The sequence below is a fragment of the Podarcis tiliguerta genome (genome assembly GCF_965153285.1).
Source record: "Podarcis tiliguerta genome assembly, chromosome: 6".
Classification (NCBI taxonomy): Eukaryota; Metazoa; Chordata; class Lepidosauria; order Squamata; family Lacertidae; genus Podarcis; species Podarcis tiliguerta.
Genome location: NC_139539.1, coordinates 84,890,307 through 85,109,667, shown reverse-complemented (window position 1 = coordinate 85,109,667; position 219,361 = coordinate 84,890,307). Strand labels below are relative to the sequence as shown.

Below are 219,361 nucleotides of genomic sequence, written 5' to 3'. Positions count from 1 at the left end.
TACAACTGCATATAATTTCGCAGTCTATATTTTAAATCAATCCACATTACGCATAGTATTTGTTGCATTACAAGTGTTATTGAAATCCTGCTAATGTTTCCATCTGCTTGCAGTGGTCTCCTAGCTAAATTGTACCCCCCCCCCATTCTTTTTAAAAGTTTTTGTACTCTTGGTTCCCAAAGTTTCACTTTGGTGATACAGTGGTGCCTCGCAAGACGAAATTAATTCGTTCTGCGAGTTTTTTCGTCTTGTGAATTTTTCGTCTTGCGAAGCACGGTTTCCCATAGGAATGCATTGACGGTTTTAAGAAAAAGGCGCAAGACGTTTTCGTCTTGCGAAGCAAGCCCATAGGGAAATTCGTCTTGCGAAGCAACTCAAAAAACAAAAAACTCTTTCGTCTTGCGAGTTTTTTGTCTTGTGAGGCATTCGTCCTGCGAGGTACCACTGTATTATGCCGAAATGTATCTTGTTACTCTGCCGTGCCCTCCAAATTTAAAGAAAATATATGAGTGTGTGTGTGTGTGTGTGTGTGTGTGTGTGAGAGAGAGAGAGAGAGAGAGAGAGAGATGGACACAATTTGATTTGCGTTTCCCCTCCTTTGATGTCAGCAGGATACGTTCTTCTTAAATAAAAATTTAAAATGTGTCATGATCACTTTTACACTCAAAGTTAGGCATGCGGTCCGTGGGTTGGTCCTGTGTTGATGAGACCCTTAGTCCAAAATAAGTTAGCCACCCTTACTTTGCTTGGTGGATCTCGTGTGACTGTTCATCCTAACCCTACTGAATGCCTAGAGACCTGATTTAGGCTTTATGATACATCAAGTCTGAATTGTCAACGGTACTAAACATGGATGGTAGGGGCACTTTTCAAGGGTCCTACTTTGCAAGACAGTCAGAAGCTAGTAAGTGCATAAGCTTTGATGCTAGAACTTAATTATAGATCTAGGTCTAGGCGCATGTCACAATTTGGCAAAAGCACAGGAGGATTCAGTGTTGAAGCTGGGGCTGATTTGGGGGATGGACTGTAGAAGCATGTTAATTTTGCATCATTTTAGCTTTCCTTGAGACAATTCCGGTTACTTTGGTGCAGAACATTTGGGGTTTATTAGCACATGCGCACGCCCTGCTGCCTCTTAATCCCTATAACCTACTAGAAGGTGATCGTATTTGTTATTTCAGTAAAAATACTGGCAAACTCGAGGCCTTAGGTGCGGTCCCTTTATTGCATATTTTGCATTTATTTGTCTATGCCTTCAGGGCTCCCAGCTGCACTTGCATTGACTGTTTATTGGCCAGGTATGCCTTTTACTCTTTAAAGATTCACAACCAAGATCAGCATTAGTGCTGGATGATCTAGTAGTTTTCCTGCTGTTTCTCCAGGATCGAAATGAATTTAACTGCTAAATTTTTAAGAACAGTCAATCCATGTGTGTCAGTCCTGCCTCTTGTGCAGCCATGTGTGCTGGGGCAGAGCAAAGAGGAGCAAAATAAAGGGGAAGTCTGCACACCATTAGCCTCTTTATGCTGATCAGCAAGGAAACTGACTTGGAGGACTTGATTGGAGTAGCTGGCCTAATGGTGGAAGGAGACTTCTTTAGCCAATGTGCCTCTTCCCCAATTTTCTCCTTGCTGCACACAAGCTAAGTCCAAACTTGTCATTTCTCCGTTCGCTGGTTCAGTGTCTTCTGTGGGGGCGAAATTCTAAGCAATGAGTGAAGTTTGCAGACAGGCTTTGTAGCTCAGTGGCAGACCTTGTGTCCTTTATACAAAAGGCCCCATGTTGAATTCCTGGCCTCTCTAGGTACAGATGGGAGAAATCTGTTTGAAACCCATGGTTAACTCAAAAGAGACTTGGTATAGCCAAAATCTGTAACCATTTTGTGGGTTCCAGGTGAGTATTGCCATCCACTGCAGTTGTACGTGCGTCTTCCATGCTGCCTGAAGTCACTGGTGTTGAGAAAGATGTGGAGAATCCTTTGAAAAAGAAAATGGAACAAATGGGTTTTTTTGTGTATGTGTATAATAATAATAATAATTTATTTGTCCCCCGCCCATCTGGCTGGGTTTCCCCAGCCACTCTGGGCGGCTTCCAACAAAGATTAAATTACATTAAAATGTCACACATTAAAAACTGCCCTAAACAGGGCTGCCTTCAGATGTCTTCTAAATGTCAGGTAGTTGTTTATCTCTTTGACATCTGATGGCAGGGCGTTCCACAGGGTAGGCGCCACTACCCAGAAGGCCCTCTGCCTGGTTCTCTGTAGCTTTGCTTCTCGCAGTGAGGGAACAGCCCAGCCAGAAGGCCCTCAGTGCTGGACCTCAGCATCTGGGCAGAACGATGGGGGTGGAAATGCTCCTTCGGGTATACTGGGCCAAGGCCATTTAGGGCTTTAAAGGTCAACACCAACACTTTGAATTGTGCTCGGAAATGTACTGGGAGCCAATGCAGGTCGTTCAGGACCAGCGTTATATGGTCTCGGTGGCCGCCCCCAGTCACCAGTCTAGCTGCTGCTTACTGGATTAGTTGTAGTTTGCGCGTCACCTTCAAAGGTACCCCCACATAGAGCACATTGCAGTAGTCCAAGCGGGAGATAACCAGAGCATGCACCACTCTGGCGAGACAGTCCATGGGCAGGTAGGGTCTCAGCCTGCGTACCAGATGGAGCTGTTAGACAGCTGCATTGGATACAGAATTGACCTGCGCCTCCATGGACAGCTGTGAGTCCAAAATGACTCCCAGGCCGCGCACCAGGTTCTTCAGGGGCACAGTTACCCCATTCAGGACCAGGGAGTCCTCCACACCAGCCTGCCCCCTGTCCCCCCAAGAACAGTACTTCTGTCAACCTCAATCCATTAGCCGCCATCCATCCTCCAACTGCCTCCAGGCCCTTGCACGGGACCTTCACCACCTTCACTGGTTCTGATTTGAAAGAGGTAGAGCTGGGTATTATCTGCATATTGATGGACACCCAGTCCAACCCCCCTGATGATCGCTCCCAGCAGCTTCATGTAGATGTTAAAAAGCATGAGGGAGAGGACGGAACCCTGAGGCACCCCACAAGTGAGGGCCCAGGGGTCTGAACACTCATCCCCCCCCCCACTTTCTGGACACGGCCCAGGAGGAAGGAGCAGAACCACTGTATAACAGTGCCCCCAGCTCTCAGCTCCTCTAGACGGTCCAGAAGGATGTTATGGTTGATTGTATCAAAGGCCGCTGAGAGATCCAGCAGAACTAGGAAACAGCTCTCACCTTTGTCCCTAGCCCGCCGGAGATCATCAACCAGCGCAACCAAGGCAGTTTCAGTCCCATGATGAGGCCTGAATCCTGACTGGAAGGGATCCAAATGGTCCGCATCCTCCAGGCGTGCCTGGAGTTGTTCAGCAACCACCCACTCAATTACCTTGCCCAAGAATGGAAGATTTGAGACTGGGCAATACTTGGCCATACTGGCCGGGTCTAAATATGTTTTTTTAAGCAGTTTAATGACTGCCTCTTTCCACGGGTCTGGGAATGCTCCCTTACAGATTGTGTGTGTGTGTGTGTGTGTGTGTGTGTGTAAGTAAGTAAGGGACGCGGGTGGCGCTGTGGATTAAATCACAGAGCCTAGGACTTGCTGATCAGAAGGTTGGTGGTTCTAATCCCCGTGACAGGGTGAGCTCCTGTTGCTTGGTCCCTTCTCCTGCCAACCTAGCAGTTCGAAAGCACGTCAAGTGCAAGTAGATAAATAGGTACCGCTCCGGCAGGAAGGTAAACGGTGTTTCCGTGCTGCTCTGGTTCGCCAGAAGCAGCTTAGTCATGGTGGCCACATGACCCAGAAGCTGTATGCTGGCTCCCTTGGCCAATAAAGTGAGATGAGTGCCACAACCCCAGAGTCAGCCACAACTGGACCTAATGGTCAGGGGTTCCTTTACCTTTACCTTTAAGTGAGAGAGAGGGAGGGAGGGAGGGAGGGAGAGACTGAATTGTCTGAGCAAGATTTAACAGACCTTGTGGATGGGGCTTCCTCATGGCTTGCAAAAGAATAAGTTATTGGGGTGGGGAATAAGCAAATACTGTACGTGCAGACCTACCTAACTTTGAAGCATGTTTTGGTGTGCAGAGGGAGGTTAGGGAGCTCACTGAGGGGGTGATATTGCCCACATTCCAGATGTCGACATTTATTTAAGGCTGTCCGCATCTGGCGCTCCACAGATCCTTGTAACTAACTTGTACGTATAATCCAGATGGTTAAAGAAATAGTAAAAACGTGAGGATTCCCACTTTTTCAGTGCACGCTTCTAGGTGAAAAGGGTTCTAATCTGCTAGCAATGGTCTAGGACGATATTTTCTCTAGATTAAATAAAAGCAGTACAGTTGCATGATAGTTAAGTTTCCAAGACTGAAGATGTAAGAAAATAGTATATACCAATTTTGGGTTTTTTTGGGACAAATCAACATGTTTTTTTCTTGTTCTGCTCATCTTAGGATGAGAGGGGTTATTTGAATAGAATGGCAGAAACAAAACATCTTATTCCTTCTAGAAAACGGGCAGGAATTACCGTATTTTTTGCTCTATAAGACTCACTTTTTTCCTCCTAAAAAGTAAGGGGAAGTGTTTGTGCGTCTTATGGAGCGAATGTAGGCTGCGCAGCTATCCCAGAAGCCAGAACAGCAAGAGGGATTGTTGCTTTCACTGCGCAGCGATCCCTCTTGATGTTCTGGCTTCTGAGATTCAGAATATTTTTTCCCTTGTTTTCCTCCTCCAAAAACTAGGTGTGTCTTGTGGTCTGGTGCGTCTTATAGAGCGAGAAATACGGTAACTCTTCAGAGCATCAAAATGCAAAGGGCTGAGGCTTCAGCTGGTGGGGATTCCACATGATTTCCCCTCCACATGATTTAAGAACACATGGAAGGGAATACCTGAACAGAGAGACAGTATTTTCAAATATGTGCTTCATGGTGTGGGGAGGATACAAAGACTCTTGCATGCGGTGATTTATAATCCCAATGTTTGTCATCCTTCCTTGCCTTTGCCTTCCTGCAAAAATCCTGATTCATGGTGTGATCAAAGCTTTAATGTTGATTAATAATGTTGGTGAGTTGTAATATGGGGAGGCTTGGCTGGCGCCATGTGTGATAATTTTTAGATTCGCTGGTAAAGTCATGCTTCTGCCTGCTTTGGCCTGCCACCTCAATTAGCTATTTCTTTATAGGCAGGTATAATTAGATCTCCTAAAACTGCACTGTTTTCTAAGGAGGCAGTGGGATGGGCTTAAGTGATCTTGGCATTTCAATACCGCTTAACCACCAAAGCAGAGTCCTGCATGTATGCATAACCTCCACGGACACAGTGAATAGCACTAATCTGATGTTTCTGATGCGCTCTGCCTTCAGATGTCTTTTAAAGATAGGATAGCTGCTTATTTCCTTCACATCTGAAGGGAGGGTGTTCCACAGGGTGGGTGCCACTACCGAGAAGGCCCTCTGCCTGGTTCCCTTGCAACCTTACTTCTCGCAATGAGGGAACCACCAGAAGGCCCTCGGTGCTGGATCTCAGTGTCCGGGCTGAACGATGGGGGTGGAGACGCTCCTTCAGGTATACTGGGCCAAGGCCATTTAGGGCTTTAAAGGTCAGCACCAACACTTTGAATTGTGCTCGGAAACATACTGGGAGCCAATGCAGATCTCTCAGGACCAGTGTTATGTAGTCCCAGCGGCCACTCCCAGTCACCAGTCTAGCTGCCACATTCTGGATTAATTGCAGTTTCCGGGTCACCTTCAAAGGTAGCCCCACATAGAGCGCATTGGAGTAATCCAAGCGGGAGATAACTAGAGCATGCACCACTCTGGCGAGACAGTCTGTGGGCAGGTAGGGTCTCAGCCTGCGTACCAGGTGGAGCTGGTAGACAGCCGCCCCGGACACAGAATTAACCTGTGCCTCCATAGATAAGCTGTGAGTCCAAAATGACTCCCAGGCTGCGCACCCGGTCCTTCAGGGGCACAGTTACCCCATTCAGGACCAGGGTATCCCCCAAACCCGCCTTCCCTCTGTCCCCCCAAAACAGTACTTCTGTCTTGTCAGGATTCAACCTCAATCTGTTAGCCGCCATCCATCCTTCAACCGCCTCCAGGCACTCACACACGACCTTCACCACCTTCACTGGTTCTGATTTAAAAGAGAGGTAGAGCTGGGTGTCATCTGCATACTGATGAACACCCAGCCCAAAGCCCCTGATGATCTCTCCCAGCGGCTTCATATAGATATTATGTGTTATGGGATTAAAGTTGGCCACAACTTTATTAAATTTTCAGATGTAGGAAGACCTTGGTTTAGACATTGGGCATTTATCCCTCCCAGTCCCCAGCTGGGGATCTGGGGCACATCAGGGTTATCCAGTTTGTATGGGGATCGGGCTGGTTCTCGAAGACGTATGTTGAAGCAGAGAGCCCGCCCCCCATTTCACCGCAACACAGGGGAGTGCACTGACAACCTTTCAGCGTATGGCCAGTGACTCCCCTCAACACAACCCCTTTAACGGGGAACCCTGGGGTCGCCGCTGTGGCAGGAGGGGCGTGTGCCACTGCTTCACCCCCCCCCCATTCAGGGAAGATAGACTAAAGGATTCCGCCCAAGGCCTATAACCGCCAAAGTTGTGATGTTTTACTACGGGGAAGGCGAAACCTGCCAATGCAGGGAAAATTCCTTCCCAGTAAAGAAGAAGTTAAAGATAAAGGTAAAGGGACCCCTGACCATTAGGTCCAGTCGTGACCGACTCTGGGGTTGCGGTGCTCATCTTGCTTTATTGGCCGAGGGAGCCGGCATACAGCTTCCAGGTCATGTGGCCAGCTTGACTAAGCCGCTTCTGGCAAACCAGAGCAGCGCACGGAAACACCTGTTTATCTACTTGCACTTTGACGTGCTTTCGAATTGCTAGGTTGGCAGGAGCAGGGACCGAGCAACGGGAGCTCACCCCGTCACAGGGATTTGAACCGCTGACCTTCTGATCGGCAAGTCCTAGGCTCTGTGGTTTAACCCACAGCGCCACCTGCGTCCCTAAAGAAAGAAAGTTAACCTGCAATAAAAGGCCTAAACAAAGGGAGGGTACAGCAGGTGAAGCTCTGGAGCAGGGGTCAGCAAACTTTTTCAGCAGGGGGCCGGTCCACTGTCCCTCAGACCTTGTGGGGGGGGGCGGACTATATTTTGGAGGGGGAAAATGAACAAATTCCTATGCCCCACAAATCACCCAGAAATGCATTTTAAATAAAAGCACACATTCTGCTCATGTAAAAACACCAGGCAGCCCCACAAATAACCCAGAGATGCATTTTAAATAAAAGGACACATTCTACTCATGGAAAAACATGCTGATTCCCGGACCGTTCGCAGGCCGGATTGAGAAGGTGATGGGGCCACATTTGGCCCTTGGGCCTTAGTTTGCCTACCCATGCTCTGGAGGCTCCACCCCCTTTTATGCCCCCCTTACTTGGTCCGCTCCCCTGGCTCCGCCTCCCCAGTCGCAATTGGTTATTTGAGCTGAGGTTTGGCAGGAACCTCAAGGTTCGCGACTTGGGGAAGTGGTCCAGGTGAGCTCTGCCGGGAGTCACGTAGGATTGGGGGTGCCGTGCGCAGGCACGCAAAGGGCACCCTCCATTTGATGTGGAGAGCGGTCGTTCTCATCCTTCCCCATCCTTTGAAGTGCCGTCTTTCAGATTGCAAACATGATGCAGAGTTTGTCTTGCTTGTTGCTGATCTTCTGCAAGCCACGCTGGGAACCTTCTCGGCAGGGTAAAAATCCTTTAAATAGACAAAGCGGGATGTCAAAGTATCTAAAGGGCTAATCTCCTGGGTCAGGAAATCCTTTCCAGTTGTTGGACCAACTCCCATCATCCCCAGTCATTGGCCAAGCTGGTTAGGTGTTTTTTTTTAAGTAGACTTTATTAATTACTTCACCACATAATATAAAGGGTTGATAAATTGCATTTTTGAGCAAAGACAAAAAAATTACATAGCACGCAACATTACATAATTATATTTAATAAAGACGTATGTTAAAATACATCTGAAACTTTATGCCTTTTCTAGCCACCCCCCCCTAACTTGTCACAACTTCACAATTATTAGAAGGTGAGCTAAAATGTGCAAGTTCAGTATGGTTCGCAAATATGATTTACTTGATTAGCTGTTAGTGTTGCAGTAGCTTTTCTAAACAGCTCTGGCTGAATATGACTCATTAGGCAAGCAATTCCTAATCAGAGTATTATCTTGTGGGGGTCTTTTCTTTTTATTAAGATAATTGCTTTTTACAAACTAAGAGTTTTATTATGGTAAAAAGGGGTAAAACTGTTTAAACCAATAAATAAAACATATAGACAAAAGACCAAATTGGATATAGTTCTCCAATTATTTTAAACTTTGGGAAAATTACATTTGAATGCTCAGCTGGAGATGTCTTGAAGTTCCATTTCTTACGGTCACCTGCTGTCTGTTATGTCTAGAATAGCCCAGTCTCTTACGTGTTTCATTATCTTTCAGCTGCATAGCACTTAATTGTTGCCATCTAGTGAACTGTGCTTATGTTCTCTTCAGCTATTATGCATAATAGTGTGCTAGCAAAATGCCTTTTGTCTGAAAAGTGTTTTTTTGTAATCCCTCTTTGCATGCACTGCACCATCCCACGTAGTTTATTATCATTCCCATTTTATATGACGGTATCTGATCAGTGGCGTAGCGTGGGTTGTCAGCACCCGGGGCAAGGCAAGTAATTTGCGCCCCCTAACCCGTGAGCCAGGTAGGGGCAGAGAGCTGCGAGTGTGAGCGCGCCCCCCCCCCAATGTTGCGCCCGGTGCGGCCGGCCCCCCTGCACCCCCCACGCTACGCCACTGTATCTGATACTAGGAGGAAAGGTCTCTTTCAAAGTGCCACATTGCTTACTGCCAGTTTGCTGGTTCTCCCAATCTAAGGCCAATGTTAAAGCTATTTTTAAGCAATTTTATATGAAAGGCATGACATCAGTTAAATACTTGAAAATCCCTGTGCGATCTCCACTTTACATTATTATACTGATTTAGCTCATTCATGAGAACCGGGCACTTAGACCAAGGGAAGCAAACCAAGGCAACTGCCTGTGTTTCATCCAAACCCACAGAGAGCCTGGGCCAGATTCCAGAGTTGCCCTGATTATGCAGTGACCACTAGGCAACCCAGCTCAGCTCCTCACTGCTCTCCTGTCTCATAAAGCAGCTCAGTTAATCAAAACCTTTCCCGTGCTCTTCATCAGCTTGCTAATGGCTCTGCTACCTCCAGCAGCTGAGCCAAAGTTTCTCTGCAGGCTTGGCGCCACTTCCATTTCTCCTGGACCACAGTGACCTGTTCCTTGAGAGGCTTGGAGCAATTTTGCCTTCCACACATTCTCCACTTCATCCCGCAGATGATAAAAAAACTACACAAACTCCATCCTGTCCAGATTGCTCTCCGGCAGCTTCCCACTTTGCAAATTCCTAAACTGCTGTAAGGAGTTTGACATTGCATCTACTTCCGTGGTTCCCAACAGGGGGGCAATTTGATTTTTAAGGGGGGGGGGCAATTTGAGAATGAATTATTAGCAGTGAATGGCCTTTTAGGCTTCCTCCACATGAATAGGAGTTCACTTTTTGAATAATAAGAATTATATGTCACGGGGGGGGGGCATCAGGATTTTAGAGATGCTCAGGTGAGGGATGGCCAAAAAAAGTTTGGGAACCACTGATCTACCGTATTTTTTGCTCTATAAGACTCACTTTTTCCCTCCTAAAAAGTAAGGGGAAATGTGTGTGCGTCTTATGGAGCGAATGCAGGCTGCGCAGCTATCCCAGAAGCCAGAACAGCAAGAGGGATTGCTGCTTTCACTGTGCAGCGATCCCTCTTGCTGTTCTGGCTTCTGAGATTCAGAATATTTTTTTTCTTGTTTTCCTCCTCCAAAAACTAGGTGCGTCTTGTGGTCTGGGGTGTCTTATAGAGCGAAAAATATGGTACTTGCTACGGAACTCTTTCCATCCTAACCTGATTGCTTTCTTGAATTTGGTAGAAATAAAAACAAAAGGCATACCTGGCTCCCAAACGCTAGTTAACTTTTCTTCTAAAAATCTGACTAGGTTGTGTGTGTGCATGCATATGTCTCTTAATTTTACACTTATCTGTACTTTCCTATAACCTTTTGGTATTACTGTGTGAGTGTAATATATGAAAGCACCTGATGCCTCTGAATACCAGTGGCTGGAAATCATGAGCAGGAAAGTGAGATTGTGCTTGTGTTTTGCTTTTGGGTTTCCCAGGCCACTGTGAGAATGGGGTGCTTCACTATATGGGCCTGCAGCTTGATTTAGCAGGGCTTTTCTCATGTTCTTATGATGTATGTGCTTTAGGCTGCAATCCTATACACACTTGGGAATAATAATAATAATAATAATAATATTTGTACTCCACCCATCAGACTGGGTTGCCCCGGCCACTCTGGGCAGTTGAACAATGTGGCTTACTTCTGAGTAAGGATTGCACATACTGCCATTTAAATATGTTATACCGCTTGCTTTCGGCACATAGTAACATTTGCTTAATGAACATGGGTCCAGCTGAGATCCAATTGCAATATGTACTGCGGAGGGGCAGGAGATCCTGGAAGGACTAGAGATCTCGTCAACTATTCGACTTCTTGCTCGTCCAGGTTGCCGTTCCCAAGCGCTGGAATCTCCTTCTCCGGTAGTAACCCGTACTCGTTTAAGAACGCCTCCACATCCACAGCAAAAAACTCCTCACTGAACTGTTCGGTTACACTAATGAAATTGCTGACGAGCTCCCCACCTTTGTACACGAGAAGCGTTGGGAGAACGTCGGTGGAGAAACGGTCTCCGGCCCCTGTGTTGGAAGCCTTGATCTTGCAGAATTTCACCGTGGAGTACTCGGCAGCAAGGCACGACAGGCTGCTATTGAGCGCCTCGCAGCCCTTGATGCCATCTTCATAGATGTGGACAATGACTGTGGTGGTTTTTCGCTCCTTCTCGACAGCTTCCAGGAACTGTTCCCCGTTTTGCAGCTCCGAAAGGTAGCCGTATTTTGGCCCAAAGCTCAGTCGCTGGTGCATATCCTGCATACAACGCTTGCGATACTTCCGTAGGCAGCTTTCGTCTTCCATGTCTTCGTTAATTAGCTCGTACTCTTGCACGCTCATCTGGAAACATTTGGAAGAGTAAGCGGGATTATTATGGAATAGGTAAAAGGTAAAAAAAAGCTAAAGGACCCCTGGATGGTTAAGTCCAGTCAAAGGTGACTATGGGGTTGCAACGCTCATCTCGCTTTCAGGATGAGGGAGCCAGCATTTCTCCGCAGACAGCTTTCTGGGTCATGTGGCCAGCATGACTAAACCAGAAACCAGAGAGCATGGAAACACTGTTTATCTTTCCACCGCAGCGGTACCTATTTATCTACTTGCACTGGTGTGCTTTCGAACTGCTAGGTTCGCAGGAGCTGGGACAGAGCAACGGGAGCTCACCCTGTTGCAGGGATTCAAACTGCCAACCTTCTGATCAGTAAGCCCAAGAGGTTCAGTGGTTTAGACCTTAATACAGTGGCTTACTCAATGAACATCGCTCCATGGAACCTCATGGAACAAGAGGAGAAAACTTTAAGAATAGGAGAGGAGCACTTGGGTGCCATTCTTGAACTTTCAATGATACTTTCTTTAAGTTATATCTATGATCATCCTTTTGGTGTGGATGAAACTTTCCTCCTGATGCAAATAGCAGCTTTCAAGGGGGGGGGGGGGGACTTCTATTGCATCCTGTTCTCATAACCAAGAATACTGTTGAATACTAACGCAACAGCCTTAACCCCATTTACCAGTGAATTCAATAGGATTTACATCTAAGTAGGCATGGTTATGACTTTGCTGTAAATAAGCACATCAATAAAGGAAATTGGGCAGGCAAATAAATACAGAACCCTTAGGGCACTCAGATGGATAAATTGCCAAAGCCATGTTTGCAACTGTGGATAGATATTTTTGCAACTCTTGTTGAGTTATGGCAGTATGAATACCCTCGAGGAAGCAATTTGTTTTCTCTTGAGCGACATTAATGCCGATGTAACACACAAAGCTTTTTTTTTTTTTTTTTTGCTCTACTAGCAAAATCAGAAAGAGAGAACTAGATTAAATTGCTGTGGAGATTGGCTTCTTAGGTATTCCTGACATGATGTAGGGTTCAGAATTTTAAACTCTTGCATTGCTGTATCGATCTGTTGCAGTATGTATTTGTCATGGCCTTTGCCAACAACAATAAAATTGAGTGGATTGAACATATGAACCAGCTTGTTTTTCCAGCATGGCTTATTTTTGTGAATACTTCAGCATGGTAAGACTACATACACACGATTTAAAGCACTATGACACCACTTTAAGCAGTCATAGCTTCCCCCAAAGAATTCTGGGAGCTGAGGATGCTGAGGGACTTTAAAGGTAAAGGTAAAGGGACCCCTGACCATCAGGTCCAGTCGTGGCCGACTCTGGGGCTGTGGCGCTCATCTCGCTTTATTGGCCAAGGGAGCCGGTGAACAGCTTCTGGGTCATGTGGCCAGCATGACTAAGCCACTTCTGGCGAACCAGAGCAGCACACGGAAACGCCGTTTACCTTCCCGCCGGAGCAGTACCTATTTATCTACTTGCACTTTGATGTGCTTTCGAACTGCTAGGTTGGCAGGAGCAGGGACAGAGCAACGGGAGCTCACCCCGTCGCGGGGATTCAAACCGCTGACCTTCTGATTGGCAAGCCCTAGGCTCTGTGGTTTAACCCACAGCACCACCCACGTCCCAACAAAGGATGTGTCAGAAGACTTTACAAGACTCCTATTTCCTGCTAGAGCTACAACTCTCACAGTTCTCTGTGGAGAGGAATGGATTGTTAAGCCACTCTGGAAATTGTAGCTCTGGGAGGGGCTCTGACACTCCTCCCAGACTGGTCATGTTGTGTGGATGCCTGATTATCGTCTTCCAAAGCAACTACTCTATTCTGAACTTAAAAATGGAAAACGTAATGCTAGTGGTCAACAAAAGAGGTTTAAGACTCTCTCAAGGCAAATCTTTTAAAAATAGTAGCAACACCGACAACTGGGAAACACTGGCCTGCGAGTGCTCCAATTGGAGAACAGCCTTTCCCAAAGGTCTCATGGGCTTTGAAGATGCTCAAACTCAGGACAAAAGGGAGAAACGTGCTGAGAGGAAGGCACGCTTGGCAAATCCACACCGTGATTAACTTCTGCCCGGAAACCAATGTCCCCACTGTGGAAGGATGTGTGGATCCAGAATTGGCCTCCACAGTCACTTACAGAACCACTGTTAAAACCGTGTTCATGGAAGGCAATCTTACTCAGCTACGAGTGATCGCCAAAGAGAATGCAAGGGGGAATCCTGACTGGACCAGAATTTTCTCTTCTGTGGAGGATCTTTATGTGTGTATAACAGCACACCCACCCTTCTCACGAATGCTGGAAATGCAGGTGGTGGCATGGCTGCTTAGTGCATTGATGGCATTTTCTGATTCTCCATCCCATTGAATCGCTTCAATTGTGTATCTCCACTCTACTCTCTTACCTTGCGACTGAATCGCTCCCTGGTGTCTTTATCGTCCCTACTTTGAGAGCGATAGGGTGAAGACATCTGTCTGATGAGAATCTCTTTCTTGCTTACAGGAAGGGCGTTCCTGTCTTTACTTTCCAATTTAAACTTTCTCCAGTCATTGATCACCCCTTTAGGCCCTAGGAGAAGAAAAGGTGGTTGTTATTTCATATTCTTTCTTTTAGGGGTTTACCAGCTGTCTCGACGTTCAGAACAATGAGTCAGGGGCTGGAGCTTACTAAAGGCAAGAATGCAAAATGCACAATGCTCAACATATATATATGTGTGTGTGTATGTGTGTGTGTACACACACACACACACACACACACATGCTGAAAAGCAAAACCCAGTATAAACAACATTCAAAAAAGCATTTAATACAAACTGCTTCAAATATATGGTACAACAGAACAATTCTTGAGTGGAAAAAATGCACAACCACCCATCTATCATAATATAAGTAGAACTTTAACATTCTTTTCTTTTCAAGTAAGATTTTCAGTACAGCCATACCTCATGTTACATTTGCTTCATGGTATGTTTTTTCAGGTTGTGTCCCGCGGCGACCCGGAAGTACCAGAAAGGGTTAATTCCAGGTTTTGCCGCTCGCACATGTGCTTAAGCGCTAAATTGTGCTTCACGCATGCACACAAGCTCCAAATTGCACTGCGCATCTGCACAGATACGGTGCTTCAGATTGCAGGCTTTTCATGTTGCGAACGGGCCTCCGGAACGGATCCCATTCGCAACCAGAGGTACCACTGTAGTCTGAAAGAAGCCAGAAAGGAAAAGCTATCATGACAACCTATTGATGACAAAGCTCTGTGGATGTCCCATAAAGACTGCTTATTGTATTTCTGGCAGTGGCGGCCTGGCACAATGGGAGCTAGGAGGGGTAGGGAGGCTCTGCCACACCACTGCCGGTGGCGTCTTCTGTCTCAGTTGGTTGCTAAGAGTTCAGGGACATCCCGCCTTGGTTTTTAATTTAAAACACCAATAAGGGCCGTTCTAAAGGGGTGTTGGAGACAGACCTGAGGGAGCCTGTCTCTACTCGGGTCATATATTTCAGCTGCACGGTCAGCAACGGTTGTCTCACCTGCCCAGCACACTCGTTGCATTCTCCAAGGGATAGTGAGCAGTGTTGGCATGAGATTGCTGTGGAATTATTCAGTTGCTGTATTCAGGGCCATGGAGGAATTTGCCTGCAGACAGATTGGGCCTATCTGCTGGCTTTTGCCTACCTCATAGCAATTGTCACAACGTCTGGCAGAAAAGGCATTGGGTTGGATCGTTAGTCAAAACTGGAAACGAAGGTTTAGTGTACTATGGGCTCCTGGAGGAAAGTTTTGTCGAAAGATCTAGGCTAATGGGCTATAAAATTCCTCCAAATGGCAACCTGGTACGTTTGCTCCCATTTGATCTGTATCATGGGGGAATCCTTTAAACCAGGATCAACTCTAATGGAGCAATCAGCCAGCAACCAGGCAAGGCTGATTCCGGATACGTACCCAAGGCCTACCTGCATCTGTAATCAATAAAAAGTTGTGGCAGTTTCAATTACAAATGGTTTTCCTGTCATTATTGCTACCTTCAGGCTCCTGAACCCTGGTGACCCCGGGATCATTGCTCCTGGGTCTGCAAACTCTGAGAGAACAATGGCTATTATACAAGAAGGTTCTAATGTGGAAGCAACCTTAGTAGAAAAAGGATCTGCTATGGGCTAGGTACCAGAGTCTGGCTGTGTTTGATGGTTCTGTGTGAAGCCTGATGAATATATGTGTGGGAGAACTGGTCTCCCTCCTCACCTTCCCACCATCCCAGTATGTGAAACATGAAAGCCCTAAGTATCTCAGCTTCTTCACAGGTGGAAATCTGTGAGGAAAGAATGGAGATGGAAGAACATGGGGAGTTCCATCCTCAGGAATGAAAGGAGACAGATCCATCTCAGCTTCCACATTTGAGCAGAAGGAGAAGACTGGGGATACCTTTTGTTTGGCAATAGTGGGAGGTTGAGATTGCTCAGACATCATCCTATCCTGAGTCAATTGCAGGGGCAGGGAGGGGAAGAATTTTGGCTTGGGCCAAGTGCTGTGAAAGATGTGCTTTGAATAAACCAAACTACAGCGGTACCTCAGTTTTCGAACGTAATCCGTTCCAGAAGACCGTTCGAGTTCTGAAACATTCGAAAACTGAAAACTCAATAGACAGCTAGGCCTCAGGATCTTGCACTCAGCAGAAGCCACGTGGCATGTTCGACTTCCGAGGCGTGTTCAAAAACCGAAGCATTTACTTCCGGGTTTACGGCGTTCGAAAACTGAAATGTTCGTCAACAGAGACATTCGAAAACCAAGGTACCACTGTACCTCTCATAGCAGGCGAAGAATTAAGGCATTCTGCTGTGGAGATATTCTTTAGAAAGGTGACCTCCACTTGCAGAATACAGTGGTACCTCAGGTTAAGAACTTAATTCGTTCCGGAGGTTCGTTCTCAACTTGAAACTGTTTTTAACCTGAGGTACCACTTTAACTAATGGGGCCTCCTGCTGCCGCCGCGCAATTTCTGTTCTCATCCTGAAGCAAAGTTCTTAACCCGAGGTACTATTTCTGGGTTAGCGGAGTCTGTAACCTGAAGCGTCTGTAACCCGAGGTACCACTGTATATTAAACTTTCTGTCCCCACTAATCTACCATTGATAAAGTCCTTCTCTTCCTCTGTTCAATTCCTCATTGACGGGCCCTTGGCGCTTGATGTTTAGCAATAGTTGGAATGATAGGCCTCCTTTCTTCGGATTTACCTCATTCACATGTAGAGTGATGTCTACCAGTGTCCCTTACAATTTCTCAAAGCAATGAATATTCCTGAATACTTACTTAATAACGGGTCATAATCCGTACAATATGTTTTTGTTGCTGTTACTATGGATGCATAGTGCAAGAGAAACATAAGAGACATTAGCCCAGGATTAACAAGGCTTTCTTACCTGTATGTATAGCTTCTGGTGCTTCAAGTTCCTCTTCCAAACTAAGCTCTTTTTGCCCTTCCATTGCCGTGATTGGATTGACAGACACTAACAGGATCAAGGAAGAAAACAGTAAACACACGGGCAGATGAGCTACATGCTTTCAGAGTCTGCTAACATGCACTTTTATGTTGTTACAGCTTTATAATTATTGCTCTCCTTATGAAATCATAATGAATAAGTCTCCTATTAACATCTCATAAAGTAAAAAAAAGAACGCTATATCCAGTTTTTTAAAGGGGTTATTAAAAGAAGTCTAGACTAGAAGCTTGCTACAGACTATGTAGAATGTGATTAAAGGCTGCAGGGTTCTCCCTGTGATGTGCCGTCATTTACTACAGATATTCCACGCTTTTCTGATCTATTATTATATATACACACTTGTAAACTTGACATCCAGGAAAGAAGGAAGTTAAGTTTGGACATATTTAACTGCGAGGGACGCGGGTGGCGCTGTGGGTTAAACCACAGAGCCTAGGACTTGCCGATCAGAAGGTCGGCGGTTTGAATCCCCGCAGTGGGGTGAGCTCCCGTTGCTCAGTCCCTGCTCCTGCCAACCTAGCAGTTCGAAAGCACGTCAAAGTGCAAGTAGATAAATAGGTACCACTCCGGCGGGAAGGTAAACGGCGTTTCTGTGCACTGCTCTGGTTCGCCAGAAGTGGCTTAGTCATGCTGGCCACATGACCCGGAAGCTGTACGCCGGCTCCCTCGGCCAATAAAGCGAGATGAGCGCCGCAACCCCAGAGTCGGTCACGACTGGACCTAAGGGTCAGGGGTCCCTTTATTTTTACCTAGGTGTGACTATGTATTTGTCTATATTTTTCTTCACTGAAAGTTGTTTGGAGACCTTTGGGCAACAAGCAACTGATAAGTTGAAGAAACAAACAATGTATTGATGCATTTCAACCCTGAGTTGACCACATAAGATGCATACACTTCCAGGAACCACAGCTTCCCATGTTTTTTAGAACTGTCTGGATTCCTACAAACATTGCATTCAGCCTGCAGTGACAAAGTAGGGGACCTGTCCTTTTCTATGACAGTACTCAAGCCTTTTATCCGTTGCCTTGTGGGACGTCTTTGGGAGAAGTAAAGGCTAAGGAGTAAACCCTACAAAAATCTGGACTGGAGTCCTAAGACAGTTGTATGTTGGCTTGTATGCCTCCTTCCAGCTACTCCTGCAGCCAAGCTGGTGCCAAATGTATTGCTCTACTTTCCTTGGGACCACATCAGCGAGGCCAAGAAGACCTCCGTACGTATCGCCCAGACTTGTGCCCCAGAGAGGTTACTCCCGTGCTTCTAACACAGCAAAAAACAACACGGGAGGCAGCAATTACGAGTTACCGGTCTCTGCAGCCACAGCTGGTGCTGTGATTCTCCAACTCTTTGACTTCAACCCCTGCAAGGGCACTCTGTTGTCTCTCGAGACAGATAGATGCCAACAACAAGAACTTGATCCTTTGATTTGATAATAATAATAATAATAATAATAATAATAATAATAATAATAATTTATTATTTGTACCCCCCCCATCTGGCTGGGTTTCCCCAGCCACTCTGGGCGGCTTCCAACAAAGATGAAAAATACACTAAAATGTCACATATTAAAAACTTCCCTGAACAGGGCTGCCTTCAGATGTCTTCTGAATGTCAGGTAGTTGTTTATCGCTTTCACATCTGATGGGAGGGCGTTCCACAGGGCGGGCGCCACTACCAAGAAGGCCCTCTGCCTGGTTCCCTGTAACTTGGCCTCTCGCAGTGAGGGAACAGCCAGAAGGCCCTCGGAGCTGGACCTCAGTGTCCGGGCAGAATGATGGGGGTGGAGACGCTCCTTCAGATATACTGGACCGAGGCCGTTTAGGGCTTTAAAGTTCAGCACCAACACTTTGAATTGTGCTCGGAAACATACTGGGAGCCAATGTAGGTCTTTCAAGACCGGTGTTATATGGTCTCGGCGGCCGCTCCCAGTCACCAGTCTAGCTGACGCATTCTGGATTAGTTGTAGTTTCCGGGTCACCTTCAAAGGTAGCCCCACGTAGAGCGCATTGCAGTAGTCCAACTGGGAGATAACCAGAGCATGCACCACTCTGGCGAGACAGTCTGCAGGCAGGTAGGGTCTCAGCCTGCGTACCAGATGGAGCTGGTAAACAGCTGTCCTGGATACAGATGTGACCTGTGCCTCCATGGACAGCTGTGAGTCCAAAATGACTCCCAGGCTGCGCACCTGGTCCTTCAGGGGCACAGTTACCCCATTCAGGACCAGGGAATCCTCCACACCTGCCCGCCTCCTGTCCCCCAGCAGCCAGTATTTTGGCCCTGTAAATGGTTGTATGTTTAGATTGGGGGCCAACCTAAGTCTTCAAAAATTAAAAAGGAGATTTTCAAAACAAGGAACTGGACCTTCTAGGTATGTATGTGTTGGACCACACCCAACCTGAATTTATTGAAAAGTCCCCTTTGGCTTCAAAAAAGCATAGTACTATTGAAAAGTGTGTTATTTTAGAGGGTCCTAGTGAATTAGCCTCAAGCTGTGAATGCAGAGCTGCTCGTTCTTTGCCCGGTGACAAAACTGGATAAAACACACAGCTCACATGGCAAATTCAGACCTCCCCATCACTCTCTACCCTTGGCAGAGATAGAAGAGTCGGTTCACATTGGGAGCTACCTTGGCAACTTGCTTCTTTACTCCTTCCAAGTAATTTTAGTTTAAAGGTGAAGCAAGCAAGCATTCAGGTGCTCTTTTAGATGGTGTTGCGTGGTGGGAATTTCAAGAAGAAGTGGGGGGGGGGGGCAAACACCATAGAGGCTATATCCCCATAACCCCTTTAAAAGTAGAATCTTATCAACTTGGAATGAACAGACTCACCCTGTCTGGAAGCACCCTGGTTTATGTGCCATTGAGTTAAAAACACCACAGCTGCTCAGGGGCCAAATAGACCAAACAAGGCCAATGGTTTAATCACACCTTCCTCGCTTGAATATAAAGCAGTAGAGGGGATGCAGTTTTTCCACCACATGGTGCCCATCAGTGAGAAAGGAATAATTTTATCTCTGCATTTTGTCACTTCAAGCACTCTTTCCACCAGCTCACTCTGTACCCTACTTTACAAAGATATTACTCAATTGGAAGGGCTGCCTGATCCAAGTCCTGTTTAAAGAGAAATAACCACCAGTCAGGAGAAGAAGGCCCTCAAACTGCCCAGCTACACCACAAGGTAAAGGTAAAAGACCCCTGGACAGTTAAGTCCAGTCAAAGGTGACTATGGGGTTGCGGCGCTCATCTCGCTTTCAGGCTGAGGGAGCTGGCGTTTGTCCACAGACAGCTTTCCGGGTCATGTGGCCAGCAAGACTAAACCACCTCTGGTGCAATGGAACACCATGATGGAAACCAGAGCGCACGGAAACGCCGTTTACATTCCTGCCGCAGTGGAACCTATTTATCTATTTGCACTGTTGTGCTTTTGAACTGCTAGGTTGGCAGGAGCTGGGACAGAGCAACGGGAGCTCCCCCTGCTGCGGGGATTCGAACTGTTGACCTTCCGATCGGCAAGCCCAATAGGCTCAGTGGTTTAGACCACAGCGCCACCCGCATTCCACTTAGTACCTGGAGAGCAGACCAACTAGGCGCAGAGGTCTCCTGGTCACAGCCTGCACCACTAGAGGAAAATATTACGTTTCCATTTAAATTACAGTAATTATTTCTAAATTTGCAGCTTTAGGTATAAGTCAGCACATGCAAACTTTGTACAAATCTGTGTCCTCTTGTTTGGTGAGGTGTGAGTAAACTCTCCATCACCAGGCCAGCTCATAGCTGGCGCTAGAGAGGTGGACTGTGAGGAAAGCATCCCAAGTGATAGTGACTGGGAAAGTAGGCTTGTGTGTGTGTGTAAGAAAGTTCCACGTTTGTACTGTTTTTATTGTAAAAAAATCAGACGTCCCTCCTGTTTTATGAGCTAGCAGGGCAGACATATGAACGGCAACCATTGCGACCCCTGTATCTTTCAGTTTGGTAAACCAAATAAATGTGGTTTAACATGAATTGCAAAAAAAAAAGTTTGCAGACAGTTAATGAGTGGTTTTGGAGACTTTTTCTGGTGTGTGGTTCTGGAGGTGAGACAATATTGCTACGTTTGAAATTAGAAATTAATTTGATTTGGGTTTTGTTCTGTTTGGCCTCCAGAGATATCCCAAGGAGGCAAAACTGGAGAGGCAAGTATGAACAGGGATGACTGGCTAACATCAAAAGAGACATGTATCTTGACTATGCAGCAAATTAATTACAGAAATATAGATTCATTACTTCCTTGAATTTTGCAAGGCCTGAGGGACTACAGGGCACCAGAGTAAAGCAAGGGAAGGGGGAATAGCTCAGGGATGGAGCAGCTAAATTGCCTGCAAATTATCTCAGCTTCAGTCCCTGGCATCTACAAGCAGACCTGGGAAAGACTCTTCTTGCCTGAAAAAACACTGAGCTGAAGCTAGACAGTAGCCAACATGGTGCCCATCAGATGTTGTGTGACTTCAACTCCCATCAGCCCCAGCCAGCATGGGATGGCCAATGACATTGGGAGTTGTAGTCCAGCAATGTCTGGCGGCCACTCCTGTTATGGGGGATATATGGCTGCTACTAGCCCAGGCATAGGCAAACTCGGCCCTCCAGCCATTTTGGGACTACAACTCCCATCATCCCTAGCTAACAGGACCAGTGGTCAGGGATGATGGGAGTTGTAGTCCCAAAACATCTGGAGGGCTGAGTTTGCCTTTGCCTGTACTAGCCTATATCTCTGTCCAAGATCTCCAGATTTACCATTTCTGAGGGTTTTTTAAACTGGAGTTTCTGCAGGATAATATGGGGAAATTATATGGGGCTTTATATTTTATCATTTATAATTTAAACTGCATCGTTTTCTTACAGAGAAAACACTTGGATGTTGACAAACACACACTCCCCTCGTGGAAAAACACATGAAATTTATAGCACATGCATCTTACAGCAGCAAATTCCCCTCCTTTGACAATATTTGGTAAGGGTAATAGTCTGCATGCATATACAGCAAAATGCTTACATATATGATTGTTACATGTGGCAATCTACACATGCATTGAAGTATCATGGGGGAAATCTCTCCCCCCCCCCCATATTTTTCACCCAAGAAGACATGGCCTCTAACCTTTCTCCAATGAAAAGAGGGATGTCCTATTCCATACCCTCTAATATTTATCCGATGAAAATAGGGACATCTTAAGGTAAACAAGACATTCTGGGATCAAATCAGAAACTGGGACAGCTTTTTGTACATCTGGGACTGTCCCTGGAAAACAGGGACACCTGGCGGGTCCGTGACACATTCTGCCAAAACAATTTTTATTTTTTTAGCCTAGTGGTTACTATATTTAGGCTATTCACTCAGCCTAAATACAGTGGTACCTCGGGTTACAGACGCTTCAGGTCACAGACTCTTCTAACCCAGAAATAGTACCTCGGGTTAAGAACTTTGCTTCAGGATGAGAACAGAAATCGTGCTCTAGCGCCGCAGCAGCAACAGGAGGCCCCATTAGCTAAAGTGGTGCTTCAGGTTAAGAACAGTTTCAGGTTAAGAACGGACCCTCCAGAACGAATTACGGTAAGTTCTTAACCCAAGGTACCATTGTATAGGGAACTGGGAACCAGCTTAATCACCCTAAAAGCACATAAGACAGTGATAACTGTAAGGTCACCATCTATTTCCCAAGTGTTGAGGTCTAGATCTTGCAAAAATAAATAAATAAAAAATTGCATTCAACTTTATTCCAGACCACTTGACACCAATTCCCCATTTTGGGTTGCATGGCTCATGTTAGCTGTTACAAATACAGTGGTACCTCGGGTTAAGTACTGAATTTGTTCCGGAGGTCTGTTCTTAACCTGAAGCACCACTTTAGCTAATGGGGCCTCCTGTTGCTGCTGCGGCGCCAGAGCACGATTTCTGTTCTCATCCTGAAGCAAAGTTCTTAACCTGAGGTACTATTTCTGGGTTAGAAGAGTCTGTAACCTTAAGCGTATGTAACCTGAAGCGTATGTAACCCGAGGTACCACTGTACAAAATGTCTCTCCATACTGAAAACCGTGTGTTGTTCTGTAGTGGCCTGTTATCTCTGAAAATGTTGCAAGATGTGTTGGCATAAAAAAAACATACCAGATTAAAACAGGTCATATGATGGGAAGAAGATAAGTCAACCTGGGGCTGGCTGACGCAGAACCCTGTCTGCCTCACTTTAGTTCACTGGGGTTGATGAGAGGGTTAGTGGATTTACTCAAGTCTATCCTCTTTAGCAGGGTTAATGCAGTTCCTTCTTTGGAATGATGGAAACATTTTAAATGCACTCGGGTCAAAATTTCACTCGACATTAAAAGTTATGTGAACTCGGCCAACAAAGTTGAAAGTGATTATTTTGGCATTAGTGGCAGCAAGAACAACAACACTGAACCTCCATTTTCTGCGGCTTAGCAATATTAACCAGTTTCTTATCCCAGTTACCATTGTCTGTCTCCCACCATTTTAACATGTCAGGCAAATAGGTGTCCTGTGAATTTAGTTTAGCGTTGTTTAAACTCGTCAGAGCTTTTGGAAGCATGTCAACGAATCTTAAACAAGAGCATGAAGTTTAATGGGTAATGGTAGAAGCTCTTCCATGAAAGAAATTCTAAGTCTAATTCTAAGACTATTTATGTATGCAACGACAGCTGCGTGGATGTTATTGGCTCAGAGATGGGAAGAAGATAAAGTCCCTACCAGAGAAGAATGGCAGGTGAAGTTGATGGACTATGCCGAAATGGCTAAAATGACTGGAAGAATCAGAAACCAGGAAGATTTTAATAAGCAATGGGGGAAATTTATAACTTATCTTAAAAACCATTGTAAACAGTTAAAATCATTAGTAGGACTGGAATAACACTTGTAGTTTAATGGTGAATTTTGGACACAATTGAGGAGTAAAAGATTTGGATTATTATAAAAGATGCAGGAGGAAATCATTAACAATAGGACCCACAAAGGGAAGGAAGGAAGTCCAATAGATTCTTTGGAATCTTGTTTCTATGTTGTATGTTGGATATGCGACTGCAAAATTTTAATGTGAAAAACCATGTATGTATGTATGTATGTATGTTCTCAGTTACACTGCAAACCAGGAAAAATAATAACTCTAAAGTCTTCACTTATAACATACAACCAGTTGGGATGTCAGTGCAGCTTACACAGCAGAACTGCAAACGGACCTGGCTAATATTTCATGTGAACTCAGTGTGTACTCAGAACAAATCCCTGAGTCCTCAGCAACATGCAAGGATTCTGCTGGAGATTTTCAGGGTTGGTTCTCTCAAAAGATCGGTATATGTGGAAAGGGTTTACTGAGAGTAGAAAGCTTGAAAGTCAATGAATTAGTTGCATGCGTATCGAAATATTTTTGATGTCTGTCCCTGGAGACATTTGAACAAAGTAAGTTGGTTCTAATAATGGAACGAATAACTGTTGTTACATTAGATCTCATCACTCTCAAAGATATATTGGGTTGGATTAGAATTTAGGGAATGGTGAATCTATCAACTTCCATTTTTCTCAGTGTCTCAATATTAAGTTGAGCTGTCCAAATTTTCGACATCAGGTTGTCATTTATTTATTTTAAAGTCATCATGAAAATTCACCCACATTTTATTTTTCCTAATATAAACATTTGTGTGAATTTTTCATAATATACACATTTCTGCACAGCAATGCTCCTTAATATAATGGATTTTGTATGCTATTGTAATTATTATTTGCATTTTTATGCACACTTTACCTTGGTATGTGCATTTTTGTACTTATTACTGGAGAACGGCATTGCAAAATTTGGAGAAGTGGGAATATCGGAGGATGCCTGTATTTTAGTTCATATATTGTTTCAGAAAATGGGAATCAGGCGGGTTTATTTTTAAATGAGAACTGAGTTGAATTCTACCCCTTCCACCCCCCAATCCTTAGGCTAAATGCAGATATTCCATAAGTGGAATTCGACTCACACAAAGGCAGTTCCCTCTGCCAACCCCTGAACCCCCAAAAATCTGCTCTAGAGAATCAGGGCACATTCCAAAACAGCATAGGAGTTGATACGAAGGGGTGCAGTAGAGGGAAGGCAGATAGAAAGTGGTAGGCAATCTTCACCTATTAGCAGAAGCTCTTACGGATCAAGCACTGTGGTGTTCACAGAAGGATACTGCTGGTTCCATCCCTTGGGCCTCTTTCAGACTTAATGATAAACCATGATTTATCATTATGAAGTTGCGCCTAGCCCCGCATACGCTCCCTCGCTTCTGGCATATCTGGGGGGGGGGGAATATTTGAAGGTTCGACGAACCACAGCTTGTGGTCTTTCTATGTTTGAACCTGGACAAACTGTGGCTAGTCTTAATTATGGTTAGCAGAAACAAACCAATTGCAATCCATGGATTATGAAGCTGGCTTGATTTAACTAACTCTAGTTAAGATTAATGGCAGCCAATAATAATAATACGTTTTAAGCTGTCCAGATGGGTGGGGTATTATTATTAATTATTATTATTATTTAGGGATGCGGGTGGCGCTGTGGGTTAAACCACAGAGTCTAGGACTTGCTGATTAGAAGGTTGGCGGTTCGAATCCCCACGATGAGGTGAGCTCCCGTTGCTCGGTCCCTGCTCCTGCCAACCTAGCTGTTCGAAAGCATGTCAAAGTGCAAGTAGATAAATACGTACTGCTCCGGTGGGAAGGTAAACGGCGTTTCCGTGTGCTGCTCTGGTTCGCCAGAAGCGGCTTAGTCATGCTGGCCACATGACCCGGAAGTTTTATGCCGGCACCTGCGGCCAATAAAGTGAGATGAGAGCCGCAACCCCAGAGTCGGCCACAACTGGACCTAATGGTCAGGGGTCCCTTTACCTTTACCTATTATTATTATTTATACCCTGCTCATCTGGCTGGGTTTCCCCAGCCACTCGGAGCATCTCCCAACAGAATATTAAAAACATGATAAAACATCATCCATTAAAAACTTCCCTAAACAGGGCTGCCTTCAGATGTCTTTTAAAAGTCAGGTAGTTGTTTATTTCCTTGACATCGGATGGGAGGGCGTTCCACAGGGCGGGCGCCACTACCAAGAAGGCCCTCTGCCTGGTTCCCTGTAACCTCACTTATCGCAGTGAGGGAACTGCCAGAAGGCCCTCGGAGCTGGACGATGGGGGTGGAGACGCTCCTTCAGGTATACTAGGTTTGTACATGGTGCTTAACAGTGGTTGGTTGAATGTAAGAATGCAAGTTGAGCATCCTGGATCAGGCCCCTAGTCCAAAATCCTGTTGTCACAGTGGCCAACCAGATGTCCATGAGGACCTTGCATGAGTGCAACAGCACTTTGCCAACCTGAAGTTCTCAGCAACCATAACTGGATATGTAATCCCTTTGACAGTAGAGGTAGTAGCCATTGACAGGCTTGTCCATGAATGTGCCTAATCCACTTTTTAAGGCATCCAAATTGTTGGCCATTGCTGCCTCTTGTGAGACCAAATTCCATAGTTTCATTATGTACTGTGTGAAGAAGTAATTTCTTTTATCTCTCCCGCATTTCCCACATTTGTTGGATGTCCATGTGTTATGAGAGAGGGAGAAAAACTTTTCTCTATCCACTTCCTCCATGCCATTTCTTTCATAAAGTTCTATCGTGTCACATCTTATTTGCCTTATCTCTAAACCAAAAAGGTGCCAAACGCTATGACTGTTCTCCATTCCATTGAACATTTTGATGGTCCTTTCCTGAACCTTTCCCCTACAACTCTACAATATCCTCTCGGAGGTAAGGCAACCCAAACTGCACATGGTATTCCAAATGTGGTGACATCATAGATTTGTATGATGGTTTCATCAACCGTTTGATTTCCTATTCCTTTCCTAATGCATGGAATTGGCATGGAATTCACCTGAAGGAGTGTCTCCACCCCCATCGTTCAGCTCAGACACTGAGGTCCAGTTCTGAGGACCTTCTGGTGGTTCCCTCACTGTGAGAAGTGAGGTTTACAGGGAACCAGGCAGAGGGCCTTCTTGGTGGTGGTGCCCGCCCTGTGGAACGCCCTCCCATCCGATGTCAAGGAAATAAACGACTACCTGACTTTTAGAAGACATCTGAAGGCGGCCCTCTTTAGGGAAGTTTATCATGTTTGAAGTTTTATTCTGTTTTTCATGTTCTGTTGAAAGCCGCCCAGATGGGCGGGGTACAAATTAATAATAATAATAATAATAATAATAATAATAATAATACTTCACAGCTGCTAAACACTGGGTTGGCATCCATCTGGTATCCGCTGCCAACCTGCTCGGTCATTGTCAGTTCTGGCTCCCTGAACATATATGTGAAATTAAGACATTTTTGCCCCAGCATCCATCACTTCACACCTGTTCACACTGAGCCACATTCACCATTTTACCACCCATTCACTCAGTTTGGAAAGGTCCTTTCGGAACTCTTCACAATCTGTTTTGGCTTTAACAGCCATGACGAATTCAGTATCATCAGCAAATGTGGCCATCGCACTTCCCACTCCTAACTATCTGCATTTCCCAAACTTGCATCTCCAGCTGTTTTTGGACTACAACTCCCATCATCCAAAGCTAGCAGGATCAGTGGTCAGGGATGATGGGAACTGCAGTCCCAAAACAGCTGAAGGTCCAAGTTTGGGAAACCCTGCTCTAGATCATTTGTGAAGAAGTTACAACTTACAGGTCCAAATACAGCTCTTTGGGGGACTCTACTTTCTACATCCCTCTATCAGGAGAAGAAGAAGAAGAAGAGTTTGGATTTGATATCCCGCTTTATCACTACTCAAAGGAGTCTCTAAGTGGCTAACATTCTCCTTTCCCTTCCTCCCCCACAACAAACACTCTGTGAGGTGAGTGGGGCTGAGAGACTTCAGAGAAGTGTGACTAGCCCAAGGTCACCCAGCAGCTGCATGTGGAGGAGCAGGGAATCGAACCCGGTTCACCAGATTACGAGTCTACTGCTCTTAACCACTACACCACACTGGCTCTCGAACTGCCCATTTATTCCTTCTCTCTGCTTCCCGCTTCTTTACCAGTTCCTGATCCACAGGGAAACATCTCCTCTTATCCTACAACTGCTAAACGTACTCAGGAGCCTTACCATGTCAAAAGCTTTTTCAAAGTCTAAGTACACTATTGTCAACCTCTATCTCTTGTTGCTGTCATTAGCATCTGTCTGTCTCAGGAGATGATGGAAGAATATTTCTTTGGGGGTAAAGTCAAACCATTGGAGACTTACAGCACCTGCTGTGGCTGTAGAGACCGACATGGGAGAGACATGTTTTATTGCAGGTAGGGCAGATGGTGTTCAGATTTGCTTGTTGAAACTATTGAAGAAACTTAATAAGCATGTAAGACAAGATTTGCCCTCGCAAATAACAGGTTTGGAATTTCCCAAGAAAGATGTTAAATTATTTTTGTATGCCACAACTGCGCCTCGTATTTTGTTAGCTAAAAAGTGGAAAACCCAAGAAATACCAACAGTAGAAGAATGGCAGATGAAGATGATGGATTTTTCAGAGCTGGCCGACCTAACTGGAAGAGTCCGCGACCAGAAGGAGGAGGAATATCAGGAAGAATGGAATAAATTTTATGATTATTTAGCTAAATTTGTTAAGTCAAACTAGCTGGAAATAGCTTCCAGATATTTAATGGGCTTAGGATTGTATTTATGTTAAGCGATAAAATAATATGTTCAATACTATAAGGAGAAGATTTAAAGATGTTAATGTTCAAGTTCAAGTTTATAAAAATTGGGATTTGGAAAACCGTTATAAGGATATGCAATGAAATTCAACCAAGGGGAAACGAGGAAGTCGCTTTACGAAGTTAATAACTGTTATTTTTAATAAGGGTATGATTTATGTTTGCTATGTTTGTTTGTTTTGTGTGTTTGTTTGTCGATAATATTGTAAAAACCAATAATTTTTTTGGAAAAAGGAAAAGAAAAGATTTGCCCTCGCAGAAGCCAGGCTGGTTCTGCTTTAGCAAGGTGTGTTCTTCTATCTGCTTGGTTATTTTATCTTTAACAATAATTTTCCCAGGACAGGAGTGAAAGCTTCTAATCTGCTCCTTGTGGTGACACCAAAGAGAGGATGGGAGGGAGAAGAAACACAGGAGCCCTGATGCACAGACACATGACAATTAACTATTATTAACCTGCTACTTTTTGCAGTAAGGTTCAATTTTTATAAATGCTTCCAAATGTCAGTTAAATCAGCATTACCAGCATCACACCTCCACTGAATATTAGGAGACTTGATACATTTTGCTGTGTATAAATAAATTCTCTTTGACATTAAGACAGATTGAAGCGTAGTGTTCTGTTTGTCTGCTTATGTACAGAAAAACGACATGGAAATGTTAAGGCAAATATACATAAAATATTTTCCTCTGCGTTTAAATCTATCAAAACTTTTTTTGAGACAAATCTTTGGCTTTTGATCATTCTTTAATAATCTGTTAAAAATGGACAGCACCTTGAATTATGCAAAACCTTATCATTATAAACTCATTTGGTTGAAAATCATGCAAAAACCACAGAACCTTTTATTTTTCAGTGAAATAACTTTTTTATATGAGATCACCAAATGCCCGTGTCTTTAAATCATTCATTCTTAGTTAAGCTTTTCTGGCCCAAAATGAAAAAAAATGTTGCATGTTATAGGACCGATTTTACTGTTGAATAATAACAAAGACAAAAAGGTGAGAGCATAAGAAAAAGTAATATGTAAAAGAAAGAAAATAAGTAAATAATAAAAGCAAAGAAGCATTAAAACAGACTTTAAAAGTCATGCAGTGTTGTAAAAAATGAATAATAGATCGTAATAACCATTGGAATCCAGAATATATATCTTAATTCTTCACTTTTGTAATTCTATGCCTTTTAAAATCTGTGTTAATATTTCTCCTCTCAAATTCTCCCCCCCCCCCTTTTTGCAGTTTTCCTTTTGTTTTCTCTTGCGATTTCATGTATCAACAAGGATGGAACAAGCGTACTCACATTACGCCAGATCCAAAGATACGCTGCCGCTATGCCCGCAGACCAGCCACTGAATCCAATATGTGCCCAGCCTGCAAAGGGGGTGGGGAAACAAACATAAAATACGTTAAGTATTTATATATATATATATATAAATGGTTGAAAAACAACAGCTAAACATGCTCCTGGCATCTTCAATACTCACCAAGCAGGGACTGTGCAGTCAGTGCAACCCATAGAGGGTGGTAACCAATGTATTCACAATGGTGGTGGCATTCCCCCAGCACATCCTCACACATCCCATCAAAGAGGACACCACAGCAATCCCAGTCCATCAGCCCCAGTAGCCCAGGCAGCAAAACTCCCAGTGCTTCCAGTACCTAGACATCCCTGAGAACTCTACAGGCATCTCCTTATGTTCCTCTCCATCGCAGTTTTGGAACTCATGAAGGGGGAAGGAAGGAGAAGATGGATACACATAGCTCCTTGGACAGAATTCAACAACCATCTAAAGCAACAGTTCTCAACCTGTGGGTCCCCAGATGTTGTTGGACTACAACTCCCATCATCCCTGACCACTGGTCATGCTGGCTAGCAATGATGGGAGTAGTAGTCCAACATCTGGGAACTCACAGCTTGAGAAACACTGAAAAGGACCCCTGGACAGTTAAGTCCAATCAAAGGTGACCATGTGATTGTGGTGCTCATCTTGCTTTCAGGCTGAGGGAGCCGGCGTTTGTCCACAGACAGCTTTCTGGGTCATGTGGCCAGCAGGACTAAACTGCTTCTGGCACAATGGGACACCATGATGGAAACCAGAGCACACGGAAATGCTGTTTGCCTTCCCACCACAGCGGTACCTATTTATCTACTTGCACTGGTGTACTTTCGAACTGCTAGGTTGGCAGGAGCTGGGACAGAACAATGGGAGCTCACCCCGTCGCAGGGATTCAAACCGCTGACCTTCTTATCGGCAAGCCCAAGAGGCTCAGTGCTTTAGACCACAGCGCCACCCGCAACAACCATCTACAGAGGGCCAAAGAAAGGATTCAGGACACCCAGCAATGTCTGTCACAGACATACACTGTCAACAAAAACCTCCAGTGGCTCACCGCTGTCGTAAAAAGGGAGCCCTGACCATTAGGTCCAGTTGTGGCCGACTCTGGGGTTGCGGCGCTCATCTCGCTTTATTGGCTGAGGGAGCCGGTGTACAGCTTCCAGGTCATGTGGCCAGCATGACTAAGCTGCTTCTGGCGAACCAGAGCAGCACACGGAAATGCCGTTTACCTTCCCACCGGAGTGGTACCTATTTATCTACTTGCACTTTGACGTGCTTTTGAACTGCTAGGTTGGCAGGAGCAGGGACTGAGCGACGGGAGCTCACCCTGTTGCGGGGATTCGAACCGCTGACCTTCTGATTAGCAAGTCCTGGGCTCTGTGGTTTAACCCACAGTGCCATCTCAATATGCTAACCCCCCACTCCCCCTAGTTCAATGGCTATTTGCCTTAAAAACCTACCCACTGAATATTAATTTAATGCCATGCCTGGTTTGCCATCACTGCTCCCATTTTTAGCTTTGCTAAAACTTTTCTCATCTATTTCCAAGGTTGTCCATCTTTAGGGTTCCCCCCAGAGTTCTATCTCTATGTCGCTCTTTAACTGACATGCACCAAAGTTCAGCAGATGGACACTAGAGCATGTGTTGCACATTCTGCTATTTCCCACAGCGCAGCTGCTGATATATACCAGTAATTATACCCCCCACCCTCAAAGAACAAATACTGCCCTGGCTTTTAAATCAGTGGAGGACAGACTATTGCAAAATAAAGGATTGCAGAACAACAGAGCCTTCAACAATGCCATACCCTCCAACATTTTTTGGATGAAAATAGAGACATCCTATTCAATAATAATAATACCCCACCCATCTGACTGGGTTGCCCAGCCACTCTGGGAAGCTTCCAACATATATAAAAAATAATGAAACATGCAACACTGAAAAAGGTACTTTGATGCATATATGGTGGAATTGTTTCAACATCAAACAATTTTGGGAAACAATATATAATGAAATGAAAAAAAATGTTCAGATATTCATTTAGGAAAACAGCAGAAGGTTTTCTGTTGGGAATAGTGCCAGGGAGTCTAAAGGAAGAAGACAAGACATTATATTTATATGCAACAGTAGCCGCAAGGCTATTGATTGTGAAAAATTGGAAAAGTGGTATAATACCGACAAAAGCAGAGTGGGTTGCCAAATTATTGGAGTATTGTAATGTATCCAAAACAATGGGAGAAATTGGAAGGCTCTCAAAAGAGAAGATAGACAAGGACTGGAAGGCGTTTAAAGGATACTTGCAAAATCATATTGAAAAATCAGAACTCCTATTAGAATAAACAAGTTCCGCTATAATTACTGAAATCCTAATTAAGATGGATAACAATGTGCAACAGAAAAATAAGTAGAAAGTTGGTTTAAAAGCGTGTGAAAGAAAGTAACACAAGTGGAAAGAAATTGCAATTGAGTAGATTGGAAGTCTAACACAAGGGTGGGGTGAGGGGTGAGGGATGGTGGTGGGAAAAGGAAGTATCTGTGGGATTGAGTGTAGGTATGTATGAATATTTTTAAGGATTGTATGAAATGTATGTTTGTCTGTATATTCGTAATATGTATGAATGAATGAATTTATTAATACGGTCACAGACCAGCTTCAACACACACAATATCACAAATCATAAAACATATCAGTAATACAAGGGACAATATGACAATGACAAGGATTTAAATATAAAAATTAAAATTAATTGTTAGCGTGCCCCCTGTAATTAACATTTAGGGGATTGGGCTTTATGGGATACCACTTGCTTCCTGCGATTGATTGCAGACGCACAGAATTTAGCTACATTTAATGTAGTCTTGGGCTTCTTGTCCTCTAGCACTAGTTTTAGACTATGGTATTCCGATTCTTTCCTAGACTTTTGCAAAACAGGTGTAATAAAAGTCAAACGTATATCCTCATAGAGACGACAACGTAATAGTACATGTGAAGCAGTTTCAACTTCCAACGAACCACAAGGACATACCCGTGTTGTGTACGGTTTACCCTCAAATCTGCCCTGAAGTAAGGCAGGAGGGAGAACGTTAAATCTGGCGAGGGTAAAAGACCGTCTGTATTTGGGTATCAGAAGACCTGACAGATAGTTAGCTGGAGAGAAACCTCGTAATATGTATGTATGAATGTTGAATTATTTTAATAATTTTTTTTTTACCCAAGATGAGCCGTGTTCCACTTACAAAGAAAGGTGTGGTTTCTCTGCCTCCCCTCCCTTGCTCTGGTTTATGTTTATTTTTAAAAGCTGAGGGTTAAAAAAAGTAAAACGAGTCAATTAATATTTAAAACTGCTTTAGGCTTTCACCACTGAATGGAAAACCACGAGACTTAACTTCTCTGCTCAAGGACATTTGTTTCCTTTTTAATTAATTCTAAATTTAATCCTGCTTTCTAAATTTAGTCTCAAGAAAGACACAAGAATAGCCCCAGAGGGCATGGGTTAAATTAGGTCTTACGGAATCACCTGATAATGCAGTTTTGAACACTTTGTGGGCAGGTAAAGGAGTTAGTTAAAATTCCAATATGGCTTCAAAAAACCAAACCATTAGGTAATTCCTCAACAGAAAAGTAGGGTGCCTAATTATCTTACGTTGATAAGTAGCGAATAGTGAGTGCCATCTTAATATTTTCTGAATTCATATTAATAATGGTTTTTATACACCACATCCAAACGTTGCAGCATTGAGTCAGTGGCTCATGTGCTTCTGGCTTGCACTCTTTATAAAAATTTGAGGAGTGAGGTTATTACCCCTCTACTATTGTCCATTCCGGGTCGCTCAACCATTCCTACTGTGTCCTTCCTTTTAGCAGATCAAGATGATCAGGTGACAGCAAAAACTGCAAGGTGGGGGCAATTAGAATAAGATCTATTATTGGATTATTGATGTAAACCCCCCAAATGTACCGTATTTTTCGCTCTATAAGATGCACCAGACCACAAGACGCACCTAGTTTTTGGAGGAGGAAAACAAGGAAAAAAATATTCTGAGTCTCAGAAGCCAGAACAGCAAGAGGGATCGCTCCGCAGTGAAAGCAGCAATCCCTCTTGCTGTTCTGGCTTCTGGGATAGCTGTGCAGCCTGCATTCGCTCCATAAGACGTGCACACATTTCCCCTTACTTTTTAGGAGGGAGAAAGTGAGTCTTATAGAGAAAAAAAATACAGTATTTTCTGTAGTTAAGTTTTTACCTCTGTGTTCAGTACATTCTATTTTATTTTATTGCTATGGCTAGTGGCCGATGCAAATAATTAAAAAGAAAATGTTGGGATTATTTCAGAATCTGGAAATGTAGATCCCAAAGGCAATTTCTAGGAGCCAAGCATTTTGTATTTGGGATTTTGAACATCTACAATCCTTTGCATCTGAGACCAGGTGAGAAAGAAACGTTCCTATTTTTTATTTTTGGCCAAAGTTCCCAAGTTATTCTCCAAAGAAACACCAAGCATTAGTCATGTTCTCTTTTTCGATAATGGTAATGTACTCTCTGCTGTATTGGATCACAAGCAACTCAAGTCATTTCGCTGGACGGTAGATACAAATATTCTCAGATTTGAAAGTGGTCTTAGATATTGTTGTCCATGTTTGCACACTCCTCCCATCCCTGTTGTATGTTTTTGTGAGGCTTTAAAACCTACAAATCCAGCTTGTGCAGAAAAGACAGTGGAACAGAAGAAATGTTACAGTGAATATATACAATTTAGCATAGCAAAGAGTTTGTTGTTGTTGTTTAGTCGTTTAGTCGTGTCCGACTCTTTGTGACCCCATGGACCAGAGCACGCCAAAGAGTTTACTGATTACAAAAACGTTCTTGCAAACATTTGAGAGCATAGATTTGGAAGAACGTTTTTGTAATCAATAAACTCTTTGCTGTTTCGCCAATTTTGTTCAGATTTTATTTTGAGGGTCTCTGACCCACTTCGAACATCAAACAAATGCTGTCAAACACCTGACAAACTTTGTCCAACAACAAAGATTTATAACCCCAGCTTTTGGACATACACCAGTGAATAGTGTCAAGTCACACTGAGGGAACTGTTAACATCCACAACGTACACCAAATTTGTCTGGGAATTTTGATATCCGGCAAATCTCAGACAGCTACTGACAACTACATCTCTCTGGATGCAAATTCCAAAAGCAAAACACACACAAACACAAAACTGAATTGGAGATTAAAGGCTTTATAATTAGCAAGAAGCAAATATTTGAATCCCATGCACTTAGATTCTAGGGTTAAGCTGTCATTGACCTAACTGGGGCAGAATCAGGTTCCTCATCTCAGGCAAGTTCTTTAATTACTGTGTATAGCAGAGGACCATCTGCTGCCTTTGGTAGCTGTTGCTTGTGGTTTTGTAACACTCCAAGAAATGTAGCAGCGCCGACCTAACAAACCAGGCCACAGCAAACAAAGATATTTATAAATAAAAGCATATCAGACTTTTATAATTGCAACGTAATTTGATATCAGTGGCTCAGCAGATCAAAAATTGTGCTAACATTACGTGACCAGGCGGCGACAGCCCCAGCCCCCAGGGATCATAAGGAAGGAATATTGACTCTGACAATGTTATATGGAATTAAAATTAGGCCACAACTTTATTAAACTTCTGAATGTAGGAAGACCTTGGCTTAGGCCTTGGGCGTGTATCCCTCCCAGCCCCCCCAAGCAGGGGGAACTGGGGCACATCAGGGTAAATGGGATATGGGGGTGCTCTGCGAGACGTAGGTGTAGCAGGCAGCCAAGCCCATATTCCCACACGCAGGGTAGTTCACTGACAACCTTTCGGTGTATGGCCAGTGACACCCAATATATATCACCCCTTTAAGAGGGGGACCCTGGAATCACCGCCGCGGGGGGGGGGGGAGTCACCACTTCACGCCCCCCCAATATAGGGAAGAAAAGACTAAAGGATTCCACCCAAGGCCATAACCGCCAAAGTTGTGGTGAATTGCTATGGGGAAGACAAAACCTGCCAATGCAGGAAAATTTCTTCCTGGCTCTTCAACAGCAACCAGTCAAAGACCGTCACAGCGCCTGCTAAACAGGAAGAAAAAGTTAACCTGCAAACAAGAAATCATTACACCAAGGGAGGGTAGGGAGGGTGAATCTCCAGAGCTGACTGCCTGGCTATTGTCAGCTCCACCCCCTATTTATAAATGGCCTCCCAGCAAGAAACTTGATTACTGAGGCCGGGCGTGAGCCTCCAGAAATTAACACTGAGAGGCAGGCCAGTCCCTGTTTGCCAGTAAGCTCCCTGGGAACTGTAGCACCGTGCGCGCGATCCCGCAAAGGGCACCCACAATGTAAAGTGTGAGTGCTCACTTCAACATTGAGGCTTTTAAATATGGGGAGGGGAAATGTGATGTGTTTTCAAAGAGAGCAGTGTTTTGGATCCAGTGTGCGAATGGAAAGGCACTTTGGCTAGTGCAAGATGTAAGGCACATTGTGCAACTGCCTTGTGCAAACGGAAAGGCACTTTGGCTTGTGCAAATGGAAAGGCACTATGGTTTTTATCCTCAAGTGTAAACTTCCAGGAGGTGCCAGAGGCTGCAGTGGGAAGGGGAGGGGGGGGGGCAAGGAAGACCTGTTGCACAAGTAACTCTTCAACCACATTTTTATGGACCCTATCCCATTGGTGAGAACCTAGGAGACTGGGTTTCGAATCCCTATTTAGGCATGATGCTCACTGCGTTACTTTTGGCCGCTCTCAGTCTCTCAACCTGAATCTAGTGCTTTTTTTTCGGGGGGGGGGATGCAGGGATACGCATACCCCTAAACATTTTGTGAATCTTTGTAGTTTTGTCCGTTTACTGTTATTGCTTCCCCCCCCCGATTTGAACTATAAAATGATGGTTTTCTCGAGTCAAAATGAGAGTACCCCTAAACATGCCTGCCTAAATCTATTCACAGGGTGGCTGTGAGTATATAATGGAGAGGGGGAGAACCAACAGGAAACATGAAATGTGCATGCAATAGTAAATCTAATGGGATATGTGCTTAATGATCCATTTCATACTAACTGAGTGGAGCTAAGGAAGAACTTAATACATGGGTAGGCAAACTAAGGCCCGGGGGCTGGATCCGGCCCTATCGCCTTCTAAATCCAGCCTGCGTGATGGACTACATGGAAATGGCGGAAATGACTGGCAGAATCCGAGACCAGGGAGAAGAGTCGGAAGAAGATTGGAAAAAAATTAAAGTATATTTACAGAAATACTGCAAAATTAATGAAAGTTAGAAGAATGCCGGAATGAAGTTATATGGTTTTAGTAGAAATGTTATAAAGAATTAAGCAAAAACTGATTGTTAATGGTCTAAAGTGGAAAATTTAAAGTTTGTGTTAAGATAAATTATAGAACAAAAAATTGAGAAAGAGGGAAAGGATTTGCTGAATTAGCTAATTGAACTAGAATACAAAAAAGGGAGGTGTGAGGAGGTCGAGGAAACAAGTAAATGAAAGGTAAAGATATGGAAATTGGATGTGTTTTTAAATGTTTTTGTTTTTCTTGTTGTTTTGATGTATTGTTTTTTTTTGTTTTCATTTTTATTTTTGATGTATTGTTTGTTAAATTTTTTATTCCTTTTTTCTCATTCTTTCTTTCTGTAACTATAAAACTTCTAATAAATATTATTAAAAAAAAAAACTAAATCCGGCCTGTGGATAGTCCGGGAACCAGCAAGTTTTTACATGAGTAGAATGTGTCCTTTTGTTTAAAATGCATCTCTGGGTTATTTGTGGGGCCTGCCTGGTGTTTTTACATGAGCAGAATGTGTGCTTTTATTTAAAATGTATTTCTGGGTTATTTGTGGGGCACTGGAATTCGTTCATTCCCACCACCAAAAAAAACACAATAGTCTGGTCCCCCACAAGGTCTGAGGGACAGTGGACCTGCCCCTTGCTGAGAAAGTTTGCTGACCCCTGACCTAATAGATTGGGACAGAAGCAGGAGGAGACATGGTGGGAGAAAGGAAAAGTCAGGCAGAATTTTGTGGGTCAGAGGTGAAACCGGGGTAGAATCTTGGAACACAGACATATCCTGAATTTAAGGCGGGGAGAACCTTACAATCTTATGGAAAGCCGATAATTCCATTTTAGAGAATCACAGAACAGTGGAAGGGAATCCCAACTTGATTTATTCCACATATTTTGCCACCCCCCCATTTTGTACAAACATTTGAAAACATTTTCCAAAGATGTATTTAACTTGGTGGGAAAGAAGCCAAGCCTGATTTTAATCAACAAAATACAGTATCGATGTTTCTAACCCTTTAAGTAGCTTCAGCAACCTCGGCAACAATCGCGAACACACTCACTAGGGCATAAGCCCCTCTGACAATTATTTATTGTTTATTAAATTTGTATGCCGCCGTTCATCTGTAGATGTCAAGGCAGTTTACAGCACAGAAAGACAAGATAAAACACAGACTTGTAAAAGAGTATTGGGAAATGATCCATAACGAATTGAAAAAAAAATGTTTAAAAGTACCTTCCTCAAAAAAACCAGAGTTCTTTTTGTTGGGGATAATTCAGACAGAAATTCCCAGGTGTCAAAAAAGGTTATTTATGTATGCCACTACTGCGGCCCGGGTTTCGTTAGCCCCAAACTGGAAAACAAGCGAGGTCCCAACCAAAGAAGAATGGCAACTGAAATTGATGGAATATGCGCAGCTTGCAGACTTAACATATAGAATAAGAGAACAAGAAGAACATACATTTAAAGAAGATTGGAAAATGTTTATTGAATATATGGGGGGGGGAATTGTGTACACTTGAAAATGCTGGTAGCATTAAGATAAATTCAACAGTGTAAGTAAGTTTTGATGGATATAATAATGGAATACTGAATGGTTTAGTTTATGTAAAATGAGCAGGGATTTATGGTATGCAAAATGAACCATGGAAAGAAGGGAAGTCATTGATATTTTAAGGATGTTTAAACAAGTATTTAAAATTGCAAAACAAAAAAATCGCACACACACAAACACAAGATAAAGCACAAACTATATAATAAGAACAAGAACAAACCAAACCAATAACACCCTCCCACAAGCACACTTAAAAAGACATGGGATGTTAGCCAAAAGGCTGGCTGAAGGGGAACGTTTTCGCCTGGCACCTAAAGATGTATAAGGAAGGTGCCAGCCAAACCTCCCTGGGAAGACCATTCCGGAAATGGGGAGCCACTACAGAAAAGGCCCGTTCTCGTGTCGTCACCCTCCGGACCTCTTGTAGAGGAGACGCACAAAGAAGGGCCTCAGAGGATGATCACAGCGTCCGGGTAGGTTCATACAGAACAGAAGTCCTTGAGGTTACCTTGGGAGTTACTTCCAATGTTAACACACAATGGATTGAATGGCCAATTCAAATGGCTGCACTTGCTAAGAATTGCTTTCACTGAAAACTCTTACCATCTTTTCAGTGATCCAGCTTCCAAGTCAATGTGTTTTGTGAACAAGGTTTGTGTGAGAAGGAGCAACAGAGCTGCCTTTTAAGTGACTGGATTTCCTACCCTATATCATTCATCCTATGCAAACATAATCAAAAATATCCACAGCTTGCTCTTAGTAGAAAGAGCCATCAACCTAAACTTTTATAAGTTTTGGAAGTAAATGGTAGAAAAAGGTAAAGGACCCCTGGACGGTTAAGTCCAGTCAAAGGAGACGATGGGGTTGCAGCTCTCATCTCACTTTCAGGCCAAGGGAGCCAGCGTTTGTCTGCAGACAGCTTTCCGGGTCATGTGGCCAGCAGGAGTAAACCACTTCTGGCGCAACGGGACACCGTGATGGAAACCAGAACGCAAGGAAACACTGTTTACCTTCCTGCCACAGTGGTAGCTATTTATCTACTTGCACTGGTGAGCTTTCGAATTGCTAGGTTGGCAGGAGCTGGGACAGAGCAATGGGAGCTCACCCCATCACAGGGATTCGAACCGCCGACCTTCCGATCGGCAAACCCAAGAGGCTCTGTGGTTTAGACCACCCTGGGTGCCACAATAAGTTCTCCTCTTCCCCTTCTTAAAACACTTTCTAAAGACTATGTAGATTGGCAGAAGTGTACAGTACAAGTGAATTAAAAACAACATAAAGGAATCTACCTTGTCAGCTCAGGTGCTCAGCTCCCGGTTTCTCCAGTGTAACCACCAACGTCCTTGATTGGTTGATGCTCAGGCAAATGTGGCTCCTCAGCTGCCTTCTCCTCGAAGATAGAAAGATCTGGAGAGGAGATTGAGGCCTCAGGATCATGATGACCCTAACAGAAATAGCTCTGTACAGGTAAGAGGATTACTATAAAGGAATTAGCAAATTCTGTTAATTAGCGTGGACCAATGAAATGTCAGGCTTCCCAAAGGTTTAAAGGATTTGATACATAGATATAATTGAGAAGAAAACAGAGGGAGGGTGGGGGAAGAGAGAAAAGAAAGAGCCAGTCATAGTTGTGAATGGGATCTAAATATTGTGGCCAGTTCTTCCACAAGGCATCACTAGCAGGAAAAAGTAGAGGAGGAAACTTCAGGTGTTTGAAGAAAGTTTTAATACCTTTCAGAATAATATTTTTTAAGGGGCATGGTTTACGTGGCAATTCTCACCAAGTGTATGAGTTTTGCTGTAATGGTGTTTCCTCTTTTTTCCTACCCCAACCGACAGATGGAAAAAATGCCCCGTTGTCTGTAGAAATAGAAATAAACATATCTTCCTAATTGTACTACTATTTAGTTGGTTCAGCAGTGTTTTCTCATTCAGACTGAGCAAAAGTCACAGTGGCATGCTTCTTTTGTTCCCACTCTGGCAAGCTTAACACCAGCTGTACCATTTTGTCCCAAACTCTTTGCGTGTCGAGGTCCCAAAAGACACCCCCCCCCAATAAAACACAATTGACACCTGATTTTTAGTTTAAGGTTTTTGGCATAATTTTGGCCACAACTTTATTAAAATTACAATCAATGTGAGTGGTTGCTTAGGCATTGGTTACGACTATCTGACCCCGCATGGGGACAGACATTCGCCCGTGAAGTCAGAAAGGCAAAACATTTTGCGGAGAGAGACGGGACTGGGTACCATGCCTCACCTCTCCCCAAATGCTCCCAGGGGCTCTTGCGTGGCCCTAGCCCCTTGCCAGGGGTTTGGACAAAAGCATGGCAAGCCTCTGGGTTCCTTTAATGGAAAACCCTTGCAGCAGCAGCATTTTGGAGGGGCAGGCACAGCCAAATCCATACCCCTCCACCAACCAATTCCTAAACCAATGCCTAACCGCAACCTTACAAGTTGTGACGATTTGCTACGCAGTAAGCAAAAACCAAATGGCACCAGTCAATCAGTCAAATAGACAAAATACCTACTGGGTCAAGTGAACAACCTGAAAATAGGGAGGCGGGGCGGGTGATCCGCTGCGCGCAGGGTATTTAAAGGCTATGGCTGTCAATCACAAAGTGGCAACATTTAAATCTCCCCAGCAACAGGAAGTTCAATGATAATGGTGGCCAAACACTTTTCCCGCCCAGCAACAGGGGGTGTTTTGTTAGCCCCCCACCGCAACACGTGCTCTCCATGAAGGAGAACACGCTTTGCCATATTTCAGAAAATCTTTTTGCCTTCCCCCCCTTTAGGGTATTGTCAGGGAACTGCCATCAGTGCCGGAGGGAGAGAGCAAAATCCAGAGGGATTCCGGAGAGCGTCCCGGGATTGGGAGAGGCAGCTCATCTTCTGGGGAAGAGAATCAGCGTAGCACCAGTGGAGAAGGGGGGGCAGATGGGGGAAGCGGCGAGGCGGTCCCATGACTCCTTGCCGGGGACCAGCGGGGAGAGTAGAGGTCCTCCGCTGCCTACGCCCTCCTTGCGCAGAAGGCTTTCGAGCAGAGAGAGTAGGAAGAGACTAGGCGTCAAAGAGCTTCTTTGCTGGAAGAAGTTTAAGAAACGCCCACTGACGGATTCTGCCAGCGATTGAGACAGCCACGGGTGAGTGGCTGTCCGGACAGAAAAGGTTCACTCAGGCAATCCAGCCAGGTGTTTGCACCGGCTTACGCACGAGCAACCCCTAGAACCATTACAGGTATACTATGTACATTCCTACACAGCGTACAATCTAGCCTCAGGAGAGGTTGGCAATGAGTATCGTATTTTGAGCCAGGGGATGAGAACATGGTCCTCATAACTGGCTTGCAAGGTTTCTATCCATAATATTCCTTTGCAGCCATATAAACTGTAATGGGGAATTATTATTATTTTTTGCTCTTTTTAGTCTTGCAGAGGCTTCAGCTTGTTTTTATCATGGTCTATAAGACACTGGGAGATACTTTTTATATAGGATGCTGGGAAGCAGCATACACATGACTTTAGCCACAATCTTTATTCTACATCTGTTCTGCTGTTTCTTAGGAAATACTGTGTTTTGATGCACTTTCCCCCAAACCAGCTTTGGAACAAACTGAGGAATGGGGTGAACTAGCTGCATCTTAAGCCAGTACTGTGTACCCAATAATAGTCACAGAAGACAATGCAAATGGTTCTATATGGTGAAGTTTTGCTTTCATTTTTAACATTTCACTGTGGTCAGATTGCTAATAAAATACAGTGGTACCTCGGGTTACAGACGCTTCAGGTTACAGATTCCGCTAACCGAGAAATAGTACCTCGGGTTAAGAACTTTGCTTCAGGATGAGAACAGAAATCGTGCTCCGGTGTCACAGCAGCAGCAGGAGGCCCCATTAGCTAAAGTGGTACCTCAGGCTAAGAGCAGTTTCAGGTTAAGAACGGACCTTTTTTGGGGGATGGGTATATAAAAATTGACTCTCTAGTATAATAAACCTTTGTCTTCCTTTGTACTTTAAGGTTTAGGTGCCTCCGTGAAGATGTTGCAGACAAAGAAATTAGAAGTTCCAAAATGCTCCATACTATAGTTTTCTCCCCAGGCCATGAGGCAACCCAGTTGCTTACAAATGAAATGAATGAAAAATACTGTGTTACACTGTGGACACATGCAGTTCTGCGTAGTTTGCTTTGTACATGAATGCATATTATTTCGTCTCCTAGATGGCCTTCCTGCCAGCAGGGGATGCTCTTTTTCTTTGAGAAGCTGTGTTCAGAGTAAAGTATTAAAAACAACACATGGTTACGGGTTTCTTCATACGGTATAGGTCTCTGTATACCATATTCGAGGGGACGTGGGTGGCGCTGTGGTCTAAACCACTGAGCCTCTTGGGCTTGTTGATCAGAAGGTTGGCTGTTCAAATCCCCATGATAGAGTGAGCTCCTGCTGCTCTGTCCCAGCTCCTGCCAACCTAGCAGTTCGAAAGCACGCCAGTGCAAGTAGATAAATAGGTACCACTGCGGCGGGAATGTAAACAGTGTTTCTGTGCACTCTGGTTTCTGTTGCGCCAGAAGCGGTTTAGTCCTGCTGGCCACATGATCCGGAAAGCTGTCTGTGGACAAACACCGGCTCCCTCAGCCTGAAAGAGAGAGGAGCGCCACAACCCCATAGTCGCCTGTGACTGGACTTAACCGTCCAGGGGTCCTTTACCTTTACCTTTTTTATATAGGTCCCTGTATGACGGCCTGTGATGTAAGTGGACTGGTATGAATAGGACTCGCACCTCATAACTAAGCTTATATTGCCAGCATAACATGCTATGCCCTTTTATCAATGGTGTTTGGCCACATTTTTTTTGAAACATTTCAAATGGAAATGCAGGAGACACATATCTGAGAACCATGGCTGGCTAAAGTCATGGAAAACACACACAAGCTTTCACCTTCATGGAAATGCTGTGGTAAGTGGAGTGGCTGGTAGTTCTGGAGAATAGATCTAGATTTTTTACACATTTGCATCGAGTCACCGCCAATCAAAGTATTAGCTCAGCCATGCTTTTAACAATAATCAAAATTTGTTCTGAATCAACTAGAAACCTAAAGAGAATACAGTGGTACCTCAGGTTAAGTACTTAATTCGTTCTGGAGGTCCGTACTTAACCTGAAACTGTTCTTAACCTGAGGTACCACTTTAGCTAATGGGGCCTCCTGCTGCCGCTGTGCCGCCGGAGCACAATTTCTGTTCTCATCCTGAAGCAAAGTTCTTAACCTGAAGCACTATTTCTGGGTTAGCGGAGTCTGTAACCTGAAGCGTATGTAACCTGAGGTACCACTGTATTGGACTAAGTGCCATAAGCCTGAGGCAAACGGGTAGGTAGACATTTTTTTTAATAGAGATTATTACTTTGGCTCATATACTATAAACAGCTTTTTGGCATGCACATAGAATATTTTGCTCAAGCATTTCTGATGTTACAGATAAAATAATAATGATTGAAGACATTTGAAATGTGTTCCAACTGAAAAAAAATTAACAAGCCCACTGCACAAAGTCCAAATACATTTTCCTATCTCGGCAATGCTCTTTTGCAAAATGCCATGTTGAATAATTACATTACTTATTGTCTCTGCTTTCAGCATGTTTGCTCACAAGACGTATCACAAGAAGCACATGGCTTTGATTTCCCCATTAATGTCAATTTTATCAAGCTTTTGTCTTAGCAGTGGTATATATGTAATTTAAAAAGAAAGAAAAGGTCTCTAGTACATCAGTTTTTTAAAAAATAATTATGAAGACAATCAATTTGCTTTCACTTCTTTCTGTTTTAAAATTGTATCCTTTTCTAGAAACTATTGAATGGGTAGATTGTTGTTGTTTAGTCATTTAGTTGTGTCCGACTCTTCGTGACCCCATGGACCAGAGCACGCCAGGCACTTCTGTCTTCCACTGCCTCCCGCAGCTTGGTCAGACTCATGTTTGTAGCTTCGAAGACACTATCCAACCATCTCGTTCTCTGTCGTCCCCTTCTCCTTGTGCCCTCCATCTTTCCCAACATCAGGGTCTTTTCCAGGGAGTCTTCTCTTCTCATGAGGTGGCCAAAGTATTGGAGCCTCAGCTTCACGATCTGTCCTTCCAGTGAGCACTCAGGGCTGATTTCCTTCAGAATGGATAGGTTTGATCTTCTTGCAGTCCATGGGACTCTCAAGAGTCTCCTCCAGCACCATAATTCAAAAGCATCAATTCTTCGGCGATCAGCCTTCTTTATGGGTAGATTAGATATCTCTTAAAAGTCACATTCAGCCAGCGTTTATGGGCATAAGGGGGCACTGTTGTACAAGCGAGCTCTTTCCCTATTCAGAACAGCTTTGTGCTTTGCGTGGAATTTTCCGCTGCATTCTATTTGAGTGACTTTTTAAAATTGTAGACAACAAACCGGGGGAAAGCAAACATTTGGTAAAGATTTCTGCCCCTCCCCTGAAGCATGACAGTTTCAAAATGAAAGTTAAGACAGGAAAATGTTTGGCTTAGCCCCAATTAAAACCCTTTTGTGAGATCATCTGCTATAAAGAACAGACATTCTTTGTGGCAGCTTTAATCTAAACCGGAAGCAAGTAATTTAAGACAAAGCAGTTACTGCCCTTATTACCTGCCTGTCGTTAGGATTCCAAACATTGTTTTCTGCTGTTTGTTAGTAGCAAAATCTGCAAAAAAAGCTGTCAGATAGAGCAAGGAGCTTGGAGTTCAAGATTCTTTTTTTTAAAATAATAATAATTTTTTATTTGATTTTACATGTATAAAATTCTAACACTACAAATTACATATCCATATTTAAAGATTTCCCAGAATCTCTGGACTTCCCATTTTCCCCTCTATGGGTCCTGTTGTACACCTTCTGAACTGCATATTATTTCATAATCCATATTTTATATCTCTCCATATTGTCCATAATATTTGCTATTTGTTATTAGAATCCTGCTACTCTTTCCATCTGCTTACAGTGCTCTCCTAGATAAATTATATTTTCCCCCTCCCTATTCTTTATTGAAGTTCTGGTTTTCTTGGTTCCTGAGCTTTTCCGGTCAGTTTTGCCATTTTGGCGTAATCCATCAACTTGGTTTGCCATTCCTCTTTGCTAGGGTCTTTGTTTTCTTTCCATCTCTGGGCTAGTATGGAGATTCTAGGTCGGGTCTGTGTGCTGTGAGGTATCTGGCATCTGATGTACCAGTTAATACGTTTGAGATTGTATGTCATTGTTCACGTCAAGAAATTTGTCTTGTAGCTGCTTGCGCTGAGGTATTCCTGGATGATTGGAATGGCAGACTGTGGCATAGCTGTCAACCGTCCCTTATTTGGTGGGAAAGTCCCTTATCCCAGCGCTGTGTCCCGCTGCTGCCCCTTATTGATGATGTCCCTTAAATTTCCCGGGTTTCAAAGGAAGCAGCTCCTCTCCCTCCCTCCCTGCTGGCCAGGGAGAGGGAGGCTCCAACTGTGTTGCTTGGCTGCGTTGCTCACCCAATAAGGAGTCTAAGAACAACTGGGGGGTGAAGCTTGCGTGCCTTGTGCCGATAAAATTGGCTGCATTGCCTGGGGACTCGCCTTTGCTCAGCACTTCCCAGCAGAGAGGTGATGGTGGTTTTCCTTGCTGCATCCCCTTTGCCGGGTTGCTGTGCTGTGGGAACCACCGCTTAAGGCTTCGTTTGGCTGCTGGCTGGGCTTTCTGCCTTTGGCTGGGAGGGGCTCAAAAGTTGCTTGGAAAATCCCTTATTTTTGCTGCTGATCCCTTATTTTCAAGGCTGCTGGTCCCTTATTTTCAAATCTGTAAGTGGACTGTGGCACTTAGATAAAACTTAAGAAGCTTGCTAGATCGGGTCAAAGGCCCATTTTGTTACCACAGTGACCAGCCGAACGCCTATAGGAAATCCATAGGCAGGACTCAAACACAATGGCACTCCCAGTGCCATGATTCCCAGCAGCCAGGATCCTGACTTATGCCGCACCCAAAAATGAGTATCTTTGGGTCCCGCACAAGACCAAAATTATTATTAATATTATTAATAATAATAATAATAATAATAATAATAATAATAATAATAATTTATTTATACCCCGCCCATCTGGCTGGGTTTACCCAGCCACTCTGAACGGCTTCCAACAAAATATTAAAAACAATACAGCACCAGACATTAAAAACTTCCTCCTTCAGTTGTCTTTTAAAAGTAAAATAGTTGTTTATTGCCTTGACATCTGCTGGGAGGGCGTTCCACAGGGCAGGCACCAGTACCCAGAAGGCCCTCTGCCTGGGACGTTCTGGGATCCAATCTGAAGCCAGGATGGCACCTGTAAGTCCTCATCAAATTGTGACAGTTGGGGATGGGGTATGAAACCATGCAATCGCAATGCCACCTCCATTTGTTTCCTCCACAATCGATTTTCATTCCAGCTGTAACTAAACAGAGAAGAAATGATAACAGAGAGGAAATGAGCAAGGCAGACAGACAACGGGAATTTCCCTTATGTGCCAGGAAATGATTGAAGATCCAAAGTCTTCTGGGAAAGCTTGCAGTAGAAGGAGGGAGGGAGGAATTAGAAACATGCACAGGTGTTTTAAACAGGATCATACGATTGCTTTAGGGACTTAGGAAGGACTCTCCAGCGGCTCCCTAGCAACTGTCTCACTTGCATCGTGGAAGAATTTCTTTATCTTCACTCTTCCCCTGCCGACACAATAAACTGAGGCCACCTCCGTCCTTGAATGCCTCTAGCAGAGATTGCCCTGAGCTGGCTCCGTATATGCAGAATATCCTAATGCTGCCTTCTAAAAATGCGCTGAACGTATAAAATGAATATTCTTTTGGGCAGACATATACCGTACTTTTCTGTGTATAAGATTAGGTTTCTCCCCTTGCAAATCATGCATAAAAGTGGGGATCGTCTTACATATCGGTAGTGCATAGGGTGGATGCTTGATTGGCTGCTATTGTGGCTGTAGGCGGGTATTGTCCATGTTATTGGTTGCTGCGTCAATGGGTGGTGTTGATTGGGAGATGCTGCGGCAATTGGGCAGTCGATTTGCAGCTTCTAGCGGCGAGGAGACAGATGGGAGGCGGTTTTTGCGACTCATGCAGGTGAGCTCAACAACTCTGGACAATCCTCCCCCCAAAAAGATCAACAACTTTTTGCCACCCCCCCCCCCCATTTTCTGAAATTTCAGTCCCCCAAAATAGGGGGTGTCTTATACATGGGGGCGTCTTATAGACAGAAAAGTACAGTAGTTTGTTCTAATAACATTAATTATTTAAATAATATTATTATTTATATGTCACCCATTGGACAGGGTTTCCCAAGCCACTCTGGGCAGCCCCCCCAAAAAATATTAAAAACACGATAAAACACCAGCTATTTAAAAACTTCCCTGTGCCTTCAGAATTAATCGTAATTTGGGTTTAGTCTGATTTGGATTCATAGTTACCTGAGCATAGTAATATCTTTGGCTCAATGTTCATCAGTCTTTGTATGTTTGCTTCTAGGTTTGGAACATGAAATCTCCATTGAATGTAGAGATATCGGAATTAAATTTGGAACTCATAGTAGGGACAACATTATACTTTTCAAGTTTAAACATGACACAGAAACCACTACTCTCACCCCAGAGAATGAGAAAGGAAGATATAAATAGCTTATATAAATAGATATAAATGTGGTAGCTTCATTGACTTATTCATCCCTTCATTGACTTCATTGATCCCTGTGTTGAAAATGAGAAATGATGGAAAGAAGACAAAGTCCCTATCAGAGAAGAATGGCAAACTAAGCTGTTGGACTACGCCAAAATGGCAAAACTGCCCGGAACGCTCAGGAACCATGAAGACCAAAACTTTAATAAAGAATGGGGGAAATTTATAACTTATCTGGGAGATCGCTGTAAGCAGATGAAAACATTAGCAGGACTACAATAACACTTGTAATGTAGCAAATATTACGGACAAAATGGAGTGACATAAAATATGAATTACTGAATAATATGCAGTTGAAAAGGTTGACAGTAGGACCCATAGACTGCAGAAGGTGGGAAGCCCAGAGATTCGGAGGAATATGTATTTTGTATTGTTAGAATTTTATACTTGTAAAACCAAATAAAAATTATTTCCAGAGAGAAAGAAAGAGAGAGAGAGAGAATGAAAAATGAAAGTTGCTATGCATATTCGGGGCATTTCACATAGGGTGTGAACTCCACTGCCCCACTCCGGCCCACATCATAGCTGTCAACTTACAGATTTGAAAATAAGGGACCAGCAGCCTCAAAAATAAGGGATCAGCAGCCAAAATAAGGGATCAACAATTACTTTGATAAAATACATATTTTGCTGCATGCAAATGCCTTTAGATACCTATTAGGTCCATAAATTACCATATAGCATATATTCAACACAAAAAAACAGCAACAATTTGTTGTTGACAAAGGACAGCTGAACATAGAAAGGGCCCCATTACCTTCAGTAGCTTATTTAAGGGACATTATCAATAAGGGACAGCAGCGGGACATGGCGCTGGGATAAGGGACTGTCCCACCAAATAAGGGACGCTTGACAGCTATGGCACATATTCTTCTTGCTATCTTTAGGTTTTTTGTTGCAGAACTTTTGTTGCAGAACTCAAATTCTTCACAATGCACTCTGCTGCAAAGTTCAAATTGCAAAGTTCAGATTGACCCCGTAGATTAACTCCCCGCTTAGTAACACAATATCAGAAGGGAGGGCTCTTGAACATTGTGTTTTAGTACTTCATTCAATGTATGCCCCATGTTCTCGCCAACGAATTTGGGTAGCATGCAAGGACATGCCCCATTTTATCACAACATTCCCTTGAGGTTTGGCCAGACTAGAAGGGATCACCGAGTGCTAGTAGTTTTATGACACAGTAAAGGATTTGATCCCGAGTCTTCCACAGTCCATAAAAACTTTTACTGGTTAACACAGGTTTTCCTTTTGCCATGGAACCAGACCTCATCTGATTATTTGGAATCAGGATTTCATTTCACGAGAAGATGAAAGGATATTGAGAGATGTGCAGTCTTTTCAAAGCTGAAACTTCTTGCAAAACCGAACCACCGTATCACTTGTGGTTCCCTAAGCCCTCTACAGGAAAGGTGGGAGAGCGTGCAAGTGAAAGATGAGAAGCCCTAAAATGGAAAAGGTCACCCAGTTCAATTCCCCGCTGAAACCAGACTTGCAAAAGAAAACAAAAGTTTTGTCCAGTCGATGACTCAACAAATGGTAGGCCAGTCAAACTGAGGCTGTGATGACGAGTCTTTGATGATAACATTGGCTAGGAATATCGACCCAACTGTATTTTATGCTCAGAGTTCAAATTATTATACAGGGTGTTGCTAACATCTGACAACAAATGCGGTTGAGCATGAAAGCTATTTTATGAACCATTTTATGACTTGCAATATTATGGAATCAGGCCAAGTAAAAGTAATTACTTTACCCGCTCTGGAAGTTTTTGTAAAAAGCAGAACATACATTGCTATCTGAAGTTCAGCATGTTCATGTCTAGGTCATGCTATCCCTAAGATCATTTTTCTATCTTTTTAAAAAATTAAGATAAAATTTGCTTCTAGTTTCAATGCTGCTACTGTCTGATTCCATTTACTTCACCTGAAAAACAGCCATTAAATATCTGTTTTATTCTGCTGCTATTTATTCTGGGGTGTTTATTGTTTTGCACTTTGGAGAGCAGAGTTTATGCTTAACCTTTAAAGCACTATACGGCCTAGGACCCTCGTACCTATGGGACCGCCTCTCCTGGTATTCCCCACGGAGGACCTTACGGTCTTCAAACAAAAACATCTTGGAGGTCCTGGGCCACAGGGAAGTTAGGCTGGCCTCAACCAAAGCCAGGGCTTTTTCGGCTGTGGCCCCGATCTGGTGGAACGCTCTGTCACAAGAGACTAGGGCCCTGCAGGACTTGACATCTTTCCATAGGGCCTGCAAGACAAAGCTGTTCCACCAGGCCTTTGGCCAAGGCACAGTCTGACCCCCTCTCTCCTTCTGTAATCCTCATAGAACTCTAGCCCAATGGTTGCCATTAATTTGGTTCTGAATTGATTTTAGAATGTATTTCAATTAATTGACTGTGATTTTATGTAAACTCTGCTATTTTTACTGTTGTTAGCCTCTCTGAGCCCAGCTTTGGTTGGGGAGGGCGGGATATAAATTATTATTATTATTATTATTATTATGAGCAAATGGTGCATCAGACTAGGTTATAAGAAACATATCCCCCTCAGTGCAGTTCTAGCAATAAAGACAACACATACAACATGGTTACAGCCTTTATCATGAGGGATGATTGCATGTAGAAAAAAAGAAACATGCCTGGGGTTGCCAACCCACCATCCAAGCAGGGCTCCTGTGCGTTTGACAGCTGGTACCAGGTGCACTGTTTCCTTCCATCACTTTCTTATTGCCAGCTGTGTAACTGTCTATCGTGGAGCTTGCAAAAGTGCAGGAGGCCCTCTGGAACATCTCAGTGGACAACCCTACGGGGGGAACAGCAACAACAGGATAGGAGAAAGGTTTGCCTCATTTCACACTTTATTTGGGAAAGGTAAAAAGGTAAAGGATCCCTGGATGAATAAGTCCAGTCACAGGCGTCTGTGGGGTTGCGGTGCTCATCTCACTATCAGGCCGAGGGAGCCAGCGTTTGTCCACAGACAGCTTTCCAGGTCATATGGCCTGAAGGACTAAACCGCTTCTGGTGCAATGGGACACCGTGACTGAAGACAGAGCACACGGAAACGCCGTTTACCTTCCCGCCGCAGCGCTACCTATTTGTCTACTTGTACTGGTGTGCTTTCGAACTGTTAGGTTGGCAGGAGCTGGGAAAGAGCAAGGGGAGCTCACCCCGTCACGGGGATTCGAAGCGCTGACCTTCGGATCAGCAAACCCAAGAGGCTCCGTGGTTTAGACCACAGTGCCACCTCCTAAAACAAGGTGAAGCAAAACTAAACCCTGGAATGTTGGAAGATTCAGACCGAAACAAAGAACCACTTCACATAGCACCTAGTTAAGCTACGAAATTCACGCCTGCAAGATACCAGTAGTGGCCATCAACTTGGATGGTTTAAAAAAGGAATTAGAGAAGTTCATGGATGATAAGGCTATCAGAAGCTACTAGCTGCAATAGGTAAAGCTAAAGGGACCCCTGACCATTAGGTTCAGTCATGACCAACTCTGGGGTTGCGGCGCTCATCTCGCTTTATTGGCCGAGGGAGCCGGCGTACAGCTTCTTGGTCATGTGGCCAGCATGACTAGCATGGCGAACCAGAGCAGTGCACGGAAACGCCATTTACCTTCCGGTCAGAGCGGTACCTATTTATCTACATGCACTTTGAGGTGCTTTCAAACTGCTAGGTTGACAGGAGCTGGGACCGAACAACGGGAGCTCACCCCGTCGCAGGGATTCGAACTGCCGACCTTCTGATCAGCAAGTCCTAGGCTCTGTGGTCTAACCCACAGCACCACCTGCGTTCCACTAGCTGCAATAGTTATGTTCTATTTCTATGGTCAGAGGCAGGATGACTCCAAATGCCAGTTACTCGAATCACAAGCAGGGATAATTAATAATAATAATAACAACAATAAAATTTTATTTATACCCCGTACTTTCTGGTTCATAAAACCGGACTCAGGGCGGCTAACAACAAATTTAAAACAATTGATGCAACAAAAAACCAACATCAAATACAGTATAAAACATGAATAACAATAAATTCAGAATTAAAAAATCAATTTAGGGGGAAAATCCATCCAATAAACATTAGATGATCACCGGGGCTAGCTGGCTAAATTAGTCCTATTTGGGCCAGCGAGGAGACCAGGGGATTATTCAAATATTCTCTCTAAAGATGTTTCCGTTTCATTTTGATCACAAGCATGCAGCCTAGAAATCCAGATTTGTACCCTCGAAAAATGTTTCTATAGTAGAGCAGCATGAATAATGACCAATCCCCACCCAGGTAGGCTTCCTTGTTTTCCATCCTTTCATCATTCTGCAGGTGGCTTTGATAGTTGTCCCCATGCCCTCACACACCAAAGTACATAGTCTTATCGCAATGAATTCTGAAGCTTTTTTTACAGTTCAATTTTATTTGCCTATGACTATATAATCTGCATCCTTCCTTATTCTGTACGTGCTGTCTCTCCCGTACAACAAAGAGGCTAAGCTGGGAGGGTGTGTGTGTTTGTGTAAGAGAAAGGGAGGGAGGGAGGGAGGGAGAGAATATGCAGTATTTGTATAAAATGGAAGAGGGATCGACTGTTAAACCACTTAGGAAATAGTAGCTGGCGGGGGGGGGGGAGGGTCTCTTAACAGCCCCCTAACAAACTTCAGTTACCAGAATATTCTGGGGGAAGCTGTAAGTGTTTAAAGTGGTACGATATGGCTTCCTTTCAATGTATGGGGCAGATGATGCTTAAACCATGCGTGTGATGAACATTCTCCTTACCACTTCATAGAATGACATACAGAGTCCATTTGGATGTCCAAACTGTCCAGTACGTGACCTCAAACTTTGGAGTGGCTTGGGGACCTCTATTTCCCTGCCAAGTGGCGAGACGGGATTTTACATCGGGGAGGAATATGTGACAACCTGGTTCATTAAACAAGAAAGCAGTAGCAAGATAAATGAGAAATGGACCTCTGTATACCTAGCTATACATCTGTAGAAGTCTCTCCCCCCCCCCCCATTCTGTGTCATGTTATATTTAAAGCACAGATGAACAATCTTCAGCTCTAGGTTTCTTGTAATTTCCAACATGTTTTCCTGGCTTTAAAAGTAGTTTCCCCTCTTTTCTCTGCAAAGTCATAACAACTGGAAAGGGCAGGACTTTTTTTTGTAAAAATAGAAAAAGACACACACACACACACACACACACACAGACAGACACACACAGACACACATATTCCTGGTTTTGTTGCTTGGGAAAATAAGTTTTTGCCTCAGCTGTCTCAGAACAAATTGGTACGTTTCTGCCATGTGTGGATGTGTGTGTAAAAATGCAGCACACTAAAGCCAGAAAGGAACTACTTCCATTTGCTTTCCACAACTGCAGATGTATTGGTTTGTTGTACTGAAAAATAATCCTCTTGATACTTATTTGAGCGTAACCCCATCAATACATTAATTAATTTCTGAGTAGACCTGCCTAGAATTGGGGATTCTAATCTGAATTATTTGAATTATGGTACTGGAGGAGACTTTTGAGAGTCCCATGGACTGCAAGTAGATCAAACATATCCATTCCTAAGGAAATCAACCCTGAGTGCTCACTGGAAGGACAGATCCTGATGCTGAGGCTTCAATCCTTTGGCCACCTCATGAGAAGAGAAGACTCCCTGGAAAAGACCCTGATGTTGGGAAAGATGGAGGGCACAAGGAGAAGGGGATGACATAGGATGAGATGGTTGGACAGTGTTCTCGAAGCGACCAACATGAGTTTGACCAAACTGCAGGAGGCAGTGGAAGACAGGAGTGCCTGGTGTGCTCTGGTCCATGGGGTCATGAAGAGTCGGACACGACTAAACGACTAAACAACAACAATCTGAATTATCCATTGTGAAAAATTGGAGTGGGAGAGGGCCTTTATTCTGGAATAGTTCATCCTGAACAATTTTATCTCCTGCTTCAACTATCGTCAGCTCCCAGCAGTGGCTGGTATTCAGCCTCGCAAGATATAATCTCAAGCAAATATGGCCTGTGAGGAAAAGTGTTTGTCTAACTCTTGTTTTAACTTTGCTTGGAATGATTTTCATTGTTTTCACTTCCACATACACAATCCTCGAAAAAAGTTGAAGACGCCCAACCTTCCCCCTAAATTGGTTGCATGCGTGTGTGTGTTAATTAAAATAAATATTCTCCCCCTCTCCAATAAAAAATCCGGAGGCTTTTGAAGTCTACTGGGGTTTTTCTGCACGTCAGACGTTTTACAGCCAAATACCATTGGTTCCCACATCCACCCATTCCCAACTTTCATCTTTAAATGTCAAATATGCTTTGTTTTATTTGCTCCTGTCCTCAGGCTCATTTTTTTTAAAGCTTTGTGTCACTATCTCTCATTTCACTGAGCAAAGAATGTTACTTATGCATGAAGTGGAATGCCTCACCTTAAGTCACTTAGGGGTATATTCATACTGTCTACCAAGCTTCCCATCAGTCCAGCAGTAAACCTTCCCTCTAGGAGTTATGTGAAGCTTTCTGTTTATCTTTCCATGTGTATCCTGCTTGCCCCACCCCAGGGGCCACAAAGGTGACTTTTGACAGCTTTAATAAGCTATTGGGGAACTTAAAGTCGAATATGTTAACTGACATATTCAAGAGAGTAGAACCTAGGGATGGGCATATCTATCAGTTTTGGTTTCTCTTTATTTCTTATTCTCTCCATCTTAAATTAAGTCCTTCACATTTCCACGTTCTTTTTTGAAAATTCAACCGTATTTTAGTGTGAATTTGTCCCAATAAACACATTTCGTTTTGTATGCCGGTTTGCCCAATATACACATTTTTGCAAAGCACTTGTCCCCTAATACGGTGCGTTTCTTTGTGTGTTATGTTCACAAATATATCCGTTTTATATTTGTGCAGTCTTGTGCACGTTACTTGGCACTGCAAAATTCAGAGAAGTACAAATTTTGTACGGCTGCCAGTTTTCGGCTCACATAGCGTTTCAGAAATTGGGTAAATTTTAAAATGGAAACGGGCCCCCATATTCTGTTTTTTTTATCCTGCTATTGGTGGTTTTTAGATTGGCATGTACCCAGAGTTACAGCATCACCCTGTGTGAATAAGAAAGGACAGTCCATGTTTCCCTTACCATGAGACAAAGTGAGATGGTTCCCTCAGGCAGCTGATTTTGAGTACCATTAGTGTACAGAAAGAGGTTTGAAGGATTGGTTTTGTTTCCTACATGTTTGATTTCTTCCAAATTGCCAAAATGTCTTCGGCTAACCCTGCAGGAATACATATTCAAGCTACATATTGGACAAATAAGTCTGTTGTAGCAAAAATGCTTCTACAGTGCTTCACTAGTGACTCACCTTGAGCCCCACCCTTCTACCACCCAGGCCATGCCCAGGCCTTGCCCGAACATTATGGTGTGTTTAGATTCTGCATTGGGCTCTTACAAACCCAGACTCTTATTAATCGTTTGAGTGTTGTGCCTTAGTTATGCTGTCAGGATAAGACTTTGATCTTTGCATTCCATCCCGACCACTTTCTGGTTGATGCAACTATGATTGGACTGTAAGCTCTTGAGGCATTATTTTATCACGACACCTCAAATACTTATATACCTGCTCACCATTTCCTTTGTCCATTGGAGCCAAGAGAAAGGAATATAGAGAAACCCAGAGAGGTAATGTAGATTCCCGCCCGCCCCAGAACTGAAGCATATATATTTGACATTTACAGTGGTACCTCAGGTTGCAGACGCTTCAGGTTACAGACTCCGTTACCCCAGAAATAGTACCTCGGGTTAAGAACTTTGCTTCAGGATGAAAACAGAAATCGCATAGAATCATAGAGTTGGAATAGACCACAAGGGCCATCGAGTCCCAACCCCCTGCCAAGCAGGAAACACCATCAGAGCACTCCTGACATATGGTTGTCAAGCCTCTGCTTAAAGACCTCCAAAGAAGGAGACTCCACCACACTCCTTGGCAGCAAATTCCACTGTCGAACAGCTCTTACTGTCAGGAAGTTCTTCCTAATGTTTAGGTGGAATCTTCTTTCTTGTAGTTTGGATCCATTGTTCCGTGTCCGCTTCTCTGGAGCAGCAGAAAACAACCTTTCTCCCTCCTCTATATGACATCCTTTTATATATTTGAACATGGCTATCATATCACCCCTTAACCTCCTCTTCTCCAGGCTAAACATGCCCAGCTCCCTTAGCCGTTCCTTATAAGGCATCGTTTCCAGGCCTTTGACCATTTTGGTTGCCCTCCTCTGGACACGTTCCAGTTTGTCAGTGTCCTTCTTGAACTGTGGTGCCCAGAACTGGACACAGTACTCCAGGTGAGGTCTGACCAGAGCAGAATACAGTGGCACTATTACTTCCCTTGATCTAGATGCTATACTCCTATTGATGCAGCCCAGAATTGCATTGGCTTTTTTAGCTGCCACGTCACACTGTTGGCTCATGTCAAGTTTGTGGTCAACCAAGACTCCTAGATCCTTTTCACATGTACTGTACTGCTCTCAAGCCAGGTGTCACCCATCTTGTATTTGTGCCTCTCATTTTTTTTGCCCAAGTGCATGATGGTGGCGTGGCGGCAGCAGGAGGCCCCATTAGCTAAAGTGGTACCTCAGGTTAAGAACAGTTTCAGGTTAAGAATGGACCTCCAGAACGAATTAAGTTCTTAACCCGAGGTACCACTGTATTAAATTGTGAAGATATTGCCACACATTCGCAAACTTGTCTGACAACAAGGAGTAGCTACTCTTTTGGACAATGAAAGTTTGCACAGACAGAATAACTGTGTTAAGAATTGTGACTTCAAAAAGTCGTGTTGAAATTTGCTTCTTCCTCCTGCTCATCTTCCTTTATCCTTATGTGTCATGCCTTTTAAAATGGTGAGACCCAGGGCAGGGACTGTCTTAGCACTAATTGTAGACCTGGCATGTGGCCGTGACTGGTGGGATGGGGCAGTGTTGTTCACTTGGTTTTCAAACATAGAGGTCGCTGCTGGTAACCAAGAAGGAGAGGTGGCAAGAGATTGGCTCAGTAAGGTAAAGGTGAAGGACCCCTGGATGGTTAAGTCCAGTCAAAGGTGACTATGGGGCTGCGGCGCTCATCTCCCTTTCAGGCCGAGGGAGCTGGCCTTTGTCCACAGACAGCTTTCTGGGTCATGTGGCCAGCAGGACTAAACCACTTCTGGTGCAACGGATAATAATAATAATAATTTATTATTTATACCCCGCCCATCTGGCTGGGTTTCCCCAGCCACTCTGGGCGGCTTCCAAAAGAATATTAAAATATTGTGATACATCAAACATTAAAAGCTTCCCTAAACAGGGCTGCCTTCAGATGTCTTCTAAAAGTCTGGTAGTTGTTGTTCTCTTTGACATCTGGTGGGAGGGCGTTCCACAGGGAGGGCGCCACTACCGAGAAGGCCCTCTGCCTGGTTCCCTGTAACTTGGCTTCTCGCAGTGAGGGAACCGCCAGAAGGCCCTCGGTGCTGGACCTCAGTGTCCGGGTAGAGCGATGGGGGTGGAGACGCTCCTTCAGGTATACTGGACCGAGGCCGTTTAGGGCTTTAAAGGTCAGCACCAACACTTTGAATTGTGCTCGGAAACGTACTGGGAGCCAATGTAGGTCTTTCAAGACCGGTGTTATATGGTCTCGGCGGCTGCTCCCAGTCACCAGTCTGGCCGCTGCATTCTGGATTAGTTGTAGTTTCCGGGTCACCTTCAAAGGTAGCCCCACGTAGAGCGCATTGCAGTAGTCCAACGGAACACCGTGACAGAAACCAGAGCGCACAGAAATGCCGTTTACCTTCCCGCTGCAGTGATACCTATTTATCTACTTGCACTGGCATGCTTTCAAACCGCAGATTGGCAGGAGCTGGGACAGAGAAATGGGAGCTCACGCCGTCATGAACCGCCGACCTTCTGATCAGCAAGCCCAAGAGGCTCCGTGGTTTAGACCACCTTGGGTGCAACAATAAGTTCCCCTCCTCCCCTTCTTAAAACACTTTCTAAAGACTATGTAGATTGCCAGAAGTGTGCAGTACAAGTGAACTAAAAACGACATAAAGAAATCGACCTTGTCAGCTCAGTGGTTTAGAGCACAGCGCCACCCGCTTCCCATGGTAACCAAGAAGGAGAGGTGGCAAGGAGATTGGGCCAGTATGGGCACAGCAGGTAGACCATTGGATTGTCCTTGCCGCTGTCCTCGTAATGTGCCAACCTTCCTGATACCTCTGCACTCCCCCTCGGCTTAGCACCTGGGCAATGCTGTCCCACACTGCTGGCTGGTGTTTGTATAGAGGTGCTCATGCAGTCTTCTGCAGACCACACAACAGCTCACACCATAAATGGAAACCAGCAAATCATCTTCAGAACCTGCATGGACTGGCTCAACTAGCATTGCAACCCTTGTTCTCTCAAAGGGTGCTTCCCATTTAATGCTAAAGACCTGAAACAAGGCGATGAGAAGCTGCCACTTAGCCATATAATATAGTGCTAATTGTGACAAGTAATAAAAATGAGACCTGCTGGACTAATCTGTTAGGATTTCTCCTGCCTGGGCGTTTCTTTGGTGTGTTACTTTTGTTTGATTTATCTTGTCCGGTGCAGCAAAGACTTTGTTCCACACTCATTCTTTTAAGGTCCTTACTGACATCTTGTCAAAACTGTTTGCGCATTTTTCCATGGCTCTGTCATCACTTTAAAACACACACACACCTGTTGGTTTTTAACTCTGATCTGTTAATGCTAAATTCACAGAGAAATTGTTGCACGCAATGTTCAGATGGAAAAGGACATGGTGTTCGGGAGGAAATATCTCATTAATGGGGCTAATCTACCATACTATTATGGGTTGGTAATACTTCCTGTATGCCAGATAGATGGGGAGAATGCTTCCATTCAAATATTTGTGTTATTTATTAAATTAATAGGGCACCATTCCTCTCAAAGGCAGTAAACACATCCACATTTTTAGAGGTGTTCTAATATAGTTATAATTAGAAACATCTAAGAAATAGTTTCAGTTAAAAGCATTATGTCATCCAGTGATCTCAGGGTTGCCAGGAACAGTATTCTTCAGCCATCAAATTCCTGGATAAACAGGAGTGTGTTCAAGTTCTTCCTGAAAGTTAATAAAGATGGAGCCAGATATGCCTCACTAAGGAGGATATTTTAGTTTAACTCAATATTTCCCGGACGTTTTATAATAAAATCTCAATAAAAACAGTAGAAGGTGGTGCTCAGCGTAATGACAGCAAGCGGGGGGATACATCAAGTTGAGCATATACCTGAGTATTCTCTTAAGGGTTTTGTTTGTTTGTTCTATGCTTCTCATGCCCTTCATTCAACCTCTCTTAAACTGTTCCATGACTTCGCACAAATTAGTAATGATAAATGAATCTCCATCTGCTATAGTAGAATAAATCGGGTCCTCCCTTAAAGAGGGCACGTATTGCGGTGAGACCTGGAAAACCAACACCTTGTGTTGTGGGTGGGTACGATCGGATAGCCACAACACCCAATTGGTAGGTCCCTCGAAGTAGGACCCTGGGTCAGCGCTACCTGCATGGCAGGGAGCTAGTCGAACCAGATCCTATGCAACCAGTCACTTTCTGTAATCAATAAAGTTGTGGCCTAAATTCTGCCAAAAACCAAATTTGAGTCAATTGTGAATTTATTTAGGGGGGAGGTTTCTGGGTCTGAACATGCAAATAAGCCATTAATATGTTTGAGTGGAACATTTTCCAGTGGCCTTCTCTGGTTTCTTCTTGTTCTTGGTTTCCTTGAGGGAGAGGGTTAAGAATGTCTGCCATGCAGAATTCCCAGGTTATAGTTTCTATATGTGTATTTGTGCAGGGCGATCGGATATAAATATAGAATGGCAAAGTGGGAAAAGCTCAAAACCAGAACAGAGAGCTTCCTCCTCACTCTGTAAATAACCCTCATGAGAACCATGCAGAGTTTAGGTTAAAGCATGGTTTTTTTAAAAAATCTAATTACTAGCTAAGTCATAAATTGGGCTGGTGGATTTTGTGCTGAGACTCACATCCTAAGAAAGGCATTGGTCATGTTAGACCTCAAATTCACCAGCAGAAATAAATGCCACCCAACCGCACTTGAACCCTCACTGTTTGTAATGTTAAATACCAAACATACTTTCCTTTGACTGCTGTACACTTTACATTTGAGGGGAAAGCGCAGTTACCTTACAGTAGTATATCCTTGTACAGTCATCTATGTGTGGTTTAACTAGGCCAAGATTATACATCATTTCGCAAGTCTGTAGTAGTCTTGGTCATCTGACCAGTCAGAACGTACTTTGTCAAATATGGTCACATATTTTAACCCATAATTTAGTATAACCGAAGTTAGCATCAGTGAAACTTGCTAATTATAATCTAATTGTCATTTTACCATGAAAGAATGATGACATTAAATGCTAAACTTTTTGTAGTCAATTAATACAACACTAAAACCATCCTCAAAAATTGATTTAAAAAAAGAGAGAATTGGCTATGCTAAAAAATAATATCAGTGGGAGAATGCTTTCTGTTCAGCAAATAATATCGTAACCATAATATTAAATGTTCTAAACTCTTGTCACCTAGGTTAATAAGGAAAAGGGCCATGTGGAGAATTATGGCAATTAAATTCAGAACAGGAAACGAACTCCATACACCCCAAGAGATTTTGCAAAGAGGTTTTTTTTTTCTGTTTTACTAATATTTACACATTACTGAAGCTGAAGGAGGCCATAGAGAAATCATGTTATGATTAGAAAACCAAAGCATCCAGGTGATCTCAGAGGAGAAAAGGCTTCAAAAATAAAACAAAAAATCAGCCAGTGTAGAAAAAGAGCCCATGTAGAAGAGCTCAAGAATGCCATTAAAAATTTCAAGAAATGTAAATATTCGGCCCTGCTGGGTTCTGCAAAGAATTCTGTAAACAGTATACAGAAATACTGTCTCATATGATGAAATTGTTTATTGGGTGGTCAGATGCCAGAGGCTTGAAGACACTCCAAAATAGTTTTCATCCCAAACCTAGTAAAGGCACCAAGCAATTAGACATGTGTAGGTCTCTTGCAGGGCTCAATATAGAATATAATATTTCTTTGTTAACAGGCTTAAGGTGCTTATCCTACAATATATCAGTTCAGATCAGCCCCGTTTCTACTAAGTTGACACACTGCAGATCCATTCAGAAGACTCCTAAATTTAGTCCATCACTCTGAAGAATATAAAGCACCCTCTGGAATTTTAGATGCCTTTAAGGCACTTGATTGTGCAAATTGGAGGTTTCACCTACAGTGGTTTCCAGCCTACATTTAGGACCTAAATTGACAAGAGCCATTCCTCTTATATGTCTTCATATCAGTAATCAAGATGAATGGCTATGACTCTAAAACAACAACAACTTATTATTTATACCCTGCTCATCTGGCTGGGTTTCCCCAGCCACTCTGAGCGGCTCCCAACAGAATATTAAAAACACCACAGAACATCAAACCTTAAAACCTTCCCTAAGCATGGCTGCCTTCAGATGTCTTCTAAATGTCAGATAGTTGTTTATTTCCTTGGCATCTGATGGGAGGGTGTTCCACAGGGTCGGTGCCACTACCAAGAAGGCCCTCTGCCTGGTTCCCTGTAACCTCACTTCTCACAGTGAGGGAACTGCCAGAAGCCCCTCGGCACTGGATCTCAGTGTCCGGGCTGAATGATGGAGGTGGAGATGCTCCTTCAGGTATACTGGACCGAGGCCGTTTAGGGCTTTAAAGGTCAACACCAACACTTTGAATTGTGCTCGGAAACGTACTGGGACCCAATGTAGGTCTTTCAAGACCAGTGTTATGTGGTCTCGGCGGCCACTCCCAGTCACCAGTCTAGCTGCCGCATTCTGGATTAGTTGTAGTTTCCGGGTCACCTTCAAAGGAGCGCATTGAAGTAGTCCAAGCGGGAGACAACCAGAGCAGGCACCACTCTGGTGAGACAGTCTGTGGGCAGGTAGGGTCTCAGCCGGCATACCAGATGGAGATGGTAGACAACTGCCCTGGACACAGAATTGACCTATGCCTCCATGGACAGCTGTGAGTCCAAAAGGACTCCCAGGCTGCACACCCGGTCCTTCTGGGTTAGCAATTTATATGTTGCTATCACGTAATGCTATGTACAACTGCAATCACCTAAGTAGAAAACACACTATGAAAAAGCAACCCTTGTGAGTTTCAAAGGCCAAATGTGTACACCGCCTGGGGTGGCATCTACACACATATAAAAAACCGTTCTAAAAATGCTTTTTTAAAAAGTGTTTTTAAAAATACATTGAATTTCCCATAAGGCTCACTATCACCATCTCGTGTCACATTGTATATTGCACTTAAAATGTTTTATTTGCAGCTGTAAGGCTGAGTCCTGTTTTCTGGTCCGAAGAAAGGTTGAAGACCTCTGAGTTTCACGACAGAGAGAAGTTTGGCCTTTGTGACGGTTCCCTACTTTTCCTGTACATCATTGATGGTGGAAGTTGCATCTGCTGATTTACTTCTCATTAAGTAAAGGCGAGAAAAATCTGCAAAGCTAAGTAGCAGCAGCCGAAGAAAGCATATGCTTTCCTCTGGGCAGTACGAAGGAAGAAGAATGGCTAAAACTATCACGTCAGAAAGTCTGGCTGGCTCCAGAACATTTCCAAAGCGTCTAAAAAGGTCACAGCTTATTTTAAGGGAAGAAAACCTCTGTGTGAATTGCCTGACTAATAGTCAGCCAACACATCATACATATAGAGTTCCATATATTGATCAATAGTGGCTTCAAATATATGTAATTGTCAAAGCAGTGAATCATAATCTACTGTAGTTTTTGTTTTCCATTCAGCTGATTCATTCAATTGGGAAGTGTTTCCCTCAGTTTCTGGGAAAAAAGAATCAGAGGTGTTAAAAACAACTTTCTCCCCCCTGGTGATTTGACTAAAATTTTCTTGGATGAAATTGTTTCCTTCTCTGAAATCTGGAAGCTGGAAACAATTATTGCTAGCCAAACATTTCATGTTATTATTTCCATGCATCATATAAAAGTCAGATTTATGCAGACCACCTGGGCTACTGAATTGTGTTTTGATTTTATTTTTGGCCTTTAGGAAGTATTTACATGGGAGGGCCAGCTTTCCTAGTTATTTTCCCAATTAGCTTGGGCAGCATTTTGATGTACCAATAATTTCCACTGCTCGGTTGAAACAAAAGAGTACCAATCATGGGATAAGCTAACATTCCCCAGAGTCAAGAAAGGACACAACTGAATGGGCAAAAAGGCCATGGACCTAGAGTTAGATGGGTGGATGAACAAGAGCAGCATGATGGAAATGTGGGTCTGCACTAACTGGGGGAAATTTGGAAAAGCATGCTCTCCTTCATGGAGAGCACGTGTTGCGGTGGAGGCCGCCAGGACACTCCAAAATTGTGGGGCGGGCTAATTGACCATTGGCCACTGATGCGATTGGGCTTCCCTTGTCGATGGGAAGAAGTTAATGTTGCCATTTGTTGATTGACAGCCAGAAATGCTAAAACTCCTCACACGAGGCTAGGGCTTCCTCTTTTCGCCCCGTGCATCGGATTGCCCGTCCCCCCCCCCCATATTTAAGGTTGTTCGCTTGACCTTGCTATGCCTGTCATGGGGTCGTCTGCTTTTGGGACAGTGGCCTGGTAGGAATTTTGTCCATCTGGCTGATTGGCTGGGGCCATTTGGTTTTTGCCTACTGCGTAGCAAATAATCACAACTTGTAAGGTTGCGGTTAGGCATTGGTTTATCGTTTGGTTGGTTGAGGGGCATGGATTGGCTGTGCCTGCCCCTCTAATGCTGCTGCTTCAAGGGATTCCGTTAAAGGAATCGGGGGCTAACTATTGCTTGTCCACTCTGTCAAGGGGGCTTGGCCCACTGCAAGAGCTCCTGGCTGCATTTGGGGTGGGCTGAGGGCAGGTTCCCTGCTCCGTCGCTACCCCCAAATGAATTCCCCTTTTCTGACTTTCGCAGGCTTGTGGAATGTCAGTCTGTCCCCCACGGTGGGGGCAGCTAGTCGCAACCAATGCCTAAGCAACCACTCACGTGTTTGTATTTTAATAAAGTTGTGGCCAAAATTATGCCAAAAACCTTAAACAAAAAATATTGGTGTGATGTGTGAGTTATTGGGGTGGCCCTGGGGACCTCGACATGCAATGCAAATCTGTGGGTAAAGGTTGAGTGCCCATTCACTATTCCCACCTTTTATGGCGATAAGGGGCATAGCTAAGTGACAGAGCCCAGGATATGCATGCAAATGGACCTCAGGTTCAGTCTTTAGCATCTCTAAAGTTGGGCTTCAGGGCTTCCATGCCCGCTTACCTGGGAATAGGACCCACAAAACTGAATGGGAGTTACTTTTGAAAACACATCTAGGAGCTGCTGCCAGTTTGATAACATTGGGCTAGAAGGCTGTTCCAAGAGTTCATAGATCTATATTCACTTTATAATTACTCTCAGTGGAGAGAAGTGGGGTTTGCGTGTCGAGGTCCCCCAGGCCACCCCTAAATAATTCACAATTCACACATAATTTTTGTTTAAGGTTTTTGGCATAATTTTGGCCACAACTTTGTTAAAATACATAAATGTGAGTGGTTGCTTAGGCAGTGATTCCAACTATCTGTCCCCCGCCCTGGGACAGAACTGACTTCTGGATTCCAGCGAAAGCCAGTAAGGGAAAACAATATTGGGGAGAGCATGGAGCCGGGCACCAGACCCTCATCCCCCCCTCCCGCATGCTCCCGGGGGCTTGCGCAGCCCTAAGCCCCATTTAGGGGTATGGACGAAAAAATGACAATCCCCTGGCTTCCTTTAACGAAATTCCCTTGCAGCAGCAGCATTGGAGGGAAGGCACCGCCAATCCTTACCCCTCCACCAACCACTTTTTAAACCAATGCCTATCCACAACCTTACAAGGTGACAGTTTGTTACGCGGTAGGCAAAAACCAAATGGCACCAACCAATCAGCCAGATGGACAAAATTCCTACCAGGCCCCCGCTCCAAAGCAGACGACCCCATGACAGGCATAACAAGGTCAATGCAATAGCCCTAGATTAGGGAGGGTGGGCGGGTGATCCGATGCACGCAGCAAAAGAGCCCAGTCAGTGCTGTGTGACTTGATTGTATAACCTTTGGTCCATCCCCCTAAATGGCAACACCAAAATTTGCCCAGTAACCCAACCGCCCAATCACTGCGGATGGTCATCCATACCAACCCACCCAGCAACAGAGGGGGGGCCTGTCAGACCCTACCACAACAGGGAAGTTTTTAATGTGTGATATTTTAGTGTATTTTTGGTTTCTATGAAAGCCGCCCAGAGTGGCTGGGGAAACCCAGCCAGATGGGCGGGGTACAAATAATAAATTATTATTATTATTATTATTACATGTGCTCTCTATGAAGGAGAACACGCTTTCTCAACAGGTTGAGGAGGTGTTTCCACCTTTTGATAGGGTGAGTTGGACAAATCCAGGGACTCCAGTAGAGGGTGCCTGGCTGGTTTGATTCTGGGAACATAGGTTTTTTTTAAAAAAAGGTAAAGGACCCCTGGACAGTTAAGTCCAGTCAAAGGCAACTATGGGGTTGCGGCGCTCATCTCGCTTTCAGGCCGAGGAAGCTGGTGTTTGTCCACAGACACCTTTCCACGTCATGTGGCCAGTAGGACTAAACTGCTTCTGGTGCAATGGGACACTGTGACGGAAACCAGAGCACATGGAAATGCCGTTTACCTTCCTGCCACAGCGGTACCTGTTTATCTACTTGCGCTGGTGTGCTTTCGAACTTCTAGGTTAGCAGGAGCTGGGACAGAGCCATGGGACCTCACTCCGTCACAGGGATTTGAACCGCCGACCTTCTGATCGGCAAGCCCAAGAGGCTCGGTGGTTTAGATCACGCCGCCACCCGCCTCCCTGGCTGGTTTGGTTCAGGGAACATAGGCAGCTCCAAAGCAGGAACAGAGGGGGGCAGCAACCCTCAGGGAAGCAACTTTGCATTGCAGGACCCCTGCTGGCTCCTTGAAGGAAAGGCAGTTTCCACAAATTATAATAAACTAAATGTTAGAAATTATGGTGCTGGAGGAGACTCTTGAGAGTCCCATGGACTGCAAGAAGATCAAACGCATCCATTCTTAAGGAAATCAGCCCTGAGTGCTCAGTGGAAGGACAGATCGTGAAGTGGAGGCTCCAATACTTTGGCCACCTCATGAGAAGAGAAGACTCACTGGAAAAGACCCTGATGTTGGGAAAGATGGAGGGCACAAGGAGAAGGGGACGACGGAGGACGAGATGGTTAGACAGTATTCTCGAAGCTACAAACATGAATCTGACCAAACTGCGGGAGGCAGTGGAAGACAGGAGTGCCTGGCGTGCTCTGGTCCATGGGGTCACGAAGAGTCGGACACGACTGAACGACTAAACAACAACAACAAAAAATAATATCAGTGGGAGAATGCTTTCTGTTCAGCAAATAATATTGTAACCATAATATTAAATGTGGAAAATTATGGCAATTAAATTCACAACAGGAAACGAGCTCCATACACCCCCAGAGATTTTGCAAAGAGGTGTTTTTTTTGCCTGGCGTGCTCTGGTCCATGGGGTCACAAAGAGTCGGACACGACTAAACGACTGAACAACAACAACAACAGCAACAAATGTTAAAAATAAGGCTGCAATCTTGAGTTTGCCACTTGAACCTTAACTCCACTGAAATAAGAGAAAATATACTTACAATGTAAGTGCAAATATGGAGATAGAGTATCTCTTTTCAGAAATAAAACATGTGGGATGAAACTCTCCCTGTCCCTAAAATACACATTGCCCCTTTTGTGCTTCCCTAGAAATATTTTGCCACTTCCTAGAATTAAATGGAAAAACATTGTGGCTACCTGGACAACTGACAATGTTGGATTCAGGAGTCCCCTCAAAGTTATGAACCTGCTTCTTCCAGGAGTGTACAATCCTGTCCGGAAAATGCTGTCTTCATCCACTGGACTCAAGAACTTGGAACCCATAATACCTCTATTTTTTTAAGGATTTAGTTCAGGGGTCAGCAACCTTTTTCAGCCGTGGGCCAGTCCACTGTCCCTCAGACCATGTGCTGGGCCAGACTATATTTTTTGGGGGGAAATGAATGAATTCCTATGCCCCACAAATAACCCAGAGATGCATTTTAAATAAAATTGTACATTCTACTCATTTAAAAACATCAGGCAGGCCCCACAAATAACCTAGAGATGCATTTTAAATGAAAGGACACATTCTACTCATGTAAGAACACGCTGATTGCCGGACCGTCCGTGGGCTGGATTGAGAAGGCGATTGGGCCGCATCCGGCCCATGGGCCTTAGGTTGCCTACCCCTGATTTAGTTGGTTCACATCCAGTCCATCATTGTCTCAAAACACCTGTCTAGCTACCTGTCAGCTACTTTACCTGATTCAGGTGGAAAAGAGAGATAGAGCTGGGTGTCATCTGCATATTCGTTCCATTTCATGCTGAAACTCCAGCAACTTCTCTAAATTGTTTTGAAGCCGCAAATACTGGCAAAAGGTTGTACCTTCTTATCCAACCTAATGCCTGATTTTGAGTGGTATCTTTAATTACATACTTACATGCACCGTGCACCATTTAATTAATACCTCTGGGGAATTCCAGCGAGGTGGTGGAAGCTGGAAACCATTGTAACTCATCTTAAATACTTGGTTATGAAATATATAACAAGTGGGGCCCTGCAACAAAATGAAGGTGGGAAATTGGGGGAATGATTGATTATAGAACACGATGTTCTTTGCGGAAACCTTGAACTTCCCTTCCTAAGACTTTAGCGTAGATGCTTCCAGCTAATATACCCACACCCTAGACATATAAAATTTAGCCAGAGGTTTTCTTTTCTCAAATGTTTATCTGTTTTCTCATGTAATGGGGATACCCCAAATTAAGAGAATCTCTTATTCTATTTTTAAATATATGCTTTGCATTTATTTATCTGATGTGCTCTGCAAAGCAGGTTCTTTAGCATGAGTCACACCGTAAGTATGCATGCATGCACTCAAAACAAAACAAGTTGGAAATTAATGGTACAATCTCATGCAACATCTGGAAGTGTTTTAATGGAAACATGTACAAATATTGAATGACTGATATTCAAGCAGTGTTGATAACACTGAAGCAAATCCAAAAGGGAAGGGCTCACTTGGATTTTCAAACTTAAAAAATGAATGTGCATATCTGGAAGTGGAAAGATTTCAAACCCTCTTTTCTAAGCTAGTTCCTATTTTCATGCACATTTTCATCTTTTTTGCTAGCTATCTGACATTGGTGGACTATGTGCTAGTGCTCAAGTCTGGAGCACCAGCAAACTATATATATATATATATATATATATATATATACACATATATATATATTTCCTGAATCCCACTTAGGTGGGTCATTAGGTGTGGATTAGTTGCTAAAGCCTTCGTGTCTTGAACTCTTGAACTTTGTGAAGAGTTTTTCTGAGAAGATGGCTGTACTGCACTTGGTTGTGCTCTGGCTTGGCTTCGTGTATAGGGGCGAGCTGTGGTTTTGTGGCCTGTGCCAGCCAGATCTGTGTAGGGATTGCAGGGGGGTGCAGCATCCGGAGGTGCCACCCTGGTTTGGCTACTGGATGGTGTCTGTAATTTATCTGTGGAGAGGGTCTGGGTTTGGGTCTGGTGTGGTTGATTGGTGATGGCGTTCTGTGTGCCTCTGGATCTGGTGTCAGATTTTGTGGGGAGGGCTAATTTCCAGATGTCTGGCAAGCGGGATGTGTCGTCACGCTTGTTCATGTTGTGAGGGTGTTTCTCTATCTCGATGGCTTCCATGATTATTCTCTTGTGGTGATGTTCCATGTTAAAGAGCAATTTGGAATCTGCAAAATTAATTTCGTGTCCTGTTTCTTTCATGTGTTGGAAAAGAGAGGAAGTTTTTTCTTCTTTTTTGACGGCATTCTTGTGTTCTGCGATCCGTGCATTTATTCGTCTGTTTGTTTGTCCAATGTACGTGGCTGGGCAGACTTTGCAGGGTATTTCATAGACCCCTTGGTTTTCCAACTGAATTTTATCCTTGGGGTTTCTGAGGATATTGGCTATTTTTTGGTTGGTGCAAAAGGCTGTTTTGATATTGTGTTTATGGAGGATTTTGCTAATTTTATCTGTAGTGCCCTTGATATAAGGAAGGAGGGCTATGCCATTGTTTTCTTCTGTGTCTTGGTTTTTGGGGGGTGTTTCTTTTTGGATTAGCTTCGTAACCCTGTTTTGCTGGTATCCATTGGCAATTAACACATTTGAGAGATTCTGTAACTCAGTTGTCAAGTGGTCTTCGTCAGCCAGGCGTTTGGTTCTGGAGATGAGAGTCTTGGCTACGGAGTTTATTTGTGCAGGGTGGTGGTGTGATTGTGCATGTAAGTAGCGGTTGGTGTGTGTTTTTTTCCGGTAGATAGTGTGTCCTAGGGAGCCATCAGGTTTTTTGTAGATTAGGACGTCAAGGAAGGGAAGTTGGTTGTTGGCTTCTATTTCCATAGTGAATTGTATTTTGGGGTGTAGGCTGTTGAGATGTGTGAGGAAGCTATCCAGTTTTTCCTTATATGTAAAGGTAAAGGGACCCCTAACCATTAGGTCCAGTCGTGACCGACTCTGGGGTTGCGGCACTCATCTCGCTTTATTGGCCAAGGGAGCTGGCGTGCAGCTTCTGGGTCATGTGGCCAGCATGACTAAGCCGCTTCTGGCGAACCAGAGCAGCGCACGGAAACGCCGTTTACCTTCCTGCCGGAGCGGCACCTATTTATCTACTTGCACTTTGACGTGCTTTCGGACTGCTAGGTTGGCAGGAGCAGGGACTGAGCAATGGGAGCTCACCCCGTCGCGGGGATTCGAACCACCGACCTTCTGATCGGCAAGTCCTAGGCTAGATAGATAGATAGATAGAATAGGTTGCTATACTTTTTTTTTGCAGTAAGAGTTGTGCAGCCTGAGCCAAACTTACTGGAAGCTAGCCACTATCTCACTGCTTCCCAGCAGAGGCATCTCTCTTCATCTCATCAGGACGGTTTGGTTGCTGACAGAAAAAGAGGGGACACAAGGAGAGGCAAAAGAAAGAGATGAGGCTAAAATAGGGCAGACCTTTCCTCATTTCCCTCTCTCAGCTGCTGAACTTTAGACAGAGATCTTGTCTCTGTGTTTGTTCAGTTCTTTGGCCAGTGATGAAAGTCTTAACTCTTCCATGCGCTGGCGAATGAAGGTGGTCAACCAGTGATTCCCAGTTTGTGACAGAGGCTGCCAAAGGGGTCAAAGTGAGACTTTGACAATGAAGCATCTATTCCATGTCTGTTGGACTGGCGAGGTGTTGTGCAACATGGATTTTCTCTTCCTTTGACTATCCATGGTGGAAACTTGGTTCGTCTTTACTGCCTCAGGGCTATGTTACTGCTCCTATATTGTTCGAGGCAAGGAAAATCTACATTGTATGATACCTGTGGCAAAAAGTAAACTAGCATAGGGATGGGGGTGAAATTTTAATACAAAGCTACCTAATTGGCAATTCTCAAACCAATAAACAGACACAGCTACCCTTAGAAATTCGCACCTCTCTGAATTTTGCAATGCTGTTCTCTCCAACCGATGTGCACGAAAGGGCATCTGTTGTGTGCATGAAAATGCATATACTAGTGAAGAAAGCAGATAGAATGTGTCATGTTAGGGAAAAACTGCTTGGAAAAATGTGCACATTAGTCAAAACTGCACACAAAAATGAGTTTATCAGGAGAAATTTGCTGTAAAATACTGTTGAATTTTAATGATTTTTTAATAAAACAAACTCAAGTTGCTGCAGAAATGTGGAGAAGCAAAATTAAGTTTGGAAAAATGAGGATTGATAGAGTCTTCCATCCTTAAGCTAACTTGTCCTAAGGTAAGGGGAGCACAGTCTAGCTTCTCACAAAACACATGTGGATAATTATGCCTCTACATTTGGCCTCATATCTCAGGTTTCAGAATTGCTAAAAATGTTTCTCTCTCTCTCTCTCTCGCTCGCTCGCTCTCGCTCTCTTTCGGAAATCTGAGAATCTGGGGATTATATCTGACGTGCAAAGGCACATATTAGTGTAGAGTGACATATGCCTGCACCATAGAAAACAAGGTCAACCACCATCCCTGGCTACTATCAAAAGCTAGGGAAACCCTGCGACAAACTGCTTGTCATGAATGACTAAGCTAAAATCAGTAAGCTGCATGAGTCATACCAGATGAAATGAAAATCTGTCCCCAATTTGTATGCAGCCTGGGCCCCAGGAAAAACATTTCATTCAGTGAAATCTTCTGCGTCTTGGCACGCTTGCTTTATTATATCCATATTTGCCTTCCAAGTATTCTGACAGCCCACTTCCTGTTTTTCTAACAATTCTGCCAGGGAAAGCCCCAGCTGGGGATGGAGGCAAGTGGACAGAAAATAGCCAATTTAAAAACAACAGATGCAACACGCATTGCCTCAAGCAATTTTTTCCCTACGCAAATCCGGCTCCTTGCGTAGCATAGCTGCATAAGCGATCGTGTCTCCAAGGGAGTCGCTGCTGTACCGTTACTAAACAGCGCCACTTCCAAGATCCGCCAGTTGAGGAGCAATAGGACAACTTATCCACCAGGAAATACTGTATTTTTTGCTCTATAAGACTCACTTTTTCCCTCCTAAAAAGTAAGGGGAAATGTGTGTGCATCTTATGGAGCGAATACAGGCTGCACAGCTATCTCAGAAGCCAGAACAGCAAGAGGGATTGCTGCTTTCACTGTGCAGCGATCCCTCTTGCTGTTCTGGCTTCTGAGATTCAGAATATTTTTTTTTCTTGTTTTCCTCCTCCAAAAACTTGTGGCCTGGTGCATCTTATAGAGCGAAAAATATGGTATATGCTGCCATCATGACAGATATGCCATTGCAACTGGCAGAAAGTCCTGAATGCGGCAGAATTGTGGCCGTGGTGTGGAGAAGATACACAGCCGATCCTCATTCAGTTACCAGTTACATCCTGGCTTCTTGACTCAATTCAACTCACTTCTGAGTAGGAGCGTGCAGGATTGCAAACGAGGGTTGTAATGAAGATGATGTATAGGTGGTACATGACACCAGTGCAGTTAGGAAAAATGTATAAAACTAGCTCAAATATGTGTTGGAAGTGTAAAGAAAAGGAGGGGACATTTTACCATATGTGGTGGGACAGTAACGAAATTAAAAAATGTTGGGAAATGATATACAATCAATTGAAGAAAATGTTCCATCTAACATTTGTTTAAAAGCCTGAAGCATTTGTTAGGGATTGTAGGAAAAGACCTGCCAAAGAAGTTGAAAAACATCTTCATGCATGCGACAACGGCCGCGAGAGTCTTAATAGCACAAAGGTGGAAGACTGAGGAAATCCTGACTAAAGAATTATGGCAAGAGAAACTGATGGACTATGCAGAATTGGCAAAATTGACACATAAGCTACGGGACAAGGATAACTGTTATTTTAAAGATGAATGGGAACCTTTTACAAAGTATTTAAAGACGCAACAAAGTGAATTGGACTCTTTGGCAGGTTTTGAATAAACACTCACAAACTGATAATAACCAGTTAGACAAATTAAGGATTTATACAATTTTGTAACATGCAGAGAACAGAATTTATAGAGAAATCAGAAATTGGAACTGAGGGAAGTCGGGGGGGAGGGGGGCTGTTTTATGGGAGGGAGAAAAATGGGGGGGGGATTAAGGATGATATCTTTTAAGATAATATGTTCTGTTTAAATTCCTAATAATATATTTTTTTAAAAAAAGCAAATGAGGGTTCACAGATGATGGCACACCCAACAGCCAAAGTCAAAATTGCAATGGAGGGGTATTGAATCACGTGTCTCTTTAAACTTTTTGCAAACACAGCTGCAATGGGGGAAGATAATTGTGCCTGCCCCCAGTGGGCAGGTTTCTCTTCCTCCAGCTGCTATTTCTCCAAAAAGTTGGAGAAACATTCACATATCATTGTTGACCTTTCTGATTTGACCCTTAGGCTAGAGAAGAAACATCTCCCCCCCCCCCAATGCAATGACTGTACTATGAGAGGGACATCATCGACTGGGGTGTGTACATTCATGCTATTATCATTTGTGGCCTGCTGCCACAGGTGGTAGACCACAACAGACATCTTTGGGTCCTAGAAAAATGAATATGGACACCCAGGCTGCATTCGCTTTACTCAATTAAAGCAGCCTCATACCCCTTCAAATGGTCATCTGTCCTCCAAATAATCATGGGAACTGTGGGAAATGTTCTCACAGAGCTTAGGGCTGCCTTACGTCCAGATTTTCCTGGTGGAATTGACGTCTGGGGGAATTTCTGAAAGGTGACGCTTTGGCCTGGATATTAGGCATAGCTTTCGGGGAGTCCTGGTTTTTACTTTTTGAAATATGGCAACCCTAACAGAGCTATACTTCTTAGAGTTCCCTGGTAAGAGAAGCTGAATTTTAAATATTGTAGCCAAAGCGGAATTGGGATCTCTTAACAACTCTCTTTTTTGTATATACCGGTAATTTTAATTAAATTTTCTGTTTTACAATTTGAAATACTCATTTATGTGTAAGAAATTAAGAAGGGAAGGAGTACCAGCCAAGTTGAGGGAAGTCAAAAAAGAGATTGGATGTAAAAAATTGTATCAATTGTATCAATTTGTTTTATTTGTAAACTGAATAAAAATTATATTTTTAAAAAAAATACTCATTTAACATCCTTAAGATATCAATGACTTCCCTTCTTCTCTTTCCATGGATCATTTTACATATCATAAATTGCTGCATATTTTACAAAAACTATACCATTCAGTCTTCCATTGCTGCATCCATCAAAACTTGTTTACACTGTTGAATTTATCCTAATGCTGCTAGGGTTTTCAGCAGTACAGTTATTTCCCATAATTCAATAAATGTTTTCCAAACTTCTCTAAACGTATGTTCTTCTGAGAGCCAGTGTGGTGTAGTGGTTAAGAGCGGTAGACTTGTAATCTGGTGAACTGAGTTCGATTCCCCGCTCCTCTACATGCATCTGCTAGCTGACCTTGGGCTAGTCACACTTCTCTGAAGTCTCTCAGCCCCACTCACCTCACAGAGTGTTTGTTGTGGGGGAGGAAGAGAAAGGAGAATGTTAGCCGCTTTGAGACTCCTTTGGGTAGTGATAAAGTGGGATATCAAATCCAAACTCTTCTTCTTCTTGTTCCCTTATTCTATATGTTAATTCTGCAAGCTGCACATATTCTGTCAACTTAAGTTGCCATTCTTCTTTGGTTGGAACCTCACTTGTTTTCCGTTTTGGGGCTAACAAAACATGGGCCGCAGTAGTGGCATACATAAATAACCTTTTTTGACACCTGGGAATTTCCGTCTGAATTGTTATCCCCAATAGAAAGGACTCTGGTTTGGGGGGGGGGGAGTACTTTCAAACATTTTTCCCCCAATTCATTATGGATCATTTCCCAGTACTCTTTTACTCTTTTACAAGTCCACCACATATGAAAGAACGATCACTCCATCTCTTTGCATCACCAGCACTGCCTCAGTCTTATTCATCTTAGCAAGCCTAAAGGTAAAGGTACCTCTGACCATTAGGTCCAGTTGTGGACAACTCTGGGGTTGCGGCGCTCATCTCACTCTATAGGCCGAGGGAGCCGGCATTTGTCCACAGACAGCTTCCGGGTCATGTGGCCAGCATGACGAAGCCGCTTCTGGCGAACCAGAGCAGCACACGGAAACACCATTTACCTTCCCGCTGGAGCAGTACCTATTTATCTACTTGCACTTTGATGCGCTTTTGATGTGGTTTAGACCACAGTGCTACCCGCGTCCGTCTTAGCAAGCCTACTCCGAGTTAAATACCATCTGTAAATCATATTCAGGTAGTTCTCCTTCAAAGAATAACATGCTGTAAACTTCAAGTCACTTTTTTCCAGAGTTTTCCCCAGAGGTTAAAATCTATATTAGGTTAAAATCTATATATTGTATATACAGCTATAAACAACTCTCATCACTCTTAACAAACTACAGTTGCCAGGATTATTTGGAGGAAGCTGTTGAAGTGGTATAATAATAATAAATTTTATTTATATCCCGCCCTCCCCAGCCGAAGCTGGGCTCAGGGTATGATAGTGCTTTAAATTTATAGTGTTGATCATGGGTAGGCAAACTAAGGCCCGGGGGGCAGATTTGGCCCAATTGGCTTCTAAATTCCGCCCACAGACAGTCCAGGAATCAGCATGTTTTTACATGAGTAGAATGTGTATTTTTATTTAAAATGCATCTCTGGGTTATTTGTGGAGCCTGCCTGGTGTTTTTACATGAGTAGAATGTGTGCTTTCGTTTAAAATGCATCTCTGGGTTATTTGTGGGGCATAGGAATTTGTTCATTCCCCCCCCCCCCAATATAGTCCGGCCCCCCACAAGATCTGAGGAACAGTGGACTGGCCCTCTGCTGAAAAGGTTTGCTGACCCCCGGTGTAGATGATGCCTCAGCCACTTTCTTCAAAGTGTGTTCTCCTTCATGGAGAGCACGTGTTGCGGTGGGGGCCACCAGGACACTCCAAAGTTGGGGGCAGGCTAATTGTTCGTTGGCCACTGATGCGATTGGGGCTTCCCTTGTTGGGAAGAAGTTAATGTTGCCATTTGTTGATTGACAGCCAGAAATGCTAAAACTCCTTGCACGAGGCTAGGGCTTCCTCTTTTCGACCATGCATCGGATTGCCCGTCCCCCCCTCGTTAGAATTAGGGTTCTTCACTTTGACCTTGCTATGCCTGTCATGGAGTCATCTGCTCTTGGGGCAGGGGCCTGGTAGGAATTTTGTCCATCTGGCTGATTGGCTGGGGCCATTTGGCTTTTGCCTACTGCATAGCAAATCGTCACAACTTGTAAGGTTGTGGTTAGGCATTGGTTATGGTTTGGTTGGTTGGTTGAGGGGAAGCGGTTGAGTGCCTGCCCTTGGTAGGTTGAGTGCCTGCCCCTCTAATGCTGCTGCTGCAAGGGATTCCGTTAAAGGAATTGGGGGCTAACTATTGCTTGTCCACTCTGTCAAGGGGGCTCGGGCCATAGCAATGAGCTCCTGGTTGCATTTGGGGTGAGGGCAGGTTCCCTGCTCCGCGTAACCCTCAAGTGTATTCCCCTATTCTGACTTTCACATCGTGCGGAATGTCAGTCTGTCCCCCATGGTGGGGGCAGATAGTCGCAACCAATGCCTACGCAACCAATCACAAATTTGTATTTCAATAAAGTTGTCGCCAAAATTATGCCAAAAATCTTAAACAAAAAATTCTGTGTGATGTGTGAGTTATTGGGGTGGCCCTGGGGACCTCGACACGCAACTAGTTAACTTCATTGTTGGAATGACACATTAAATTGCTGGCTAGGACTGGGACTAATTCAAGAAATAAGGTCGCCTTAGATTTAGGTCTTTGATTAAAAAACATTGTCTTGTTTACCAGAAGTGATATTGGGGAAGTTGAAAGAGGAATGCTTCTCTAGTCACGATATATTTCTCTTTGGACTTTCTTCTCTTATGTAAGACCTTGCCTATTCATTTGAATGATTCAATATGATGAAATTACTTCCGGGGAAGAAGCCAAAAGAGTAGAGTCTTGTGGTGATGCAGCTGAATTCAAGACTGCTTGCCTTACATCACTTCAATATTACGTATCAGTTAAACAGGGATTCATTTAACTCTTGTCCTGTATATAGAATGAAAGCTCCTAGTCTCTCTCCCCTCCCCCATCATAGGCCACAGGGAAAGCAAAGTTTTGCTTGAAAGATACGAGGCCAAATGGTTTTAATTATGACATTCTAAATAAATCAGAAAAATGTCAAGGAACTCTTTTATAAGCACTAGGAATGGCAGAGAAATCTGCCCTCTGTGGATTCCTAAGTGAACTCACCTGATCTAATCTGGATGGGTCATGACACAGATTAGATCAATGGTTCACTTCAGAATCATCAGTCTGGATGTTCTCTTGTTTTGGGAGTCTTGTCAGCTAAAGAATGGGATAAAATGCTTTTTCAAAGTCAATATGGTGGTACCTTGGTTTTCAAACGTAATCCTTTCCGGAAGCCCGTTCCAAAACCAAAGCATTCCAAAACCAAGGCAAGCTTTCCCATAGAAAGTAATGCAAAATGGATTAATCCATTCCAGACTTTTAAAAACAACCCCTGAAACAGCAATTTAACATGAATTTTGCTATCCAATTGATCCATAAAATGAAAGCAATAAGCAATGTACTGCAGTCACACAATCAACCAATCAATCAATCAATCAATCAGTAGCTGAACTGGGTTCCACACAGTCATGAAAACAAAAACAAAGAGCCACAAAAACGCAAAATAAATAGCAAAAATAGACAGTCGTCAGCGTAACACTCAAAATGGAAGTGTGGCACTCAAATCGGAAGCATGACGCTCAAAACGGAGCACGTTCGACTTCCAAGAAAAGTTCACAAACCGGAACACTTACTTCTGGGTTTGCAGTGTTCGGGTTCCAAGGTGTTTGAGTACCAAATGTTTGAGAACCAAGGTACCACTGTAAAGCAATTGAATTAGACTCACTGACATAACTTTGTTCTCCTCCCCCAGCATAAGTGATACATCTTGAATTACACACCTCAGCAGTGAGGTCAGTACTGTATCTAGCTTGATTATAATCCTGTATCCCCTCCCCCCACCGCCCAGCAAAAAAATGGATCAGAAAAATATTGTTGCTGGTAAATTTCCGTAGAGCCGTAAACCCTTGAGAATGGCCGCCCTGCAAGTTTTCCAGAGGGCTGCTAGCTTGGCTTTGGGAAGGAGGTGTGAAGGCTCTGGCAGGGTCCAGAGTCCTTCCTCCTTCCCAAAGCCAATAAAGATTGCAATTGATCACAACTTCACACATGGGGGGATTAAATAAATGGAGAGTGGGTTTCTTCTGCTTTCCATTTATTTATTTATTCCCCACCCAACAAAGCTGTGATCATGTGCCTGTATGTTTAAAATATGCACTCAGGGTAAACCTACTGAAATTAATGGACATTAGTTTCTTAGATCCTTTAATTTTAACAGGTTGATGGTTAGAACATAGATGAAATGCTCAGATTTTAAATGAACTATGTAGGACCAATTCAGTACAGTCATACCTCAGGTTACAGAAGCTTCAGGTTGCGTTTTTCAGGTTATGGACCCGCCAAAACCTGGAAGTACTGGAACGGGTTACTTCCGGGTTTCGGGGGCTCTCGCATGCACAGAAGCGCTAAATTGCGCTTTGCGCATGCTCAGAAGCACCAAATCGCAACCCGTGCATGTTTCCTTTTTGGAAATGAGGCGCAGCTGAGACCGTGGTGTCTTTCTGATATATAATTTATTTACTGTCTCACCAGTGTGGTGCATGTTCTAGTTATCTCCCGCTTGGACAACTACAATGCGCTCTATGTGGGGCTACCTTTGAAGGTGACCTGGAAACTACAACTAATCCAGAATGCGGCAGCTAGACTGGTGACAGGGAGCGGCTGCTGAGACCATATAACACTGGTTCTGAAAGCCCAACATTGGCTCACAGTACGTTTCTGAGCATAGTTCAAAGTGTTGGTGCTGACCTTTGAAGCCATAAACAGCCTCAGCCCAGTATAGCTGAAGGAGCGACTCCACCCCCATTTTTCAGTCCGGACACTGAGGTCCAGCGCTGAGGGTCTTCTGGCGGTTCCCTCCCTGCAAGAAGTGAGGTTACAGGAAACCAGGCAGAGGGCATTCTTGGTAGTGGTGCCCACCCTGTGGAATGCTCTCCCATCCGATGTCAAGGAAATAAACAACTATCTGAGTTTTAGAAGATATCTGAAGGCAGCACTGTTTCAGACAGAAATCTACCGTCATCTTCTGACCCTCTCTCCAGCTTTCTTGCCTTTAACAGCATGCAACCCATTTTTCCTCTAGGTCACACCACGGCAAACCCTAACTGCCTTTGTCTTCTAACTATGAGTTGAGGAAGGGGCACAGAGCCTCCTCTTCTTGCCTTTCCTAATAGCTCATCACTCCAGGTGATTTTCTCATAATGAAAATTGCCTGGCGTATCTTTTAACATTTGCTGAATTCAGGGGTTCAATGCCTGGTACCCAGAAACTCATAACATTTCACTTCCTTGCAGCCTAAGGAAAGCTGTTTGTTTCTTGGTGGAAGACACTGGCATAAATTGCTAATGTAGAGTAACGTCTGATAATGGATCAGTGTGGTGTCTGTTTGAAATGCAATAAGTTAAAATGCAGATTTAAAAGTGGTTTGGATCCTGTATTTTTTAAAGCACAACGCCTATCTTTAGATGTAAAAGAATATAAAGTGTTATGCTATATAGTTATGTTTAGAACTTTTTCGTGTTTATAGCTTAATAGTATTATAAAGTATATAAGGTATTGTGTGTACGATACACGTATATTTGCGTATTTTTAGCAGGAACCCCAAAATACTTTTTACAATTGCTGCATCGAGGCTGGTATATGCAACCTCGCCTACGCAATGATTTTCGGGGGTGGGATATGCAAGGGAAAAGTTTGTTTAGTGAGCAGGTTGAGTCACCAAAGTGTTTTCCCCCCTGCCAGAAAACCGTTAACTGACAACAGCTCCTGACTGGCCAGAGTTCCAAGGCAGTTGGAGTGGGAGTCAGTGTTAGAGACCCATGGAGTCTGTGAGGGAGAAATTGGAGGATGGAGTGATGGTCAAGAAGGAAACATTAGTGACATTAGGATAAGAAGGAAACATTAGTGAAGATGAGATCACTATATGCTCAACCAAGCGACCAGGGGATGGAGGCCACCACTGCCGATATGGAGAGTGTCTGTGGATCTTTCGACACGTCCGCCTGCTGAGTAACTATTTATCTATAGTTCAAAGAAAAGAGATCATTGGTGTAAATTGTGTTTTCTGAAAAATGGAAATTTCTTCAAATTGTGCAGTCTGCTTCTTTTGCTATCCCTTAAGGTTTAGACACATAGGAAACCAGGTCATGATTAGATTAATTTTTAAAGATTGTCCTCAGGGCCCCTTTAGCTGCTTTGAGGGAAATGGCTTGCCTTCTCCCTTGTGGGCATCATCACAAGAAGGGGATCTCCCAGTTTTGGAGGGTCCTTTGACAAAATGCCCTCCTCTGTGGGTTGAACTGTTTGCTGCACTTTCCATGAGAGGTTTCTGAAAGTAGGTTCAGCTGCCCGGTTCCCCAAATTTAGCACAGAGACATAGAGTATCAAGAAAGTATCTAGAACCCATTTCCTGACTATTTTCCCTCTTCTTCCCTAGATTCGAGAGCTGCTGGCCTCCTGTTGCCGTTCCCTCAAAATCCATCCCCTTGTCTGTTTGGAGGAAGAAAGTGTGATGGTTGATGGAAGAAAGATTAAAGTAAGAACGATTTATGTAAGACTGGGAGACCCAGGGATGGATGCCACCAGTGATTCCACCAGTGGTGAGTGTTGAGCTTTGTTCATGAAGAACAGGGAGGCCAGAGAGAATCTGGCTTGCCAGGGCGGGGGGAGGCAGCTCCCTGATTTAAGAAGAGTTCAGGGATAGGATGAGGAAGGGAGGAAGGTAAAATAACATAAGCCACCTGGTGATCCTTCCAGGAAAGATTGGTTATCAATGTTATAATAGATGAAAAAATTAAGAATCTTTTCTCTTCTTTTCTCTTCCAGGCAGTGACAGCAGTGAGACTAGCAACTCCAGCACAGCTCTCTCTCCCCTCCAAGACCCAGTTCCCCCGTCTAACAAAAACTTAAATATGTATATATATATATAAATAAATAGTATATATTTCCAAAACACCATGAGTCTCCAGTGTGGTCTCTCGTCACAAGGCAACAGACTTTTTAAAGAGGCTACAAAGAGTCGCTCATAGATGTAGAATAACAATTGAAGATGTAAGACAGTTAGTTACAGACTGGTTGCAATACCTTCAAGTAAATGATGCGTTTAAAATAAATAAGAAAAATGGATTTAGTACAGAAATCTCAAGGTTTCAAAAGGAATTATTGGAAAATAATGTGAAGTTACTTTCTAAAATGTATAAATTGCTAGAATGGGAAACTAAGGATGAAGAAGTCAAATCAGTAATGATAAAATGGGCACAAGACGTTGGGCATAATATTCAATTTTCATCTTGGGAAAAGTTATGGAGGGAAGACTTAAAAATTACAGTGTGCTGTGCGTTGAAGGAAAATTATATGAAAATGATGCATCGGTGGAAATTTACACCTGTAAAACTAGCAAAAATGTACAGAACTGCTTCAAATGTCTGCTGGAAATGTAAGGAGAAGGAAGGCACCTTCTACCACACTACACAATTTGCCCCATATCAGTCATGTGTGATACCCATAATATGCCACAATGCTGACCAGGGGTGGGCACACCAGCGACTCCCAGGGAGAAAAACGGGTCATTTTCAGGCGGGTCTCTTTGCCAGTTGGGAGCCCACAGTACTACTGGCAGCCCTTCTTTCCTAATGTAGAACCTGACTTCCAGAAGCTTCGAAGAAAGGTCCTGGCATGAAAACATTTGGAACGGGGATGTGAGCCACCATAGCACTCTCATTGTGAGTGTAGTGACATTTATCCCTGTGGTACGGACCATTGTTGAATTACCAACACACCCTAGGCAGAAACTTCTGAGGCAGCTTCAAAGATTTGGCTACGTCTGACCTCTTCTCCATGTAGGGAGACACCAGCTCTGACCAAGTGTCCCTGTCTTTTACATCCCATTGAACTGTATGATCCTCTGCAGCCATTTCCCTGAACTCGTCATCATACTCTAAGGCTGCAGCTTCGCCCGCCATCAGTTTGACATTTAGGATGATATGCTGATAGTTAAAGAGGTGTCAGCCCCTGTCAGGATAGGCTGACGATATGACACCTGCATAATTAGAGAACACGGTCATCCAGTTATGGAAGTTGCGTTCAACAGTGATTTTCGTTTCTTTATTTTGCTGCTTCGCTGGTTTTGACTATACACTACACGACGAGGCAGGTAATAGTGAAGAAAACATGTCTATAAATTCGCCCTTGAGGATGCACTCATGCTAATAATAATAATAATAATAATAATAATAATAATAATAATAATTTATTATTTATACCCCGCCCATCTGCCTGGGATTCCACAGCCATTCTGGCCGGCTTCCAAAAAAATATTAAAATGCTATAATACATCAAACATTAAAATGACTCTTGATTCTACAAGAGTAGAAGAAGAGTAGTAGAAGAGGAGGTTGGGTCATTTAGATGTAGTAACCCAACACCGCTTAATGCAGTCTTCTAAGTTGCTATCAGAATAAGCAGACATGCCTGGGGACTCCGATGAATCCAAAGGATCCCTCCTGGACTCATGTCGGCGTTTCCTAGTTCAGCGGGATATTTCTTCCTGCGCTGTGTCATGGGTGATTCAGGGCACGAGGAACTATCAGAAAAACTAGAGGAGGGAGACCCACCTCTGTGCCTAACATCTGAGAATGGCGATGGGGAGAACAAGATTTTGCCATGAGCACCTTGGCCTGCTCCACACGGAGTAGGGTTACTACAGTAATACATAGTAATACATAGTACAGTAGTACTATGTAGTTGGGTTACTACATCTAAATGACCCAACCTCCTCTTCTACTACTCTTCTACTACTCTTGTAGAATCAAGAGTCATTTAGGGAAGCTTTTAATGTTTGATGTATTATAGTATTTTAATATTTTTTTGGAAGCCGCCCAGAGTGGCTGGGGAAGCCCAGCCAGATGGGCGGGGTATAAATAATAAATTAAATGGGCAATAGTCCCTGTTGTCCCTTCCCTAGCGACCAAGAAGAGGAATATTTGTTAGAAGAGGAATAATCAGGGGATGAGGGAAAGGAAGGACTCACCCGACGTCTGTAGGAGAGAGCTGACCACTTGAGGGTGGTTGCAAGGCTTCCAGATCCGGTGGGAGAGCCAACCGATGTTGCCTTCTTGCCTCCAGCAGAAACACATGGTGTGGGGGCACACTTCCTCCCTGAAGAGAGCACCCTTTTCTTAATCTTTTTAGCCACCTGCACGGCTCAGCTAGGAGCGCCACTTGACATGCCCTTATGCGTGCGAGGTGGAGAAATGACCCCTTGTTGTTCAGTTGTGTTAGCAGGCAGCATGATGGTGCTAATATTATTGTTACTATTACTCTTATCCATATTATTATCTTAATAAGGAAAAGGACTGAAAAAATTAGGAAGTGATACAGCAAAGAGTTAGAAGAAAGAGCCTCAGAGCCGCAGAATCTAAGCCTGCGCTTAGGGAAAGCTGTGAATATAAAACAGAAACTGTGACCATCTGAGTGTGTGCGCATTCTTAGAACCAAGCCAACGGAAACCTCCCAAGTGGGAGGAAAATTCTTTAAAGGGGCACACAATACCCAGGCTGACAAGCGTAGTCAATGGCAGCAGCTAAAGATTCCATGCTGGTGCAGCACAGATGAGATGACTGTGAAACAATTCAGATATAAATTGTGCAGGTAGAACTGTAGAGATGGAAGGGACCCCAAGGATCATCCAGTCCAACCCCCTGCAATGCAGAAATATTCCACTACCCCACCATAAGGATCAAACATGCAGCCGTGGTCCCATCAGCATCATGTTTTAACCAGCTGAGCGGACCAGGCACCGAAGAAGAGAATACATAAATGCATACTCCCACATAAAGAGTACCGTAGATCACGTGCGAACTAACCATACATTGTAACCCTGCACGCGGGCACATGCCTACTACCTCATGACTAATTAATAACTAATTAACAGTATGCTTCCCTCGTGTTACTGAAAACAGGGTTAGAAGGGGCTCTGGGTCATCTAGCCCAGCTCCCCTAAAAGAATTAGCCACACACAGGATTAACTACCACCATACATACACACATGCACACCCAATCCTATTAAACACGTGCATAGATGCCCATGCCTGTTATGCTATAGAATGCATGGCACACGTAGGGATGAGACCATCAGCAGGTGACCAGTACGGTGCATTACTAGCATACTTTGACTAGAAAAGGACAATAGTCAGGAGGGAGGACCTCGGGCCCCTCTCCGAGCTGAGGGCCTCAAAGAAAATCCTATATAATTATAGAGTATGAACCCTTAGGGCAATCCTTGGCGATGCAGGCCCATGAGGCCGTTCCTTAATGGGAGACCATACCCCTGCACATCATACCAGAAATCATTGGATCGTAGAACTGGAGACAACCCAAATGGTCTTCCAGCCCAGGCTCATGCAGAACACCATACACAATTTGGCCTTTGAACCCCACTGCCTTGTGTAGATAGACTCATAATACACCAAAGATGCAAGCAGCTCAGCACACATGCATACCGCAATTATATGCATGCATGCCTGCATGCCTGCATGCCTGCATAAATAAATAAATAAATAAATAAATAAATAAATAAATACACATATACAGACCACATTATATGCATGGAAGGAAGCCCACCAGCCCAGCTCCCTGCCCACCTGGCCTCACCATTAACTGGGCAGCCACTTATGTGTGGCCACCTAATTCAGGCCCATGGCAGAATGAAATTGGTAGGAAAAATTCTTAAGACTGCAATATGTTATGAGTCAAGTCCCCATATTTCCACCGCTAGGGCCTCGTATACGATACGCCCCAAAACTTAGGGGGAAAACAGCAGATCTAAAGATAAACAATGCCAACAATCTGTTCTTAAAATTAGGCACTAACGCACCGCAATTTGGTTATCCAGTACCGCCATGAAAAGCAATGTGTACCTACCTTACTCCCCATGTGGAAGCAAGACCTGTGTGTGGAAAGATGGCGCTGGCCATGTGTGAAAAAGAGGGAGGGGTTCGCCCAACAACCAGGTAACTCCAGCGGTTCTCTGCTTCCTCATCTTCACTACTTCCTTCTCCTATGTTCTACCTCTCTTTGGATCTTCGTGTCCTGCTGACTTTCCTCCTTGATGCTCCAGGGCCAACTGCACAACTGACATCAGCTCCAGCCTCCTTTAAATCTGAGGAGCAGACCAGAGTGAAGCCTGCGTTGGCACGGTCCTCTCTTCCTAGCTGCGCCCACTGCAGATTGGCCGAGTCAAATGGCTGGGTTCTGGCGGGAACCCAGAGGCCTCCGCGGTGACCCCAGCAGATGAGCAATGGCCACAGGAGCAGCATGGCTCTGAGAAGATGACGGTGCAGTGTGCTGGGCTACAAACATTGCCCACCACTGTGAAATGATGAGCGGCCATTAATGCTTTCTCAGCCTCCCGGGAAAAAGTGACAAGTGGGGTGCTGCAAGGTTCTGTCCTGGGCCCGTTGTTGTTCAGCTTGGATGAAGGAATTGAGGGGATGCTCCTCAAATTGGCTGACGGCACCAAACTGCGATGGGTAGCTAATGCTGCAGAAAACAGAATCAGAACTCAAAAGGACATTAACAGGTTGGAGAACTGGACGAAAGCCAACAAAATGAATTTCAATAGGGACAAATGTAAGGTTCTGCACTTAGGCAGGAAGAAACAGATTCACTAATATAGGATGGGGGATACCTGGCTTCCTAGCAGTACCTGTGGAAAAGCTCTAAGGGTCTTGATGGACCACAGGCTTAACATGAGTCAACAGTGTGATGCAGAAGCAAAAAAGCTAATGCTATTCTAGGCTGCGTTAACAGAAGTATAGTGTCCAGATCGTGGGAAGTAATAGTACCGCTCTATTCTGCCTTGGTCAGACCACACCTGGAATACTGTGTCCAATTCTGGGAGCCACAATTTAAGGAGGATGTTGAAGGAATTGGGTATGTTTAGCCTGGAAAGGAGAGACTGAGAGGAGATCTGATAGCCATCTTCAAATATTTTAAGGGCTGTCACACGGGTGGCGCTGTGAGTAAAAGCCTCAGTGCCTAGGGCTTGCCGATCGAAAGGTCGGCAGTTCGAATCCCCGCGGCGGGGTGCGCTCCTGTCGTTCGGTCCCAGCGCCTGCCAACCTAGCAGTTCGAAAGCACCCTTGGGTGCAAGTAGATAAATAGGGACCGCTTACTGGTGGGAAGGTAAACGGCGTTTCCGTGTGCTGCGCTGGCTCGCCAGAGCAGCTTCGTCACGCTGGCCACGTGACCCAGAAGTGTCTCTGGACAGTGCTGGCCCTCGGCCTCTTAAGTGAGATGGGCGCACAACCCTAGAGTCTGTCAAGACTGGCCCATACGGGCAGGGGTACCTTTACCTTTACCTTTTACACACGGAAGAGGGAGGATGCTTGTTTTCTCCTGTTCTGGAGGTTAGGACTCGAACCCATGGCTTCAGGTTACAAGAAAGGAGATACTGATTAAACATTCATAAAAACAAACAGACTCCCTTGGAAGGTGGTGGACTCTTATTCCTTGGAGGTTTTTAAACAAAGACTAGATGGCCATCTGTCATGGATGCTTTTGCTGAGATTCCTGCATCACAGGGGTTGGACTAGATGACCCCTGGGTCCCTTCCAGCTCTAAGATTCTATGATTCTATGGAATGGATCTGAATTAATGACAGCCATCCACCAGTTTCATATTCAAAACTGCTTCCCACCCCAACCTCTAAATGATTACTATATATAAAGAATACATTAGACAAATAATAACTTATGAAAAGGATTAATAAACCTGTTACCCATTGTCTATAAACCCTTATGATAATCACATGTCAGATTTTCTTTTGTGAATGAAATAAAATGGGTTCAAACAGTTTTTAATAACCAAGAATCAAATGTAGAGCTTGGGGTACATTGAAACAAGGCTTAGATCAACTCCCCAGATGTTCAGTGTCCAGGGGTTCAGTGCTGGCACCCAGAAACTCATGACAAAGGGGAGTCTGGCACCTACAAACTCATAACATTTCACTTCCTTGCAACCTAAGGAAAGCTGTTTATTGGCAGAACACATTGGGCAGAAACAGAAAGAAACAGGGGGACGAGGAGGTCTAAGGGTGAAGTCCTGCTCCTGTCCATCATAATACTAGACAGTTTACTAACGGGTGTTGAGAGGGGTTATTTTTAACTATTAAGTGAGAAACAGCAGCCATAGTCAAGGCCGGAAGTGTTGTCCCTTGGTGACCCCTCCATGTTGAAAAGTGTGTGTGTTTGCAAGGTGTTTCCTGTCCTGTCCAGAAATGCACTGTGCTGCATGAAGCCAGCTGTGGATCTTTTCTAAATTAGGGTTACCAGATGTCACCAGTTCCCATGGACAGTCCCCGGATTTGCAAATCTGTCCCCGGGAAACGTGGCAGCGGCAGCCTCAGCAGCCCAGAGCCAACCTGGTAGCGCAGCTGACTCTGGCTGGCTTCAGGAGCTGCTTGCTGTTCGCTGCCATGGCGCCCACTATTTTTCCTTGCCGGAAGTCCCCATATGATGTGTTGTGCACAAGACACATCATATGGGGATTTCCGGGAAGCAAACTGGCGGGTGCCACAGAAGCAAGCAGCTCCTGAAGCCAGCCAGACCCAACTGCGCTACCAGGCTGGCTCCGGGCTGCTGACTGCCGCTGCTGCTGCCACTTCTGAAGGGGAACCGGGGATGTCTGGTGGTACAGATCTCCTGCCCCCTGCCCCCTTCGGGGATGGCTTGGGAGTTGTGGGTGGGCGGCCGTTGCCCAGTTTTTTAAAAACTCTGTGCATTTATGTTTCACAGGGTGCAAAAGAAGAACTTTGCACCTTTATACAATATGCATGTGTGCTTGGGCCCAGGGTCCTTTGCTTCACCATCCCCACTACAGACTCCCTGTTGCTACTCAGCTAAAAAAAAGAAGAAAAAAAGGGTCCCCGGATTCATTGAAAAAAATCTGGTAACCATATTCTAAATTAATTAAATAAAACCACTTAACCCACTGAAAGATATATTTGAAAAATAATATTAAGAGGAGTGATGCCCATTGTTAGGCGAGGTAGCTAGAGTGATGATGTCATGTCCTCCATTGTGACATGTTCCCTGCTGAGTGACTTGGCTGAGAACTTTGGGCAGAGCAACTATTTGAATTTAATGATTGTATTTAGAGAGAGCGCTTTTGGTTGTCGACATAATGAAGGTTCAGTCGTCTCGCTTGTAAGTAGAATCTCTTATTTCCCCCCTATTTCTTTAGCTATCCCTTAAGATTTAGACACATAGGGAACCAGGTCATGGTTAGATTAATTTTTAAAGATTGTCCTCAGGGCCCTCTTAGATGCTTTCAGGGAAATAGCTTGCAGTGCAGGGATAGAGAGTATTGAGGAAATAATCCATTTCGTGACCTTCTTCCTTTTCTTTCCTAGATCCCACTGTCTGCGCAGATTGCAAGAGCTGCTGGCCTCCTGTTGCCGTGCCACTAAAATCCATCCCCTGGACTGTATGAGGCAAGAAAGTGTTATCGTGGACGGGAGGAAAATAAAACTGAGAATCATCTATGTGAGGCCGAAGGACCAGGGGATGGATGCCACCAGTGATTCCACCAGTGGTGAGTGTTGATCTTTGTTCACGAAGAACAGGGAGGCCAGAGATAATCTGGCTGGCTGGGGGGGGGGGGGGGGAGGCAGCTCCCTGATTTAAGAAGAGTTTAGGGATTGGATGAGGAAGGGAGAATAATGTGGGCCACTTGGAGATCCTTAATGGAAATATTAAGAATCTTTTCTGTTCTTTTCTCTTCCAGGTAGCGGCAACAGTGAGGCCAGCAGCTCTCTCAACTAAAGCCCAGTTTCCCCCTTCCCCAATTAAATATTTCTTTTATTCTAATAAATGTTTTTATTACAAATATGCTAGTCTTTGGTCATTTTTTTAACCCGGGCGGTTCTTTTCCCCAACCGTATGGGTGCATCTACAGCAGCAAGAATGTTTCTTGCCCAAAACTGGAAAGAAGAAGAAGAAGAAGAAGTCCCAGCGAAAGAAGAATGGATACAAAAACAAGAACGATGGGTGTGGAGACGCGGGGGGGGGGGGCTGGTTAAAACAGAATAAAATAGCATTTCTGAGAGGCAGTTGCACAGATTTGTTATTTTCACCATTATCTGCTTTAAAATTAGCATTCTTTTTGCCAGCCAATATCAGCTTTGTGAAAGTAATCTAGCAGACTGCTTTTCTTGTATTCCGCCCAGGAAATGAAATACTAAACCTCAGAATATTCTCAAAAGATTCAACATGTTTTGCTGGGCATACTGTATACAAAGAACTGAACTTGCATGACCTCCTGTTCCGGAATCTTGGATCTCTTTGAAATAAAGCCTTGGAATAGATTCAGTTTTAAGCTGAAAAGCAAATACGTTTGTTATTATTTTTCATAAACAAAACCACTGGCATTTTTTTTAAAAAAAGCCTTTTAAGTTCTAACATGTAACCAAAGCAAGAAGACTTAACCGCATCACTGAAAGCTTTTCCACACTCTTTATATTTTAAGCTGTTGATTCTCAGACATATTCCAGCTAGCAGAAAATGCAAATGATGCTACTGAATTTGTTGTCTCTGATTTTGAATAATACAATTTTATACCACCGCACCCCCCTTCCTCTGCCCCTGGCTGCAGCCCACGTCTTTCAGCTGTCTGAGAAAAAGGCAAGCCTCCCTCTTCCCCTCCTGCCTCACTGTGCCCCCCCCACTCAGAGTGCTCCTCTTGCTTGTGTGCAGTCATGTCTATGACACAGACAGAAGAAAAGCAATATCCAGTTTTACTTTTTGTGTGTCAAGGTCCCCAGGGCCACCCCAAATAACTCACACATCACACAGAATTTTTTTTTAAGGTTTTTGGCATAATTTTGGCCACAACTTTATTCAAATACAAAAAAATGTGAGTGGTTGCTTAGGCATTGGTTGTGGCTATCTGCCCCCACCATGGGGGACAGACTGACATTCCGCAAGCCTGCGAAAGTCAGAAAAGGGGAATACATTTGGGGGTAGCGACGGAGCAGGGAACCTGCCCTCAGCCCTCCCCAAATGCAACCAGGGGCTGTTGCGTGGCCCTAGCCCCTTGACAGGGTTTGGACAAAAGCAATGGTGAGCCCCTGTGTTCCGTTAACGGAATCCCTCGCAGCAGCAGCATTAGAGGGGCAGGCACAGCCAATCCATGCCCCTCAACCAACCAAACCATAAACCAATGCCTAACTGCAACCTTACAAGTTGTGACGATTTGCTACGCAGTAGGCAAAAAACAAACGGCCCCAGCCAATCAGTCAGATGGACAAAATTCCTACCGGGCCCCTGCCCCAAGAGCAGACGACCCCATGACAGGCATAGCAAGGTCAAAGCGAACAACCCTCATTCTTTTTTTTTTTTTTTTAATAATTTTTATTAACAGGCCAATCATATCACATTGTTCAAATCACATTAATTCCAGATTATACAGCCAAATTTTAAATTTTTGGGGGGTACCCATATATCAAGCTCCGCACGAGTCCAAATTCCAGATGACTCCAGACATCACTTATTTGCTGCTTTTGTTCGACAGTTCCATCCAGTTCGATTCGGATAAACGTTTATTACCTTCTTTCTCTTCTTGTTGTTATCATTTATTCCTTTCTTTGCGATCTCTGATAATTTTCACAAACAGATTGAAAGATTTGGTGTCGCTGTGTGGGTTTTGTAGTCTTCCAAAGTCATATTATTCAGGAACAGCCTCTGTTAGATACTTCCATAAACAAAATTAATCTTCGGTCTGTCCATTATTATTCCTCAGGTTGGCCCGGTAAATCAAATAAATTAATTAGGGGGCTCTGTCAGGTCAAACTTGCATTCCAGCATTCCTCCTCTTCGCACTGATACTCCTCCCCCTCATCTTCTTCTCCGGCCGGCCTGTCTTGGCGAGACGCCATTTCTTTTTAACTGCGTCATAGAAATTCCTCCTTCTCACCGTTTGATCTTCTCTTGTTGTATTATATTTCCTCCCACACAAATCTTAAAGTTCTGTTTATGAATTGTTAGAACGTGACGATCTTATTTCTTCCTGGGGTGGAGGGTATTATTATCACATCATGCAAGGGAAATCGGAAAGGTTTTTCCCTCCACCCCCCCTTCATTCCAGCCATACATTCTCTTAGTAGTAGTTCAGCAAAAGATTTACTTATCCATCCGTCACTCCCGGTCACAGAGATCCATTAGTCAGCAGTCCTTATCGCCGAGTTTCACTTGATATATGTGCTTCAGCCTTCCAAATCTATTATTCTCCAATTAGTTCCAATTATAATTCCAAGCTGAAGCAACCAGCACGCGCTGATTGGAATCGGCGTCGGGAAGATCTGACTCCACCGAGGGCTTGTGCCAAGTGTTCCGCACCCCCATCTCTCAAATCAGGGGGTGCATTGTAAACACCGCTGGCAGGGCAGGCCCCCCCATACCCTTGGGGGGGGGGAAGGCTGCCTGCTTCCCATAGCAGCCCCTTAATACCTCGTATGGGTCAGAGAGATGTTATTGTCAGCCATCTTCCAACGCGCCACCTAGTGGCCCGAACAACCCTCATTCTAGGGAGGGAGAGGGGTCGTGCAATCTGATGCACGGGCGAAAAGAGGAAGCCCTAGCCTCGTGCAAGGAGATTTAGCATTTCTGGCTGTCAATCAACAAATGGCAACATTAACTTCTTCCCAGCAACAAGGGAAGCCCAATCACAACAGTGGCCAACGATCAATTAGCCCGCCCCACAACTTTGGAGTGTCATGTCGGCCCCCACTGCAACACGTGCTCTCCATGAAGGAGAACACACTTTGTCATTAGTCTTAGCTTCCCCCCTCCAACCCCCCCCAACACCATCTATATTTGGAAGTCGCTTAAGCCGCACAAACACCTGCAAAAGCTGTGTTGCCAGGAGCAATGGTGGTATAGATGAGCAAGCACATAGAGCGCTCTTTACTTTGATTCTGTCTCCTGACCCCCTTTTGCAGTCTGGGCAAAATCTATACATAGCAACAGAGAAGGGAGGTTCATAATTTCTAGATGTGAAGTGGCGTTGAAGAAAAATAAGAAATACTATCAGCAAAAGCACGAAAAACGTCTCCTGGAGAAGCTTGAAATGCTTTTAAAAGTCTCAATAAATCCAGTAGGACTTATTCCTGGATACTAGTGCACAAAATGGCCGCCCCTGTCCGTTAGCGACTACGTGACACAACCATGAACATCACTGTGGGTTCTTCCCTCTTGACCTCAGTGGGATCTGGATTACATTGAAAATTGTATTACAACTAAGTGTGTTACTAAAACAAAATCATTTGGGTGGTTTCCCGAGAAGGGAAATGAACAAATGATGATAGCACTTCCTTCAAAACGTTATGTATACCTCTCCTCCTGTGGTATGAATTATGTGTAACGCTTTATCCACTACTATCCCTTTTTGTAGTGAGTCACTGAAAAGAAAAGAAAACTCACCTATGACTTCACATAGCAAGAAAATCCTATTGCAAGAAGAAGGGATATTTTGGTTGTTTCTCCTTAGGCATTTCCTTTAGTTTCCCCAGAAACAAGGATACAATCCAAAGTCAGCTAAAGTTGTGGGTTTTTTTGTTTTTGTTTTAAAAAGTGAGACTGTAATTTGTTTTAAATAGCATTTGAAATGCATCCAGGCTGGGACTGAAAATGTGAGCATCAGTTCAAAATATAAAAGTTCAAGCTGAAGATCTCCTACTTATTGGCAAAAATGCACTGGGCATTAATAATATGCATTACTCTTCAGCAGGGACGCGGGTGGTGCTGTGGGTTAAACCACAGAGCCTAGGATTTGCTGATCAGAAGGTCGGCGGTTTGAATCCACGCGACGGGGTGAGCTCCCGTTGCTCGGTCCCTGCTCCTGCCAACCTAGCAGTTCAAAAGCACCTCAAAGTGCAAGTAGATAAATAGGTACCACTCTGGCAGGAAGGTAAATGGCGTTTCCGTGCGCTGCTCTAGTTCACCAGAACTGGCTTAGTCATGCTGGCCAAATGACCCGGAAGCTGTACGCCGGCTCCCTTGGCCAATAAAGCGAGATGAGCGCCACAACCCCAGAGTCGGTCATGACTGGACCTAATGGTCAGGGGTCTCTTTACCTTTACCTTACTCTTCAGCATCTTAACAGTTTATTGGAAAGAGAATATCAGAATGGAAGCAAAAAGTTTTGGGGTTTTTTTTAACAAGTTCAGCGCCGTGTTCAGAATATTTTACTAGGATTTTCACTGATGTGTGCTTCCCTTCTCAGGTACAGGCTACTATGCTCATAGCAAAATCTGGATAAGGGAGGGGGGTCACACTTGTGAAGAGAAGTTCCTTAGCCCAATCCTAACACACTGCTCACAAGCACCCAGCCTCAGAACCTAGTCTGCATCAAGAGCAGTAGGAGTCCTGGCATCACAGAGAAGCTCAGAGTTTATTGGCAAGGGGTCCCTGGTTTAGATCCAGAAAAGGACTCTTCGTTCAAAAACGGGAGGAGCTCCCCTCCACATGCACTGCTGAGCCAATCAGAGCAGCTGTCACCCATTTGGTCCACCAATCCACTGCCACCCCATCCTGCTAGTTCACCTGGTCGGCCAATCATACCTCATTTGGACGTGTCTAAACCGGGAGCTGTCTGTATTGTGTTTCTGTACTAAAGGTAAAAGCTAAAGGACCCCTGGACGGTTAAGTCCAGTCCAAGGTGACTATGGGGTTGCAGCGTTCATCTTGCTTTCTGGCCAAGGGAGCCGGCGTTTGTCCACAAACAGGTTTCCGGGTCATGTGGCCAGCAGGACTAAACCATTTCTGGTGCAACGGAACACCGTGATGGAAACCAGAGCACATGGAACTAGCTCCATTTTTTATTTTAAAAATATACCATATTTTTCGCTCTATAAGACGCACTAGACCACAAGACGCACCTAGTTTTTGGCGGAGGAAAACAAGAAAAAAAAATATTCTGAATCTCAGAAGCCAGAACAGCAAGAGGGATCGCTGCGCAGTGAAAGCAGCGATCCCTCTTGCTGTTCTGGCTTCTGGGATAGCTGTGCAGCCTGCATTCGCTCCATAAGACACACATTTCCCCTTACTTTTTAGGAGGGAAAAATTGAGTCATAGAGCAAAGAATACGGTAAGATTCCAGCTCCTATAGAATAAAAATTATGAAGCAAAATGTGTTGGCACCATTTGATGAAATTGCTTTATGAAATATGAGCACCTTTCAGTGTGTTTAGCCAACGATTAATGTCGCAAGTATGATTGATGAGTTCTATGGAGAAATTTAGAGTTGCACACATTTCAGGGATGATAATGTCCTTGAAGTTCCTTCTCTAGACAATCAGTGTAGAGTACCTACTTCATTTTTCATCTGTTTGGGTTTTCTTTGCTGCATGTGTTTTCTCTAGACTTGGAGTGGAGAAAGAACTGCCTGGTTTGCTTTGAAGGGACTTAGTGGCTCATTCTGAAGCTGTTGTTTGTTTTGTTTTTCTGTTCCCTGTTAGAGATGTGGTCATTGCCCAGAGAAAATAAATTGAGCAATCCAAGGTTTAGTTGCCCAGTATACAACCGACAGGGACAGCGGGTGGCGCTGTGGTCTAAACCACAGAGCCTAGGACTTGCCGGTCAGAAGGTTGGCTGTTCGAATCCCCGCGACGGGGTGAGCTCCCGTTGCTCGGTCCCTGCTCCTGCCAACCTAGCAGTTCGAAAGCATGTCAAAGTGCAAGTAGATAACTAGGTACCGCTCCAGAAGGAAGGTAAAGGGCGTTTCCGTGTGCTGCTCTGGTTCGCCATGCTAGTCATGCTGGCCACATGACCAAGAAGCTGTACGCCGGCTCCCTCGGCCAATAAAGCGAGATGAGCGCCGAAACCCCAGAGTCGCCCACTACTGGACCTAATGGTCAGGGGTCCCTTTACCTTTATACAACCTACAGGGACAGCAGGTGGCGCTGTGGTCTAAACCACAGAGCCTAGAGCTTGCTGATCAGAAGGTCAGCGGTTCGAATCCCCGCGACGGGATGAGCTCCCATTGCTCAATCCCACCTCCTACCAACCTAGCAGTTCGAAAGCACATCAAAATGCAAGTAGATAAATAGGTACCGCTCCGGTGGGAAGGTAAATGGCGTTTCCATGCGCTCCTCTGGTTCGCCAGAAGCGGCTTACTCATGCTGGTCACATGACCTGGAAGCTGTACGCCGGCTCCCTCAGCCAATAAAGCGAGATGAGTGTCACAACCCCAGAGTTGGTCATGACTGGACCTAATGGTCAGGGAGGAACTAGGAGGAACTAGGTGGAGGAACTAGGTGGAGGAACTAGGAGGAGGAGGAGGAACTAGGTGGAACTAGGAGAGGAACTAGGAGGAGGAACTAGGAGGAGGAACTAAGAGGGACTAAGAGGGACTAGGAGGAGGAACTAGGAGGAGGAACTAGGAGGAACTAGGTGGAGGAACTAGGAGGAGGAGGAGGAACTAGGTGGAACTAGGAGGAGGAACTAGGAGGAGGAGCTAGGAGGAGGAACTAGGAGGAACTAGGTGGAGGAACTCGGAGGAACTTGGAGGAGGGACTAGGAGGGACTAGGAGGAGGAACTAGGAGGAACTAGGAGGAACTAGGTGAGGAGGAACTAGGTGGAACTACGAGAGGAACTGGGCGGGACTAGGAGGAACTAGGTGGAGGAACTGGACAGGACTAGGAGGAACTAGGTGGAGGAACTGGGCGGGACTAGGAGGAACTAGGTGGAGGAACTGGGCGGGACTAGGAGGAACTAGGTGGCAGGACTAGGAGGGACTAGGTGGAGGAACTAGGAGGGACTAGGAGGGACTAGGTGGAGGAACTAGGAGGAGGAGGAACTAGGTGGAACTACGAGAGGAACTGGGCGGGACTAGGAGGAACTAGGTGGAGGAACTAGGAGGGACTAAGAGGAGGAACTAGGTGGCGGGACTAGGAGGGACTAGGAGGGACTAGGTGGAGGAACTAGAAGGGACTAGGTGGAGGAACTAGGAGGGACTAGGAGGGACTAGGTGGAGGAACTAGAAGGGACTAGGTGGAACTAGGTGAGGAACTAAGTGGAACTAGTAGAGGAACTAAGTGGAGGAACTAGGAGGAACTAGGTGGAGGAACTAGGAGGGACTAAGAGGAGGAACTAGGTGGAGGGACTAGGAGGAACTAGGTGGAGGAACTAGGTGGAGGAACTAGGTGGAACTCGGAGAGGAACTCGGAGGAGGAACTCGGAGGAGGAACTAGGTGGAGGAACTATGAGGGACTCGGAGGAACTAGGTGGAGGAACTAGAAGGGACTAGGTGGAGGAACTAGGTGGAGGAACTAGGAGAGACTAGGAGGAACTAGGTGGAGGAACTAGGAGGGACTATGTGGAGGAACTAGGTGGAGGAACTAGGAGGGACTAAGAGGAACTAGGTGGAAGAACAAGGTGGAGGAACTAGTGGAACTAGGTGGAGGACCTAGGAGGAGCTAGGTGGAGGAACTAGGGGGAACTAGGTGGAGGAACTAGGTGGAACTAGGTGAGGAACTAAGTGGAGGAACTGGGTGGAACTAGGTGAAGGAACCAGGAGGACTAGGTGGAACTAGGTGGGACTCGGAGGAGGAACTGAGTGGAGGAACTAGGGGGAACTAGGTGGAACTAGGTGAGGAACTGGGAGGGACTAAGAGGAGGAACTAGGTGGAGGAACTAGGAGGGACTAGGTAGAGGAACTAGGTGGAGGAACTAGGAGGGACTAGGTGGAGGAACTAGGTGGAGGAACTAGGAGGGACTAGGAGGAACTAAGAGAGGAACCAGGAGGAGGGGGAAGTATCAGGAACTAGGAGGAGGAACTAGGAGGAATTAAGAAGGACTAGGAGGAGGAACTAGGTGGAGGAACTCGGAGGAACTCGGAGGAGGGACTAGGTGGAGGAACTAGGTGGAACTCGGAGGAGGAAATAGGTGGAGGAACTAGTGGAACTAGTTGGAGGAACTAGGAGGGACTAAGAGGAGGAACTAGGTGGAGCACTAGGAGGGACTAGGAGGAACTAGGAGGAACTAGGTGGAGGAACTAGGTGGAACTAGGAGGAGGAACTAGGAGGGACTAGGAGGAACTAGGTGGAGGATTTAGGTATGTGGTACATAGGCGTTTGCTGGAATTGCTCTAAAGTTGTGTGGAGTTGAAACTAGGCTTAACTTCTGGGTTGTTTTCCATCTCTAATAAGTCTGTTAACTTGGGGGACATAAGGCATGTTTTTGAAACTTGAGGATGCACCCCACCCCCTATGCATCAGGCATGGGTGGGACCTGGTTACCCATCCCACCCCCAATATATTGCTGTACTGCACCTCCTATAATCTCCATCATTCGCCATGTTAGCTGGAGATGATGAGCAGTACTGTCTCATGACATCTGAAAGGCCACAGATTCCCTCTTTGCTGCCCCACATCCCACTCCGAATAAGAGAGGCTTTACTCCATGGATAGGCAAACTAAGGCCTGGGGGAGGAACCAGTAGAAGGAACTAGGAAGGACTAGGAGGAACTAGGTGGAGGAACTAGGAGGAACCAGGAGGAACTAGGAGGAACTAGGAGGAGGAACTAGGAGGAGGAACTAGGAGGAACCAGGAGGAACTAGAAGGGACTAAGAAGAACTAGGAGAGGAACTAGGAGGAGGGGGAACTAGGAGGAACTAGGAGGAGGAACTGGGAGGAACTAGGAGGAGGAACTAGTAGGAGGAACTAGTAGGAACTAGGTGGAGGAACTAGTTGTTACTCCTGGATTGTGGCTCTACGTGGAGCTGCCCTTGAGATTGACCCAGAAACTCCAGCGGGTACAGAATGCTGCAGCGAGACTCCTTACAGGGTCCTCGCTACGAGATCACATTCACCTGGTGCTATACCAGCTGCACTGGCTCCCGGTGGGGTACAGGATCAGGTTTAAGGTGCTGGTTTTAACCTTTAAAGCCCTATACGGCTTAGGACCCTCGTACCTACGGGACCGCCTCTCCTGGTATGTCCCACAGAGGAACTTACGGTCTTCAAACAAAAACATCTTGGAGGTCCCAGGCCACAGAGAGGTTAGGCTGGCCTCAACCAGAGCCAGGGCTTTTTTGGCTGTGGCTCCGATCTGGTGGAACACTCTGTCACAAGAGACCAGGGCCCTGCGGGACTTGACATCTTTCCGGAGGGCCTGCAAGACAGAGCTGTTCCACCAAGCCTTTGGCCAGGGCACAGCCTGACTCCCTCCTTTGGCAATCTTCGCGGAGCTCTGGCCCAATGGCTGCCATTGGTTTGATTTGAATTAATTTATAATGAATGATTTTAGAGTGTTGTGTTGTTTGTACTGTTGTACTGTTTTATTGTTGTTAGCCGCCCTGAGCCTGGCCTTGGCTGCGGAGGGCGGGATATAAATAAAATTTATTATTATTATTATTTATATCAGCTGAAATTGGGTTTTGCTTTTGCTTTTTAAGTTAGTAGAATTTGTAGAATTGATTTTATTGACTCCCAGTACGTTTCAGAGCACAATTCAAAGTGTTGGTGCTGACCTTTAAAGCCCTAAACGGCCCCGGCCCAGTTTACCTGAAGGAGCATCTCCACCCCCATCATTCTACCTGGATACTGAGCTCCGGCTCCGAGGGCCTCCTGGTGGTTCCCTCGCTGTGAGAAGTGAAGCTGCAGGGAACCAGGCAGAGGGCCTTCTTGGTAGTGGCACCCGCCCTGTGGAATGCCCTCCCATCAGATGTCAAAGAAATAAGCAACTATCTGATGTATAGAAGACAATTGAAGGCAGCCCTGTTTAGGGAAGTTTTTAATGTCTGATGTTTTAATGTATTTTTAATCTTTTGTTAGAAGCCACCATAAATGGCTGGGGAAACCCAGCCAGATTTGGGGGGGGGGTATAAATAAGTTGTTGTTGTTTATTGTTTTTAGAACTTGTTTTCTATACTCAGAAACAAACTGGGAAACTGTTACGTACTGAAGTTCTCACCCTGGGCCAGCAGGGGGATACTGTAGATAGTTATGCAAATAAGGGATCGAAAGTGACGTTCAGTGATTGGATAGTTTTAGAAAGTAGTTACAGTTACGTTGTACTGGATTTCTATATAAGCAGGCTGACTGAACCCTTCAGTTCAGTTCTGTCCTGGCCTGTGAATAAACAAGAGCTGTTTGAAGAATCGCTGTGTCGTCTCATATGTTCACCCACAACTTAACATAAACAGGACAGATAATAAAGAATCAATCTTGTTTATATCCTGAGCTTAGTTTCAGAAAGTTGCTGCATCCAGCTGAAGTTTCATAAATTCAGCCCTCCCTCTCGGTGCATTGCAGCAATCAGGTTACCAGAGCATGCAAGAAAACAGCCAAACCTCTGAATGTGGATTTGCATTTATTAAGCATTCATCTTGATTTGTTTGTGCAGTGTATTCAGGGAGGTTGTACAACACTGACTCTTGACTGGGCTTTCATTCTGATTTATTTCCAAGGGTGTTATAGGATGTTGAAACAGGCAGTTGTTATTCCACACTTCCCACTGCATTTCCAAAAAGGCCTGTTTGTTTTGAAAATGGGTTTGTTGCGCAAAAGCACCAAAACCACTGCATGACCTGAATTTGTTTGTGCTGGAATCCCACCTGCAAAATAGCAACAGCCTATCTGAATGGCGCTTTAACTTGTCATGAACATCTTTGTCTTATCAGGATGGTAGCAATTTTCCCCATTCAGTTCACGACTGATCTCTGGCAGGTCATTCACCCACACAATTGCACAATTGCATAACCTCAGGCTATCCCGAGGCTAAAGAAAAGGCAAAATGAAACCGGGTGTCATCAGACAGAGATGACAGCATGCTCCAAAACTTTGAAGTATGGATAAAAAAGACAGAGGAGTGGAAACCACTTGTGGTAGCCCCAAAATGGAGAACGAGCGAGGTCCCAACTAAAGAAGAACGGCAACTTAAGCTGACGGAATATGTGCAGCTTGCAGACTTAACATACAGAATAAGAGAACAAGAAGGACGTATGTTTAGAGAAGATTGGAAAACGTTTCTTGAATATATAAGGGGAAATTGTGTACACTTGAAAACGTTAGCAGCATTAAGATAAATTCAACAGTGTAAATAAGTTTTGATGAATGTAATAATGGACTACTGAATGGTGTAGTTTATGTAAAATATGCAGGGATTTATGATATGCAAAATGAACCATGGAAAGAGAAGAAAGGAAATCATTATCATTGATATTTGAAGGATGTTTAAATGAGTATTCTAAATTGTAAAACAGAAAATTATATAATTTTACATAATTATATTTTCTGTTTTACATTTTAGAATACTCATTTATAAACATCCTTCAAATATCAATGATTTCCTTGATTCTAAATTCTAAAACATAAAATTATATATATATATATATATATATATGCAGGTTTTGGTGTCCTCGGGTGTCTTCCCGTGTAAAAGTTGGGGTGTCTAGGCGACGTTTCGACGAGGTCTCACTCGTCATCTTCAGGCTGGTGCTTTCGGCTTCTTGTTACTGGAACAGAGCAGGATCTCAGTGTTTGAGTTCCTATAAATACTGTTGAGGAGGTGTGGTGTATAGCCTCCAATGTTCTGGGCAGAGAGGAGGTTCCCAGGCTAGTGTGCCTTTTCTTCTTTTGTTCCTTAATTACTTGAGGGATATCTTGAGTGATTTCTTGAGTGATTTCCTGAATCCCACTTAGGTGGGTCATTAGGTGTGGATTAGTTGCTAAAGCCTTCGTGTCTTGAACTCTTGAACTTTGTGAAGAGTTTTTCTGAGAAGATGGCTGTACTGCACTTGGTTGTGCTCTGGCTTGGCTTCGTGTATAGGGGCGAGCTGTGGTTTTGTGGCCTGTGCCAGCCAGATCTGTGTAGGGATTGCAGGGGGGTGCAGCATCCGGAGGTGCCACCCTGGTTTGGCTACTGGATGGTGTCTGTAATTTATCTGTGGAGAGGGTCTGGGTTTGGGTCTGGTGTGGTTGATTGGCTCAGATATGTTGACGACACCTTTGTAATTTGGCCACACGGGAAGGAAAAACTGGATAGCTTCCTCACACATCTCAACAGCCTACACCCCAAAATACAATTCACTATGGAAATAGAAGCCAACAACCAACTTCCCTTCCTTGACGTCCTAATCTACAAAAAACCTGATGGCTCCCTAGGACACACTATCTACCGGAAAAAAACACACACCAACCGCTACTTACATGCACAATCACACCACCACCCTGCACAAATAAACTCCGTAGCCAAGACTCTCATCTCCAGAACCAAACGCCTGGCTGACGAAGACCACTTGACAACTGAGTTACAGAATCTCTCAAATGTGTTAATTGCCAATGGATACCAGCAAAACAGGGTTACGAAGCTAATCCAAAAAGAAACACCCCCCAAAAACCAAGACACAGAAGAAAACAATGGCATAGCCCTCCTTCCTTATATCAAGGGCACTACAGATAAAATTAGCAAAATCCTCCATAAACACAATATCAAAACAGCCTTTTGCACCAACCAAAAAATAGCCAATATCCTCAGAAACCCCAAGGATAAAATTCAGTTGGAAAACCAAGGGGTCTATGAAATACCCTGCAAAGTCTGCCCAGCCACGTACATTGGACAAACAAACAGACGAATAAATGCACGGATCGCAGAACACAAGAATGCCGTCAAAAAAGAAGAAAAAACTTCCTCTCTTTTCCAACACATGAAAGAAACAGGACACGAAATTAATTTTGCAGATTCCAAATTGCTCTTTAACATGGAACATCACCACAAGAGAATAATCATGGAAGCCATCGAGATAGAGAAACACCCTCACAACATGAACAAGCGTGACGACACATCCCGCTTGCCAGACATCTGGAAATTAGCCCTCCCCACAAAATCTGACACCAGATCCAGAGGCACACAGAACGCCATCACCAATCAACCACACCAGACCCAAACCCAGACCCTCTCCACAGATAAATTACAGACACCATCCAGTAGCCAAACCAGGGTGGCACCTCCGGATGCTGCACCCCCCTGCAATCCCTACACAGATCTGGCTGGCACAGGCCACAAAACCACAGCTCGCCCCTATACACGAAGCCAAGCCAGAGCACAACCAAGTGCAGTACAGCCATCTTCTCAGAAAAACTCTTCACAAAGTTCAAGAGTTCAAGACACGAAGGCTTTAGCAACTAATCCACACCTAATGACCCACCTAAGTGGGATTCAGGAAATCACTCAAGAAATCACTCAAGATATCCCTCAAGTAATTAAGGAACAAAAGAAGAAAAGGCACACTAGCCTGGGAACCTCCTCTCTGCCCAGAACATTGGAGGCTATACACCACACCTCCTCAACAGTATTTATAGGAACTCAAACACTGAGATCCTGCTCTGTTCCAGTAACAAGAAGCCGAAAGCACCAGCCTGAAGATGACGAGTGAGACCTCGTCGAAACGTCGCCTAGACACCCCAACTTTTACACGGGAAGACACCCGAGGACACCAAAACCTGCATTCCTGTACCCGTGAAAATCTACGAAAGCAAATATATATATATATATATATATATATATATATATATATAATATATTATATTATATATATAATATATATAATATTATATTAATAATATAATATTATATTATATTATATTATATATATATATATAATTATAAAATTATATATATATTATATATATATGCAGGGATATATATATATGTGTGTGTGTGTGTGTGTCTATCTATCTATCTATATTCTGTTTTACCATTTAGAATGCTCATTTAAACATATTGTGTGTGTGTGTATGTGAAACCACTTGTGGTGGAACTATATTGCCTATTTGCAATATAGCAAGCAAGTTCTTGTCTTCTACTACCTCCAAAGTTGAAACTAAGAGGGTTACTGTATGTGGGTTTGAGACTACCTGGTTAAACTAGTTTCATTTTACAGTGGGTGATGTTCCATCTCACTGCGAAAGAACTGAAAGCCACACATGACTCTGATTAGATTTGTCTGTCATACATGACCCGTTCCCTTGGAATTTTAAGTGCTTGTTGCTTATTGTTCAAGAAAGCTGATAGTGGTTGGCTGCATGTTAGAGATTCAAATAGGACAGAACCGATAGAAGGAACACTCACCTCCGTATAAGGGAAAGCCACAATAGCAGTCCATTGCCTAACTTTGCTTCGGGTCTGCTGCTTACATCACTCTCTGTTTTCTGACAAAGGAGTAAACAAAGGAACATCATCATGAGTTGTCATTGGATAAAAGGTCAAAGGAAGGCTGGAAACACTAACCATTTAAGGTCACACGGATTTATATTTTTAGTAACCACCAAATTCAAAACTCTTTTTTTCACAACTTTGAAATTCACCAACATTTTCAAACATGAAATGTAAATGGAGGATTTTACCTCAATATTAGAAATTTGACTTTTGATTGGTCATTATGGTTTGATTTTTTTTTTATTTTGGCTAGTATCAAATGTAAAATGCCATAAGAAGGCAGCTCTGTTTGAGGAAGTTTTAAGTGTTTGATATTTTATCACTTTTTATTCTGTTGGGAGCCACCCAGAGTGGCTGGGGAAACCCAGCCAGATGGGAGGGGTATAAATAAATTATTATTATATTATATTTATATTATATTATATTTATATTATATTATATTATATTATATTATTATATTATATTATATTATATTATATTATATTATATTATATTATATTATATTATATTATATTATATTATATATTAGGCTTTAAATGTTATTACATGGAAACAATCAAATAAGGTGCACTGCTAAACACTATTTGATGCCAGCTTATCTGCCCTTAAATACTAAATACCATTGCATGCCAACTGATAAATAAATAAAAGTAGTGAATGCTCAGAGTACTTGATATAAAACTCTGTGATAGTGAATTTGGAGGGGAGATTCACCTCAGCTCTACTCCTGAAGTGTATGGGCCAAGCAAGAAGTGTGTGCTTTTATAGTGAAATAGGCCGGCTACTTTTATATCCGACTAGTGGGGTGTTCCTGGCACTGCCCAGAATTTGTAGAAACTATAAACAAATGTGATTTTTCAATAGTCTGCTATCTTGAATCACAATGGCACCCGGCACCCAAACCTCAATGAAAACAACCACTCCGACCCCAGGAAACTTCAAGCTGAGTTTGGAAACGCTATCTCAAGAGGCAGTCAAACCTACTGTGTGCCAATAAAGTCACACCAAAGTTGCATTTCAGAGCACCATCTTGATTCAAACTGGCACCCAGCATCTGAGTGGGGGCAAAGTCTGCTGCCTCACCTTGGGAACTCTTGTGGTGAGTTTTTTTTTTTTTAATGTTATCTCAAGAGATGGTTGAACCTATGCAAAACAAAAAATCAAGCCAAGTTATGCCAAAGTCTGGCATTCCAATCCAAAAAGAGATTTCTCTCTTTCTCTGTCTCCTCAGAGAAGGAAATCTGATATTGCCTATAGGATGCCCTCCTAAGGGACGCGGGTGGCGCTGTGGGTTAAACCACAGAGCCTAGGACTTGCCGATCAGAAGGTTGGCAGTTCGAATCCCCACGACGGGGTGAGCTCCCGTTGCTCGGTCCCTGCTCCTGCCAACCTAGCAGTTCGAAAGCACATCAAAGTGCAAGTAGATAAATAGGTACCCCTCTGGCGGGAAGGTAAACGGTGTTTCTGTGCGCTACTCTGGTTTGCCAGAAGCGGCTTAGTCATGCTGGCCACATGACCCGGAAGCTGTATGCCGGCTCCCTCGGCCAATAAAGTGAGACGAGTGCCGCAACCCCAGAGTCGGTCATGACTGGACCTAATGGTCAGGGGTCCTTTACCTAAGGGTCCATAAGGTTAAAAGGTAGAGGACCCCTGGACGGTTAAGTCCAGTCAAAGGAGACTATGGGGTTGCGGCGCTCATATCGCTTTCAGGCCGAGGGAGCCGGCGTTTGTCCACTGACAGTTTTCTGGGTCATGTGGCCAGCAGGACTAAACTGCTTCTGGTGCAGGGAAGACCATGACAAGTGCAAGAGTGTCCGGAAACGCCGTTTACCTTCCCACCACAGCAATACCTATTTATCTACTTGCACTGGCGTGCTTTCGAACTGCTAGGTTGGCAGGAGCTGGGACAGAACAACGGGAGCTCACTTCACTGAGGGGATTCAAACCGCCGACCTTCCAATCGGCAAGCCCAAGAGGTTCCGTGGTTTAGACCACAGCGCCATAAGATGGCAGGTTAATAGTTAATTTTTGTATGCCATATTATTGCTTCCAAAAACAACATAGGCAGACAAAATCATAATGAAAAGCATTATGAAGCGGCCACTATCTATGTAATAGTCAAATTTACAGGATAGTATTACAGTACAGTGGTACCTCAGGTTAAGTACTTAATTCGTTCCGGAGGTCCGTTCTTAACCTGAAACTGTTCTTAACCTGAAGCACAACTTTAGCTAATGGGGCCTCCTGCTGCTGCCGTGCCGCTGGAGCACGATTTGTATTCTCATCCTGAAGCAAAGTTCTTAACCTGAGGTACTATTTCTGGGTTAGCAGAGTCTGTAACCTGAAGTGTCTGTAACCTGAAGCATATGTAATGGTTTTCAGTTGATATCTCTCCCCCCGCCCATATCAACATAATTTTCCTGCTGATATAAAATATGACCAATTTTGCTGCCGCAATGTGTGAAATATGTCAACCATTTGCTTGTTGATCTCATTTGTATCTTTAGATGTAATAAAAAAAACAGCTTCCATTCCAGCAGCAGCTGGAGCTGTAATTAGTGTATTCCAAATCTCCCTAAACACGGTTGTAAAGTAATCCATAAATAGCAAGCCTGGTGATTATATCTTTATTAGAAATGCCTCCAGAGAATTTGTTGAATCTGGCAAGGCACGTCCAAGGAATGCAAAATAAACAAAGCAAAAAACAAAATACTACTGCACCAATAAAAATGGCCTGGCTGGTTTGCTCTAATTGCTTTCATAGAAGCCTTTCCCTCCCCCCTTTTTTTTGGAACTAGGAAGTATTAGAACACCTCAAGGAAGGAATGCTTTTTACCCACACCTATTTTTTATGGCCAAGACCCAAACCTGCTTCAGTTTCACTTCTTTATGTTCTCTTTGGGTTATCAGTTATCAATATCCAGTCAATATTAAACATTCCAAACTCTGTTGCGTTTCAAAGATATCAGCTTTGCGTGGATGATGCTAATGGTTAGCTGCAAACTCTGAAGAATTTAGCAAAAATCTATCATCTGCCGGATAATAAATGCTGGAAATGTAAAGAAACTGAAGGCACATTCTTTCACCTTTGGTGGACGTGCCCAAGGATTAAGGCCTTCTGGGAGATGATATATAATGAAATGAAGAAGGTATTTAAATATACCTTTCTGAAGAAACCAGAGGCATTTCTCCTGGGCATGGTTGGCCAATTGGTGTTAAAGAAGGCTAGAACTTTATGTATGCTACAACAGCAGCAAGAATACTTATCGTGAAGTATTGGAAGACACAAGAATTACCCACTCTGGAAGAATAGCAGATGAAGGTGATGGACTATATAGAATTGGCGGAAATGACCGGCAGAATCCGAGACCAGGGAGAAGAGTCAGTGGAAGAAGATTGGAAGAAATTTAAAGACTACTTACAGAAACACTGTAAAATGAATGAATGTTAGAATGATGTTGGATTGAAGTTAAGTGGTTTTTGCTAACAGCAATGTTAAGGAATATGTAAAAATGGATTATTAACGGCTGATAATCTAAAACTACAATATATTAAGATAAAAGATTAAGATAAAATTAAAGAGGGAAAGGATTTGCTGAATTAACCAATTGAAATGGAATACAAGAAAGGGAGGTATGAGGAGGTCAGGGAAATAAGCAAATGAAAGATAAGATATGGAGAGACTGATTTGTTTTTAACTGTTTTTATTTTGTATTTTGTATTTTCCTTTCTTTCTTTTTTTCTTCTCTTTTTTATTCTTTCTAATTTTTGTAATATGTTGAAACCTCAATAAATATCTTTTTTTTAAAAAAAATAGATGACAATCCTAAAGTTTGCTGTGGTGTGTGTGTGTGTGTATGTGTTTTACAGCAATTTCACCCATCATTTGCAGTACCCTGCTGGGTACTAAACAGGTGAAGATGAAGGAATGCTCTTCCTGTCTTCCATCTTCCTCTCGCTTTCTAAAAACACGATTTTCCTACCATTGTTCCCAAACCAAATGAAACAAACAGGTGTCATGGGCTGGGCTGAGGAGAAATAATGGGAACCGGCGAGTGCCGGATTTACGTATAAACTAAACAAGCTATAGCTTAGGGCCCCACTCTCTTGGGACCCCAAATGTTTTTTAAATAATAAAAAAAACAATTTCCAAAATATAAGAGAAAAAACAAATAAAATAAAACCTACAAACAGCAACAGTGTTTTGTGTTGTGTAGGCTCCTATTTGTAATGTTCAAATGGCTTTAGAGACCTATTAGGTCCATAAATTACCATATAGCAAATATTCAACACAAAAAACAGTGACAATTTGTTGTTGACAAAGGACAGCTGGACATATAAAGGGCCCCATTGCCTTCACTAGCTTAGGGCCTCATCAAACCTAAATCCGGCCCTGGAACCGGCCCCCTTCTTCCTGCACCTTCCAGAGAAGAGGAGGACAGTATAGATTTAGAATAGTGGTTTGCAGAAGGTAATAGTTCAGAGGCTGCAGAGGGGAGAAACTAGCCTTGAGAGTACTGTGGTACCTCGGGTTAAGTACTTAATTCGTTCCGGAGGTCCGTTCTTAACCTGAAGCACCACTTTAACTAATGGGGCCTCCTGCTGCTGCCGCGCCGCCGGAGCACGATTTCTGTTCTCACCCTAAAGCAAAGTTCTTAACCCGAGCTACTATTTCTGGGTTAGCAGAGTCTGTAATCTGAAGCGTATGTAACCTGAAGCGTATGCAACCCGAGGTACCACTCTAACAGAACAAAAAACTCAGAGGCAGATAGTGCCTTCCATTGCCTCCCGCAATTTGGTCAAACTCATGCTGGTAGCTTCGAGAACACTGTCCAACCATCTCGTCCTCTGTCGTCCCCTCCTTGTCCAGTCTAAATTTGGCAGACCTTTGCAGGTCTTAAACTAGAAAGTTTCTTTCAGCCACTAATATTTGTAGAAAGGAGGGCAGGAAAATATATGGTACATATTTTTCAGACTTGTTCACAATAGAGTACTCACTTTATATTTATTTTGAAAAAGTGCTTTTCCTATCCTTTACTTCTATGACAGCAATGTTAGGCAAGCATGGGTGGATCTCCAAATATTTTCTCTACAAAGGAGATGGCCTTCAGCTGCTGTATTTTATGGCAAAGCCAAAGGAACATCACCATTTGCATGCATTTTAATGTCTGGGATTACTATATGTTTACAGTTGTAAAAGCCATTTGAATTAGCCACCAGTGATCAAGTACTGGCATTTGAGACGAAAGGGAAAATATTTCTCAGATGGTTCCTGGTGAACATTTGCTCTAAAATTCTTTCCAGTGTGTGTGGGTGACTTTATCCATGCAAACATAGATATAATCCCCTCTCTTCCCTGCCAAACATTGTAGGTCATGGAGCCTTGCTTCTGCTCTATAGCCAGACACCTGGCTGCACCTGTGGGGTTGTTTTTTTTAGGGTAAACTTTCACTAAGCTTGTGTTTTAATTCATGTTGCCTGCTTAGGGAATAATTGGAATAATTGGAAAACACGTTATGCATATAGCCTGAAAAACTACCCTGCACAGAAATGAATGTGGCTCAATTGTACAGCACATGTTTAACTCAGTTGGTTAGAGCGTGATGTTGATAATGTCAGGAGCTCATCCTACACTCGAGTAGGACCCTGGCAGAGACACATGCCCAACTGGCATGTTCTCTCCCTCCTGGTCGATCGTTTGGGAGCTTTAAAAGCTTTCTTCAGCCCGAACATCACAGTGACCGATGCCAACAGACACACTTAGGGATCCACAGAGTTTGTGCAGCTTGTGTAACAGCCCTCAGCAACTCAGCATTTTGGCTAATCTACTTTATTTACATATAAACACACACGGAGCACTGCAACATGGCTCCTTCTCTCTCTAGCATTAGACAGCAAAGACAAAAAGAACAAAGGACAATAGTCCCACTTCACAGAACACAGTAACACAAACATCCTGTCTCCGTCACTTCCCACTTTGTGGAGTCAAAACATATACCGTCATGTGATAGACAACAATCCCATGACTGCAATCATGGAGCAGGAATTCTAACAGATAATGCCAAGTTTGCAGGTTCAATCCCTGTATGGGACAGCTGCATATTCCAGCATTGCAAGGAGTTGGAATATATGAACCTCAGGGTCTCTTCCGACTCTACAATTCTATGATTCTCTGAACACATGGAAGGTCCAAACTTCAGTCCTTAGCATCTACATACTGGGCTGAGAATGATTCCTATTTGAAACTCTGGGGAGCTGCTGCCAGTCAGAATTGACTAGGTATAAAACCTGTGGCGCTCCAGATGTCATCGGACTACAACTCCCATCATCCCTGGCTGTTGGCCATGTTTCTGGAGCTGATGGGGAGTTGGATACCATTAACATTTGGAGTGCCATAGGTTTCCCAAGCCTAGACAATACTGAACTAGATTGATCTGACTGTATGAAACAGCACGTTTCACCCTGCAGTTTCAAAGTATGTCAAACCATATGAAACACAGCACCACTAGGGTTGCCATCTTTTCTTTTAGTGGCCCAACTCTCGTGCCTTTAGCTTGTCTCATGGAAAATAAGCGGATGAGTCTTTTCCTTTAAAAAAAATAAACGAGGAACTCTTCACTTGCTAAATTTCAGCATCTTGTTGTTGTTTGGTTGTTTAGTCATGACCGACTCTTCTTGACCCCATGGATCAGAGCACACCAGGCACTCCTGGCTTCCACTGCCTCCCGCAGTTTGGTCAAACTCACAACACTGTCCCACCATCTCGTCCTCTGTCGTCCCCTTCTCCTTGTGCCCTCCATCTTTCCCAACATCAGGGTCTTTTCCAGGGAGTCTTCTCTTCTCATGAGGTGGCCAAAGTATTGGAGTCTCAGCTTTGGGTTCTGTCCTTCCAGTGAGCACTCAGGGCTGATTTCCTTCAGAATGGAGAGGTTTGATCTTAGGTTCCTCAAAAGGCACATGGGAATAACTGGTACAATGTGGGGACAGTATGTATCCCCTGATCCTGCTAAACTGACATAGGGATGCTTATGTAACTGTTTGACTTGCACTGTATAGAAAAAGCCCGGCGGGTTTGTCTCAGAGCTACAATGCAGTGCTGCCGCTAAGAAAGCTTTGCTGCAAATCCTACAATGTTTTACACCAGCCAGTGAATGAACCCAAAAGCAAGACCACCCAGGTTGGCAAATACGCTTCTATCCTTCCAGTCTTATGATAGTTTGCAGAGAGAAATAATTATTATTGTAAGGCTATTTTGGGTCTTGTGTAGTATTTGGGGCTGGGGAGTTGAAGCAACAAATAAACGTACTTTGTTCTTACAGCAGTCACATTTCTGAGCTTAATTGCTCTAAGATAATGATCAATGCAGCTATTTCGGTTGCTTCAGTTAGATAATGTCTTAATAAGGAGCTTTTCCCACTTCAAAAACGAATTCATAATAGCCTACAGCTGGCAATTTAGAAGAAGCCTCCGAGGCCAAAGGGCAGGGGTTTGAAACAGGCTGTAGCCTGTGGTTGTCATCCTAGATATCCATTATTATGTCTAGCAGAACTGCAACGTAATAAATTTGCACAATTTGTGGCATGTTACTTGCCCCCATGTTTTTGCCACTATTTGTGTGCATGCACTTGGAGTTCCCACTTTCTAGTTGAGGCTCATTTGCGTCTTGATTATGTTTGCCCACTGTTGTCCACCAGGTCACAGCACTGGTAGGCTAGACTCCACCCCAAACCTACCCACGTGTGCACAACTCTCCCCCTATTTTCATTTATGGAGGTCAAGGAGGTATACGATTGACTTGTAGGTGGTTGCCTATCCACAGTCTAAAGGTAAAGGTAAAGGGACCTCTGACCATTAGGTCCAGTTGTGGCCGACTCTGGGGTTGCGGTGCTCATCTAGCTTTATTGGCCGAGGGAGCCAGCGTACAGCTTCCGGGCCATGTAGCCAGCATGACTAAGGTGCTTCTGGCAAACCAGAGCAGCGCACGGAAATGCCGTTTACCTTCCCGCTGGAGTGGTACCTATTTATCAACTTGCACTTTGACGTGTTTTTGAACTGCTAGGTTGGCAGCAGCTGGGACTGAGCAATGGGAGCTCACCCCGTCGCAGGGATTCAAACCGCCAACCTTCTGATCGGCAAGTCCTAGGCTCTGTGGTTTAACCCACAGTGCCACCCGCGTCCCATGTACAGTCTAGGCAAAGGTAAAAGGTAAAGGACTGCTGGATGGTTAAATCCAGTCAAAGGTAAATATGGGGTTGCAGCATTCATCTCACTTTCAGGCTGAGGGAGCCGGCGTTTGTCCACAGACAGCTTTCCGGGTCATGTGGCCAGCATGACTAAACTCCTTCTGGCGCAACGGAAACACCGTGACTCGACTTGAAGTGGTAGCCACTCAGGTGTTGCACATAGTCTTCAATCACAATCTTGATGGTCTCTACTGTTTCCCCACAGAAAAGAAAAGTCAGCCAGAGTTTTCATTTCCTAAACAATAAAAGGGTAAAGCACCCCTGGATAGTTAAGTCCAGTCAAAGGAGACTATGGGGTGAGGCACTCATCTCTCTTCAGGCCGAGGGAGCCGGTGTTTGTCCACTGAGAGCTTTGCGGGTCAGGTGGACAGCAGGACTAAACCGCTTCTGGCGCTTGTGATGGAAACCAGAGTGCATGGAAACACTAGTTGCCTTCCTGTCGCAGCGATACCTATTTATCTCCTTGCACTGGCGTGCTTCCGAATTGCTAGGTTGGCAGGAGCTGGGACAGAGCAACGGGGGCTCACCCTGTTGGGCGGATTCGAACCACCGATCTTCTGATCGGCAAGCCCAAGAGGCTCAGGGCTTTAGACCATAGCGCCACCCACCAGATCCAGAACTACTTTGCAAAGTTGCTGCATTATGTGCCTTTAGATTACACCTATTAGATGACAGTACCAGCAACTTTAAAAAGCTAACTAATCCAGTGATCGGTAGCTGAACATAAAATCATATGTCACAGCCACTTGCAGTGTAGAAGAAATAGAAACAGAGTTCAGATTTATTCATCGTGTCCCTGCTCACAAGGAAGGAAATTTTATAAACGTACATGTACACCCATTAGATTAGTATTCATGATCCCCACCTTGGACAGTAGCTCTGACTCCCACCTAATGTGATGGTGCTAGCCAGGTTCAAAGGATCAACACCGAAAGCCATGGAAGGCCTAGATTCAGGTGCAGGCCCTAACTCTGGCCCTGCCAAGAGGACCCTGAGCAGCTATCAGAGAGACTACAACTCTGACACTCCCAAGGAACCAACCACTGCCTCCTCTAGGACCCTTTCCTGGAATATTGATGGCACAGGCGAGGAGGAAAGAAATAATGGTGAATAGATGCAGGGCTAGACTACAGGTAAGAAGGCTGGCTTTTTAAGCTCACCTTTCTCAAGGGAAGAGAATGAGATGTGGTAATGTGAACTGAGAAGTATAGAAGGATGCATGTGGGTTTCAGGCACTGTTGAAGCAAGCTGTGTCCAGGGCAGCTGTCTACCAGCTCCATCTGGTATGCAGTCAGAGACCCTACCTGCCCACAGACTGTCTTGCCAGAGTGGTGCGTGCTCTGGTTATCTCCTGCTTAGACTACTGCAATGAGCTCTATGTGGGGCTACCTCTGAAAGTGACCTGGAAACTACAATTAATCCAGAATGTGGCAGCTAGACTGGTGACTGGGAGTGGCCGCTGAGACTATAGAACACCGGTTCTGAAAGACCTACATTGGCTCCCAGTATGCTTTTGAGCACAGTTCAAAGTGTTGGTGCTGACCTTTAAAGCCCTAAACCAGGCTTCCTCAACCTCGGCCCTCCAGATGTTTTGAGACTACAATTCCCAGCATTCCTGACCACTGGTCCTGCTAGCTAGGGATCATGGGAGTTGTAGGCCAAAAACATCTGGAGGGCCAAGCTTGAGGAAGCCTGCCCTAAACGTCCTTGGCCCATGACACCTGAATGTGTTTGCTGTTATGTTACCCACAGCAAGTGTTGATAACATAAAAACATATGCACAGATCTTGAACTACTCTTCTATGTTTGTATGGGCACCCCACGCCAATTCAATTCCCAGATGCTTTTACACTAATGGCATTTTAAGAAGCAGATACACACATGATATGTTACTTGTACTCTATACATTTGCTGTAGTGGTGTTAAAATAAATGTTTGCTATGTAACAGCTAACAGATTGAGGTTGAATCCTGACAAGACAGAAGTACTGCTTTGGGGGGACAGGGGGCGGGCGGGTGTGGGGGATTCCCTGGTCCTGAATGGGGTAACTGTGCCCCTGAAGGACCAGGTGCGCAGCCTGGGAGTCATTTTGGACTCACAGCTGTCCATGGAGGCGCAGGTTAATTCTGTGTCCAGGGCAGCTGTCTAGTTATCTCCCGCTTGGACTACTGCAACGTGCTCTACGTGGGGCTACCTTTGGAGGTGACCCGGAAACTGCAATTAATCCAGAATGCGGCAGCTAGACTGGTGACTGGGAGTGGCCGCCGGGACCACATAACACCGGTTCTGAGAGATCTGCAGTGGCTCCCAGTACATTTCCGAGCACAATTCAAAGTGTTGGTGCTGACCTTTAAAGCCCTAAATGGCCATGGCCCAGTATACCTGAAGGAGCGTCTCCACCCCCATCATTCAGCCCGGACAGTGAGATCCAGTGCCGAGGGCCTTCTGGCGGTTCCCTCATTGTGAGAAGTGAGGTTACAGGGAACCTCGGTAGTCGCGCCCGCCCTGTGGAACGCCCTCCTTTCAGATGTCAAAGAGATAAACAACTACCTGACATTCAGAAGACATCTTAAGGCAGACCTGTTCAGGGAAGTTTTTAATATTTAACGCTGTATTGCTTTTAATACTTGATTGGGAGCCGCCCAGAGTGGCTGGGGAAACTCAGCCAGATGGGCGGGGTATAAATAATAAAGTAGTAGTAGTAGTAGTAGTAGTAGTAGTAGTAGTATAGTGTGGAGCTGTTCACAATGTGCTCTTCAATGGCCCATTGGTTTTGCAGTTCTGTCCTTCTGATGGCCTGCGTGCCAGAAGATGCCCAGGACCTCTGCTGACCTCTCATTCACCCCTAGAGAAGGGAAACCCACCTTGGAAAACCCTCCCTCCCAAAATGGCTCTTTCACAATCCATGATCTGAGCATTTCACTCCTTTTCCTAATCTTCCCCCACCCCTCTTAAAATAAATAAATAGCCTCATTACTGTTTAAAATAACACCGCGATACTGTTATGTAGCAGCAACAGACTCTGGAATGTTAGATTAATGGGGCTTGTATTCAGCGTTTAGGCACTTGTGCAAATTACAAACTTGTAACTTGACGAATTAATGATTGGCAATGTTGACGTCAATTGCTGCTTGAGGGGGTGGGGTGGGGGGGAATCCAGCCAAGAAATGTAGTGATTCAGGCAGTAATCATGACTTGAGAAAGTAAGGGGAGTTTCTCCTAAGTCTGTAAAGTCTCTAAGAGGTGACATCCTTTCCTTGAGCTGAAACCTATCTAGGGTAGATCTACCGTAATTAGTGCACATTCCAATCAGGTGTAATCCAAACAACCCAATGTAAACAACAAAGCAATGCTGGTTCTTAAACTGACACGCTATGGAATGTGTGTTGGCTCCTGTTCTTTGTCTTGGGCTCGCACTTCCAAGAACAGTTCCAGGGAGAACTCGTTTTTTAATGATCTGCAGGATGACTCCCATGCAACCTTTCACTAGGTCAGCTATATTTGGCTCTGCCTTGTACCAAGTTAAACCATTCAACCTCCCAGGTCACTTCCAGGTTCTCAGCGAGAAGCCGTTTTCATCAGAGCCCAGTGACGGAAGCGTGAAGCTGTACTGAGGCGGCACCGGGTGTTGAAATCTTGCGCCCCTAACAATTTTGCGCCAGGAGAAGAAGGAGGAGGTGGAGGAGGAGGAGGAGGAAGAGGAGGAGGGGGAGGGGGAGGAGAATTTATTACTTACACCCCACCCATCTGGCTGGGCCTCCCCAGCTACTCTGGGCAGCTTCCAACAGGATATTAAAAACACAAGAAAAAGTCAAACATTAAAAACTCCCCTAAACCACCCATGTGCCCCCCATGCTATGTCACTGATTCCCATGACTGTTCTATAATCATTCCCTTAATAATATGTAAGATTTAACAAAACTGTCCCTTTTTCATCCATTTTCTTTTCTTTTTATTTTCAATTTGTTGAATGATTGGCACGAAAGGTGGGATGGTATTAAAGGTACAGTTTGAGCTATCGCAAACCAAAATGAGAAGAGTGTCCCTCTTTATGTGTTAAAAGACCGGTGTCAAAAGACAGAGATAATAACCATCAGCTTTCAATATTTCCAGAATTGTTTTATAAAAAATATCTGCAAAGAAGCAGTGGTGCTTCCACTATTACAAAGAATTCTGGAGAAATACACATACACCCAGTAAAAAAAAAAAGTTATCTTTCAAGGGTGAAGAACACAATCACTTGCTACTTACGCTTGTCAAAAAACTAAATATGAAGGAGGACCAGTAGTAGTAGTAGACTTTATTTGCGTAGTCGACAGGCCATAGCATCAAAGAACAAACACCAACAAAAATACATTACAAATATAGTTACCATAAAATCTTGTGACCTATTAAAACCCTAGGTAAATTAATAATCTCAGTTCTTAAAACTTGGCAGAAGAAATAAAATAATAATAATAAAACATAATGATAATAATCATAAGATCCTAGGCGAGGAATCCGGGTGATGACACTGGTGTCATTCAGATAACAGCTCTCAGTCTCATTGCTCTCTCTTCTCTATTGTCGAGCTGTTCTGGTCGGCTAGGAGTGAGAACAATTTGGCTTCACAAGAGCGGCCCGGGATGGCAGATAGGAGCGGCGTAATGGTCTCGTCCCTGAGAACTTTATATAGGGAGCAAGACAAGAGAACGTGTGACACTGTATGAAGGAGGACTTTGCAGGGCTAAGGCTGTGGTTCTGGAGGGCACCAACATTTTCTTCCAAACTCCCCCCTCCCTGCAAAACCCCGTACCTCTCTTTAAAACAAGTATTGGTTCAGTGCTTCCCTTCCTAGCAAAGAAAGTCAGCATCGCCACAGGAAATTCAATATGAAATAACCTAGTTAGAAGGTTCAACGGATTTTTCAGTAAATGAGTAAAAGCTGACCTGCATTCACTCCATGAACACGTTGCCTCCTAAAATAATATTCCGTTACTGAAATCTCAGTTTTGTTTCCTGGCATCCCGCCGCAGCAGAAGTTACCATTGCATCAGTGAGCGAAACACAGGAAACTCCGACGGTGGTTGTAGGAACAGAGTGCCACAGAATATAATGAATGATGCCTTGTTTTGTATGAAGGTGGAAAAGCTACGGTGCTTTTCTTGCTTGTAAAAAACCTGTCCTTTAAGAAATGAACTCATCCAGATAACCTCCTTCAAAAACACTAGCCTTGGTGGGACATACCCTAGACCAGGGGTCAGCAAACCTTTTCAGCAGGGGGCCGGTCCACTGTCCCTCAGTCCTTGCGGGGGGCCGGACTATATTTTGGAAAAAATATATGAAATCCTATGCCCCACAAATAACCCAAAGTTGCATTTTAAATAAAAGCACACATTTTACTCATGTAAAAACACCAGGCAGGCCCCACTAATAACCCAGAGATGCATTTTAAATAAAAGCACATATTCTACTCATGTAAAAACACGCTGATTCCTGGACTATCCTTGGGCTGGATTTAGAAGGCAATTGGGCCAGATCCGGCCCCTGGGCCTTAGTTTGCCTACCCATGCCCTAGACCAGCCTTTCTCAACCTGTGGGTCCCCAGATGTTGTTGAACTACAACTCCCATCACCCCTAGCTAGCAAGGCCAGAGCTCAGGGATTATGGGAGTTGTAGTCCAACAACATCTGGGGACCCACAGGTTAAGAACTGCTGCGACACACATGAAAGCAATGCTATTTTTCTAGAAAAAGAGGTGCCAGAACTCACCATGAACCTTGTTCTCTTATAATAGCAGTGGCGCCCATCTGAGAGGTGCCGGAACTGAGTTCTGGTGCGTCCCGGCTGAAAAAAAAAGCCCTGGAGGAAAGGTAGTAGAGAACTGTTTTGAATAATTAAATAAAAACCAAATGCTTTTGGTGTTGCTGTTTTGTAAAGGCATCCTAATTGTTTGGACTTTGCGCGCAGGGGGATAGACTATCCCTTTTAAAAGCAGAAGCAAGGATGAACAAATTCTTGAGTGTAGTAATGTAGATTTTACAGCGCTTTCTATTCGCTACTTGTACGAATATTTGCCTAAAGTGCATGTTGACTTTTTATTTATGCTGAATATCTCAAGCCACTAAGATTATTCAACAGTAGCATTCGCTGAACAGTTAAGGTTAAAGAACTGGAGGGCCTACAGTTTGCCCCTGTCACAATTCTCGACCAAAAACTCTCAGTTTTAATGTATGCTGATGACCTAGTACTTGTATCTAGAACCCAGGTGGGCCTGAGACGGCTGCTTGCAAAATTAAGTTCATATTGCATGAGGAATGCTTTATCTATAAACTATGATAAGACACAGGTCACTGTATTTGGGAAGCATTCTAAAAAGCATGTTTGGCACCTGGATGCACACATCATAAACCAAGTAAATACTTTTAAATATCTAGGATTGATTTATTCAGAAACAGCATCTTGAAATACACAGTTAAGGTCCAAAGAGCATGCATTATTACCGAATTACAAAAAGCTAATGTTTCTGATACTTCCTTTTCAGGTGCACAGTAAGCCCGACAGAACATTTGCCGCCGGATAATCAGAGTGTGAAACGGAGCAATGAAAATATGGCTGAAGTGGGAAGGGGCCGCTGACGACATACCTAACATAAAGGGGCAGAGATTTGTGCACTTTATTGAGGAAGACATTCATCTTTCCATACAGCTGTCTAAATTCCACAGGTGATATTCGTGTCCCTGAGTTACACATTAATAGTTGAGAACTGATCGCCTCTCTGATATTTGCAACAGCTACAGTATTCTACACATGAGTAGTTTTAATGAATGAAGACTGTAGTGATAAACGCTTAGCTGACGCAGGCTCGGGCAGCTCCATTAAGTTTCTGTGCAGAAGTCTCCAGCAGCGTTTTCTGGGAGCCCGTTTGCAGGGAGAGAGGGGAAACTGAGCATACCTGTTCTGGTTGGCGCATTCTGGTTTGTTCCCTCCACATATTAAGCCTCCCTGCCAGGCAATAGTTAACAGAGAGGTGCAAGGAAGCTGATGCTGAACTGTAAGTCATTGCTTTCAGCATCCCAGGTGCTCCTGCAACGCTCCTACCTCTTTTAAGGCACCATGGGGTGTCTAGATTATTTGTATCCATAGGATTATGCTGCACCAACTTGCTCTTAAAGGAGGAGTGGCTGATTGGCTTGGTCTGAGGGCCATATTTGCCCTTGGGCAGACCTCCAGGGGCCACATACTGGTACTAGGCATGGTCACAGGGACACGGGTGGCTCTGTGGGCTAAACCACTGAGCCTCTTGGGCTTGCCAATCAGAAGGTCGGCAGTTCGAATCCCTGCAACAGGGTGAGCTCCCGTTGCTCTGTCCCAGCTCCTGCCAACCTAGCTGTTCGAAAGCACACCAGTGCAAGTAGATAAATAGGTACTGCTATGGCAGGAAAGTAAACGGTGTTACTGTGCGCTGTGGTTTCTGTCACGGTGTCCCATTGCACCAGAAGCGGTTCAGTCCTGCTGGCCACAGGACCTGGAAAGCTGTCTGTGGACAAACCCCTCGGCCTGAAAGCGAGATGAGCGCCGCAACCCCATAGTCGCCTTTGACTGGGCTTAACCATCCAGGGGTCCTTTACCATTTTTTTTAAACCTATGTTCCCAGAACCAAACCAGCCAGGCACCCTCTGCCGGAGTCCCTGGATTTGTCTAACTCTCCCTGTCAAAAGGTGGAAACACCTCCTCAACCTGTTGAGAAACCCCACTTCTTTCCACTGAGAGTAATTATAAAGTGATTAACCGTCCAGGGGTCCTTTACCTTTGGGCACGGTCTCTCTTGCACACAGTCTTGCATGTGCACACATGAACACACTAACACACACAGAGGGAAGACAAACACACATGAAAGGTGCAGCACGCACACTAGGACCAGATTTAAGGTGGCATGGGTGGCACAGGGCACTGAGGTGAGAGGGCATCATCATCATCATCATACCTGGATAAGCCTGGATATCTTCAGGTGGTTAGAGTGTGGTGCCAATAACACCAAAGGCTCAATCACCATATAGGACAGCTGCATATTCCTTCATTGCAAGGAGTTGGACTAGACGATCATCAGGGCCCTTTCCAGCTCTGCAGTTCTATGTTTCTATATTTATACGGGTACCTATGGAGAAGATACATTTAAAAAGCAACTGTATCGGGGGGGGCCCACTAGGGGCGCATCGGAAGATGGCTGACAATAACATCTCTCTGACCCACACGAGGTAATTTGGAGGCTATGATGGGAGTAATTAGCCTCCCTACCCCCCCCAGGATGGGGGGGGGACTGCCTTGCCTGCTGTGCCCTATACCACCCCCAAATTTGTGGGGATGGGGGCACTAGGCACAAAGCCCTCCTGTGGGATTCCGGTGCTCCTGGACGCCGTCCCTGATCCGCGCCACTAGCTGCAAGAACTTCAAAAGAAACAATTTGGATGAAGGAACGCACATATTTCAAGGAAGGAGGGGGAGTAAAGACTGCTAAAAGAAGAGATCTCTGATAAAACAAGACAAGGATAAATCATGAGAAGATACGCCAAGACTCGGTATGGCAAATGACTGATGGGGGAGGGGAAAAAAACTTTCCTTTCTTTCCTTATGTGATTAAACAAGAATCCCCTCCCCTCACGAGTCAGAAATGTCGTTTTAAGGACTTAAGCTGTGGAGTTAAGGCTGTGTGGAGATAAACTTTCGAACCAAAGCATGTTTTAAGAAGAGCGTGGAATGTATAAGAGCTTTGGAATGACGCAGTTAAAAATGCCGTCGCCATATTGGGAAGTTCTGTTGGAGGTCTTGAGTCTGGGAGGAGAAAGAGAGAAATAGAGCTGTTTTTATACTGTGGGTTAAACTCCTCAGAGGGACTTAAGAGCGACAGTTTTGCGAGATTAATGATGGAAAGAGCGATGTTATCTATGAAGGCGATGATATATGGAAACCATCTCGATTTGAGGATTGGAAGAATGGAAAAATTCACACAGGCATATTATTGGTGTTTATCAGCTTAAGGAGACTATCAGAAGAGATCATAAAGAAAAAAGAGAAAATATATGAACAAGATGTGATGTGGAAACAGCAGGATAAGACTGGATAGAATTATGAACTCTGTTTGGACTGATTTGGACATTAATGCAGTAGCAAGAAGATGATCAGAATCCCCCTTAGGATCTTGAAATATGGGTCCCCCCAACAAAATTTAAAATTCGGCTTTGTAGTTCGGAATTTATGTGATGTGATTTAATTTGCTTTGATTGGCCGGTTAACAAATTTTTTTTTTTTTAAAAAAAGGGGGGGAAGCAACTGTATCAAAACAAATTACAGTGGTACCTCAGGTTGCGAACAGGATCCATTCCGGAGCCCTGTTCACAACCTGAACAGAACGCAACCCGTGACTGCGCATGTGCGGGTCATGATTCGCCACTTCTGTGCATGTGCGTGACGTCATTTTGCGCATCTGCGCAAGCGGCGAAACCTGGAAGTAACCCTTTCCAGTACTTCCAGGTCGCCGCAGTACGCAACCTGAAAACGCGCAACCTGAAGCAGACGTAACAAGAGGTATGACTGTATTGTGAAAATAAGAAATATTTTTCCTACTATAATAATTTCCCCTTATATAATACATTTTTGTATTTTATTTTCACCAACATACGCATTGTTTCTCACAATGTGCACATTTTTAAAAATAATATTTTTATTGTTTTCCGTTTTGTAATATTTAAAAACATCCTTATTGTTATCTTAATTTTTTTGCTCTTGTGAGCTAATGGACTTCCCTCCCTCCCGCCTCATGGTTTTCATATTTCATTTCAATGTCATAGCATTTGTACCTCTTCCAATTTTACATTTCACTCATTTCTGTTATCACAAGTTTTAAATAAATATAAAAAGGCAATCATCATTAACTTTACAAGTCTTTTTAAATCAACCCTGCTAGTATTGTTAACTGTTTACAATTGTCCCTCAAATATTATGTGCACATTTTTGGGGGGGGGGGTGCGTGTTGGAGCACTGATTTGCAAAATTCATAAAGCGCAAATTTCAAAGAATAGCTGCATGTCCGCATATTGATTCTGGAAGTACAAATTAGATTAGTTCACTGTAGCCCCATTTCTCCATCACATTTCCATTGGTGTGCTCTGCTAGTCACAACTTGACTACTGCCAATTTAAGGGGTAAATAAGGACTGACACATAGGGCAAAGCAGCATGGAGACACAGGTATAGAGCATTGACTGTTTGTACAGTGGTACCCCGCAAGACGAATGCCTCGGAAGATGAAAAACCCGCTAGATGAAAGGGTTTTTCGTTTTCTGAGGTGCTTCGCAAGACGGATTTTTCTAAGGGCTTGATTCGCTAGATGAAACAGCCCTGCCTCTCCTGTCATGGCGACGGTCACTGCACGCACGCACGCTCGCTCGCTTCCCCGCTCCTCCGGCTCCCTCCCACCTTCCGGCTGACAGCTGCTCCAGCTCCCTCCGACCTTCCGGCTGATGGCCGACCTTCCGGCTGCCTCGCGCCGCTGCCCACCGCCCTCTCGCGCTCCTCTGAGAGAGCCGTTGCCGCCAGCAGCCAGCGTTGCAGCCGGAGTCGCACTCCTGAGCCCCGCCGCCCTCCAGCAGCCGCGTCGCGCGGTGGCCACAAGGCACGGGTGAGTCCAAGATACCGGCTGCGGCAGCTGCCCTGCTTCTCCCCACCCCTCCCCGCCGTGGTGCTTCGCAAGACGAAAAAACTCACTCTACGAAAAAACTCGCGGAACGAATTAATTTCGTCTTGCGAGGCACCACTGTACTGGGTATCTGCTCCATAACTGGCTATTTCAACAGCCAAGAGGGTTAAATGTCATTCTTAGCTCTTTGCGTGCAATTTACTGGCCACGGGGAAAGTATGTCATGACACCAACATACAGGAGATTCCTCTGTGGCTACTATGCCCCCAGATTACCCTTAGAATAGACCTTGAGTCATGTTTGATATATCCCCGGTGGTCTAGAAGAAGAGAAATCTCACAGCCATATATAGCAACTAAAGACATTATTTTGTAACGCCATCCAAAAAGGTTCGTTGCTTACATTTTCTTCATATTTACAAGGATGGCTTTGGATTCTAAGCCTGCATGGTGGAGGATTTTTCCATGACTGCCTCAAGCAGGAGAGTATGATGATAGAGAGAGCAGGGTTTAGTAGGAAACTGCAAAGTGTATTATTATTAGTAGTATTTATTAAATCTGTATACCAGGCTTCCTCAAATTCAGCCCTCCAGATGTTTTGAGACTACAATTCCCATCATCCCTGACCACTGGTCCTGCTAGCTAGGGATCATGGGAGTTGTAGGCCAAACACATCTGGAGGGCCAAGTTTGAGGAAGCCTGCTGTATGCTATCTATCATCGGGAAATTTCAGGATGGTTCATCAGATAAAAATATAAAACACATAATAAAAACAAATTATATTAATGGACTATGCAGAATTAGATAAGATGACAGGAAGGATTCGAAACCTGCGGGACCAGAGATTCTCAGAAGACTGGAATAAATATGCGAACTATTTGAAAAGCAACTGTAATCAACAGATTACGCTAGTAGGACTGCAAGAAGTTTTGTAAGGAGGAATATATGAAATATTGTGAGGAAGGCTATGATGAGAGAGTCAATAGATAAGATCATTAAAAGCAACAGTGAAATTAAGAAATGTAAATTAAGTGAAAAAATTGGAAAGTTTTCAGATGTGGTTGATGGAAGTCCAAAAAAAACACCTGTATAAGATGTAGCCTATGTTGAATGACTATTGAAAATGATATATTAAAAAATGAATAAAAATATATTATAATAATAATACAAGTTATTTCCCCCTGACTATCTAGAGATGCCAGGGATTGAACCTGGAACCTTTTGCATGCGAAGCAAATTCTCTGCCTCTGAGCTACGGCCCTTCCAATAACAGACCAGCACATCAAGCCCAATGCAACCCATTGAACCTGTATGGTGGATCACCATGATCTCCACCACCTTGTGTGGCACTGCAGAATTATGGAGCTGCCAAGCACTTGGGAAGCTACATTGCATGACTAGTTGGGTGCATTGTGCTTGGTGAGCAGGCCTGGTCTAGTACAACTTGCCTCATGAGACCAGGGCCCTGCAGGATCTGATTTCTTTCCGCAGGGCCTGTAAGACAGAGTTGTTCCGCCTGGCCTTTGGCTTGGAGCCAGTTTGATTCCCTCCCCCTCTTTCTTTTTCCTTTTCCCTTTCTCCTCCTGTGATGAGGCTGCATTTTAATATTTCAATATTTCAATGTTGTATTTTAATCATGTTTTTAAGTTGTATTCATTCAACTTGTTTTTATTATTGCTTGTTAGCTGCCCTGAGCCCGGCCTTGGCTGGGGAGGGCGGGGTATAAATAAAAATTATTATTATTATTATCATGTTCTAACCTCGCAATTCTGGGTGTTTCCCTGCTTCTACTACCAGTAGTTGGTACTCTCAATGTAGTGATGTCAGTGCATTGGACATGCTGTCCTAGATATTATGGGACAGGGGGATTTGGCATGGGGCTGATTGCATTATTTACTTATGCTCTAACATAAAATTTAAGGAGCCAGGATGAATTTTTAGGTTTCAAATGTACTAGTCCCCGCGATATTTGTTGTTGTTTAGTCGTTCAGTCGTGTCCGACTCTTCGTGACCCCATGGACCAGAGCATGCCAGGCACTCCTGTCTTCCACTGCCTCCCGCAGTTTGGTCAGACTCATGTTTGTAGCTTCGAGAACACTGTCTAACCATCTTGTCCTCTGTCGTCCCCTTCTCCTTGTGCCCTCCATCTTTCCCAGCATCAGGGACTTTTCCAGGGAGTCTTCTCTTCTCATGAGGTGGCCAAAGTATTGGAGCCTCAGCTTCAGGATCTGTCCTTCCACTGAGCACTCAGGGCTGATTTCCTTAAGAATGGATGCGTTTGATCTTCTTGCAGTCCATGGGACTCTCAAGAGTCTCCTCCAGCACCATAATTCAAAAGCGTCAATTCTTCGGCGATCAGCCTTCTTTATGGTCCAGCTCTCACTTCCATACATCACTACTGGGAAAACCATAGCTTTTACTATACAGACCTTTGTTGGCAAGGTGATGTCTCTGCTTTTTAAAATGCTATCTAGGTTTGTCATTGCTTTCCTCCCAAGAAGCAGGCGTCTCTTAATTTCGTGGCTGCTGTCACCATCTGCAGTGATCATGGAGCCCAAGAAAGTAAAATCTCTCACTGCCTCCATTTCTTCCCCTTCTATTTGCCAGGAGGTGATGGGACCAGTGGCCATGATCTTCGTTTTTTTGATGTTGAGCTTCAGACCATATTTTGCGCTCTCCTCCTTCACCCTCAATAAAAGGTTCTTTAATTCCTCCTCGCTTTCTGCCATCAAGGTTGTGTCATCTGCATATCTGAGGTTGTTGATATTTCTTCCAGCAATCTTAATTCCGGCTAGGGATTCATCCAGCCCAGCCTTTCGCATAGGGTGATTATAAAGCTCTGGTATGCAGGCTAAGACCCTACCTGCCTGCAGCCTGTCTCACCAGAGTGGTGCATGCTCTGGTTATCTCCCGCTTGGACTACTGCAATGCGCTCTGCGTGGGGCTACCTTTGAAAGTGACCCAGAAACTACAACTAATCCAGAATGTGACAAGCACTAGACTGGTGACAGGGAGCGGCCACCAAGACCATATAATACCAGTCCTGAAAGACCTGCATTGGCTCCCAGTATGTTTCTGAGCACAATTCAAAGTGTTGGTGCTGACCTTTAAAGCCCTAAACAGCCTCGGTCCAGTGTACCTGAAGGAGCATCTCCACCCCATCATTCAGCCCGGACACTGAGGTCCAGCTCTGAGGGCCTCCTGGTGTTTGCCTCACTGTGAGAAGCAAAGTTACAGGGAACCTAGCAGAGGGCCTTCTCAGTAGTGGCACCCGCCCTGTGGAACACTCTCCCATCAGATGTCAAGGAAATAAACAATTATCTGACTCTTAGAAGACATCTGAAGGCAACCCTGATTAGGGAAGCTTTTAATATTTGATGAATTATTGCATTTTAATAATTTGTTGTAAGCTGCCCAGAGCGGCTGGCGAAACCCACCCAGATGGGCGGGGTATAAATAAATTATTGTTAGTATAATTATCATCCTCATCACCACCACCATCATCGGTAACACAAATCTCTTGCTACCTCCACAAGGAAAGAAATGCTCTCTTGCAAAAAGGTGATAGGCAGGGTGGAGAATACCTGGTGCTAGAGAATAGAGTGAATTTGCCAACCAAAGCATATCTCTCCCACACCCTTCCAGGTGCAATGGATGAAGGGGAAAATAGGGAATTAAGGATGAAATTCAGAATGAAACCACATAACCTAGCCTGGATTCCCAACATTGTAATTCGGTATATACCTACTTAATACTTGTGGAGAAGGGCTTTAGATCACAGTAGAGCATCTCTACTGTGGACGCGGGTGGCGCTGTGGGTTAAAGCCTCAGTGCTTAGGGCTTGCTGAGCGAAAGGTTGGCGGTTCGAATCCCTGCGGCGGGGTGCGCTCCCGCTGTTCGGTCCCAGCGCCTGCCAACCTAGCAGTTTGAAAGCACCCCTGGGTGCAAGTAGATAAATAGGGACTGCTTACTAGCGGGAAGGCAAACGGCGTTTCCATGTGCGGCTCTGGCTCGGCAGAGCAGCGATGTCACGCTGGCCACGTGACCCGGAAGTGTCTTCGGACAGCGCTGGCCCTTGGCCTCTTTGAGTGAGATGGGCGCACAACCCTAGAGTCTGTCAAGACTGGCCCGTACGGGCAGGGGTACCTTTACCTTTTTTTAGAGCATCTCCAGAACTCTACCTGAAACCCCCAAGAGCTGCTCCCACTACTTTTTTCATAAATCTACGCAAGACCCTTGTGTTCCGGCCTGACCATTTCTTGAGAATGTATTCAGTTGTTAACCAACACATGTCCTACTTGAAACTCAACATGCAGAATGTGGAGTTGATTAAACAGGAGAACCCTTAAAATAGTTGCTAGGAAGAAGACGCAGAAAGTAAACAAAGCAGGAATCTTCCGTTGAAGAGAAACACGCTTTGACAACTAAAGTTAAGCCGGTTATGAAAGGGGGCCAGGAAGTGAAAAGGGGCCATTTTGCCACCCTGCCCTGGGGTAAGGGGGTGTAATGAACTCTAGCTAGATGATATCTAAATCAAGAGATCGGCTGTGAAAAAAGGTTTGCTTCTATTTGTTTTGTTATTTCTATCACTCTTAACATTTTCTAAGTATAGTGGTACCATGGTTTACGAACTTCATCCGTTTCAGAAGTCCGTTCTTAAATCAAAACCGTTCTTAAACCGAGGCATACTTTCCCTAATGAGGCTTCCCACCACCAGTTCCCTTCCACCGTTCAGATTCTATTCTTAGACCAAGGTAAAGTTCTCAAACCAAGACACTATTTCCAGTTTTGCGGAGTTTGTAAACCAAATCGTTGTTAAACCGGACTGTTCTTAAACCGAGGTACCACTGTAGTTAGCAGAGCAGTCTTATACATGTCTTACTTCCAAGCAGTGCATTCTGCATAGATATAAAGGTAAAGGGACCCCTGACCATGAGGCCCAGTCGTGACCGACTCTGGGGTTGCGGCACTCATCTCGCTTTATTGGCCGAGGCAGCCTGTGTACAGCTTCCGGGTCATGTGGCCAGCATGACTAAGCCGCTTCTGGCGAACCAGAGCAGCGCACGGAAACGCCGTTTACCTTCCCGCTGGTATTGATCTACTTGCACTTTGATGTGCTTTCAAACTGCTAGGTGGGCAGGAGCAGGCACCGAGCAACGGGAGCTCACCCCATCGCGGGGATTCGAACCGCTGACCTTCTGATCAGCAAGTCCTAGGCTTTGTGGTTTAACCCACAGCACCACCCGCGTCCCTCTGCATAGATATACCCTTGTAAATAGCCTGGAGCTCTGACGCATATGGAATGTGACATCTGAGTTTTGAGCAAAATAGCCAATTTTAACCATATAATACCGGTGTTATGAGGTCTGCATTGATTGCCTGTACACTCCCAAGTCCAATTCAAGGTGTTACTGCTGAACATATCAAGCCCTAGACGACTTGGGATTCAAGCAGGAGTGCTTCTTCCTATATCAACCTATATCAAGGTTAGATTACTGCAATGCGTTATACATAGGGCTGCCTCTGAAAACGTTTCGGAAACTTCAGCTAGTGTAGAATTCAGCGGCCAGGTTGCTCACCAGAACAAGAAGGTTTGAGCATATTACACCGATCCTGGTCTGACTGCACTGGCTACCAATTAGTTTCCGGACCCAATTTAAAGTGCTGGTTTTGACCTATAAAGCTTTAAAAGGCTCGGGATCGCAATACCTCTTTCCATATGAACCTACCCAGACCCTGAGATCATCTTCTGAGGCCCTTCTTCGTGTGCCTCCTCCCTGAGAAGTCCAGAGAGTGGCAACACAAGAACAGGGCCTTCTCTACAGTGGCTCCCCGTCTGTGGAATGCTCTCCCCAGGGAAGTTCACCTGGAGCCTTCATTATATACCTTTAGGCACAAGGCAAATACGTTCCTTTTTAACAAGGTCTTTGGTTGATCTGATCTACACCCTGTACCCTTTTCAAATGTGTTTTTTTTGGGGGGGGGCTATTGGGTTGTTATTTTTATTTTTATGTATTTTGTGGTTCTATATCTTGATTTTATTCTGTGAACCGCCCTGAGACCTCCGGGTATAGTGCAGTATATATACAGTGGTACCTCGGGTTAAGAACTTAATTCTTTCTGGAGGTCCGTTCTTAACCTGAAACTGTTCTTAACCTGAGGTATCACTTTAGCTAATGGGGCCTCCTGCTGCTGCCGTACTGCTGCTGCACAATTTCTGTTCTCATCCTGAAGCAAAGTTCTTAACCTGAGGTACTATTTCTGGGTTAGTGGAGTCTGTAACCTGAAGCATCTGTAACCTGAAGCGTCAGTAACCCGAGGTACCACTGTAAATTCAATAAAACAACAACAAAACGACAACAACCACCCGCCGAAGCACTGAAATCTCCTTGAGAGGTCCTTCCAGTAACCGCAGTGACTTGAGACAGGGTGTTTTCTGTAGTGGCACCTCAGAAGCTCTACCATACATGGTGGTTTGGCCATGTGGACTAGGAGCTTAATAACAAAATGTTCAAAAGTTAAGATTCCCAGGAAGCTGAATGTCAAGACAAATACAAGTTCTAGTGCAGAAGTGGAGAAATCCAGCATGGTTTTGTTGACTTCTGAAGAAATATAAGTCATCTGGGGCCACCTTATGCCTTACCTTAGTGCAGAAGGCTTACCACTGTGACTTTTTCCTGTGCCCTCACTGTAACATCTGGAAGCTGACCAAATGATTCCTTCCCACCCAGTTGCCACCTGTCTGTATGGGAGCTGCCTACATGAATGGCTCCAGCCACGTGGCTATGGATCTTCAAACATTAGCTTAGTGGTGTAGGACAAACCTACAGGAAAGCAGGTCTTGCACTGCTATGGTGATATATGAAGGGGCCCTTGGGCTGTTAAGAAATAGGAGTGGTTCATTGTAATTAAGAAAGGAGCATTTAGCAGCCATATAAAGGGTTAATGGATGGAGTCATTACATGTTGTTGTTTAGTCATTCAGTCGTGTCCGACTCTTCGTGACCCCATGGACCAGAGAACGGCAGGCACTTCTGTCTTCCACTGCCTCCTGCAGTTTGGTCAAACTCATGCTGGTAGCTTCGAGAACACTGTCCAACCATCTCGTCCTCTGTTGTCCCCTTCTCCTTGTGCCCTCCATCTTTTCCAACATCAGGGTCTTTTCCAGGGAGTCTTCTCTTCTCATGAGGTGGCCAAAATATTGGAGCCTCAGCTTCAGGATCTATCCTTCCAGTGAGCACTCAGGGCTGATTTCCTTCAGAATGGATAGGTTTGACCTTCTTGCAGTCCATGGGACTCTCAAGAGTCTCCTCCAGCACCATAATTCAAAAGCATCAATTCTTCGGCGATCAGCCTTCTTTATGGTCCAGCTCTCACTTCCATACATCACTACTGGAAAACCATAGCTTTTACTATACGGACCTTTGTTGGCAAGGTGATGTCTCTGCTTTTTAAGATTCTGTCTAGGTTTGTCATTGCTTTTCTCCCAAGAAGCAGGCGTCTTTTAATTTCGTGGCTGCTGTCACCATCTGCAGTGATCATGGAGCCCAAGAAAGTAAAATCTCTCACTGCCTCCATTTCTTTTCTCCATTTAGCAGCCATATAAAGGGTTAATGGATGGAGTCATTACATAGTTGTTGTATTAAAAAAAAAAAAAAAGAGGAGTCCTAAGGAAATTTTGTAAGTCCTTTTGTTTGAGTCACATTGTTGCTAGACCGAGCAAACCACTAAGATTATACAAACCGGTATAATCCTGACTCCATGGGAAGATGAAACATATGACACAATCCATCTCTCTTCCTAATTTCTGAACCCACAAATGATTTCAGCACTTCTGTTTGAAAAACAAAGACCTGAAGACTGAGAATATATAACAGGAAGTAAAAATGGCCCCATAAAGTATGAGATAGAATTTCCTTTCAGCACTGTGAATGGGCGGACCTCGTTTGCTCTGCTCTAGAGAGCAGTGCCATTTTGTACTTCGGATTTTTCCAAGCTTCTGGAATGCACGCCAATCTTTTATTTTAGACGTCGTCTACCTGGCTCATCCCGTGAACTTGCTTAACCAAAGGGATTCTGGTCAGGTTTGGAAGCTTCAGCAATGATGTCTGCATCTGAGGATTTTCGTAGAGGTCTGTACTGATGCAACAATGATAATCGTGACACTCCGCAGCCTCCAACATTGAATATTTTTTCTAGATTGTGGCCAAATTGTGTTGGATACTGGCATGTCCTCTATCTGGCAGGGTTCCAACACAAGAAGACCTGTCAATGTCTCTGAACTTCCTTTATAAAAATATAATTATACAGTGTCTTTCATGAGCACTTAGGCAAATTACATATGACTCCTGACCTGCAGCACTACTGTTAAAATTATGTGTATCATAGTTGTATGCAATTAACCTAACCTATATATAACATAAAAGGTTATTACATAACAAACACAAGTAGATTTGATGGACTTACAGAACACTTTACAGAAATTATTGGCCTAAAGCACTAGTTCTCAAACTCCACTCCCCACCCGCCACCATGGACTACTTGAAAATTGCTGCTGGTCTTAGCAGACCAGCTAATATTTTTCTGCTTCTTACAGCCATTGGAATGCAGTGTGCTGCATGCTGTATGATTTACTGTTGTACTTTTGTTGCTTCTTTTCTTTCTTATATTGTATTTTATTTCATCACAGTTTGCATTCCCCAGAATCCAAAGAGTGATGCAACATGAGAAAGAAAAAGAGCAAAATACATTCATTTGTCCGGTTTTGTTTCATAAAATGTATATGCCACTTGGTAGAGATAAAACAATAAAATCAAGAAAGAGTGACAACAATGCTTCAGAACATACAGAAAGTTAAAATACTGAAACAGATTAAAATTCACCTGAATGAAGGTCATAAGATACTGGTGGTCCCCTGACCACAGTCTGGGAACCCCTTGGCCTTGTTTTCTCCCGAAGATATCCTATAAGGCAGAGGAGGCTTAGGATCAGAGTTTTCCTTCTCTTAGATGGGCAACCTTCCCAGGTTGACAAGCCCCATCTGCCCCTCACTTTCCTCTACAGCCCCTCTACCTTCTCAACCTCTGGCCCACTACTGGTCTCATGTGCAGAGGAAGTCCCTGTTCTGCCACCACTTTCAGATGAAGTCTGCCCCCCCCCCACTTGCTAGAAGAGCTTCATAGTTTAGGGAGATCATAGGCAGAGATATTCAACTGTGGTCCTTCAGTTGTTGGGATTACAACTCCCATCAACTTTGCTGTTGGCTACAATGCCTGATGGAAGTTGTAGTCCAGAATCTGGAGAGCCACAAATTCACCATCCTATAAAACATATTTTCCCTGAATGAATGTGAAGTACATACAGTGGTACCTCGGGTTAAGTACTTAATTCGTTCCGGAGGTCCGTTCTTAACCTGAAACTGTTCTTAACCTGAAGCACCACTTTAGCTAATGGGGCCTCCTGCTGCCGCCGTGTTCTCATCCTGAAGCAAAGTTCTTAACCCGAGGTAATATTGCTGGGTTAGCGGAGTCTGTAACCTGAAGCGTATGTAACCTGAAGTGTATGTAACCCGAGGTACTACTGTACTTTGAAATTATTACAACTCAAAATGGGTGGTTACTCCATTTCTGGTTGGCTCAATATACAAAGAACTAATATTTCATAGTTTTATATTTATTTCAAAGACCTCTGAATTGTATTGTTGGATAATTCAGTTTTATGAAAGAACTAGAATTTTATTAGCGGAACATTGTATAATTATGTGTCTTGATTAATTACTCATGTCCAGACACTTAGCAACTCTCGTTTTTATTGCTAAACAGAGGAAGTTAGTGTTGCCTCAGTAACAGGAAACGCAGTTCTTAATTACATGTTAGAACCAGAAGCAAAAGAACTGCTTCTTAACAGGGTGGTTAAAACAGTAAAATGGTAAATGCAACTGCAACTGCAAAGTGCTGCACAATGGGGGGGGGATTATATTTCACATATATGCTCATGGGGGTGGGTTAACTCATAATGGCTGTCCAGGAATGAGACCTTGGCCTTGTAGCGGATAGCTTGATGAAGATGTCAAACAAGTATGTGGCAGCTGTGAAACAGGTGAATGCCATGCTAGGAATCCTTAGGACATAGGTAGATTGAGAATAACCCTGCCATTATTACAAACCTATGGTGTAGTTATGGGACGCTGTGGTCTAAACAACTGAGCCTCTTGGGCTTGCCGATCAAAAGGTCGGTGGTTCAAAGTGCAAGTAGATAAATAGGTACCACTCCGGCGGGAAGGTAAACGGCGTTTCCGTGCACTGCTCTGGTTTCACCAGAAGCGGCTTAGTCATGCTGGCCACATGACCCAGAAGCTGTCTGTGGACAAACGCCGGCTCCCTTAACCAATAAAGCGAGATGAGCGCCGCAACCTCAGAGTCATTCGCGACTGGACTGAACTGTCAGGGGTCCCTTTCCCTTTACCTTATGGTGTAATTACACTTGGAATATTGTACTATGAACTGTTCTGGTACGGTCACCTCAAAAAGGGTATTGTAAGAGCTGGAAAAGGTTCAGAAATGAGGAAGCAAAAAGATCGAGGGGATGAAGCAACTCCGCAGCGAAGAAAGGTTGCAACATTTAGGGCTTTTTGGTTCAAAGAAAAGGCAAGTAAGTGGGGATGTTATAGAGGTGTGTAAAATTACTCATGGTGTGAATAAAGTGAGGAAAAGTTTGCAGGCCCAGTCACAGAGCTATCCTCCCCACCCCCAAGCCAGCGACCAGCTGACCTGTGGCAGAACAGACTCAGGGAGACAACCGATGGGATTGAAAATGGCCACAACCTCATTGATTACAGGTGTAGGTGGATCTTTGGCTCAGGCATTGGGTGTATATCCATTTCAGCCTCTTGCTGGAGGGCTGAAGGGACTCTGGTGGCGCTGTGGTCTAAACCACTGAGCCTCTTGGGCTTGCCGATCAGAAGGCCGGCAGTTCGAATCCCCGCGATGGGGTGAGCTCCTGTTGCTCTGTCCCAGTTGCTGCCAACAAAGCAGTTCGAAAGCATGCCAGTGCAAGTAGATAAATAGGTACCACTGTGGTGGGAAGGTAAACAGCATTTCCGTGCGCTCTGGTTTCTGTCACAGTGTCCTGTTGCACCAGAAGCGGTTTAGTCCTTCTGGCCACATGACCCAGAAAGCTGTCTCTGGACAAAGGCCGGCTCCTTCGGCCTGAAAGCGAGATGAGTGCCACAACCCCATAGTCGCCTTTGACTGGACTTAACTATCCAGGGGTACTTTACCTTTGGGGGGGGGGCTGAAACCACTGCATGTCGAGCCAGGATTTTAGCACAACTGGCCCTTTTAGGTGTCGCTGCTCAGCTGGTCTTGGCTGTGAACAGTAAAGGAATTCTCAAAGCCCTGGGTTCTGATTGGGTCATTTGAACCCAGCTACTGGTTGGGAGGTAATGGTTCCAATGGCATTTCCATTCAGCTGGTGACCAGGCGGAGAAGGAGGCGGAGAGCGAAGGTTTGCAACTGACGCCCATCAGGGAAGCAGTGAGCATCCATTTTCACCTTCCCATAACATTAAGACTTGGGGACATCCAATCAAGCTGAAGGTTCGATGATTCCCGCCAGACAAAATAAAGTGTTTCTTTCCATGCAGAATTCATTGTGTGTTGAGGTCCCCAAGCCACCCCCAAATTAATTCACACTTCACACAGGAATTTTTGTTTAAGGTTTTTTGGCATAATTTTGGCCACAACTTTATTAAAATACAAAATGCGAGTGGTTGCTTAGGCATTGGTTGCGACTATCTGTCCCCGCCCAGGGACAGAACTGACATCTGCAAACCTGCGAAGTCAGTAAAGGAAAACATTTTGGGGAGAAACTGGAGCTCGGTGCCAGACCCTCACCTCTCCCCAAATGCTCCCAGGGGCTCTTGCGTGGCCCTAGCCCCTTGCCAGGGGTTCAGACAAGAGCATGGCAAGCCCCTGGATTCCTTTACTGGAATACCCTTGCAGCAGCAGCAGCAGCATTGGAGGAGCAGGCACAGCCAACTTAAATGCTTGTTCCCTAAGGGGCAAACACACTGTTGTCCTGGGGATGTTAAAATGCATGTTGTTTCAAGGGCTGCCTCCCTGTGCTTGATTCAGTCTCTAGAGGGGCAAGCATGTTGGTCGGCTGCAAGAGACAAGCCTGAGGTGGAACAGCAAATGCCACTGCCCGCCTGTCCCATCCAATGTGGAATTGTGGCGAGACGAGGACTCCATAAATCGCTCAGAGGTAAGGTATCAGGCTGAAGTCACCTTTCACTTTCGCAAGTCGCTGCTCGGAGCGCTGATTCCCCTGCAGTGGTGATGAAAGGGTGGAGCGTTCTCCAAGGAATGCGAAAAAAGAAACCCACAATAAAATGAAAATGAATGGGTGTTAAAAAATGATTAGCTAGCAGGACAGGTCTGAACAAAGAAGGCACACCTATGATTCCTGTCTCCTGATGTCCAAAATAAAGGTATACACCTGGTTACCAGGAGAACGCACAAGAAAAACAAAGAGAAAACACCTCTGGGCTTGGCTGGATGGTGATTTCCCTCTATTCAAATAAGGAGGGTTTTTGAAGGAGTTGTAGCTTCTTGGTGGGGGTGTACAGAGGAGGTTCCCAATTCAGCTTCCAGTTAAAAGGATCTCATAGATATTCTTCAAAATATGTCTACCTGACACTGCTTACTACAATGCTCCACAGCAGTTTTGAGGATGACACAGGGTGTGGTGGGAAGCGAAGTCCAGTTGCACAAGCTAACGTCATTCCGCCTGCACATTCATTTCGTTGAATACCACCCAAAACGTTATTTCACATACAAGTTACCTCATCAAGGATCATACCTCCTCACTGGTTGCTAAGCAATGCTCCCAAATAACCCTCTTGGTTGGCTGTCTTCAACACCAACAGGGTTAACTCTTAAATTGCAAACTGAATGGTTGCTGCTGTTGCACTTCTACAAAATTTGCATCCTTCCCTCTGTGTCCTGCATGGCAAAATAGACAACAACAGCTTCAAGGGGAAATGGAGGCAGTGAGAAGGATTAAAGGTTCTTTCTCCCAGATCTGTATGTGTCTGTTTGTCCGTCCATCCATCCATCCATCCATCCATCCATCCATGGCAATCCTCTTCAAAAACTTCCATACCAAATAAATCCTGACTCTGGCTTGGCCTTTAGGAGTCCCTGAATTGAACAGTAAAGCAGCAATCATGACTTCCATTGTCACGATTCCCAACCAGATGCAACTCATGTTGGGGAATAAACAGAACTGATCGCATAAATAATGGTAAAAGCCAGCCTCGCTTTAACTCCTGTACCCAGAGATTACGTATTCATCTTGCACGGGCCAAAAGAGAGACAGGTGACCTACATGAGTCAGTAGATCAGATATGATCCAGTATGACAGTTCTTGTTGAATGGGAAAGTTGAGGTGCAATGCACAATTATGCACTTGAGTTTACAGTCTGGCTACCAATGTTTGGCTTTGAAGTCCTACATCACCCTCTGGCTTCATGATAAATCACTTTCTCGCAGTACAATAGGTTTTATTTCATCAAACCATGGCCTGACCTTCATGTTGACACAACGTCTGAGTTGTAATCATAACTGGTGCATAATATATGTTTCTCGGGCATGCAACGGGCACATTCTTGCCCCAATGCATCATCCCAGGCCTGCCTATGCCCAAAGGGAAGGCGGGTCCCTTCAATAGCATCTCCATTCATCATTCTGAGATGCACCAGAAATGCAAGGCAGTGAACCCCTCTCATCCCCAAGCCTCCTTCTCAGTTACCCAGATCTGAGTTTTTAAGCAGCATCTGTTATGGCTACAGAGAATTGTTACGATTCCAGCAACTGTGGCTTGTGTAGACCATACTCATTCTTTAGGACAGGGTATTGCAGGGGTTATCTCTCTTCTGCAGTGGGGGATTTCAAAGAATCATAGAGTTGGAAGGGACAGCGAGGGTCATCTAGTCAAACATCACGCAATACAGTAATCTTTCACCCAGCATGTGGCTCAAACCCACAACACTGAAATTAAAAGTCCTATGCTCTACCAACTGAGCTGTTCAGGGTTTTTCATTTCCCCAATGCTGCCTTGCTGCTCTAAAAAAAATGTTGTGTTAAAGGTTTTAGAAAGATCAACAATGCTCTCCATGACACACCTTCTAATACAAATGAAAGGCTTTGTGTTGTTGCATTTATTTTAACGATCTTCTGGAAAAATTACCCCATGTGAAAAGAGGGAAGTAAACATCAAGCAAGGTACATGGCGTGCCTTTTGCAATTTACCTTCCTGAATCAACAATGCACGCACAATTGTCCCCTCCCACACAGTTCTGCATCCATTCATCATGCGTTCAGTGTGAGGTTTCTGGTCACCTTCCTACTAATGCACACATAGATGTAGAGGGAAATGAATGGAGGTTCTGTTGGTGTGAAGCTGGGAGGAATCAGGCAATAAAAGGCAAATGGGTGTGGGGGGAGTGGGTTTGGGAGTGGGCTGGAGAATGGATGGATAGTTGAATGAACACCAACCATCTGCTGAGCCTGGTCATAGGGGTGGAGCACACAGGTGGCCACTTAGATCAGCGGTGGGGAACTTCGGGTATCCAGGACCATTCCCATTAACAGGGTTACTGCAGACAGGTCAAGAAAGTGGTTTCTGCATGTTCTGGAGAGGGAAGCGAGGGGCAGGTGGGGCTGGTCAACCTGGGAAGGCTTCTTAGGAGAAGGAAAACTCTGATCCTAAATCTCCTTTGCCTTGCGGGTATCTTCAGGAGAAGAAAAGACTAAGGAGTAAACCCTACAGAAATCCAGAGTGGAGTCCCTAAGATCACTGGAAGGACAGATCCTGAAGCTGAGACTCCAATACTTTGGCCACCTCATGAGAAGAGAAGACTGCCTGGAAAAGACCCTGATGTTGGGAAAGATGGAGGGCACAAGGAGAAGGGGACGACAGAGGACGAGATGGTTGGAGAGTGTTCTCGAAGCTACCAGCATGAGTTTGACCAAACTGCAGGAGGCAGTGGAAGACAGGAGTGCCTGGCGTGCTCTGGTCCATGGGGTCACGAAGAGTCAGACATGACTAAATGACTAAACAACAATGCCTCCTTCCAGCAACTCCTGCAGCCAAGCTGGTGCCAAACATATTGCTCTGCTTTCCTTTGGACCACATCAGCGAGGCCAAGAGAGGGGTCTTGTTGTCTGGGCAGCCCAGGACCTCCAGACACACTGTGAGAAGAGGATGCTGGGGTAAATGGACCATTAGACTTAAATCCAGAAGGCTCTTCTAGTATCTCATGCCTCTCTTGAGTATTTTTTGCTTGGCTGGAAGGTGTCATGAAACTGTAATAAAGTCTCTTCTTTGTCTGGATGGAGAAAAGAGCTACGTGTGTGTGTGTAGAAACCTCTAAGTTTTGCAAGACTGGACCATTGCTCCATGCTACAGGGTAGCAACCCCACTAGAGAGTTGAGACTGCAGCTTTGATAGGAATTGGCCCAAATGCAGGAACATGAATGTCTGTAGAAAGGGGGTGATTGCCTCCTCAGATGAGTTACGGTACCCAGATTCCCAGTTTTCTTCATCTTCTTTTTTTACAAAACTAAATTTATGGCATTTATAGAAACTAAAATATGAGGCAGAACACAAATGGGGCCCTAGTCTGCTCAGCTTTGTGAGGAACCACCTGAGGAACCACAGTGTTTCTAGCCAATGGATAATGTCATAACAACGTTTGATATTAAGAAAGCAGATCTAGTCAGTTAGACAAAGAAAGCCTAGAATGTAACACCATTTTTTTAGTCTCTAGAGAAGGATTCTTTATATTTATGCTGGTCTTGCCTTGTGGGGGAAAATGATTGCTGTGCCATAGAAAACCATTTGGGTATCCAAGACTTTAAGGTAGTTGTGACTCAAAAGCATTGATGACCTTTCCAACTTATTTCATGCAAATAATGTATTTTTTTCCTGTTAATTTTGTAAACATTTTAAAAATTAGTCTGGTAATGCAGAAGAAGTCCATTGTCCAGGATGTGACAGGGCTCTGGTATCCTGGTATGAAAGGGGAAGAGAACTTAAAAGGGAGAAGTGAGGCACCAGAAAGAGATGAAGAAACTTCTAGGTATAAGCTAATCAAAAGAACCAAGAGAAATGGAATAGAGTGTTCTCAAAACAAAGAGGACAATTAGCCCTATAATTTGTGGGCACAACCCACCAGAAGTTCTCCTGAGCAACCTCCATTGAGTGCTACAAAAGCCCAAACAGCAGACCTCATAGAGCTCTCTCAAGAGTTTCCTGGTGACTTTTGTCCATATTTCCTTGGGTTATAACAATATTTCCTTTTCCAGCAATATTTTCTTCATTATCATTTTGGTTTAACAGATAATCATTATATCAATTGCCAGAGTACAAATAACAGAGGGTTTTTCAACCAAGAGGGCCAGTAATGTACAGACTTCGGAACCATACTATTAAAAATTCTTAAGCAATATGAAAATTTCTTAAGCAATATGAAAATTTTAATACCTACAATATGAGAATAAGGTTGCAAGTTACCAGTCGATTAGAGAAATAATGGTCTGATTCAAGGGCCTTGAATTTGCAAAACTGACGATAACCAAGCTATTAATCAGAGTGCATATTTGGTTTATTTTCTGGTTTATTTTTTACAAATTATGTTTATAGTTCTTTTTCATAAGTGTTTATCAGCCAACTTGAAAAGTGTCAGCATCCAAAAGTTGAAATGACCAGATATAAGCGGCTGTGTTATAAAAAAGCTCTGGAACATACAGTCCTATATCTCAAATCACATTTGTGAGGCCTAGATGGGATCTGGAACTCCACTTCTCACAGCTGAAAAGAGGAAGCATAAGCCCCTCACCACTTGCAACAGCTGAAGGCAATTTATGGGTTTAGAAAGCGGCCATTTGGCTGTTAGATCTCATTTCAAACTGCATAGCTAATAAGGAATGGTTTTAGCATGATTTAATAACAGGATTTATTGTTCCATAAAATTTCACTTCTAGACACCTAAAATGGTTCCATATTTAGGGTCCTTCTTGTCAAGTTTAAGAGGCAGAGTTATCATTTCTGTTCAGGTTTAAGCAACATAACTCATGCCCTGATCCATTTTGGAATACAGTGGTGCCTCGCAAGACGAAAAGAATCCGTTCCGCGAGTCTCTTTGTCTTGCGGTTTTTTTCGTCTTGCGAAGCAAGCCCATTAGCGGATTAGCGCTATTAGCGCTATTAGCGGTTTAGCGGCTATTAGCAGCTATTAAAGGCTTAAGGGATTAGCGGATTAGCCGCTAAAAGGCTATTAGCGGCTATTAAAGGCTTAAGGGATTAGCGGCTTAGCTGCTAAAAGGCTATTAGCGGCTTAGCTGCTAAAAGGCTATTAGCGGCTTAGATCAGCTGATAAGCGGCTTAGATCAGCTGTTAAGCGGCTTAGCGATCAGCTGTTAAGCGGCTTAGCGAGCAGCTGTTAAGCGGTTTAGGGGCTTGGGAAAAAGGGGGGGAGGGGAAAAAAACCCCAGGAATCGCAAGACATTTCCATCTTGCGAAGCAAGCCCATAGCAAATTCGTTTTGCGAAGCACCTCCAAAACGGAAAACCCTTTCGTCTAGCGGGTTTTCCGTCTTGCGAGGCATTCGTCTTGCGGGGCACCACTGTACATCTTTCTAGTACAGTAGATATTCTGAAAAACCGAAAGGTTCGGTCCTGCAGATCTAAGCAGAACATGCCTTTAAAGTGGTTTTTGTTAGCAGCAGCAGCAGAAGCAATGATATAAATAAATGAATATGCAAAACACTGTTCCCTATAGTTCAGCAAACTGTTCTTTTGATCGTAACGGTGGGCCAGTCTTGTCTCTTGCTGTGCTGGAGGTGCTGACGTTATTCGTTGCTGCTGTTGTGGGGTTTATGATATGGAAAGCCACAAGAGGACAGCCTTCCACATTGTTGCAGATAAGGTTTTGGATGGAGGCTGTGTTCACTATGTCAAAGCCAACTTTGCCCCCAAAGGTGCTGGGCTTCCAGTACTCTGGTGAGCAAATAGCGTTTCCAAAGAGACCTTTCAAAGAGAACGGTGCCCCAATTTCTATCATGGTCTCACCAAATATACCTCCAGGATATGGTTTTTCTACAAGAAGAGCTGGGTAGAACTCCATAGCATCAATATCCCCATAGAGTTCTTCAAGTTCTGCAGCCATTTCTTTTTCTCCTGTGATAACAAGAGGCAAAAATCATGGTTAAGCAGGGAATCTCCAACAGTTGAGGGGATGGTTTTGTATATGATTGCAAATCATTAGCGGGTTCTTCTCTGAGGTCCTGAGAATAAGAAAGGAAGTTGCCTTACAAAGGAGGACAGGGAGAGACCCTGACTCATTAGTGTTGCAAAAGCTGCCATGAAATAGAAATGGTATGGTGGGGAAGTCAAGCTCTGCAATCCTGAATAAATTTTGCATCAACAGGGAGAAAGTCAATGCAGCGGCAGAAGAATGAATGAATCATATTACAAATCTTTTCAAGGAAAGCTATGGTTGACACAGAATAGTCTTATGGAAAACTATCTCCTAGAAGGACTCCCCACAACCTCTGCTTTCTTCCTTTCCATCCTTAGAACATGCAGTTTCTCTTTTGAGCATCTCTCCTTACAGCTTGAGGGGCGCGGGTGGTGCTGTGGGTTAAACCACAGAGCCTAGGACTTGCCGATCAGAAGGTCAGCGGTTCGAATCCCCACGACGGGGTGAGCTCCCGTTCCTCGGTCCCAGCTCCTGCCAACCTAGCAGTTTGAAAGTATGTCAAAGTGCAAGTAGTTAAATAGGTACCGCTCCGGCAGGAAGGTAAATAGCGTTTCCGTGTGCTGCTCTGGTTCGCCAGAGGCAGCTTAGTCATGCTGGCCACACGACCCAGAAGCTATACACCGGCTCCCTCGGCCAATAAAGTGAGATGAGCGCCGCAACCCCAGAGTCGCCCATGACTGGACCTAATGGTCAGGGGTCCCTTTGCCTTTTACCTTACAGCTTGAAAAGACAGTACATGTTCTCAGTGGAGGGGCTGCAACTACCCAATCTCTAATAAAAGACAACAGAGCTTTTCTACAGGAACTCAACACTTTTTAAAAACTAATAATAATAATAATAATAATAATAATATTTAAAAAAAAATCCTTCCAGTAGCACTAAGTTTGTTATTGGTATGAGCTTTCGTGTGCATGCACACTTCTTCAGATACACTGAAACAGAAGTCACCAGACCCTTATATATAGTGAGAGGGTGGGGAGGGGTATTACTCAGAAGGGTGATGGGAATGGGTGATTGGCTGATAGGTGTAGTAAACCTGGTGGTAAGCGATGGTGTTTTCTGGTCATATCCGTTTGGTTTCTGTGGTGGAAGCAATCGATGTACAGATCTAGTGTGGTATTGCATCCATCAGGAGGGGTCCATGTGGAGTCCCTTTTTGTGTAACTCTTTTTAAGTGGTAGTTGGTGGTCAATGTTCTGTTCATTAATGTGTTGGGAGCGTGGTGGTTGTTCCCCAGTAGGTTGAGAGATGTTGTGCTGTGAAGATGTTGTTTGTTCTACTTTGTCTTGTTTTTGTGTGTGTTGAAAGTATTCCTTCCGGCATAAACGGCAGAAAAATGCTTCCAGGTCCCCGCAGAACAGAATCATGTGTGGGGATTTGGCAGGACAGAATGATAGTCCACGTGAAAGGACTAATAACAATTTATTATTTATACCTTGTCCATCTGGCTGGGTTTCCCCAGCCACTCTGGGTGGCTTCCAACAAAATATTAAAATACAATAGTCCGTCAAACATTAAAAGCTTCCCTAAACAGGGCTGCCTTCAGATGTCTTCTAAAAGTCTTCTAAAAGTCTGGTAGCCTTTGTCGACACACTGAGTAATTCATTTATTGGTTATATTGCTTGAATCTTGGATTTGGATTTGAACATTTGAGCGCCAACTTGAGGGCCTTTTGGGATGAGAGGCAGCATAGAACTGAACTATGACCTAGTCTAACTCAACCCATTGGAGCATCTAGTCTTTAGCCGCCTACACAATCCTGGACCTGCTAATTGCTTTCCTTTAATTGGAGATGCCAAGAATTGGACCCCAAACATCCCCATGCAATGCAGATGTTTGATCTCCATGCTGTGCAGCCTTGCCCCCCCAAATGAAGCTCTTGTTTTTCTATAAGTAGAGGACAAGTCTTACCTGTGAGCTCTTCAAATGACTGAAAGGGTTTCAGCATAAAGTGCTTCCGATACTCATTCATGGAGCGGTATCTCATCTGTCGGCTTTGATCAATGGAGGCTTTCGCTACTTTCTGCACCGCAGCAGGGACATTCCGTCCACCAGATATCTGTTATCAAAGAAATGGAGTAATGTGAGTACCAAAAAGGTAAAGGGACCCCTGACCATTAGGTCCAGTCGTGACCGACTCTGGGTTTGCGACGCTCATCTCGCTTCATTGGCTGAGTACAGCTTCTGGGTCATGTGGCCAGCATGACTCAGCCGCTTCTGGCAAACCAGAGCAGCGCACTGAAACGCCGTTTACCTTCCCTGCACTTTGACCTGCTTTCGAACTGCTACGTTGGTAGGAGCAGGGACTGAGCAACAGGAGCTCACCCCGTCGCGGGGATTCGAACTGTCAACCTTCTGATCGGCAAGTCTTAGGCTCTGTGGTTTAACCCACAGCACCACCCGCATCCCTTTTGTGAGTAACAAAATGGAGCTTAAATGCTGCATATGTTGGCACAAGTATGGCATGGCGTTCCATAACACCTACAAGCCTTGCCACCATGGTTCCAAAAATAGGAATGTGAGGTTTTGGAGTTGGCCTTCCTTTGGGTAGAATGGAGAAGTAGAGAAAACACAGGGGACTGCGTTAAACTTGGTTACTTCAGACAGAGCTGTATGTTCTCACTGAGACTAAACTCAGAGTCCAGTTCTCACACAGAAAAAAAAAACTTCAGGGAAAATACTAGACTTGAATTCTTCTCCACAACTTCTAGTTTTGTATACAGAAGGAACATTTTTTAGAAGAGAAAACTGAGGAACATTCCATCATGCAAGTTCCTTCAAGCAGAATAGTGAACAGGTTTGCCACTTCAGTGATAAAAGCTACTTTTCTACAAGTATACGTAGAGAAACGACCCTAACTAATAATGTCTATTGTGCATTTGTTGCATTACAAACTGATCAAATGGAATAGTAGGCCATAAGAACTTCTGGCCCCTTTGAAATCAACCAGACTTCAAATGTAAAAGACGCTCATCTCTTGATTTACAATGTAAAACTGCTTGTGCTATTCAGCCTTCTGTCAGAAAATGAAACGACAGGAGAGCAATAAAAGCTGCTGCCACAGAGAAAGCTGCATATACTGCAAAACTGTTCACCAAATCTCAGAAGGCCCCATTGATAATCATTCTGTGTTTAAAGGCTTTTCATTTTTTTTAATAAATATTTTTATTAAGTTTAACATAGGAAAAAATAAAAAAGCATACAATAAACAACAAACAGAACAAAAAAAAATACACAATTACAAAAAGAAAAAGGAAGAAAAAAAAAGAATAAAAATGACAAGAATAAAAACAATTTTATCTTCATACTGTTCCTTGCATTAACTTGTTTCTCCGACTTCCCCAAGCCTCCCTTCCCTGTATTCCAGGTCATACCATCAGACAGCAAATCCCTTCCCTCTGTCTTAAATAAATTTTTATCTTAATTTAAATATCCTAATTTAGCTTATTCAATTCTTACATCTTAAAATGTTGGGTCTTTTAATCTTTAATTTTTTTAACTAATAACCTTGTTACATTCAATCTGATGTCTTCTAACATTCATTAATCTTATAATATTTCTGTAAATAATCTTTGAACTTCTTCCAATCTTCTTTCACCGTCTCTTCTCCCTGGTCTCTGATTCTGCCAGTCATTTCAGCCAGTTCCATATAGTCGATTACTTTCATCTGCCATTCTTCCAGAGTGGGTAGTTCTTGTGTCTTCCAATGCTGTGCGATGAGTATTCTTGCTGCTGCTGTAGCATACATAAAAAAAGTCCTATCTTTCTTTTGCACCTGTTGGTCAACCATGCCCAGAAGAAAGGCTTCTGGTTTCTTCAGAAAGGTGTATTTAAACACTTTTTTCATTTCATTATAGATAATCTCCCAGAAGGTCTTAATCCTTGGGCACGTCCACCAAAGGTGAAAGAATGTACCTTCAACTTCTTTACATTTCCAACATTTATTATCGGGCAAGTGATAGATTTTTGCTAACCTGACTGGGGTCATGTACCATCTGTATATCATTTTCATAATATTCTCTCTTAAGGCATTACATGCCGTAAATTTCATACCAGTGGACCATAACCGTTCCCAGTCAGCCAGCATTATATTGTGGCCAACATCTTGTGCCCATTTGATCATTGCAGATTTCACCGTCTCTTCCTGTGTATTCCATTTCATCAGCAAGTTATACATTCTTGACAAGGTCTTAGTTTTGGATTTTTAGCAATTCTGTTTCCAATTTTGATTTTTCCACCTGGAAGCCAATTTTTCTATCCAATTTATAAGCCTCCATTATCTGATAATAATGAAGCCAATCACGGACTCTACTTTTTAGTTTGTCAAAACTCTGCAGTTTCAATTTATCTCCATCTTGTTCTAGGATCTCCCAATATTTTGGCCAGTTGGCCTCCATATTGGGTCTTTTTAAAGCTTTTGCTTCCATTGGTGACAACCACCTTGGGGTCTTATTTTCAAGTAAGTCTTTATGTCTAGTCCATACATTAAACAATGCTTTCCTGACAATGTGAATTTTAAACATTCTATGCACTTTAACTTTATCATACCATAGATATGCATGCCAACCAAACACATTGTTAAATCCTTCTAAATCCAATATATCTGTATTTTCAAGAAGTAGCCATTCCTTCAAATTGTGTTTAAAGGCTTTTCAGACACAAGGGTGACTTACAATACAGGAGGACAGTTGTATCATGTTGCCTCAAGATGAAGGCTATGCAATTTCTTAGTAGGAAATATATTCTTACCCTTCCAGCCCTTTGCCTGGAGAAGGATTCCACCATATGGGAAAGGCCATGCTCTAACATGATGGAGTTGTTATAGATGAACTGCTGGTATGTGTACTCTTGGTCATGAATCTGGAAGGTATCAGGGAGGAGAGGGTGCCAGTGGTAAAGGGTGTTGAATTCTGCCGCTATTCTGTTCTGATACTGGAATCTCTGGTTGAAGAGCAGCTCTGGGTCAAACTTCAACTTGAAGTGGTAGCCACTGAGGTGCTGCACGTAGTCTTCAATCACAATCTTGATGGTCTCTCCTGTTTCCCCACAGAAAACAAAAGTCAGTCAGTCTTTTCATTTCCTAAACAATAAAAGGGTAAAGGACCCCATGGCGGTTAAGTCCAGTCAAAGGCAATGAAGTTACTGGACTATGCAGAATTAAATAAACTAACAGGAAGGATCCGAAACCGGCAGGATCAGAATTTTAACGAAGACTGGAGTAAATTTACGGATTATCTGAAAAGTATCTGTGATTATCAGACGATGTTTGTAGGTTTCCAAGAAGTTCTGTGAGGAGTATTATTGGAAATATTGTAAAAATGGAAAAGGAGAGATGATATGTTTACGAGATGTAAAGGCAATATTAAGTTAAGAAATGCATAAGAAGTGATTAAGATGGAGGATCATCAGAGGTGTTGATGGAAATCCGATAAGATTGTATTTGTGATAAATTATGTGGTACGTTTTATAATTTTGTATAAGAAAACAAACAAACAAACAAAAGTCCAGTCTAAGTGTGCTGCACTCATCTCGCTTTCAGGCCATAGTCTTCAATCACAATCTTGATGGTCGCTCCTGTTTTCCCACAATAAAGTCAAATCTTTTAGTTTTGTTTCCAGAGCAATGTTCAGTCCCTAATCAAATCTGCAGCAAGCCATCCAAAATCCAGCAGGCAAACAGAAAGCGAAACTCATCTGCTGTGGAATGCCATGCTCCCAGTTAAAAGTCACAGCAACATTGAATAATGGAAGAACAGTCCACTTGGATCAATCCAAGTGTCCCTCTTGTCTGGCACTACATTTCCAACGACGGCCCACAAAATGTCCCTGAGATGCTCAGAATCAACAATAGTCAACAAACGGTGATAGAGCTATCTCCCATGAAATTGTCTCGGCCATTTTAAAGACATCTTAGATGATGGCCATCGCCACATCTAGCAGCAGCAAAATTTCATCAAGTAATTGTGTGTTAACCATGAGCAATTGTAAGAATTACCTGTTAAGATCAGGCGGGTAGTTTGGAACAGCTGCTCATCATCCCATTCCGGATGCTCACCCTTCAGGATGTCACAGACCCGGTTGTGTTCCCGGAGCCATAACGTGGCGTACATCATCAGCCCTGGAACCAAACCAAAGACCTCTTGCCCTACAGAAAATTTCAGGTGCTCAGGGACGTGTGGTGGGTAGATCATTTCTGCCTGAGTTTCTTTGACTGAGGGTGGGTACATCTCTCCATCGAACATCTGTAATTAAAAAAACAAATAAATGAGCATGGCAGCATATAGAATCTTCTATCATACTGAATTTCAGCTAAGAATACTAAAATCCAGTTCAAATATAATATGCTTATATGGTACCTCGGGTTAAGAACTTAATTCGTTCTGGAGGTCCGTTCTTAACCTGAAACTGTTATTAACCTGAGGTACCATTTTAGCTAATGGGGCCTCCTGCCGCCGCACAATTTCTGTTCTCATCCTGAAGCAAAATTCTTAACCTAAGGTACTATTTTTGGGTTAGCGGAGTCTGTAACCTGAAGCGTCTGTAACCTGAAGTGTCTGTAACCCCAGATACCACTGTACTTGTCAATTTCCAGTGGATTTCAAGTACAGAGATTTTTGTGAGATTGTGGCATTGTGATAGTCCTTAAATAGTCCTTAAATAGTTATCTAGGGGGGGAAATGGTTGCTGGTGCAGTTACTAAAATGTATGTGGGGCTTCTATGCATCAGAGGGAACACACCACTCTTCCAAGTAAATTCTTTAACATAAATACAATCTCTCTTTTTCTCAACACACTGCAGCGTTTTCAGAAAAAGTCCAAACCAACCTGAAATTTCAGTTTCCCATCCTTAAATAGTCTGAGTTTCAGCTGCCTATCCAAATTCTCTCCGTAGATATGATTTAGATCGACCTGTTGAAATGATAGGAACATGAACGTCCGATTTTTAATTTGACAGATGAGACAGAGAAACAAATAGATTCAGGGTGAAGCCCTTACAAAAAAAGACAGAATAAGCTCAGCAGAGTAAAAGGGATTTTTAAGTTGGTTATTGTATTGATGGAAAAGCTGTTTATAAGAAAATAATAAATATATATATATATATAAAAACAGACAGAATATTACTTAAATATACTAGTTGTCACCCAAAAAAAGTTGAACACTTCGTAAATGTCCAGTAAAATGAGTTATCTCCCTCTAAAAGTTTCAGAATGATATATGCTGCAGTGAGGGTACAACGGAGGAGAGAGTTAGGTCAGTTCTCAAAATACATCATGATTTGAATATTCTTAATTTATAGAAAAATTGTTTTGCTATTGCATGCCTGTATTTGGGTTAAATATAGAATGAGCCCTGGCATATAAAACTGATTTTTTTTCTGATACACAACACAGGGGGGTGGTGATACAAATCATTGTAAACAAGGTTGTTAAGAACGGTTCCTGCTTTCTGAAGGAACTAATAGAAATTGTGTTGCATGCCACCCCAATCTCCAGCGGTATAAGATTCCAGGCACTTACACAGGGTCCATATTTTCTTTTGGAAATGAGGCAGAGTGGAGACTGTGGCATCTTTATGATATAAGGCTTATTTACAAATATATACAACCTGAGCCTACGATGGAGGGTCTCACAGGATTAAAACCCCAAAGGGTCTTGCTTCTCCCATAGCCGTAGCTTTCAATTCAGACAGATGTCAGACATCACGCTCTGCCTTCTGTTTTGTGTCTTAGTCACACAATTCCTAACTCTCACCATTCTAACCTACACTTTGACCCTTGTTTTCTTAATGGCACATCACCCAGGCTTTTACCTCGACCCAGGAGGCTAGCCTGCTTAATAATAATAATAATAATAATAATAATAATAATAATAATAATTTATTTATACCCTGCCCATCTGGCTGGGTTTCCCCAGCCACTCTGGGCGGCTTCCAACAGAACACTAAAATACAATTATCTTTTAACACTTGCTGATTCCAGGGGATTAAAAGCGTCTAGCACATGGAGATGCAATGAGGCTGAGGGTACGTTCTATCATATGTGGTGGACCTGTAAAAGCGTAAAAGGGTATTGGGAAATAATTCATAATGAATTGAAAGAAATGCTTAGAAGTACTTTTCCAAAAAAAACCCCCAGAGTCCTCTTTGTTGGGGATAATTCAGCCTGAAATTCCCAGGTGTCAAAAAAGGTTATTTATGTATGCCACTACTGAGTCCTGTGTTTTGTTAGCACCAAAATGGGAAAACAAGCGAGGTCCCAACTAAAAAAGAATGGCAACTTGAACTGATGGAATGTGTGCAGCTTGTGGACCTAATATATAGAAAAAGAGAACAAGAAGAACATAGGTTTAGAGAAGATTGGAAAATGTTTATTGAATATATGGAGGAAATTGTGTATACAGTGGTGCCCCGCAAGACGAATGCCTCGCAAGACGGAAAACCCGCAAGACGAAAGGGTATTCCGTTTTCAGAGGTGCTTCGCAGGACGAATTTCTCTATGGGCTTGCTTCGCAAGATGAAAATGTCTTGCGATTCTTGAGGGTTTTTTTCGCTCCCCAACCCCTTTTTCTAAAGCGCTAAGCTGCTAATAGCCTTTTAGCAGCTAATCTGCTAATCCCTTAAGCCTTTAATAGCCGTTAATAGCCCTTAAACTGCTAATAGCGCTAATAGCGCTAATCCGCTAATGGGCTTGCTTCGCAAGACGAAAAAACCGCAAGATGAAGAGACTCGCGGAACGGATTCTTTTCGTTTTGCGAGGCACCACAGTATTTGGAAATGTGGGCAGGATTAAGATAAATTCAACAGTGTAAATAAGCTTTGATTGATGTAATAATGGGATACTGAATGGTGTAGTTTATATAAAACACGTAGGGATTTATGTTGCGTGACCAGGCGCAACAGCCCCAGCCCCCAGGGATCATAAGAAGGGAATAAAGACTCTGGAATTAAAAATTAGGCCACAACTTTATTAAACTTCCAAATGTAGGAAGACCTCGGCTTAGGCCTTGGGCGTGTATCCCTCCCAGCCCCCCAGCTGGGGGAAACTGGGGCTCATCAGGGTAAATGGGATATGAGGGTGCTCTGTGAGATGTAAGTGTAGCAGGCAGCCCAGGCCATATCCCCACACGCAGGGTAGTTCACTGACAACTTTTCAGTGTATGGCCAGTGACACCCATATATATAACCCCTTTAAGAGGGGACCCTGGAATTGCCACCGCAGGGGGGCGAGTCACCCCTTCACACACACCCCAAGGCCATAACCGCCAAAGTTGTGACGAACTGCTATGGGGAAGACAAAATGCAGGAAAATTTCCTCCCTGTCCTTCAACAACAAGCAGTCAAAGACCGTAGCAGCACCCGCTAAACAGGAAGAAAAAGTTAACCTGTAAACAAGAAAACATTAAACAGAGGGATGGGAGGGAGGGTGAATCTCCAGAGCCGACTGCCTGGCTATTGTCGGCTTCATCCCCTATTATAAATGGGGTTGGCCCCCCTCCCAGCAAGAAACTTGATAACTGAGGCTGGGCGTGAACCTCCAAATAATACACTGAGAAGCAAGCCAGCCCCCTTTTATTAATAAGTTCCCTGGGAACCGTAGCACCGTGTGCGATCCCACAAAGGGCACCCACATTATCAAGTATGAGTGTGCATTATGCAAAAGGAACCATGGGAAGAGAAGGGAAGTCAATGATATTTTAAGGTTGATTAAGTGAAAAATGTAAAACAGGAAATTTAATAAAAATTATGAAAAAGAAAGAAAAGTGTCTAGCACATAGCTCGGCACCCCCAAGCCTTAATTGAATGCTAACATTTATAAGGTCTAGAGATTATATTTTTCCAGCACCCTCAAATGCATAACAGTTCTACTTTGTAATAGCTAACCAGTCGAAGTCATGACTCTTTCAGCTTACCCCATGCCCAAAGGCCTTTGTGAAGGCTGGCCCTTTGTCCTTTTCTGTACGGAGGTATTGGTGGCTGAAGTGTTGAGCGAAGAATGCAAACATGATATTTGTGCCTTGAGGGCTGGGAATAAATTTTCTCCTAAGTAGAACTTTCTCCACAACGAGCTTCGACTCTGGAAGTTCCTTCTTGCCTGGGATGTAAAATAATCATTTATTTTTCTGACCCTTGTAAGTGCTGGAAACAGAATAGCTGCTGCAGTTTCCTTTTCCCTACAGGTAAGATTCACCTTCTGTTGTGTGGGCAGGGCGGTCCCTCCCCCTACCTGGCCGATCCCTTGGCAACGCCTCCCCAGGTGGGATTGGGCGATTGGCTGAGGTAGGCGGAGACCTCCAGGTATCCAGCCTGGGGAGGGTGAAACCAGCTGTACTATCGAAAGGTGCCCCCCATTTGATGTGGGGAGTGGTCCTTCCTACAGGAATTTGACAGGGAAAATGTAAATATGCAAAACTCCAAATGTACAGTATGTTAAACTCCAAATGTACAATGTTGATAGCTTCTTTGTGTTTTGGAACTAGTCTAATTCTAAAGTAGTACGCTGAATATAGTTCTGGTTTAAACCAGTTTGTTATTAGTTTGGTTGCCAGTACAGTGGTGCTTCACAAGACGAAATTAATTCGTTCTGCGAGTTTTTTCATCTTGTGAATTTTTCATCTTGCGAAGCACGGTTTCCCATAGGAATGCATTGACGGTTTTAAGAAAAAGGTGCAAGACGTTTTCGTCTTGCGAAGCAAGCCCATAGGGAAATTCGTCTTGCAAAGCAACTCAAAAAACAAAAAACTCTTTCGTCTTGCGAGTTTTTCGTCTTGCGAGGTATTCGTCTTGCGAAGTACCACTGTATATGCCCAAATTGGGATGCGGGTGATGCTGTGGGTTCAACTACAGAGCCTAGGACTTGCCGATCAGAAGGTCGGTGGTTCAAATCCCTGTGACGGGGTGAGCTCCCGTTGCTCGGTCCTTGCTCCTGCCAACCTAGCAGTTTGAAAGCACGTCAAAGTGCAAGTAGTTACCTAAATAGGTACCTCTGGCGGGAAGGTAAATGGTGTTTCCGTGCGCTGCTCTGGTTCGCCAGAAGCGGCTTAGTCATGCTGGCCACATGACCCGGAAGCTGTACACCGGCTCCCTCGGCCAATAAAGCGAGATGAGCGTGCAACCCCAGAGTCGGTCACGACTGGACTTAGTGCTCAGGGGTCCCTTTACCTTTACATGCCCAAATGCATCACTTGCTAGCATCCACTAAAAGCCTACCCTCTTCTTATTTGACAAAGTAAGACAAAACCTTTCAATGTGCAGATTTATGATGTAGCAAATGCTCTACATCTTGTGCTTCTCCTTCTGACACATTTTCTAATGTTTCAGCCCTTCTGAGGTATTCCCTGGACATGATTGACCACTGCATTGAGGGGGGAGACCAGGGTTGCCCCCACTGGCCTTGTGTACATAGAGGAGGAATAATATTTCATCTTCTCTTATCTTCACGTATTCAGATTTTTGCCGCTTCTTACCTTTCACACCCATAGGGGTTGGGCAGCTGCGTTCTACCGGCGGAAGTGCTCTGGTATAGTAAGAAAGGTTTGAATAGGCTTCCCAGCTTTTGTAACCATAACGGCTGTTATACGTTGGTGGGCTCTCTATTAAATTGGACCTTGCTAGATGGCCAAGGGATGAATAAAAGAAATTATGTTCAGGACAAGCAATTAATGACTGTGTGACCTAAGCAGTGATAACTCATATACAGTCTGCTTTCACAGAGGATCTAAACCAGGCATAGACAATCTCTGGCCCTCCAGATGTTTGGGACTACAGTTCCCATCATCCCTAGCTAAGAGGGCCAGTAGTCAGGGATGATGGGAATTGAAGTCCCAAACATCTGGTTGGCCGGAATTTGCCTATGCTTGATCTAAACCTCAGTAATTAATGATCTGACCACAGCAACGCAAATTTCAGAAGTGATGTGAGATGATAAGCCCATTCTCAATTTTATACCCTTTGCATTTTTGCATCTTTGGGGCCATAGCAACTCTAAAAAATTATGACACCAAAAACCTCTTGTCAAGGCAGGGGAGTCTGCTGGGCAGGCCACAATTAAACTACCCGTGGGAGTGGACCCAACTATCCCCATTGGTCAGGTGGGCCCACCGCCAGGGGAATGTCCATCCATGGTCTACTGGCATTGGCCAATAGCCGGCAGCCAGGTGATCGGGCCTGTCATTTGCTGGATCACTTGTGTGGCCTGGCCGTGATACTGCCCACTGAGGAAAGTGAGAGGAAATACCACTGTCAAACCCCGTGGAGAATCCTGAAATTTGTAATCAGATGAGGGTGCTCAAAACCCTTTGAGAAAGATCCCCAACTTCCCTCGCAGAAGTACAGACAGCTATACAGGCCATAAAGCTCATTTTAAATGTGTGTTGTACAAAAACTTCTCAAGAGGAGTTTTCACTTTTGCTGTCATCTTCCACAAGAAGCAAATTGCACCTAAGGTATGAAAAGGAAGACTCTTGACTCAGCTATTGCTTTCCATAATGCCATTTATTAGAAAGCTTAGAGGGTAAAATTCAGTTACTGCATTAGGTCAATATGTATAGAAATGACAACTATTGTAGTCAACATATGGTACCTCAAAGAGCTCAGATATATATAGCTGACCTCCTGTTCCAAGCCTATATTCGTTCACCTGGGAATAAGGCCCATGGAACTCAATGAGACTTACTTCTCAAGGAGTAGACATGTATAGGTAAATACCTGTCCCCACTATTAAGCCTCTAATCCAATACTCATTGACCTGGCAGCAAGCTCCATTGAACTCGGTGAGACTTACTTCTGAGTAGATGCGTATAGGACTATTCTGTAAGAACAGCATTGAAAGGTAGGGTTACTTACACATCAATATGTATCTCATGATGGTGTTGCGGAGGAAAGGGGTGTTGTTGATTACATCCCAGACTGCTTTGAAGTGAGTGAGCAGATAGTAGACTGTGGCTGGAGCAGGTTTCAGCATCGCTCTCAGCCAAGTAAAGAATTCCGCTGCAAGGAATGAAGTGCTATGAAAATTAGGAAAAGCATTCATGAAAAAAAATGCAAATAGGAACTGAAGAAAACTGGACCGCCATATGTCCAGGGAGAATCTGCGAAAGGTGGATGTTTGTCCTGGATATTAGGCAAGTAAATAAAAAAAAAAGATGATTTTTGGGCTTTTGCGGGGGGGGGGGGGAGGGAGTGCAACAACTCTGGGATTTGTTTTTTAAAAACTCAACAATTTTCGGGGTGTCCTGGTTTGAAATATGGCAACCCTTTGTTTGAAACCTTTGACGCTACCTTAAACTAAGGTATCTCCAGCTGGACTACAACTCTCATCAGCCCTAGGCACCAGGACCAGTGGTAAGGATTGATGGGAAATGTAGTCCAAAAGCAACTGGAGACCCAAGTCTGGGAAACTCTGCTCTAGATAATCAGTAATAACTTCACTGACTAGTGGCCTCTCTCCATGGCTTCAAACAGGAGTCTTTCCCTACCTTACCTGGTGCCACCAGAGATTGAACCTGGAACCAGCTATTTGTGGGATACCCAGCCTCATATAACTAACATGCTTAAGTCTAATTAATGCATGAAGGGGTTAATACCATAGAGCAAGCTGTCCTGCCAGCCTTAAATATGTCCACTTCCCCTCACTTTGGGAGGAACGAGGTAATCAAGCCTTTGTTCACCCTCTGTCTATTTGAGAAGTTCGGCGTGTAGGGATGTCTGAGCTGGTTGCTCCTGTTCAAACCACATGGCTCACAGAAACCACTATTGAGTTCCTATACCAATTAGTTCAACTGGTTAGCTATTACAAAGTTTGAGGGTGCCAGACCACTACAGTAATTTAGGAACCTTCATCACTTTGTAATTAAGCCAAGTTTCATTGCCTGTGCAATTTTCTGAAGCTCATGAATCTGACCTTTGGAGAGTTTGTAAGTAAACCATTTTTAACTTACCAAAAAACGTGTGGTCTTTTCCTATGCTGCAGGAAAAGTGGAACTTTTGAAGGAACTTGAAAGGGCACATTTTAAAGGTCCAATAGCCTATATTTCCATGCTTACTTTGCTACAAATTTTGTGATTTTAAATATCTACAGGAGTTCCCTCACCAAAGAGTACTTGGTACTTGCCCCAAACTTGCCAAAGAATTACTTTTATACCCATTTTTAACTTGAACCAACACTGTGCAAAATGATGTGCTCTTTACATCACCGGACTATGGCTTTTCTCCTAAATGCTAATTGTGCAAGCGTACCTTTCTGGAATACGTACGTGTAGTGCAGTTTTCCCCGTAATAACCAGTCCGTGTACAATCACATTCATAGCGGTCAAATCCTGCTGTCATGCAGACTCCTCTGTTTTGGCATGGATTTGAGCAGCAAGGATTAACTGGAAGGGAATCGAGAGGTGTGCAGTTAAGTGAGATCTAGAGCAGTGGTGTCCAAACTTTTTTCAAAGAGGGCCAGATTTGATGAAGTGAAGGGCCACGAGGGCCGACCAAAGGGCCAACCAAAGTTGTCGAGCTTTTTTAACGATTGACATTGTTGAGGGTTTTTTAGGATTTTACCCCAGGGAAAAATAAACTGCCACAGGGGCCAAACCGACCGGCGGGCCGGATTAGGCCCCCAAAACAGATTTTGGACATGGCTGATCTAGAGTCTTATAAAAATCCATGAACTAGTGCTAATGAATTAGATCCCAATAGATATACTGCTGCTTGATATTATTAGATTATATTTGCTCTCACATTACATTCAGCCTTTTTTCCTTTGATACTGCATCCTTCACATGTTATGGTATGGCTGTAGAAGGATGGGAAGGCAGCAGCAGGCATACCCTTTGCCTAGAAGATCCCAGCAGCTGCAAGGAGTACCCTGGACAGTCTTTATTTTGTGTGCCTTCCCTTCTTTTCCATTTTTTGCTGTGCTTCAGCATTGTTGTTGTTTAGTCGTTTAGTCGTGTCCGACTCCAGAGCACTCCTGTCTTCCACTGCCTCCCGCAGTTTGGTCAAACTCATGTTAGTAGCTTTGAGAACACTGTCCAACCATCTCGTCCTCTGTCGCCCCCTTCTCCTTGTGCCCTCCATCTTTCCCAAAATCAGGGTCTTTGTCTAACTGACTAGATCTGCTTTCTTAATATCAAACGTTGTTATGACTTTATCCATTGGGTAGAAACACTGAAATCAGGTGGTTCCCCACAAAGCTGAGCAGACTAGGGCCCCGTTTGTGTTCTTTCTCATATTTTAGGTTCTATAAATGCCATCAGTTTGTTGTTGTTGCTGTTTAGTCGTGTCCGGCTCTTCGTGACCCCATGGACCAGAGCACACCAGGCACTCCTGTCTTCCACTGCCTCCCACAGTTTGGGCAAACTCATGCTGGTAGCTTCACGAACACTATCCAACCATCTCGTCCTCTGTTGTCCCCTTCTCCTTGTGCCCTCCATCTTTCCCAACATTGGGGTCTTTTCCAGGGAGTCTTCTCTTCTCATGAGGTGGCCAAAGTATTGGAGCCTCAGCTTCACGATCTGTCCTTCCAGTGAGTACTCAGGGCTGATATCCTTCCATACATCAATACTGGGAAAACCATAGATTTAACTATACGGACCTTTGTCGGCAAGGTGATGTCTCTGCTTTTTAAGATGCTGTCTATGTTTGTCATTGCTTTCCTCCCAAGAAGCAGGCATCTTTTAATTTCGTGACTGCTGTCACCATCTGCAGTGATCATGGAGCCCAAGAAAGTAAAATCTCTGACTGCCTCCATTTCTTCCTCTTCCATTTATTAAGACAGCTGTGGCCGTTTCTGGACAGAAAAGCTTGACCATAGCCATCTGTGCACTGGTAACCTCCAGATTGGATTGCTGCAATTCTATCTATGTGGGGATGCCTTTAAGACTGTTCCGGAAGCGGCAGTTGGTGTAAAATGTGGCAGCTGCTCAGTAGTGCAGGATATTGCTGAAAGAATTGCCCACTGCTGAAAGAATTACACTGACTGCCAGGCTAAAGGCTCGCCAACACTTCTGCTTGTCCCACAGAATTGTAACTGGGAAGGGACCCAAAGGATTGACGCACAGCGTAAATTAATAGGTAATAATAATAGTACTACTACTACTACTACTAATAATAATAATAATTTATTATTTATACCCCTTCCATCTGGCTGAGTTTCCCCAGCCACTCTGGGCAGCTCCCAATCAAATGTTAAAAACAGTACAGCGTTACATATTAAAAACTTCCCTGAACAGGGCTGCCTTAAGATGTTTTCTGAATGTCAGGTAGATTAGATAGATAGATAGATGATAGATAGATGATAGATAGATAGATAGATAGATAGATAGATAGATGATAGATATAGATAGATATATTTATTGTCATTGTCCCATGCAGAACAATGAAATTGAAAAACTACATAAAACTACATAAAAACTACATAAAAACTACATGAAACTACAAAACTACATAAAACATTCAAAAACCCCTAAAAACTCTGAAACCCCATTTTAAAATACAGTGGTACTTCGCAAGATGAATGCCTCGCAAGACGAAAGAGTTTTTTGTTTTTTGAGTTGCTTCGCAAGACGAATTTCCCTATGGGCTTGCTTCGCAAGACGAAAACGTCTTGCGCCTTTTTCTTAAAACCGTCAATGCATTCCTATGGGAAACCGTCAATGCATTTCCTATGGGAAACCGTGCTTCGCAAGACGAAAAATTCACAAGACGAAAAAACTCGCAGAACGAATTAATTTCACCTGGTCCAGCCCCCTGCTATGCTGCAATCCTGCCCACAGCTACCCCTGGGTGGACTTGAACCACCAACCTTCTGGTTAATAGCCAAACCCAGGGTTTTGCCTTGATCCTGCTACTTTCCCCCAGAAAACCCACTCTTTAGTGATAAATCAAAACAAACAGCCTTGTATAAGAAACTCGATAGCTCTTTGTTCTGATTCAGCACTAAAGATTGGGTTTCTCCAAGAGGAAGCAATGGGGCAAATGGAGGTGTGGGAAACCCTTAAGTTCAAGGTGCTGGTTTTGCTGTTGAAAGCACTGTATGGTTTGGGACCAGGATACATGAAAGATGGATTCACCCCTTACTTGCCCAGTCAGTCCCTGAGCTCTACAGCTAAGGGCCTCCAGCAACTGCCATCTTATAACAAGGTTCATTCTGTACAATATAAGAACTGAGCCTTTGGTGACACATACCCTGTAGAATTACCTCCTGTCACAACGGGTGGCACTGTGGTCTAAATCACTGAGCCCAGGGCTTGCCGATCAGAAGGTTGGCGGTTCAAATCCCCACGACGGGGTGAGCTCCCGTTGCTCAGTCCCAGCTCCTGCCAACCTAGCATTTGAAAGCACGTCAAAGTGCAAGTAGATAAATAGGTACCGCTCCGGCGGAAAGGTAAACTGTGTTTCCATGCATTGCTCTGGTTCACCAGAAGCGGCTTAGTCATGTTGGCCACTTGACCCAGAAGCTGTACGCTGGCTCCCTCGGCCAGTAAAGTGAGATGAGTGCTGCAACCCCAGAGTTGTCCGCGACTGGACCTAACGGTCAGGGGTCCCTTTACCTTTACCTAAATATTAGACAGGTGCCGCCTCTGTTGTGTTTTTGACACCTACTGAAGACCTTCCTTTGAAACAAGCCTTTGAAGTAGGCTTTGTCCCAGTGTGCATTAGTATTGGAATTGTTCTTAAGAACATCTACTGAACATCTACGCTTTCAGCTAATGTTCTTAAGATGTTTTTGTTGTTCTGTTGCTTGTTGTTTGCTGCCCTGGGCTCCTTGGGGAGGGAAGATGGGAGATAAATGCAATAATAATAAATAAGAAACTTCATTCAGTGTCATTATTAGCAACCTGGCAACGTCGCTTTCTTCCATTGGTGCTACAGTAGTAAGACACACTAACACCAAAGGGTCTTTCCAGTTGAACGTTTAGTTGTAGAAAAACTCTGGATGAAATTAAGGGGAATCTACTATTGGCAAAGATGGAGGAAAATGTGATGGCTTTCTCCATGCAAATCTTACACAATGGATTTCATTAGTCCAAATATTCGAATCCTTGAATAAGAGTCATTCTGTATGATTTACCGTATTTTTCCGTGTATAAGACTAGGTTTTTTAACCAAAAAATTAGGTTTAAAATTAGGGCTCGTCTTATACATGGGTAGTGTTGAGGGGTGTTTTCTTAATTTGGAGTCCCCAAATATAGGGGGTGTCTTATACATGGGGGTGTCTTATACACCGAAAAATACGGTATAATCTTAACTAAAACCTACGGGTAGAAATTACTCTCATTTGCAGGAGCAAATGTAATGCAAGATCTAAATATACTATGGTTTTCCTTCAGCTATTCATCTTTATGCTACTTGCTTGCCAAAATCATTTCCAGGAGGTTTGAAACTATAAAACAAATTATAAAAGCTATGCAAAAATAAAACAGATCCACCAAAGCATTAAAACATTCTTAATTAAAATACACACTGAAACAAGCCATTTCAAAAGCATAGCGATTTAAACAGTTAACGGCAATTAAAACAAGAAGATCAGAAAGTCAAGTTTATCCTGCTCTGTCAAATCCCATTCCATCGTAACCAAAGCAAGCCCCATTGGGTGGGCATGTCTAATCTTGTGCACCTGGAAGAGAATTTAATTATTTCAGCAGGTTTTAATCTGATCCTATCACTTCCTATATCTTCACTGCCCCAGAATGGCATTTGATGTATGGTCTCAGAGACTCAAAGTATAAGTGACATTGCAGTTTCTAAACCGCACCCCCCCTGCCCCCGACCGTGGCTCTAAACGTTTATTATCATCTCTTAGAAGGATAATTAGCAATAAGCGCTTCCAGAACCACTGGAAATCATTTAGCTGCTTTTGCCTCTGCAGCACAGACTGTTCACATCTAAATGAGTAGATGTAAAAAAGAGACAAAGCATACAGTGGTTTAAAAACAGAAGTCCCAATACCTCTCCCCATTTATCAGGCTACACAAATGATGTAGAGGGGGAAAGGCTGTTATTAGCTCCAAGATCAAACACTTTTAAAGCTTTCTGCCCCTTGCTCTCCCTTATATATCATTTCCTTCCCAATGAGAAAATCAGCCAGAGATACTGAGGGAAGGGTATGAATGGGGGCATAATCTTTAGTTAGCATTTCATTAATCTTTTCAGAATGAGTGCACTGGAGGCAGAATACAGGCATTTTCCGGGTTCGCGTCTCTGCTCCTCCACATGCAGCTGCTGGGTGACCTTGGGCCAGTCACACTTCTCTGAAGTCTCTCAGCCCCACTCAGTGGCATAGCGTGGGGGGTGCAGGGGGGGCCGGCCGCACCGGGCGCAACATCTGGGGGGCGTGCGCTCGCACTCGCAGCTCTCTGCCCCTACCTGGCTCACTCACTCTCTCCCACTGCAGTGCTGGCTGTGCGAATCCGATCCGAGCTGCCAGGTCGCCGCCCACTGTGGAGGGGAGGGTGCGAGGCATGCGGTGCGGTGCGGAGAGAGAGCGAGGGACTATCTGGGGGAGGGATAGTGCAGCGGGGGGGGGGGCTCAAATTACTTGCCTTGCCCCGGGTGCTGACAACCCACGCTACGCCACTGGCCCCACTCACCTCACAGAGTGTTTGTTGTGGGGGAGGAAGGGAAAGGAGATTGTTAGCCGCTTTGAGACTCCTTAAAGGGAGTGAAAGGCGGGGTATCAAATCCAAACTCTTCTTCTTCTTCTACGTTTGCCTTTTGTTAAAGGAAATTAAGCTTAATTCAGACAACACAGGTATTGAGGAGACGAAGCCAGAAATAATTATTACATTCATAGATACAAGGATAAAACCTCTCATGCTCTTACAGTCCAAACAGAGCACTCTAAACTCTTATCTGTAGAGCTCCTGCTAAGTCTTCTTCTCCCCTTCAACTTCATCGTCCACCTAACCTGTCCATAAAATGCCTCTTAGGGACAGCTGTGTGAAACTTTCAGGAAACTTAGAAGTTAACCTCATATTTCAGGATGACTTAAACATTTCCAAACACCACCCGTTGTTTTCAGTTAAGAGCCACTTTGATCCATAACTGTAACCCCAAATCGTTCTTAAAAACCCACGGAACTCCAGGAAGAGACTACCATGAGGAACATCTTGGGAGTACATTTTAACAGCCCAATCCCATCCTTACTCAGAAGTAAGTCCTGTTGCACTCAGTGGGACTTAGGTTGAAGCAAGAGGGCACACAACTGCAGCACAACAAAGCACTGGCTTTTCTAAATGGTTATAACTAATTTAAATGGGTCAACAGAGGAGGAGGAAAAGGAGTCACGATGCTCACCTGCTTGGCTGATGGCAGAGAGAGAAAACAGAACAATGCAGGTTAAAAACATTTCCTAACTTTGAGGAGAAAGTAGCAGACTCAGCTTCTGTTATTTAGTATATAATATGATGATATGATACATATTAATATAAATATAATATTATAATAAAGATAAATTCCTGAGGAGTTGTGGCACAATGACTCCTACTCGTTGTTTACCCCTGCAGGATTAGCAATTTCTGCTCTTGGTGCTAATTTTGTGTCTGCAGTAGGTCCAGCAGACGATCTGCCTTTATGGACCAGTTAGCGATGACTTATAAACCTGAAGCAAGCAAACTCCACCCATTATTCATAACAAACTAAGGGTGGCAGAGTGTGTGTGGGGGGTGATCAATTAAAGTTGGAACAGATTATCCTCATGTTCCCTTTCAACTCTATGATTCTTTCTCCATAAACAGTTGTATCAGCCCCATGGTTTTCCACGGATCTGAGGGCAATGAAACAATCGCTGAGATGGCTAGAGCATCGGTGGTGGATAACTCATTCTGTAGCTGACCGGACACGGGTTAGAGCTCAACGTCGAGCCTACCAAGTGGGGGTAGCGACGGCGAAGAAGACTTTCTTCACTGCCTCTATTGCATCTGCAGAAAACAGCAGCAGGAGACTTTTTCAGGTGGCTCGCAATTTAACGGAACCACCTGCTACATCGGGGCCCAGAATGGGCCACATGATCTCCTGCAATGATTTTGCAAAGTTTTTTTGCAGATAAAGTCGCTCAGATTCGGGAAGAGGTAAACTCCACCGTGGGAGCAGGGCCAGGGCGGGAGAGTGCTAGAGTCCTGTCTAGTCAAGTTGCGTGGGATCAATTTCAATCTGTTACCTCCAAGGATGTGGACAGGCTGCTTGGACGAGTGAAACCAACCACCTGTCTCCTTGATCCTTGCCCATCCAGGCTTATAAAAGCTAGCCGGGAAGGGCTGGGCGATGGGCTTCGCAGGGTGGTGAATGCTTCTCTCTGTGAGGGAGTCTTCCCAGACCTGCTGAAAGAGGCGGTTATCAAACTGCTTCTTAAAAAACCATCTTTAGATGCTGCCAATATGCCCAACTAACGCCCAGTCTCAAATCTTCCATTCTTGGGCAAGGTGATTGAGTGAGTGGTTGCTGAACAACTCCAGGCACACCTGGAAGAAGCGGACCATTTGGATCCCTTCCAGTCAGGATTCAGGCCTCACCATGGGACTGAAACTGCCTTGTTCGCACTGGTTGATGATCTCTGGGGGGCTAGGGACAAAGGTGAGAGCCGTTTCCTAGTTCTGCTGGATCCCTCAGCAGCTTTTGACACCATCCTTCTGGACCATCTTGAGGGGCTGGGAGCTGGGGGGCACTGTCATTCAGTGGTTCCGCTCCTTCCTCCGCCGTGTTCAGAAAGTGGTGGTGGTGGGGATGAGTGTTCAGACCCCTGGGCTCTCACTTGTGGGGTGCCTCAGGGTTCTGTCCTCTCCCCCATGCTTTTCAACATCTACATGCAGCCGCTGGGAGAGATAATCAGGGGGTTGGGGCTGGGTGTTCATCAGTATGCGGATGATACCCAGCTCTTCCTCTCTTTCAAATCGGAACCAGTGAAAGCGGTGAAGGTCCTGTGTGAGTGTGTGGAGGCGATTGGAGGATGGATGGCGGCTAACAGATTCAGGTTGAATCCTGACAAGACAGAAGTACTGTTTTGGGGGGACAGGAGGCGGGCAGGCGTGGAGGACGTCCTGGTTCTGAATGGGGTAACTGTGCCCCTGAAGGACCAGGTGTGCAGCCTGGGAGTCATTCTGGACTCACAGCTGTCCATGGAGGCACTGGTCAATTCTGTATCCAGGACAGCTGTTTGCCAGCTCCATCTGGTACGCAGGCTGAGACCCTACCTGCCCGCCTCCTGTCCCCTGCTTGGACTACTGCAATGTGCTCTACGTGGGGCTACCTTTGAAGGTGACCCGGAAACAACAACTAATCCAGAATGCAGCAGCTAGACTAGTGACTGGGAGCGGCTGCTGAGACCATATAACACCGGTCTTAAAAGACCTGCACTGGCTCCCAGTACATTTCCGAGCACAATTCAATGTGTTGGTGCTGACCTTTAAAGCCCTAAACGGGCTCGGTCCAGTATACCTGAAGGAGCGTCTCCACCTCCATCGTTCTGCCCGGACACTGAGGTCCAGCACCAAGGGCCTTCTGGCATTTCCCTTGCTGCAAGAAGCCAAGTTACAGGGAACCAGGCAGAGGGCCTTCTCAGGAGTGGCACCTGCCCTGTGGAACGCCCTCCCACCAGATGTCAAAGAGAAAAATAACTACCAAACTTTTAGAAGACATCTGAAGGCATCCCTGTTTAGGGAAGACTTTAATGTTAATAGGTTATTGTATTTTAGTGTTTTGTTGGAAGCCGCCCAGAGTGGCTGGGGATACCCAGCCAGATGGGCGGGGTATAAATAATAAATTATTATTATTGAAGCTTTTCTTTTCTTATTTATCCATCCTCTTTGTAACCTCCACTTCACTGCGTTTTTCGAAGTCTACCTAGCCTAGAGATGGTAGACCTGTTCAAGCTGGACTGTGTCCACCCCGCTCCCCCAGGTGTGTTTCACATCACTTTCAAACCTTGGCTAGAGACAAATGAGGAACAGCTTAAGGATTCCAAAAGGTGTGATGCCTGTTTGAGAATCAGACAGTAGGACTGACCACCAAAGTGTGGGATGCAGATATCCTTTGGATAACTCTCATGTAAAAACCCGACACTGGAAATGCATTGAGTACACATAAATGAGAATGGTAACAAAGCCTTAATCGACGGGAATCTTGGGTACATGCACCTATGTTGGAGATGTTCAGGGCCTGTAGTTGAATGTGGTACTCCAGGATAATGTTGGCCTCAGGATTCTCTCATCAGATCCCTCTCCCAGACCACATCCCTGAGTAGTCCTGCCTGGGGAGAATGTGCCCTTGAATTGCAGCAACAACTTTTGCCTTCCTGAACACAGTATGCCGGGGGTCTGTGTGTGTGTATGAGTGCAGAAACCTGACTTCTGCATGGCTAAAAAAAGGCCCCACCACCTTGCACTACTGTTCATTGCGATGGGAATTGAAAAATGCAGCAGACACGAAAGAATTAGCTTTCAAATAATTTATTTGTAGAAGTACACTTTGCACATCATGGAACGTTAAAAAAACACACACCACCAAACAGTTTTCAAACTATAGTAATAAATAAGGCCACAATCCAGAGAATATGCTTAAATCCCATTGATGTTAACAACAACACAAATGTGACTTAACTTTATCTGGATGGCGGTCACTACAAAATTCTTCCCTGTGCATAATCTGGCATCATTCTAAACACCCAACCAAGACCAGCAGGCTGGGATAAATAATACTTTGTTTTTTTTAAAAAAATATGGAAATATTACAGGAATAAAATGAGGCTGTGTGATGCATATCCAGTGAACTTAATGCAGAGGAAGACAGAATTCCATAAAAATGGCACCATACAGTGAACTACAGCTATTTAGAACACACACGGCACTTGCAAGTAATGTACTTTTTTTTTCTTATTAAAGAAAGGTTCCAAGAAAAACAGGCTCACAATCTAATAATTACAAGAGACATAGAAGCGGAGGCAGCACTGAGTAGGTTGTAAAAGCTTGTGGGGAAAGAACAGTGAACACGAAGTTCAGGAACTGGCAGGACTAGTGTCCTAATTTCAAAGAGAAAGAACTTAAATGGGAGAAGTGATAGGCATCAGAAAGAGATGAGGTAACTTCTAGGCCTGAACTAATCAAAAGTACAAAGAGGAATGGAATAGAGTGTTCTCAAAAAGGACAATTAGCCCTATAATCTGTGGGCACAAACCACCAGAAGTTCTCCTCAGCAACCTCCACTGAGTGCTCCAAAAGCACAAACAGCAGATATCATGGAGTTTTCTCAAGAGTTTCCTGGTGACTTTTGTCCATATTTCCTTGAGTTACACCAATATTTCCTTTTCCAGTGATATTTTTTCCTTTAGCACTTTGTTTTAACAGATAATCATTATATCAATTTCCAGAGTACAAATAACAGAGGGTTTTTCAACCAAGAGGGCCAGTAATGTATGGGCTTCAGAACCATACTATTAAACATGCATTTCTTAAGCAATATGAAAGGTTTAATACCTACAATATGAGAAGAAGGTTGCATTTCCCAAGTTAGCAGTCCATTAATTATCATCTAATTGAATGGGTAAAATTGACAATACTCAAGTTATTGATTGAAGTGCCTATTGGTTTACTTGAGGAATTATGTTTATTAGCCAACTTGAAAAGTGGAATAGAATTTTTTTAAAAAATATAGAAACTGAAGTATAATAATATTAACAGAAATGCAGTGTCAGTATCCAAAAATTGAAATGGCTTTTGTATACATAAAGTGCTGTGTTAAAATGGGGCTTGGGAACCTAAAGTACTGGTCTATATCTCAAGTCATATCGATTTGAGTCCTAAATGACATCCGAAACTCCAGTTCTTACTTATGGGAGACATATATATCACTCATTACATTACATAGGCATCTCAAAAGAGGCAGCACAACTATCTCACTAGCTCCTCTATGGAATTTCAAACACCTGAAGGCACTTTAGGGTTCAGAAAGAATGAGTTTAGTGTTATATTCTACAACAGAGGTCGTCCACCCTTGTTCTGTATAGAGCCTTTGAGTCTCTGCAAGGACATTAAAATGATATGGATCCACTCTTTATAATTGAAAACTATTAATTTGGGAGGAAAAAGAAAGGACTGGTTTTTGGTTGTTGTTTTTGTGTTGGTTTTTTACATATTCTTAATTATAATGAAAGAGAAACCTACAGTTCCAAGCCTTTGTTTGGAGCATTAAAACCAAAAAGTAAAATTTCATCTTCCAGTCACAATTACATAGAGCTAGGGGGGAACTTTCCATTAAAAAGCAATTGAGATTCTGCAGAGACTGCAAGCTCCTATACATTTCAAGAGGAGTTACATGTGAATGGTTTCACTGGGTTGCGTCCTACACATTTGTGGTTTTACTCTTAGAAGAGGAAGGAACTGTGTGTGCAATAAAAGGGAAGTGCAGTTATAGACACACACAAAATGAAGATCAGTCCATTGTCAAAACCTATTGCTGTGTCACATGGGAGAGGTAGTGAAAATAAATTTTCCTTTCCCCCTAATTTGCATCCGTGCTCCCTCTCAGTTTAAGTGTTTGTGCACCCTACAGAGTTTACTATAAACAGGAGGTAAAAATCCTTAACTTTGGCTAAACCATAAGGATTCTTTTTGTCCTACATTAATTTTGTAAAGTACAAAGATTTCTGTAAAAGGACAGTTTTCATGAGCACAGATTTCCAGAATTGTTCTGGATTTTTTTTTTTTTTTTTTAAATAGAGCACTTCCAGACTCTCAGATAACAGCACGTAACATGGTTTTGTATTTAGGATCATACCTGTCAAGTTTAAGAGGCAGAACTATTGTTTATGTTCAAGTTTAAGCAGCAGATCTAATGCCCTGATCCATTTTGGAATACATCTTTCTGGTACAGAAGATAGTCTTAAAAACCAAGGGATCCAGTCCTACAAATCTAAGCAGAACTCCCCCTTTAAGTCTGGCATCGTGGGTTAGACGCCAAGGCACAGGAAAAAAAATCCATGGTGTTTTGCCTGAACTATAAATAACAAAAAAACAACAACAATATAATAGATATCATAAATAAATAAATATACAAATAGCTGTTCTCTATAGCTCAGCAGAGCGCTCTTTTAGTAGCACAGCTCGGCCGATCTCGTCTCTTGCTGTGCTGGAGGTGCTCACGTTATTCGTTGCTGCTGTTGCGGGGTTTATGACGTGGAAAGCCACGAGAGGACACCCTTCCACATTGTTGCAGATAAGGTTTTGGATGGAAGCTGTGTTCACTATGTCAAAGCCAACTTTGCCCCCAAAGGTGCTGGGCTTCCAGTACTCTGGTGAGCAGATGACATTTCCCATGAGACCTTTCAGGGAGAACGGTGCCCCAAGTTCTATCATGGTCTCACCAAAGATGGCTCCAGGACGTGGTTTTTCGACAAGCAGGGCTGGGTACAGCTCCATAGCATCAATATCCCCATAGAGTTCTTCAAGTTCTGCAGCCATTTCTTTTTCTCCTGGAATAGGGAGACCCAAAAAAAAACCACATAGTAGTAAAACTTCAGCCTTTTTCTCCCCAGTTTTGTATTCAGTTCTAAATCACCAAGTAATTATTCTAGAAGATTCTGAAAAGGAGCATGGGAATTGCCTTATACAGGAGGACAGGGAGAAGATTCTAGCTGTTGCAAAAGCTGCCATGAAAGTAATACAGAAGAAAATAATAGAGACAAAGAGAGAGAAATACAAGTCTGTAATTCTAGAGAAAAGTTGCATCAGCAGGGGAAAAATCAATGCACTTGGAGAAGAATGAGTGAAATAGCAACTCTGTAAGATATCTTCTCAAGGTCTTTGATTGACACAGAATTTTCTTCATGAAAACCAACATAGAAGCTCCCCCCATAAGAGTCTATTTTCTTCCTTTTCATCCTTAGAACGTAGTTTTCCTTTTGAACATCTCTCATTGCAGATTGAAATGACAGTGAGGAATCTTGTCAGAGGAGCTGCAACTACCCAATCTCCAATGAAAGACAACAGAGCTTTTCTACAAGAACTCAACACTTTTATTTCAAACAAGAAGTTCTTGATATACTGAGAAATTCATTTATTGGTTATATTGCTTGAATCTTGGATTTGGATTTGAACATTTGAGTGCCAACTTGAGGGCCTTTTGGGATGAGAGGCAGCATAGAACTGAACTATGACCTAGTCTAACTCAACCCATTGGAGCATCTAGTCTTTAGCCGCCTACACAATCCTGGACCTGCTAATTGCTTTCCCTTAATTGGAGATGCCAAGAATTGGACCCCAAACATCCCCATGCAAAGCAGAAGTTTGATCTCTAAGTTGTGCAGCTTTGCCCCCAAAAACGAATCTCTTGTTTTTCTATAAGTAGAGGACAAGGTCTTACCTGTGAGCTCTTCAAATGACTGAAAAGGTTTCAGCATAAAGTGCTTCCGATACTCATTCAAGGAGCGGTATCTCATCTGTCGGCTTTGATCAATGGAGGCTTTCGCTACTTTCTGCACCGCAGCAGGGACGTTCCGCCCACCAGCTACCTGTTATCAAAGAAATGGAGTAATATGAGAAACCACACGGAGATCAGAACTTCAAGCCCCTTTGAAATCAGATGGACCTCAAACATTTATTCATCTCTTGGATTTACAGTGAGAAACTTGCTCATGCTATTCACTCCTCCGTCTGAAATATGACAGAGAAAGCTGAAGGCAGTCTAAAACTGTGCCACAAATTCCCCCTTACCCTAATCATTCTTCCCGTGCTCAAAACATTTTCAGATATTGGAGTGATTTAACAGGTGGACAGATGTACCCTATTGCCTTGAGATGAAGGCTATGCAATTTCTTAGTAGAAAATAAATTCTTACCCTTCCAGCCCTTTGCCTGGAGAAGGATTCCACCATATGGGAAAGGCCATGCTCTAACATGATGGAGTTGTTATAGATGAACTGCTGGTATGTGTACTCTTGGTCATGAATCTGGAAGGTATCAGGGAGGAGAGGGTGCCAGTGGTAAAGGGTGTTGAATTCTGCCGCTATTCTGTTCTGATACTGGAATCTCTGGTTGAAGAGCAGCTCTGGGTCAAACTTCAACTTGAAGTGGTAGCCACTGAGGTGCTGCACGTAGTCTTCAATCACAATCTTGATGGTCTCTCCTGTTTCCCCACAGAAAACAAAAGTCAGTCAGTATTTTCATTTCCAAAACAATAAAAGGGTAAAGCACCCTTAATGGTTAAGTCCAGTCAAAGGCAACTGAGATGAGACACTTATCTCACTTCAGGCCAAGGGAGCCGGTGTTTGTGTACAAACAGCTTTCTGGGTTGTGTGGCCAGCATGACTAAACTGCTTCTGGTGCAACGGAACACAGTAACGGAAACCAGAGTGCACGGAAATGCCAGTTACCTTCCCGCTGCAGTGGTACCTATTTAACTCCTTGCACTGGCGTGCTTTCGAACTGCTAGGTTGGCAGGAGCTAGGACAGAGCAACGGGAGCTCACCCTGCTGCGCGGATTCAAACTGCCGACCTTCCGATTGGCAAGCCCAAGAGGCTCAGTGGTTTAGACCACAGCACCTCCTGTTCCCTTATATTTCCTAAACAATATTGAATGCTGAAGAATACAAAAACGACCTTCCTGATTCAGACCAAAAATGCATTTTGACTGGCAACACATTTCCAACAGCGGCCAACAAAATGTCCCTAGGAAACTCAGAATCAAAATCAAAAGGGTAATAAGCCATTCTTTCACGTTCCTATTCAGTATTCATACAACCTATTGCCTCTATACATGGATGTTCGGCTTAGACAACATAGGCAACAGATGATGTTGGGCCGCAAATTTGTCTCAACCCATTTAAAGCCATCTTAGGTGATGGCCATTGCCACATCTAGCAGCAGCAAAATTTCATTGAGTAATAGTGTGTTAACAGTGAACATTTGTAAGAATTACCTGTTAAGATCAGGCGGGCAGTTTGGAACAGCTGCTCATCATCCCATTCTGGATGCTCACCCTTCAGAATGTCACAGACCCGGTTGTGTTCCCGGAGCCATAACGTGGCGTACATCATCAGCCCTGGAACCAAACCAAAGACCTCTTGCCCTACAGAAAATTTCAGGTGCTCAGGGACATGTGGTGGGTAGATCATTTCTGCCTGAGTTTCTTTGACCGTGGGTGGGTACATCTCTCCATCGATCATCTGTAATTACAAAATAAATAAATGAGCATGGCAATGCAGAGAATCTTCTATCATACTGAATTTCAGCCAAGAATACTAAAATCCAGTTCAAATATAATATGTTTATACTTGTCAATTTCCAGTGGGTTTCAAGTACAGAGGTTTGTTGTAAATTGTAGCATTGATCTAGATGCACATAGTTATCTAGTAAGAATAGGGTGTCTCATGCAGTTATTGAAATGCCTGTGGACCTTCTGTGCATCAGAGGAAACATGGAAGCTCCTCTCTTCCTGGTAAAGATGTTAACATAATTGATGCTATCGTTTTCTCAGCACACTGCAGGAATTTCAGAAGGAATCCAAACTAACCTGAAATTTCAGCTTCCCGTCCTTAAACAGTCTGAGTTTCATCTGCCTGTCCAAAGTTTCTCCATAGATGTGATTTAGATCAACCTGTTGAAAAAATAGGAACATCAAAGTCTAATTTTAATTTGTCGGATGAGACAGAAAAACAATTAGATTCTCCCTCTAAATGTTTCAGAACATAATATGTTGCAGTGACGTTCCAATGGAAGCGAGAGTTCTCTCCACTCATTAAAAGTGTTGGAAAACAATGTTATTTCTCAAATGTCATTACCGATAAAATTTCGGAAGCACAGCTTTTTCAAGTTTTTGCACTTGCTGACAACTTCAAAAAGCAGGAACCCTTATAAACAACCACTATTACAACAGTATAAATCATCACCACCCTTGCTTAAAGTGTTATCTTAGATAGTTGTGTTGCAGACAAAACCGGTTTATAAGCAGACACACCGACTACATTTTTCACCCCAAATTCAGGAATGCAATAGTTATTTTTCCATAATGAGGAGAACCTAATTGCTATGTATTTTAGAGACTGACCAAATAAAGTCAAATGGTTCTCCCACACAGTGGGCACATAAGATTATGGGAACATGCTATTCTGAGGTTATGCAAGAGAGATTTGCTGTACATTGTGGCTATCGCAATATTGTTGCAACTCCTTTGTGGACGGCAAGATATCCCTCTCACCGCAGGAGTTGATAAAAAGGTTTGTTTGCAATAACTCATCAGTCCAAGTCACAGTTCTGCCATCTTACCCCATGTCCAAGAGCTTTGGTGAAGGCTGGTCCTTTGTGATGATCTGTCTTGAAGAACTGGTGTGTGAAATGCTGGGCAAAGAATGTGAACATGATATTTGTGCCTTGTGGGTCGGGAATAAATTTCCTCCGCAGTAGAAATTTCTCTACAATGAGCTTGGAATCGGGAAGCTCCTTCTTACCTGGAATGCAAAGCAATCATTTATTTTTCTGACACCCAAAGGGACTAGAGCAGTGGTTAGCAAACATTTTCAGCAGGGGGCTGGTCCACTGTCCCTCAGACTTTGTGAACGAATTCCTATGCCCCACAAATAACCCAGAGATGCATTTTAAATAAAACCACCCATTCTACTCATGTAAAAACACCAGGCAGGCCCCACAAATAACCCAGAGATGCATTTTAAATAAAAGGACACATTCGACTCATGTAAAGACACGCTGATTCTCAGACTGTCCACGGGCCGGATTGAGAAGCCGATTGGGCCGGATCCAGCCCCCGGGCCTTAGTTTGCCTACCCTTGCACTAGAGACTGAATAACTGCAGCTGTTTCCTATCTGTTCTACAGGAGTTTGACAGAAAGAATTAAAAATGTCACACCCCAGCTTAATGCATGTTGATAGCTTCTTTGCAGTTTGGAAACCTGTCCAATTGTTAATTATCATATTAAATATACCGGTAGTTGTCTTGGTTTAAACCTGTTAGTTATTCATTTGGTTGCCAATATACACACAACTTGTTGGCTGATTTACAACCACAGCAAGCTTTCTGTTCCTTTGACAAAGGTAGACAGAACATTTCGCTGGGAAAATATGTGCTGCAACGCACACTCAATATCTTGTGTCTCTCCTTCAGACATATTTTCTAAAATTTAAACTGTTTTCAGGCATTCACTGAACATAATTAACTATTGCATCAGATGTCAAAGCGATAAACAACTACCTGACATTCAGAAGACATCTGAAGGCAGCCCTGTTCAGGGAAGTTTTTAATATGTGACATTTTAGTGTATTTTTCATCTTTGTTGGAAGCCGCCCAGAGTGGCTGGGGAAACCCAGCCAGATGGGCGGGGTACAAATAATAAATTATTATTATTATTATTGAGAAAGGAGGTCAGCGTTGCCCCCACTGGCCTTGTGTACATACAGGAGGAATAATATTTCATTTTGTCTTGCATTCACATGCACAGATTCCCCCCCCCCCTTCTTACCTTTCACACCCATAGGGGTTGGGCAGTTGTGGTCTACCGGCGGAAGAGTTCTAGTGTAGTAAGAAAGGTTCGAATAGGCTTCCCAGCTTTTGTAACCATAATGGCTGTTATATGTTGGTGGGCTCTCTATTAAATGGGATCTTGCTGGAAGGGGAGAGAAAGAACCAGGAAAATTATGACCATGCTTAAATGACCACGCTATGGAGACAGAGAACCTTCCCAACAAGACTTCCCACACAGTCTAATTTCACAGTCTAAGCCCCACGGGGGCGGGGTAAGCATCTGACCTTGAAAAGTCCATTTTCAGAAGTGACGTGGAATGTAAAAATCCATTTTCAATTTTACTCTCTCCACATTTTTGTCTCTTGGGTCACAACGACGCGGAAAGATTCTTACACTTAAAATGTCCATTAATGGTTTCTCTCAGATTCCCAAGAACTGGAGTTTGGCAAGGGTGCTCAAAACTCTTTGACAGAGATTCCCCACCCCTGTCACAGAACTACAGTAACCCATAGAGAGGAAATTACCGCTAAACCTATTTTCAGTGTGTACCATACATGGACTTTGAAGAAACGTTTGAACTTTTGCTCTTATCTTCAAAAAGAGGCAGATGGCACCCAAAGAAGGAGCTTGACTTAGCCATTGCTTTGCCTAATGCCATTTATTCGAAGGCTGAGTGGCTAGAGTGGCTAATCCAGTGGTTACTGCATTAGATCAAAATAAATTGCAACCAACATATAACACTTCAAAGTGTTTGGGTAAATATCTACCCTCAAGCTTAAGCCTCCAGTCCAATGCTCATTTACCCGAGAGCAAGTGCCAATGAACTCAACGAGACTTACTTCTGAGTAGACGCGTACGGGACTGTGCTGTAAAAGTAGCATTAAGAGAGATGGATACTTACACATCAATACGTATCTCATGATGGCATTGTGGAGGAAAGGGAAGTTGTTGATTACATCCCAGACTGCTTTGAAATGAGTGAGAAGGTAGTGGACTGTGGACGGTGTGGGTTTCAGCGTCACTTTCAGCCAAGTAAAAAATTCCGCTGCAAGGAACGAAACGCAATGAACATTAGCAAAATCTGTTAAATGCTCCTAAATGCTAATTGTGCAAGTGTAACTTTCTGGAATACGTACGTGTAGTGCAGTTTTCCCCGTAATAACCAGTCCGCGTACAGTCACATTCATAGTGGTCAAATCCTGCTGTCGTGCAGACTCCTCTGTTTTGGCATGGATTTGAGCAGCAAGGATTAACTGGAAGGGAATCAAGAGGTGTGCTGTCAAAGCGAGATCTAGAGTCTTATAAAGGTCCTTAAAGGTAAAGGTAAAGGTACCCCTGCCCGTACGGGCCAGTCTTGACAGACTCTAGGGTTGTGCGCCCATCTCACTCAAGAGGCCGGGGGCCAGCGCTGTCCGGAGACACTTCTGGGTCACGTGGCCAGCGTGATATCGCTGCTCTGGCGAGCCAGAGCCGCACACGGAACGCCGTTTACCTTCCCGCTAGTAAGCGGTCCCTATTTATCTACTTGCACCGGGGAGTGCTTTCGAACTGCTAGGTTGGCAGGCGCTGGGACCGAACAATGGGAGCGCACCCCGCCGCGGGGATTCGAACCGCCGACCTTTCGATCGGCAAGCCCTAGGCGCTGAGGCTTTTACCCACAGCGCCACCCGCGTCCCTGAGGCCTTTGGACCAGTGCTAATTGATTAGTTCCCTAGAGAACAACTGCCACTTGATACCATCATATTATATTTGCCCGCAGAATGCATCCAGCCTTCTAGTTTGTTAGTGCATCACACACATGACGTTATGGTGTAGCTGTTGGGAGCATGAAGAAACAGCAGGAGGCAAATCTAACTATCTTGGGTGGAAAAGACCCAAATTTTGGAAAACAGTTCTAGATGCAGCTGCCTACAGAACCATCACTAGCACCCCTGTATTGTTGCCGGGGAAATGATTTCTGCCGTAGCTGCTGCTTCTGCAGACACACTAACACCGAAGTGTCATTTCATAGGAACTTTCAGCTGGGAAAAAACTCTTTTCGAAATTGATGGGGACTCCGCTCTGGGCAAAGATGGAAGAGAAGGCGATTGCCTACTCCATACAAACCCCGAAGAATGGATTTCACTGGTTGTGATACTTAAATTCTTGGGCAATAGTCTTTCTTATGAAACATGTATAACTTTTACTCGATCACGTTAGCAGAAATTAGTACCACCGGCAGGAACAAAGGGAGGCAAATATAACACGCATCCCTGAAATGTAATAAAGCATTCATCTAGGACATTATATTGTGCATCTAAGGCTACAACCCCTATATCTGAGAACAAGCTCCAATTAGGCTTCCTCCTCTGATTAGACATTTACAGGTTTGTGCTCTAAGAAACTTAAGTTCACTTTCCAGTGAACATAATGATACCAGCAGCTTCTAATAAAGCCTCAGAGTACTACCGGCGCTGATGTCTAATCCTTCCTCTATGCCACCATGCCCCCCCCCCCCGAGGTTCTAAAAGTTTCTGACAGTCTCCTAAGAAGATACTTAGCAAGATGCACTTCCAAAAATCACTGGTAACCGTTTACATACAGCATGGTTTATCCACACATAAATGAAAGAATGTAAAAAAGCAAAAGCATACACTAGTTTGAAAACAGAAGTTACGATGCCTCTCCCCATTTTACAGGCTAGGCAAATGACGTACAGAAAAAGGCTGCCCTTAGCACCAGCATCAAACACTTTTGATGCTTTCAGCTCCTTGCCCTCCTTTACATAACTTTTCCTGGCCAAGGAAGAAGAAAGGGTATGAATGGGCGTAATATTGAGTTACTGCTTCATTAATCTTTTTAGAATGAGTGCACAGAAGGCAGGAGGAAAAGCACCAGGAGATACTGGTTTTTTCCTCTACATTTGCCTTTTGTTAAAGGAAATTAACCCTAATTCAGTCAACATAGGTGCCGAGGAGACAAAGCCAGAAATAATTATATTCAGTTAAATTACATTCATAGATACAAGGATAAAACCACTCATGCTCTTACAGTCCAAAAGGAGTCCTCTAAATACTTTTAGCTATAGTCCCTGACTAAGACCCTACATGACATTTTTCCCCTAACCTAACCTGACCCAAAAAAATACTTTTTTGGGGACTGCTGTGTGAGACACCCTCCACTGTCAGCACTTTTACAAGTTAACCTCTCATTTCAGGGTTCCTTAAACATTTCCAGGCTCCATCAAAGATCAAGCCTGCATATATTGCAACAAAACAGCATCGGTGGTCTTCGGTTTCTTTCATCGCCACTCTGAATGGTAAGTGTAGCTAGGAACCTTTCTTAAATACCCGAAGAGCGCCAGGAAAAGGACAATTGAGATAGCAATGCACAACCCTAGGAAGTCAGTAGGATTTGCACCGAAGGTACCGGCAAGTGCCCCCACCATCCCAGCTCAACACAGCGCTGGATATTTTTGTAGCTAGCACAGACTTAATTTTAAAAAGATCAGCAGCACTCACCTGCTTGGCTGATGGCCAAGATAGAAAACAAGACAAGGCAGCGTGCAATCATTTTTTGGCGCACAAAGTAGCAGGCTCAGCTTCCGAAATCGCGGATATGATAAAATAAATAATAATATATTATTATTATATAAATAGATATTCCCGAGGAGGAGCTTTCACTAGCTGCCCAGCGCCGTTCAGGATCCGCAGCTGGTGCTCTTGAAGAGATCTCCGAGTCTGGAGCAGCTGGCGCAGACCTGCTGCCTTTATGCGCAGCCGGAGTGACTCACGATTGCGCGCAGGAAGCGAGCAGGATCCGCCCCCGGAGACGCAAGTGGGGGTGGCGCGGAGACAAGGAATTTTTGGCACTCGTTTTTTTCCCCTGCAGGTTTGCACGGATTCTCACCGCCCCAAAGCTGGGCGATCCCTTTCGTTCCGCTTTGAAATCAAAGCCAAGTGGGCTTGTGCGTTGAACTCCCCTGCATTTGCCACGGGAAAGGGAGAGAGGGGGGTGGGGACGGAGAGGGATATTGCGCGATGGGGTTTGTGGAAACGTGGGAGAACGCCAGCCCCAACATTTCACTGATCTTTTTCTTGCCCGACATGGGACTCGAACCCACGACCTCGATATTCCAGAGTCTCCTGCTGCTCTCTGAGCGATCTCAGAGGCGGAGCCTGCGCGTAAAGAGTCGCCAGGTGGGGCCGTGAAGTTAGAGCCAGAAGCAGATCCGCAAATGCCGATTCTTGCTAGGTTTAAGTTGGTCGACTTCTTGCTGTGGATCCCAAGCCTGCGGAAGATCACTGTAAGGAAGGCCAGTGCCTTCCGGCGAGATCTTCGCGTTTTTGCCTGCTCACCTGCTACAGGTGATTCTTCCGGCAGGCAACGTCTGGGTTGGCTTCCAGCCAGTGGCGTAGCGTGGGGGGTGCAGGGGGGGCGGCCGCACCGGGCGCAACATGGGGGGGGCGCTCGCACTCGCAGCTCTCTGAGTGCTAAAATCCACGGGTTAGGGGGCGCAAATTACTTGCCTTGCCCCGGGTGCTGACAACCCACGCTACGCCACTGCTTCCAGCGCAGAAACTTCCTCGCCACCGCGCTCCTTTCTGACATTCTTAACTCGGATCCTGAAATAACGGCATGCTCCGGGTGGACTCGCAGCTCCAAAATCTTTCCAAAGCCTCCTATAAGTCCGTCCCCCATCTCTCTCTCTCTCTCTCTCTCTCTCTCACACACACACACACACACACACACACACTTTATTGGTGACCCAGTCCTCATTTCCGATTCACAAACTGGATCCCTGGAAATGAGGCTTAGTCAGAAAAGTTGGGATATCATGAAAGGACAGCAAATGGTTAGAACAGATTATTATTGTTGCATTTTTGCTGCCCCAGGTATATAGCCTTGGATGCCACATGATTTGGGTTGGATAGCATTTGTTACACAATGTATTGTTTTCTGAGTCCAATGGAAGGATAAGAATAAGGGTGATGTTGATGTACTGTATTTTTTCGTGTATGACATGACCCCTATTCTTTGGGAGTCCAAATTAAGAAATTGGGGAGGAGATGTTAAGCTTTTTTTGGGGGGGGGAATTGCCCAGAGTTGTTCAGCTTTTTATGGGGGTGGGGGTGGCCGTCAATCGCTCAACCACCTGACCGCAGCTGTCAATCGCACGCCTGGCAGAAGGCACCAATCCATAGCTGTCAACTTTTCCCTTTTCTTGCAAGGAATCCTATTCGGAATAAGGGAATTTCCCTTTTTAAAAAGGGAAGTGTTGACAGCTGTGCACCAATCGTCTGACCGAACTGAGCCACAAATCGCCTGACCAACTGCCACAACAAATCCCAGCCACACCTGGCCTCACACACCAATCACACGCCCAATCACCACTGTGTATCTCCTACTTGTGCCTACTCTCTGACCACCCGTGTATAAGATGACCCCCATTTTTTTATATTATTTTTGGATAAAAAAAACACTCGTCTTATACACAGAAAAATACGGTATTTAATTCACCTGCCTTATCACTGCAAGAACCTTGTAAGGTTGACCTTACAGTATGTACAGTGGTGCCTCGCAAGACGAAAAGAATCCGTTCCGCGAGTCTCTTCGTCTAGCGGTTTTTTCTTCTTGCGAAGCAACCCTATTAGCGGATTAGCGCTATTAGCGGTTTAGCGGCTATTAGCGGTTTAGCGGCTATTAGCGGCTATTAAAGGTTTAAGGGATTAGCGGATTAGCTGCTAAAAGGCTATTAGCAGCTTAGCGCCTTAGAAAAAGGGGGTGGGGAGCGGGAAAAAATCTCAAGACTCGCAAGACATTTTCATCTTGCGAAGCAAGCCCATAGAGAAATTCGTCCTGCGAAGCGCATTGAAAAACGGAAAACCGTTTCGTCTAGCGGGTTTTCTGTCTTGTGAGGCATTTGTCTTGCGGGGCACCACTGTATTATTTTTGGATAAAAAACACTCGTCTTATACACAGAAAAATACGGTATTTAATTCACCTGCCTTATCACTGCAAGAACCTTGTAAGGTTGACCTTACAGTATGTATCTTCTTTTTATTTGATCTTCCCTTTCTTTGTTTTGCTTGTTTACTTATTTATTAGAGAACTAGATGCAGTGAGCAGCCGTTTGCCCTGTTCACATGGGGGAAAAGGGAAGGGCATCACATAGCTTAGTGGCCAGACATTTGCCTTGTGTGTGGAAGGGCCTGGGTTTCAGCCCCACTTAAAAGAGGCAGCACGTTGGCAGAGGCTGGCAGAAGTTAGATCTGAATGTGCTGACAGATCTCTGGGGTTCAGCAAGGGTCACCAATTGCTTAACAATCCCAACATCAAAATGGTTTCCTCCAACCAGGGTGGATTTGATTTAAATCAAATCAATTTAAATCACTAGTCAGTAAGACTTGATTTAAATCACTGGTCCGTAAGGCTTGATTTAAATCGTTTTTTACAGAAAGGTTCAACCTTGCTGGCATCCTCTTAGTATTTACAACCAGAGGAAGGTTTCGTTTTTGGAATAATAAATTTTCAAAGTAGTTTTTACAGTTACATCAAAAATTACTGATTTAGTTATTCTATCCGAAATGCGTAGTCAGATAATTATGAAATTATTGTTTATATTTGGACAACTCTTCTGCTGTGGTTTATTGGAAGGAGAAAAATAATCATTTCCTTAAGAACAATTTAAACATTTTATTTAACTAAAACAATAACATTATAGCATATGTATCCATGCTTGTTAACCGATGTGGTTAAACTTTTTTTTTTAAAAAACACACACCTTACACTGTGTTTTAGTACACATGAAAAACTTAGAACAAATCCTTATTTGCTGATGAATAGCCTTTGGACTATAATGCAACTTAAATAGAAAACTATCTTTGGAAAGATTTTTCCTCCAAAAGCATTTTATTTTAAAAAATCCAATTTAAATTGTAAAAAATCCGATTTAAATTTTAAAAAATCCAATTTAAATTTTAAAAAATCTGATTCATTATTATTTTTATTTTAAAAATCATTGATTTTTATCCACCCTGCCCCCAACTACATTCGGCTGCTGAAATGAAACAAAGTTAGGAGCAGGCCTTTGTGCGAAAGGTCTGTGGTCTTAGTTCAGTACCGGTGCTGAAAAGAAATTCCTATGCTCTAAATGTGCTCCCTCATTTTTGCACTCGGCTCTGGTTAGCAGAGCTAAACAATACTGAGCAAAATGGACGAATACCCTGGCATGCCAGCTACGGTACTTCCTTCCTTTCCCTCTCTCATCTCATCAGAAAGGAGGAGCACATAAGCTGGGAACAAACCCTTTCCCCGTTGGCTTGCTGTTCCTTTAAAGCACTTTTCTCCCAGCCCAGCTCCAATAACTTAAAGGAGTCAAGGTGAAGAAAATGTTTTTGAAGCAATGGAATGCAGCCAGGTAAGGTGAGAGCAGGTAAGAAGGGAGCTGAGCTTAGCTTCCCTTAGCTGCCTGTATCTTTGGTGTGTTTAAAAAGGGAGCGACTGCCTAATATCTGTATTTCATTTTCCTCCATTCTCATGATTAACATTTTTTCTCCTTTAGATGTTATCCTCCTTTCACCTACCTATTTAATGTATGTGATGGAGTGGAGTCCAGACTATGGAAGTTTATGCTGTAGCAATGTGTTAGCCTTTAAGGTGCTTTAAAAAATAATAACTTTAAAAAAAGAAGAAGTGTTCACTGTAGACGGGGAATAAATTCATAGTAGGATTCCTTCATGTAGCTCACTGCAGCTGAGGAATTTTCTTGTGCAATAATTTTTATTAGTTTTCAATTACAGTGGTACCTCAGGTTACATACGCTTCAGGTTACATACACTTCAGGTTACGGACTCCACTAACCAGAAATAGTGCTTCAGGTTAAGAACTTCGCTTCAGGATGAGAACAGAAATCGTGCTCTGGCGACGCGGCGGCAGCAGGAGGCCCCATTAGCTAATGTGGTGCTTCAGGTTAAGAACAGTTTCAGGTTAAGAACGGACTTCCGGAATGAATTAAGTACTTAACCTGAGGTACCACTGTACAATAACCCAATAAAAGCCTCATTGTCACAATACCAAATTATAATACAATCAGTAATGCCAATTGTTCAGATGCCAAATTATATTATTTTGTTGTCGTCGTCACCCCGCATGCTAGAATTGATGGTTTGATAATTTACTTTAACTCTGCATTCCAGAAACTTATAAATTACACACCAGTCAAAATAACCAGCTGGGGAATTTTCAAGACATGCTTGAACTTTCCGAAATGGGAGCGAGGGAAGAGTTAAACTGTGATGTCCTGAATTTACACGGAGGGTTTGCTCCCGTGGTTTGGGGGAAATTTGAGAAAGTGCATACATATCCTTCTGGTTGTAGTGTGTCTCAGTGGTTTAGACCACAGCGCCTCCTGTGTCCAGCATCCTAATTATAACAAGGGGGAAACAGTGACAGACAGCATACACTGGCAATAAGCAATTTGAAAAGGAACGTGAAGGATTTAAAACCACATAGCTGACCTTTCCAAAACCGGACAAGCATGTTCTTGAAATTTAAAAACAGAAAGAAAAAACAGCTGAAGTAAAAATGTTTTCATTGCATGCTTTTAGAGCCAATCTACACATCAAAATGAAGCTACAGCCTGCTGAGGCTAACATTTTAGAATGCAGGTGGAGACATGTATGTATATGGAGAACATTTCTATATTATCCTTTCACTCAGAAAAAAATATATTGGGGCAGTTCACAATATATCGTGAAATCAAAATGATCAGATCTTCAATAACAAACACTTTAAACACGTTCAGTGGTCAAATTTTAAAAAGCCTTCAAAAATCAAAAGCTTGCGAATTATTAGTATGCTTAATTATTCACCTGGTGTTGACACAGAAAAGCATTTCCATAACCTGTGGAAAAACGTTTTTGTGAAAAAATCCCTAATCCCTAACCCAAAATCTGAAATATCCAATTCACTCAAAAATGGTGCCAAACTGCTGCAAATACCCCCCTGCAAGGTTTGGCGGTGCAAAAAGCACGCTTTATCATAGATCAAACAGAATAGCCCTCGGTGCCTGAACCCGCAGAGAGACATTTTTTCGAAAAAAATCCCTAACCCGCGGGGTCACAATTTCACAAAAAAATCTGACGTTACCCAATTCACTCAAAAATCGTGCCAAACAGTTGGAAATTCTCCCCTGGAAAGTTTGGCAGTGCAAAAAGCACGTTTTATCATTGGGGGGGGGGAATCAGACCACAGAAAATCTTTTCCCAAAAAAATCCCTAAACTGCGGGGTCACAATTTCACAAAAAAATCTGATGTTACCCAAGTCACTAAAAAATGGTGCCTGCCAAACTGTTGCAAATTCTCCCCTGCAAGGTTTGGCGGTGCAATCATAGACCAAAAAAAGCAGACCTCGACACCTCAACCCGCGCGCTCACAATTTTTTTTTAAAAAAATTGCTAACCTGTGGGGTCACAATTTCACCAAAATTCTCTCAGCGCCTCACAATTACAGGGTTCGCCCCTTTCTTTTTTTTCATTTTACTTCCCCATTGAAGTCTCTGTCTGTCTGTCTGTCTGTCTATCATCTATCTATCTATCTATCTATCTATCTATCTATCATCTATCTATCTATCTATCTATCTATCTATCATCTATCTATCATCTATCTATCTATCATCTATCTATCTATCTATCATCTATCTATCTATCTATCTATCTATCTATCTATCTATCTATCATCTATCATCTATCTATCTATCATCTATCATCTATCTATATCTATCTATCATCTATCTATCTATCATCTATCTATCTATCTATCTATCTATCATCTATCTATCTATCTATCTATCTATCTATCATCTATCTATCTCTATCTATCTATCATCTATCTATCTATCTATCTATCTATCTATCTATCATCTATCTATCTATCTATCTATCTATCATCTATCTATCTATCTATATCTATCATCTATCTATCTATCTATCTATCTATCTATCTATCTATCTATCATCTATCTATCTATCTATTTATCTATCTATCATCTATCTATCTATCTATCTATCTATATCTATCATCTATCTATCTAATCTATCATCATCTATCTATCTATCTATCTATCTATCATCTATCTATCTATCATCTATCTATCATCTATCTATCTATCTTCTATCTATCTATCTATCTATCTATCTATCATCTATCTATCTATCTGCAAGTTGGACACCACAATAACAATATTCTCTCCCTAGTTTCCACCTGGTTCCGCCTCTTCCCCATCTCTTTTTTAAGGTAAGTATTGCATGAGTGGGCCGGCCATGCATACGGATTTCCATCTAACTCTACATTCTAAAGCAATACACTTTCTCTGTGGAGAGTATTCTCTGTAACGAAAAAAACCACCATGGGAATACATTTTGCTGATTACAGAAGAAATAATATTTTCATCATTTTCTCTAGAAATGTTTCACTTCTCTAGAAAACCAGGAAGCAGACTTACTTCCAGGCAAATGAACTTTTTAGATTGGATGCTATGAATTTTTAGACACATTTCTGTGTGTCTGTAATCTGTCACAAAATCTGCAGAGTCTAATAACACACATAGCATCGCTATGCGCTAGAGGCACAGTTCAGTAATTTTAGACTCTGGGCTTGATGGTCTTACCAGAGGTGTGCTATTTTTTCAATATTGTGTATTACTTTCCTTGTTTCAAAGTGTGTTAAGAGAGCATTGCTGCCTTGGGTGACCTTCATTCTCATTCTGGTGACTGAGACCCTTGCCTTCGCTGTCCTTATATTCTTTCAGGTGCCAGATCAGGGCTGGACCTTCACCTGTATCAGTGCCAGGTTTTGGGTGGTGCGGGCAGTTCTACTGCCCAGGGCACTGGGCCAAAGGGGTGCAAGATTAAGAAGATCCATAATTGAGACAATCCATTTTGTGGCGCCAAATTTTGGCCTCGCACTTGGTACCGTATTCCAAAAGATTACCAAAGTCCGGCCCTGCCTTTCTGCATATAGTCGTACCTCGGCTCCCAAACGCCTTGGGAGTCAAACGTTCTGGCTCCCAAATGATCAAAAACCAGAAGTGAGTGTTCCGGTTTTCAAACGTTCTTTTGGAAGCTGAACATCTGACAGGGCTTCTGATTGGCTACAGGAGCTTCCTGCAGCCAATCAGAAGCCGCATTTGGTTTCTGGACATTTGGGAAGTCAAACGGACTTCCGGAACGGGTTCCATGTGACTTTTGAAGTACCGGTACTTATGTACCTCTGTGCATTGTGATAGTTTTGGAGAAAGTCTCAAAAGTCCCATGATTCCAGTTAGGTATCCAATCTCCCTTTGCACTGAATTTGTGGATAAACTTGATATAGCTTTAATCTTATGTATTTTGTAACTAGTTCCGATGGCAGTGGACGGTTAGGCAATTAAGCATTTTCTGAGAAACATGTGTGAATGCATGTGTGAATGATGGTAAACTTTGATGGACCAGAACAGAGATCTGGGGAATAATGAGGGGACCCGGCTCCCTCCATGAAAATTTGGGGCCCCTCGGCCCACCCCTAGATGGCACCTCTGGTTAGGAAAGAAAAGGCCTGCTACTTTTTCTTCAATACTCAAAGGACCTGTCTGTTTAGCCTAAGCGATTGCTCTTCCTGCAGTGCCTTGTGAGTGTTTCTGGACGCTCCACAAGAAATGAATTTTCTAAATACCTGCAAAATCCATTTTTATAACTAGATTGACCTCTGGAGAGAACAAGTGGGCCAGCCTTGGAAACTACCAAAAAGCCCACATTTCAGTAGCTGGGTTTCCATTCAAGGCTTTTGTGATTACCTGAATGAGGACAGAGTCAACATGGTGCTACAGCTGCCAATACTGAATATTCAGCAAACCTCCGGGTGCTCCCCGCGTTATGATGAGAAATGATGGTTTTGCTACCTTTATGAAGCAGAGGAAACCATTTTGAAATACTTGTGGATCCCTGCAAGGCGCAGGTGGAGCTGTGGTCTAAACCACTGAGCCTCTTGGGCTTGCTGATCAGAAGGTCGGCAGTTCGAATCCCTGCGACGCAGTGAGCTCCCATTGCTCTGTCCCAGCTCCTGCCAACCTAGCTGTTCGAAAGCACACCAGTGCAAGTAGATAAATAGGTACTGCTGTGGCGGGAAGGTAAACAGCGTTTCCGTGCACTCTGGTTTCCGTCACGGTGTTCCCGTTGCACCAGAAGCGGTTTCGTCCTGCTGGTCACATGACCCAGAAAGCTGTCTGGGGACAAACACCAATTCCCTCAGCCTGAAAGTGAGATGAGCGCCGCAACCCCATAGTTGCCTTTGACGGGACTTAACCATTCAGGAGTCCTTTACATTTTTACCTTTTCTTGCATAACCATTTAGTTCCACAAGACTTCAGTTGGAAAAGTTTGGTGCTGTGGTTGGCAAAGTTCATTAGGACATTCCCTGAAATGGACTAGAGTTCTGTAGAACAATGGCAGGTAGCTGTGTCTGTCCATCAGAAGCAGAATTAAGTGACAGGTCACAAAGCAGTGAGAAAGCTTTTGAACTCATTAGCACCCATTCACTCTGGCTATTAAAAAACCGTGGGCGGGGGATGAGAAAACAGAGACTGTTCAAGGGTGTGATGGGAAAAACATTGGTATGAACTACAAAATCTGACATCACATCAAATAACATTGTTTCTTCACGCCCACTTCTTTTCTTATGTAAGTAACGTCCAGTCTGAATAAGAATTCTGGTGAACTTGAAAGCTTAGCTCTAATAAAGGCTTTTCAATCAGTTTATGTGGTAGTCTTAGCTATCTCACCTCCCCAGGAGTAAGCCCCTGAACTTCCTTCTGAGTAGACATGCCTGAGATTGTGCTGTAAAGAATGCTAATCTTCACCAGAGTCTTTAGTTGTTGGCCAAATACCCACATAATTCAGAGGCTGCTGTAAGTTTGTCATTTCCAGAAGAGATGTGTCTGATTTGCAGTTGTTTAGAAGAAGAAGAAGAAGAAGAAGAAGAGGAGTTTGGATTTGATATCCCACTTTATCACTACCCGAAGGAGACTCATAGCGGCTAACAATCTCCTTCCCTTCCTCCCCCACAACAAACACTCTGTGAGGTGAGTGGGGCTGAGAGACTTCAAAGAAGTGTGACTAGCCCAAGGTCACCCAGCAGCTGCATGTGGAGGAGCGGGGAAGTGAACCCGGTTCACCAGGTTACGAGTCTACCGCTCTTAACCACTACACCACACTAGGAAAAAAGATCCTGCTACTGATCTTCTACTTCAGGCGTATTCAGGAGCAGCCCATCCTGTTTCGCAGCCTGAGGTGAATTGGGAAAGGGCTGCCCTGTGTGTGCAGCCCCTTGCCACCCCTGCCAAATCGTTGCTTGCCAGGGCTCCAACAATATCTTTTGGGTTCTCGTGAGACTTGCCAGTTCTTGGAAGCCACTGCAGCCACTTTTCTTCACTTTTCTGGTGGCAGATGCCCACAGAGGCACACCTTGAATTCCACCGCCTGAGGCAGCTGCCTCAGTCTGCCTCATAAACAGCCTGGCCCTGGTTGTATTACACACTACAGTGCACTTCAATAAGTTCATTAACTTCAGTGAGTTACATTGCTGTGTTAAAGGTAAAAAGGTAAAGGACCCCATGGCGTATAATAAGGTTACCAGATTTTTTTCAATGAATCCGGGGACACTTTTCAACTTCAATGGATTTTGTAAGGGACTGATTTGTAAATCCTGGGACTGTCCCCGGGAAATGGGGACGTCTGGGAATCTTAGCGTATAATCCAGTCAAAGGCGACTATGAGGTTGCGGCGCTCATCTCGCTTTCAGGCCAAGGGAGCTGGCATTTGTCCACACACAGCTTTCCAGGTCATGTGGCCAGCAGGAATAAACCACTTTTAGTGCAGCGGAACACTGTGACAGAAACCAGAGCGCACCGAAACGCCGTTCACCTTCCTGCCACAGCGGTACCTATTTATCTACTCGCACTGGCATGCTTTCAAACTGCTAGGTTGGCAGGAACTGGGACAGAGCAATGGGAGCTCACCCCGTCGCGGGGATTTGAACAGCTGACCTTCTGATGGGCAAGCCCAAGAGGCTCAGTGGTTTAGACCACAGCGCCACCCACTCCCATTTACCATTGCTCCCTTTACCCACTCCCTTTACCCAGAAGGCACTTCTGATGCAATCTTAATTCAGTAATTCTCTTTCTGCACTATGCCAGAACTTCCCGCTCTCTCAAACTTCCTGTATTTTCACAGCACGCTCACACTCTCTGCATTCATTTCAACATTTCTTCTTTGCAGCACAAGGCAACCATATGGCGAAGGAGTCTCATATGTGAGCAGGTCATGCAATTGTGTGGGGTTTCCTGTGAGCAGGAGGTTGGGGGGAAAATGGCTGCTAGTTTTACCAGGCACATCTCAAGAGACAGAGGAGAAGCAATGCAAATACAAGAATCTCATACATATTCCAATATTTACTTCCAGTATTGATTGGTCCGTGTGGGCTGCAGATATTCTGATAAATAAAGGGGAATGGTCTGCAAACAATTGGAATTTCTCTCAAGGGTCCCACTTGTCTGGGAGATGCCTGCAGTAGGTCTGCATCCCTTTTCTACATTTACCTTCCATTTCTTTGCTGCATTTAGAGTTGTTGTTTTTAAAAAATAAAGACTAATTTTGACAAAATCACATGGGGACAGTGGAAAGGCAAGATAATTAAAGCATTCTGGGAAGTGATTTATAATGAGTTAAAGAAAATGTATCTGGAGAAGTGTGCATGCACACAAAAGCTTATACCCAGAGCAAACTTATTTGGTCTCTAAGGGACACGGGTGGCGCTGTGGTCTAAACCACAGAGCCTAGGACTTGCTGATCAGAAGGTCAGCGGTTCGAATCCCCGCGACGGGATGAGCTCCCGTTGCTCGGTCCCTGCTTCTGCCAACCTAGCAGTTCGAAAGCACATCAAAGTGCAAGTAGATAAATAGGTACCGCTCTGGTGGGAAGGTAAATGGCGTTTCCATGCGCTGCTCTGGTTCGCCAGAAGCGGCTTAGTCATGCTGGCCACATGACCCAGAAGCTGGCTCCCTCGGCCAATAAAGTGAGATGAGCGCTGCAACCCCAGAGTCGGCCATGACTGAACCTAATGGTCAGGGGTCCCCTTTACCTTTACGGTGCTACTGGACTATTTTTTTTATATTTAAAATAGCATTTGTGAAAAAAACCCAGAGGCTTTTTTTGTTAGGTGTTTTAGGCACAGAGACTCCGAGAGAGCAGAAAATATTATTTATGTATGCGATGACAGCAGTGAGGATACTACTGGCCCAAAGATAGAAAGAAGACAAAGGTCCAACCAGAGAAGAAAGGCTGATGAAGATGATGGACTATGCCAAAATGGCAAAACTGACTGAGAAAATCAGACACCAGGAAGAGAAGAACTTTATGAAGGAATGGGGAAAGTTTATAATATATCTAAGAGAACACTGTAAACAACTAAAAACTTCGGCAGGATTAGAGTAATGCTTGTAGTGTACAAAATACAATGGGAAAATGGGGAATTTTTAAAAAAACAAATTAGAAAAAATAACATAAGCAGAATGAAAAAGGGATCGATAATGGTAACCGTGGAAGGACGGAGGGAAGTCAAGGGATTCTGAGAATCCTAAATGTGAAGGGGAATGATATGTTCGAATTTAAATTTGTTATGTAAAACATAAAAAATATTTTATACCAAAAGATTGTGTGGGGAGCAGTACTTTTTCAGTTACCTGACTTAAATAAAAACAGTGCACAGGTACCATGATAAAATCTATTGGGAACATAGGGTGATATTCAACGTAGAGATGAATCTGGGACCTTCTGAGTGCCAAGCAGGGACATTCTCACAGCTGCCTAATTTGCCTAAATCTCTAAGTGCTTCCATTGGTAGGAATGTTTTGCAGGCATCCACTTGTTTGAGGAGACTTTAAAATGCTCCTGCTCATTTCTGAAAGATGCAATTCTCAAGCTCCTTTGAAATGTTCAGAAACCAAACCAAACCCAAAGACACAAGTTTGAATAATAGCTATAATTAAACACTTTAAGAAATATATGAAGAAAATCCAATAAATAACAGAAAAAAGAGAGAGAAGATGATTACACACTATATCTTTGAACCACAATTGAAGCACATGCCCCCCTTCTGGCCACACTCGTTTGTTAACAGTTGGTGAGAATTCTAAGTCCCGGGTATAGGGCGGTATATAAATTCAAATAATAATAATAATAATAATATGTTTGTGCAGGGTAAATTGCAGTGCCCAAAAGTCTTTGAAAGCGCTTCACATGCCTTCAAGTTGCAAGAAAGGAGATTCTGACTAAACATTCGGAAAAAGATTCTGACAGTGTGGGCAGTTAAGCAGTGGAACAGTCTCTCTCGGGAGCTTGTGGACTCTCCTTCCTTGGAGGTTTTTAAACAGAGCTCCCTCCCAGGTTTTCTGAGGCAAGGGAGTGGGACTGAAGTCCATGATGAAAGCAGTCTTCCTTCCCACACCTGCCCTTGTTCTGCTGTTTTCATCACCCTCCTGGAAAAAGTGCTCTTTGGTGCTCAATTGGAGCTAACAGGAATCTGGGTTTCCCCCAGATTGCCGTTTGTTCTGATGTATCACTAAAGAGCGGGTTTTCCCTTGGAAAGGAGCAGGGCAAGGGGAAAACTCCTTGGACCCATGCTTAGAAAGTGTGGGTCAAGCAGGAAACTGCCAGGACTTGTGCTTTCTAGGCACAGCACATGTGGAAGTGTGTATGAGCCCTGTATTATCTATCTATCTATCTATCTATCTATGATCCGTAATTGCAGTCACCTGTGTATGACAGCTATGTACATTTTACAATGTTTAACGCGCTCTAAACCACCTAGAGTGGCTGGGGAAACCCAGCCAGATGGGCAGGGTATAAATAATAAAATCATCATCATCATCATTCTGGCAGGGAAGGAATTCAGGATCAAAGAGCTAGCTCAAACGTGCTTGGCTGATGGCAAAGTGAGAAAACAGCATAGACTGGATGCTCCACATTCAGATCATAGCATATGGCCAAAATGCTGACAATGTCCATTTCATTTTATTCATCTCCGTCTGTCTGCACGCACCAGCAGTTCCTCTTCTTGATGTGACCAAGTCCCACTTAGACTGCTGTCTCTTCAGCTGCGATGACTCAACTTTGTTTTTTTATCTGGAAATGCAATACTCTACCTCAGATAAACTCAATCATGGGTGAAGGTTGTGACCAAAGTCTTTAGAAACGCGCTAAGAATTGAACCATCAAAATACAAGGCAATATCATTTGAAATTTTAAAATGAAAACAGTCCACCCACTCAGAAAACCAGGGGGAACAGAAATTCAACTAAGTATATCATTGGTTTTCCTTCAGAAACATCCCTTTTTGTCAATTGCATCGCGTCACAAAGAGATTCTGTGGAGTTTTCTATTCTCTGTGTGACATTTGAGACCTTCTGCTACTTACTAATTGTTCTCCGTTTAGGATTAAACTTGCAGTTGAAGAGCAGTCCAAAGATTGTTACTGCCCCCTTCTGATTAAGGTAGTTTATTTTATTCTTTTTGAATTGGACAAGGCATTAAGTGATGGCAACAAAAACCAAGCAGTTGCTGCTTTCGACTCATTTCCCATTGTGCCTGCAGTTCAATCGTCTACATTTATTTGTCTATATAACTCACATTTCTTATAAGGTTGAAGCATACTTTTCCTTTGTACACTATAGAACCTGGCTCTTTTCGATTTGACATTTGTGTATAAATAAATGCCGGACCATTAATTGTACTATCTAAATGCCAAGCTGGGGTAACAAGAATGGTAGCAGCAACAGACCAAAGTCTATTGGTTCAAGAACCCAAATAATTATATTATATTTTTTCCAGATGTTTGGTAAAACAATCTGCCTACTTCAAGCTACTTCCCTCCCTTTATGTATCTGAACTACTTCATTTATTTTATACTTGCCATTTACCTATTTCATGCTGATTTTCACCTTGCCTTGCTCTGTAGATTCAGAGTTCTTACAAAACTTTAAAGTTTTCTCCCCTGGGTCTCCCCTGGTCTAATAATCTTTCCTTCATTACCATCACCACAGTCTAAACAACTAGCCCATCAAGATTAAATATCATCTAAAGGTAAAGGTAAAGGGACCCCTGACAGTTAGGTCCAGTCGCGAATGGCGCTCATCTCGCTTTATTGGCCAAGGGAGCCGGCATACAGCTTCCGGGTCATGTGGCCAACATGACTAAATCGCTTCTGGCGAACCAGAGCAGCGCACGGAAACACCGTTTACCTTCCTGCTGGAGCGGCACCTATTTATCCTCTTGCACTTTGAGGTACTTTCAAACTGCTAGGCTGGCAGGAGCAGGGACCGAGCAATGAGAGCTCACCCCATTGCGGGGATTCGAACTGCTGACCTTCTGATTGGCAAGCCCTAGGCTCTGTGGTTTGGACCACAGCGCCACTCGCGTCTGACATTAAATCCATGCTGGCTACGCGTAGCTTTTCTCTTGCCCCTCCATATTCTCATTATTTAAATTTAATTAAATTAAGGAATGCTGAGGGGGAAATCTCATGGTTTGTCCTAACGTAGACCAGAAACACTTCTGGACCATGTAATGAGGTCCCTTCACATGCCACTAGGGAAGTGAGTGGTAAAGATGTGGCAAGTAATTGTGGAAAGCCACTTTTTCTATTTCCTGGTCCAGATTTTGTTATGTCTCCTACGTAGGCTGAAGCGGACCCAGACAATTACTCATAGGCAATCTGTTGAGTTCAATGAAATGAGAGTAAGTCAGTAATTACTAATTTGCCCTATTGATTTCCATCAGACTGAAATGTGACTAGCTTAGTCTGGATTCACTTGTCGCCTGCGATGCATACTTAAATTCATGTCTCTGTTCTTCGTCTTCATGAGCGATACCCGGCAGTTAGTTTTTTCATGCAGAACTTATTTTCTGTGTTTTAGCCACATCGTTGTTCTTCAGATGACTCAGCTACTGAAAAGTCCAATAATCCCCTGCTTATATAACAAACTTAATGATGGTCATTGAAAGGAATGCCTGGTTTTAACTATCCTTTGAGCTAAAATGGGACTGAATTTAACATTTTTTCATTGTTTCCATGCAGTCATAGACAACATATAACTAAACAAGGTTGCGCACGCCGCCACCCCCCGCCCGACGCAGCTGATAAACTTTGCTGAAATACAACTCTACAGTTCTGATGGTTGTCTGAATTCTGTACATTTCCACTACAGCATTCATGTGGAACAGATTAGAAGTTTATGGGGACCATAAATACAGTCCTATTCAAAGCACCTGTTAATACTTAATTGGAAGCAGTCATGGAAGAGAAGGCAAGGGCGAAGACAGTGAAGTTAGTTAGCAGAAGTGTTGGCTTCCTAGCACAAAGGATCCCAAGTAGGCTAGGAAAAATCTTGGTGAACACAGTGCTAGGCTATACAGCAGGGACAAAGAACTCAGGATATAGGCCCATGACACAAATTTGCAGCAGTTTACATGCACTTAATACTGTATATAAAGGTAAAGGTACCCCTGACCATTAGGTCCAGTCGTGGACGACTCTGGGGTTGTAGTGCTCATCTTTACTGGCTGAGGGAGCTGACATTTGTCCGCAGACAGTTTTTCCCGGTCATGTGGCCAAAATGACTGAGCCGCTTCTGGCGAACCAGAACAGCGCACGGAAAGGCTGTTTACCTTCCCTCTGGAGTGGTACCTATTTATCTACTTGCACTTTGAGGTGCTTTCAAACTGCTAGGCTGGCAGGAGCAGGGACCGAGCAACGGGAGCTCACCCTGTCATGGGGATTCAAACCGCCGACCTTCTGATAGGCAAGCCCTATGTCCCAATTGTGTGTCTGTGTGTGTGTGTATATATATGCAAAATAAGATGGCAGGTGGCTAGGGTCTCATCCACATCACAGTTCATCCAGCTTCCTTGTCAACAAAGTTTTGTGTTTGTTTTTTTAAAATAAAGTTTTAAGAATGGGAGGAAACAACGGAAGGATGACCATCTGTCAAGTATGCTTTAGTTGAGATGCCAGCATTTCAGGGTGTTGGACTAGATGACTCTCGGGGTATCAACCAACTAAACAATTCTATGATTCTTGATTCTAAGGGATTTGGGGTCCAGTAAGACCTCGGGCTGTTTATCTGGGACACCCCAAAACAACACCCCTGGTATAAGGACCAATGGTCCAAATTGATATAAGGCATCTTTATATGAAAATCAATGACAAACTTATTTCCCACTTAATCTGGCGGGTCACAGATTAATCTCCCTCACAGCTACTACAGTGAGTCTGGAAATGACACTGGTTTCATAAAATGTGGTTTCATAAAATTCAGTCTGTTTACTAAAAGGTAAAGGGACCCCTGACTCTGGGGTTGCGGCGCTCATCTCATTTTATTGGCCGAGGGAGCTGGCATACAGCTTCCAGGTCATGTGGCCAGCATGACTAATCCGCTTCTGGCGAACCAGAGCAGCGCACAGAAACACCGTTTACCTTCCCGCCAGAGCGGTACCTATTTATCTACTTGCACTTTGACGTGCTTTCGAACTGCTAGGTTGGCAGGAGCAGGGACCGACCAACGGGAGCTCACCCCGTCGCGATGATTCAAACCGCCAACCTTCTGAGCGGCAAGTCCTAGGCTCTGTGGTTTAACCCACAGCGCCATCTGCATCCCTATTCTGTTTACTATAGGGGTGCTATTTAAAATATCAGTTGGTGTTACAGAACAGGAAGGATAAGCTGTTTGTCTAGGTTATTTGTTGCTGTTACAATCGGGGCAATGGACATTTTTCACAAATAAAAAAGGTGGTTCCCAACCCTAAGCAAAAAAAAAAAAAAAGACCCCTGGATGGAATCAAACAAAGGAAGAGTGGGGATGGAAAAAGGAGTTTAACAGCATCTGGAAGGTTTGATTTGTGGAGAAACAGATGAAAAAGAAAGCTGGGCTCCTGCAATTTTAACAGGTGAGAAGAAAAAGGAATTGTCATGAAGCTAAAGCCACAGAAATTCTCTATTCTACACATCTATTAAAGGTCCTGGAGCTTCTTTTGCTACCTTAATTAGTGATGAAGCCTTTTTCTGTTTCGGAAGAAGTGACTTTGAATTTGAAGGAAGATGATATGATAGATATCATAACAAGGGAGAATCAGCAGAAGTCCTGAGTCGAAACCCTGAGAGGATTTATTTAGATTTAAGTGGCTCAATGGAAGGGAGAATTTCACCAGAAGCATTTGTTTCCCAGCTGCAGATACATGACTGAATTTGTCTTCAGTTTAGCTCTTAAGTCTCCCTTACAGGCTGGAGCTGGAAATGCTAGCTTGTTGTGTGAGATACCACGGGAACGATAACATTGAATTTTGCATCAGTATCGTCACTTTCCTGCTACTTTCCCCAAATACGTTGCCGTCTTCATCTTGGCTGTCCTCACGACAGCTCTGCAAATGTGGCCTTAAAAAATTCCACAGGTTTACATAAGGCTTCCATTGTTTCTCATTTCCTTCTTACTGTAGTCGGAGACTCATCATCTTTTAATGTTACGGGCATTTTGGGGCATGACCAGATATATTTCTTCAGCCTGTACTTTTCCATCCCTTTGTTGCAATACATAAATGTGTAAGAACCTCTTGAGGTGTAGCTAGAGCCCAAGGTGTGACTTTCACAATCTGAACAGAAGTCAGAATACAGTAGATTCTCAAATATGGTTTGCTTGACTTACCTGAACAAACAATCTGCTCCCCCCCCCCCAATGCATTCTCAGCAATGCCACAAGGCGGTGGAGTCCTTTCTTAAGGTACTACCTGTGATTCCAAATTTAGAAAGAAAACATTAAAGCAGAATGTAATATTCTTGCTAAGATATTGCGCCAGGCTTTTTGGCCCATCATTTATCCACTATAGGATTATCTAGGCAGTATAATTTGTGAATAATTAAGAATAACAAAGTGTGATTTTTGCAGCTGTTGTAAAAGTTGCAAAACAGTGAATCACAGGATGGAGCAATGGAGAATTTCTGAAACAACAATGGTATATTAGCTCCACCCAAGGCATGATGGAGAATAGCAACAACTAGGAAAAGATAGACATAATATTTTAAAAGGACATGAAGAACCGTCACAGACAGAATAACTACCACACACAGGAAGAACAAGGATATAGTTTGAGTGCCTCACCTGTAGATTTAGAAATCATTTAATGTGTCAACACAAATGGAAGTTGTTAATATTGCAGTTGTATAAGGGATTGTTATTTTGCCAGGAATGTAATTGAAATTAATCAGATTTGGGAAGGCGGAAATAAAGTAAATCGACAAACCATCAATTCTAGAACACGGGGAGCCACCTAAATTATGTAATTTAGTATCTGAATGATTGGTATTAGTAATTGTATTATATTTTGGCATTGTTATAATGAGGCTATTATTGGATTATTGTAATTGAAAACTAATAAAAATTATTATTACAGTGGTGCCCCGCAAGACGAATGCCTCGCAAGATGGAAAACCCGCAAGACGAAAGGGTTTTCCGTTTGCAGAGGCGATTTGCAAGACGAATTTCCCTATGGGCTTGCTTTGCAAGACGAAAATTGACGAAAATTCTTGCGATTTTTTTTCGCTCCAAACCCCCTTTTTCTGAAGCGCTAAGCTGCTAAAAGCATTTTAGCAGCAAAACCGCTAATCCCTTAAGCCTTAAAAAGCCGTTTTTAGCCCTTAAAATGTCAATAGCGCTAATAGTGCTAATCCGCTAATGGGCTTGCTTCGCAAGACGAAAAAACCGCAAGACGAAAAGACTCGCGGAACGGATTCTTTTCGTCTTGCGAGGCACCACTGTAACAATATTATTATTAATAATAAAGATGTAACCCATGGCATTAAATTGTGTTTGTGTGTACAAATTGTTAATCCCTGAACAATACAGTAGCACAGATGCTTCATGTGGAAATACAGGACCAAATCAATGTGAGGCCTCTTTGCTAAACACACTATCCTCCCTGTCTAGATTTGGGAATGAAAGAGTCAGTGGATGAAATATGAGTTGCAAGCAAGCATTATTGATTGTGGGGAACATCTATTATGGCATTTTCCTTGGCCTCTACTTTTCTGGCTTTGTAGAGCTTGAACCAATATGAGATAGCTTTAACTCTGGTCTTAAACTGTCAAGTTGTTGTTGTTGTTTTTTTTTTAATCATTTGTGTTTGTTACCTTTCGGGGCCTGGCAGGGAAAAATTAGGTCAGAAAAGATTAATGCTAAGGTTTCCAGCTTCACTTACCTGCTTTCTTTGCTAATTCCTATTTTTACTGCAATAGTTATCTAAAAGCAGAGGACAAGGTTGTGAGCGCTATATTCAAACTCTTCCTTTGTTCTCATACAGAATTTCTTTTGCAAATGATCACGAACCAAATTCTCTCTCTCTCTCTCTTTCTCTTTTAAGCAAATGCAAGCAAATATAGCTGAAAGAAAAACAATCCATTATTGTATTCGTTCTTTCTTACACTTTGCATTTCATTATTATATGGTCCTATGCACTTGCGATCAAGGCCCACTAAATGCAGTGAGGCTTACTCCTGAGTAAGCGTAGAATTTCACTTGTCAACTTATTCGTGCCTCCTCACCTTGCTTGACACATAGAAATTGAGCAAAGGAAGCTTTTCCTGATGTTTATTTATTTCATAAACTTTATACAGTCACACCTTGGGTGACAAACGCTTCAGGTTGCGTTTTTTGGGGTGAGGATCGCCAAAACCCAGAAGTATCAGAACAGGTTACTTCCAGGTTTTGGCGGTCGTGCATGCGCAGAAGCACTAAATCGCGCTTTGCGGATGCGCAGAATTGCAACCCGTGCATGTGCAGACGTGCACTGCAGGTTGCGGACGCTGTGGGTTGCAAACGTGCATCCCGCACGGATCACGTTCTCAGCCCAAGCGTCCACTGCATACAGCTGGGTTGTTTTAAAAAACCGAAGAGTTGTTTGCTCAAAGAATAAAATTACACCTAAAAATAGTTAGAAACAACCATTTAAAACATTCAAAAAGGGAATAAAATGAACAATAAAATGCTGTACAAACAAATTAAACACGTGCCAGCATTCTACATATATTTAAAAAAATCCCCTGAACTTTTATTTATGGAGAAAATGTAGCACCCTGCTTGTGGTTAACGCTTAGCTGGAATGAAATATTCAACGCAGCAATAGAGAAATTAAAATAATAATTTATTTGTCAGACAAATAAATGATAGGCACAGTGGTATATGGTTACCAAAGCTCTGCCCACTCCAGCCCTGAAGGCCAGCACTTATATTTCCTCAGCCCAGCCCCCTTGCTCCTCCTTTGGCTGCCTCTGTCCAATCAGCCTGGTTGAAATTCCTATTGGCTGTTTGCTAGAACAAATAATAAAAGATACACCCATTTCCTATTACCTTTTATGGGAGACAAAGAGCTATATTTCCTTCTATCCATAAATGGCAGACAAGTAGCCATATATCTTACATTTGCCTCGACAAGGCACCTTAATTACCAGATCACCTTTTGCCCCTGTTGCCCCTTCAAAACAAATGGCTAAAACAGATGGCTCATGGTATTAAATTTTATCTTAAACAGAGATCTTGGGTTCACATTCTCACACACCATCAATGAAATAAGAATCTAACATAAGAATCTAACATTTCTTACTTTCTAAATCCTTTGCATAATTACATTAAGCCAACAAATCTCATACATAACATAGATAGCTTTTTAGAAGAAAAGGCTTTTGCAAAGAAAAAAAGGAACTCAGTAAAAACAGCTTCAAAAGAAGTCTCTTCAGTTTACACCCCCCTTTCCCAGCCAGCTGCTTTTCCCATTAGCTCTTCCCAAAATTTTAACTTTCTCAGGATACCTTAAACCTTAGGAAAATATGGCTAGAGTCTGATGGGAGGCACATGGCATTATTTTCTGTTAAACAATAAATCTTACTATTTACCAACTCTTAATTAGTGTTTTTGCAGCTTGATTGTATTCTGTAATATGTAGGGTCAGTGTAACATTTGCTCCCAGCCTGTAATTTCTCTTTTACAACTTTAAGAAACTTGTCTCCTGCTACTGCTATAAATCGGGGGGGGGGGGGGGCCTTGTTCAGGAGAGCAGGAAGATAAACAACTGCCAGAGTACTTAGCCAGCTGGATTCTGCCTGGCATGAAACATACAAACATTTGCAAATATATCTTTAAGCTCATTTCAAAATACAGGTCTTGATCAGATGCCTCAAAAGTGGCATCTACTTAATTGCTAAATGAATGTGTGTGCCCATCTCCTATTAAAGGTGCGATAGCAAGGCATATGAACTCTCTGGATCTGCTAAGATGTGCTATGGTAGCAACTCTCCAAGACGCCTCGAGCTCCTGTCTAGAAAGCTGGAGGGTCTGCCTTCCTTTCTTTAGGGCAACTAAATACAATACAATAAAATAAAAAGCAAAAATCCATTCCTTATTTCCCTCCAGACTTCCTTCATTTCCACAGCCTATTTCCATGCCCTCCAACATTTCTCTGATGAAAATAGGGGTGTCCTAAGGAAAAATGGGACATTCCGGGATCAGAATCTGGGGTTGCTTCTGTAATTCCGGGTCTCTCCCTGGAAAATTGGGGCACTTGGGGGGGGGTGTCCTGTATTTCTTCTGGGGTGGGGAGAGTTGTAGGACGGTTTCGTTAACCAGCTGGGAGACAGAAATCTTTTGTGATCTACTGTAAATGATCCACAGCAGATTTCAGTATATCTCCTGCCCATACCTGCCTGCCCTAAGAGTTCGGGTTTGCAGCTTAGGGTTTGCAACTTATCCTCGATGCAACAGATGGTGTTGGTGGCGAGGGGTGTCTTTTCCGGGCTTTGGCTGGTATATAGGGCTGCCCTTGAATGCATTCAGAAACTTGAACTGTTGCTACTAGGTTGCTGGTGAAGAAGAAGAAGAAGAAGAAGAAGAAGAAGAAGAAGAAGAAGAAAAATAAAATTTTATTTATATCCCACCAGGTTGCTGGTTAATAATAATAATAATATTTCTTTATTCAGAGTTTTAGTCAGTTGGCTGTGTTATTTTAGTACAATCTCTCCATGGTTGATGTTCGTGATATTTGATTATTATTATTTTTGTAAGAAGAAGAGTTTGGATTTGATATCCCGCCTTTCACTTTAAGGAGTCTCAAAGCGGCTAACATTCTCCTTTACCTTCCTCCCCCACAACAAACACTCTGTGAGGTGAGTGGGGCTGAGAGACTTCAAGGAAGTATGACTAGCCCAAGGTCACCCAGCAGCTGCATGTGGAGGAGCCGAGACGCAAACCCGGTTCCCCAGATTACGAGTCTACCGCTCTTAACCACTACACCGCACTGGCTCTCGAGTAATTTTATAGTGGGTATATTTTTATTTAGGGTGTTACGCTCTTCTGCTGTAAGCTACTTTGTAAGTTCACTCGTGTGGGGAAAGGCAGGGCATGAATTTCAGTTGCAAGCAAGAGTTATTTTCCTTTTCCTTAGTGCATATTTCAGAAGGTGCACTTCAAATTTCCTGTGTGGTTTCTGGTAGAATGGAATCTGTTGTGTAATGCATTTTGTGATTCACTTTCTTACCTATCAGGATATTGTTGAACATGGAAGAGTTTTTTTCCCCCGTCTGAAGGAAATTGTGATGGGTCACTACACTGATCTAAAGAATGTTATTCAAATATGCCTTATCTTGTTGCAAGAGGAAATTCATTTCAATGGATTCTTATATCTGTTTTGTGTTCTTTTTTCCCCCCTTGTTATGGCTTGTTTGGGACCATAAAGAAGGCTGATCGCCGAAGAATTGATGCTTTTGAATTATGGTGCTGGAGGAGACTCTTGAGAGTCCCATGGACTGCAAGAAGATCAAAACTATCCATTCTGAAGGAAATCAGCCCTGAGTGCTCACTGGAAGGACAGATCCTGAAGCTGAGGCTCCAATACTTTGGCCACCTCATGAGAAGAGAAGACTCCCTGGAAAAGACCCTGATGTTGGGAAAGATGGAGGGCCCAAGGAGAAGGGGACGACAGAGGACGAGATGGTTGGACAGTGTTCTTGAAGCTACCAGTATGGGTTTGACCAAACTGCGGGAGGAAGTGGAAGACAGGAGTGCCTGGCGTGCTCTGGTCCATGGGGTCACGGAGAGTCAGACATGACTAAACGACTAAAACAACAACAACATATGGCTTGTTAATCAGCAGATTGTCACCATTTTATCATATTTCTTCAAGGGTGGGGGGAATCAACCATACCTTGGAAACCTTTTATGATGGCATCTATGTTTCATATCATGCCCCTTTACCTACATCTCTGCCCCATTATGGCATTACGCAACAGTGGACTTTCTCCGCCAAGTCCTATAAATGCATTTGATTCCCTGCCACCTGCCCACTTTCTGGCAAAACTCATAGCGCAGCCGTTATTTATCGTTTCCGACAGTTGTGGCTCCCAGCTATTTACATTCGTTATGTGCTAAATACCACCGGAGACTGAAACATGAATAATAGAGCTAATTGTCCTTCACTAATCCAGTGGAACGACAAAATGTTAGACAAGGAATCTTTTCCGCAGGAAGCCCATAAAGATTTAGAATTTCCATGAGTGCAATTGTGTTTTGTGTAGTTATGGCACACTTCAGTCAAACAGGATTGCAAGATTCCGATAGAATAAGACTGTGGGGGCATTCTTCTGCTGGTTTAACCTTTGCCACTTCTGTAATGGCTTTCCATGAAGATGGATGTCAGGGAAGGAAAATAAAGCCGAGGTGTTATAATGGGGAAACTTGGAAGAGATAGCTATTGCAAATGTTTTGCTTCCAAGCTATATCGGAGTTGCTGAGACGTCCAGAAAGTCTCCCCTGATCGTCCTGCAGCTGGCTAAGTACTCGGGTGTGGGGGGTGGTTTTTTGTAATTTAATCAGGCAGTCCCCCCTCTCTTCGCAGACGGGTATCTGCGGGGCTGTGGATCTTAGTCGATAGGAGCCAATGCCTAAGGCCAATACCTTTCAATTCTGTAATCAATAAAGTTGTGGCCTTTTTATGCCCATTAACCTTAAATAACGTATCCAGTGTCTTCATTTCACATGGGGGAGGGGACTTGCCACGCAACTTAGTTCCCTCTGCCTCTCTGCCCTGATCCTCTGCAGCTCAGGAGAGGCTGGAGGCTTACCGGACCCAGAGGCAACCTCAGCTTCCCCTGACGGGGCTGAGAGTGGAGCACCTGCAGGCAATGGGTCCTCCATCACCTCAGGGGCCAGAGCAGACTCAGCTGGTGCCTGCACCTGAGGATCCAGCACAGGTGAAGACCCTTCAGGTTCAAGCCCCAGTCCTGGCTCAGCTTGTTCTGGAGGCGGGGACTCCTGTGCAGGCTGGGATTCCTCAGGTTCAGCCTCTGAGTCCGAATCCCAGGCCATCACACCCACATTAGGCAAAAGATTGGGGTCCCTGCCAGCTCTACAATTCTTCCGTTCATTCTACTTACAATAGGAGTTAGACTGGCAAAAATGTATAAAAACTGTAGTGATGGCTGTTGGAGATGCAACAATGGGGCAGGTACCTTTCTACACATGTGGTGGGAGTACAAAGAGATAGTGGGATTCTGGGAAAATATTTATAACGAATTGAAAAAGATGTTTAGATTTTCATTTGGAAAAAAAACCAGAATCCTTTCTCCTAGGCATCATGTCAGAGGAAATAAAAATAATGGTCAGACCAATATTTATGTATGCGACTATGGTGGCAAGGTTATTAATTGCCCAAAACTGGAAAAGCAGCAGCGTCCCAACTAAAACAGACTGGCTATCTAAAATGATGGAATACTTCCATATTGCCGAATTAACAGGGAGGATAAGAGGAGATATGGTACAAAAAGTGAACAAGGAGTGGGCTATCTTTAAGGAATACATCAAAATCTATGTGGGGGAAATTGAATTTTCGACAGATATTGAATGAATCCAAAAAATTTTTAGAGTAATAATAAATTTTATTTATACCCTGCCCTCCCCCAGCCAAGACCGGGCTCAAGGTGGCTAACATCAGATATAAAAACTATTGATTGAAATACAACTTTAAAAACAAAATTAAAATACAACATTAAAACATCAAAATGCAGCCTCATTTCAGTATAAACTCAAATCAAAAACTTTTGATATTATTATCATTATCATTATTATTATTATTAATACCCCACCCATCTGGCTGGGTTTCCCCAGCCACTCTGGGCGGCTCAAACATTAAAAACATTAAAAATATCAAACATTAAAACTTCCCAGGAGTTCCCTAAAGGAACAAAAACTCCTGGGTAATGTGGCCATTCTACAGCAATAGAAATTCTACATTTTCTTCCATTGCTTAACATCCTCAGGTTTTTTTTCTCATCAAAGGGATGTCGTCGGCTTGATACAATGAATTAAGCTTTTGAGGTACTATTACCCCCAGATATTGAAACTGTATATAAGGGGAGTATAGTAAAACTAATTCTTGCTTATGCTAAGGAGGGAATGCTGCCAGTGGGTCAATTAACACGATTGCCATGTTGTTGGTAAAGAGATTCAAGTTACGGTATGCTCCCTTCTCTCGCCAGATATCTCTTTGCTATTAGGATTTACTTATCCATACATATCAACAAAAGTGAACAACGTTTTCAGAGGGCTCTTGAGATCTCTAACCCGAATCAAAACATTAGCTATATTAAACAGGAAGTTGCAAAAACCAGCAACAGATGTTTTCTAAGTGATGTCAGTTATCAGAGAAGCCAATTTCCCGGTGCTTAGCATGTTACAGTGGTACCTCGGGTTAAGTACTTAATTCGTTCCGGAGGTCCGTTCTTAACCTGAAACTGTTCTTAACCTGAAGCACCACTTTAGCTAATGGGGCCTCCCGCTGCTGCCGTGCCGCCAGAGTACGATTTCTGTTCTCATCCTGAAGCAAAGTTCTTAACCTGAAGCACTATTTCTGGGTTAGCAGAGTGTGTAACCTGAAGCATATGTAACCTGAAGTGTATTTAACCCAAGGTACTTTGTAGTTTGAGAACCACAGGCTTAGCAAATTGTCAGCTAAAATAATAATACTAATAATAATACTAATAATAATAATAATAATAATAATTTGTTTGTTACCCCGCCCATCTGGCTGGGTTTCCCCAGCCACTCTGGGCGGCTTCCGACAAAGATGAAAAATACACTAAAATGTCACATATTAAAAACTTCCCTAAACTGGGCTGCCAGATGTCTTCTGAATGTCAGGTAGTTGTTTATCACTTTGACATCTGATGGGAGGGCGTTCCACAGGGTGGGCGCCACTACCGAGAAGGCCCTCTGCCTGGTTCCCTGTAACTTGGCCTCTCGCAGTGAGGCAACCGCCAGAAGGCCCTCGGCACTGGACCTCAGTGTCCGGGCAGAACGATGGGGGTGGAGACGCTCCTTCAGATATACTGGACCGAGGCCGTTTAGGGCTTTAAAGGTCAGCACCAACACTTTGAATTGTGCTTGGAAACATACTGGGAGCCAATGTAGGTCTTTCAAGACCGGTGTTATATGGTCTCGGCGGCCGCTCCCAGTCACCAGTCTAGCTGCCACATTCTGGATTAGTTGTAGTTTCCGGGTCACCTTCAAAGGTAGCCCCACGTAAAGCGCATTGCAGTAGTCCAAGCGGGAGATAACCAGAGCATGCACCACTCTGGTGAGACAGTCTGCAGGCAGATAGGGTCTCAGCCTATGAACAAAGACTGGGGGTTTGGAAGGTTCCCAGGGTAACTGGGTTAAGTTGAAAGGAAAGGAGAGTTTTTAGTGGGGTAGATAAAAATCACTGATTTCTTAAATATATTTTTTATTTAAATTGGATTTTTAAAATAAAATGCTTTTGGGGGGGGAAATCTTTCTAAAGATAGTTTTCCATTTAACTTGCATTATAGTCCAAAGGCTATTCATCAGGAAATAAAGATTTGTTTTAAGTTTTTCATGTGTGCTAAAACTCTGTAAGAAGGCTGATCGCCGAAGAATTGACGCTTTTGAATTATGGTGCTGGAGGAAACTCTTGAGAGTCCCATGGACTGCAAGAAGATCAAACCCATCCATTCTTAAGGAAATCAGCCCTGAGTGCTAACTGGAAGGACAGATCGTGAAGCTGAGGCTCCAATACTTTGGCCACCTCATGAGAAGAGAAGACTCCCTGGAAAAGACCTTGATGCTGGGAAAGATGGAGGGCACAAGGAGAAGGGGACGACAGAGGACGAGATGGTTAGACAGTGTTCTCGAAGCTACAAACATGAATCTGACCAAACTGCGGGTGGCAGTGGAATACAGGAGTGCCTGGCGTGCTCTGGTCCATGGGGTCACGAAGAGTCGGACACGACTGAACGACTAAACAACAACAACAAAAACTCAGTGTAAGGTTGTTGGGGTTTTTGGAAAAATTGTTTAACCACATCAGTTAACAAACGTGGATACATATTCTATAATGTTACTGTTTTAGTTAAATAAATTGTTTAAATCGTTCTTCAGGAAATGATCATTTTTAGCCTTCCAATGAGGTACAGCAGAAAAGTCATCCAAATATAAACAGTTAACTTACTAAACCTCACCATAATTTCATAATTATCTGTCTATGTATTTCTAATAGTATACCCAAATCAGTAATTTTTGATATAACTGTAAAAACTACTCTGAAATTGTATTATTCCAAAAATGAAACCTTCATCTGGTTGCAAAGATTAAGATTATACCAGCAAGAATGAGTCTTTTTGTAAAATACTAATAAAAATCAAGTCTTAATGACTATTGATTTAAATCAATTCAATTTAAATCAAATCCACCCTGGTTTTTAGCAACATGTTCTATATATATATTCATACATCTTTTTTACATCCATTCTCTTTTTCTTTTTCTTTTTACTTCCCTCAACTTGCCTGATACTCCTTCCCTTCTTAATTTCGTACACATTTCTGAAACCTCACCTATTGTTTTGTAAATTAAATCTTGTTTCACTCATATTCTAACATTTCTTTTTACAGAGCTTCGTTAAAGCTTACAAACGTTACTTGTTTTTCACTTAAATTATGCATATACTCTGTAAACTTTTCCCAATCTTCTGTAAATCTCTGATCTCGTCGATTTCGAATCCTTCCTGTCAGTCTATCAAGTTCTGCAAAGCCCATCATCTTCATTCTCCAGGTTTTTAGCAACATGTTCTTGGAGGATGAAGGCGGAAGAAGACAGACTGGGATCCATCTTGGGAAGGCTGGCTGGGAGAGATGCCTTGAGCTTCAGGGCTGCACTACTATGAGGTACAAGCCCCTCTGGAAATGACCATGCTCTATGCAGACTGAAGCCATAAATAGGTGAATAAACCATATTTCTTAAACCTACGACAGGATTTGCAAACCCGCGACGGAGCAGTTCGCCACGCGAGTCGACGGCTAGGAAGAGGAGAAGGGCCCAGCCATGAGCCTCTTAAACAAGCCCAAGAGTAAGATGGTCCCAGAGGAGCTGCAGAAGAGGGAGGAGAAAGAATTCAACACGGGGCCCCTTTCTGTTCTCACCCAGTCTGTAAAAAACAATACTCAGGTGCTGATCAACTGTCGAAACAGCAAGAAGCTGCTTGGCCGGGTCAAAGCCTTTGACAGGCACTGCAACATGGTGTTGGAAAACGCTAAGGAGATGTGGACAGAGGTGCCCAAGAGTGGGAAAGGCAAGAAGAAATCGAAACCTCTCAACAAGGACTGCTACATCTCCAAGATGTTCCTACGTGGAGATTCAGTCATTGTGGTGCTAATCGCTGGGAAGTAATAGGCTGTCAGTAGGCTGTAGGTGCTTGAGAGTCTAGTCCAGCAAAGAGCTGTCTTCAGGGTAACTACCAAGAGGCTATTATGGTCTGCTGATGGCTTTAGCCAATAGCATCTTCTTAGCAGCTGCCTGCTCTTCGAATCATTTTTGTGCCCACGAGTGTACCCCGATGAAGGAAAGTGCAAGGCTTCTTGCTATTCAGAGAGTTGGCTGATGAATTTTCCAATCCCCAGACACCTGGTTATGTTCATATATGTTGCCCGATGACCTTTTCTTTTGTAATAAACATTTTGTAATAAACAGGTGTTCCTCTAGCAAGGAAAAAGCAGTTGTCTCGCAAAAGGCCCTGGATAGATGTTGACCTCAACATAAAGATTTTCCTTTGAGTTAGCACTAGAGGGTACACTATGTTTAGGACATAAATGCCAAACCCTACCTCTCTCTTCTCTTTCTTTGCCGCCAGCTAAGATCTACTCCAGGAACTCTGGTCTAAGGTAAAGCATGTTTGGTGCCTTCTGCCAATATGGTTACAGAAGCTGGCTTCTGCAAATTTGCTCCCAAAATATTGGTAAGAACAAAATGATCCATATGTATAGCTTGGCTTCCCCAAAGCCAACTTGTAGTACAAGTTGGGACGCGGGTGGTGCTGTGGTCTAAACCACTGAGCCTCTTGGGGTTGCCAATCAGAAGGTTGGCGGTTTGAATCCCCGTGACGGAGGGAGCTCCCGTTGCTCTGTCCCAGCTCCTGCCAACCTAGCAGTTTGAAAGCATGCCAGTGCAAGTAGATAAATAGGTACCACTGTGGCAGGAAGGTAAACAGTATTTCTGTGTGCTCTGGTTTCTGGCACGGTGTTCCGTTGCGCCAGAAGTAGTTTAGTCCTGCTGCCCACATGACCCAGAAAGCTGTCTGTGGACAAACGCCGGCTCCCTCGGCCTGAAATTGTTTTAGGCATCAGAAGTATGTCTGCTTACAGATCAGAGAACACCAATAGAATATTAGGAGCACGTAGAAGGATAATATGTCAGAGCATGACCGCTAAGGGAGGAAAATTCAATGTCAATGTCATAAGTAGTTGGAATTGGTAAGCAATAGATGTGGAAGGTGACTATCAGAGTGGTACAAGCCCCGAATTATTGACATTTCTTCCTATATACATAAAAACGTAAGGCTGTTGTCACGTTGTAGTTGGCATGGCCACTGATAGGCAACCACTCCAACATGACAACAGAATGGCAGGCAGGTAAGTGAGCAAGCAGGGGGCTATGGCATGGGGAGGGCATTTTAGAAATCAGTTTAGACCTCACAGAATTGGAATTACGAAAGGTGCCATGGGCTTTGAAGACGCTCAAACTCAGGACGAAAGGGAGAAATGTGCTAAGAGGAGGGCATGTTGGGCAAACCCTCACCATGATCAACTCCCACCTGGAAACCTATGTCCCCACTGTGGAAGGACGTGTGGATCCAGAATTGGCCTCCACTGTCACTTATGGAAGACAATCTTACTCGGCTACGAGTGATCGCCAAAGAAGAAGAAGACCCTGCCCACCGGCCCAACTGCTTCCACCACCACTGGAACATTCGCCTCTCACTGAGTTTTGGAGAGAGGGTGGCATTCTGGTGGGGTGGGCAGGGTGTGGTGGAAGGCAGCATATTCCCATTAGCTTCTGGTGGCAAAAGGAGCTGGGCCACTCCTGCTTGCAACTAGCAACCAGCTGAAGGAAAATTTGAAAGACTGGATACATACATTCTGGAAATGTGCCCATTTTTCAAGTAGAAAAGCTCACTTAGGGATTATCTGCAGGTGTAAACTTATTTAAGCCATTTCCACTCCTAGGAACTGTATTGCTGCTGGAGAAGGCTGGACCTCCATAACAGAATTCTTCACATTCATAACAAACTACAGGTTCCAGGAATCTTTTATTCCATGGCACTTAAACTAGTATCAAAACCATACCCTCCAACCTTTCTCCGATAAAAACAGAGGCATCCCATTATGCTATAACTTTAATAAACTTACAGAACCAATTTCTTTCTTGTTCACCTGTTACCTGCATTCTAAGAAATTCTGAAGTAATATACCCAGGAAATGTGTGTTTTTAACAGCTAATGGTCTGACTGAACCGTTTCCAGCCTAGGGCAAAGCTTAAGGATTGTTCTTTCTTTCTTTCTTTTTTAAAAAAAACTCTGGAAATGACTAGTTTGTTTCAAAGTAGTGTTGGGAAATGGTATCTATAGCTTGCAACTCGGAGCATATTCCTTCTGCTGTGTCCATTAATCTTTTAATGCCCTTCAAAATGTGTTGGGTAGAAGCAACCTAGCATGTCTCCCATCGGCAGAGGGCAGGGTTGAGACTAACGGATAGTCTGGACTCTGGAGAAAGTACACTTCAAGGTTTTCCATTAAATTTCCACGTTCTCTCCAATCGCCTTTCTCTCTCTCCCCCCTCTCTCTCCTGTAGGAGGCAGCCATGAAACTATCTTCTGGCACGTGGGCTTAGGATCTGAAGCTGTGCTTGTAAATATGTAAGGAAATAACATTTTTTCCCTTTACTAATGGAACCTTTATTTACTCTTTTTAAACAATGAGACAGAACGGGTGGTGGTGGGATTGAGTAGCTCCAGCTTCTAAGTTTTTTTAAAAAACTCTGCTATAAGCTATACTATTTTGTTGTCGTTTAGCTATACTATATATTAGCCAATTAAAAAAACAACTGAAGAGAGGAAGAGGATTACCGTATTTTTTGCTCTATAAGACCACAAGACACACCTAGTTTTTGGAGGAGGAAAACAAGGGAAAAAAACATTCTGAATCTCAGAAGCCAGAACAGCAAGAGGGATCGCTGCGCAGTGAAAGCAGCAATCCCTCTTGTTGTTTTGGCTTCTGTGACAGCTGCGCAGCCTGCATTCACTCCATAAGTCGCACACACATTTCCCCTTACTTTTTAGGAGGGAAAAGGTGAGTCTTATAGAGCAAAAAATACGGTATTTCCTCCTGCCCACCCATCAGTTGATCAGTCTGATGAGTGTGGAGAGTCAATGCACATCTGCACCAGAGCGCTGGTGTGGGTGGAGGGTTTTAAACCTCTTTGCCTAGTCCAGAAACATGTTTAGGATGGAAACTGCCCTGGCTCTGCTTGTCTTCTTCGGTTCCCCATCCTCTACCCCAGGGGTCAGCAAACTTTTCCAGCAAGGGGCCAGTCCACTGTCCTTCAGACCTTGTGGGGGGGTGGACTATTTTTTTTGGGGGGGATGAACAAATTCCTTTCCCCCACAAATAACCCAGAGATACATTTTAAATAAAAGCACACATTATTCTCATGTAGAAACAGGCCCCACAAATAACCCAGAGATGTATTTTAGATAAAAGGACACATTCTACTCATGTAAAAACATGCTGATTCCTGGACCGTCCGCAGGCCAGATTTAGAAGGCGATTGGGCCGGATCCAGCCCCTGGGCTTTAGTTTGCCTACCTATGCTGTACCCCAAGCCCTGTGCCATTGCTAATGGAAAATTGATTTGGGGGAGCTGGGGGAACTTAGTGGGTCAAATCATCTCTGCAGACTGGCAATTTGCCTTCTTTACATTAGGTGTTGAACTCGCTGCAGAAAGTTACGCAGATACTCCAGTATAATACTTAAATGTAGAAGCAGCTCCAATAAAGAATAATATTCCCTGAGCAGAGGTGCCAACAGGGCTTTCAGGGTCCAGTGCACTGTATGTGGATTTGGGGATGCGGGTGGCGCTGTGGTCCAAACCACTGAGCCTCTTGGGCTTTCCAATCAGAAGGTCAGCAGTTCAAATCCCTGCAACGGGGTGAGCTCCCATTGCTCTGTCCCAGCTCCTGCCAACCTAGCAGTTCAAAAGCACACCAGTGCAAGTAGATAAATAGGTACCACTGCAGCGGGAAGGTAAACAGCGTTTCCTTGTGCTCTGGTTTCTGTTACAGTGTCCTGTTGCACCAGAAGCGGTTTAGTCCTGCTGGCCACATGACCTAGAAAGCTGTCTGTGGACAAACACCGGCTCCCTTGTCCTGAAAAGCGAGATGAGCGCTGCAACCCCATAGTCACTTTTGACAGAACTTAACCATTCAGGAGTCTTTTGACTCTTTCACTGACCTCAAATATTCCTCTGCAGTGAGGAAGGAAATAGGGAAGTCTCCCCATTGCTCACAAATCCTGTCTTAAGGGAGTATTTGTGTATGAATAGGGTGAGCCTGTGACCTGGATTCAGGAACTAAGTACAATCATACCTCGGGTTGAAGTAGTGAACGGAGCGTGCTACTTCCGGGTTTCGCCACTAGCACATGTGCAGACGCTCAAAATGACGTCATGCGCATGCACGGAAGTGCCAAATCATGACCCGCGCATGCACAGACGCACGGATACGGCTTGCATTCGCTTCTGGATGCGAATGGGGCTCCGGAACGGATCCCATTTGCATCAAGAGGAACCACTATATTTAGCATCTCAAAAGGAATGGCCAGGCTGCCCAGGTAATGCAATCAGTGACCATTGTCAGGTATCCTGACAAACAGGATTCTGTTATAGACCGCCCCCCTGTGATGTCTTTCTGTTGGGGACCGCCTCCTTCAGTGATGTATGTATGATGTTTTGGGGGGTGGTTTTGAGCTACAGGGTGGGCAATTTCAAAAGTCTATACAGGGGTATCTCGGGTTAAGTACTTAATTCGTACCGGAGGTCCGTACTTAGCCTGAAACTGTTCTTAACCTGAAGCACCACTTTAGCTAATGGGGTCTCCCGCTGTCACCACGCCGCCGGAGCACGATTTCTGTTCTCATCCTGAAGCAAAGTTCTTCACCTGAAGCACTATTTCTGGGTTTGCGGAATATGTAACCTGAAGCGTATGTAACCTGAAGCGTATGTAACCCGAGGTACCACTGTATAAGGGCTTGCACACCAATGTTCTGGGTTCCTCTCCTCCCTCCCTGCGTGGTGGTGTGAGGACCCTGTTGCAACAGTTTAATAAAGATCAGGCTTACAAGCCGCTTTGCTTCTCAATATTCTCTGGTTGGCCTCTGTTATTTTCTCCTTCTGACAGGGAACCTACATAAGGACTCTATATGGGCTCTTGGATACCCCATAAGGGGGAAAAGGGCAGAATTTTCTTATAACAAACTAACTTGGGCCCAGCATAACTTAAGGACCACCTGAGCCCGTATATGACATCTGGGTCATGAAGTTGATCCAGAGGCATAGGAGCCACCCTATAAAATATTTGAGGGGAACCAGACCCCCCCAAAGTTGATGGACATTGCCATTCCAATAGAGAGTCCCTTGAGTAGTGTTGCAGGAATTTATGTATAGGTTGGGGGGGGTTGCCCCTCCAGCAGATATCATGCACATGCAGCCCACTACCAAAATCAGCACAATCACATTTGTGACTTTTGTGATTTGTCCCCACAAAACACTTCATCACAGCTTCTTCCTATCTATTCAAAGGACGTCTGCTGCACAATACCAAATGTAACAATTCACTGATCAATGTATCTATGTGCTGGCTCACTGGGAAAACTTCAGAAATTCATATAGACATGTGAGCTCAGCTACTCAGCAGCCCCTCTGCCTGAGTGATAATTCCTGGCATCCTGATACCTGAGTGCCAGACAGGCAGCCATTCCAGAAATAACAAAGCAAGATGAAGACAAAAGGGTGGGATTAACTTGGCTGGGAAACAGGGAAATGTAAATATCTCTTTTGTTACACTTGATGGGTGTTTGGTGGAAGGCAAGGGGAACCATGGGGCAGGGTCCAGGATGCTCAGATTACTGCCACCAGACCTCGCCTTTCATGATGTAACATGGGGATTAGCAGCTAATAAAAGTTTGGGTTCTCTTTTGTTCAAGGCTTCCATCTTGTTTCACCTTGTGCCAGGTGGGAGTCCTGTCATGACAGTCTTCAATAAAGACCAAGCCTACTGGCTGCTGTTTTGCTTTGATATTCCTGGCTGATGTCCTTGTTTTTTGTCCAAGGGAGCCCTCAGATTTCTCCGTTAAGAGTTGCTAGCCATTTTTATGATTGCTTCATATTGCTTTTAAAGTTTTTGGGGGGTTTTTATGTTGTGGAAAACCACCCTGACGTTGTGGGAAAGGGCAATACAGAAATGATTTTATAAATAACTAAAGAAATCGATTCTGTTAGTTAGATGGAGGCCCGTGGCAGTGAGATAAAGGATGGCAAGGCCGTCCTTGTCCAGAAACATTTTAGTTTTTCCTCACATGTGGTTATCTCAGTGCACTTTGCTCTGGTTGAGTAGTTGAAAATGGTGTTATCTGAAAGCAAGGATTTTATATAACCTTCCTCTTTAGCTTTTGCTGGTCCAGAGATTAAAATGCTGAGCAAGTGAGACCCTCAGGGCATTATGACCTTTTTGTCTCCCTTGTCGGTGTTAGTTGAAAATTTACAGAGCAAAAGCTGTATTTCCTATTTTTATTTTGCCATTTTTTCCTAATGTGCAAAAGATGCTTGTGTAAGCATCTGCCTCAGGGTTTTGTGGACACTTACCGCATTCCAAGAGTGTTTTTTTTTTGTAAAAAAAATTCAGATTGGATAGGAAATTGAGACAAAAAGAGGAAATCACTTCATCATCTGTTGAAATAAAACATTTTGGCTGCTGGAAATATTTACAGGCAGGGAACACACAACCATAGAAAGATAAAGGGGGAATGTATGCAACAACAGCGACAAGAGTCTTGATAGCACAAGGATGGAAGAATGAGGAAATCCCGACAAAAGAACAGCGGCAAGAGAAATTGATAAGTTATGCAGAACTGGCTAAATTGACATACAAATTGCGAGACAAGGACAACTGTGTCTTCAAGGAAGAATGGGAACTTTATACAAATTATTTAAAAACACAACAAAATGAATTGGACTCCTTGGCAGGTTTTGAATAAACACACACAAATTTATTGATTGATAACATGGTAGATAGATAATGTAAGGATTTGCATAATTTTATAACATGCAGAGAATAATATGTGTTGAGAAATCAGAGAGAGGAGCTGAGGGAAGTCTCGGGGAGAGAGGGGGAGGGTTTGAGGTGGGTTGGAAAAAAGGGGGAAAATAATGAATATGATATGTGTTGATAAGTTGTTATGTTGAAATTGAAGTTGGAAGTTTAACTAAATAATTAAGTTTTATTGTATTTGTGTATGTGGTCATATTCTTAGTTAATATTTGTTAAAGGTAAAGGGACCCCTGACCATTAGGTCCAGTCGTGACCGACTCTGGGGTTGCGGTGCTCATCCCGCTGTATAGGCCAAGGGAGCCAGCATACAGCTTCCGGGTCATGTGGCCAGCATGACTAGGCCGCTTCTGGCGAACCAGAGCAGTGCACGGAAACGCCGTTTACCTTCCCGTTGGAGCAGTACCTATTTATCTATTTGCACTTTGACGTGCTTTCGAACTGCTAGGTTGGCAGGAGCAGGGACCGAGCAACGGGAGCTCACCCCGTCACGGGGATTCGAACTGCCAACCTTCTGATCGGCAAGTCCTAGGCTCTGTGGTTTAACCCACAGCAGCACCCGCGCTGTTAGGTTTGTATTATTTCACTTTTTTCTTTTGCTATTGTTTTTCTTATTTCTGTTTTATTGAAGTAATGTGTCTGTATGAAATTCAATAAATATTATTGTGGGGGGAAATGAAATTGCTAATAAAAATATTTTTTAGAAGAAAGAAAGAAAGAAAGAAAGAAAGAAAGAGGGGGGGGGGTCAAATTGGGAGCTGAAGTTGATGGTGAGCAGAGCCACAGCTGACAATGGGCAGTTTGCAGGAGCATGCATAGCATTCTCTGTGCTGTTATGGTAGTTCAGAGGGACATAGTCTGAAAGGGAAGGGGAGGCCAAACCTAGTGCAAAGAGCTGTCAGCAGCCCTGGGAAGGGGAACTCAAAAGATGTGCAGAACAGATCACTGAAAAACACAATCCAAGCCAAAAAGCACAGGTCAGCTTCCATACTGCAGATCAGCTGAATCAATTATTTGCATCTGTCTCCACAATGGAAAATATTGAGCAGAGCTCAGTGCCTGAATGAACTTGCAGTGAGGGAGTTTGAGGAACTGAGGCAGATAGGGGTGATGAGAGATGACGTTCTAAGCCTAACAGACAAAATAAAAACTGAAAAATTGATGGGCGCAGAGGGCTTTGAGAGTTCTCAAGGAACTCAAATGATAAATTCCTGATCTACTCACAGTACTCAGTTCTCATAAGGATATTTGTCCTCTTGGTTTATTTTAAAATACGTATTGTATTCCTTTGAGGGTGCTGATACTAACTTCTTATTTCTGTTTCTGCAGCGAATCTGACATCACTAATTGGGTTTAATGGGAATCAGGAAAATGGAAACATGAGCCTCTTATTCAGTGCTTTTTAAAAAAATATTTAGGGGTACTCTCATTTTCCTACTCATATTTAAATACTAAAGCCAAACTTAGATTCACAAATTGTTTAGGGGTATGTGTACCCCTGCGTCCCCCCCCCCCCGAAAAAAGCACTGCTCCTATTTCAGAATACATTGGCAGGCCACAATATATTGTTACACGCCTCAATGTAAACATCAGGAAGAATTTTTTGACAGTAAGAACTGTTCAACAGAGGAACAAACTCCCCCTGGAGATGGTGGACTCTCCATCAATGGAGGTTTTTGAGCAGAGGTAGGAAGGCCATCTGTCCTGGATGCTCTTGGTGAGATTGCAGGGGGTTAGACTTGATGTGATTCTATCATTCCATAAATAGTGGTGGCTGGATTGGCCAAAACAATTTGGCTGGCAACCCTGCCCTTAAATGTGATGCAATGCAGACTTGTTGAACTAGCAACTCATGAAGCCAAAAGCAGACTACCTGCAGCTCACCAGGGGACTCAGTCTATAGGTTTTGCTGTCTGCTTGAGACTATAAAAATGGAAACGGAGGTGGGGGGGGGGCTGTTGTCAACTGGGCAGCCCACAATATATTGTTACATGCCAGGGACGCAGGTGGCGCTGTGGTCTAAACCACTGAGCCTCTTGGGCTTGCCAATCAGAAGGTTGGTGGTTCAAATCCCCGCGACAGGGTGAGCTCCTGTTGCTCTGTCCCAGCTCCTGCCAACCTTGCAGTTGAAAGCACACCAGTGCAAGTAGATAAATAGGTACCACTGTGGTGGGAAGGTAAACGGCATTTCCATGCACTCTGGTTTCCATCACGGTGTCTGGTTGCACCAGAAGCTGTTTAGTCATGCTGGCCACACGACCTGGAAAGCTGTCTGCAGACAAACTTCGGCTCCCTTGACCTGAAAGCGAGATGAGCGCCACAACCCCAGAGTCGCCTTTGACTGGACTTAACCATCCAGGGGTACTTTACCTTTATTATTATTATTGTTACACACCATCTCCGAGAAGTGCAAGATTTCAGGGGTACCAGGGTCTGTGTTTTCTTTTGGAACAATGAGACTCAGCAGAGTCTGTGGCGTCTTTATGATATATGGTTTATTTACAAATATATTTAACCTGCATCTCAGTGGCGATGTCCCCAAAAGATCCTGTCCCTCCCATTGCTGCAGCCTCGGATTCCAAGAGACTCCAAGCATCGCTCTCTCTGTGCATTAAACAGAGGGGCTTTCCCCATTTTCTGTTTGGCCCAGAGAGTCTCTGTTAATGGCCTTTTTTAATGAGTTAATGGCTCGGCCAATCCGGTGATTTGTTGATCATCTGCCAGGCCGTTTCCTGGATATGGAAAAACTGGTTTAAACTCTAGCCCCCACTAGAACAGGGAACTTAGGGGTTTGGTTAAATTCGAACCCTTTGCCGCATCCAGATGTTTTAGGGGAGTCTTGCAGCCCCACAAACTTATAACAATATTTGTGGCCTGCATCTGGCATGGTTTGCCACATGTTGTGCAGGCATTGTGAAGAGTGTCTTGATCTAGGTAATGGTGCATGCTCTAAGGGGAAAACATGCTTCTGGTCATTTTAATTTAAAATGCATCTTTTTAGGAAGTAAAATAAGTGTGCTGTTATTCTTTAACTGTAATACATGCATCAGGAAAGCCAAACAGTATTTTGAAAACTAATGACCTGTGTTGCAATTAATAAAGTGCTAAGAAGCTAGCAAATGTCATACAAGGTTATTCATACAATTCATTGAAGTAAATATCCAGTAATAGAAACTGCAACCGGCATCCGCTGGAGAAATTTATACAACACTGGGGCCCAAGTGGTGGTATTCAGCAACCCAGGCTTTGATGAATGAAATCTCTGCCCATAGCAATGTGTAAAATGTGCATTTGAAAGTTTCAGTTCAAATCAGGGAAGTTATAGAATATATTTCAAATGTGGAGGAAGCTGAATGCGTATGTGTTTTGCTCTAGCTTAATTTTAAAATAAAATTTTAGTCAGTATAAATGCAGCTGACACTGTGATGCCATGCAATTGTTTCAAAACACTAACATAAAGAGAATTAATCTAAATTTCCTGGTGACATCATCATAATCCTGTCAACCAATAGGGATTATTCTCACTTTCTCACTAGAAAATTTAGATTAATTCTTTTTATGTTAGTGCCTGCAGTTGTGTTTTCCACTCTCTTTTCTGCCCACTTTTTCTTCACTTGACACCACCACAAAATCTGGTCAGGCCCTTAAGGAAGATGGGGGCTCTGTGCCGTTGCTGTTGATCTATTGCCACAAAGTAGGCCATGGAAGACTGGGAATTAATCCAGGGCCTGCAACAGTTGGAGAAACAAAATAATAGCGCCCCAATTAAATTCTGTACCCTGGAATTAAACACTACCCTTCCAAACAAGAATATTTATGGCAGGCTAAAATATTGACAGAAATGATGTTGTCTTAATAATATTTGTAAGTTTTACACAAGTCTTTCAAAAATTCCATCCAGTATGTAAGAGACCATTTCATACGGAATGACATTTTTGAAAAGAATTATACCCAAACAAAAGTCCTGCAGAGAGATGCAAACAGTCTTTAGGGCATGTGATGGTTTTCTGATGCTCATGGTTTGCAGACTGGTAGATTTAGGACAGGAAGTTGATGTTATCTGCCCACAAATTTCACAGATGACAGAAACCGATCTGTGAGTCTAGCGAGAAAGAAAGAGCTAAGTTAGTCCAACAGCAAATGACAGAAAACCACAAACTAAAGGCCACCTTTGTGACTACTTCTTGTTCAGCAGGATAATTAAATTTTGCATTTGCATTCCTACTACTGAAGAACTTCTAGTTATCCCCCCCCCCAAGAAGTTACCACAGGGATACCTGCACCATTAGTTTCACATTTTCATAAACTCAAAACTTTCAGGCTACAATGGCCATTGTGTAAGGATGGAAAGGGTCCAGAAAGACAATGTTATATTGCCAGGAGGATATGGCAACAATACTCCAGCATCTTATTTTCCTTCCAAAAAAGGTTACTTGTTTAATTGAGCTCTGATTTCAGCGAATGCAGCTTTGGTTCTCTACATAACATCAGAGACACCTCCTTTTCAGCTGGCAATTTCTAGAGACAGCCTCTTTCATTTTGTACTCACATACAGAGAGGCACGTACAAAATAGCACAAGCACAATCTTCGATGTGAAGGCCACCCACATGCAGATAGCGCTGCAGGTTCCTTAAAACGCACACACAAACACACACAGAAAAGAATCATGAGTACCTCTTAAGTAAATCATTCCAAAATAATCCCCCTATGAGAAAAGTAGACAATATAGCCCCCCAAATAATTGTCACAAAGATGCATCTTGACAGTATGAAACCTAGGTGTGACTGTTACCTGTTTCTTCCTTTGGGCTGATCCTGACTGTAACATCATAGATGGCCTCAGAAGGTCGTGTTTGCGTTCAGCCTAGGGTGTCCTCATGCCAAGAATAGTTGGCATTCAGCTTGAATCTCCAGCAAGTTTGATCTCAACCTACGACATTTAAGCAGCAAAGATTTTAGAGTCAGGTGACACCTCTGTTTCTAGGGAGAAAAAAAGAAACCACTAGCTAAACCCAAGCAGGCCTGTCTAGTACCTCTTTGGGGCGCTAACTGAAGCACCCTAAAATGTGGATTACCCTGCCTCCCTCCCTACAGGGGCAGACTTTGGTAATATGTTGTTGTTTTGTTGTTTAGTCGTTTAGTCGTGTCCGACTCTTCGTGACCCATGGACCAGAGCACGCCAGGCACCCCTGTCTTCCATTGCCTCCTGCAGTCTGGTCAAACCCATGCTGGTAGCCTCGAGAACACCATCCAACCATCTCGTCCTCTGTTGTCCCCTTCTCCTTGTGCCCTCAATCTTTCCCAACATCAGGGTCTTTTCCAGGGAGTCTTCTCTTCTCATGAGGTGGCCAAAGTACTGGAGCCTCAGCTTCAGGATCTGTCCTTCCAGTGAGCACTCAGGGCTGATTTTCTTAAGAATGGAGAAGTTTGATCTTCTTGCAGTCTATGGGACTCTCAAGAGTCTCCTCCAGCACCATAATTCAAAAGCATTATGTATCATAGAACTATATCACAGCAGTCTACGACAATATGAAAACAAACGTTCACATAGCAAAAAAAAATAAAAACAAGTTTAAGGCAAAAAGAAATAAACCGCGCATCAAATAGACCATTGTGGTGAGTGAAGATCTACATCACAGCAAGAGAGGACTAATGGCAGGAATAAAGATTTCCACTGGGATCTTCTGCCTTTGTGGATCCTGCCACCTTAGACAGTAGCTGCATGGACCGGTAACTCATAATTGCTGCTTCCGTTTTGTTTTTGCTGTGTTAGCAGCACCAAAGTGATCTCTCCAGGACACATGCCTGAGCAGTATGTAAAGGACCCCTGGATGGTTAAGTCCAGCCAAAGACAACTATGGGGTTGTGGTGCTCATCTCGCTTTCAGACCGAGAGAGCTGGTGTTTGTCCCCAGATAGCTTTCTGGGTCTTGTGGCCAGCAGGACTAAACTGCTTCTGGTGCAACAGAACACCGTGATGGAAACCAGAACGCACAGAAACGCCCTTTACTACCCCGCCGCATCAATACCTATTTATCTACTTGCGCTGGTGTGCTTTCGAACTGCTGGGTTGGCAGGAGCTGGGACAGAGCAAGGGGAGCTCACCCTGTCTTGGGGATTCGAACCACCGGCCTTCTGATCGGCAAGCCCAAGAGACTCAGTGGTTTAGAGCACAGTGCCACCCGCGTCCCCTCTTGAGCAGTATGTATGGAGGTCCAGGGCTACACAGACCACAAGACGCCCCTCTTGGCCTTGTTGATGTGGGCCAAAGGAAAGCAGAGCAAGGCGTTTGGACGCAGCTTAGGGACTCCACTCGGGATTTGTGTCGGGTTTACTCCTTAGCCTTTTCCTCCCCCAAAGATATCCCGCAAGGCGGCGGGTACAGATTTTTCCTTGAGGTTTACTCCCAAAGCCTTTCTCACATAGCAGCACAGTTGAGTTTCTCTTCTCCTAGATGGTCTACCTATGCAGCTTGACAAGCTCCACCTGCCCCTCACTTCCCTCCAGAGTGCTTGTAGAAACTGCCTTCTTGACCATTGGACCCAAGTGCCAAGTGTCAACAAAGATAAATGTATAAAAGAGAAGCTACTCACAGGATGCTGACACCCAAACCTCGCACACACACTATGTAAAAGAATGAAAGTTTACGTCCTTTTCTCTCTCCCCACCTCTCTTCTCCCCAGCTTTACACTATACAGTGGTACCTCGGGTTACAGACGCTTCAGGTTACAGACTCCGCTAACCCAGAAATAGCACCTCGGGTTAAGAAATTTGCTTCAGGATGAGAACAGATATTGCGTGGTGGCAGCACAGCAGCAGCAGGAGGCCCCATTAGCTAAAGTGGTGCTTCAGGTTAAGAACAGTTTCAGGTTAAGAACGGACCTCCGGAACAAATTAAGTACTTAACCCGAGGTATCACTGTATATAACATTAAAGTCTTATGTTGCATGTAACTGATCTGTAAATAAGGACTCTTGTAATATGAAAACAAAGACAATGTATGTGCTTTTGTAACCCAAGAAAATCTTTAATAAAAGCAATAAACAAAACAAAAAAGACAGAAAAGAGGGGGCGGGAAACAGCAACATAGAAAATCTACAAACAGAAAAGAAAATACAATACATTCATTCATCAGCTTTATTTGAGTGGCAGCTTAGAGGTTCAGGTGAGCAGGGGGGGCCAATTTGAATAAAATATTGGGGGGCTGTTAAGTCCAAGCTGGCATAATGAATTGCATGATGCAGCACATGCACACTATGTCCATCAACTTTGGGGGTTCTCGGCCCCCTCAATTTTTTTGGGGGGGGGCAAAGGGACCTTGGACCCTAGGAGTTTGCTC

At 43.8% G+C, this 219,361-nt stretch overlaps 4 protein-coding genes across 14 annotated transcripts; 1 reads left to right on the top strand and 3 right to left on the bottom strand.

Annotated features, from left to right (window-relative positions):
- Positions 1-9,935: 9,935 nt before the first annotated feature.
- PDC (phosducin) lies at positions 9,936-42,862 on the bottom strand. 2 transcript variants are annotated; one of them, XM_083445402.1, is made up of 6 exons: positions 42,781-42,862; positions 39,916-40,033; positions 29,728-29,798; positions 16,605-16,691; positions 13,602-13,765; positions 9,936-11,186 (listed from the first exon to the last, which is right to left on the bottom strand). In XM_083445402.1, the coding sequence occupies exons 4-6, from the start codon at positions 16,666-16,668 to the stop codon at positions 10,659-10,661; spliced, it is 756 nt and encodes a 251-aa protein (XP_083301528.1). In that variant the 5' UTR covers positions 16,669-16,691; positions 29,728-29,798; positions 39,916-40,033; positions 42,781-42,862; the 3' UTR covers positions 9,936-10,658. The 2 variants fall into 2 exon arrangements, with proteins under 2 accessions (XP_083301528.1, XP_083301529.1); XM_083445403.1 differs by lacking the exons at positions 16,605-16,691; positions 29,728-29,798; positions 39,916-40,033; positions 42,781-42,862 and adding an exon at positions 15,145-15,234.
- Positions 42,863-60,937: 18,075 nt separating this feature from the next.
- On the bottom strand, positions 60,938-133,793 carry LOC310679758 (uncharacterized protein). Of its 6 annotated transcripts, XR_014512493.1 has the most exons (6): positions 119,729-119,881; positions 117,514-117,603; positions 103,433-103,512; positions 100,068-100,080; positions 99,918-100,012; positions 89,557-89,680 (listed from the first exon to the last, which is right to left on the bottom strand). XR_014512493.1 is itself a non-coding variant. In XM_083445426.1 (5 exons), exons 1-5 carry the CDS (start codon positions 119,810-119,812, stop codon positions 100,010-100,012), a joined length of 270 nt encoding a protein of 89 aa, XP_083301552.1. In that variant the 5' UTR covers positions 119,813-119,881; the 3' UTR covers positions 99,657-100,009. The 6 variants fall into 6 exon arrangements, 4 of the variants coding, with proteins under 4 accessions (XP_083301551.1, XP_083301549.1, XP_083301550.1 ...); XM_083445426.1 differs by lacking the exon at positions 89,557-89,680 and having other exon boundaries at positions 99,657-100,012; XM_083445425.1 differs by lacking the exons at positions 89,557-89,680; positions 99,918-100,012; positions 100,068-100,080 and adding an exon at positions 60,938-61,417.
- A 6,338-nt stretch (positions 133,794-140,131) lies between these two features.
- PTGS2 (prostaglandin-endoperoxide synthase 2) lies at positions 140,132-184,620 on the bottom strand (the record flags this gene model as incomplete). Of its 5 annotated transcripts, none has more annotated exons than XM_083445325.1 (10): positions 140,132-140,674; positions 142,668-142,815; positions 145,506-145,792; positions 146,751-146,997; positions 147,581-147,664; positions 150,664-150,845; positions 152,218-152,361; positions 153,596-153,739; positions 155,005-155,121; positions 161,039-161,090. In XM_083445325.1, 10 exons carry the CDS (start codon positions 161,088-161,090, stop codon positions 140,271-140,273), a joined length of 1,809 nt encoding a protein of 602 aa, XP_083301451.1. In that variant the 3' UTR covers positions 140,132-140,270. The 5 variants fall into 5 exon arrangements, with proteins under 5 accessions (XP_083301451.1, XP_083301453.1, XP_083301450.1 ...); XM_083445327.1 differs by lacking the exon at positions 161,039-161,090 and adding an exon at positions 184,549-184,620 and having other exon boundaries at positions 140,133-140,674; XM_083445324.1 differs by lacking the exon at positions 161,039-161,090 and adding an exon at positions 175,702-176,581 and having other exon boundaries at positions 140,133-140,674.
- Positions 184,621-204,632: 20,012 nt separating this feature from the next.
- On the top strand, positions 204,633-205,331 carry LOC310679482 (small nuclear ribonucleoprotein Sm D2-like). Its single transcript, XM_083444691.1, has one exon. The coding sequence runs from the start codon at positions 204,696-204,698 to the stop codon at positions 205,038-205,040; it is 345 nt and encodes a 114-aa protein (XP_083300817.1). The 5' UTR covers positions 204,633-204,695; the 3' UTR covers positions 205,041-205,331.
- The last annotated feature ends 14,030 nt before the right edge of the window (positions 205,332-219,361 follow it).

What these genes read in the sequence shown, in the direction of transcription:
- LOC310679482 (XM_083444691.1), top strand. Translation starts at nt 204,696, where the DNA reads ATGAGCCTCTTAAACAAGCCCAAGAGTAAGATGGTCCCAGAGGAGCTG.
- LOC310679758 (XM_083445423.1), bottom strand. Translation starts at nt 119,812, where the DNA reads ATGCAGCTGTCCTATATGGTGATTGAGCCTTTGGTGTTATTGGCACCA. An exon ending in AGATATCCAGGCTTATCCAG is followed by an intron (nt 117,604 to 119,728) that starts GTATGATGATGA and finishes CCTTTCCTCCAG; the next exon opens with GGCTTTTTTTTTCAGCCGGG. An exon ending in ATAAGAGAACAAGGTTCATG is followed by an intron (nt 103,513 to 117,513) that starts GTGAGTTCTGGC and finishes CTCCTTTGTCAG; the next exon opens with AAAACAGAGAGTGATGTAAG.
- PDC (XM_083445402.1), bottom strand. Translation starts at nt 16,668, where the DNA reads ATGGAAGGGCAAAAAGAGCTTAGTTTGGAAGAGGAACTTGAAGCACCA. An exon ending in ACCAGAAGCTATACATACAG is followed by an intron (nt 13,766 to 16,604) that starts GTAAGAAAGCCT and finishes TTCTTCTCCTAG; the next exon opens with GGCCTAAAGGGGTGATCAAT. An exon ending in GGGAGCGATTCAGTCGCAAG is followed by an intron (nt 11,187 to 13,601) that starts GTAAGAGAGTAG and finishes AAATGTTTCCAG; the next exon opens with ATGAGCGTGCAAGAGTACGA.